This window comes from Aulonocara sp. 'chitande type north' Nkhata Bay, linkage group LG17, assembly GCF_057382095.1.
Source record: "Aulonocara sp. 'chitande type north' Nkhata Bay isolate Kocher_YH1m ecotype deep benthic linkage group LG17, A_spYH_male_GT1.1, whole genome shotgun sequence".
NCBI lineage: Eukaryota > Metazoa > Chordata > Actinopteri > Cichliformes > Cichlidae > Aulonocara > Aulonocara sp. 'chitande type north' Nkhata Bay.
The window spans coordinates 17301331-17589688 of record NC_141360.1 but is presented as its reverse complement, the minus strand read 5'-3'; the positions used below and the strand labels follow the sequence as shown (position 1 = coordinate 17589688).

The 288358-nt window shown below is 39.8% G+C and overlaps 7 protein-coding genes, 1 long non-coding RNA gene and 1 pseudogene across 22 annotated transcripts; 5 read left to right on the top strand and 4 right to left on the bottom strand.

Moving 5' to 3' along the window:
- Positions 1–20072: 20072 nt before the first annotated feature.
- LOC147309882 (uncharacterized) lies at positions 20073–28672 on the bottom strand. 3 transcript variants are annotated; one of them, XR_015125681.1, is made up of 3 exons: positions 24037–28672; positions 22812–22867; positions 20073–21906 (listed from the first exon to the last, which is right to left on the bottom strand). It is a non-coding gene; the product is annotated as an uncharacterized LOC147309882 (long non-coding RNA). The 3 variants fall into 3 exon arrangements; XR_015125682.1 differs by having other exon boundaries at positions 22812–25901; positions 28058–28672; XR_015125680.1 differs by having other exon boundaries at positions 22812–28672.
- Positions 28673–42200: 13528 nt separating this feature from the next.
- Positions 42201–64466, top strand: slc5a9 (solute carrier family 5 member 9). Its single transcript, XM_086268918.1, has 14 exons — positions 42201–42657; positions 45179–45291; positions 45723–45794; positions 47174–47278; positions 48011–48175; positions 48266–48371; positions 50592–50672; positions 50928–51133; positions 53669–53804; positions 54197–54304; positions 55418–55568; positions 59397–59565; positions 60444–60659; positions 62961–64466. The coding sequence occupies exons 1-14, from the start codon at positions 42636–42638 to the stop codon at positions 63270–63272; spliced, it is 1962 nt and encodes a 653-aa protein (XP_086125044.1). The 5' UTR covers positions 42201–42635; the 3' UTR covers positions 63273–64466.
- A 328-nt stretch (positions 64467–64794) lies between these two features.
- On the bottom strand, positions 64795–76145 carry rad54l (RAD54 like). Its single transcript, XM_086269552.1, has 18 exons — positions 75843–76145; positions 75660–75740; positions 73928–74038; positions 73761–73821; positions 73540–73675; positions 73343–73412; positions 72446–72734; positions 71534–71658; positions 71303–71453; positions 71096–71222; positions 70097–70171; positions 68189–68319; positions 67898–68008; positions 67418–67541; positions 67263–67341; positions 67002–67181; positions 66707–66870; positions 64795–65438 (listed from the first exon to the last, which is right to left on the bottom strand). Exons 1-18 carry the CDS (start codon positions 75843–75845, stop codon positions 65237–65239), a joined length of 2220 nt encoding a protein of 739 aa, XP_086125678.1. The 5' UTR covers positions 75846–76145; the 3' UTR covers positions 64795–65236.
- A 5226-nt stretch (positions 76146–81371) lies between these two features.
- Positions 81372–155624, bottom strand: arhgap39 (Rho GTPase activating protein 39). 2 transcript variants are annotated; one of them, XM_086270226.1, is made up of 12 exons: positions 155439–155624; positions 119759–120172; positions 117153–118440; positions 109208–109372; positions 105916–106101; positions 104110–104323; positions 98473–98546; positions 97976–98014; positions 97301–97500; positions 96536–96627; positions 96210–96379; positions 81372–91952 (listed from the first exon to the last, which is right to left on the bottom strand). In XM_086270226.1, exons 1-12 carry the CDS (start codon positions 155447–155449, stop codon positions 91758–91760), a joined length of 3048 nt encoding a protein of 1015 aa, XP_086126352.1. In that variant the 5' UTR covers positions 155450–155624; the 3' UTR covers positions 81372–91757. The 2 variants fall into 2 exon arrangements, with proteins under 2 accessions (XP_086126352.1, XP_086126351.1); XM_086270225.1 differs by lacking the exon at positions 97976–98014.
- Positions 155625–160454: 4830 nt separating this feature from the next.
- LOC147309878 (calreticulin-like) lies at positions 160455–166464 on the top strand. The gene is made up of 9 exons (XM_086270239.1): positions 160455–160807; positions 161431–161532; positions 162867–163070; positions 163206–163300; positions 163403–163612; positions 163960–164073; positions 164185–164328; positions 164530–164622; positions 165502–166464. Exons 1-9 carry the CDS (start codon positions 160714–160716, stop codon positions 165688–165690), a joined length of 1245 nt encoding a protein of 414 aa, XP_086126365.1. The 5' UTR covers positions 160455–160713; the 3' UTR covers positions 165691–166464.
- Positions 166465–166921: 457 nt separating this feature from the next.
- rad23ab (RAD23 homolog A, nucleotide excision repair protein b) lies at positions 166922–190396 on the top strand. Of its 2 annotated transcripts, XR_015125889.1 has the most exons (11): positions 166922–167116; positions 171769–171850; positions 177891–177970; positions 179625–180070; positions 180752–180798; positions 183862–183989; positions 184064–184184; positions 184982–185039; positions 186595–186776; positions 187264–187410; positions 187883–190396. XR_015125889.1 is itself a non-coding variant. In XM_086270238.1 (10 exons), exons 1-10 carry the CDS (start codon positions 167048–167050, stop codon positions 187994–187996), a joined length of 1416 nt encoding a protein of 471 aa, XP_086126364.1. In that variant the 5' UTR covers positions 166922–167047; the 3' UTR covers positions 187997–190394. The 2 variants fall into 2 exon arrangements, 1 of the variants encoding a protein (XP_086126364.1); XM_086270238.1 differs by lacking the exon at positions 184982–185039 and having other exon boundaries at positions 187883–190394.
- A 1020-nt stretch (positions 190397–191416) lies between these two features.
- On the top strand, positions 191417–246839 carry eps15l1a (epidermal growth factor receptor pathway substrate 15-like 1a). Of its 11 annotated transcripts, none has more exons than XR_015125888.1 (27): positions 191417–191511; positions 197949–197990; positions 198116–198205; positions 199506–199553; positions 199789–199884; positions 200077–200145; positions 201431–201556; positions 202060–202119; positions 204629–204871; positions 205983–206140; positions 207346–207502; positions 208484–208546; positions 211599–211684; positions 214436–214468; positions 216352–216424; positions 217269–217430; positions 217739–217936; positions 218663–218842; positions 219377–219482; positions 221864–221914; positions 224003–224139; positions 224523–224586; positions 225817–225959; positions 229574–229667; positions 232850–233058; positions 241026–241235; positions 243406–246839. XR_015125888.1 is itself a non-coding variant. In XM_086270229.1 (27 exons), exons 1-27 carry the CDS (start codon positions 191485–191487, stop codon positions 241170–241172), a joined length of 2832 nt encoding a protein of 943 aa, XP_086126355.1. In that variant the 5' UTR covers positions 191417–191484; the 3' UTR covers positions 241173–246839. The 11 variants fall into 11 exon arrangements, 10 of the variants coding, with proteins under 10 accessions (XP_086126355.1, XP_086126362.1, XP_086126354.1 ...); XM_086270229.1 differs by adding an exon at positions 237624–237640 and having other exon boundaries at positions 232850–233011; positions 241026–246839; XM_086270236.1 differs by adding an exon at positions 237624–237640 and having other exon boundaries at positions 241026–246839.
- A 4869-nt stretch (positions 246840–251708) lies between these two features.
- LOC147309875 (Krueppel-like factor 2) lies at positions 251709–254487 on the bottom strand. Its single transcript, XM_086269387.1, has 3 exons — positions 254092–254487; positions 252903–253896; positions 251709–252813 (listed from the first exon to the last, which is right to left on the bottom strand). The coding sequence occupies exons 1-3, from the start codon at positions 254161–254163 to the stop codon at positions 252638–252640; spliced, it is 1242 nt and encodes a 413-aa protein (XP_086125513.1). The 5' UTR covers positions 254164–254487; the 3' UTR covers positions 251709–252637.
- An 18684-nt stretch (positions 254488–273171) lies between these two features.
- On the top strand, positions 273172–277268 carry LOC147309874 (uncharacterized; annotated as a pseudogene).
- The last annotated feature ends 11090 nt before the right edge of the window (positions 277269–288358 follow it).

Below are 288358 nucleotides of genomic sequence, written 5' to 3'. Positions count from 1 at the left end.
AAATTTGACAGAAACAGAAAAAAAGATGGAACAGAAGGACAACAGGGAAAGCAGAAGCACCGACACACTGAAATCTTTTAGGGTCAAGCTCCAGAACTAGCCACAAATCCTGCTGGAAAGAACCTAAAAATACTTAAAAATACTTGCAGAGATCTAATGGAGCCGTTAACTCAAAAGCCTGGTGTCAGGCATGTTCTTTAATAAATAAGAAACGAGCTGATATGTTACAGACCCCAGTCTTTACGTAAAGAAAACGCTGACATTTAGAGCGGTCTCGCAGCAGATTTTAAAACAGTGACACTGATTTGTGGGGTTTTTGTGCACAGATTTGAACCTTTTTGTTTTATCCATGTCCTTGAACACAGCTTGTGACTTGGGCGCTTTCATATGTACCGATTCATTTAGGTTTGTGCACTGAGGCCAGATTTAGGTATTAAAAACGAGTCAGTCATAACACTTCTTACATTAGTTAAAAAGCTGAGCTTACACTAAACCAACATTTAAATTTCCCCTTGTGGGACTAATAAAGGTATATCATATCATATCATTACTACAGTATTGCTGCAACATTGTAAAGACAAAGATGACACACGGACCAGACATAAAACACTGAACACTTTTTAAAGAAGAGTCATTTAAGAATTCAACTGCTTGAACTATGTTATTTTAAAATTGACAGTAGAGCAGAAGTCACTGCATCATTTCATCATCAACACGAACCTGAAAAAAGCTGTCTGATATATAGATAAAATAATAACAAACAAACAAACATACAGATATCACTAAACAAAACACCTTATCTTGGTTTTCTAGGTGTTGCTGATGGTGACATAGGAAACTTCAGGATCCACCTAAACAATGAAGAGAAAAACATGCTGACTCCTCAGTAATATCCATCCACTTATCCTTTTCAGTGTCGCGGGGGGTGCTGGAGCCTATCCCAGCTGTCATAAGGCGAGAGGCGGGGTACACCCTGGACAGGTCGCCAGTCTGTCGCAGGGCCAACACACAGAGACAGACAACCATTCACGCTCACATTCACTCCTGCATTCACACCTATGGGCAATTTAGATTTTTCAATTCACCTATACCTTTAGACGTGCTTGTATGAATGGGTGAATGAGGCATGTTGTTTACAGTGCTTTGACTACTCTGGGAGAGTAGAAAATTGCTATATAAGAATCAGTCCATTTACCAATAAAAGAAACACTGCAAAACACACAAAACAAAATAGAAATAAGAAAAATGGTAACAGACATAGGAAAAAAAACGTAAATAGGAAAAACGAAAACAGAAATAGGAAAAAACAGATTTCCAAAAGCAAAGGGGAGTGTTTCTGGGGAGACAATAACCCGACGGACCAGTTGCAGGAACCCAAAACATGCTAGGTGTGTTTTATCATGACTCATATAATACTGATGATGAATTTTTAGGCTAATAGTTAGGCTAACACATATACCACTCATCTTTTCTTTCCTCACAAAACCGATAAATCCTCCACTTCTTTTAAGTGTCTCCCAGCGCAATTCTTAGCATATTTTGGTTCCTGCAACTGGTCCGTCAGGTTATTGTCTCCCCAGAAACACTTTGTGCTTTTGCAAATCTTTTTTTTTCCTATTTCCGCTGTCGTTTTTCCTCTTTTCGTTGTGTTTTGTGTGCTTTTGCAGCATTTTTCTTATTGCTGGTGTTGTCTTAAGTTGCAGTGGCCTCTCAGGGCCACCGTACAACACATGTTCTCCCCGTGTTTGCGTGGGTTCTCTCCGGGTACTCCGGCTTCCTCCCACCGTCCAAAGACATGCAGCTTGTGGGGATAGGTTAATTGGATAATCTAGATTGCCACTAGGTGTGAGTGTGAATGGTTGTCTGTGTCTCAATGTGTTAGCCCTGCGACAGACTGGCGACCTGTCCAGGGTGTACCCTGCCTCTCGCCCTATGACAGCTGGGATAGGCTCCAGCACCCCCCGCGACCCTGAAAAGGATAAGCGGAAGTGAATGGATGGATGGATGTTTCAAAACTCACAGGATTTTCACTCTTCTGCATTTTGTTTCCTGGAAAGACAAAAACAGTCAACTCTAACATTCATAGAACAACTTACAAATGTTGTATCTGTAAATGTTCTCACCTTTCATTCTTTTCCTTATGATGAGACACACAGCTCTTATCAGCAGTGCGACCAAACCAATAGCTCCATCGATGTACCACGAAACTAAAACTTTGATGGGGGTTTTTTTATCTTCACTAAACACTTTTTTGCTTTGTGTTTATTATTGTGCTACTGCAAGTATTTCATATATTAGTCAGTTGATTGTTACTGTAGGGCAGCTCTAGGACAATCCCTGATGTGATGTAGCTTGCTTTTATCCAGCAGATACGACATCTCATGAGGAGGTTCGAACCCTGTACCCTGACCTTCCCACTGACGCACAAAGTCTGCACATCCAGAAGCAGGCCCTTCTACGTGAACAACAGCACAACAGTTTCTATTTCTTTTAATATTAGAAGTCAGTTATTCATTAATGAATACAAATGGTGACTGAAGTTATTTAGACAGGACATTAAACAATAAACTTCCAATAAATTATGAACAATGTGTGACTGAATGTGTTCAGTGAAAGACTTTGAAAATATCGCAGCATAAAACCAGTGTAAAAGTATTCAGACTACTTTTGGGGGTATTTATTTGATGATGCAACCAGAAAATGTGCAGGTTGTGAGTTTAACATTTTCAACACTGGAGAAGAAGTACATGTACACAGACTAGCTAATGACAAACATTTTTTTAAATTAACCTTTATTTAAACAGGTTGTTCATTTTTCTGAGCTTATCTGGTGTCTAGTTTTGGTGGCAGTAGCATAAGCAGAGAAGACCCAGACCTTACTCTCCCGAGCCAGCTCCTCCATTATTTGGGGGACACTGAGGCATTCTCTGCTGAGTGCTGTGATCTCCCCAACATGTCCTGGGTGTGTCCTGTCTGTCCTGGTGGGACATGCCTGGAACATCTCACCCAGGAGGCGCTCAAGAGGCACCCTTGTCAGATGCCTGAACCTCCTCAACTGGCTCGTTTAGATGTAGAGGAGTAGCAGTTAACTCATGCAAACCACATTTCTCCACGCCAGTCCTAATCAGCTTACTCAGTATCACTAGATCCAATGCTGCTCCTCCAGCAGAGCACACAAAAGTAGGAGAGACCGGAGATGCCATGGCTTAGTTAGGAGACTGTTTGCTTCAAGGCCACTAGAAGGTGCTGCCATAAAACTACAATAAATGAATTGACCTTTTGACCTGCTCACACTCTTTTATGCAAAACCCTGCTGATGTTACGCACACACACACACATAAAGAGATTCTAGGTCTGACCAACCGTCTCCGCCGTGGGCAAAAAGATGACAGTCAATAAAATTCTAAAATTTTATTTATAAACACAATGAATAATAGTTAAAAGTCCAGTGTCCCATTTAGGTACAAAGTAAAAACACACAGTCCAAGGCCAGAGCCAGCTATGCCACAAAGCCAGTTGCACTCCACACGTTGTTCACTTCAACAGGGGTAGCAATTGTCCTCTGAGACCCACCACCCTGTAAGTAGAAAGCCAGTGATCACTCCATCCTCTGCAACTCAGCTACTTTCAGGCTACAGCATATAATAGGCCCTAGCCTGCACAGAGCGACAAAATAAGACAATTCACTATATAATTCACAGCCCATCCATCCCAAACATATCAGATCATTAGCGGTTTTGTCACATTACATACCTGCACTGAGAGACAAAATAAGACTAATGACGCTAAATTTAATTACGGGTCATGGACAGCCTTCATAAATGCTCATATTACTCACCCACACTGAATTCCAGCACAGGTTCATCTGGGTCCTGACTATTTCCTGCAAAATAACACAAACGTCATCAGAACATTAAGTCAGAGAAACAACATTTGGAGCTTTTGTACATGATAAATTATACTGCAGTAGTAAAACAAAGTCAAGCAGCAGTACATTTATTAAAATCACCTTCAGCTGTAATATTTAAACTGATTTAGTGTCAATTTAGATTATGTTTAGATTAAAATGAAACTAGTACCCTTGTAATGTCTTTTTAAATTAGAGGTAAATATTTGTATATTTTTTTACATAATATAATTATATTTACTGGATTTTCTCTCTATTGTAGTTTAGTATTATAGTTATTACTTGTTTTTTATTGACTTGTCTTGTTTTTACAATGATTTGCTTTGACTGCAGCCTTTAAAGAAAAGACTATCTGTTCAGTAACTATCCATCAGACTGGGTCCATGTTACCAGCCAAATGGGTAATAATTAAAGTAAGTTGTGAATTACGTATATTTGGGTGTTTAGGTGACACTTTTGCAAAAAAAATTATATAATTAGGTTTAAAAAAACTAAACATGTATGTTTTTAAAAACAATAAGTGTGTTAGAATTACTACAGCAACAGGTTGTAGCTCACTGTACTGTTTTTGAGCACAACTTTGGCGCTTTTGCCTCATTTTTAAATCAGTGATCCCAGTAGCACAGTCTAAGCAGAGACCTCAGTGCTTGGCAAACAATCAATAGAATCAATATAATTATTAAAAAGAAACAAAATAAATGCCAACCATATAAAAAACATAAACTTAAAGAAAAAACTAAACTTGATTTTATGTCTTTAGGCTATTGTTAACAGCAAGCATGAGGTTAGTGCATATGTATTATTATTGGAAAGATTACTGCAAAGAAAAAAAAAGTTGAACCAGGAGGGGGCGATATTGCTCTTCTTACAATGAGTTACATGCAGGCTATTACTTACCGTGTCACTCACATTTATTTCACAAATTAGCTGAACCCACTTAATTCGATTTAATTGTATTTATGCAGAGCTGAATCACAACAACATTCTCCTCGAGGTGGTATAGATTGTAAGGTAGAAAGTCTACAATTAAAAAGAAAAAACCTCAATACAGTGGGAAGGAACAACTCACTTTTAACAGGAAGCACCCTCTGGCAGAACCACGGTCAGGGAGCAAACTATCAAACTACGAGGTCTTTAAAATAAGATGATTATTCAAGACCTCATGTGTGATGGGAAGGATTCTGAATTTGATGCTGGACCCACAAATCATAAAAGAGAAACACTAACTCACACACACCAGAAAGTGCCAAGAATTATAATTATATGTAATTTAGTTTTGCGTTCCTTTATAATGCTTTCAACTATACAAATAAGACACTTGGGGGCGCCTGAGCCTTGTAGACACAACAAATATTGAACAAACCTCATGCGCCCTGTTGTTGACAAAACGATAAAAATGAATGTGTCTTATTTAGGTCATTTCTGTAGTTACAGAAAATCATTTGAATTCATTTTTCCTTAAATTATTTTAACCCTTATTTGATGCTATTGAAATTGGTCTGTTGCCTCAGGGCAACAACGGCAATAAGGGTTCCACAGTGTCACAGTTTTCTGCATATAGTCGATTAATAAATGTTGAGAAAACAACTAATCGATTCAATTTTTTTATTTGAACAAGTATCAAATTGATTTTCACAGAAGCGTTCAATGGAACAAATACATAAATGGTAAGCTGACTGCTTTTTATATAGGGTTTTTGTATTTTGCTCGTGCATTAAAAAGCGCTTTATACAACATGCCTCATTCACCTATTCACCCAAACATTATTACAAGCACCTTTTCTACAATTAAGCTAAACATGCATAAAATGTTAGCAGTGGAGATTTGGCACCTGAAAGGACCCCCTTTGATCCACTCCTAGTTTGAGTCTATTTACATTTAAATACTGATACTTCAATTTTGCCTTGGTTTGAGCTCCATAAAGCAGGCAAACCAGAATTAATCACAGAAGGCAAAAACACTGAAACTACGTTTTAAGCTGCGAGCCAAACAAACCAAAGGTAACCGTGTTTTGAAAAGAGCTATGAAGAGAAACAGACAGACTACTGTAATTTCTCAATAAAATGTCGCTTATTATCGCTCACTCTCAAGAACAAAAACGTGAGTAATTTCCCAGTAGCTCACCATATTTGGGATCTTCTAACATCCACACTTCATGTTTAAACGGTGGTGCGGAGGCGGTGTACCGTCGCAGGCCGGATGTAGCATTCAGCGCGGTGTGCCTTTTTTTCAGTTGCTAAGCAACAGATTTGTCCCGCCCCTTTCGTTATGACGAGCCGGGCCAGTCCTTTGACTGGTGACGTTACAATGAAACCGACCTTATATATAGACCTGGCTGTTCAGTTGAAACGCATTCACACAGCGGGACAGCAGCGCTTTAAACGTTCAAACACGGAGTTTAACACAAAACAACATTTTAGACATAAAAAACAAAAAAGTGAAATGGCAAGCTCAAACTGTAACACAATGACAAATGATGAAACAGTTCAGACCAATCGGGATAATTCTACAGTACATGCTTTGGTATCCCTCTTGGATAACTTGTTAAGTAGTTTTTCGAAAAAGCAGTTGGACGCGCTTACCTCAGGCTATCCGGATTGCTTCACCGCTAAGCGGCTTGCAGGTTTTTTAAAGGACGTAATGGACCTGTGTGCACAGTCACTAGCAGTATCACCACTGAGGTCTTCCCAGAACTCCCCTGTACATGAAAACTGTTCTGTCCACACCACCACTGGCAAAACGGTTTTGTCACCTGTGAAATTTTTGGACGATTCTGCTGAGCAGGAGTTTGATACAGCACAGAATATAGATGCTAACAGCCAAGAAACAGCTAACACAGAAGAACGCTGTCAAAATGCTGACCAACACAGTGCTGCAAAAGCAGAAAACAATCCAATTCCAGATCCCCAGCAGCAGAAATCCTGTGTTGAACATGAAGCCAGCATCCCACCGTTAACAAACATAAGTCAAACGGAGTCATATAAAAAGATACAGAATCACAGATCTTCTGTAGACTGTGAGCCACCTGAAAACACCTTAGACTTTGAAAGATGGTTAGAGACATTAATTCAGGCTGTGCTTTCAAAGCTTGGTAAACTTTTAAAGTGCCCTCATTCTCACCAAAAACGTTTGTTGGATCTACTCTTGGACAAATTCAAGGGGATGGATTTGCATTTAGACCGAAAAGTGCAGAATTATTTTGACTGCATTGCTAATGCCATTTTCACTGATATTTGTGACCAATTATATAATTGGTCACTAATATCATTGGAAATGGGGAGGAGTGGGGAGGAGGATTCAATGAATTTAATGGGAGAACCAATATTTAATATCATAACTACTTCAGTATTCCAAGAACACCTGTTGGCAGTAACAATTATCGATAGACTGGAATCATATGAAAAGAAAGAAAGATGCAGACTTTCAGTGGAAATCTTTGTGGAAGGACTGATTTCCCAGGTTGCAAAAACATCAGACACAGTCTTCAGCATTGAAAATGCTGAAGCTATCTCCAACCGGCTTACCATGAAAATCTGGACTGAAATCAGGGCAGAATACAACAAAATCCCCCCAGAGAAGTTCAAGAAACTCAGCGAGAGGGTTTTCAAATCCCTCTGTAAAAGATGGAAGCATGTAGCGGTTATTGTGACATCCTGGCAATTAAACGTCCAAGATCTTGATGAAGATATTGTTAAAACTTTCAAAAGAAAGATATTCCCAGAACCAAGTTGGATATCTAAGTGCTTTTCATCGGTGCGTGCATTTTTTGGGAGGTTTAAGGGAGGAAACAAAGTTTCCCCTTTATAGTGACATCGTGATATCAACAGCAAGATATTTTCTAAAACTCACTGGACACTTTAAATTAGCTAGTTTTACATTTAGATCAGATCAAGTCATTTTTGAAATCCCCAGGAATGGTCGCGGCAGATGGCCACCCCACCCTGAGCCTGGTTCTGTCGAAGGTTTCTTCCTCTTAAAAGGGAGTTTTTCCTTCCCACTGTCGCCTCGTGCTTGCTCAGAGGGGTTTGTTCTTTTGGGGTTTTCTTTTTAATACTGTAAGTTGTTACCTTACAGTGTGAAGCACCTTGAAAACACCATTGTTTCCTTTGGTGCTATACAGATTGAAGTGACTTGCACTGACAACATAACTAAGCTGGGACTTTAATTTAACATCAATAAAATTATAAAAATATTACATCTTGATTTCTGCTTGTTTTCATTGTCTGTGACTTAATGAATACAAATGTGTAATTTAACAGATTTTTTCTTTATGTTAGTCTGACCGGTGATTCCACGTTGGCCTTAGGTGTTGGCGCGGATACGCTGCAGCCCCTGAGCCATTAATGGCCCAGCACACTACAGTAAAAACAAAACAACAGCCATCTCTCCAACTAGGAAAGGAAAATAATAAACTGCCTCCTTGGAGGCAACCTGACTCAAAACAGTTGCAGTCCAACTCAGACCGACTGCAATCACTCTCAGGCAGATTGATGAAGATCTGCAAATAACTGTTGTCTAATTTATAAACGCAGACAGATTGCCAACACGTCTGTTTACAATAGAGGACTGTACTTACATGGTTGCAAACTGGTTGTTGTCTTGCTTATATGAAAACATTGCTTTGGAGCAATGAAACTCAAACACATTCATTTTTAAAATGCCTCAAAATGAAATTTTGAAATATTTGGCTTTATGCTTTGAAAGTGCCGTTGTGAGTGGGAGTGTGAAATCCTTACTTGATGTGTTCCCTTTGCCTTTACTGTTTTCAGTTTTATTTGTCATATGCAAGTTAGCACAGGGTCAACATTGCAATGAAATGTGTTTGACGAGCAGCAGTCACTCAGCAGCATGGTACAGTAGAAATATAATAAAATATAATAAAATAAAAAATAGAAAAATAGTAAAGAGCAAAATATTAGAGAGACGTGGTAAAAGAGAAAAGATGACTAAATATATATGTATCTATAAATATAAATATATGTACACTAGTGATTAAATAAGAAAATCTTGAAAAGAAATATGACGGGAGGCCAAATGGGATGTTGCACAGGAATGAGCAGCAGAAAATTACAGTATTACTCAGACTTTTAATAGTCATATTGTCAGTTTTGGCCGACGGTCATGGGTCACTTCCACTAAAATAGCACGAGACTGGAGTAAAATGTACTTTATTAATGAGAACACATGGTGATACAGCAAAGAATCCAACCCTTCTGAAAAGCAAATGGCTTCCTGTTATACTCTACCTGATTCAGGTGAGCATCTGGAATAGACCAAGTCTGGGGGTCAGCAAACCAAAGGAAAACAAAACCCTCCCCATAAGAAAACCACTACAATATAACCAAGATATAACACATCATAGACATATGAAGATTTGGAACAAGTCCTATAAATAATTCCATAACATATAAACTTCAGTCTCTTCTATATACATTAAAACAGCGGTCCCCAACCTTTTTTGCGCCACGGACCGGTTTATGCCCGACAATATTTTCACGGACCGGCCTTTAAGGTGTCACAGATAAATACAACAAAATAAAACTAGTACCGGTACCGGAAAAAAAGAAGATTTATTCATAACACACGTGAAAGACCCAGGAAAACAGAGTTAACGATAAAAACGATAACAAAATAACGATAAAAAACGATAAAAACTCTGAAAACCATACATTTCACACCCGAGCCTCATCTCTCGACCAAACGACGGTCCGTGGCCCAGCGGTTGGGGACCGCTGCATTAAAACACCTTAACCACACAGTTAGGTTTCAGCCCTCGCTGACTCAGAACAAAGTAAGACAATCAGAGTTCGATTGGTTTTTACTTGTGCAGGGGAAGCCTGGTCAGATTCTCAGAGTTGCAAGCTCTACACCCAAACTCAGACAACTCCAACTCCAGCCTTTTATTGAATGAAAACAGTTACACAACTGCCCATTGTAAACCCCATATGTTGTGTGGTAAAAGCTAAGGCACTGTGTGTGTGTGTGTGTATGTGTGTCTGTATACGTGACTTCCTGGTTACAAACGTTTTAACCGCATCTCTAGTCATAAAAGGGCATCTCCCCTCAACCTCGTATATGGCTTAACCTCTTTAACAGTCCACCATTTACATGGTGAGCCCATACTGTAAAGGGCAGGAAGTGAACATTCCTTACCAAATAAGGAAACCAGAATCTTACATAGATTGTGCCTGCAGTTGAAAACTATAGCTAGTAACATCCCCAACATCCTACATGTGGGGGAGGAACAGAAAAATATCTGAACATACAGTTCAAGACAAGGTCCAAGCACAATAATGACAACTTTTAACAAAATCACTCCAACACACACTCCCCTAGCCTGGCACATTGGTTTGCTCCAGGAGCTCATAAGCAGGTGATTGAGCTGCTTTTACTCTTTATAAAGTGAGTACTGTTAACACTTCTCTTTTTACATATACAACTAATTTAGGTTACAGACAAATGATTAAATGTGAACAGCTCTAACACGGGTTCTTTTCCTGACACAGGTAGGATGGCCAGTCCCCCTGTCTCTTCACCTTTCACGAGTCACTTAAATAACAACCCAAAAAACCTAATAAAGATCACAATCAACCAGTGTGTGTTTTTCTTCATTATGGTTTTTAAATACAAATCAGTCAGTCAATTAATAAAAATACAAGTAAGGGTAATGGAACCCCTGGTCTCCATTACACACATAAATACCATAAAGACACTAAGTCGTAGAGCTCTGAACTCCTTGCTTTTATGATATTTACACTTCTTCTTGGCCTTCTCCTTCACTCTGAGTCACTCCAGGATAAACGCATCAGCTCAGACATTCAATAATTAAAATATGTGTAGGTGACCGTTTGGCAGAAGACGATGTCGAGGCGGTACTGCAGTGACACGTCCGTGGCTATTGTCGGGGAGGTGTCCTGCATCAGCAGGAAGTCCATAGACTTCTTGGCTTTGTTGCTCATCATGGCTCTGTAGTCCGTGGGCGTGGCCTGCAAAAAGTGTAAATAAACCATCAGAGACCAAACACAATTATGCCTTCCAACCACTAGTTTAGACAACATCTTGCAAAGAGTGTGTATTTCAGAGTGCAGTTGTTTTTAAATTTGACAGAAACAGAAAAAAAGATGGAACAGAAGGACAACAGGGAAAGCAGAAGCACCGACACACTGAAATCTTTTAGGGTCAAGCTCCAGAACTAGCCACAAATCCTGCTGGAAAGAACCTAAAAATACTTAAAAATACTTGCAGAGATCTAATGGAGCCGTTAACTCAAAAGCCTGGTGTCAGGCATGTTCTTTAATAAATAAGAAACGAGCTGATATGTTACAGACCCCAGTCTTTACGTAAAGAAAACGCTGACATTTAGAGCGGTCTCGCAGCAGATTTTAAAACAGTGACACTGATTTGTGGGGTTTTTGTGCACAGATTTGAACCTTTTTGTTTTATCCATGTCCTTGAACACAGCTTGTGACTTGGGCGCTTTCATATGTACCGATTCATTTAGGTTTGTGCACTGAGGCCAGATTTAGGTATTAAAAACGAGTCAGTCATAACACTTCTTACATTAGTTAAAAAGCTGAGCTTACACTAAACCAACATTTAAATTTCCCCTTGTGGGACTAATAAAGGTATATCATATCATATCATTACTACAGTATTGCTGCAATATTGTAAAGACAAAGATGACACACGGACCAGACATAAAACACTGAACACTTTTTAAAGAAGAGTCATTTAAGAATTCAACTGCTTGAACTATGTTATTTTAAAATTGACAGTAGAGCAGAAGTCACTGCATCATTTCATCATCAACACGAACCTGAAAAAAGCTGTCTGATATATAGATAAAATAATAACAAACAAACAAACATACAGATATCACTAAACAAAACACCTTATCTTGGTTTTCTAGGTGTTGCTGATGGTGACATAGGAAACTTCAGGATCCACCTAAACAATGAAGAGAAAAACATGCTGACTCCTCAGTAATATCCATCCACTTATCCTTTTCAGTGTCGCGGGGGGTGCTGGAGCCTATCCCAGCTGTCATAAGGCGAGAGGCGGGGTACACCCTGGACAGGTCGCCAGTCTGTCGCAGGGCCAACACACAGAGACAGACAACCATTCACGCTCACATTCACTCCTGCATTCACACCTATGGGCAATTTAGATTTTTCAATTCACCTATACCTTTAGACGTGCTTGTATGAATGGGTGAATGAGGCATGTTGTTTACAGTGCTTTGACTACTCTGGGAGAGTAGAAAATTGCTATATAAGAATCAGTCCATTTACCAATAAAAAAAACACTGCAAAACACACAAAACAAAATAGAAATAAGAAAAATGGTAACAGACATAGGAAAAAAAACGTAAATAGGAAAAACGAAAACAGAAATAGGAAAAAACAGATTTCCAAAAGCAAAGGGGAGTGTTTCTGGGGAGACAATAACCCGACGGACCAGTTGCAGGAACCCAAAACATGCTAGGTGTGTTTTATCATGACTCATATAATACTGATGATGAATTTTTAGGCTAATAGTTAGGCTAACACATATACCACTCATCTTTTCTTTCCTCACAAAACCGATAAATCCTCCACTTCTTTTAAGTGTCTCCCAGCGCAATTCTTAGCATATTTTGGTTCCTGCAACTGGTCCGTCAGGTTATTGTCTCCCCAGAAACACTTTGTGCTTTTGCAAATCTTTTTTTTTCCTATTTCCGCTGTCGTTTTTCCTCTTTTCGTTGTGTTTTGTGTGCTTTTGCAGCATTTTTCTTATTGCTGGTGTTGTCTTAAGTTGCAGTGGCCTCTCAGGGCCACCGTACAACACATGTTCTCCCCGTGTTTGCGTGGGTTCTCTCCGGGTACTCCGGCTTCCTCCCACCGTCCAAAGACATGCAGCTTGTGGGGATAGGTTAATTGGATAATCTAGATTGCCACTAGGTGTGAGTGTGAATGGTTGTCTGTGTCTCAATGTGTTAGCCCTGCGACAGACTGGCGACCTGTCCAGGGTGTACCCTGCCTCTCGCCCTATGACAGCTGGGATAGGCTCCAGCACCCCCCGCGACCCTGAAAAGGATAAGCGGAAGTGAATGGATGGATGGATGTTTCAAAACTCACAGGATTTTCACTCTTCTGCATTTTGTTTCCTGGAAAGACAAAAACAGTCAACTCTAACATTCATAGAACAACTTACAAATGTTGTATCTGTAAATGTTCTCACCTTTCATTCTTTTCCTTATGATGAGACACACAGCTCTTATCAGCAGTGCGACCAAACCAATAGCTCCATCGATGTACCACGAAACTAAAACTTTGATGGGGTTTTTTTTTATCTTCACTAAACACTTTTTTGCTTTGTGTTTATTATTGTGCTACTGCAAGTATTTCATATATTAGTCAGTTGATTGTTACTGTAGGGCAGCTCTAGGACAATCCCTGATGTGATGTAGCTTGCTTTTATCCAGCAGATACGACATCTCATGAGGAGGTTCGAACCCTGTACCCTGACCTTCCCACTGACGCACAAAGTCTGCACATCCAGAAGCAGGCCCTTCTACGTGAACAACAGCACAACAGTTTCTATTTCTTTTAATATTAGAAGTCAGTTATTCATTAATGAATACAAATGGTGACTGAAGTTATTTAGACAGGACATTAAACAATAAACTTCCAATAAATTATGAACAATGTGTGACTGAATGTGTTCAGTGAAAGACTTTGAAAATATCGCAGCATAAAACCAGTGTAAAAGTATTCAGACTACTTTTGGGGGTATTTATTTGATGATGCAACCAGAAAATGTGCAGGTTGTGAGTTTAACATTTTCAACACTGGAGAAGAAGTACATGTACACAGACTAGCTAATGACAAACATTTTTTTTAAATTAACCTTTATTTAAACAGGTTGTTCATTTTTCTGAGCTTATCTGGTGTCTAGTTTTGGTGGCAGTAGCATAAGCAGAGAAGACCCAGACCTTACTCTCCCGAGCCAGCTCCTCCATTATTTGGGGGACACTGAGGCATTCTCTGCTGAGTGCTGTGATCTCCCCAACATGTCCTGGGTGTGTCCTGTCTGTCCTGGTGGGACATGCCTGGAACATCTCACCCAGGAGGCGCTCAAGAGGCACCCTTGTCAGATGCCTGAACCTCCTCAACTGGCTCGTTTAGATGTAGAGGAGTAGCAGTTAACTCATGCAAACCACATTTCTCCACGCCAGTCCTAATCAGCTTACTCAGTATCACTAGATCCAATGCTGCTCCTCCAGCAGAGCACACAAAAGTAGGAGAGACCGGAGATGCCATGGCTTAGTTAGGAGACTGTTTGCTTCAAGGCCACTAGAAGGTGCTGCCATAAAACTACAATAAATGAATTGACCTTTTGACCTGCTCACACTCTTTTATGCAAAACCCTGCTGATGTTACGCACACACACACACATAAAGAGATTCTAGGTCTGACCAACCGTCTCCGCCGTGGGCAAAAAGATGACAGTCAATAAAATTCTAAAATTTTATTTATAAACACAATGAATAATAGTTAAAAGTCCAGTGTCCCATTTAGGTACAAAGTAAAAACACACAGTCCAAGGCCAGAGCCAGCTATGCCACAAAGCCAGTTGCACTCCACACGTTGTTCACTTCAACAGGGGTAGCAATTGTCCTCTGAGACCCACCACCCTGTAAGTAGAAAGCCAGTGATCACTCCATCCTCTGCAACTCAGCTACTTTCAGGCTACAGCATATAATAGGCCCTAGCCTGCACAGAGCGACAAAATAAGACAATTCACTATATAATTCACAGCCCATCCATCCCAAACATATCAGATCATTAGCGGTTTTGTCACATTACATACCTGCACTGAGAGACAAAATAAGACTAATGACGCTAAATTTAATTACGGGTCATGGACAGCCTTCATAAATGCTCATATTACTCACCCACACTGAATTCCAGCACAGGTTCATCTGGGTCCTGACTATTTCCTGCAAAATAACACAAACGTCATCAGAACATTAAGTCAGAGAAACAACATTTGGAGCTTTTGTACATGATAAATTATACTGCAGTAGTAAAACAAAGTCAAGCAGCAGTACATTTATTAAAATCACCTTCAGCTGTAATATTTAAACTGATTTAGTGTCAATTTAGATTATGTTTAGATTAAAATGAAACTAGTACCCTTGTAATGTCTTTTTAAATTAGAGGTAAATATTTGTATATTTTTTTACATAATATAATTATATTTACTGGATTTTCTCTCTATTGTAGTTTAGTATTATAGTTATTACTTGTTTTTTATTGACTTGTCTTGTTTTTACAATGATTTGCTTTGACTGCAGCCTTTAAAGAAAAGACTATCTGTTCAGTAACTATCCATCAGACTGGGTCCATGTTACCAGCCAAATGGGTAATAATTAAAGTAAGTTTTGAATTACGTATATTTGGGTGTTTAGGTGACACTTTTGCAAAAAAAATTATATAATTAGGTTTAAAAAAACTAAACATGTATGTATTTAAAAACAATAAGTGTGTTAGAATTACTACAGCAACAGGTTGTAGCTCACTGTACTGTTTTTGAGCACAACTTTGGCGCTTTTGCCTCATTTTTAAATCAGTGATCCCAGTAGCACAGTCTAAGCAGAGACCTCAGTGCTTGGCAAACAATCAATAGAATCAATATAATTATTAAAAAGAAACAAAATAAATGCCAACCATATAAAAAACATAAACTTAAAGAAAAAACTAAACTTGATTTTATGTCTTTAGGCTATTGTTAACAGCAAGCATGAGGTTAGTGCATATGTATTATTATTGGAAAGATTACTGCAAAGAAAAAAAAAGTTGAACCAGGAGGGGGCGATATTGCTCTTCTTACAATGAGTTACATGCAGGCTATTACTTACCGTGTCACTCACATTTATTTCACAAATTAGCTGAACCCACTTAATTCGATTTAATTGTATTTATGCAGAGCTGAATCACAACAACATTCTCCTCGAGGTGGTATAGATTGTAAGGTAGAAAGTCTACAATTAAAAAGAAAAAACCTCAATACAGTGGGAAGGAACAACTCACTTTTAACAGGAAGCACCCTCTGGCAGAACCACGGTCAGGGAGCAAACTATCAAACTACGAGGTCTTTAAAATAAGATGATTATTCAAGACCTCATGTGTGATGGGAAGGATTCTGAATTTGATGCTGGACCCACAAATCATAAAAGAGAAACACTAACTCACACACACCAGAAAGTGCCAAGAATTATAATTATATGTAATTTAGTTTTGCGTTCCTTTATAATGCTTTCAACTATACAAATAAGACACTTGGGGGCGCCTGAGCCTTGTAGACACAACAAATATTGAACAAACCTCATGCGCCCTGTTGTTGACAAAACGATAAAAATGAATGTGTACTTCTGTCTTATTTAGGTCATTTCTGTAGTTACGGAAAATCATTTGAATTCATTTTTCCTTAAATTATTTTAACCCTTATTTGATGCTATTGAAATTGGTCTGTTGCCTCAGGGCAACAACGGCAATAAGGGTTCCACAGTGTCACAGTTTTCTGCATATAGTCGATTAATAAATGTTGAGAAAACAACTAATCGATTCAATTTTTTTATTTGAACAAGTATCAAATTGATTTTCACAGAAGCGTTCAATGGAACAAATACATAAATGGTAAACTGACTGCTTTTTATATAGGGTTTTTGTATTTTGCTCGTGCATTAAAAAGCGCTTTATACAACATGCCTCATTCACCTATTCACCCAAACATTATTACAAGCACCTTTTCTACAATTAAGCTAAACATGCATAAAATGTTAGCAGTGGAGATTTGGCACCTGAAAGGACCCCCTTTGATCCACTCCTAGTTTGAGTCTATTTACATTTAAATACTGATACTTCAATTTTGCCTTGGTTTGAGCTCCATAAAGCAGGCAAACCAGAATTAATCACAGAAGGCAAAAACACTGAAACTACGTTTTAAGCTGCGAGCCAAACAAACCAAAGGTAACCGTGTTTTGAAAAGAGCTATGAAGAGAAACAGACAGACTACTGTAATTTCTCAATAAAATGTCGCTTATTATCGCTCACTCTCAAGAACAAAAACGTGAGTAATTTTCCAGTAGCTCACCATATTTGGGATCTTCTAACATCCACACTTCATGTTTAAACGGTGGTGCGGAGGCGGTGTACCGTCGCAGGACGGATGTAGCATTCAGCGCGGTGTGCCTTTTTTTCAGTTGCTAAGCAACAGATTTGTCCCGCCCCTTTCGTTATGACGAGCCGGGCCAGTCCTTTGACTGGTGACGTTACAATGAAACCGACCTTATATATAGACCTGGCTGTTCAGTTGAAACGCATTCACACAGCGGGACAGCAGCGCTTTAAACGTTCAAACACGGAGTTTAACACAAAACAACATTTTAGACATAAAAAACAAAAAAGTGAAATGGCAAGCTCAAACTGTAACACAATGACAAATGATGAAACAGTTCAGACCAATCGGGATAATTCTACAGTACATGCTTTGGTATCCCTCTTGGATAACTTGTTAAGTAGTTTTTCGAAAAAGCAGTTGGACGCGCTTACCTCAGGCTATCCGGATTGCTTCACCGCTAAGCGGCTTGCAGGTTTTTTAAAGGACGTAATGGACCTGTGTGCACAGTCACTAGCAGTATCACCACTGAGGTCTTCCCAGAACTCCCCTGTACATGAAAACTGTTCTGTCCACACCACCACTGGCAAAACGTTTTTGTCACCTGTGAAATTTTTGGACGATTCTGCTGAGCAGGAGTTTGATACAGCACAGAATATAGATGCTAACAGCCAAGAAACAGCTAACACAGAAGAACGCTGTCAAAATGCTGACCAACACAGTGCTGCAAAAGCAGAAAACAATCCAATTCCAGATCCCCAGCAGCAGAAATCCTGTGTTGAACATGAAGCCAGCATCCCACCGTTAACAAACATAAGTCAAACGGAGTCATATAAAAAGATACAGAATCACAGATCTTCTGTAGACTGTGAGCCACCTGAAAACACCTTAGACTTTGAAAGATGGTTAGAGACATTAATTCAGGCTGTGCTTTCAAAGCTTGGTAAACTTTTAAAGTGCCCTCATTCTCACCAAAAACGTTTGTTGGATCTACTCTTGGACAAATTCAAGGGGATGGATTTGCATTTAGACCGAAAAGTGCAGAATTATTTTGACTGCATTGCTAATGCCATTTTCACTGATATTTGTGACCAATTATATAATTGGTCACTAATATCATTGGAAATGGGGAGGAGTGGGGAGGAGGATTCAATGAATTTAATGGGAGAACCAATATTTAATATCATAACTACTTCAGTATTCCAAGAACACCTGTTGGCAGTAACAATTATCGATAGACTGGAATCATATGAAAAGAAAGAAAGATGCAGACTTTCAGTGGAAATCTTTGTGGAAGGACTGATTTCCCAGGTTGCAAAAACATCAGACACAGTCTTCAGCATTGAAAATGCTGAAGCTATCTCCAACCGGCTTACCATGAAAATCTGGACTGAAATCAGGGCAGAATACAACAAAATCCCCCCAGAGAAGTTCAAGAAACTCAGCGAGAGGGTTTTCAAATCCCTCTGTAAAAGATGGAAGCATGTAGCGGTTATTGTGACATCCTGGCAATTAAACGTCCAAGATCTTGATGAAGATATTGTTAAAACTTTCAAAAGAAAGATATTCCCAGAACCAAGTTGGATATCTAAGTGCTTTTCATCGGTGCGTGCATTTTTTGGGAGGTTTAAGGGAGGAAACAAAGTTTCCCCTTTATAGTGACATCGTGATATCAACAGCAAGATATTTTCTAAAACTCACTGGACACTTTAAATTAGCTAGTTTTACATTTAGATCAGATCAAGTCATTTTTGAAATCCCCAGGAATGGTCGCGGCAGATGGCCACCCCACCCTGAGCCTGGTTCTGTCGAAGGTTTCTTCCTCTTAAAAGGGAGTTTTTCCTTCCCACTGTCGCCTCGTGCTTGCTCAGAGGGGTTTGTTCTTTTGGGGTTTTCTTTTTAATACTGTAAGTTGTTACCTTACAGTGTGAAGCACCTTGAAAACACCATTGTTTCCTTTGGTGCTATACAGATTGAAGTGACTTGCACTGACAACATAACTAAGCTGGGACTTTAATTTAACATCAATAAAATTATAAAAATATTACATCTTGATTTCTGCTTGTTTTCATTGTCTGTGACTTAATGAATACAAATGTGTAATTTAACAGATTTTTTCTTTATGTTAGTCTGACCGGTGATTCCACGTTGGCCTTAGGTGTTGGCGCGGATACGCTGCAGCCCCTGAGCCATTAATGGCCCAGCACACTACAGTAAAAACAAAACAACAGCCATCTCTCCAACTAGGAAAGGAAAATAATAAACTGCCTCCTTGGAGGCAACCTGACTCAAAACAGTTGCAGTCCAACTCAGACCGACTGCAATCACTCTCAGGCAGATTGATGAAGATCTGCAAATAACTGTTGTCTAATTTATAAACGCAGACAGATTGCCAACACGTCTGTTTACAATAGAGGACTGTACTTACATGGTTGCAAACTGGTTGTTGTCTTGCTTATATGAAAACATTGCTTTGGAGCAATGAAACTCAAACACATTCATTTTTAAAATGCCTCAAAATGAAATTTTGAAATATTTGGCTTTATGCTTTGAAAGTGCCGTTGTGAGTGGGAGTGTGAAATCCTTACTTGATGTGTTCCCTTTGCCTTTACTGTTTTCAGTTTTATTTGTCATATGCAAGTTAGCACAGGGTCAACATTGCAATGAAATGTGTTTGACGAGCAGCAGTCACTCAGCAGCATGGTACAGTAGAAATATAATAAAATATAATAAAATAAAAAATAGAAAAATAGTAAAGAGCAAAATATTAGAGAGACGTGGTAAAAGAGAAAAGATGACTAAATATATATGTATCTATAAATATAAATATATGTACACTAGTGATTAAATAAGAAAATCTTGAAAAGAAATATGACGGGAGGCCAAATGGGATGTTGCACAGGAATGAGCAGCAGAAAATTACAGTATTACTCAGACTTTTAATAGTCATATTGTCAGTTTTGGCCGACGGTCATGGGTCACTTCCACTAAAATAGCACGAGACTGGAGTAAAATGTACTTTATTAATGAGAACACATGGTGATACAGCAAAGAATCCAACCCTTCTGAAAAGCAAATGGCTTCCTGTTATACTCTACCTGATTCAGGTGAGCATCTGGAATAGACCAAGTCTGGGGGTCAGCAAACCAAAGGAAAACAAAACCCTCCCCATAAGAAAACCACTACAATATAACCAAGATATAACACATCATAGACATATGAAGATTTGGAACAAGTCCTATAAATAATTCCATAACATATAAACTTCAGTCTCTTCTATATACATTAAAACAGCGGTCCCCAACCTTTTTTGCGCCACGGACCGGTTTATGCCCGACAATATTTTCACGGACCGGCCTTTAAGGTGTCACAGATAAATACAACAAAATAAAACTAGTACCGGTACCGGAAAAAAAGAAGATTTATTCATAACACATGTGAAAGACCCAGGAAAACAGAGTTAACGATAAAAACGATAACAAAATAACGATAAAAAACGATAAAAACTCTGAAAACCATACATTTCACACCCGAGCCTCATCTCTCGACCAAACGACGGTCCGTGGCCCAGCGGTTGGGGACCGCTGCATTAAAACACCTTAACCACACAGTTAGGTTTCAGCCCTCGCTGACTCAGAACAAAGTAAGACAATCAGAGTTCGATTGGTTTTTACTTGTGCAGGGGAAGCCTGGTCAGATTCTCAGAGTTGCAAGCTCTACACCCAAACTCAGACAACTCCAACTCCAGCCTTTTATTGAATGAAAACAGTTACACAACTGCCCATTGTAAACCCCATATGTTGTGTGGTAAAAGCTAAGGCACTGTGTGTGTGTGTGTGTATGTGTGTCTGTATACGTGACTTCCTGGTTACAAACGTTTTAACCGCATCTCTAGTCATAAAAGGGCATCTCCCCTCAACCTCGTATATGGCTTAACCTCTTTAACAGTCCACCATTTACATGGTGAGCCCATACTGTAAAGGGCAGGAAGTGAACATTCCTTACCAAATAAGGAAACCAGAATCTTACATAGATTGTGCCTGCAGTTGAAAACTATAGCTAGTAACATCCCCAACATCCTACATGTGGGGGAGGAACAGAAAAATATCTGAACATACAGTTCAAGACAAGGTCCAAGCACAATAATGACAACTTTTAACAAAATCACTCCAACACACACTCCCCTAGCCTGGCACATTGGTTTGCTCCAGGAGCTCATAAGCAGGTGATTGAGCTGCTTTTACTCTTTATAAAGTGAGTACTGTTAACACTTCTCTTTTTACATATACAACTAATTTAGGTTACAGACAAATGATTAAATGTGAACAGCTCTAACACGGGTTCTTTTCCTGACACAGGTAGGATGGCCAGTCCCCCTGTCTCTTCACCTTTCACGAGTCACTTAAATAACAACCCAAAAAACCTAATAAAGATCACAATCAACCAGTGTGTGTTTTTCTTCATTATGGTTTTTAAATACAAATCAGTCAGTCAATTAATAAAAATACAAGTAAGGGTAATGGAACCCCTGGTCTCCATTACACACATAAATACCATAAAGACACTAAGTCGTAGAGCTCTGAACTCCTTGCTTTTATGATATTTACACTTCTTCTTGGCCTTCTCCTTCACTCTGAGTCACTCCAGGATAAACGCATCAGCTCAGACATTCAATAATTAAAATATGTGTAGGTGACCGTTTGGCAGAAGACGATGTCGAGGCGGTACTGCAGTGACACGTCCGTGGCTATTGTCGGGGAGGTGTCCTGCATCAGCAGGAAGTCCATAGACTTCTTGGCTTTGTTGCTCATCATGGCTCTGTAGTCCGTGGGCGTGGCCTGCAAAAAGTGTAAATAAACCATCAGAGACCAAACACAATTATGCCTTCCAACCACTAGTTTAGACAACATCTTGCAAAGAGTGTGTATTTCAGAGTGCAGTTGTTTTTAAATTTGACAGAAACAGAAAAAAAGATGGAACAGAAGGACAACAGGGAAAGCAGAAGCACCGACACACTGAAATCTTTTAGGGTCAAGCTCCAGAACTAGCCACAAATCCTGCTGGAAAGAACCTAAAAATACTTAAAAATACTTGCAGAGATCTAATGGAGCCGTTAACTCAAAAGCCTGGTGTCAGGCATGTTCTTTAATAAATAAGAAACGAGCTGATATGTTACAGACCCCAGTCTTTACGTAAAGAAAACGCTGACATTTAGAGCGGTCTCGCAGCAGATTTTAAAACAGTGACACTGATTTGTGGGGTTTTTGTGCACAGATTTGAACCTTTTTGTTTTATCCATGTCCTTGAACACAGCTTGTGACTTGGGCGCTTTCATATGTACCGATTCATTTAGGTTTGTGCACTGAGGCCAGATTTAGGTATTAAAAACGAGTCAGTCATAACACTTCTTACATTAGTTAAAAAGCTGAGCTTACACTAAACCAACATTTAAATTTCCCCTTGTGGGACTAATAAAGGTATATCATATCATATCATTACTACAGTATTGCTGCAACATTGTAAAGACAAAGATGACACACGGACCAGACATAAAACACTGAACACTTTTTAAAGAAGAGTCATTTAAGAATTCAACTGCTTGAACTATGTTATTTTAAAATTGACAGTAGAGCAGAAGTCACTGCATCATTTCATCATCAACACGAACCTGAAAAAAGCTGTCTGATATATAGATAAAATAATAACAAACAAACAAACATACAGATATCACTAAACAAAACACCTTATCTTGGTTTTCTAGGTGTTGCTGATGGTGACATAGGAAACTTCAGGATCCACCTAAACAATGAAGAGAAAAACATGCTGACTCCTCAGTAATATCCATCCACTTATCCTTTTCAGTGTCGCGGGGGGTGCTGGAGCCTATCCCAGCTGTCATAAGGCGAGAGGCGGGGTACACCCTGGACAGGTCGCCAGTCTGTCGCAGGGCCAACACACAGAGACAGACAACCATTCACGCTCACATTCACTCCTGCATTCACACCTATGGGCAATTTAGATTTTTCAATTCACCTATACCTTTAGACGTGCTTGTATGAATGGGTGAATGAGGCATGTTGTTTACAGTGCTTTGACTACTCTGGGAGAGTAGAAAATTGCTATATAAGAATCAGTCCATTTACCAATAAAAAAAACACTGCAAAACACACAAAACAAAATAGAAATAAGAAAAATGGTAACAGACATAGGAAAAAAAACGTAAATAGGAAAAACGAAAACAGAAATAGGAAAAAACAGATTTCCAAAAGCAAAGGGGAGTGTTTCTGGGGAGACAATAACCCGACGGACCAGTTGCAGGAACCCAAAACATGCTAGGTGTGTTTTATCATGACTCATATAATACTGATGATGAATTTTTAGGCTAATAGTTAGGCTAACACATATACCACTCATCTTTTCTTTCCTCACAAAACCGATAAATCCTCCACTTCTTTTAAGTGTCTCCCAGCGCAATTCTTAGCATATTTTGGTTCCTGCAACTGGTCCGTCAGGTTATTGTCTCCCCAGAAACACTTTGTGCTTTTGCAAATCTTTTTTTTTCCTATTTCCGCTGTCGTTTTTCCTCTTTTCGTTGTGTTTTGTGTGCTTTTGCAGCATTTTTCTTATTGCTGGTGTTGTCTTAAGTTGCAGTGGCCTCTCAGGGCCACCGTACAACACATGTTCTCCCCGTGTTTGCGTGGGTTCTCTCCGGGTACTCCGGCTTCCTCCCACCGTCCAAAGACATGCAGCTTGTGGGGATAGGTTAATTGGATAATCTAGATTGCCACTAGGTGTGAGTGTGAATGGTTGTCTGTGTCTCAATGTGTTAGCCCTGCGACAGACTGGCGACCTGTCCAGGGTGTACCCTGCCTCTCGCCCTATGACAGCTGGGATAGGCTCCAGCACCCCCCGCGACCCTGAAAAGGATAAGCGGAAGTGAATGGATGGATGGATGTTTCAAAACTCACAGGATTTTCACTCTTCTGCATTTTGTTTCCTGGAAAGACAAAAACAGTCAACTCTAACATTCATAGAACAACTTACAAATGTTGTATCTGTAAATGTTCTCACCTTTCATTCTTTTCCTTATGATGAGACACACAGCTCTTATCAGCAGTGCGACCAAACCAATAGCTCCATCGATGTACCACGAAACTAAAACTTTGATGGGGTTTTTTTTTATCTTCACTAAACACTTTTTTGCTTTGTGTTTATTATTGTGCTACTGCAAGTATTTCATATATTAGTCAGTTGATTGTTACTGTAGGGCAGCTCTAGGACAATCCCTGATGTGATGTAGCTTGCTTTTATCCAGCAGATACGACATCTCATGAGGAGGTTCGAACCCTGTACCCTGACCTTCCCACTGACGCACAAAGTCTGCACATCCAGAAGCAGGCCCTTCTACGTGAACAACAGCACAACAGTTTCTATTTCTTTTAATATTAGAAGTCAGTTATTCATTAATGAATACAAATGGTGACTGAAGTTATTTAGACAGGACATTAAACAATAAACTTCCAATAAATTATGAACAATGTGTGACTGAATGTGTTCAGTGAAAGACTTTGAAAATATCGCAGCATAAAACCAGTGTAAAAGTATTCAGACTACTTTTGGGGGTATTTATTTGATGATGCAACCAGAAAATGTGCAGGTTGTGAGTTTAACATTTTCAACACTGGAGAAGAAGTACATGTACACAGACTAGCTAATGACAAACATTTTTTTTAAATTAACCTTTATTTAAACAGGTTGTTCATTTTTCTGAGCTTATCTGGTGTCTAGTTTTGGTGGCAGTAGCATAAGCAGAGAAGACCCAGACCTTACTCTCCCGAGCCAGCTCCTCCATTATTTGGGGGACACTGAGGCATTCTCTGCTGAGTGCTGTGATCTCCCCAACATGTCCTGGGTGTGTCCTGTCTGTCCTGGTGGGACATGCCTGGAACATCTCACCCAGGAGGCGCTCAAGAGGCACCCTTGTCAGATGCCTGAACCTCCTCAACTGGCTCGTTTAGATGTAGAGGAGTAGCAGTTAACTCATGCAAACCACATTTCTCCACGCCAGTCCTAATCAGCTTACTCAGTATCACTAGATCCAATGCTGCTCCTCCAGCAGAGCACACAAAAGTAGGAGAGACCGGAGATGCCATGGCTTAGTTAGGAGACTGTTTGCTTCAAGGCCACTAGAAGGTGCTGCCATAAAACTACAATAAATGAATTGACCTTTTGACCTGCTCACACTCTTTTATGCAAAACCCTGCTGATGTTACGCACACACACACACATAAAGAGATTCTAGGTCTGACCAACCGTCTCCGCCGTGGGCAAAAAGATGACAGTCAATAAAATTCTAAAATTTTATTTATAAACACAATGAATAATAGTTAAAAGTCCAGTGTCCCATTTAGGTACAAAGTAAAAACACACAGTCCAAGGCCAGAGCCAGCTATGCCACAAAGCCAGTTGCACTCCACACGTTGTTCACTTCAACAGGGGTAGCAATTGTCCTCTGAGACCCACCACCCTGTAAGTAGAAAGCCAGTGATCACTCCATCCTCTGCAACTCAGCTACTTTCAGGCTACAGCATATAATAGGCCCTAGCCTGCACAGAGCGACAAAATAAGACAATTCACTATATAATTCACAGCCCATCCATCCCAAACATATCAGATCATTAGCGGTTTTGTCACATTACATACCTGCACTGAGAGACAAAATAAGACTAATGACGCTAAATTTAATTACGGGTCATGGACAGCCTTCATAAATGCTCATATTACTCACCCACACTGAATTCCAGCACAGGTTCATCTGGGTCCTGACTATTTCCTGCAAAATAACACAAACGTCATCAGAACATTAAGTCAGAGAAACAACATTTGGAGCTTTTGTACATGATAAATTATACTGCAGTAGTAAAACAAAGTCAAGCAGCAGTACATTTATTAAAATCACCTTCAGCTGTAATATTTAAACTGATTTAGTGTCAATTTAGATTATGTTTAGATTAAAATGAAACTAGTACCCTTGTAATGTCTTTTTAAATTAGAGGTAAATATTTGTATATTTTTTTACATAATATAATTATATTTACTGGATTTTCTCTCTATTGTAGTTTAGTATTATAGTTATTACTTGTTTTTTATTGACTTGTCTTGTTTTTACAATGATTTGCTTTGACTGCAGCCTTTAAAGAAAAGACTATCTGTTCAGTAACTATCCATCAGACTGGGTCCATGTTACCAGCCAAATGGGTAATAATTAAAGTAAGTTTTGAATTACGTATATTTGGGTGTTTAGGTGACACTTTTGCAAAAAAAATTATATAATTAGGTTTAAAAAAACTAAACATGTATGTATTTAAAAACAATAAGTGTGTTAGAATTACTACAGCAACAGGTTGTAGCTCACTGTACTGTTTTTGAGCACAACTTTGGCGCTTTTGCCTCATTTTTAAATCAGTGATCCCAGTAGCACAGTCTAAGCAGAGACCTCAGTGCTTGGCAAACAATCAATAGAATCAATATAATTATTAAAAAGAAACAAAATAAATGCCAACCATATAAAAAACATAAACTTAAAGAAAAAACTAAACTTGATTTTATGTCTTTAGGCTATTGTTAACAGCAAGCATGAGGTTAGTGCATATGTATTATTATTGGAAAGATTACTGCAAAGAAAAAAAAAGTTGAACCAGGAGGGGGCGATATTGCTCTTCTTACAATGAGTTACATGCAGGCTATTACTTACCGTGTCACTCACATTTATTTCACAAATTAGCTGAACCCACTTAATTCGATTTAATTGTATTTATGCAGAGCTGAATCACAACAACATTCTCCTCGAGGTGGTATAGATTGTAAGGTAGAAAGTCTACAATTAAAAAGAAAAAACCTCAATACAGTGGGAAGGAACAACTCACTTTTAACAGGAAGCACCCTCTGGCAGAACCACGGTCAGGGAGCAAACTATCAAACTACGAGGTCTTTAAAATAAGATGATTATTCAAGACCTCATGTGTGATGGGAAGGATTCTGAATTTGATGCTGGACCCACAAATCATAAAAGAGAAACACTAACTCACACACACCAGAAAGTGCCAAGAATTATAATTATATGTAATTTAGTTTTGCGTTCCTTTATAATGCTTTCAACTATACAAATAAGACACTTGGGGGCGCCTGAGCCTTGTAGACACAACAAATATTGAACAAACCTCATGCGCCCTGTTGTTGACAAAACGATAAAAATGAATGTGTACTTCTGTCTTATTTAGGTCATTTCTGTAGTTACGGAAAATCATTTGAATTCATTTTTCCTTAAATTATTTTAACCCTTATTTGATGCTATTGAAATTGGTCTGTTGCCTCAGGGCAACAACGGCAATAAGGGTTCCACAGTGTCACAGTTTTCTGCATATAGTCGATTAATAAATGTTGAGAAAACAACTAATCGATTCAATTTTTTTATTTGAACAAGTATCAAATTGATTTTCACAGAAGCGTTCAATGGAACAAATACATAAATGGTAAACTGACTGCTTTTTATATAGGGTTTTTGTATTTTGCTCGTGCATTAAAAAGCGCTTTATACAACATGCCTCATTCACCTATTCACCCAAACATTATTACAAGCACCTTTTCTACAATTAAGCTAAACATGCATAAAATGTTAGCAGTGGAGATTTGGCACCTGAAAGGACCCCCTTTGATCCACTCCTAGTTTGAGTCTATTTACATTTAAATACTGATACTTCAATTTTGCCTTGGTTTGAGCTCCATAAAGCAGGCAAACCAGAATTAATCACAGAAGGCAAAAACACTGAAACTACGTTTTAAGCTGCGAGCCAAACAAACCAAAGGTAACCGTGTTTTGAAAAGAGCTATGAAGAGAAACAGACAGACTACTGTAATTTCTCAATAAAATGTCGCTTATTATCGCTCACTCTCAAGAACAAAAACGTGAGTAATTTTCCAGTAGCTCACCATATTTGGGATCTTCTAACATCCACACTTCATGTTTAAACGGTGGTGCGGAGGCGGTGTACCGTCGCAGGACGGATGTAGCATTCAGCGCGGTGTGCCTTTTTTTCAGTTGCTAAGCAACAGATTTGTCCCGCCCCTTTCGTTATGACGAGCCGGGCCAGTCCTTTGACTGGTGACGTTACAATGAAACCGACCTTATATATAGACCTGGCTGTTCAGTTGAAACGCATTCACACAGCGGGACAGCAGCGCTTTAAACGTTCAAACACGGAGTTTAACACAAAACAACATTTTAGACATAAAAAACAAAAAAGTGAAATGGCAAGCTCAAACTGTAACACAATGACAAATGATGAAACAGTTCAGACCAATCGGGATAATTCTACAGTACATGCTTTGGTATCCCTCTTGGATAACTTGTTAAGTAGTTTTTCGAAAAAGCAGTTGGACGCGCTTACCTCAGGCTATCCGGATTGCTTCACCGCTAAGCGGCTTGCAGGTTTTTTAAAGGACGTAATGGACCTGTGTGCACAGTCACTAGCAGTATCACCACTGAGGTCTTCCCAGAACTCCCCTGTACATGAAAACTGTTCTGTCCACACCACCACTGGCAAAACGTTTTTGTCACCTGTGAAATTTTTGGACGATTCTGCTGAGCAGGAGTTTGATACAGCACAGAATATAGATGCTAACAGCCAAGAAACAGCTAACACAGAAGAACGCTGTCAAAATGCTGACCAACACAGTGCTGCAAAAGCAGAAAACAATCCAATTCCAGATCCCCAGCAGCAGAAATCCTGTGTTGAACATGAAGCCAGCATCCCACCGTTAACAAACATAAGTCAAACGGAGTCATATAAAAAGATACAGAATCACAGATCTTCTGTAGACTGTGAGCCACCTGAAAACACCTTAGACTTTGAAAGATGGTTAGAGACATTAATTCAGGCTGTGCTTTCAAAGCTTGGTAAACTTTTAAAGTGCCCTCATTCTCACCAAAAACGTTTGTTGGATCTACTCTTGGACAAATTCAAGGGGATGGATTTGCATTTAGACCGAAAAGTGCAGAATTATTTTGACTGCATTGCTAATGCCATTTTCACTGATATTTGTGACCAATTATATAATTGGTCACTAATATCATTGGAAATGGGGAGGAGTGGGGAGGAGGATTCAATGAATTTAATGGGAGAACCAATATTTAATATCATAACTACTTCAGTATTCCAAGAACACCTGTTGGCAGTAACAATTATCGATAGACTGGAATCATATGAAAAGAAAGAAAGATGCAGACTTTCAGTGGAAATCTTTGTGGAAGGACTGATTTCCCAGGTTGCAAAAACATCAGACACAGTCTTCAGCATTGAAAATGCTGAAGCTATCTCCAACCGGCTTACCATGAAAATCTGGACTGAAATCAGGGCAGAATACAACAAAATCCCCCCAGAGAAGTTCAAGAAACTCAGCGAGAGGGTTTTCAAATCCCTCTGTAAAAGATGGAAGCATGTAGCGGTTATTGTGACATCCTGGCAATTAAACGTCCAAGATCTTGATGAAGATATTGTTAAAACTTTCAAAAGAAAGATATTCCCAGAACCAAGTTGGATATCTAAGTGCTTTTCATCGGTGCGTGCATTTTTTGGGAGGTTTAAGGGAGGAAACAAAGTTTCCCCTTTATAGTGACATCGTGATATCAACAGCAAGATATTTTCTAAAACTCACTGGACACTTTAAATTAGCTAGTTTTACATTTAGATCAGATCAAGTCATTTTTGAAATCCCCAGGAATGGTCGCGGCAGATGGCCACCCCACCCTGAGCCTGGTTCTGTCGAAGGTTTCTTCCTCTTAAAAGGGAGTTTTTCCTTCCCACTGTCGCCTCGTGCTTGCTCAGAGGGGTTTGTTCTTTTGGGGTTTTCTTTTTAATACTGTAAGTTGTTACCTTACAGTGTGAAGCACCTTGAAAACACCATTGTTTCCTTTGGTGCTATACAGATTGAAGTGACTTGCACTGACAACATAACTAAGCTGGGACTTTAATTTAACATCAATAAAATTATAAAAATATTACATCTTGATTTCTGCTTGTTTTCATTGTCTGTGACTTAATGAATACAAATGTGTAATTTAACAGATTTTTTCTTTATGTTAGTCTGACCGGTGATTCCACGTTGGCCTTAGGTGTTGGCGCGGATACGCTGCAGCCCCTGAGCCATTAATGGCCCAGCACACTACAGTAAAAACAAAACAACAGCCATCTCTCCAACTAGGAAAGGAAAATAATAAACTGCCTCCTTGGAGGCAACCTGACTCAAAACAGTTGCAGTCCAACTCAGACCGACTGCAATCACTCTCAGGCAGATTGATGAAGATCTGCAAATAACTGTTGTCTAATTTATAAACGCAGACAGATTGCCAACACGTCTGTTTACAATAGAGGACTGTACTTACATGGTTGCAAACTGGTTGTTGTCTTGCTTATATGAAAACATTGCTTTGGAGCAATGAAACTCAAACACATTCATTTTTAAAATGCCTCAAAATGAAATTTTGAAATATTTGGCTTTATGCTTTGAAAGTGCCGTTGTGAGTGGGAGTGTGAAATCCTTACTTGATGTGTTCCCTTTGCCTTTACTGTTTTCAGTTTTATTTGTCATATGCAAGTTAGCACAGGGTCAACATTGCAATGAAATGTGTTTGACGAGCAGCAGTCACTCAGCAGCATGGTACAGTAGAAATATAATAAAATATAATAAAATAAAAAATAGAAAAATAGTAAAGAGCAAAATATTAGAGAGACGTGGTAAAAGAGAAAAGATGACTAAATATATATGTATCTATAAATATAAATATATGTACACTAGTGATTAAATAAGAAAATCTTGAAAAGAAATATGACGGGAGGCCAAATGGGATGTTGCACAGGAATGAGCAGCAGAAAATTACAGTATTACTCAGACTTTTAATAGTCATATTGTCAGTTTTGGCCGACGGTCATGGGTCACTTCCACTAAAATAGCACGAGACTGGAGTAAAATGTACTTTATTAATGAGAACACATGGTGATACAGCAAAGAATCCAACCCTTCTGAAAAGCAAATGGCTTCCTGTTATACTCTACCTGATTCAGGTGAGCATCTGGAATAGACCAAGTCTGGGGGTCAGCAAACCAAAGGAAAACAAAACCCTCCCCATAAGAAAACCACTACAATATAACCAAGATATAACACATCATAGACATATGAAGATTTGGAACAAGTCCTATAAATAATTCCATAACATATAAACTTCAGTCTCTTCTATATACATTAAAACAGCGGTCCCCAACCTTTTTTGCGCCACGGACCGGTTTATGCCCGACAATATTTTCACGGACCGGCCTTTAAGGTGTCACAGATAAATACAACAAAATAAAACTAGTACCGGTACCGGAAAAAAAGAAGATTTATTCATAACACATGTGAAAGACCCAGGAAAACAGAGTTAACGATAAAAACGATAACAAAATAACGATAAAAAACGATAAAAACTCTGAAAACCATACATTTCACACCCGAGCCTCATCTCTCGACCAAACGACGGTCCGTGGCCCAGCGGTTGGGGACCGCTGCATTAAAACACCTTAACCACACAGTTAGGTTTCAGCCCTCGCTGACTCAGAACAAAGTAAGACAATCAGAGTTCGATTGGTTTTTACTTGTGCAGGGGAAGCCTGGTCAGATTCTCAGAGTTGCAAGCTCTACACCCAAACTCAGACAACTCCAACTCCAGCCTTTTATTGAATGAAAACAGTTACACAACTGCCCATTGTAAACCCCATATGTTGTGTGGTAAAAGCTAAGGCACTGTGTGTGTGTGTGTGTGTATGTGTGTCTGTATACGTGACTTCCTGGTTACAAACGTTTTAACCGCATCTCTAGTCATAAAAGGGCATCTCCCCTCAACCTCGTATATGGCTTAACCTCTTTAACAGTCCACCATTTACATGGTGAGCCCATACTGTAAAGGGCAGGAAGTGAACATTCCTTACCAAATAAGGAAACCAGAATCTTACATAGATTGTGCCTGCAGTTGAAAACTATAGCTAGTAACATCCCCAACATCCTACATGTGGGGGAGGAACAGAAAAATATCTGAACATACAGTTCAAGACAAGGTCCAAGCACAATAATGACAACTTTTAACAAAATCACTCCAACACACACTCCCCTAGCCTGGCACATTGGTTTGCTCCAGGAGCTCATAAGCAGGTGATTGAGCTGCTTTTACTCTTTATAAAGTGAGTACTGTTAACACTTCTCTTTTTACATATACAACTAATTTAGGTTACAGACAAATGATTAAATGTGAACAGCTCTAACACGGGTTCTTTTCCTGACACAGGTAGGATGGCCAGTCCCCCTGTCTCTTCACCTTTCACGAGTCACTTAAATAACAACCCAAAAAACCTAATAAAGATCACAATCAACCAGTGTGTGTTTTTCTTCATTATGGTTTTTAAATACAAATCAGTCAGTCAATTAATAAAAATACAAGTAAGGGTAATGGAACCCCTGGTCTCCATTACACACATAAATACCATAAAGACACTAAGTCGTAGAGCTCTGAACTCCTTGCTTTTATGATATTTACACTTCTTCTTGGCCTTCTCCTTCACTCTGAGTCACTCCAGGATAAACGCATCAGCTCAGACATTCAATAATTAAAATATGTGTAGGTGACCGTTTGGCAGAAGACGATGTCGAGGCGGTACTGCAGTGACACGTCCGTGGCTATTGTCGGGGAGGTGTCCTGCATCAGCAGGAAGTCCATAGACTTCTTGGCTTTGTTGCTCATCATGGCTCTGTAGTCCGTGGGCGTGGCCTGCAAAAAGTGTAAATAAACCATCAGAGACCAAACACAATTATGCCTTCCAACCACTAGTTTAGACAACATCTTGCAAAGAGTGTGTATTTCAGAGTGCAGTTGTTTTTAAATTTGACAGAAACAGAAAAAAAGATGGAACAGAAGGACAACAGGGAAAGCAGAAGCACCGACACACTGAAATCTTTTAGGGTCAAGCTCCAGAACTAGCCACAAATCCTGCTGGAAAGAACCTAAAAATATTTAAAAATACTTGCAGAGATCTAATGGAGCCGTTAACTCAAAAGCCTGGTGTCAGGCATGTTCTTTAATAAATAAGAAACGAGCTGATATGTTACAGACCCCAGTCTTTACGTAAAGAAAACGCTGACATTTAGAGCGGTCTCGCAGCAGATTTTAAAACAGTGACACTGATTTGTGGGGTTTTTGTGCACAGATTTGAACCTTTTTGTTTTATCCATGTCCTTGAACACAGCTTGTGACTTGGGCGCTTTCATATGTACCGATTCATTTAGGTTTGTGCACTGAGGCCAGATTTAGGTATTAAAAACGAGTCAGTCATAACACTTCTTACATTAGTTAAAAAGCTGAGCTTACACTAAACCAACATTTAAATTTCCCCTTGTGGGACTAATAAAGGTATATCATATCATATCATTACTACAGTATTGCTGCAACATTGTAAAGACAAAGATGACACACGGACCAGACATAAAACACTGAACACTTTTTAAAGAAGAGTCATTTAAGAGTATTTTCTCATAGAATAAAGTCGGCTGATATGGTGAAGGAAAAATCTGCTCACTGTTAGGTATTTTAGTACCATGGGAGCATTTACTGGATATTGTTTTATAGTGACATTATGCAGGAAAACTCTGTCATTCAATAAGGCCCCTTTGTTTTAGTTATTTTTCTCTTTGACCCAAGAATTGATGTGTGAGAATCACAGGCTGGTACAAGGTTGAAATACCACAGAGATCACTCCCTCAGCTACATTAGTTTCTTAATCTTTTAGGAGACGCCTGTTGAGGCCAAATGGTTTGTTTCAGATTTCACTAATGTAAGAACTCTTTGTTTTGTGCCTTGAAAATATGTCGCTGAGATAATCACAATTGTAGCTGAACTGATACACTATACAAAGGATGCTTCTTCAGCCAAGGGCAGGAAGACGCTCCCTTATCTTGGTCTGTACTGGTTTAAACTGATAATCTGCTGTCTCATGAATTTTACCCTCTATATAAACTGTTGTACTTGTGAATAAAGTTGAGTCAATTTGGGAAGACAACCTGAAGCAGTCTCTGTTTTCTTGTTCTCCCAAGCTGCTCCCGAGCTCGTACTAACACGCTGAATGGCATGCTTGAATATTGCTTGAGAATATATTTGACTGTGTTACAGACTAAGGGACATTCTCTGCTGATAGGTGAAGGTACATTCTCTGCTGATAGACGTCCACGCCTCGAAGGAAGTCGATCCACGGATTAGGCCCTGGAAACCGTTTCCTTCAATTTTGGTGTCAGAAGTGGGATCCTGACGAAGGTAGGCACTCGTCTTTTATTTTATAAGACTGTGTTATGCCTTTCTCAGTGATCCACATAGAAACGGGATACGCTGACGAGGCCTTCTTCAGTGGCCCACATAGTAACAAGTGGGATACGCTGAGGAGCCTTCTTTAGTGGCCCACATAGAAACACAGGAAGTTGCCTGTTGTTTTGTAAATTAAAGCAGAAAGGACACAGGAAGTTGCCTGCTGTCATAAACTAAGAAGTTGCTCACCAGCAGAAAGGACACAGGAAGTTGCCTGGGGTCATAAAACGAGAAGTTGCTCGTTAAAAAGTGAGAAGTTGCTCACTAAAAAGATAAAATTGCTAGCAAAAAAATCAAGTAACCTCAGGTGTGCCACAGCAAAATAAAAACTAACTTAAATCCTTCAAGCGTCTAAACCCCTCTGGAAATCACTGACCATGGGTCAGAATAATTCAAAGACCTTAAACGGGTCCGATAAAAAATCAAAATTAACTGTAAAACCAGATACCACCACTTGGGTGGGCCTGATTATAGATATATATTATGTCAACGAATCCCAGGTGTGACTGAATCTCAGCTTATTGAAGAAGTAGAGGAACTAGACCCTAAAAATGACCAAGCAGCCAACACCACCTCGTTTTTGTGGATAAACGATGACAAAATCACAGCCTTTTTTCAAAATCTAAAGAAATTTCTGCTCACAATGTCTAGAGATAAAATTGATTTAAATGCAGTAACCATGTGCAAGCAAAAGCCAGATGAATCCATTCTAGTTTTTATGAAACGTTTCACGCACTGCTGGACTAATGAGGCATGCATGCCTGAAGGAGGAAATGATCAGATTTTCATAACAACATTCTTAAACAATATTCATCCAGAATGTTCACAACTATTGAAGCTGACTGCCACTGATAATCTCTATGACATGAAGATAAAGAACTTTATCACACTTGTCAAAACAAAAGCTGGTGCAGATCTTTTCCCCAACAGCACGAAGGCTAAAAGTGTTAAGATGATGTTGAATTTTGATGTTGAAGGCTCAGAGGAAAGTGAAAAAATGATGTATGCAGGGGCCCCGTCCCCTCAACAAGCGCAGCAGGGAGATTTCAGAAGGAGAGATAGGAGTGGAGACGTATGTTTTTATTGTGGAAAAATAGGACACTGGAGGAGGGAATGCAAATCAGCAGCACGTAGGTCTCAACCACAAAACACAGGACCAGCTCCTGCCACTAGGCGTCAGCAGAGCTCTTCCAGACAAGGTAACTGGCAACGCAGACAGGAATCACACCAAAATAATGGCCCCTTTGCACTTAGGCAGCAACCTTATAATCCACATTTTAATCCCCACCCATATGATAACGAAAGACTGGACCGACAATAGGGAGGCCCAGGTGAAGATGAGGGACAGTGTGAAGCACTACACACGATGCTGCATTTGCAATTGTCCCGTAACACAGAAAGCTTGCCCACGTTAGATATAGAAATAGGTGAAAAGATTTATTCCTTTTTAGTTGACAGTGGAGCCACTAAAAGTTCACTGTCTGGAAAATTCTATAGCGGGCCTGTTTCCTCTGTGTGCATCAACACCATGGGAATAAACGGAACTCTAGTGCAATGCCCCAAAACTCATTCTCTAAAAACACGCTGGGGCCCAGAACCAGATGAAATTACATATCATCCATTCATAATTATTCCAAACTCGCCTGTGAATCTATTAGGCAGAGATTTAATGGCAAAAATGAACTTGTGTATTTCATTTAACACAAAGGGTGAAATGTTTGCTGACACTGATAACAGCTATGTTTTCTCTGCCCTATGCACCGACACCATGGAGAAGGAACAGCCTCTGTGTCAGCTGGACGCCTCAGCGGAGAATGAACTCAATATCCATCTGACTGGTACCCCACGTCACACACTGTGCCAAACACGTGTACAGACACCACTACCAGGTAACCCCATGCCTGGAAGCCACATATTTGTTTCTCTCACACTGTTCAACAACATGATAACTGCACACACCAGTGAAGGCCAAACAGTGGTTTTGTCACATAACTCAGACATAGGCTATGACATTACTGCACCATGTCGACACATAGATCTAACCTACCCCATACACTGTACTATCTCTGCTGTCGCATTGCCAGCTGAATATCAAAACATGACATTATGGTCAAGAGGTGAGAATGATGTAGGATTTATTGACTGTACACCTTATCATGCTCAGCTGAAAAACAACAAGCCGGTATATGTCAAGCAATATCCCATTTCCGCTGAAAAAGCCGCAGCCTTAGACATCATCATAGGAGATTTATTGACAGCTGGAGTAATAAAGCCCACAGTATCTCCATATAACACTCCTGTCAATCCTGTGCCAAAGCCTAACAAACCTGGCGTATGGCGTTTCACACAAGACTTAAGGCAAATTAATGCAGTCATCATGCCTCTGCCACCTCTGGTTCCAGATGTTCCCAGCATACTGACAGCTATTCCAGCAACAGCCACACATTTTACTGTGGTGGATTTGTGCTCTGCCTTTTTCTCAGTGCCTGTGCATGAGGACACACAGCCGATATTTGCTTTTACATATAGAGATAAGCAGTACACATGGACTCGCTTACCCCAAGGCATGGTAGACAGCCCTGCGGCTTTCTCAATGGTGGTACGTGCTACCCTGGACGGCTTCATTCCTCCAGAGGGCTGTACCTTGATCCAGTACGTGGATGATCTCCTCCTCTGTGCTGAAAGTGAAAAACTATGTCAAACTGCCACACACATGCTACTCCAGCACCTCCAAAAGACTGGCCACAAAGCATCAGCAAAGAAAATGCAGTACTGTCAGACTTCTGTTCAATATTTGGGATTTACACTGTCTCACGGACAACGTTCCATGACTACAGACAGGGTCAAAGCTGTGACCTCTGTCCCTAAGCCCACTACACAGAAGGAAATGCTGTCTTTCCTAGGCATGGTGAACTATTGCAGACAGTGGATACCAGACTGTTCTTTTCATGACCACATTCTGCGTGAATGCTGCAAAAAAGACAAGCCTCCTCGAATACTGTGGTCAACAGAAATGACTGCCTCTTTCAATGCATTACAGGGAGCGCTGACCTCTGCCCCTTGTTTGGGTCTGCCTGACTACCACTTACCGTTCCACCTGTACGTCACAGACAACGGCACAACCTGTGCAGGTGTATTGGCCCAAGAGCATGGCTGTGGCTACCGTCCAGTAGCCTTCTACTCAAAGGTGCTGCCAGCAGTAGTTCAGGGGATGCCGGCCTGCCTGAGAGCAGTAGCGGCTTGCTCTATCATGATAAGGGACTGCGAGAAGCTCACACTCTCACATGACACTATTCTACACACCAATCACCAGGTCACGACCATTCTAGCAAACATAACTACACAACATATGACCGCACAACGTCGCTCAGGTTATGAAGCTACACTGACTTCAACAGCAAATCTCACTATAAAAGCAAGCAGCACACCCAATTCGCCAGCACACTTACTCATTCGTATGCTGTGTTCCTCTGACCGACAGGATGGTTCAGACAACTTATTTCTTTGTGGCTATTCGGTGGTGACATTGCCTGACATCATACTAGAGGCTCACTCATTACCATTTCACTCAGCACAAAAAGCAGAGCGCATGGCTTTAATACGCGCCTGTGAGTTACATGTGGATAAGCGGGTAACAATTTACACTGATAGCCGTTATGCATTCGGTGTGGTGCACGACTTTGGCACATTGTGGAGACAAAGAGGATTTAGATCTGCTGATGGAAAATCGATTGCTAATTCTGATCTTGTTCAAAGACTTTTGCAGGCTATACAGCTGCCATCGGCAATTGCAGTTGTTAAAACGAAGGGGCACAGCACGGCTGACACAGACGAAGCAGTGGGAAATGCTCTTGCAGACGTAACCGCGAAAGCAGCTGCTGCCTCACAGCAACCACCCAGAAAGGAAGTATTATCTTTGCCTTTACAGCTGCCACTTGTCACACTCCCAGACTATTTAGAAACAAATGTTGACCTAAAATTCATACAAGAGCAGGCCTCTGCCTTAGATTACACTTACTGGGAGAATAATGACTGTACCTTAGATAACAGAGACGGCTTATACAAAAACCTTGAGGGTTTGATTGCCCTCCCATCTTCACTACTGCCAATCCTTGTCCGCCATTTTCACGGTGTGAGTCATGTCGGACAAAGAGGGGTAATAGGAGCAATAAAATCAAGATTTGTAATCGAGAAAACATCACACGCAGTAAAACGCATATTAGCAACCTGTCTAACATGTGCACGAACTAATGTAGGTAGCTCAAAAGCAAAACATCAGCATTTACCACAACCAGATTTCCCATTTCATACATTACAAATTGATTTTACACACATGCCAGCACAAGGAAGCATCAAGTACTTACTGGTAATAGTGGACCAATTTAGTAAATGGGTAGAAGCTTACCCAACATCAAAAGAAACTGCAGAAGTAGTCTGTCAAAAGTTGTGCAATGAAATAATACCCAGATTTGGAATACCTCACCAAATTAACAGTGATAGAGGACCTTCATTCACATCAGAAGTAATTCAAAAGTGTGCTAAAACTCTAGCAATAGACTGGAAATATCATGTGCCATACCATCCTCAGAGTTCAGGAGTTGTAGAAAGAATGAATAGGACCATAAAAAATCGCCTGACTAAAGCAATGATAGAAACAGGAATGACCTGGATCAAATTACTTCCTCAAATCCTCTGCGAGATTAGAATGACTCCATCCGCAGCAACCAAATTATCTCCATTTGAAATAATCATGGGAAGACCGTTTCCAACACCATGGTCAGCCTCCAGAGGGGCACCGCTATTGGAAGGGGACATAGACACTGCATTGTCCGACTATGTTCACAATCTGGTAGAAACACTGAATAATAACTATCAGAAAGTTTGTCTCTCTCAGCCTCTCCCTTCCATAGATCCAACCCATCCGTGGAAACCAGGAGATGCGGTGTTGGTAAAGTCGCTAAAACCAAGGGCACTCGGGGAGGCCGCGTGTTCCAGCCCCCAGACTGTACTTGCAGTGACGAGAACCAGCATCCTAACAGACGGACAATCTCAGTGGATTCATGCCAGCAGGGTTAAGACCAGCCCCACCAAACCACCTAAGGCGTCGGATCAAGTAGATGACGACTCAGGCAAGCCAACGCCCGGATCCAACACACCTACACACACACAATCACTGATTAACACACAACGCCTGAAAGAGCCAAGACTCAGAAAGCCCTTTGATGCTTCACCTGAACAACAACAAGGTACTCGAACATCCAGCAGGAACAGAAAGCCTAGAGTACCACACAATGTCTAACCTGATAAAGATAGACTCGTTTCATCCTGATAATGGAGAAAATGAAATGCCCATTGTCATCACACGAACCTGGGACCAGGCCAGGAGACGACTAAAGAACTGTCTTTTTTATATATTTAGGTTATTAATCATATCTACTGCATTAACCTTAGGATTTTTATTTACTATTTCGTATTGTAAAGTGCAACCCTGTTCACATTTCTGCAAGCCACATTTTGCTGACAATACCTCATGCTCCACTTGGCAAGACACCCACCTAGTACACTCGTCACGTTCTCTAAAATCAGTAGAAAGCAACACAGACACCACCAATAAACCATCTTATGCACCCCCTAGAACAGGAACTAACGCCTGGTATGACAATGCCAGAATAGCCGCTCGTGACTTAGGAAACAGTAACTGTTATGTCTGTTCAAAGGGTAATCCAGAACAGGTAATAGTGGGATATCCAATTTCAGGTTTTCCCTTAACAAAGATGCTATTCAAAAATGATAAAAAGGGGCCCTTAACAGTAACCCTGATTGAAGCGGTGCGAGTAGAACTAAGTCCTTTAGATTGTTTATTCATATACACAGGACAAGTCTCTAGTAAGGATGTTAGCATGATTAATGATTCTACCCACCCCTGCAACCAAATGAAGCGCCCCGAAGACCGCACACTGAACCTCTTTCGCCCCCAACACAGGTGCGCCATCACCCAAATATCTTGATGACATGCATACACCGACCAAAACTTGAAAACATAAATTATGACACACAAAACTATACGTTCTTTTCTGACTCTCCAGGAGCACGCTGTAACGAAACATGGCTAGCAGCGAGTGTTGACAGGACACAATATAGACATATGTTTTCTTATATATATGCATATATAAGTACGCATTCAGATAACTCAACAATCCTGCATTCGCCCAACACACTAAACGACTCGTACTGGGGAGGCATATTAAAAGGCTTTACAGCTTCGCGCCTGACCAGACCAATCCCACATGCTTATTGGATGTGCAATAATACTCTTAGATTAGCCTTACCTGTTAATTGGACCGGTACCTGCGGTCTAGTAACTTTAGCTCAAGAACTACTGATACAACAAACCTCGGATCTGCCTGTATCCAGCAGACGGACGAAACGCTCCGCTTATTCACATAACGTTTACATAGATGCTATAGGAGTTCCACGCGGGATACCAAATGAATTAAAGGCACAAGGAGAAATATCAGCAGGGTTCGCCTCAATACTACCGTGGATACAGGTAAACAAAAATGTAGGCTGGATCAATTATGTTTATTACAATCAGCAAAGACACACCAATCTGACCAATACGGCCCTTAAAGCCCTAGGAGAACAGATGTCTGCTACCTCCTTAATGACCATGCAAAATAGAATGGCCTTAGATATGCTGTTAGCTGAGAAAGGAGGTGTTTGTGCTATGTTTGAAGATGTTTGTTGTACTTTTATTCCCAATAATACCGCCCCTGACGGTTCATTCACACAAGCTATGAATAAACTTGAAGCATTGCAGATAGAACTAAGAGCCAATACAGGTCACGGTCAGTGGCTAGACAAGTGGATGCAGGACACGTTTGGAAAATGGAAGGAACTAATTGTAGCCTTTGTAACAGTTGTAGCATGTATTATTTTGTTTTTGATGATTATTGCCTGTTGTGTGATACCCTGTGTACGCTCAATGATAACCCGTATAGCTACTAGTACAGCTACTTCAATGTATTTGCAATTGGCACAAATTGATCCTGAGGATGTGCCAGATGTTACCAATGATGTTCCTGATGTGTATATTGAACATTAGGCTGTGAACTATTACATTTTATGATTTGGTTTTTATATTATGTTATTACATTTGTGATTTTTCCTTTCTATTTGAGTTATTATTTTTAAAAATAATAAAAGAGGGGAACTGTTAGGTATTTTAGTACCATGGTAGCATTTACTGGATATTGTTTTATAGTGACATTATACAGGAAAACTCTGTCATTCAATAAGGCCCCTTTGTTTTAGTTATTTTTCTCTTTGACCCAAGAATTGATGTGTGAGAATCACAGGCTGGTACAAGGTTGAAATACCACAGAGATCACTCCCTCAGCTACATTAGTTTCTTAATCTTTTAGACGCCTGTTGAAGGCCAAATGGTTTGTTTCAGATTTCACTAATGAAAGAACTCTTCGTTTTGTGCCTTGAAAATATGTCGCTGAGATAATCACAATTGTAGCTGAACTAATAAACTACACAAAGGATGCTTCTTCACCCAAGGGCAGGAAGACGCTCCCTTATCTTGGTCTGTACTGGTTTAAACTGATAATCTGCTGTCTCATGAATTTTACCCTCTATATAAACTGTTGTACTTGTGAATAAAGTTGAGTCAATTTGGGAAGACAATCTGAAGCAGTCTCTGTTTTCTTGTTCTCCCAAGCTGCTCCCGAGCTGCTCGTACTAACACGCTGAATGGCATGCTTGAATATTGCTTGAGAATATATTTGACTGTGTTACAGACTAAGGGACATTCTCTGCTGATAGGTGAAGGTACATTCTCTGCTGATAGACGTCCACGCCTCGAAGGAAGTCGATCCACGGATTAGGCCTTGGAAACCGTTTCCTTCAGATACGTATGTCTGTTGTCAAGATATAATAGCTAACCAGTGGAGTTTGACAGTCTCATTAACGAACTTATTAATCATTGACCAACTGAGTGCACAGATGCACATACCTTTGTCAGGTTCAGAGGAAGGAGAAACAAAACTTTCAGTCGGAGGATTCATACATATGAAAAACTAAAATAAACGTTGTGTGATCATTGTCTGGGAGAGTGGAATCAACATGTCTACCAGTTTTACAACAGGTAAAAGCTTTTTTGTTTTAATTAAATTTGTTCTTCTATATACAGAACGCTTTATTTAATTGGAAACAAAAATAGTTTTGTATGCAGCTTTGCAGAGCATGAAATGGTCAACAAAAATCAGAGAAGCAGCTTATAACACTTAAAGTTCAGGAGTTTTTTATACAGTTAATTTAGCTACTTTCAACCTCTACAGTCTGTCACCACAATAGTTTAATCTTTTCTTTAAAGACCTTTGACCGAGGGTTATTATAAGGACAATGAAACCAAAGAAAGCTGGAGAAAAGTGGAATAGATTCAAAACGATTACTTTTACCATTTACACTGTCTAAAGTACTGAGACTTCTTCAATAATATCTACCAACATTTTTACACACTGGTTACAGTCAAAGCATAGATTCATACAGTTCATCCACTTAATGGACTGCACTATATCATTTCCCTCAAAAAAGCATATTAATTCATTTTTTAAATGCAGGTATTTTACGTCTGTTTATTTATGTATTTATTCTTTTATTAGGGCTCACAAGCTTTCAAGCACCACAGAGTATCTACTTGTGTAGGAGTGAAAGCTGTCAGACTGGGTTTTTTAAGGATTTGCAAACTGACAAAAAGGCCTTTGTATAGCATAATTTAATACTGAAATACTTTATTCTGTGTACTCATAGGACTTTATCTACAAGCACAACATGGCCAGTTTGCAATTACCAATTAAAAATTTACTTTTACTTTTGATCAGAGGAAGTCAGAGTAGAGGAAACACACACACACACAGGCACCAGACGACAGCTTTGCTTTTGTGCTCAGCTCTCTCTTCAACATGACAGGCACAGCGTCCACACCACTGCAGACGCCACCCCAATCCATCTGTCAATCTCTTGCTTTCCCCTCACTTTTGAGCAAGACTGCAAGATACTCAAGTTCCCGTCTTTTCTGGCTGAGGACCATGGCTTCAGATTTGGAGGCACTAAGTGTCATTGCAATGCTTCACACTTGGCTGCAAACCACTCCGTTGTAAGCTGAAGGCCACCACTTGATGCAGCTAACAGAACCACATCATCTGCAAAAAGCAGAGATGCAATTCTAAGCCAACCAGACTGTAAGCCTTCCACCACCTGGCTCCGTCAAGAAAGTCTGTCCATAAAAATTATGAATCAAATCAGTGACAAAGGGCAGCCCTGGTGGAGTCCAACACCAGCTGGGAATGATCGTGGGGAAGCTGAGAGCTACCACATGGACCTCCCTAGAGAGCAAAGTGAGCATCCTCGGCAGGCCTCCCTTGACACCACACCCCAGACCACACCACAGATTGACAAAAGGAAAGAATTAAGGTATTGCAATGGCCCAGGTAAAGTCCAGACCCCAACTCGAAATGCTATGATAAGATCTTAAGAAAGCTGTGCATAAATGAATGCCCACAAACCTCAATGAACTGAAGCACAACACTGTAAAGAACATTGGCCTAAAATTCCTCCGATGTGAGAAGGTGACATAATTAAGGGGCCTGAAAAATAAATTAAAGCCCATACAGGTAAATAACGTAATTTAACCAAAAGAAACAAATGTACTGAAATTATATTTCATTAATGTAACTTTATCTAATCCATTCTGGTTAAAGTGGTTATGATCTGTCTATCTAAAAGAAGGAAATGCTACCCAGGTTGGTATCTCCTTTAAGCCCCAAGATGTTTCCAAGCTACAGATTTTGCATAGGTGCATAGACTCCTTTAGCGGTTGAATGGCTGATAACTTTCTTCAACTTAATGAGGAGCAAACTGAAGTCCTTGTTTGTGCTCCCGATAAATTTGTGCCCAAGGTTATGGAAAAATGAGGTCCTCTTGCAACATTTGCCAAATCTTCTATTAGGAATCTTGGTGTTACTTTTGACTCAGCTCCTGTTTTTATCATTTAAGAAACATTACCAAGCTGAGTCCCATTGTGTCACACTCGGAACTTGAAATTGTCATTCATGCATTTGTTTTATCTCGTTTGGACTATTGTAATTCTTTGTTCACTAAGTAAGCCCTCAGAATGCTGCTGCGAGGCTTCTGACCAATTCCTCCAAGTACTCCCACGTCACACCCCAGCTGCACTGGCTCCCCATTAAATTCAGAATTTAAGATTATGACTCTGTAATTCAGGGCTCTGCATGGACAAGCACTGGCATACATCAGTGATCTTTTACATCCATACATCCCCAGCAGGCCCCTGAGGTCATGTGATCAGGGCTTGCTGGTTGACCATCACACGAGGCTGAAAATGAAAGTTGACAGAGCTTTTGTAACTGTGGCCCCCAGACTCTGGAACTCTCTCCCTACCAGCTTGATCTCTGTGGACTCTTTAAAAAACAGCTAAAAACTCGTCTTTTTAAACTTAATTTTGGTTAATTTTTCTTTTTATGTTTTAGCTTCTGTGAAGCACTCTTTTATTTTTATCTTGATAGGTGCTATATAAATAAAATTTTGCTTTACTTGCTTTTACTTTACTCACCACACAGGGGTTCTGTTGTCTATTTTATATTCAGATGGCAGCCCCCTGCCCACCACTGCGGCTCCCAGCACAGCTCTCACTATGGGTGCTGCTGACATTGCTATTGTTGTTGTCTACTTTATAATTGTCATGGTGGTTGGAATCTGGGTAAGAAGAGACTAAACTAATTTCATATTTACATTTGAATCACTAAACAGTTTATACCAAAGCTAATTTAAGCTTGATTTGTTTGTTCCTTTATGTGTAAAACATACAAGAAAGTTCTGTACAAGTCCCTGCTAAACATGTTTATATAGAAAAATAAAATTATTTTTACATGTTTTTTTCTACGTGTTTAATTAACTATAGTCATTATGAGTGCATTTCTCCATTTACTAGAAAATGATTCTTGGATGTTCTACAGAGAGTTCATCCTTGCAAAAAATAAACAGATTTTTTTTGACCCAGCTAATTGAGTTTTCTGATGTAGAAATGTGCATCATGATTGTAAATGTATTTACTATATTTTGCACCAGATCAATCTTTGGTGTTGTTTTAAAACTGTATTATTCTAATCTTTTCTTTTGTCCTTGCTATAGTCATCAATGCGTGTCAATCGTAGCACTGTTGGGGGGTACTTCTTGGCTGGTCGTTCAGTGACTTGGTGGCCTGTGAGTAACAAACGATTGACTGTTGTGCATCATATAAAGCTCTTGATTTCAAATCGATTGTCACACGCCTGTGCTATGAGGACCCTGTACGACACACACACAGCCAATGTTCTAATGCAAGGGACTTTCTATTTACAATAAACAACAGACTTAAGTCAAAGTCAAATTTATTTGTATAGCACATTTAAAACAACAACTGTTGACCAAGGTGCTGTACAATTAAGATAAGCAAAAGAAATAAAAACATAGGGAGACATGATAAAAGTTAAGAAAAAGAATCATAACATTAGAAGATTTGAGTAAATGATAAGATATATAAAAGTAATACAAATTCATTCTGGTTTAAAAGCTGTAGGGCCTGGTTTGTTTGCAGTCATCATGTCTCCAGCTTAGCTCTCCTCTCCTCTTGGCCCGAGAAAAGCGCTGCCAGTCTCAATGACACTGCCCCTGAATCCACTGCAACACGGTAAAGACTTGGAATCTAAACAAAACCAAAAAATAAACAAATATACAAAATGAAAATTTACAACATGAATTTAAATATATAACTAGAAAACTGGAAATCCTATGGAAGAGGATTGGGGCCACTGAAAAAAAGGGATGTCAGATTTCTGACTTTTTTCTCAGAATTCTGAAAAAAAAAAAAGACATCCCGACTTTTTTTTCCAGTGGCCCCAATCCTCATCTGTAAAACCCACTGTCAATAGAAAATTGTTCTTAGTAGTCAGTATAGACTTTTAATAAAATAAGTTTGCATATGATAGAATACTGCATGAGGACCTCTTTATAACTCAGACTGTTTTTAGTTACCCGTTATCATGCAGGGAAGGAGCAGTACCTATTAGTGCTAGATAAGAGCTTAATGAGCAGTTTCACTTCGTGCCAGGTAGAGAAGCCTCTCCTGGCACACACGCACACACACATATACACATCCACATTCCAATGTGATAAACGAATGCACCTACTTTTGTATATAAATAAAGACCAGAGCGGTAACAGAGCGCACTTCACAGGGCCCCCACTCCGATGTGAGCGCTCTGTGACCACCCTTGCAAGTAAAAACTGCAGCGTGTGTGTCTCCACTCTCTGACTCTCAGCTGAAGAAGTGTCTTTTAGAATAAATCTCTTGACATCCACCCTGGAGACTGACTGAAGACAAAACTTTGTTAAAACTAAAATAAGAATGAGAAATACTAAATTATAACATTTGATATTTCAAGTTATGGTAGGAATTGTGTTGATTTTCTGTATAAACTAAATATGACTAAAGTGCAGTCACAGGCTGTCATTTAAAAATGTTATTATGTAGTTGTAAGTATTTTAAGTAAGTATTCTAAAAGCTTTTGTTGTTATTGTCTATTATCTCTGTTCCACTACAGATTGGAGCCTCTCTGATGTCCAGTAATGTTGGCAGTGGTTTATTTATTGGTCTAGCAGGGACAGGAGCAGCTGGAGGAATCGCTGTTGGGGGATTTGAATGGAACGTAAGAGATGCGCACACACACTCAGACACCCTGTTGGGCACTGCATGCAGGATTTAAAATAACAACATGATCATTCAGTAGTTTCTTTGTAAGGACAATCATTTCATAATCAGTTTGTGATTCAATCGGGTGGCAATGAAGCTAATATGGGAGAAATATGATTTTTTTTTCCTTCTTGTCCCTGGAAGTATTCTCAGTTAAGTATTTTGGATCAACTGAAGGGTTTTCAGAAAACATTTAGGACAACATGATTACAGGGAATTATAGTAGTCCAGCCTTGATATAAGACAGAACAACAATGAAAAACTATGTGTACATGCACCACAGAAATTATTCATTTAACTATTGCTTTCGGTTTCAATGCAACTTTTAAGAGTTGCTCTGAGTATTTCTACATCTTCATTGTGTTGGTTGTAACATTATATGTTTTGGGGTTTCTTTTTACACCAAAATCTGTTAAATCAGTTAACACTAGTTGACTATGAACAGGTTGTATTCAATTATCTAAATATGCGACTGTCCGAGCTGGATCACTGCAAGACTAAAGATTTAGATATGCTATGTAAATAGGGCGAAAACTCCCAGTAGACGCTTGTTTGGTACTTCTTCATTTATGCTATTTAAAACTTTGCAATGTCCAAAAGTGAAAAACATGAACAACTGTTATATTTACTTTTGACAATACGGACAATGGCTCAGTGCAACATTTTGTGTTTCTGTGTGTTTCTGTAGGCATCGTGGGTTCTGGTAGCTCTGGGTTGGATATTTATCCCCGTTTACATCTCTGCTGAAGTGGTAACAATGCCTGAATACCTGGCCAAACGCTTTGGAGGCCAGAGGATACGCATATACATGTCTGTTCTGTCACTTATTCTCTACATTTTCACCAAAATATCAGTAAGAGGTTTTTTTTTTCAAATACATAAATGATCTTAATATGATACAGTAGCCACATTACCTGTGTGTGCGTGTGTGTGTGTTTCCCAGACAGACATTTTTTCCGGGGCATTGTTTATCCAGGTGTCATTTGGGTGGAATCTGTATCTGTCTACAGTCATACTGTTGCTGGTGACTGCTGTCTACACTGTGGCAGGTAAAACACAAACACGTTTTGACTGTTTTTAGTATTAATGTTAAAAGTTATGTCAGTGCAAGCTTTCAACAGCATAACTGTTTGCCATCATTTAAAATAAATTACATCAGTTTTTTATCTGATGGGTTTTTCTGGACGAGAACCAATTTTTTTTTATCCCACATGCAGTATCCCAGTATCCCAGCAAATTTTGATTTAGTTAGTCTCTTGACCAAAATGTCAAACTTTTTAATCATAATTCTTTTTGGTTTAATCAATTTTTAATCAACAAAATATCACAAGACTATAATATACTATAGCAGGAATGATGCTGATGAGTACCAAACACAACACTGGAGACATTAATCCAAGTGTCTAAGCAAAGGGCTTTCTGGAGTTAGTAATGAAGAGAGTCGACTGTCCATGGGATCGTCAGACACTTCTTTTCCACAATATTATACCCACCTGATGTAAACCACAGGACAGTCAACCCCCCTTCCTGCTAGGGCAAAATGGCCCTCAGGCCTCTGCTCCGCAGCACAAAACGGAGGGAGAAGTTAAGAGCAGGGGTTTCTCACGTCCCAAGTGGTTCCCCAGATACTGTACCTCCCTCCGTCCAGCCGCACACTTCTTTGTGTTGGCCATGTGCTTCACCTGCCTCAGGAAATCCAGGACCGCAACCACTGAATATGCTCCGCCCAGGTGTTACTATGGATGATGATGTGTTCCAGATAGGCGTCAGTATACAAAGTGTGCGGTTGCAGTACTCGGTTCATGAGGCGCTGCAAAGTGCCTATTTTTTCCTGGACTCTGCAGACAAGACAATATGCCAGTAGCCCATGGTCACATTCAGTGTTGTGAAAAAATGAGCTGTGCCTAACCAGTCCAGTAGTTTGCTGACCCCGGCGCATGGGAAAAGCAGACGTGGGGTCACCCAGCAGCCACGGTGCAGAAGCCACAGGGGGCTGCAGTGACGATCCCGCAGGCGTGGAGACAAACAAAAATGGACACTGTACACACACTGACACTCGCCAAACATACTCTATACCCCAGGTCCTGGCACCATTGCCCCCAGAGGGGCAATCCGCCCCAAGACCCAGGAGAAGTTATCCTTTTCCCTGGGGTGGGGACAGTCCTGCAGCAGCAGGGAGGCCCAGCATCCCAGAACCCAAACAGATGGCCAACTCCTCCTCCCAGCCCCCAGCCCCCTGCCCCGATGGCGGAGAGAACGGGAGTGTGAAGACCCCATACCCCTCCCTCTCTCTCATGTGTAGTGTTGCTGCGTGTTGTTCTAAAGTGCATTTAAAACATGGGAGGGGCTGCCAGAGAGCAGCAGGTGACGCCACGGCCCGAGAACCCTCAGTGTCTACATGCATTTAAATTGAGAGGTGGGCACCAGAGGTAAGGTTGAATACACAGACCATCCTCTGGACGCCGTATAGCACGCCCACCCCCAAGGCCCTATATGTATGTGTTATGAGAGTGTGAGTAATGTGGATGTCTATGTTGTGGAATAAAAATGAGGCACAGGAGGCCAGAAGGTGACAGAGGAGGAATCCCTCCCCTGCACCTTGGTGACACACCTGTACCCCAAGACACTGCATGTGTGGGTGGGTGTGATGGAGGCTGTTTCCCTCTGTTACTAACATTCAGGAAGTCCAGCAGCCAGTTACACATGGGGGTGCTGATACCCAGGGAGCTGAGTTTCCTCACCAGCTGCTGGAGAACAATTGTATTAAATGCTAACTTAAAGTCAACAAGGGGTGACGATAAAACATTGTCATCTACTGTTTTTCAAAGTGTCTGTAATTATGATTTTAAGGAAAATGAAAATGTTACCATGTTTGTTCAGTGCTCAGAGTGCAGTTTGTATTTAGTAACTCACTGTGACAGGAATGATGGACCCGACCACATATTTTGCTCTTTACACACTTCTTTATTCCTGGTTGCTGCTCTCCCAACAATTGGCTGCAGCATTTCAGCTACAGCCACACGACAACAACAACAGCAACATCAACCTCAGGTCCTGGCACATTTGACATAGGGTGATGAGCTGATCGAGCTCAGGTGTGTCAGCCTCCCCCACAGCCACGCCACAAACCACACCCCGCCACACTCACCTAGTTCAACTGTTTTTGAAATAAGAATTTGTTCAATTATTTATGTTGAAAACGGTCTAAATAACACTATTACCCTAACACAGACAATCTGACAATAATATAAAAATCTGTATTTATGTAGGTGGTTTGGCAGCTGTGATCTACACTGATGCTCTCCAGACTTTGATCATGGTTGGAGGAGCTTTTGCCTTAATGTTCATAGGTATGGTACACAGACTTATACAGATACACAAACACAATCATGGGTTCTTAATTACATGACTTACATAGTACTGAAAGTTTGGATTAAAAGGTGTTATTGGCCGAAATGTTTCAAGTTAAGTATCAATCAAAAAATAGAAAACTGTTTCTTTGCATCCAATTATCCTCACTGAAGGCTTCCACATCTACATGTCATAATATTTATTAGTTAATAAGTGAAGTTATAAAATTGTAAAAGTCATTGTACATTTTCCAGCATTCTCCAAGGTGGGCTGGTATGAGGGCCTTATGGATCGTTACATGTCAAGTATTCCCAATGTGACTGTTCCCAACACCACCTGCCACTTACCCCGTAGTGATGCTTTCCACATGTTCAGAGACCCTGTAACAGGGGATTTACCCTGGCCAGGTCTACTGTTTGGGCTCACCGTACTGGCTACATGGGTCTGGTGCACAGATCAGGTGATTTGATCTACACTAAAATTCAGCATGGTGTAGTAATGTTATTGTAGCGGCACACTGCTGTGGGAATGATCCTGGAGGTGGCGGTCTCAAAAACTGATAACATTCGTCTTTGTGAGTCTAAAAAATATGTCCCAATACAAATAAATAATGCAACTGATTTTAATTCCTCAAAACACACCTTGAACTCTTTATAACATTCTTCCTTCTCAGGTTTGAATGTAAATGACAAAAGGCAGCGTTTGCATACTTGGTCAAAAATGAGTATTACCTGCTATAGCCAAGGTAATGCCATCCAGAGTCTCTAGAGCAGCATATCTCTAGTTAGAGATATGCTGCTAAGATATTTAGGGCAACCTCAGTTTTAACAGTTTTAATTTCTAACAAGTCAGTGTACTCTTAATGCCAGTCCCAAGCTCAGATAAATGGGAACAGTTGGATCAAGAAGGGCATTAGGCATAAAAACATGGCCAAATAAAACACGCAGATCATCTATAATGAAATTTCTATGCTGGATTGGTTGTGGCCTAGGTTAACAATGTCCGCCAACAGGGTGCCAGTGGAAACTGTGCTACTGTTGGCCAAAAGAAAGAGGTGAAGTGGAAGAGGCAGCATGAGTAAAGAAAAGTCACAGATGTGGAAGTGAGAGTAGAAACTATAAATTCAGGGACTATAGAATAGAATAGCCCTTTGTTGTCATTGTACATGTACAAGAAAATTGTGGGTGCTCCACACCAACTGCACCACAATAGAATATAAATAGTAGACAGGAGGAATAAATAGCAAATAGTAAATATATATCATCAAGAGGGATATATATATACAAAAGAAGAGAAATCTATAAAAAGAAATAAGAGAAAGGCACACATTAGAGAACAAAATAATTGCAAAGTGCTCAAAAGTGGTGCAAAGAAAAGACTTGCTCTGAGTATAGATTCAGGCTGGTTTGTGAGGAAATCTTTGCCTGTACTTCACTCGTCTTCCAAAGTTTTGGGTTAGGAAAAACTAGCTGGAGGCGAGCATCATCTGGTTATGTTTTAACAACTTTTGAGGGGTTTATTTACTGAGTGGGGTGTAGGCAGAGGAAAGAGTACAAGGAGACTTGGTGGTGGAATGAGGAAGTAAAGCAAAGTATTCAAAGGAAGAAGTTACCAAAGAAAAAGTTGGATAGGCAGATGAAGAAAGTAGACATGAGTACTGGGAAATTCGGCATACCGCACAGAGAAATGCTTATAAGGAGTTGTATGTGATACTAAGGAAGAAGGAAAGGACTTGTATCCGTTGGGTAGCCAAAGAGACTGAGCTGGAGCAGACATGTAAACGGTTTCATTAATTAAGGATAGAGATGGAAACAAGTGAACAGAGTTTTTTGAGGAAGAAGGAGTACTTTGACGAGCTGATGTAGACAATGAGAGAGAGAGGATCACAGTCATTTTGTCCCTGTGTTACAACACTAAATATGAAACACCCCCTCCCTTTTTTAACATTAAAAATTTCGGTGAATTGCATTACTTATTTGAATTCAAACATATTTTTTAGACTCAAAAAGTTATTTGTTATCCGTTTTTTGAGACTATCACCTCTATTGATCATTCTCACAGTAATTTGGCGATGAAATATTCTTACTGCATAACGCTGTTTTACTTCTCATTGCATCACTTCCAAACCTATCCTGCTTTTCTAAAAAACGTAATTACTTCTGATCGGAGAGATGAGAATCTCTCCAGTACATCTTCATCTCAATTGTGTCAAGTGTCATTGTCCATTAGTTTTTGTTCAGTTATCATTTTGTTTATGTCAGGGAAAAAAGATCATCTACAAAGACTATGACAAGAATTATTGGTCAATACAATTAACAGTGTTTAACTGTATTGTAATGTCATTTTTGAGACAGTGTTGACACTTCACAAACCAGAAACCACAGCAACATTTCAGAAAATGCTATAACGAAAAACAAAACACAACAAGAATATACAAAAGTACATTATCTGAACTACAGTTAAGATACAGGGATGCATACACCTGTAAAGGCCAGCTTGCCAATAGTTACTCTTAATCATTAACCAACATTAATAAAAATGAGAACTGATTCATATAATCATGTCTGTGTTCTCTACTAGCCTTATATAACTGGGCAATGACAGATAACCCACAAGCTAGGCAGCTGAAAATCACATTTCCCCTTCTGAATGTGATAGACTTTCACTAAACTTTTCAACAGCTTGCTAATGTTACCAGCTTTATGAGACCTGATGCATTTGTGAGGTTTGCACGCACTGACTGTAGAAGTGTAATCACATTTTTGAGTGTTTAGTTCTCTACTATTATCATTAAAACTAGAATCTGTGTGCACACACACTTGCATATTTTAATACAGTATTTATTACTATTACTTATATTTGTGTTACTTATTGTGTATAAATAATATAGAAGGTTTGCAAATGTAAAGTTGAACATTACAAAAGTACAAAATGTGTAATGCAATGATGGATAAAAATGATTATATGTTTATGCTGGTGTGTGTTTTTTCTTCAGGTTATAGTCCAAAGGTCTCTGTCAGCCAAATCTTTGTCTCATGCTAAAGCAGGCAGCGTGTTGGGTGGCTATCTCAAACTGCTCCCTATGTTCTTCGTTGTGATGCCAGGAATGATAAGTCAAGCACTATTCCCAAGTCAGTAGTATACCTCTCAAAGTGGGAATGTTATATGACATGTTTTTTAATATTGTTTTATATGCATACTTATATAATACCATTTTGATTACCTTGATATTATTATATATATTATAACAGATGATGCATCTCTTATTATTGTTATTATTGGTTTAAAGAGATTGTTTGCAACTCCTTTTTCAACAAACCTACACTATGACACCATTCTAAGCAGGTCTCCACTTAACTTTACGTTGGAAAAATTATCACATTTTTACGTTTGTTGACACTTTCAATTCATGTTAATGGAGTGGGTAATTGTAGGTAACACATCTGTGGTGTTTTGTCTCATTTAATATAAACTAAATTGTTATTTGTTTCAGCCCCACCTTTGTTTTCTTCTTTATTTGTAGATGAGGTTGGTTGTGTGGATCCAGATATCTGTCAAAGTGTGTGTGGTGCTTCAGTTGGTTGCTCTAACATTGCTTACCCTAAACTAGTAATAGAGCTAATGCCTGTGGGTAAGACACACACATACACACACACTCATTTTGATATCTTAGTGAAGACATCTAAAAATCAAACTGACATAATGCTTTCCCTACCTGCTTACCCTAACTCTAACTATCAAAAAGGAATGCTTAACCCTAACCCTTAGCCTAAACCTTACCATAACCTAATAGTAACCCTGACACTAAGAACATATTTTAAAATTTCAAAACCGTGAGGACAGGCACTTTCCTCACAAGTGACTGTTGGTCCCCACAAGTATAGTAACACACACACACGCACACACACACACACCTATCTATCTATGTATGGCACAAGAAGTAAGAACATTTTTGTTTGCTCAGTTATATCTGTGTTTTAACAATGCCTCTTGGCAAGAAATCTTAAACTGTTGAAATTGTGTTTATTTCCCCTTAAATGGTGCCACAATTGTAGGGAGAATGTATTTATGGATTGAGCAGTAGAATCAAACCCAATCTTCTCTGTCAATACTAAACAGCTTATTCTGCTATTGACTCTTCTTTTGAGCTTCTGGTACCCAAGATGCTGACAATCAGGTGTGCGACTGGTGCCTAATTAAAAGCAACTGTAAGCAGGGACCCTGCTACAGCACTCAGTTAGTGCCTCCTCCAAGCATGCCACATTTGACTAATCTCAATAGGGACCGTACCAACCTGGAGCTGGTCTTCCATAGAACCAAGTTCAATTCGATTTATTTCAATTCTTTTTAAATAGCACCAAATCACATCAGCAGTCACCTGCATGCTCTTCATTATTTGGAATGAGCCCCCAGAACCATCTCTAAATTGAAGGCCAAGTTTCATGTAACGGGCGATGTCAGCTACAGGCCACATCCCAAGAAGATGGCACAACAGGAAGACAGTTTCCTCACCCTGTCAGTAATAGACAGTCTTTTACAGATTTGCAGTCAAGGTTTACAGAACAATATGGCTGATGGCTCTTTACTGAGATAATCCAGAACAGATCTTGATGCCTTGATGTTCTCAGAGATAAACACATGCATTAAGAGAGTTTATAAAAATCTATGTTCTTCTTCCATGGCAACAACTGACAATAAGCAGATTTTATAAAAGGATGTGCCATCATTTTTTTCTTCTTCACAGGACTTCGTGGTCTGATGTTGGCAGTGATGTTAGCTGCTCTTATGTCATCCCTGACTTCCATTTTTAATAGCAGCTCTACTCTGTTTACACTGGACCTCTACCACAAAGCCAGGCCTAAAGCTTCTGAGTTGGAACTTATGATAGTTGGAAGGTAAGATTGACAAGAATACCTTATATGCTTTGGAAAACCAATACAAAACTCAGATGTTCTACAACATTAATACCAAAGCTATACTTACCCTAAATACAGTTTTCAATTGAGCAAATTAGTAACATGAGGTTGAAGAGCCCAGATGTCAGAATTGGTATGTGGACCTACAAACAGATTCAAATACAGGAAGCAAAAGTAAGATGTTCTCACAAATTTTATTGAGCGACAGAGTGTAAAACTAAGGCACAGGGAATGAATGTTTGGTGTGGAATCTAGACGTGGGGGATGGTGAAACAGATGGAGTCTATGGCTTACTTGACTAGTGGAGTGGCAGTGGCAGTGGGGGAGGTAGTGTTGGCTGGGTGAGTGTCCGATAAAGTGGAGTGGAGTGAGTCCAACCTGAATGACCCAGAGATGCAGAGCTATGAATGTAAGAGAGCAGGCAGGTGGTGAATAGTGAGTCTGTGTGAGAGAGGCTGTGAGTGGAGTCCTAGAGAAGGTGACCAACGTCCAGGGTGGTATGCGTTCTGCAGTCAATGGAAGAGGTGATCCAAGAGGCTATAAGGGCACAAGAGAACAAGGTAAGTTTACAAAGAACTAAGCACTAGAGATAAAGGCGTCCTGCCACTAACATGTGGTTAGTCTACGAACTGGCGAAGACCAGATGTCGGGGCTGGTCTTAAATACTGCCTTAGGTTAGCCTGGATCTCCAACAGGTGCAAGTAGCAGATGTACTCACCATGGCTCTGCCCAGAGGAGGACACACAGGGACACCATGGAAAAATCCAGACGACTCACCTGGACCATTACAGTAGTATTAACCAGAGCCAGACTGGGTTTGGCTCCAAGGGCTGAACAGAATGTTTTCGAAACCTGGGAGGTGAACTGTGGTCCTCTGTCTGACACGATCTCAGTCAGGATGTCGTACAGGCTAAACACATGATCCACCAGGATGTTAGCCGTCTGGGATGCTGTGGGAAGTCTTTTTAGGGCGATGAAGTGCTCGGATTTGGAGAACCTGTCAACAACAGTCAAAATGGTCGACTTCCTGGAGGAAACAGGCAGGCCGCTAACAAAACCTAAAGCAATGTGGGATCAAGGCTGACTGGGAATGGACGATTGGTTGAAGCCGAACTGAAGGACGTTGAGTTTTATTTTTGTTCCGTGCAAAGATGGTGCATGCGGCCGAATAATCCCGGACATCCTTATCTAAAATCTCCCAACAGAAATGTCTTTTAAGTAATGAAGTGGTCGTACCTCTCCAGGACAGGAAAACCAGGTGGTGTGGATACAGTCCAGAATCACCCAATGTAACGATGATTAGCTGGTCTCGAGCTTGGATCTGGCTCTGACACAAGAGCTTGGCTAATGGCCTCCTCCACATCCCAGGTAATGTAACCAATCTTACAGGTGGGCAGAAGTATAGTTGCAATCTCAGAGATGTCAACCTCAACTATGAATGGTTTAGTGTCTAGGTGAATTAGGACTGGTGCTGATGTAAACAGATACTTCAATTTGGTGAAGGCGGCTTCAGCCTCAGGGGACCAGATGAACGGGACTTCAGTGGATGTGAGCTGTGTAAGAGGTGCTGCTACCTGACTACAGTTGCAGTTGAAGTGGTGATAGAAGTTGGAAAAGCCGAGAAACTGTTGAAGATATTTATGTTAGGTAGGTGTTGGCCACTCCTTAACTGATTGAACCTTTGCTGGGTCAGTCTTCATCTCCTGCCAGAATGTATCCAGATGTTTAGTAAAATCCACATTTCTCAGCCTTGACATATATCCTGTTTTCCAAGAGATGTTGGAGGACTGCACGAATGTGAACTTGATGCTCCTGAAGGAATTTGGAGAATATGAGTATGTTATCAAGATAGACGAAAATATTCAGAAAATCTCTGCGAACATCATTCACCAGTGCCTGAAAGACAGCAGGGGCATTAGTAAGACCAAACAGCATCACCAGATTTTCAAAATGACCTAGAGAGTATTAAATGTGGTATTCCAATCATGCTGCTTTTTTGTTTTACTTTATTCTTTTTTATGTAATCCTGCACATAGACATAGACAGGTGAAATGTGGATAAGGTAGGATCTAGGGAAGTTTGCATGTTGGGGTAATGTTCTCGTTGATGGCATCTGGTCGTGATCTTTTGTTTAGTAAGCATGCTATTTGTTTTGGGTAAGTTTGTTACGTGAGTGCATTCAGGGAAGTGGTGCAATCACCAAGACTCCGCCCACTTCCACATGTATGAAGACCAAAAAACTGTGTTTTTTCTGCTCTTCTTCACCTGATCCCAGCTGTGAGTGAACCATTTGAATGTGTGATCGTGGACTGTGTGGGCCCATTGCCTAAAGACAGAACTGGACATCAATTTCTGCTAATGTTAAAGTGTGCTGCTACACGTTTCCCAGAAGCTGGTCCACTCAGGAGGATTTCCGCACCTCTGGTCATTAATACCTTAACAAAGTTTTTTACTACCTTTTGGAGCTCAGGAATCAAACATATAGTGGCTAATGCTTATCATTCTCAGTATCAAGGAGCTCTAGAGCAGTGGCACCAAACCCTTGGATCAAAGTTACAGAAATACTGCTTAAACACAAGTAAATACTTGGATGAGGAAGTGCCAATGGTTGTGTTTGCCATACAGGAATCACTTTTTGGACACAGTCTGGGGGCATAATCAAAACTGATGTTCTGGATTATGTTTCAAAGTTTAGATAACACTTGCACACAGCCCTTTTAGTTGCAGGCCCTATCATCTGCCCAGGCCTCAATGTAACATCGGTATGATAAGACAGCAGTGTCCTAGCAGCGGTGTCCTAGTCCTTAATGTCACCTGGCAAGAAGGCTCGTTTCTCAGGACCTTAGGTGGTCAAAAAGAAGGCATGTGAACCTGATTATGAGGTTAAAGACCCCTGACTGGAAGCAACAAACCCATGTACCACAGCAGAGATGACATTTCCTCAGATGTTGCAAAACCGCTCGTTGTACCTTTGGCAACTATATCAGCTGGTGACCCTGAGACCTCTCCAGTTCCCATCTCTTCCCTCATCTTTAAGGAGTTTAAGTTAAGTTTTCATGTTTCCGCTGTAGAGTGCTCTGAGTATGCAATGGATCTGAAACGGTTTAAATCTTCATTTTTATATTATCATCAGTTAAAATTTCAAAGGACAACATTTGATTTCTAGATAATTGTGCTATTAATAGTAACTCTGGGCCCCTGTGGAATCGGACTAAAATAGGATTAAAAAAAGAAAACTAAGGAATCATTTAAACATATAGACTCCAAAAGTAACACAGGTGCGTAGCATCGCTACTTAACTAGCAACGAATTAACAAAAGGGATTACAGAGTGACGTTAGATGTTCTATAGAACTATAAGATGTTAAGATGTGTCTTGTTAATTGTAGTGATGTGGTTGTATTTTCTGTTGATTTAATGAACTGTCAGTCACAGTTTTAGCAGCAGAGCTGAAGGAGTCAGACTATGTAAAAAAGTGTACTGCGCCGACTCTGGCTCCAAAAGTGCAGCATGGCAGCTCCTGCAAACAGGAAATCTTGACTATCTTATCTATATCTTCCATCTTTTCTACAGTCATTGGTGGGGCTAGGTTAATCGAAAATTTTAAGTTGCCCTTTGGTGTGAATGGAAGTCAAATGGTTGTTTGTCTCTCTGTGTTAGCCCTGCACCAGACTGGCAATATGTCCAAGGTATACCACGCTGCTCGTCCTATAGTAGCTGGGATAGGCTCCAGCCCTCCATGACCCTGATAAGGATAAGAAGTAGACAATAAATGGATGGATAATAACAATAATGCGTGTGTTTTCAGGGTGTTCATCCTCGTCTTGGTGTGTCTTAGTCTGCTGTGGATTCCTGTTGTCCAGACAGCCAATAGTGGACAGCTGTTTGACTATATTCAGTCAGTGACCAGCTTTTTAGCACCTCCCATTACTGCTCTATTCCTAATGGCTATCTTTTGGCCACGAGCCAACGAGCAGGTATGTCTGCCTCTTCAGATTCAATCCAATTCAATTGTATTGGTCCCTGTGTCATTCTATCCCTTGCATCCTCTTATGTTAAACCAACTGACACCTTCACTACATTCACAAATGTCCTCTGAAGTCTTCCTCTTTTCCTCCTGCCTGGCAGCTCCATATTCAGCATCCTTTATCCAACATATCCACTATTCCAACTCTACATATCTCAACTCTAGCTTTGTCTCCAAACTGCTAAACATTTGATGTACTCATTTTCTAATCTTATCTATCCTAATCTTGTGATTGGAAGAGGACGTGTAGGATGGCTTTCATGTGCAAATCCATCCTCAGACTACTCTCCAGTGTGTGTGTGTGTGTGTGTGTGTGTGTGTGTGCCATTCCCTAGTCTTGAGATTCTTGCAAGTTGATATATAGAGATATGTCCTGTCTCCTCTTAATTTCATTTAGAGCTCTTTCGTTTTTTTAGTGCAGTCACTGTTGAAGTTTCCTGACGCTGTTACGATGATACCAAGGTTCGGGCCATGGCTGGGAGCTGCATTTCAGCCAGTGGTGTTCGAGATTTTTGAAAGTATCTGATTAACAGCAGCTTCATTTTTCAGCATGACAATGACCCCAAAAATACAGCCAATACAGTGAAAACATACTGGATAGAAAAATACACAATAGAACACCACCAGTCGTTGACTGGGCCTCTCAAATCTTCAACATTACTAAAGCAGTATGAAATCACTTTGACAGAGAATTTAAAAGAAAATAATAGATATGTAAACACAATTTTAAAAACAAGCAGAAACCTTAATAACTTGGGGTTGTTTTTTTTTCTTTGCCAGTTCCAAATTATTCAGCATCTAACGCGTTGTGTATGTCCTCTGTCTCAGGGTGCATTCTGGGGTCTGATGGCTGGACTAGTGATAGGACTGATCCGAATGGTTCTGGAGTTCTCCTATTCACCTCCTTCCTGTGGTCAGCCTGATCACCGGCCTGCAGTCCTAGCTGATGTCCACTACTTGTACTTTGCTCTCATCCTGTTGGCTCTCACATGCCTCATCATTGTTGCTGTAAGCCTGGCCACTGCCCCAATACCTAAAGAAAATGTAAGGAAAATTCCTTATATTATGATATTTTATTTATATTCTGATCTCTGGAGTGGTAATCAGAAGGTGTCTACTGAACAATATCCAGGGTTCATATAACATATGATTCCTGTTGCAAAACAAACGAAAGAAAGAAATGCAAAGGGAAAGTGTAACCAAGTTGCAGTTAAGAAATTCATTTTGATTATGTGGATTTCAACCTTCTTTTGACTGCTTCCTTTAGGGGTCACCAAAACAGATAATCTTGCTTTCATCTGTATGAACTATTGAACCCTTGAGGATTCTTAATCTACAGAAATTGAAGTTGCGAGATTTTAATACATTTAAGGCTGGGGCGACCGTGGCTCAGGGGGTTGGGAATCGCATCTGTAACCGGAAGGTCGCCGGTTCGATCCCTGGGCTCTCTGTCCTGGTCGTTGTGTCCTTGGGCAAGACACTTTACCCTACTGCCTACTGGTGTTGGCCAGAGGGGCCGATGGTGTGATATAGCAGCCTCGCTTCTGTCAGTCTGCCCCAGGGCAGCTGTGGCTACAACCGTAGTTTGCCTCCACCAGTGTGTGAATGTGAGAGTGAATGAATAGTGGCATTGTAAAGCGCTTTGGGTGCCTTGAAAAGCACTATATAAATCCAATCCATTATTATTATTGTTCATCACTGGAATCATCATGGGTTACTTTAAACATACAGACCTGAAAAAAATACTTGATTAGGTCTATACAAATACACTGACAGTATATAAGGCGCATACACCTGTGCACCTCGGACTATCAGATCATATCCCTCTCATTCTGATCCCAATGTATACACTGTGGGTGCGCATTGAAAGAACTGCAGTCAAAACAGCGCAAGACTATTTTGATCAAAGAAACTGGGAATTGTTTGCAGGTGAGAGTTATGTGGAAAACTGTGTCTGTTCAGTTTAGGGGTACATAGAGTTTTGTACTGAAAACAATACAACAAAAAGAACAATAAATCTATTTCCTCATTGAAAAGCCATGGTTGAACAGTAATTTTAGGGCTCTACTTAAAAAAAGGCATGCAGCCTTCAGGACAGGGGACAGACGAACCTACAGCACAGGAGAAACTCCAGAGAAGCATCAGGGAAGCAAAGCAAACCATAGAAAATGACAATCCCAGCGGTATGTCGAAGAGCTTTAAGGTACTGGTGGACTACAAGACCATCAGAATGCTGCCAGATGATGACGATGCTACACTGCTTGATATCTTGAACAGGTTCTTTCCCTGTTTTGACACCAGGAGAGGAGGGGAATGACTGGTCATTTAGCCAAGTAGACAATACACACTTGTCCTTCAACAGCATCAGATGAGGACTGTGTTAAAAGGCATCAACATCCACAAAGCAGCTGGTCAAATATCCTTGGACAAGATATTAACCCTAAGTTGCTCTCCAGTGTGTGTGAATGTTAAATAGAAAGCACTCGTGTAGAAAGAGCATAGAAAAAAGTGCTCATGTGTAGTGAGCATGAGCATATAGTGAGGTTGGGGAGTAGCCAACTAAGTGGTGTAAGGAAAATGATCTAATCTTGAACACATCAAAATCAAGGGGATTGACTTCAGGAGGTCGAGGGTCAAGAAACTACATCTCTGGTGAAATAGTGGCCATTGTGGAGAACCGTAAGTAGCTGGGAGTCACCTTCTCTACACAGCTGACTTGGTTTACAAGAGAATCTTCTTTCCTAGAAAGTTGAAGGAGGCCAGAAGCTCGTGCTGAAGTTCTACGGGAGTATATACTGATGACTCATGCAACAGTGTGGTATGCCAGCTGTTCTGCTGGTGAAACGAAAGAGCTGCACAGAGTGGTGCAGACAGCAAAGTGCATTACTGGGATGGAGTCAAGGAGGCTGACGGTATCAGCAAAGACAGTACACTCCTGGGATATTCTCAGTTTGAACCGCTTCCATCTGGCAAACAGTTCATTGTTTCCATCTAGAGTGGTAGCTTCCACTACACTACCACTGTAAAGATGGCACAGAAATACTCAGACATTTCAGTACAAACAAAACATAATTGGCTCGACACAACCTTATACAGTCGTGTATAATGCTGCTATTTTACTTCTCTGTTGATTCTGCTTAAGTTTGCTACTAACTTTATTTTTATCTCTTAAATTTAAATAAGTTTAAGTTGTTTTGGTTTTTTACTTGTATTGTTTTGTCCTAAGAGAGAAAGCCAAACCAAATTGAATTGTACTATGTATAATTAAATTGAAATCATTCATGTATTTGATCATTGGTAATCTGTAATAATTGTTTTTCATTCGTCGTCTCTTTTCATGTGTAGCTGCATAGGCTGACCTGGTGGTCCAGACATAGTCTTGAACGGCGGATGGATCTCTCAAGTCTTCAGATCACCTCTGACCAAGTGGACTCTAACCTCAGCTCAGAGTCTGACCGATTGCAAGAATCCACTTGGAAGAAAGTTGTTCTGTGGCTTTGTGGTTTGTCTAGTTCACGCTCCGAGTCGGCAGCTCCAGTGATTCAAAGCAGTGAACGAAACTTCCTCCAGGAGAAGTCACTCTGGAGAATAGTCTGCGATGTTAACGCCCTGCTACTGCTGGTTGTTAACGTGTTTCTCTGGGGATACTTTGCTTAATGTGGTCATGAAATCTTGAACATGTTGTTGTTTTTCTTACTTCTTACTCTTCTTAATAACTTTACTTTTCTAAACTATTCAGGAAAGAAGTGGGACAGAAAAAGGATTCTCAGATATGAAACAATGAACTAATTATTCTCTATTGTATACTGTATACTGTATACAGGCGAGAGAGATACGATTGACATCCAGTTAGCTCATTAACTGCCTTTGTTAGCAAACAATGTACAGCTCAATCTGCTCAACTTGAAAAAATAAAATAGCCCTTTATTGTGATTGTTCATGTACAACAAAATTATGACATGAGTACAAGTGCATCTGACAGGTACAGTTAGGAAGTAGTGCAAAGGACTTGGTCTGAGTATAGAGTCTGTATGTGAGTGTAGGTTTTTTGCCACTGTTCTGGTAGACGTTGATCTTGGTTTCATCTGTCCAAAGAATGTTTTTCTCGAACTGGCTTTTTTTTTTAGATTTGTTGTTGTTGTTTCTTTTTAGCAAAGTCCAGTCTCGCCTTTCTATTCTTGAGGTTTATGAATGGCTTGCACCTTGCAGTGAACATTCTGTATTAATTTTCAGTCTTCTTCTTTTATATTCTCATTTATCCAGTATATCTACCATGCCTTTTATGCACTTCTGGACTTTTTCTGCTCTTCTGTTAAAACTATCTCAGCCATGCCACTCTAACTTTGTCCTTCAAACCAATATAATCCAGTCTCCACCCTGAACTGACCTGAAACCCACCGGTCACTCCTACTGCACACCTCACCAGTGTTTCACTGTTCTCATACATGTTCTGCACTAGTCTTTCTCTATATCCACAATGACACTGGCTGTCTTTCGTCCAGTTTTCCTCCCCTCACAACATGGTGATGGCCGTCCATCCATGAGACTAGTTCTGTTGGAGGTTTCTTCCTGTTAAAAGGGATTTTTTTCTTCCAACTGTTGCCAAAACACTTGCTTATAAGGGGGTTATAGGATTGTTAGGGTTTTTCTATTTTCTTTGTATTATTGTAAGGTGTTTACCTTACGATATAAAGCCCCTTGAGGAAACTGTTGTTGTGATTTGGCACTATATAAATAAAACTGAATTGAACTCCCTTTGTCTCTGTTTGTCTGCAACCTCAGCAGATCAAAGGGAAATTAATTTGATCGCTGGTGTGTTCTGTGTTCTCACAGCTACAGTTAAACTCTCAAGATCAGAAATAAGTACAAACATTTCATATATTTTCTAAATAAACAAATTATTACATGCACATTCCTGTGACAACGCAACAGTTTGCTTCACTTAAAAGTAAGGCAAACTGTTGCATTCCTTTTGCAGTGCAGAGTTAAGCTGCACATATAAAATGCATACCCCCAGCAGAGAATCTATATTGTGCCATTATCACCAGCAGGAGGTGACACTAGTGTTAGGTCTCTGAAGTGGAATCTGTTCACAGAGCCAGCAATAAACAAAGGTAGAATTTACATCGTGAAAGACCACATATTAAATGTCCATTCTCAATAATTGTTTATTTATTAAAACACAAGCAAGTGGAAAGAAAGTACAACTATAGACCACGTTACATTGCTTGGAGCCAGGCCCAGGGGAGGGGCTTGTCAACAAGTGCCTGGTGGTCAGGCTAGCCTGTGCAGCCTGGCCGGGCTCAGTCACATCTTAACATAACATATTAATGTAATATGCCTGTCTTACAGAAGGTGCACACCTCTTTTTTATTACAGAAGGCTGTGATGACTAACTGAAACCAGACAAAAAAATTTATCTATACAGTAACGTGCATCACAGCTTGTAAATCATAGCACATTTTCCATAAATGCAAAAATGTGAAGAAATAACTGCCTTCTTGTCTGGTTATCAACCTTTATTTTTTCTGTTTAAAACAAATGGAAAAACTCAACAACACATAAATATCCATATTTACAGCATCTGTGGTAGTGTAACACAGCCTTCTGCATTCTTTCTTCTATACTACACCCATCTGGTCCTCATGAGAGCGCTGGTGGAAGACAAAGGACACAGCAGCATCCCAAGACGCTTTCAGCACTTGGTCCCTCAGGCCCTTCTTGTCAGAACAGTGGTTCCAATGGGAGAGGTCACTGTTACAGTCAGCATCATTGTCAGGTTGTCTTGTTTCTCTGCCATTCACACAGCGGCGACAGCGAAACCTAATACAGGAGGGGAAAGAGAGGCTGATTAAGAGCGTGCCATACATTATGATCCATAGTGTGAGATTATTTTTCTATCATAAGTTGCGCAGAGAAAAGACACAACTGTGAGAAAATAATTTCATTTCAGCGGAGCAATTAAATTTCTCACATGTGAAGAACTTAGCAGCAATGAACACAGTGTCTGCTTTGTGCAGCTACAGTTTCCCCCCCTCGCGGGAGGCTTTTTCCACCTACAGAGGAATCCTGCTAACACGAATCAACTGACTTTTGACTGGATGCCCATAGGATCCTTTGATCAACAGTTCAGGTGATTGTGTTAAACAGTTACATTGGTTATTTACTGCGTAGCAGTATATATACTGACAACAGTCACTGGATTACATCACTGCTGAAGAAATCTTTAAAACCAGAAGATTCAAAGGTAAGTTCTGAAGCCTCTGCACTGCTGTCCCATTAATCTGCATGCCCTTTATAATTAAAAATAACAAGGATGAGGCAAGGAAGTGTGCATCATAATCAATCAATTATAATTATAGCCAAAATAGAAATATAACCATGCCACCAAAAAGCTGCTCAGTCAGCAGCAAACACGTTCACTTTGGTGGGATGTGCAGCTACAAGTGATAAATCAGTACAGACCGAGAAACTGTAGCCGTGGCCGCAAAGCACACACTCCTGCAGGTGCGACAGCTTCTTTGTGTGGCTTTTGAGTTTTACACGCGAGGGTCGTTAAATTTAAGCACAAAGAATTTAATTGTGCTGTTGAAATTAAATTCTTTTCTTGGATTATGTTTTTTTCTTGAATGCAACTTATGATAGAAAAATAATTCCATACATAGCATAATAATGGCTTCAAACCATTACTATCCACGTCAACCTAGCAATAAAAATGCCATAACTAACAACTTCGAATCACTTTTCACGACAGTGTCAAACCCTCTCAGTTTTGCTCAAATAACTATTAATCTCGAAAACTCACATTAACCTCACTTGGTGTCAGTTCTTGTGCGAAAGCCCATAAAACCTAAAAGCACATGATAGGCTGCCCAGAACATGATAGATGCAAAGATCTAACTGCAGCTGCAATGAGCTCTCAACTCAGAGAAGAACACATAACCTTTTACAGCTACGTCACTTGTGCCAAGAAAATTTCTACAAGATATTTGGGCTTTAATTTTAATTTACCATTTCTAGAGTAAATTAAGTTCTCTGGACAATTAGTAGACTGAACAGCACAGACAACGTGTGTGAGTAACGTGTTGTACTTGTCGTGTGTGTCACTAGTGGTCTCTTCGTTGAGAGTGAAGAGTTCTCGGAGTTCGCCCAGAGAGAAGTGACGCTCCACATCCTGCTCTTCATCCACCACACAGCTGCTCAGGGCTTTTTTATGGGCCTGCCTTTGCAGGATCTTCTCTTCAATTGTTCCCGTCTGTCGGGAAACAAGCACAAGTCAAAACTGGTAAATCTGTAACCAGCTCAGTGTAGATTTCAAAAGTAACCTGCTGTACTAAAACACTGAATGTGAGGTCCTAAACACTGTTGAAAATGCACTGAACTGACAGAGAGAAGTCGGTAGATGTAGCAGGTCTTCTTCTGACCATCTCTCCACACCCGAGCCATTGCTTGCTCGTCATTCGCTGGGTTCCAGTCGGGATCAAACATCACCAAGCGGTTAGCACCAATCAGATTGAGGCCACATCCACCAGCCTTGCTACTCAGCATGAAGATGAACTCTGGGTTCTGAGAAAAAGATGTCTTCAGACGCTGTTCAGAAGTCTTTCAAAGCTCTAAATATTGCTTCAAACTGATTTTCCAACTCACCGATGGGCTGTTGAACTTTTCCACAATCTTGGCTCTTTTCTTGATGGACATTGTGCCATCCAGCCGAACATAGAGGTATCTGACAAAGACACAAAGGAGGAGGAATTAAAATCATTTAAATAGCGCACTTAAAATAGTGATTTCTGCAAATATACCTTCTAGATCTGCAGAGCTTTTCAAAGAGATCCAGAGTCTGTGTGTAGTTGGAGACAAGCACCACTTTGTCTCTTGTTGTGGTCTTTGTCATTGCCAGAATGTAGTCGAGAACCAGCATTTTCCCTGAAATAAACAAAGCAATAAATAGAGAGAGGAGAGGCTGCATGACTTTAAAATAGCACCACCCTTTAGACACATTAGGCACATTTACAGAAAATTAGTCTTAACAAAAGAAGGCAATAAAAAAGTTAATTCTTATAAAACAATATTTTCTTTAATATTATGTAAATGTAAACATTAGACAAGCTATTAAATTGTGAAAACAACCCTGTTCACATTTTTACTTAGCTTATCTATCTGACCTAATGTTCTGTTTACATTCTACTAATCTAATGCTAATCTTCTTCCAACTAGTAAGTGTGGATGACCTGGAAGACCATCAGAGGAGCTGCACCACGATATGCTGTGCACGTTCTTACCAGAGAGCTGAGGTTCAACATCTTTGGTGGAGTAGTTTGGAGGGAAAAGTTCTAATGCCCCTTCAAATCCCTCCTCCCGTTCCACACACTTCTCATAAATAAGAGCTGGATCTGAGAAAGATGGCACTCATTTGTATTTTTTCCAAGCAGAAGATAATTCTAGATGTAAGACGACAATCTTGTTTTCTATTAATAGTTTACATTTTAGCTCAATTATGAGAGGACAATTTTTCTGATGATCACTGTAGTGTTCACAAATGCAACATTTTGTGTTACATTTTTCTCACTTACGATTGCACAGTTTCTTGAGTGATGTGATGGAAGACAGGGAGGAGACACTTATTTTGCCCTTTTGTAATGTCTCAATGGGTTTGGCCTGCTTTAGAAAGTGTTTATAGAGCTCTGTCTGTAGAGGGGTCAGCCTGCAAGGAATCACAAAGAGACACAAATTCAAATCAAATTCCATGTAAATTAAATCCTGTTTACATTTTTGTTTTGGGACACTCCATACTCCCAAAACACCTCCCACAGGACACCCCGAGGGACACGTTCGAATGCCTTCTCCAAGCCTACAAGACAAATGTAGACTGGTTGGGCAAACTCCCATGCTCCCTCGAGCATCCTCGAGTGGGTAAAGACCTGGTCCAGTCTTCCATGATCGGGACAAAAACTGCTCGAGTAAACCTCAAGTAAGGGATATATCAAAAGTATCATAATTTATCAGAAAAATAAATAAATTATGGTAGCCCCAATACTACCCCTCAGCCTCCTTGCAGGAGAATTTTCCTCTGTACGTTTCCTCTGAAAAGTCCCGGTTCTAGAAGATTTAATTAGCAAGTCACTAATCCTACTAACCCTACCCTTGGGTTACTGTATTTTTTCATATCTTGCACCAGGTGTTCAATATTTTAACAATACTGCTAATTGTAACCAATGTGTTAATTAGAGCATGCAAGAACATAAAAATATGTCCTTCCAACACCATAAGAAAATGACACATGAGCTATTTTACGAGGCTTTCACTCTAGCGATTCTGCTAGCTAAGTTTTAGACAGATGTTGATAATTTTTTACTGCTAAAACTAAGCAAGCTTTATAATCACTTAAAAATTTTGCAACAGCAACAAATGCAGTGTAAAATGTAAAAAACACTGGTGGCTGGCAGTGCTACACAGCCTCCTTGGAGAGGATATTATGCACCTATAATAGCAGATGCAGTTATTTCTCTAAGGTCTACTTAAACAAATCAACGAGCCTTATTTGTAACTGGTAACAAATAATGAAAGAAATGGTACGCTTTAATCTATGCACTAAGTCAGTCTGTTGAACCTCAGTATCATTCTCACTACAAACTGTAGCAATACTGACAGATCATTCCACGTCAGGTTTACACAAAATAAAACAATTATAAATGAAACAATAAGCATGTAATATCTTTTAACACTTATATCAAATTGTACCCTGGCCTTAAAATCCATACAGTTACAGCAATCTGACAGCATAAGGTTTAATTTAATCATTATAAAAACTCACTGTAAAACAATAGTTATTGAGAAAATGCTTTGAATATCATTTTGTCAAAAGACTGAAACAATGATGCTGGTATATTATATCGTGCCACTGATTAAAAAACAAACAAAAACAAATTGTATCAAAGTGTCCCAGACGCTCCGCAGATGCAGCTTTGCTATTGGTATGAGAAACCTATATGATATCCTTCCTGAGTACTACATATATGGCATGGGTTTTTTCATTTATTAATTTTTAACTTAAATTTTTTTTTTAAATCCTACAATACTGCTTTCTTGAGCTATTGTGTTTTCAAAACTTGGCTCTGATACGAGATTTTTAGTAGATGCATGTATGGTTTCAATTTGAAAACCCTCATTTTCATCTTAGGTGATTTATCGTCTTTCACAAGATTTTCAGACAACTTGAACAATAACCTTGAGGTCAAAGTCACCAAGATTTTAACTTTGAGATTTTTAATAGATCTGGAAAAAAAAAAAAAAAAAAAAAAAAAAAAAAAACCTGCGTCACCTCGTTCTCAAGTTATTGTGTTCACAAAGTTGGGTGTCCATGGTGCCCAGCACCCACCCAGCCAGCAGAGTGAGGACAATTTATAAAAATTAAAATATTAAAGAAGTTATCTCTGCTTAAAAAAAAGAGGGTTCTTCATGTTGAGCACCAATCTACCTACCTGCAGCACACAATCTGCTCAATTTTCATAGGAAGATACTTGGACAAGATATCAGATGTCCTCCTTATCAAACACCTGTTGATACAGAATATGGTCATTACAACCGAAGCAGAATAAAAGAGAGTTCAGTTTGTTGAAGACATTCGTCTAAACGCAAAACATATAAATAAATATTTATTTTTAGGATGCTTATGTTTACTTGACTCTGTCTAACAAAGACAAAACAAAGGAGCAGGAATTAATATAATTTAATTAACACAATTAAAATAGTTGTTTCTCCAAATGTATCAGAGATTATGCTGCATAATCTCATTCTAAATCTAATCTATGAAAATCAGATAATGAAACAAAAACATGCTGCATTCAATTACAAAATTATATCTTAAAAGAAATCAAAATAAAAGCTAAAAGCCTAGAAATTAACAGGAACAGGTCATAAGATTAAATAAAGTTTCATCCCCTCTGTGTGTGTCCCAAGGATCCCAGGGGCTATGTTGTCTGGGGGGAGGGGGAGCCATTCAGAACCCCCTGTGCTGCTTTTTGAACAAAATGAAACAAGTGTGGACATTTCTGCAAGACAATGATGCCAAACATGCAGCCGAGGAAACTTTCAACTGGTTTCAGAGCTGCTACAATTACCCAGCTCATAGAAGTGGCCCACAGAGCCTTCACAACCTGAGAAATGCATGCAACTAGCTTTTCCATACAGGAAATGTTGAAGCTGTCATTGCCAACAAAGGCTTTTGTATGAAGTATGAAATCAATTTCAGTAAGTGTGAAATACTTTTTTCCTGTATCATTTCTCATTATTACACATAACTTAATTTATGAACAGCTATGGGTTCTTTACATGAGTGGATTGTTACCGACATCCGGTGAGAATTTTGTGTCAATAGCACTCTTGAAAATATATTTACTTAGAAAATAGCACCAGCACCTGCCTGAAGGCAGTTTATATTATAAGGTAAAGTACTTTAGTGTTCTGTTGCATGAACTTACCTGTTGACTATGCTGATTAGCTCCTTCAGTTTTTCTTCCCCACTCAGTCTTTCTTTATCACTGGCATCTGCATCCCGTCCCTTAAGGATGGGAAGTTCGAATCGCTTTTTAAATTCCTGGGATGTGCCTGCAATCCAGATGAAACGTTAAACAAATCTGATCAGAAAAGAGCTTTTTACCTATTTCTGTATTTGTAATGCTGCTTACCAAGAATACCAGCATTAACAAAGTGGACCAGGCTGAAGTACTCCAGAAGGTCATTCTGTATGGGTGTGCCTGATATCAGCACTCTCCTCTGGGCACTCATGGTGTTCAGGGCCTGATATGTCTGGTTATCAGAGTTCTTAAGCCGATGGCCCTGAAGAATACAATAGTACTGTTACATCCTAACTTCGAGAGTTCTTGATAGCTCTGAATTGTATGGATAAAGTGAAATACTTCGTCACAGATGATAAGTCCAACTTTTCCCCTGTGCAGAACCTCAGCGTGCAGTCGAAATGTCTCATATGAAATGATGAGGATGGGTGTGTGTGCTCTCAAGCTGCGCTGCGAAATGAAACTCTCTGAAAGAACAGAAAACAAACAAATGACCCTTTAGGGAAGCTCATCTAACAAACTTCTTACTATTTAAATATTAGCAATAGCTCTCAAGTAAAACCATCTTCTCTTAAACTTAAGTCTGCTTGGGCAACAATTTCAATCATGTACACTGGGGCGATCGTGGCTCAAGAGTTGGGAGTTCGCCTTGTAATCGGAAGGTTGCCGGTTCGAGCCCCGGCTTGGACAGTCTCGGTCGTTGTGTCCTTGGGCAAGACACTTCACCTGTTGCCTACTGGTGGTGGTCAGAGGGCCCGGTGGTGCCAGTGTCCGGCAGCCTCGCCTCTGTCAGTGTGCCCCAGGGTGGCTGTGGTTACAATGTAGCTTGCCATCACCAGTGTGTGAATGTGTGTGTGAATGGGTGGATGACTGGATATGTAAAGCGCTTTGGGGTCCTTAGGGACTAGTAAAGCGCTATATAAATACAGGCCATTTTACCATTTTACACTCTATGACAATGTTTAGAATATTTTTATTCTACTGAAAAAAAACTTTTCACTGACAATCACTGAAAGGTCTTCCTTAAGCTAGCAAAAGATATAATGCTGAGATCAAAGATTATTATACTCAGACAATCTGGGGATACACTTCTTTTTGTTTTTTCTTGGCCAGCTGACCAATCAGAGACTAAGCTTTTTAACAGGGCGGGCTCAAAGAGACAGGAGCTAAGACTATAACTTTGGTCCATTACAAGGCTTTTCCAACAACCTTTCTGTGGATATTTATAATGAGAGAGAAATTAAAGTTAGATACCTAGTTGTCTATTAATGCCTTCCTTTGATCCTCCATCAATGGCCAATGGTGTGATACGTGTTCCCAGCCACTTTCTGACTTCATTATACCAGTTATGAACCAAGCTTGAAGGTGATACCACAATGGCCTTGTCTATCTCTGGCTTAGTATCAGGGCTTTGGCGTAGCAGGGTCCACATGAGGGTGATGCACTGCAAGGTCTTTCCCAACCCCATCTCATCAGCCATGATGCAGCCATAAGATCCTGGTATGCGTCGGCCCGTCACACACTCCCACATGAACTTTACACCCTTAAGAAATTAAAGACATTCAATGTGAATTTCAAAGAAAAAAAAAAACATCACTTAAGGTGAACTACACTGCTTTTTTGGAGCTGAGTCACACTTCACTCTCTTCTTACTAGTTGGCATAAGATATCAAAGTTTCAGAAGCAGCTTGCAAACTACTTTTGGAGGACTGTAACAAGCTGAATTTGTGGCTAGCTGAGCCATGAGGTAAAATACAATGTTAAATTAAACCGTGACAACATCCAAAACCGTTGAAGACATTAAGAATAACTAACTGTGCACAGGCACAAATCTGTGATTCATTAACATTTTCATTCATATTTTACAAACAAATTTAGCAATGCCTCTAAACATTACCCAAGACTTGGCAGTCTTGGGTAATTTAAACAGAAGTATTTAAAGACAAGAAGTTTTACGTTACAGTTTTTTAATATTCTTGGTTAAACTAACATTTATTCTCTTATAATAATTTATAAGATGATTTGTTTTTGTAAATCTAGAGTCAAGCATGAAACATTCCACAGTATATGTTTAATACTATGATACTGTTGTATGATATGTGCAATACAGTAGCATAGAGTAGTTTATGTGTAAAGATATCTTGTGTTTACCTGTCTCTGATGGGGTCTGAGCACTTTGCCTAACACTGGATCCACAACCACATGAACGGGTAGTTTTTCTCTGAAAAGAGCAAAGATAGCTTGTGTCACACAAGTATTTTTTAAATCACAAACATGAACAGCACTCTGACAAGAAAGTATTGAGTAAAAGATGATGTATTGAAGAAGGAGTTGTGTTTTTGACCTACTTGTCAGCTTTGATCAGGTCATGGGCACTCAGAGCTGGAGGCTCGTAAAGAATCAGAGCATCTTCGGCAAAAGGATCATGGAGTGGTCTTCTCACTCCTGCACGCTTTAAACCAAGTGCCCTGATTCCCAGTGATCCTGTAGGTATTTCATTAACACAGCAGTGAAGTAATATGCCTGCTGTACTAAAATTAAAAGAGCCATGGTGAGAGAAAAATGTTACCTGCATAATTTGGAATAGGAATTTTAAACGGTTTGGACAGGATACTTTGAATAAATGCCTCCTGCAGAAAAGATTTTTAACAGGTAAGCCTCGTTAAATCATTAAACTTTATTCACACACAAAATCTATACAAAGATATTTATCTGACAGCTTTAAACAATGCTTACATGTTTTTCACCATCCATACATGCAGGACGGTTGTTGATCTGCGTCAGAGGCTTTCTATGGATAGAAATGTGGTTTTCTCTCATTTCATTATCGCCTTTTCTTCTTTTCTCCTGCATAAAAAATATAAATAAATAATGAAAATGTTTTTTTAAATATCTGTAAATGGCATACACCATAAATTAGGCCCCTCACTTTCTGCCATGGCTCTTTAAAAAAAACAAAAAACAAAAAGAAAATTCAGCAGGTTATCCACTGCTCTAATTTTCTACTAAAATAAATTAAAAAAAAAAAATTATATATATATATATATATATATATATATATATATATATATATATATATATATATATATATATATATATATATATATATATCTATCTTGAATCCCTGTTCATATACTGACATTTCTGAATGTTTGTTTTGTAATTCATAACTCCTGAAAAAAGTAAGCACATTACATTTGTGTGTGTGTGTCTTTTAAAAACAAAAACACTAATGAGGAAGCTGTTAACAGTCTTTTAATAACATACACAAGTGGCAAAAAAATGATGGCTGGCTAGATGTGTATAACTCATATTTCTATAATTAAACATAAAATTACTGTCGCATCTTTACCTTACAATATTAAGCGTCTTGAGGCGACTGTTGTTGTGATTTGGCGCTACAGTGGTCCCTCGTTTATCGCGGGAGTTACGTTCTAAAAATAAGCCGTGATAGGAAATAGCCAACTTTATATTTTACAATCATTATAGATGTTTCAAGGCTGTAAAACCCCTCACTACACTCTTTATACACTTTTCTCAGACAGGCACGAACATTTTCAGATTTTCTTCTCTTGTTTAAACACTCTCAAAGTCCAAACCTTCGTAGAAAAATAAGTCCAGTATTATAGAATGAAACCAAAGGCACCCACAGGTGCATTTGATGGTGCAAAATTTATGGTTGACATTGTTGTGTTTTGGGGGGAGAACTTACAAACATACACACAGCAGGGGCATAATTTCCAGGGGGGTTATGACCCCCCCCCCCCCCAGTAATCAGACGCTATCAATATAATCCCCCCAATAAAATTATGAATTATCTTGCATAAATAGGCTGTTGATTTTCTTTACTCATTTCAATTATTACCAGCAAAATAGTTGCATGTTTGATCATCTGGAAATTTACCCAGATTTATTTATTTATTTTGACAGAGATCTTGACACCCCCAATGTTCAGCACAAAGTTAGGCCCATGAACATACAGTACAGCACTTCAGAGTCACACTGCTAGCGAATGTAAATTTGACGTGCTGGACGCATTCTGTGCTGTGCAGGAGATGCGGTACGGAGGAGATTGATTGACAATGGTCTACAGCCAATCAGGTCGCAGAACACGATGTGCTATAAAAAACAAAAAACAAACATGTAAAATTGCACAAAAAAATCCGCGAAACAGTGAGGCCGCGAAAGCTGAACCGCGTTATAGCGATGGACCACTGTATACAAATGAACCTGAATTGAATTGAAAGTTTTAATAGGAAAACCCTTAATCTAAGAAATCAACTTGGGATGTAACACCTAAAATTTAAAACATCCTATTCTCCTAGGATGCCTAAAGGCTAAAGTGCACGCTTACTTTCCTATTTGAAACGATGTCTAAAGGCAGGTTTAAAAAGGTGTGACACAGGTCAAGAAGCACTCCAACATTAACACCTTAGCTCCAGATATACAGCAGCGGTCCTGTACTTACAGGTTTATGTGTCCACTCATCTTCACAGTAGTCTCCCTCCTGCTTGCGTTTGGCAATCTGACTGGGAGCGAGACTCCTCCGCTGGGACGGAGGTTCATATATTGGCATTACAATTTCTTAATCAACACCCTAATGTAGTGTGTAGGCCAAATGAAATAACTACGAATACGGCTTATTACTTACCATTTCCACGTCTATTCTATGTGGCTGTAGTAATGCTGAGACGTCTCGCCTCACCGTGTTGCTAGCGTTTGTTCGTAGTTACCGCTGTCTGCTTCTTGTCTGTGCCGGTGTACTCCTCCGGTACTATAAACACTCGTTTAACAAATACGTGTTCCCAGCGTTAACGTGAAACGCACTACTAGGTGTATATAGTTAATAGCAAAATCACGATAACGTCAGTATACATAAAGTATACGGCGCACTTTCCTCCTCGTTTCAACTTGGCGCTAATTGTTGTACAACACTACGGAAAGCCGGAAGGACAACAAACTGTTGTAGGCTCGATCTTTATTCGTCCTGTTCAATGAAGCAGAGTACCTGTTGAGTTCACTCTGTTATTAGTGACATTTCTTTATTTGAAATTATAAAGTGAACAGTCAGTCATTCCAGTTCAGTTTGTACAGTAGACATACCAGGCAAATAAGAGTAACAATTAGCAGTACAAATAAAATATGAAGGGTAAATAAGAACGGGGGAGCGATATGAGAGACTTCATAATAGCTTTGTACTTGAAAATTGTATCTGTGACAGCTAATTTGTTGCTGTTATTGGTGACATTGCAAACACCCTTCAGTAACCATTCCGTCATTGACAGGAAGCTCAGTCATGCTTTTCAGTCTTGAAATTGAGCAAAAAGTAACAAAAAGTAATATCAATGACACCATGGCACTTTGTAACAAAAGGTGTGGTTGATTGTCCCGATGAAAAGGTTTTTTTCCCCCAATTTTTTAAAACGTGTTGATAGATCAATAAGTTTAGAAATTAACACCACATAATGTTGATTTATTTAGACTATGAATATAAACCAATGACTATTTTGAATTATTCAATTACTCAGCCAACCTTTTTGCCCGTAACCAAACTGCAGGGGGTGCAACAGGGCCTCTATGATGTCTTTAAAGTAGCTTAACACCAGGAAAAACTGTGACATCAGAATATCACTCTTTTTATCTTAGGATAATTGTAAGAGCATGTTCTCTTCTCAGGAGAAATTGCCGCCGGCGTCAATGAGGTTGTTTTGCGAGTGTCTCCTGTCACAGATCTTCAAAGAAATCACCCCAGCCCTCACTCCAAACAGCTGATAAGAGTTACACACCCGCCCACATCTATAACATTCAATTTTATTTTGTTTATACAACGCCAAATCACACCAAAAGTCGCCTCTATTCGCTTTATACTGTAAGGCAGACCCTACAATATTAGCCACATGTATACATGTGTTAACATTTATTAGAACATATATATAATGTATTAGACCATTAACAATGGTCTTTGAAAACCTGGAGAGAACTTTAAAAAAAATTACAGTAGTTGAAAGTCTGGCCTCTCTTATGCAAAATTTAGAGAAATGATGGATGAATGATGACTCAAGACTTTTAAGTTTAAAGAAATTTAGAGGATTAATCTATTACAGAAAAAATGTAGGTCATGCTCATAATTCTAACAGAAGTCTGAACAACTAACAATCCATCAAACAAGAACAAGAAACTAAATGAAAAGGTAAGGGTTTTTTGGGTTGTTTTTTTTTTTGGAGGGGGGGGGGGTGTCTTTAGCCATCAGAATTGTTGGGAACATATTGGTCCATTAGATTGACCTTTGTTATTTTATTTTATTTTATTTTATTACAGACTGCACAGACATGACTGGGGGAGAGGAGAGAAAGAAAGAAAGAAAGAAAGAAAGAAAGAAAGAAAGAAAGAAAGAAAGAAAGAAAAACAAAAGGGAAGAGGGACAGTGCGAGACAACACTTAAAAAAAAGGAAAAAAATCACCTGGACCACCTGTTGAGAGAAAAAAAGAGGAAACAAGCAAAAAGAGAGCAATACAATGCAGTGATGTGCCCGTGGGCTCTGCCAGTAGGCAGCCATGCCAGAGTGGACCGAGCACCAGGCCCAGAGGCCCGAGGTCCGAGGGCCCCCCCAGCCTACAGAAGACTTCCGACTGAGCCACGGGCACCCAGCCCCGCCAAGCAGCCACCGGGAGTGAGCCTGTACATACCTGAGCACCCAGCCCCGGGCATCGAGAACAAGCAAAGCACCAACGCCTGAGGGCATCAGCCACCAGCAGGGAGTGTGGTGGGGTAGATAGGCCCCCATACCTGGGAGGGCCTGAGATGTTCCCAGAGAGGCGAGTCTCGAACTGGGAAGAGTTTCATCCATCTATTTTACGTTTTTACATTTTAACAGCTGAAAATATTTAAGAATGAAAGCTATCAAAAGAATGTAAAATCCAACGTATCCATAAAAATCCTGACTTTTTTTACCCTAATGACAAATATTGCCATCTTCCCACAAACAGATGTAAAAATATTATATAATAATACTTTTTTTTCTTCATTTAAAATCACAGTCTTTTAAAAAACACTTCAGCCTGAGGTCCAATCAAGTAACAAGGATTAAAACTTACAAACAGAACAGCTTATAAACTACAAACTAAAGGTTCTTAATGCTGTAACAAGTAGAGGAAATTATACAAACAAACTTTTGTATTCTAATCTCCTAAATGTTTGTTATTGTTGTTGTTGTTTAATAATAATCAGCTCATGAATAAATGCCACTACTTTGAGTCTGTATAATTCAATTACCGAGCAATTTTCATTTTAATTCAAATCATTTAATTACTGAGCCTTCACTTCCATTCAGTGAGCTTTGAACATGTCTTTGGTCCACCTGTTGTTCTTTACGATACTAACCACCAGTTTTGGACTTTGACTTCAGTTCACAGCAGCCGCTGTTGGCAACCATCATCTCATCACCCGTCAGCTTTAGAAAAGGATCCCTAACCATCAAACGTGATTCCCTGTCAGCAAGCTCGGTGATGGCAGGAATGAAGAGCCGATAATGATATTTGATGATTTGAAAATCAGATTTTATATAAAGGATTATATGTATTTATGGCAAATAATATGAGTGTGAAATTTAAAAATAAACTTGACTATCATATTATTACAAGGTTGTTATTGTGGATGTCCAAACATCTCTCTTGCCAACATGAAAGTTGCAGAGAGCCCTCTAGTGGAAAAATTATGCAAGATCAACATGTTATAAATGCTCATACCAATAGATCGGCAAATGGCTAATAGAAGCCTCGACCTTGCCCTATTTACTTCACAGTTTTTAAGATTGTGGCTTTGTTTTTGTAAATTAATAATGTTGAGGTTTCTCTCTTCATATTTCACTGAAGTGCATAAATGAATACTAAGAAAATATTTTTTAATATTAAGTTTCAAGTTAATGTCTCCTTTTCCTAACCCTCTCTCAGCAGAGCTCCCCATGGACAAACTGACAGCTGAACTCCAGACAGATCTGCACTTCATGATACTTTTGCTGAAACAGTCTCCATATTTCATCTCCCTTCATGTGGCTGAGATAAGTTACCCACAGGCTTCTCTCAAAGCTGGTTTCTCACCACTTTGTCAGGTAATTTGGCAAACAACATGACAGTTCACAAGTTTGAATGAGCAGTTTGAAATTACACTGAAAATAACAAAATGTTCTCCTCTATGTGAGGAAAGTGTTTGCTGAACAAAACTGCTTTAAGCATTCAAAGGACATTTTGTTCCTTGCTCATGTAGATTGGATTTCTAGATAATTAAAGACCCAAACTTGTAATGAACTAATTGTACTTACATGTACTGTGTTTATTTACACAAATAACTTTTCCTCCCTTGCCATAAGATGTAAGAAACAACTTTGAGCCACATTCAATGTATTTATCCCAAAAAGTTGATTGTGTTTGTCTGGACGTAGTGTTTTCAATGAGAGAAACATTTTGTCACTCATCCAAGTCACTTCTTCAGTCTCAGCTACTGCAGGTTTCCCCAACCTTATGAAAAGTACTTTTGCACAGTAACTGAAACTAGCACCACTGACAAACACGGGCTGTGATGTCAGTTTCTTCATTATTATTATGCAAATTGTCATGGCAATTGATCAACAACCATTGATCAGTGGTCATCATGAGCATTATTCAAAGAGAGTTGGGGAACGCCTGCAATAACAACATCATAAGATGGTGACAGATGTACCCTTAGGCCCCCTCATTGATTCAGAGAGGGTCTTTCCCTTTTCACGTAAATGGCCTCCTTGACTCTGCACTCAGACCAGCGTTCCTCCCTGTCCAGGATGTTACATCCTCATCATTGAAAGAGTGTCCACTGGCCTGTTGGTGTGAATAGACTGAAGAGTCCTGGCCTGACGAGGTAGCTCTTCTGTGTTGTGGCATCTCCTTCGCCAGAGGTTGTTTGGTTTCCCCAACATATAAATCATGGCACTCAACAACGTGCACTATATTACTCTGTTTGTATCAGGGGACAGCATGTTTTGGGGGGTTTAAAAACCACAGAGAAAATGCATCTCAACTGTTTCAATACTTCTGACATATATGGGATCACTAAGGGTTTTCGCTTTTGCAGCAGTTGTCCTTCTCTCCTGGATTGGCTGGGGCTTTCTTTAGGTGCCTTCCCAGCTTTGACAAATGTCCAGCTGGGATAACCACATTTACTCAGGGCCTTCTTTATAAGGTTGGGGAAACCTGCAGTCAGCTGAGACAGAAGAGTTCCTAGGATGAGTGACGAAACATTTTCCCCACTGAAAACGCTACGTCCAGATGAACAGAATCAACCTTTTGGAATCTTTAAGAACTTTAATCAGATGTAAAAAGTCATACACAAGTTGTACCTTTACTATAAAAAACAAAAAACAAAAAAGGCAATGTTGACAAACTGAACTTTAATTGCAGGATAGTTCTAGGATATTTTACAGGATATTTTATGTAACCAATTTTATCAAGGGCAATTTATTTAATTTTAAAGAAAAGGAAAAATTGTAAAAACAAAAAACAAACAAACAAAAAAAACCCCAAAAAAACCAAACAAACACAAAAAACCCTGAAACAATCAATTCTAAACTGCTGCTAAATATTTCCCTAGCCACGCAGAATGAAATCCCTTTGAGGATGGAGAACGCCAAAAAAGTTCCCAAACTTCCTCCAAGTTCCAGTCCAATATAGGAGCGATGAGTAGAGCAAATCCCCAAAATACTAAATCAAATTTATACTCTACAGTGGATTGAAAAAGAGAAGCTAAATCCTCTGTAAAATCCAGTGCATATTTCAGGGTCTTCGACTCTTATGCTCACTTTGACGAAATCCTGAGGAAATAAAACGTAATTGTTTTTATACAGTTTTAAATCCTGTTCTTCTCCCCATCAAATCACTCAATTCAGACTTTTCACATATAATTAAAAGAGTTTAAAAATGAAAAACACTTTATTACATGTTGTGCTTTTTATGTTGTAATTTAACATGATCTAAAAGTTTATTTGGTGACACAGAAACAGAGTATTTTAAAACTTTACATGTAGTTTGGATCCACACAAGTCTATATGGTCTGTGTGTAGCCCTATTGAGAAATGCCCACAAAAAATTGGACACATCGGCGTAACTTTGTGCTGAACATTGGGGGGGGGGGGGGGTGTCAATATCTCTGTCCAAATAAATAAATCTGGGTAAATTCCCAGACGTTTAAACCTGCAACTCTTTTGCTGGTGAGTAAAGAAAATCAGCAGCCTACTTATGCAAGATAATTCATAATTTTATTGGGAGGGGGGTTATATTGGTAGGGTCTGATTATTGGGGGTTGTCATAACCCCCCTAACCCCCCTGGAAATTATGCCCCTGCACCAGACAATGGTTTGTACTCACTCAGCATCAGCACCACCTGACTTTGATGGGAGAGGTTGACAGATAAAATTACTTCATGATCACTGCAGCGCAAGAACAGTGAAATAATGAATTAAATTGTGAAATAATTAATAGTTCGTCAGTTAAAAAACATAGGAAATGAATAAATGAATTATAAGGAAATAAACTGATATTTAATTACTTAAATATTAATTATTTCCCATGTTTATTAATTAATGACACATTAATGAACTAACTGGTGATGTATTTATTCAGTTTTCAGTGCTTGTGGCCCTCCATATTTAAATGAGATCCAATCCAACTTTGAATGATGATTCAAAAGCTGTAACATAGATTAGGGGATTACATGTAAACACTCTCTTGAGCTTTAAATTTCCATTTTATAAAAGTCATTTACTGAGCACTTGCACAAAAATCTCTCATCTTCCCCAGCTGTGCAGGCAGCTGTTTTGTAACAAACTGCACAGAAAAGACAAAAGGCAATGTGGTGGCTGTCGCTGTAGGTGGTAGAGCAGGTCACCTCATCAGGTTGGTGGTTTGATCCTCATCTCCTCCAGTGTATGTAAATATCTTTGGGCAAGACAATAATCCCAAATTGCTCTTCGATGCCTCCATCAGAGTATTTATTTTCTGACCGTTTTCTTCTTCCCACATTTTTACACAAACATATATACTTTCTACTCCTTATAATTTAAAAACTGACTCCTTAATTTATGTTTAATCCATCCGAGGGAAGTTTTTATTTTACGTCGCTGCACACCGTCAACCAATAAACCGATTTGAGCTGAAATGGAGGGAATAATTACACAGAAAAGGCAATCCTATTCATGTATCTGTCACCAGGGCTTATTGCATACAAACAAGTGAAAGAGGCAAAAACACAATTTATGCATCATTTATAGCACTGTGCTCAGGGGTTAAAGTGGGATAGAACGACTGCAGATGGTCACAAATTGTTGTTGCGGTACTTCAGCATCTACCTAGCACTACAGAGTAGCAAGCATTAAAAGCAGTAACATTTGTTTTTCAAATGCAGCACTTTTTGTCAGCTCATCAAATAACAGCAAATACACTCATTTATGTGCAGTTTGTTGAATACTTGAATACTGTTCATGCTAGCTAATGTAATGCTGTATTTCTCAGGGAAAGAAGATTGTGCGATAACTTCACTCAGAGAAAGATGGAAGAAAGACAGGAGAGGAAGAAAAGAGCTTAAATGTAAAGATAAAGATAAAGTTGTGTTTTGTTTATGTTGTAAAACCTCCTGCAAAACAAACTGAGGTAACTAACTTTGTATTATTCCAATCAAAAGGCAGTGTCATCCAGGATAAACTGGTTACCTTTTTATATTGTTTTGAATTTACAATAATGCATTGTGTTGGACTGGTGCAAGTAGGTGTGGTGTTCATGGTCAGAGTTAGATAACATCTAGTATAAGGAGAGCTGAAGATTCACTTTATTCAGTGAATCATCCTTTACAAAAACTGTATACTGTCTAGCATAAAGACAGAACAAACAGTTGGGAAAGGAAATTTTAGAGGATCTTCAGTGTTTTGGACAACCTTGAACACATTATTAAGGATATATTAATGGGAAAATGTTGATATATCCAATCTTGTCAGTTTTCATCATGTGTTTATTTAAAAGCACTTGGTCCTCCTTGAAACACCCTCTACAGATAAATGGATATAGTCCAACCAGCTCTGCCATCATGTCACCATCAGTTTTTCACTGTGAAAATTCAACATTTTATATTTAAAAAATATATTGTTGTATTTGTAACTACCAAGCTCCACCGAGAGTAGTTAAGACTTTGAGTGCTAGAGTTGTAATATAGTATAATTAACGATAAAAGCCAATCTAACATTTAGACTCAGTTACTCTATACCATTAGGAACTTTTATCTTTTACATTTGGACAAGTAATATTTCGTGGGTATTACAGGTATAATAGGAATTTTTTGATACTTTGTATCATTCTTATAGCATTCTTTTTCTGCTCTGACTTTGTGCAGCTCACACTTCATTCAGCCTGTTGCTGTGAGATTTAGGATGCATCGCACTAAAGATGTTCTACGTATTTTTTCGTTATTCCGTTGCCCTGTACTCATGATGTGTAATGACAATAAAGTTAAATCCGAATCCTTTTCTGTGTTGTGCTAGTTGAAGAATGGAAATCCATCATGGTAGACTACGTGAGCAACACGTGAAGACAGCTAGGAAAGAATAAAATATTTCATGCACATATAAAGTCAGAACTTTCTAGAAAGTTCTTTTCTTTTTGCCAGTGCAGGGTGACTGTGGTCACTAACTTGGTATGAATCCCCAAAAAGCCATATGACAGCATACAGCATGAGTCCCTCTCAGCTAGAGATTATATGAAGCAGTGATCCTAACAGTCTGAACCAAAATCAGTCTCTGCTCTGGGCGTTTCAAAAGACGCATGGTTATAGAACACTGAGTGTTCTGCTTTATAATGAGTTGTGCAACAACATATTAGTTTGCCATATGAATTGTTTATTAAACCAGCATCTGTTACACTTCCAGAGTCTCCTTTAAGACAGAGTGTGAGTGACAGTGGACAATTAGATACAAATGAAAACCTGGAGAGCTGAAGTGGAGAGCAGTCTTCTGTTCATCTTTGTTTTATATCATCTACACTGACCACAAATTCATTAGTAGGAACTGTTAGAAAACAGTTTTCTGAAAGCAGTCAGAAAAAATGGATTAAAACGAGCTTCCTCTTATTATTGGATTTTTAGATCTAAATACTAAAACATGTATTTAATGTAATTCAGCTTGTTTTTCTAATGTCTTGTAAATTCAAGACAGTTAAGACCCTACTTCTGCATGCTCACTGGTTGATTTACTGGGTCGATCTACAACCATCTTTTCCATTTAATACAAACACACAACATGAGTCTGGTCCTCCGTGAGGATTTTCACCTACTAAGTGGTCTCAAAAGAAATCAAACATTTGGTTGTGTTCATACATACACACAAAAAATAGCTGTCGTGGGAAACAAGTTTAAGTTTTGTCTATGATTTCAACGTCTGACAACTTTAACTCTTAAAAACATTTAAGAGTTCACTGGTCACATGTGAGAAGTGTCAGTGTTGTGACATCTGACCTGGATGGGGAGCACTAGCTCACTACTTTTACTGTCTATTTTAATTGTTTTTTTCCCCTCAAAGGTTTAGTTGAGTTTTGTTATAAGTTAGAAGTCTTTAGAGCTCGAATGAGGAACTTCATCTCACTGTGTCATCAAGAAACAACTTCAGCTAAGCTGGTTTCTTATGCTTTCATTTCTCAATGACAAAAAACATACAAGTAGATTACAAACCACAAATGTGTTTTTAATGAATTAGTGCATTTTGAGATTTTGGTTTGTTTGTTTACACACCACGTCTTATTTCAGACTGAAAAACTTCGCTGTACTTTATCTGTTGGATATTGTTGCATAATTAATGAGAGAATTCTTTACTGGGAAACAGAAAAATTCGGAAATTCTTTGTAATATAATAATAATAATAATACATAAAGTCTTGTAATACTTCAAACTATTTTTTCCTAGATCCAAAGACACTTCATTTCAAACATACCACAGCACTTTGAGTCAACTCCTGTTTACAAGTCCTGATTAATAAAGCACACCCTCTGTCAGTTCTTAGGTTTACATATCAAGACAGAATAAAACATCAGGTAGTTCTTACCTGGTTTTCTTAAAATTAGTTAAATGCAACATCAGATGAACAACACATTCACTGTGTAATTATATATTCACCCCCCAAAAAATAAACTGCAGACGCGGTGAGTAGAAAAATTAGGTAGACTGCATAATTTTAGAGCTTTTATCAGCAATAATTTGAAGTAATCATTTTCTGTATGACTAGAGTGGAGTAAAAATTCCTCCACAATTTTTACATTTTGTCAGTTAATTTTTTCCCCGTTCATTGCGCTTTGTGGGCATTCAACTCTCATCTTCATGCCGTAGCATTTCAAAGTCTGTTGTTGACCTACTGGTGTGCTTGGGGTCATTTTCATTGTTGCATAACTGAAGTCTGACTAAGTTTTAGCTGTTGGACAGATTTAACCTCACATTTCACTCAAGAAATAGTTGGTATATAAAGGTGTTCATGGTAGACTCAGTGACTGCTCAACAAACCCAATGATCACCCCTGGGTGTTTGTTGTGTCTCCATGTGTGGCACTGTGCATTCAGATACGGTTTTTAAAAGCTAGGCAATGCTGCCATGTTATTTTGAGAGAGAGCAAATGGGCTGGTACTTAGTGTTTTTTAAATACATTCAAAGCACTTTCTACGACAAATCATGCCTAAGCACTTTCAAACATTCACACACACTGTGGTGGATGTATCCTGGTCATCTTGGGGTTCACCATCTTGCCCAGTGATGCTTCAGCAGTCAACCAGTTGCTTTAAGATAATTGCTGATTACTTTCCTCCTTTCAATTGTGTTAACACAATGCCAAGACTTTTATAGGGTTGGTCAAATGTGCTGATGAGCTGCTACCAAGTTGTTGTTTTTTTTGTAGGGACAAGGTAAAAAACTTGGGCGTGTGGTTCGACATGGTGCTCTCTTTCGAGTCTCATGTAAAAGAGATAACAAAGACCGCCTTTTATCATTTGAGAAACATCGCCAGAATCAGACAAGTTTTGTCAAGCGACACTGCAGAGGTTCTTGTCCATGCATTTGTGTCCTCACGCATTGATTATTGTAATGCTCTTCTTTCTGGGCTACCAAAGAAAAGTTTTAGAGGTCTACAGATGGTACAAAATGCAGCTGCTCGCATTTTAACAAGAACTGGGAAATTTGAGCACATTAGCCCTGTACTGAACTCTCTTCATTGGCTACCTTGTCAGGTTCGAGCAGATTTTAAGGTCCTGCTGCTCACCTACAAGGCTTTAAACAGACTGGCACCTTCATACCTCTCCGACCTTTTACATCTTTACGTTCCATCCCGTGCTCTCCGATCTCAGGACTCTGGCCTTCTAAAGGTTCCTAGAGCCAGAAAAAAGACTATTGGAGAGCGTGCTTTTTCTTTTGGTGCCCCGTTTCTGTGGAACACCCTCCCTCAAGATATTAGGCAGGCATGCTCTGTTTCCGGTTTTTAAAACTAAGCTGAAGACACATTTGTTCACCCTATCTTACAAGTCTTAATTCTATGGCTTTCAGTTTTAAATTTTTACTGTTTTTAACTTGTATTGTGTCTTTTACCTGTATTGCTATGTATTGTTTTTATTTATTTTTTATCTTTTTAGTTTCAAATAGTTGTACAGCACTTTGTTTGAAAGCGCTTTATAAATAAAGTTATTATTATTATTATTACCTTACAGAAAATAAGCCAAAATGGAAAACAGCGCGTACAGAAATTATGATGCATTTCATATATTGTAATGATCTAACGAATTAGACACCCTCGGATGCCCTTTACTAATTAAGAAATGCTAAGGACCAGAATCTTTTATTATGCCCTGACATGTAAAACCTTATAATTTAAGGAGGGTATACTGTCTTTTTATTGTGACTGTATATTTTCCATAATTCAGAGGTAGTTTCCCCAATCATGCTCATGCCTCAAGCTTCCTTATTTGGAAGAAGGGGAAATGAATTTTTATTTAAAAAAACAAAACAAAACATGTTTAGCTTGAATTAATAGTTGACTGACAGTACATTTAAGTAAGCTTTACTTAGAAATTGTGCAGCTAGCCCTGCAAATGGTGACCTGTCCATGGTGTGCCTCTCACCCTGTGAGAGCCAGGATAGGCACCAGCCGCTGTCTTAAAAGTTAATATCCTTCTCTAGACAAATGACTTCTCTGGGCTTTAAAACACTTTCTGTTTTTTAACAGGTGGTAGGTAGAAACCTGTGGATGTTAGAGGAAATGAGTTAAAATTGCCACTTTGATTAATGTAACAAAAGGTACACTTTAATTAGACTTAAATAAAACTGAAAAAATCTCACCCACCCTGGTCCTTTCACAACAATCTCTATTACATATGGTGCCTTTTTATCTGTTTTTCTGTACATACTTCTTTTTACATAGTATGTACAGTGACAGTGTACATTTGATCTATGTGGAGTGTGTATTTCTGAGTCAGTGAGCTGTATAGACACACTATGACTTTCAGCTGTATTATGGAAAGAAACACATCCAAATTGAGATTCACAGTCAAACATCACCATGTGTGAAAAGATACGCAGACACACTTGTGCAATAACACAAGCGCTCATCTTCGGGAGGCATTAAGCAAATATCCTTAAATAAATACAAAATAAATTAAATCATATAAAAGAATGTGTTAAAAAATAAAAAAAGAAATTCTGTTACATATTAAAACAAATCGCAAACACAAGTAACAACAGTACTTGCTCATAGACAAAGAGCACAAAGAGTACAGATGGCTACAATCTGTAAACAATTATGGACAGAAGGACAAACATGCATGGAGACAGACACATCCACATGTCATCAGTGTGTAGAAAGGACTAGTGGACCTAAGGTGGTGGTGGATGAGGACTTTTTCTCTGGGATGGGAGTATTATGGAAGAGCTGTCACTTCTCACTTCCCGGTCAAGAGGTATGGGCTGCAGTGCTGTGTTTGACAGCATTATTGGCAGTGCTGCTATCAGCTGCTTTCCTGGATGTGTTGCTCATAGATGGCTCGGGACTAACTGAACAGCACCAAATTCTATGGCAGAGTGAAAGGACATGAGCGTTTCATCAAAATTTCCAGAGTGCAAGGTCATTTACATTTTTTCCACACCAGAAACCACTGAAGGTTACTATTTTGCTCGCACTATAACTGTGTACAAGTTTTACTGTAATTGTATGGTGATAACATAGCCATCGTTGATACAGGAAGAATTAAAATATTCTCCCAGTTACACAAATACCTGCTTAAGGCGAGACACTACCGTTAGTGTTTTTGTGTTATTTTGGTTTCATAGTATGTCTTCTTTCAGAATAGTGGAAAGAATACAAAAAGATATACACATTTAGATTTATTTTTCTGCACTGGACATTTATGCAAATGTTTCACAATGCAGAATTTCTCAAATGTGAGTTCTCTCAGTCAGATACCGGGCAACTCAGTGTTCAATATTATTTGAGACATGCACAGGAGGAGCCAGAGATGTATCCACCAATCTTTCAGATAGACACAACTCTACCACCTGACACACAGCTGCCACAACTACAAGCTGTCCCAGGTGGGCTCTCATCCATGTACTGACCAGACCAGAAGTCGAGCTTATGTGTGCTCAGGGTGGAATCGCCTCATGCTATCAGTAGTGACACTGAACCTAGTGTCTGTAATATACAGTGATCCATACACTGCTTAAAAAAATTAAAGGTACACTTTGAAACCACATCAAGTCAACTCAGTGGGGAAAAAAGTCATGTTGGGTATTTATTTTAATATGGACTTGGTAATGGTAGGAATTGAAGAATGCCACATCATTTGAGGGAAATAAAAATTGTCAACATATAGAAGGCCGAATTCAAAGATGCCCCGAAATCAGAGTTTAAAAAATGATGCAGCAGGTTAGTCCATTTCGCAGAAATTTCATTGCCGCAACTCAAAATGCTGCAGTATTTTAATAGTTTGTATGGCCCCATGGCCCCCTTAACACCATTGAGGCATGCTCCTAAAGAGAAGACCGATAGTGTCCTGGAGGATCTCCGTCCAGATCTGGACCAGAGCATCAATGGGCTCCTGTTTTGTGTGGACTGAAACATAATGTCCCAGAGGCGTTCTATCCTTCACCCACCAACAACTGGGGAGGACACCAGGACCCACTCCACCAGCGTAGGGTCTGACAATCGTTCCAAAGCTTTCCTCCCGATACCTAATGGCAGTCAGGGTTCTGTTGCCTAGCCTGTAGAGGTCCCTGTGTCCGTCCAAGGATATGCATTTGCAGACAGTCACCACTCACCACCAAACTGATCATGATGAACAATATTACAGGTTCTCCATGGCTTCTCCAGACCCTTTCATATCTGTAACATGTGCTAGTGGTGGACTTGCAAATTCTGGTATTCAATGGCAAATGCCAATCGGACTCCCTGGTGCCAGGCAGTGACCATAGGGCCCACTAGAGGACGTCAGCCATCCTCATGAAATCTATTTCTGACTGTTTGGTCAGAGACATTCCCACCAGTGGCCTGCTAGAGGTCATTTTGTAGGGCTTTGAGTTGTCCTACTGGTGGATCTCCTGGAGTAAGTACTTGTCTCCTGGAACCTCCAGACATGGCAAATTTTCTGGCAATGGCACGTATTGATGTGCCATGTTGGTGGAGTTGGACTACCTGTGCAGCCTCTAAAAGATGCAGGCATTGCCATTGTCACCAATAGTGACAATGACCTTAACCAAATGCAAAACTAGTGGATATAAACAGTCAGAAAAGACAAGGAGGGGAAAAAATGTCATTCACCTGCAAAGCCATTCCTGTTTTGGGTTTTTTCTCACAGACGCTCCTCTAGTGCACCTAGATTTAATGAAATGTTAATTGAAGTAACATCAAAACAATTGATACAACCTTCTCTGCTACTTAATCTGACCAGCTCACTGTCACAGAAGTTGGTTGACTTGATGCTATACTCTGATTCAAAAGCATCCCTTTAATTTTTTTAGAGGACTGTATATGAGGAGATTGAGCTTTTAGTGTGCAAGATTTCTTTTAACCATTTTCACTTTGTTCAAATGTGGAAACTCCACTTTAATAACCCTTTTTAAACAGATTCAGGGCTTTCTATGCGTCATTCAGAGTCTAGTTTGTGATAAAGTATTGCAGAAGATGAAATAGTTGTCTCCTGAAAAAGTATTCTCCTGTACTGTCACTCATCTTACCTGGTCTGACCTTTAGTTCTTTAATTCCAGACTTTTCAAGATCTGCATGTTGGAAGTAACTTGTTATGTTAACATTTCTCAACAGTGAGCCACATAAACAGCCAACTTTTTTTCATAATGCGGCATACAAAATGTTTTGTTCAATTCAGACCTCATGTGTAGCACGTACTAACAATTATAGTGATCAGAGCAGTCACATCCAAAAAAACAAGGAGTCTGTGAGCTAGTGTTCATGCTCTCTTCACAAATTGTCTAATTAGTCAGAAAGGTTGTCACATTATCTTTTTCTTTAAAACGACAGGTGTTTAAATCATGTTTAATTATTACTTGTTATTAAACCCTGTCTTTCTTCCACAGCGTCTTTTGTTATCGCTCACTCAGCTCTGTTTTTTCCCTTTACTCCCAACCAGCTACAGATGGCTGTTCCTTCTACCAGAGGGTTCTTCCTCCTCAAAGAGATTTTTCTTCCCACTGTCATTAAGTGCTTGCTCTTAGGGGGTAGCCTGATTGTTGGGAATTTCTGTCTATCATTGTAGGGTCTTTACCTGACAGTATACAGTGCCTTGAGGCAACTATTGTTGTGATTTGGTGCTACATAAATAAAATGAAATTGATCTGTGTTTGATTGTTGCAGTCACACACAATGCAGCACGCAGTGTGTTTGAACAGCAGCTTTGTTCTCACTGGCAGCAAACAAAAATTCAAAATGTTTTCAGCTGCCATAACTTGACCCGATCCCTGTGCCGATGATTTTTACTGCTCTATAACTGTTTGGACAGTACTGAAGATTGCAGAAAGTGGAATCCTCTGGGACACTGGTGTACGCTGAAGTAGGAAAACACAAAGGAACATTATGTAATAAGCAACAAGGAGTCAACCTTTGAGGTCAGAACTCCAAGAACTAAAATGAACCTTTGAATCTAATGAATTGAGATCTTTCCTAAATCCCTCCTATTCCTCTACCCTAAGTGTATACTGTAGAAATGTATGTGAAGGCACACACTGTATTGTCATGTGAAAACCTTGTAACGCTAATATAAAACACAAGTGTTAACTACGCCTGGAGAAACAGAAAAATAGCAGTTTCATCTGAAAATGCTGAATGGACATATTCAAATCAAGGCAGTTTTCTGATGCTTTTAGGAAAGTAAACACATTGGAGATTAAGCATCCAGCAGCAATAAAATGTGTATTTCGATGTTCTTGTGCTGGACAGTACTGAAATGTGATGGAGCAAGTTAAAGGGAGTGCGGAGGAAGCAGGAGTGAGTGAGTATGGAGGATGACTGTGTGCAGCTGGGGGTTATAGGATTCCATCCATGAAACTGGTGTCTAGCCGCTGGATGAGCACCCGGATAAAGGACATCTCCTTGCGAGTATTTTCAAAGATGACCCTAGGATCATCAGACTGGCAGCGCAGACAGTTGGGAGCCATAACCATGGCCAGGTTGTTCACATCCATTTTGGTGATGGCCACATTAGCAGGCTGGGCAAATACCTAGACAAACACAAGGAAAGATCTCTATCTAATAAATGCAATAACATTTCAAGGTCTTAAGCATACTGTGATGATCTGGCAGGCATAATATTACAGTGCTGGAAAAAGATTATGTTTTGTGTTTCTCTAAAGCTCATATCTGATCATGGTCATTTAATTTGGCAACACTATGTAAATGTGACTCCCATTGTGCTGCAGCTTTTTTGTTTTAACAACAGTTCTCAGCTTTTCAGAACTGTTGAGACCAACTGCTGTAATTTTAAAAGCCAAATGTTTTCAGATTCTTTAAATAAAATGTCATAGTATTCATAGTTTTCCATAGTCTCCTTTGTTGTAGTTTCTGCCAAAATTCACAACACATTTTCAGTGGTAATAGATCAGTTTAGTGTGGATTGGTATTAAGATAACCAAATATCAGATATGTTACTCAAAACTGTTATACATCATTATATATCATTCAGAAAAACTTGAAATGTGCACTCTTTATAAATGGTTGTTCTTGACTCAGTGATTTCCACAATCACAGAAGAGTTGTTAGAGAACAGTTTTCCACTCAGTCCATCTCAAATAAGCTTGGGCCCAGGCAGAACACACCGTTTCTGGATTATACCTGTTGCAACACAAATACTCAAAAGTAGATGATGAAATAGCAAAGTTCTTTGCAGGTTTACACTAAGAATCATTAACATTATCAGTCTTTTATCTGCTCTACATACATTCTTCTTTATAACTCACCCGCTCTCAGATGCTGTTTTAATATCCAGTCACGTTCAGTTCAATTCAACTTTATTTATTTGGCAGCAAATCACAACAACAGTTGCCTCACGGTGCTTTATTTATTCATAACCAGGACTAGGGAGGGGCATGTACGGTGGGGATGGTAGGTGGTAGGATGACAGATGTTGTGAAGGAGGGCGTGTCCCATTTTGACCTTGGGACTTCCAGGTCACAGATGTTAGAAGTGAAGAAGTTTCTCGGATGAGAGAGGTGAAACGTCTTCAAGAAACTTAAAGAAGTTCAGACGCTTTTCTTTCCAAGCTCCTTAGACAACCCAGAACATAAGTCCAGAACTACCTCAGCAAAAAAGAACAAGATGGTAAGCTTGAAAACATGGAGCAGCCAGCACAGCCTCCAGACTTAAACCCCATCAAGATGATTTGGGATGAACTGGACAGAAGAGTGAAAGCAAAGCACGCTACAACTGCCAACATTTATGGGAACTTCTACAACAGATAGGGAAGAAGCTTCCGAAGAATATTTGATTTCTATTGTAGACAGAACGCCACGGGTGTTTTTAGCTGTTACATCTGCCAAAGGTGGAAACTTTGATGAGTCAGAAGTTTAAAAAACATTTTGGTTTATAAATTGATTTCTTTTTTAACTCCAACTGCTTATTTGTACGATGCTTTCATTTCAGAGTGCAATGAGACATTAAACTCCATAATTTTTTAATTAAAACCTAGAAACCTGGAAACCTTTTACCAGTAGTGTATATGATCATATTTAAGACTGAAACAATAATTAATGGTAGGACTTCTTTGAGCAGTCTTGTGGGAATGAGGTCTAAAAGACTCATTGATGGTTAGGAGGAAGTAATGACTGAAGTTAATTCAGAAAGATCAAGAGGAGAAAGAGTCTAAATACATATCAATGGTACCGAAAGTAGCTGGACATAATGTTACATCAGTAAGATGGTTATGAATATTTTTTTATTTAATGTTTAAAATTTTATATCTCTGACTCTCTCGCACCTGGAATCATCCGTCCCTCTTCTTCACCATTTGGTGTTTCTTTTTGGTTGAAAAGAAATACAAAACTCTCCATCCCTGTATTTATTTCACTGGTCTGAGAAAAATCACAATTTAAAAACAAATACCAGTTTCATTTGTCGTCTTCTGAACCAGATGGTTGGCTTGATGGTTTTGGAGAACAATCTTCTCCAAAAGTATCTGGTAATGCAGCGTCCCTTCTGTGTTTAGGGGCTCTTGTTAACAGCATTCTGTGAGATTTCCTTAACTACTTCACCTTCACCTATCTCAGTGACATCTTGATCTTCTCAGAGTCAGTCCAGGAACATGAAAGCCTTGTCTGACAAGTGCTTCAACAACTTCTTGGGAACAAGTTCTACGTTAAAGGTGAGAAGTGCGAGTTCCACGCAGAACTTTTGTCATTGCTTGGTTTCATTGTGAAGAAAGGACAAATAAAGGCTGATCCAACAACAGAGGCAGTAGTTCTCCCATCTTTACTTCTAAGAAACACTCTCTCTCTAAGGTACTTTTTATACCCAGTCATAATACTGATGATTAACTTGATTACTTGCAAATGTTCATCCTTTCTAGTATAACATACCCCTGTGCCAACCTTCTTGAGGTGTGTTGCTGCCATTACATTCACAATTAGCTAATATCTTTATTAAAAGTGAAAAACGTGTCTAAGTTTGAACATTTGATATATTTTATATGTTCTATTGTGAATAAAATATGGGTTTATAAAATTTGCAAATCATTGCATTCTGTTTTTATTTATTTCACACAGCATCCAAACCTTTGTGGATGTGGGGTTGAAGTATAAGTAGTGCTAACATGTCTCTATTCAGGTCATAGTAGTCTAAGGAGTCTAAGGAGCTTGGAAAGAAAGCAACTTCTTTAAATTACTTGAAGACGTTTCACCTCTCACGCTTCAGTTATAAAGTCCCAGGTATTTAAATCCTAGTTAGGGTTCAAATATACGGACTACAGAAACCACCCATGCTTTAACTTGAGATGCAATCCGGACTGCTTCCCAAGAGATTGCACCTTGAGTCTACAGTCAAGGGACAAGAGCTGAGGCAGATCTTATAGAGAGCAAAGTAAGTAAGTATGAAGAGCACTCCAAAGTGAGATCAACCTGACCCTGCAGGAACTCACAAAACTTCTACCTTCTCCCATTTCATAAGAGGTTTGTGGACAAGGTATAGTTGGCACAACACACGAAAGAGAAAGAAAGACAACTCCAGAAATTCCAACACTCCAAACCAAAACTTACTACTTTCAATTAATGCCCAGACTAAAACGGAAAGACTTCACAACCAAAGACAGCCAGGTACGTCAAGCACAACTTATCAAGCTCAGCTTTACAAATCTGATAATTTTACCATCCAAAAACCTTTCTGTGCGCACAAATGTCTGTGCAGATAACCATTTGTAAATCTTAGTTTACGCTTGTGGATCATATCGTACACATTTGCAACCCTTTTGAGGCAAGTTGTGTATAAATGACCAGTATTTATTCAGGTTTGGGCATACATATTTTTAAAATGGTTTCATATGTGGTCAAATTGCTTTGTATTTGAGTCTGAATTGAAGCACATGCTTGTGAGTCTTCAAAAGTTAAACACAAATCACTGCACGCGTTCATAAATCTTCATTTATGTTTGTGGACCATACTGTACATATTTGTAACCCTTTTAAAACACCTTTCTCTTCTATCTGCCAGAACGAAACGTGTACGGGACGGACAGGACTATAAATCCCACTTCAGCTGTACATCTGGAAAATGGTAAACGGTAAACGGACTGGTTGTTACACAACTTGCCTCATTCACCCATTCATACAAGCACTTTTTGCTATGCTTGTTCTATCTAAGTGTTTTCTATCTATCTACTATTTACACACATTCATACTCTGATGTATGCATCAGAGAAGAACTTGGGGTTAGTATCTTATTTGGCACTTTGACTGGAGCAGCCTGGGATCGAACCACCAACTTTACAATTAGCAGATGACCTGCTCTAAGTAAAAAGGTCAGTCTTGGGATGATGCAAAGGTTCAAATTTTGGATGGAGAAGACTGATGTTTTGACATAGAAGAAAAATAGACCACCTTTGAACAGAGTGGGTGGTTTATGCCATCAGCTGTCAGCCCCCTACAATTCAGTCTCGAGATCCCTTCCCAGGTGCCTAAACTCATGTTGCATGAGGTGATCTCAACAGGTCACATGACAGGGTGAGGCAAAGTCTCACACTGGTTTCACCTGAAACCAGTGTAATGACCCATACCTTTTTTCACACACTGGCAGATGTGCATGATTAATAGTAAGTCAGGTTAAGGGACAGTCCCCACTAGGTTTAAATCCCTGGGATTTTCCACCATTTGGTTTTAGAAATTAAGAAGCCTCTTCGATGAGAGGTGGAATGTGTTCAAGAAATGTTAAAAAGTCCACTCGCTTTCTTTCCAGCTCCTTAGACAAGCTGTGCTAACCTGTGCATATTTGTGTTACCTGTAGGAATCGAATGAGATAGCAGAGCACCAGTTTGTTGATATGTGGCAGGCCCAGCACCACACCGACAGCTGCTTCTGGGTTGTCATAGTGAGTGATACACTCCTCATAAAACTCGTGAGGGATAAGCGGTTCTTCGAGCTCCCTGTACCAAAGTTTCAGCAGAGAGGCTGCAGATACAGAAGAGGACACCAAGTGAGACTTCTAAGAAAGCACTTATTCAGGAATGAAAGTCATTTGAACATCTCATACTACTGCAGGCGGATCATATCTGGGCTGCAGAGACACAGTGTTCAGTAGCACTATTCAACAGTGTGTATGTGTACCAGGAATGTGTGGGTCTTCCAGTCCTGTAGGGATTTTCCATTGATCCACTTGCAGCTTGAGGGCATTGACTTCATCTATGTCCCCTGGTACTCTGGAGATCAAATATCACAGGATATTTACACTTCCGGCCCTCTTCTTATGCTACATAGTTGTTTTGCATAAAGAGTGTGAGAACCAGAAACACAAGGATGTACAAGAGCTTCATCTCAGACATGCAGAAAGCAGATACAACACACACAACCTGCTGACCACATAACTGCTCACAAAGACTTGTAGCAACTCTTATAAAAACACAAATGTTTCTTCATCATTTTTGAAATGCATTAAAAATATGTTGAAAACTGACACATAATTGTGGCTAGAAGAGAAATCTGATATCCAAATGTATGTATTAAAAGATTATATGTCATTAACTTGCCCAACTTTGCACTTCTTTCCTTTGAGTTTTAAACTGACTGTTTGTCAGCCCTTAAAACTTAACCTGGTTGCAAACGTGGTTGCAACATGATGCAACATGACAAGCTCCACATTTTGACCAAGACTTATGTACTTTAAGAGCATGTGACCAAGAAATTATTTATAGTAAGATTTTGCATGGTTCCACTAACTAATGACACATTAAATAGTCATTAAATGCTTCACAGAATTTAATGTCTGTAAAGCATTAATTTTATTTTGTTTCATTTTTTTCCCCTCACATCTGTTTTCATACTGTGCAGTCTTCTATCATCTATTTGGTCCCATTAGCTCCCTTCCTCACTCACCTGAAAATGCCTTCTGTTTGGTCTCCATTGAGACACAGAACCTCTTCAGAGAGGCGAGTCTGTACCCATGGCAATTGGCGGTCTGGATATCGCTCCTTCTGGAGTGCCATGACCTCCTCAAGGGAGGACCCAAACATGGAAGGGTTGAAGATGGCGTTCCTGGCATGCTTGATTTCCTCTATGCAGGGTTTCTGCACACCCTGAAAAAGTGTGACAGAAACGCACACACAGACACACACAGATAAGTTACTGCAGGGCAGCTGAGGCAGAGCTGAGAGCATTTTGAGTACTAAAGGAACATTCAAAAGTATCAAGTATTAAGATGTCAGTGAAAAAAATCCACAAATATAGTTAAACAGTACTTGAGCGATTATGGATTTTGGCGATCTCTACACGTCAACCATGGGAACATACTTTCTTCTCGCATGAGTTTACTTTCTAACTCTCGTCTGGATTATTTCCTAGTCAGCAGCTCACTGTTGAGTGACATTTCAGACACTGAAATACACCTTATACCTGTCAAGGATCATGCTCCCTTGTCTTTAATTCTAATACATAAGTAGGTCATTCAGCCAAGTAAAAACTGGAAATTTAACACATTATTGCTTATAAATGAAGATATTATTAAATATTTTAAAAAAGAGTGGGCTTTATATTTAGACTATAATGACCTGCCTGGAACATCAGTATGTGGTCTCTGGGAGGCAGGAAAAGCTGTGATGAGAGGAAAAATAAGTTCATTCTCATCTCATCAGAAAACAAATATATATTCACCACAGATGAGCTCATCTAAACACAAAACTGATCTGTTTCTTGATAACATAGCCCTTCCAAAATTATTAGACATTAGGTTATAGCGATCAAGGGTATAAAATGTGTAATAAACCTTCTTAAGAGCTTTAGATTATTAAATAAACTGGCTGAAATGTACAGTTCTTCCAATTGCTCCTTCCATTTCTTCCTCATTAATAGTCAGGTATTGTTTCTCCTAGGCTTACAGATTTAAATACACTAAACTACATACTACATATTTATGAATATATTTATACTCATAAATATCATGTCTACATGTTCTTCTTTTGCAGGCTGCATCACTGAAATGAACATTTGTGTCAATAAAGACTAGGTTGAAAAGGGGAAGTAAAAACATGTGGACAGATGGCGCTCCGTACCTTCTTGGCTCCAGTGAGTGCAGCTTTTGTCAGTTTCCTGTAGCAGTATTTAGCATAACTGCTAATGGCCACACCTTGAGCAACAGAAAAAGACAACATATTAACAACATTAGGAGACTGTTTTAGTTGTCTTAAATTGATTCATTAGCACGACAACAACTCAAACATTCTTCCAATCTGTGGAGATTCTGTATCTCACGATGTCAATCACTGGTGTTGGATTACCATTTTGTAGATTTGATTATGGCGCTTTGGCTGTTGCCATCTGAGATTTGAAGTAGGAAGTGTCCATATGTGGATGACAAGGTGGAGCTGGTGAATAAGGCTTCAATGCTCAAGCCAGCGCTCAATATATGTACATCAATGATAATTTGCTTCGGAGAACCACTTCTAATTTCAATAATTGCTTAGGCAATGGCAGCAACTATTACTGTGTTTTGAAAAAGCAAAATGAAATAAAAACTTAGTACAACAACAGTAATTGTAATCTCTGACTAAAAGAGAGATGGAGCATCAGTTGTTTATGAGAGACTTTAAAAATAGTGCTGAAAGTAAATCTGACAGCCATAGTGACTGTCTGTATTTTGTTGCAATTTACAAGAGGTCACCCAAGGGAAATAGCACAAGAAGTTATACTCAAGCTAAGGCTTTGTTACAGGAACATTTTGGAAATGGATCGTCAATGAAACCGAGCTCGTTAAATCAGAGGACGTTAAGGTACTTCAGGACTACAGTTTACTTCTTAGAGAAACGGTAAATGTTAAAAGAACTGATTCCTACTATGGTGCCAAAAAATGTTTGCCCCCTTCCTGATTTCCTAGTGTTTTGCATATTTGTCACACTTACATGTTTCAGATTATAACCCAAGTAAATACAAAATGCAGTGTTTAAATGATGATTTCATTGATTAAAGGAGAAAAGTTCTGCAAACCTGACTGGTCCTGTGTAAAAATAGTAATTGAGTTCAGTTTCACTAAACACACCTGATTACTGGCAGAGCTGTTAAATCAAGAAAACACCTAAATAGATCCTGTCTGACAAAGTGCGGCAGACTGAAAGATCTCAAAAAGCCAGACATCACGCCACAATCTAAAGAAACACCTGAGAAACAAGTCTGGAAAAGGTTATAAAGCCATTTCTAAAGCTGTGATGCTCCAGTGAGCCACGGTGACAGCCATTATACACCAGTGGAGAAAACCTGGAACCATGCCTGTAAATAAGGAAAACATTCCACATCAGAAGGATATTTGGCTTCATTTAAGACACATTCCCCTTCTAGAAATCGAGTCAGAGATTGAGTCACTGTTAGGGGTAAATGTACCAAAGGCACTGGAACCACTGAGTTTAAAAAAAGAGTAAAACATATTAACAAATTGAAAGTACATAATGTTTGTCTGTGAGATGGTTATGAATATTTTTCCAAAGGTATCCAGAGTCGCATGTAGTGAAAATGTAAAGCTATTGCTTCACTCGTCTACGTTCATCTGAAGAGGAAAAAATTTCCACGGGACTTTTAAACCAAAGGTATTCACAGTTTTACTTAACCAAGCCAACACGAATGCAATAAAATAACTTTCATTACCCATGAATTTACTTATTAAATAACTAATTACACAAAATAAGTTTGACAGTAAATATAAATACTGAAATATATGTACTATATTAACTTGGCTCCCACACCACCTCTGTGTAATTCATTATTGTACATTTAAACATTTTTAGGAAATGATCAGACAAAAGAGGAAGGTTAAGAAAGATCCTTTATTCCGACCATAGCACACGGACTTGGAGATAAAAGGATTCAAAGGGTTTGCATAGCAAGTGGCTGTAGACAAATTGGCACTTGATGATGGGACATTATGGTATATCCCTCACAATAGTGCTGAACTCATGCAGAGGCTAGATCTCACTAGCTCTTTGACAAAAGTTGCAACCAGAGCTTGGACAACATTATTGAAGCACTGTTGAATCATCTGGACGGAGAACAAAACAAAAGGCAGTCTACATCCAAAGAGGAACTTTAGAATATCCTTAAAGAATCGTGCAGAACAATTTATGAGGACTACTAATAGAGATTAGAAGAATGCTTGACCAAATGAGTTCATGTTGTGTTGCAGAATAAAAGTGGTTATACCAAATGATTTACTTTCATACTACATAGAATTTTACATATTCAGTTTTAGGCTTGTACACTGTATTTCCTTGGATATTTGGTAAACATTATGGAAACCATTTGTGGATATAGACATGTAAAAACACAATGACTACTTAATTCAACTCAATTTTATTTCTGTAACTCTAAATCAAAAACAGTTGGCCCAAGTTACTCTATACTGTTCATGGGACCCAGCTGGACGCATCCCAAAGAGACGACATGGGCCCAACATCCCGTAGGCCTGTCACTCACAGGGGGCATCATAGCGGCAGCCAAGAGTGGAGGCCTTGGCGGACCAATCCCCTCCTATTGAGGCTGGTAATCGAGACATGGAACGCCACCTCTCTGGTGGGGATGGACCCTGAGCTAGTGCATGAGGTTGAGAGATACCGGGTAGATGTAGTCAGGCTCACCTCATTGAATGTCTTGGAACAAGCCTCCTTGAGAAAGGCTTGACTCCCGAAGGCTCTGGATGTTGTAGGAATGTCATGTTTGACACTCCTCTGTAACATTGTGTGGAGATCTGGAGTGGTGTCTCAGGATTTTCAGACTGGGATGGTGAATGCCATCTTTAAGAAAGCGGATTGGAGGATGTGCTTCAACTAGGCCAGGGTATTGGAAAGGACAATATGTCTGTTAGAACAACCCCAGATCCAGGACAACAATGCAGTTTCCATCCTAGTAGTGGAACCATGGGCCAGCTCTTTATCCTCTCAAGGATGTTTCAGCGTGAATATATGTGGAAGTTTGTCCAACCAATCTACGTGTGCTTTGTATGCTTGTGGAGGGCGCTGTAGGAGTATGGGGTGTCTGGCCTGTTCTTATGAGCCATTCCATGTCCATGTACAACCGCAGCGAAAGCTTGATCCCTTATTGCCAGCAATCTGTTAGACTAATTTACAGTGGGAGACTGCTCTTTGTCACTTTTGTTCACAACATTTATGGACAGTATTTCTAGGTATAACCAAGTAGCGGCCACAGAATCTCATCTCTGCTTTTTGTAGATGACGTGGATGACTCCTTTTTAATGTATATGTCAAAGTCAGCAGAAAGGTATTAAATCACCACTTGGTACTTGTTTTAGTCAAATATCTTCACCAAAAATAAAATGATTCTATAGAATTTAATTATTTCTTTGGATTGTGAGTTATGTAGATGTCTGTTGGAACTGTCTGGTGATAGAATCTCCTCCAATAACAATAGAATAGAATAGAATAGTCATTTATTGTCATTGTACATGTACAAGAAATTGTGAGTGCTTCACACCAAGTGTGCTAGAATAAAATATAAAAGCAGGAATAAATAACACCTGAAGGTGGAGACAGATTCCACCTGTTCTCCATTTACAATGACAGGGGAGTGGACCTGTCACTGCCTCCTGAAGTCCATTATGAGTTCTTTTGTTTTAAAGACATTGAGCTTCAGGTTGTTTTCTGAGCACCAGTGGGACAAATTCTCTCGCTCCGCCCTGTACGCTGTCTCAACTCCAGTTGGTTAGGAAATCCTGTGATCCAGGAGCAGGTGGCAGGGGGGATGTTGAGGTGGTCCAGTTTGTTGGTAAGGATGTCTGGGATGATGGTGTTGAATGCCGAGCTGTAGTCCATGAAGAGCATCCTCACTTAATTCTTCCTGTCATCCTCCGTAGACTGATTTGGTCTGTAAACAAACTGGTAGAGATCGAGATAGGGCAGTAGGCAGCATGTGCTGAGAGACTATCCGCCTCAAACACTGGTGAGGGCTTGAATGCCTCTTCACACCTGGCGGGAGTTGTTGTCAGTGAGGAAGCCCTCTATACTCCTCCTGCAGGCCTTCTTTGGCCCGTTTGATGCTCCTCCTCCTCAGGTTGTCCCTGGCAGTGATGTACAGAGAACGGTCCCTCAGCATGAAGGCTGAGTTACGAGATCAGAGCATGTACTTCACTCGTGATCCAAGATTTTTGGTTAGGAAAAACCTAGGTGGTTCAGTGACCTGGGTGCTTGGAGAGGTTTGTTTCCTAAGGGAGGTGGAGACAGGGAAGAGAGATGGTCAGATTGTCCTAGGTGGAGGAGGGGTGTCGGATTTTAGGCCCACTTGATGTTATTCTACACATGGTCCACTGTCCTGTCCCCTCTGCTCATGTACACTTAACATGTTGGTGGAATTTGGGGAGTACTGATTTTAAATATGTCTTATTAACGTCCCCTGCAACAACATTGCCTTTTTTAATGTTTTTCCATCTGCCCCATAAACCAGCTCCCTTTTGTTAAATTGAGTTCTGCCTGCGCTGTCTGCATCTGGTCCTCCCTTAAAACACACGCCAGTGATCGTGACACCATTAGCTTGCGAGGTAGATAGAAGCGTCTGCACTGACTGGACATGGCCTCTAAGTACGGTTAGGAGTGACTGTCTATAATTCTACTGTTGGCATCAGTTATGAAGTACATAAGGACAGAACGCTCCGCCCCTTCCCTTACCAGATTCACTCCAGTCCTGGGGGTGTAGATTCCGGCCCGGTAACTCCACTGAGGCACTGGATTCAGTTACAATCAGCGGACAACACTCCTGGACAAAGCAGTTGTATTAAATCTCTGATTATAGCTCCTCCATTGTGTTTTTGAGAGATGCATTGGTTGTTTTTGCAGCTGGATGCGACAGCCAGCTCTGCATCCCCACTTTTATTTTATCTTCTCGCTTGCTGTTCCTGACAACAACCCACGAAACACCCGATGGTCTTACAATCTCAGGTGGGAGACTTTCATTCCAATCTAAAGTCCAGACTGAGGTTGAGGCCAGTGCCAGTTCTTAACAAGTGGAAGTGATCAGTGCTTTGCAGGACGACGCAACGAAAAGGCATAAGAGTATGAGTAAAAGCAATTGATTTGTGTAGCGAAATAACTATCCCTCTTTGTCTAGAATTAAAATGAGCAGAGAAGATGTGGTTAAAGGTTTTTTTTTTTTATATCTGAGAGTCAGTTTACAATAAATGTAAACAATGTAAGCTTTAAGTTTATTTATGTGGCAGATGCTTTGAGTCTCTGCCTGTGTTCCAACACCACAGATATTCTAAGTTACAAAACTTGGCAATGTCATTATGAGAGATTGCAAATTTATAAAGTAGAGTAGAAAAAAAAATGTTTGTGCATGTGTGAATATATGTGTTTGTGTCTTGTGCCTGTATGTTGAGGGGATATAAATGAAAAATGTACGGAATAAGAGAAGTTTGTAAAAATCAAAAAGACAAGGAAAGACGAATGCTGTGTCAATTTCTTTTCAATGAAAAATTCCTGTGTTACTTTTACAAAATGCTTTGTCAATATCCATTTGCACCATGAAGTGCTGTCCCGTCAATCTTTAAGCATTTGGCTAAATACGAGTAAAGAGTGTAATTTATCCAAGTCTTTCCATCAAAAGCCACCTCAGTAAAATACCATCCAAGTGACTTGGTTCCAGACAGATCATGTGTCACTGGTACTAAATAGCAGAGATGTGTGTTGGACCCTCACCTTTGGTGTCATTCAGAGGGTCCATGTGTCGATAAATATAGCCCTCCAGGTAAGTGTGGAAACGGGGTGTTGGGGGAAAGAAAGCTAGACAGATGGCCATCAATTCCCAGCCTCGCTCTAGGCTGTCGTAGCGGAAGTTCTCTGTAGTTTGACGACACAGCTGGATGTAGAGCTCATCACGCAAACCCTGATTACTCCACCCACGCACCACAACCTGACAGACAGGCAGAGGACCATGTAACATTAAAAAATTTGAGGTCATTTGAACTTTTCTGTCCAACTGATTTACCTCAATTCTGCAAAAATTGGAATGGTGCGTAAAATGTATATGAAAACACAATGCAATGATTTGCAGCTGTCATAAATATTTTATGCACAATAGAACAAAGACATATCAAGTATCGGAAATCAGAAGATGCACCATTGTAAGAAAAAATAAGGTCATTTTGTATTAGGTGGCAGCAACATGTCTCAAAAAAGTTGGTACAGAGCCATGTTTAAAACTTTGTTGCGCCAGATGTTTTCAGTTAGTGAAACAAATCCAGTATGCAGTTTATCATTGTCTTGCTGAAATATACAAGGCTTTTCTTGGCAAATATGTTGTCTGGATGTGAGTGTTCCATAGGCAGGGTGCAGGATTTTGAACTGAATGTTAATAACAGGCCAGATGGTCTCTCTCCTATTTAATGCAGAGGATGCGGTATCTTTGTTTTTAAGAATTTCAAAGGTTGATTCGTCTGACCACAGAACAGTCTTCTACTTAGCCCAGTCCATTTTAAAAGGACCCTTAGCCCAGAGAACATCGCATCACATCTTTGCATAATAAACCTTTAACCTGCATTTGTGAATATCACAGGAATGTTCACAGACAAAGATTTCTCAAAGTGTTTCCGAGCCTGCAGTCATTTCCATGAGAGAATAATGACTGTTTTCAATATAGTGCCACCACAGGGCCTAAATAACACAGGGACCCAATACTGGTTTTTCGACTTCATATTTTCTGAATCTTTTGATGATATTTTGTTCTGTAGATAACGAAATATTCAAGTTTTTTTTTAACTCAATTTTACATTAAGGAACATTATTGTGCCTCTTTTTATAGTCTTTATAAACCAAGTCGTGTTACTGACCTGTTGACAATTAACCAAATTAGCTAATATTTTAATGAAATAGTAAAATGTCTCACTTTAAACATTTGCTAAAATACTGTGCAAAAGTCACGATCCACCCCTCATTTCTTTTTATGTTGGTAGGAAAATGGGAAATGGAACAGTGCTCTATTGAACTCTATAAAACATATAATACAGTATAAGGTAAAGGGTACGAACAGAGTTTCTAAACTTGAAATGAGCTTGAAAGTCAATATTTGGCATGACCGCCTTTATTGTTCAGTACAGCCTGAACTGTCTTGAGGAAGCTTTCTTGTAATTTCTTTAAGCAGTCTTCAAGACAAGTTCTCGGTTTTCGTGTAAAACTTCCCACAGCTATTCTTTCTTTGGCTGACTTGTTCTATTCTATGATTCTGATGATGATTAGAAATAAAAATGATCCTTTATTCCATTAAAAGTCTGAATGTTTCAGGTCACTGGATATTTTTTTCATATTATCCTTCTTTAGTGTAAATAGGGTTGTTGGCCTTCCAGTTCTTCTTGTGGCCTATATTTGGCCAGTTTACTCATTTTTTAAACAGCACAGTGGCTGTGTACACACTGTACCAAACTTCTGGACTCAGTGTCAGTTTTCTAGTGAAGGTGCTGAAATAAAATTATTTATAAGGACATAATGAGAAAGTTAGGAAAAACTCACCTCCAGAGCCACAGAAAGGGGGTCGGCCTTGGAGCGACGGTCTCCCATGTAGGTCTGGATGAGTTTAAAGATCTCGACTGCCTCCTTTTTCACGCTGCGGTCTGAAGTCACAATCATGGGCTTCTTGATAGGCTCACTGCTCCAGGCCAACATGTTGGCAATAGAGACCTTTCTTCTAAAAAGACCCTGAGGAAAGAAATCAGGGATTGAGAGAAATATAAAGTTGTTTAAGTGACACAGAAACAGATGCTAAGAGAGTAACTGACATTTAATTAACCTTGTCTCAGCAGAGAATTATGGCTGCCATTCCCTGAGCATCTTCCTGAAGTCTCTTCTTGTTAAAAGGATTTCTTCTGCACTACTGTCACCAAATACTTGTTAATGGGGATCATCTTAAATTCATTAAGGTCTTTTTTTTACAGTATATAGCCATTGAAGAACCCGTTGCTATGAACTGACATTGTATAAATTAAATTTTTATTTAATTTAATTATAGTTGTACATTTTCCCTTTTCTGTTGAAAATATTACATATTCATAGCCCTAAAAGGCTTTGAGATATTTTTTAAGTTAAGTGAAAGGTAAAGATTATCAGTTTGGATATGATATGAGGTCATCACTCTTTCACTAAGTGTATAAACTACTGACAGTGCAAAGCTGAATATGCCTCTACTGAATATAGCAAGAAAGGTTGACCTTGGAGAAATTAGCATGTACTTTACATGACTACAGGCGTTTCATCAAGATATTGCTACCATTCACAAACACATTAAATCCATCTGGGTTAGACCTTCTAATTAACAACCTGGAAGCAAGCTTTAACCATCGGGGGAACAGATGGTTAAAACAGAAACAGATTGAAATCAAAATGACCGTTTCTGGAGAAACTGCAGGGGGATTGTTGTTACTGTCTGTTTCATTGTCCACTGTAGCAACTTACAGATTGCATTCATTATTAGGTATAAGAATTTAGCAAAAGCGGGGCTCAGGAAGGAACCGGCAGAAACACCAGAGGGTCCCAGCCCCTGGTAGTCTTGAGTTGTCACTCAAGACTGTAAGACCAGACTGACCAACCAGTGGACCGCCCAAAAACATATAACTCAGTGGCTTACACATGGATGCTGGAATGCCTTCGACATCAACATGACCTCAAGAGCCTTCATCAGGAATTCGATGGGGATGTGGCAAAAAACACTTGAGGTCAAATTCAACCCAAATACACAAGTCACCATCAAATGCAGGATATACTGAGGATCTGCCCTGTACCCACTGCTGTTCTGCATAGGCCTGAACCCCTTCAGTGAGACGATTAAACAAGACTGGCTTCTAATACCAACAACATCAAGCTAAATGCCAGGAGTTATTGAGACATCGATTCACTGACCCACACCACTGGGATCTGCAGCAGTGACATTGGAATGTCATTCAGACTGGAGAAGTGCAGTTGATAGTAACAAAGTGGGATAACAAGCTGGTCAAAGGAGGAGACACAAGCTGCTGACATCAAGACAACAAAGGTCCTTTGCTGTTCCTAGGACTGCGCTCTTCTGGACAAGGATCTCTGATGTTGTTCCTGGGATCTGCTGGAGCCACTCGCCTAGCTTGGGAGTCACCGCACCTAGCGCTCCAATTACCACTTGTAGGTACAGGTACCACTGTTACCTCCACCCTCCACATCTTCTCCAGTTCTTCTCTGAGCCCTTGGTACTTCTCAAGCTTTTTGCGTTCTTTCTTCCTGATGTTGCTGTCATTCAGTATCGCTACATCTATCACTACGGTCGTCTTCTTCTGCTTGTTAATCCACCACTATGTCTGGCTGGTGAGCCACCACCATTTTGTCTGTATCTGGAAGTCCCACAGGATCTTAGCTCGGTCATTCTCCACCACCTCCAATTTTGACCTCGGGACTTCCAGGCCATACTCGGCACAGATGTTTCAGTACACTATGCCGGCCACTTGGTCATGGCGTTCCATGTATGCCCTGCTAGCATCTTGCATCCTGCTGTTAAGTGCTGGATTGTCTCAGGGGCATCTTTACACAGCCTGCACTTGTGTGATAGCCTCTATGGATCTTGTGCTCAGAGCTTGTTCCTGTGCTGCCATGATTAGTGCCTCTGTGCTGTCTTTCAGTCCAGCTTTTTGCAACCACTGGTAGGATTTCTGGATGTCAGCTACTTCCTCTATCTGCTGGTGGTACATACCATGCAGGGGTCTATCTTTTCATGTTGGTTCCTCCTCTTCTTTCTTGGGTTTCTGCTGCCTGGGCATAGGCGTTCTTACCTACAGATAGGATCTTGTTCTTACTGTTCAGCTGACTTCTTAGAACTTGCCTGATCCTCTGCAGGAGATTGCTCCGTTCCGTAGTAATAAAACCAGTGAACAAGTCCGTAGCCAGTCTTGTCAATGATCTCACTGAGAGGGCTCAGGCTTATACAGAATAGGAGTGGGGACAGTGCATTTCCTTGGTAGATCCAGCATTTGATGGCAACTCGTGCTATGGGCTTGAAGATGGCTTCTAGTGTTGTATGTCACAAGTTCCTGATGAAGGCTCTGAGGGTCAGCCTAGCCTTGCAGTCTCAGGCCACTGCTCTGTTTACCAGTACTCCTTCACTCCTTTGGTATTCCTCCCAATTCCTTTCTGTGCCTTGCTCGGGTATCAAAAAATCCATAGGTTGCACATCCTCTTCAAGTAACCCCTTCTGCTGGGGTTACTTGTGTAGTAGCATTCCAACAATGTCTTGTGTTTATCTCTTGCCCACTTGTGCCTTCATGTTCCAGCAGCACACTTCTCATTAGTGTGTCCTGGTTCGTCAACACCTGACCTAACCTTTTGAAACCAGGCAAGTCCGAGTCGGTATGTCTTCGTTTGTATGTGAAGTATGATTTATTAGCATAGGGGGTGTAGCCTAGAGACCCTTTCTGAATACAGACACCCCCAACCTGAAGATCCAAAGGTGTGTCTACGCTTTGGGTAGATAATTACTGTCTATTTATTATAATAAAACCTTTTTACTGTCAGTATGTGACACCATCAACAGAATCATTTAAATCAACAGTGTTATTAATGCAATGCTGTTATTACAGTCTTACTATAATGTTAATTGACTGTTAATTTATTTGTTTCACATGCATAGAAATTAATTAATTAAAAAGCATGAAACTTCCTTTAGAGATCTTGAAAACAGACCATTAGAATAAAGTATAGGATACATAAAGCGTTTTTATACAGTAGAGATATCAGGTTCAGAATCACTAAAAGGAAACAGGCTTGTGTTTTATATTTTTGTGAATACCTGTGTGTGTTTATTGAAGTGCTTGGATGCCCAGTTCTCAATGTCGGTCTCCGAGGACGGCTTCCTCAGGGTGAACTCTGGGAAAATGCCACAGCTGGCGCTAGGCATCATATTCCTTGCATTTCGACTGGCTTCAAATTGGGCACAAGCTCCGAGGTCCTCTGACTTAAAGTTGGACAAACAGAGAGGGAGTGAGGAAACAGACAATTAATCTTGTGCCGCAAAACATTTATAAAGTTTCTTTAGCACTTACTAACACTCAGGTAGCAAATTCAAGACTGACATTTTAATTTGTCAATATTGGCAAGGTTATTTCAGAGCAACAAAGTCCAGTCATTCTTTAGAAATAACAGCTTTGAACAAAAGAAAGATATTCAAAGGCATCATAGGTGTAAGAACCACTATGATTATGTTTGTTTGTATATCAATTAAAAAAAATTATATGGGTGTGGCATTAGAATTAAAGCAGGAAATTGATAAGGTTATCCAACTAAAACTAATCATTGAAATCTAATATTATGTTCTCTGAAATGTAAAAACATTGAAATAAACTTTTCTTCAAAAAAAATGCAAAGAATTAAATAAAATATACAGTACTGTATCAAAGTTCAGTATTGAATATTACATATTTTAAGTTATATACAAAGTGCCTCTGAATGGCGTTTGAAGCCAATTCTAAATTCCAAAGTAATTAAGCAACAAACAATTAAACGACAGTGTTTTCAGTTTCTACTATAAACACGTCAGTTTTTTCTTACACATTTGTAAACTGTACTTTCAACAATTAAAAAGCATGTTTTAAGGAGAAATATTCATGATCAACTGCCTTTTGAAGGAACAGGAGTCAGATGTAGTTTATAGTGCTTTACTATCTTAGTCCTGCAATAGTATAAATTAAACTGGAGAACACTAAGAATTTTATCAATAAAGATACAGTAAATAAAGACCTACTTTAAATAAAGATACGCTACAAATGATCTAAATACAGATGGTTTAAAAAAAAAATACAGTAACTGTAAAATATAGACAATATAGCAAATTGGTTATTGTAAATTCTAAAATAACGTCCTGCTGCCAGGAATTTGCTGTTGAATTTACAGCAAAGCTAATTTAAATTCACAGTGGTTGCTATAATTACCAATTAAATTTACAGTAAATTTACTGTTAATAAAATTTACTGTAGCTTTACTGTAAATAAAAATTATAGCAAACTGCAGTAAAATCCAGTTACAGCAATTTTATTGTAAATCAAATTACGAGGATGTAAAAAGTGTTTACAGTAAAGTTAATTGCACTTTTTACAGGAAATGATCACGCAGCTCCAGCTGCCATTAAATTTCTTTAAAATGTATGTGTGTCTGTCCTTATCCACTTAAGTCGGACAGAGGGGCGAGAGAGATTTTCACCTACCTGAGGCGCGCTCCTGTGCAATCCTTCAAGATCTTGGTTGTTTCTCAATATACATACTTGTGTATACCTGTATTCTTGTGGACTTGTGAAATGTCATCAGTTGCAGCCCAAGTACTACTCCAATTCAATTCAAGTCATGCAGGCTTAAAACATCCAGATGTTCTCACTTTGCTGAGCATGCACTGGGGGTGACCTTTGTGTGCTTGGTGCAGCCAAGTTTTTCAGAATGCATTTCATCCAAAATCAAAAGCGGCAATGACAGATGACGGCTGAAACTGTAAGGTTTGAAATATTATGGTATTAACAAGACAGTTCTAACATCTGACATGTTTGTTTCTGTTCAATATGCAGACTGAACTGTGCATGTCTAATGTTTTTATTAAGAGAGATGAAGTTTGTGTTTCAGTGATGTAATGACTGTGCCCGGAGGCATCCTTGTCAGATCCCCGACCCACCTCATTCAGCTCCTTTCAATGTGAAGGAGTAGTGGCTCTACTCTGAGCCCCTCCCGGATGACCAAACTCCTCACCCTATTTCTTAAGGGAGAGGTCAGACACCCTTTGGAGAAAGCTTATTTCTGCTGCTTGTTTCTGCAATTTTATTCTTTTGGAGAGCCCACGGAAAAAGACTTTTGGACTGCCTCAAAGAAATTCTGGCATACTGTCAGGCGACTCAGGACGGGAAAACAGTGCTCTACCTACACTGTGTATAGTGCGGGTGACTTGCTGCTGACTTCGACTAAGGATATTGTCAAGCGTAGAAGGAATAATTCGAAGTTAACATTCGGTTTCAAGAAAAAAGTCAAAATATGGACGTTATGTGTAGGCTGCTCTAGAAAATGCCTTATGTAGATGAGTTAGTGGAAGAAATTGATCAGCCATCTTACTGTCTTGTGATAAAACATACATCCTTTTCATTTAAAAAGTGTAACCATCGGTATCCCTGCATCTGTCCACTGCCAGCAACTTCATTTTATACAAATCAGGCCAACTCTTACATTTTTGTGCTTTTTGCTTCTGACCTGACGCAGCTTTCTGCACCATCCTTTCAACATCCTTATACTTATCACCACACTGTGTTTGCTAAAAAAGGAAATAATTTCCTTTCTTGCAACGAAAAGTACGATTTTACTAACTTATCTACACAAGGCATTTTAAAGGGGGTATATGGTTGTTCCAAGAAAGACTGCCTTGAAACAATGGTAACCTCCACATTTAAACTTTTTTCTTAAAATAGTATTTTAACTTTACTCTCAAAATGATCAATACATTTTTTTTCTTAATATGGCCCTAATACTCATTTGTCAGCTTAGACACTATGAAGCAGATCAGTAAATCTCTGAATGTTAGAAGACCACGGCCATGAACACGAAAGGCGAGCAGATGTTCTGTACATCTAAAAAAAAGGATTTATATAGTAGTAATCAGCATCTCTAGATAATGTAGTTTATATGGCGCGTGTATGCATGTAATGAATAAATCAGTCCAGTTTTTACTGCATCTTTTTTAATCAATTTTACATCAATGATCCTGTTATAGCCAAACATTTTGTCAAAATGCTTAAAAACACAAATAATCTACTTTAATTCTAAGGAAATTGAGTAATTTCTGTTGTAAATATTAATCAATGAAATTGGGAGGGAATGACAGTAAAAACACACTTGAGCTGAGATGTGATTTTATCAACTGCACTGCCTCCATTTGTAGAATGATTGTGCTGGATTCTCTGTTCTCAGGAAGTCCACACAAGCAAGAACAAGTACTAACTTGTGTTCTTGGGTAGTGAGAAACAGCTCCTGACTTTCTGTAGATTTTTCACCTGGAAAACGTAAAGGTCAAATCACATCTTTAACAAACTCCAACATGAGGGGAAAAAGCTGCTCCTATCAGCAGCCATTTGTTTTACAAAGTAAAGGTTGTGATGCTGATCGTAGGAACAGACAGTGCTGTTTTGGACACTAGAAAGAAGTTTACTTTTATTCCACCTGAGCTCAGTAACGCCTCTACCTCTTGCCACAATTGCACTGTGTAATTAACCCGCTCACTTCCACACATAACAAAGTCTGCAAAAAGGCTTCTAGACTCACCTTTTATCAAGGTGTCATGCATCTTTTGTATAAGAAGGGCTGCCTGATGACTCCCTGGTTGATAATTATACACATCTGGCCAATATGAATACAATCTATAAAATTCCAATCATATGATTTGCTGCTTACTCGTAAAGATTGAGGAAGACCTTCATTCTACACCTGGTCACTAAGCTAATGGCAATTACCTAAATGTTCATGTGCTTTTGATTTAATGACCTCGACTCACCTCTGCACGAGATTTCTGGATGAATTGTAGAGTTTTCGTGTGGAGAAACCCTCTGTACTAACACATGACCCTACGCTGTGTCACTGCATCATTCTATGTTTGGCACTGATCACCACCTGCACTCATGTATATATCTTTCAACGTAGCACTCTTAATTCTTATTCTCATGTATATATCTCATGTATATCTCATGCACATATCTTTCCACGTAGCACTTTTAATTCTTATCCCTACTTTTATTTTTTTCCATGTCTATTTAAGTGCTATTTATGACAGCATGTTTGCACTGAAGCACCGCAGCAATTTCCTAATGTTGTAAACCTGCTCAACATTTGGCAATAAACCCCATTCTGATTCTGATTCTGATTCTGTAGACCTTTCTGAACTGGAGTCCAGGAATCACTATCTAGATTTTATTTATTTATTTTTGTCACAACTTGTTTTTGCCTCATTTTTAAACAAGCAAAATAACTTTATTTTTCCTCAGTTAATCAGTAATATTTCCAAAGCAATTGACAGGACACAAGAGGTGGAAAAGAGAGGGGGCCAGGGTAGAGTTGCTGGAGACAAGTGTCAGGAGTTATTTGTGGCAAAAGGATAGCAGCAAGAGTGAAGGTTGAAAGGTTTACAAGATGGTACCTGAGGCTTGTGTCTATTTGTGGACATTAGGTTTGAGATAAACAGTCTTTGCAGTCTGTACAGCCTCTTGGTAAACAGAGAGACAGTCCCTAAGTATGTAAGGAAACATACAGCTCATCCTTCTTCCATCTTCTCTCAGCGCGTCTGCAATCATGTCTGAGCCTCTGCATATGTTCATTCAATCACTGCTCTGACAAAGGCTTAGAGCACATCCTTTCTGGAAGAATGTTAAGACCTGCAGCAGGGGACTGAAAATGAGGCACTAAAACCTCTTTTTTATATGAGAAACAGAAAAGTCATTGGGCCTGCCTGGTCACGAACTAGTGTTATCCTTACTGTGCTTTTATTATGGGCATTATACTTTAACAGGCTTCTCTTCTTAAGCTCAAGCTCATCATCAGCTGCCTGTAGTATCAGTCCAGTATTTTGCTAATACCTCAGTTTGGTGATAACACTGCTGATGTCCACCAAATAAAAGTAACATGATTAATAAAGAAATGTGACTAGCATGTGTCTCTATATGTTTTGCTGTTTTCCTGTCAGTGACCATGATTCATCACGACTGAACTAGGGTGTACTACAAAGCCAGCACACCCTAGCTGAAAGTCAGTTTTCCGTGTGGATCTTTTTACTTGTAACTTGTGCTGAGCCCTTAACCTGGTCGGGGGTGGTTTGTGTTTACTTTTAGTTTAAAAATCATCTGGAAGCGCCACATTTTCACCGATTCTTTTATTTTAAGCATGTAGTGTGCAGTGCATCATCATAATTTTTTTAATCATCTGGTAACATCTTTGACTGAAGTGGGGATCGTTTTGTGTTTTAGTAAGGAACAGCTTGGCTTCTTCCACAGAGATCTACAAAACACCAATTTTTATCCAAGTACACTGAAAGCTTGAAGCAGAAAGCTTGGCTTAGTGGAAAAACTTCATAACCACCATTGTGATACCCACTATTTCCAACTAGGGCTGCCACGATTAGTCGACTAGTCACGATTACGTCGACTATCAAAATCGTCGACGACTAATTTAATAGTCGACGCGTCGTTTGAAGCTTTGTAAGATCACAAAAGACGCAGGAATAATAGCAGGATTTAAGAGTGTAATAACGGACTGAAACAGAAGATGGCAGCACTGCATGTACAAGGATGCCAGCTGCCGTTAAACCCCGAAGAAGAAGAAGCTGTGTCCCAGAATTCATAGCGCAGCCCAGCTCAGTTTCCAACAATGGCGGCAGCTAGTTAGTTTTAATATTACTCTTATTATTCTTTCTGGGTCACAAAATAAACGTTTAACATATTTTCAGGCGAGAATGTAGCTGTGTAAACCTCAAATATCTGCTCAGTTTATCAAGACACCACATATTTTCAAAAGCGCTCCGACGTTTTCGGAGACGTCTGTTACCCACTAGCTCGATAGTGGGGCAAGGCTCACTAGAGCCCGTGAGAACACCGGACTCCCGGCAAATCGTTTTCAAACCCACCGCCGTCTTTTGCTACTCAGGTTAAACATACATAAGTCACTTAGATAACTTTAAAATGTTATTGTTTGCCTTTTTTTTTAGTATTTTATTTGTTCCTGAGTAAATCGGTTTGGCTGAGATTAAAGTTATAGTTTTTACACAGCTGAATAAACGTCAAGCAGACAGCTGATTATCAGAAGTGTGAGATGCTCAAGAATATACTCCAGTGTCCTGTTATATTTTAGATAGCAAGGAGCAGACGGCTGAGTTTATTAAACTTCACCGAAACAATCTGCAAATTTCATTAAAATTTAATAAGCTATCATCTTATCTTTTTTTTTTGTTAGCACATACCTTAAACACTTAAAGCTGTAAGCTAATGATAGTTATATAAGAGCAGATGCTGCTGGTGCAATAAGCTATACGTTTTACGTCCAATGGATGATGATCTGATTAGTCGACTAATCGCAAAAATAATCGGTGACTAGTCGACTATCAAAATAATCGTTTGTGGCAGCCCTATTTCCAACTAAGGTTTTAGGTATTATAGAGTCAGCTAATGCAAAGCAAGCCAGACTGTGTTGAATTTCATTCAATGTATACCCCTCAGAACGGCACTATTATCTCATCGTTGCAGCTCTCCATTTAAGAACCACCACTGAGTCAAAGGTTATTGTTGGTTTTTACAGTAATAGATAATCTGTTAGTATATAAAGGTTTTTTTTTTAAACAGTTCACATTTCAGGTGTCAGCAGAGGTGTACAAAAAGCGTAAGAGCAGAACTTCAGAACTTGTAGTCTGTCAGAGAGGAGAAAGATCACCTTTATTTCAGCTCTGAGGTACTGCAATTAAGTGGCATTTATACCAGGGTAACCAGAGGGGATAATACGTATTTGAAATATATAATTTAGCCTCATTTCTGCTGTCCAATACAAAGAAATGTAAACTTTAACAAATGATTCCAAATTGCAAAACTCTCAGTTGTGTCTCTAATAAAACCTCTGTAACTTTGCTCTGCTTCACTTCAGCAGCATCAGGTAATGTTCATATGCTGATTCATAGTTTTCTTCCATTTCTGATCTACTGCAGAATATTTTTAAGGCGGTTGTCTGCTATAAAAAGCTAGACCAGCAAAATCTCCTTCATGTTTTTCTGCATTTTATCCTCAGTTACTTCGACACAAATTCATCTGCTGTGATGCTTACTGATGAAGTCTTACAAGTGTCAGCTTTGTTTTTATATATGGATATGTACTGATAAATGATCAGAATTATAATATTTCGAAACCGAATCGAATCAAATCAGGACCTTGTGAATTGGAATCAAATCAGAGAAATCAAAATCGATGCCCAGCAATATTTATTTGTGTCACAGAAAGTTATATTTTAAATGTCACTTAAAGTTTTGTGGCCACTCTCATCTGCCATTGTTGCTTTTGAGTTTCAAACAAAATACATTCTGGAATAATTGGCTGTACCAAGCACATGCAAGTCCACACCGATGCATCCTTCATAAAATGGGCGGAGAAAGATGTCCGTGCATTTTGAGCATAGTTGACTTGATACATACGCTGAACTTTAACAGTACTTAAGCTGCGACTGACAACATTTTACAGTTACACAAAAATACACACAAGGACTCGTTTTGAGAAAGAGACAGTGTTAGCTACTGCTAAGCTAGCTAATGCTTTAAACTATTGGCTACAAAATGATGTAGCATAGACCTATAGTATGCTATGTTGGGTGCCTTTTAAAATATCAGCATGTGGTTGTATTTACCTTAATTTAATGAGCCGTCAGTTCCAATAAATACACCACCAGATTGAATGAAATGAAAGTGCAAGGGGGGGCGTGTGTATGGGAGTTTGACACAACGACTTACAGACTCCAAAAATTAAGATGGCAGCCCCCATAAGTGGGAAATTCTGTCTTTACTCTTGTACAAAGGAAGTGGCGCCACGTTATCCATCTCTTACACATTTATTCATACACACACACACAATAAATCCCCCATTAAGTAAAGCTGTTATAGATTAGCAATGGTAACTGAACTACAAAAGCAATAATAATGGAATTATCCTATCCTTCTAAATATGGCTAGAAAATTCTAGCATGCAGCAGTACCTGTGAGGGATGAAGGTAAGGTTCAGGGGAGGCCAGGTTGGTCTGAACAGAGAGGCTTTTCTCCAGGAGGGCCTGAGGGAACCCCAGCCGCTCAAAGGTACTTCGTTTCCAGTGGTGGCCATCGCTCTGTGCTAGTGCCTCGTCCTCACTGAACGCCCTCACCACTGGTCCCGGTAATGGCAGAGGCACTGCTCCGTCGCTCTCATAGCCATCTTTAGAGCTGCCAGCTTGGGAAGCACCACCTCCCTGCCCAGAATCCCAACTGCACCTCTGTTTCATCACCTGCTGAGCCTCCCAAGCAAGTCTGGCCTGAGCCAGCATGGCTTCAGATGCTGTCCCAGTAAGCTCCACCTCCCCATACCGAGTCAGTTCCTGTGGGAGGGATGGCTTGCGGCTTTTGCGTTTGCGGTTGCCAGAGGGAGAGAAAGCCCCAGGCCTGGCTGTAGAAGAAGAAGAGAGGGAATGTGTCTGGCTGGACGTCCAGGATATGGAGTCCTCATAAACTAACCTCTGGCTTCCCTCTCCACCCTCTCCACTGTAGTCCAGCAGGAGGCGGGGGTCTCTGATCAGAGATTGGCTGTGTTGCAGAGTGTAGGACCCCCCATATGAACTTCCATAGCCACCGGTTGTGCCGTAACGCAGAAGACGGTCTGCTGTCTTGAATCGAGGACTGGAAGAAGACTGCTCCACGTACACCAGCTGCTTAACATATTCCTTGCCCACAGGACTGTACTCCAAACTCTGAGTCTTTTCGGGACACTTCTGCCTGGTCAGAACCAGCTGGCCATAGGGTGACTGTCCCTGCTTGGGGGAGTGGTAAAGGGGGACTGAAGATTTTCGAGCAGGTGACTTGCCAGTGCTGTAGAAGGAAGAAGAATCAGAGAGGTGCATGTCAGTGGGAGGCTCTTCATAGATGGGTGGGGACTGAAAGTCTGTTGGCGGCTCCTCATATAGTGGGGGCTCATAGGTGTAGCGGGGTGAAGGAGGCTGGGAGTCAGCTGAAGTGAGTCGATGGGTGTTTGAGCCACCCAGCTCTGCCCGCTTAAGAAAAGGAGACTGACGGCGGTCGGCATAAAGAACTGGGGAGCTGTCAGGTTCTGAAGAAGGGTTTCCTCCAGAGGGACAGCGAGCTCGTGAGGTGGTGCCCCCTCCAGAAGGAGTGCTAGGGCTGGAGGGGTCACAGGGAGAGTAACCATTTCCCTGATGGGCCAAGAAGCTGGGCTCTCTGTCTGTCACCTTGATCAGCATTCGCTCTTTTGTACCAGTATTCCACCTGAAGGGAGAGGTCCTGGTAGAAGAGAGCAGAAAAAAAGAGAGGAGAGACATTTTGAAAAAGAAAAGAATAGATGCAGTTAGAGGATATTAAAGTTCATTTTGAACTTATCAATTCCTGTTCCAGTTACTCTGTTACAATTAATCTTGTAATTATTAGAAAATACCTCATAATCACATTTATCTGAAAGTGATTGTTATTATAAGGTAATAAAACCAAGATTAACTTGTTCCTAAATGATGGGAAGAGAAAAGCATGCAGAAAGAGAGCAAAAGCTCATGATATGAAGTAATATGCCTGCAACAGAACGGGATCACTACCATTTAATGATGATGTCACTGCTGATAGTAGTAGTAGAATATAATCTGAACTGCGCAGGACTAAACTCTGCTCAGATTTGACCAAATGCGGCAAACGTGATTGGACAGCAGTTTAAAATACCAGTGGGTAACGTCCCAAGGCATACTGCAAACGCAACCAAAGGGTTTCTGAAAGGAAGTTATATTTCTGTGAGCCAGTCACTCAATCACAACAGAGCATTCTTTTCAGTTACAGAAACAAAAGTAAAAGGCAGAAAGACCAAAAGACAAACAGCAACTGGATTCGAAAAATTCAGCAAGGTTTGAAAATAATTTTAAAATTAGAGTTTGAGTTCAGGGAACAGACTAGATCAGAGCGTGCATCAGCAGCATCTTTTCAGTATGTGGAAATGCTTAAACATCTACAAAAAAGACACTGGATGGATGGGAGCATATTTTGATCTAAAACCTTCAATACGTACAACCTACCAGTTATATAGGCACTGTCGCAGAATTTGGAACTGAGAAATGATAACAAGCTGGATGGTCTTTCTCCTCTAAAGCTTAGAGGATGTTGCACACATGCTTTTAAAAAATGATTTCATGAGAATGTTTTTATTTCTCTGGCCACAGAACAGTTTTCGTTTTTGTTTCAGTCATTTTGACATGGGTTTTTGCCCAGAGAAGATGGGTGTTTCTACATCATATTCACATATGGCTTCTTCTTTCCATGATAAAGCTTCAACGTGCAGATAAAAATGATATGGCATAACAGACTTGTAGATCTGAAGTAAAAAGGTAAAGTACCACTATTGTATGACTTACTGTCATGCCGTTAAAAAAATCTGTGTTGAAAGTGAGAAATACATGTGTTCTTGTCTCATATTCACATAACTAAGTGGGGTTTTTTTGGGTAGACTGGGGGAGGGGGGGGGGGGTGCATCATAGAGGTTGCACAGTGCCATTCTAAAGGCTGAACATTACCCTAAGCATTGTTCTAGTGTGCTGTATACCTGTAACTAACTCAGTCTTACCTATCTGCCTCCTCTCTGTTGCCTTGTTTTTCGGACAGCTCCTGGTCAAGGGAGGACGAGGTGCTTCCTTCTCGGCTGACTTCGCTGTTCCGTCCTGGGCTGTTGTCAGCAGATGCTCGCCGCCCGCCACCTGGAGGACGAGTGATGGTGGCATCTGTGTGCTGCTTCAGAGTCTGCAGCTTGGCCAAGGGTATGATGTCACATCCCTGAGGCCGATGCCACACTGTGCGTTGGGTGGAGGCGTTATAGTAGTAGAAGCGTGAAGTATTGGGGTCAAACAGCTCCCACCACTGGTTCTCACCGGTACGCTTGATGCAAACACCCTGTGGTGGGTCCCACACGCACTCACCCGTTAGCAGATTGGCATACATATGCTCCCGTGTCCGTGGCTCAATGATTTCCACCCACTCCAACCTGTAGGGGCAGATTGCAAAATGATAGAATTACAGTGGCTACATACTCCATCTGCCAGCCTAACTAGCTGGTCAACAGAGCCCATCCACACCTCCCTCCTAAAACCCTCAATGTCTAAGGTGCAGATAAACTTGAGAGGCAAATAGCCAAATTAGTTAACCTGCAGAAATGTCTTAAAGACATAAAAACTAGTTTATGCATTTATTACCTCTAGGCTGGTCTACTGCAATTCATTATTATCAGGATGTTTCCCCGAACTCCTTGAAAAGCTGATCCAAAATGATGCAGCAGAACGCTGACAGGGACTAGAAAGCGAGAACATATTTCCTTTTATTGGCTCCCTGGTTAAATCCAAAATTGAATTTAAAAACAAAGTACTGCACCACCCCATTAGAGCACGTCACTCTCAGACTGGGAGCTTACTTGTGTTTCCAAGGGTATTTAAAGTGGAATGGGGGTTAAGAGGCTTCAGCCTTGTGCAACCAGTTTGGATTTGGGCAGCAGACATACTTTCTACTTTTAGGATTAGAATTCAAACTTTCCATTTTGATAAAGCATATAGTTAGGGCAGGGTCAGGTGACCTGGAATCCTCAATTAGCTATGCTGCAGTAGATCTAGGCTTCTGGAGGAATCCCATTTTAATGAAATGCATTTAATCATTAGTTCATATTAATATCTGGCTCCTGTCCACAGCATGTCTTTTGTCCTATCTTCCTCCCTTTACTGCCAAACAGTGGTGGCAGATTGCCACCTCTCCCTGAGCCTGGTTCTGCTGGAGGGTTCTTCCTGTTAAAAGAGATTTTTTCCCACTCCCCTCTGTCGCCAAAGCACTTCTTACAGGGGCTCATCTAATTGGTTTTCTCTTTTTTCTCTGTATCATTGTAGGCTCTTTATTTTACAACATAAAACACGTTGAGACAACTGTTATAGTAATTTGGTGCTAAATAAATAAAACTGAACTGAATCTGTTTGCTAAAACTGCCGGACAGGACAGGTTTAAAAAAACTAAATAAAAAATGTTGTCATCCACCCTCTTTTTTGAAAAAATCTTGACCCTTCTCTTCTTTAAAGAATTTAAAGACCAATTTGAAAATTACAGTTTACTGCTAAGATTTGAAACTTACCAGTTTACATCTTATAACTGTTCCAAAGAGACAGCCCTTCTTAGCGTCTGCAGTGACATTTTGCATACTGATGCAGGCGAAGTTTTGTTCTGCCTTGACCTCTGCCTTACTGATACCGTTGAACATTTTGATCAATAGGCTGAGATACTAATGTCTAGTATTGGATGATATCTGTCTCAATGTTTCTTGTCTGTGGCTGTTTTTAAGTTCTGGTTCTCTTCGACTTCTCCTACTATAAAGTTCTGTTTTGGGCCTTTATTGTTTCTGTTATGATTTCTTCCTCTTCAGCACATTTTAAGCACTTTTAAGGAAATCTCAGTGACAATTCTCGCTGCTATGAAGGCGACATTCAGTTGCATATCTCTTTAAAGCCCAAAGATGTTTCCAAGCTGGATATTTTGAAGTACTCACATACCACAACATCACTAATTCAATTGCACTAGCTCACAATTCAGAGTACACACTAATTCTGGCTCTGGTTTTGACTTTTAGACCTGTGGATAAAGAAGCCGTCCATCCAACCAGTGTAATGGTTGGATGGACACCAGAGAACTTTCGATCTACAGCAACTTCCACGCTGTCTTCACAGCTAACAAAGTGTTGTGATGGCACAAGGGAGAGGTGTGTTTCATTCGAATCCAGGTGCCCACTAAAACCCAGCGGCAGCTATTTTCCTGCCTCCACAAGTAACTGCAGAAGACAACAAGGCAAACATGGCCACCAAAGCAAAGTAAAATTGCACTCTGTACAAAAGCAAAAGTCATCCAGTGCATGCAAAACGAGTCTCTGTCTCTAAGTAGACAGGGACTGCTTTACCATCTACCATGTTTTCTTTTATTTGTTTTTTTTAAAAGAAATAGTCCTTTTGTGCACTTTGGGAGGCCAGCATAACAAATTACATGTTCAGAACATCTTCTGACTATGGTCGTGTCCAAATTCATGGGCTGCATCCTCCTGAGGACGCATTTGTACACCGATTACGTCACAGCGACGCGCCGAAGGCTGTACAAATTCGTAGACTCCTCCGAATGCAGCCGACAAATGCGTCCTCCTTTTCCCCGAATTTGAAGGATGGGTCGGGTGTGTCCTTCGTGGCCCACCATATCCCAGAATTCATAGCGTGGCCCAGCCAAACTCCAGTTTCCAATAATGGCGGCCGCTACTAAGTTTTAAAATTACTCTTATTAATCTTTCTGGGTCACAAAATAAACTTTTAACATATTTTCAGGCGAGAATGTGGGTGTGTAAACTTCAAATATCTGCTCGGTTTATCAAAATATCGCATATTTCCAAAAGTGTTTCGACGTTTTCAGAGACGTCTGTTACCCACCAGCTCGATAGCTAGCCGGGAGCTCGAGGGTCACTAAAGCCGCCGAGAACGGCACAACTCCCGGCACATCATTTTCAGATCACCGCGGAGTTTCGCTGCTCGGGTTAAACGTAATATATAAGTCACTTAGAAAAACTAAAAATGTTATTGTTGGGCTTTTTTCAGTGTTTTATTTGTTCGTGAGTAAATCTGTTTGGCTGAGATTAAAGTTATTAGATTAGATAAAATAAAACTTTATTAATCCCCCGGGTGGGTTCCTCCTTGGTTTTCACACAGCTGACTAAACGTCAAACAGAAAACTGATTAAACAGAAGTGTGAGATGGTCGAGAATTTACGCCAGTGTCCTGTTATATTTTAGATAGCAAGGAGCAGACAGCCGAGTTTATTAAACTCCACCGACACAGCGGTGACGCAAATCAGAAGGCTAGACCATCCAATTTCACAGTCGTTTACTTCCGGCCTACCCGACCTTCTGAGGACCCGGCCCACGTAGACCGCGAAGGCCGGGTCCTCAGGAGGATGCAGCCCATGAATTTGGACACGACCTATGCCTGCATTTTATATTATATATGTATATTAAAAAAACCTGCAACAATTTTGTCTTCAAAGCTGATGTATTAGAAGCAGGAAAATTAGGCAAGTGCAAACTGGTGTGAGAATTGTGCAGTGCATATGCGTCTGCAAAGCTGCAGACCAGTCAAGGTGCCCACTGCCCAGTATGGTGCTCAGTATGGACATTTTCACTACTCAAACTTACATTTGTAATGTATTGTCATGTCATGTGCTCCAAGTTCAAGATCCTTAGTTCCAGTATATCTTTTGTTTGTTTCTTGTTGTACGTATGTACTTAGTTTTAGTTCGTTTTTTCCAGCAGTAAAGCTGACACTTTAAGTTAAATGATCAAAGAACTGACCTCACAGCCCACTGTTCATTCAGTGGGCTAGTCTCAGTTATTGTGCAAATGTACTGCTTATAAGGTTGGGAAAACCAGCAGTCAGCTGACACTGAAGAAGTCACTTTGATGAGTGACGAAAAGTTTCTCCCACTAAAAAAAAGCTATGTCCAGATGAACAGAATCAACTTTTTGGGACACTTTAAGCTAAGTTTACCATCTTTGAGTCTAGCGTTTGGGTCCAACCCCTGCCTGCCACACAGCTCACCTTGACACATTTCTCTGCAGACGATCAGTTAGCTGTTTGACGACTACTCTTTCTAGAATTTTCAGAGGGCCCGGTGGCGCCAGTGTTCGGCAGCCTCGCCTCTGTCAGTGCGCCCCAGGGCAGCTGTGGCTACAATGTAGCTTGCCATCACCAGTGTGTGAATGGGTGGATGACTGAATGTGTAAAGTGCTTTGGGGTTCTTAGGGACTAGTAAAGCGCTATACAAATACAGGCCATTTACCATCTTCTAAATTAGTGGATGCCATTTCCTCTGCAGCTTGCGAATTATTAATTCTACTTTAAGGTGCACATTTGAGAGTTATACCAAGGAGTCAAGTACTTCTGATTTAAGACTTTCTTTTTCAGAGGAACTACAGTGTCCAGGGTCAGATACCGTGAAGATGTAAAATTATCAACACGATAATCGACCTTGGATGGAGCAGAGTTCAGGTAACTGCTCCACACTGTTTGTACATGGCATTGAAGATGACAAAAGACGATTAATTATATCTTTAAATTAGTTCTAACACTTAGAAAGACATCTACTGTGGTGAAATCTATTCCCAACTGCTGTGTAATCCATTATTGTAAATTGTAAATTTAACCATAGACCCAGATGGAGTTTTAATTTGAAAGTCTAACTCTTAGCCTTGTCCATCCTAATTGGAAAACTCAAAAACCCACTGACTTTTTTTCTGATTTAGTACTCACTTCAGATCAAATAACTATTGTGTGTGATTTTAATATACATATAGATGCTGAAAGTGACAGAATCAACCGAGCATTTAATCTATTATTAGACTCAATTGGCTTCTCTAAAGTTATAAAAGAGCCCACCCACCACTTTAATTACACTTTGGATCTCGTTCAACGTTGTTGTTGAACTTTACATTTACAATAATGGATTCTAGAGCACCACCACATTAACCAATTATGGCCAATTAATCCCACTATCTCCGCTCTGGATCTTTATTTAACTGGCCTGTTCCGCTTCATCTGACAAGGATTTACTCTGACAACTGGTGTACCATTTCTTTCTCTCTTTTCTTTCTCATACACAAGGGGCACACATAGTACCTCGCATAACTATAGCTGCACAAGTCTCGGCAAGGCTTTCTTTAAGAGTTCAATTCAGTTTTATTTATATAGTACGAAATCACAACAGCAGTCATTGCAAAGCACTTTATATTTATATGAGGTAAAAACCCTGTACTAATGGAGACAAAATTCCCAAAATCAAGCTGGGAGCTGGTTCCACAGAAGAGGGGCGTGAAGTCTTATTAGAATTTTTGAGACAGTCCGACAATAATAAAATACATCCAAAATACATTCATAAAAAAGTTTTTCTTAACATCAGGGGTGACACAATGTTTCTAATTTTAGAGATATTGCACAACTGTAAGAAAGTAGTAGTTTGTTTAATAAGCACAATAAAGTAAAAAAAAAAACAAAAAACAACAGCCCAAGGTAATGCTACACAGATTAAGTATCTGGTTAGACATCATGTTTCAAAGATTTTTAGGGCCAAGTACAATAACCTAATCTGAGTGATGTGATTGCTGAAATGGTGTTACAGTTTTGTTTTTGTGGATGTGTGAATTTCAGAATTTGAGTAGGACCTGTTAGCTTCAGGTCCCACTTACAGAGAGGCACTGGTTTGACTGAGTTAGTAGCGTGACCATACAGCTTCAGCCTTATGTGAGTATCAAACCTCCAAATGAAAACTCAGACTGTGGCTGGTGCAGGAAAGTAAGTTCAATCTCTATAGAAGTTTCCCGGAGAAATGATAACGTCCAACCCAAGCTCTTTATTAAACCCATGATGCATTGTGCATTACAGGTTAAATAAACAGTAAATTATGGACTAATTAAATGTAAAAGGCTTTCATTCTAGCTAGATAAAATGCACATGGAAAGCATTAAAAATATAGTTAATTAGTTTGAATAACTTTGATTTTCTGAGATCTCTATTGCAACAACTCAACCTTTAAAACACAGAATAGAGGCTATAACCCTGGCATTGCTAAAAGCTCCTCCTCCCTCCCCTTAAAAAGGTCAACTTGCATAGATTGCATTTCTTCTCCCCAACCATTTGTCTTTATAAAATCACTGCTCTCCGTTGCTGGGAGACCACTGAGCACACTGGCAACACTTCCGAGGATTAAATAGGAAGAGGGTATTGGACAAGGACAGATGAGGAGTCGAGGTGGTGTGGGATAAAGCGATAAAGAAGTAGACATAAAGGCTATGATATTTCATTTCCTGCTCCTTACATAAGCAGAACCAAAATGTTCACACCTACTGGAGCTTTAACAACAAGCCCATCCTTAACAGCCCATGAGGGATTTGTAGGATTTATATCAAGTTATCAAAATAAATATTAAAAAAAACAAAACAGGTTTTCTTTTGGTAAAAAACATATTTATTAGGTCATAGGTGAATTATGACCAATTGCAATGGCCCATGTCCCACTGAGACTGCTGACAGTCTTAAGTCGAAGTATTGGAGCCTGTTCCTGCTAAGACACAATGTGACAGATACTTCTTTGAGGATTTTTTTAAAGGTGTCGTGGCATTAATGTTGCTGATGATGTCAGAAGTTGTGAAGAAAAGTTACATTTATGGAGAAACACATATCAAAGACTGCTCTCAGCTAGATCAACATCTTTTTGAACTGCTGCATTTTTTGACTAAGATGTCGCCGAGTATGGCAGCCTCGTCGCAGGCTCCCTCAAAACTACAATATTTTATGCCCTCCATATTGCACAATATTCACCTGCTGACTTTCTGTATATATATATATATATATTAGAGCTGGGCGATAGAACGATAACGATATGTATCGCGATATAACTTTTACTCGATAGAGAAATTAAGCTATCGCGATAGACCTCGCCGCTCTTGTCCTCTTTAAAAAATAAAAAAAAAAAAAGGTCAGCCAATCCAAATTAAGTAGCGCAGAGCCGAACCAATCACAGCCGCAGCGTCACGTCGCGTGACTTGTTACGTACAGCACAAGTGCCAAGCCGCACGTGTGTTTGTTTGGGAAGCAGCCAGCGGGTAATGGAGCCAGCGCGTAATGGAGGAAATGAGTGTGCCGACTAGAAAAATCAACCGAGCGTGACCGAAGAGAAAACAGATGATGGTTCCAATGCCGGAGAGATTGTCGAACGGAAGAGCCAAAGAAGTTCCGTAGTGTGAAGGTATTTCGGCTATTTCAAGTCTGACAAAAAACAGAGTAGCGTGCACTGTAAATTGTGCCGAAAGCAAGTCTGGAAATACAATAAACTGGTGCATGCGTCACACTGTGCGCCACGTTATTGTTTCGGTGAAATGAATTTCTACAATACTGTTACTGTTAATTCTACTCTCTGCAGTGTTTAAATGCTTACATATACACACAGTTACTGTCCCTCCACACATACGACTCAGTTCTGCTTCTATGCCCCAGCTTTGTTTACTTTTTCCCACCGAGGCTTCTAGACTTCTGATTGGCCAACATTTCTGCACGGTTAGGAATCTAGCGCCACCTGCTGCTTTGGCATGTTCATAGCAGCGTTTTCCTTCATTTCTGCCTTTATGTGTGGACGGGGTTATTTTTAAAACGAAAACGGAAAATCTCCGTTTTCAAAAATACCCGTGTACGTGTGGACGTAGCCTCAGTCTCTGACTGGAAGCACTAATTCGTCATTCGGCTTTTGTCAGACTAAAGTAACTGTTAAAACTGTTTGAAAAGCTAAGCTATACAACAAGGAGAGATTGAGAATTTCCTTTTAGTTCTCAGTTTATTTGATATTGACAAAAGTTAGTCAGTTTTGTCTGTTCTTCTGTAAAACAAACTAAGATTTATTTTTAGAATTAATATTTTGTTTCTAAGTGGAATTGACAATTTAGTCTGTTTCGTTTGTTCTATTTTGAAACTTAAACGCTTTAGCGGCTGCCTTTTGTGTAGTTTGCAATATTTGCCTTTATTTATCTGAAAAAGTCTCATGTTCCTTAAGTACATCTACCCTGTTGAACTTATTATGGGAAATAAATATTTAAATAAAAACAAGCTGCTGATTATTTCACATTTTACTTGTGAGCAACGGCACATTTAAATCTTACAAATATAGTTATTTGGCTTATATCGTGATTAGGGGTGGGTTTTTATAATCGATTCATCGATTAAAATCGATTCTGGCTTGGATAACGTAAAATCGATTCATTAAAATCCTGAATCGATTCATTAAAATCCTGAATCGATTTTTTTAATATAAATTTATTTTGCCCGAAATGCCAGAATCTCTGGTGACATCTCACAAAATTTCAAGAACCACCAAAGAGTTAAGACAGTAAATGAGAGCAGGAACACGGATTCTGCACATAGACTTAAACACACAGCGCGACCCGCGGATCAGAATCAGTGAGATGTCGCCTTTCTCCCCCGACGGCAAGGACACGGTCGGGGCTGAAAGCCGACAGCTTGCTGATTCTGATGTGTCGGCGGGTCCAAGCTTTGTGTTCACGCCCTTTATGCGCCGATTCTAAAGCTGTTAGTTTGATCTCTCTCCAAACAATATTGACCGAACCAGCAGCAAAAGAAGATTCACATAAACATCGTCATGTATTCACTCTGACTTTTACTGTTTTGCTTCCACCGCGATGCACAGCTCTCTCTCTCTCTCCCTCTCTCTCTCTCTCTCTCTCTCTCTCTCTCTCTCTCCCCCTCTCCCTCTCTCTCTCTCTCTCTCTGTACTTCAAGAACAGTTTCCCTTTCTTCATTATTCGCTTGCTTGTTACGCACAAGTCTACTGTTGTTTACAGCGCTGTCAGCCGCTGTTTTTTTCCCTTTTACATTCTTCCGAAAAGAAAACCTCATTTCTGCTGTTCAATACTGAACAAATTTAAACTTTTTAAAATTATTCAAAATGCAAAACGCTTAACCATGTCTCTAATAAAACCGCTGTAACTTCAGAGGTAATGTTCATATGTTGATTAATGGTTTTCTTTCGTTTTTGATGTACTGCAGAATATTTTTATAAAATCCCAGGCCAGGAAAATCACCTTCATGTTTTTCTGTGTTTTATCTTCAGCTACTTTGACACAAAGGCCTCTGCTGTGACGCTCACACCTTTGATAAAGTCTTGCGTGTGTCAGCTTCCTTTTTATTGATACAAAAATATGTAAATGTACTGATCTGAATTATAATATTTCTGACTGTCAAAATATCCCAGATTTAAATCGAATCGAATCGAATTAAATCGAATCGTGGATCGAATCGATTCGGGACCTTGTGAATCGGAATTGAATCGATTCTAGAAATCAGTGACGATACCCAGCCCTAATCATGATAGATATCGTTATCGCCTGAAATGAAAAAAACATATCGTGATATGAAAAAATCTCATATCGCCCAGCTCTAATAAATATATATATATATATATATATATATATATATATATATATATATATATATATATATATATATATATATATATATATATATATATATATATTAGGGGTGCAACGATACTCGTATCGATATTGAACCGTTCGATACAGTGCATTCGGTTCGGTACGCATATGTATCGAACAATACAAAATTTGTAATTTATTTTATCAACTTTCCTTCTGACGATGCTGTCTGTGTTGAGCGCTCAGTGAATCTGCGCTCGACTACTCCGCCTAGGCTCGTCAGAAGGAAGAGCGCAGGGCAAGCTAGCGAGACAGAAGTTAAGCTCTCCTTGCAACATGGACCTCCCCCACCCTCATTCAGATCTGGCGTTTGGAATTATTTTGGTTTTCATGTGACGTATGACCCTGAAGGTAAGCGCGTCATGGACTAAAGTAAAACAGTATGTTGGATGTGCCACGCAATGCTCAATTACATGGGTGGGAACTAGTGTGTTAGCGCAGTTAGCTCGTTAACGTGTTGGCCGTCTAGCCCCATGCAGGGGTAGCTCGTTAACGGAGATTTGCCGTGTTGTGGCGTTAACGTCATTTCAACGAGATTAACGCTGACAGCACTAGTGGGAACACAACGAATATGACTGCACATTTACACCGACATCATCCTAGTGCAAAGACAAGTGGAAGCAGACAAAAACAACAAGCATGCATGCTACAAACTTTACCCGAGTCATTTAGACAGCCGTTAGCACATGATTCTCCTTATGGGAACCTGATATGTTTAATATTGTGGCGAGCTCAGACAAGGAGGAGACGGAGGTGTCGTTTGGTCTTGCTTCCCGTGAGCTAGCCAGGGAGCACAGCCGTTTATTGACATCTGCAGAAGAACACTGCCGCTAGCTAACTGCTCAGCGCGGCAACCGCACAGCAACAACAACACACAGAGCGCCCTCTGACCCCGGAAGGACACACCGTCGCAGCGAGAAGGCGTCACCCGTCACTATGGCAACATAAACAAAACATAACTGTACAAACAGAACCCCGAACAGCCCTGACCCGCTACATAGCCCCCACCTAAGGGGTCAGTCGTCCCCGACTACCCCATTACCCCACACAAAGTCCTGCAAATGTCCAGGTGCCTTCTTTTGGCGCACCGGCCGGTCACGACCGGCGGGGGAAAAGTCACTCGGGTCAGAACATGGGGTGCCACCATCATCCCACTTCTGACACCAATGTGGCGAGCTCAGACAATGAGGAGACGGAGCTGTCGTTTGGTCTTGCTTCCCGTGAGCTAGCCAGGGAGCACAGCCGTTTATTGACATCTGCAGAAGAACACTGCCGCTAGCTAACTGCTCAGCGCGGCAACCGCACAGCAACAACAACAACAACACACAGGGCGCCCTCTGACCCCGGAAGGACACACCGTCGCAGCGAGAGGGCGTCACCCGTCACTATGGCAACATAAACAAAACATAACTGTACAAACAGAACCCCGAACAGCCCTGGCCCGCTACAATATGCTGCTGAGAATATAGCCCAGAAGAAACGTATAGTATAGCTTTTATTTTGGAAAGAGCCATTTCTCTGTAATAAACTCTCTTTTCCAAAGATGAGTGATTCCTCAATCAGATACAGGTGTTACCGCGCCAGATCCGCGGCCCCGAACCGTAGTAAGGAAACCTCTGGCAGTTACTTGTAGGGCTGTTCAATTAATCGAATTTTAATCACGATTATGATCTGGGCTTTCAACGATCATTAAAAATGACTGAGCCGATTATTAGCCCCTCCCTCATGCTTTACTCTCGCGCTGCTCCGTGTGGCAAATCAAGCGCACTGCTCTGCATTCCGAACACCCGTCACAACAATTAAGAGGACCCGAGGGAAGCTCGGAAAGCTAAGCAGAAGTTATTTGGAGAGGAGTGGACTGCCGTTGGTTGAAAAGAGAGGTAAAAAAAAAAAAAAAAAAAAACTTCAGTGGTGTGGAAACATTATGGGTTCGCGGAGTCAGACGTGGATCAAGTAGACACAGTGTGTAAACTTTGCTATGGTGTCGTAGCTGCACCACAGAGCAACACTGCAAAGTTTACATTTTTCATTTATTTCTTATATTGCAAACATTTGTACTGTTATCAGTATTTGCACACTATTTTATATTATTTTTTAAAGTCATTATTCAATACATTGTTATTGTTAACCCTTTAAAGCCGGTCAGAGCAGCATGCTCGTTTTGTGTAACTATTTTTAAATCCCTGTAGAACCTGAACCGCTAAGCTAGCACAATAAATTTTTTTCCATATGAAACCAGAGGAGTTGTACTTACATCTTATACCATCATCTTGTCCTAGGTCACGGTTTCCTTCCACATAAAGCTTTGCAAAAATTGCATAAAAAGCGCTTGCAGGAACAAAAACATAATATTCCAGAAACACGCTTTGCCAATCTGATCAGCTGTTCTTAACACTTCCCACATTGAAAAAGACGTCAACTCGAACTATCGCAAGTGACGTCATTTTCGCGGAAAATGTAGTTTTTTTACTTGTAGGCCTTAGAACTCGAATTGCACTGCTGGAAATAGTTTATTTTGATGCACATGCACATTCTTTGCAAATTTGCATCATAGGATTGGTTTTTTTTGTTTTTCCTGCAGTATATAAAAATTGCTGTATCTCCAAAAATAAAACTATGAAGACACTCAAAATAAATTTCCTGTTGTTGTAAACTATTTTTTGCAACTTTTTTGTATTTAAAGTTTTGAGGGATAAACCTCTTAAATTTCTCCAAGTAGCAATATATGTAAAAAAAAACAAAACAAAAACGATTTTCAATTTTTTTGTAGTTTATTGCACTTTTTTGCAATTAATGTAGTTACTATGGACTTAATACATACACATTTTTAAAATATGGGCTATAACAGTTGTATTGATGTATAACAACTTGAAATGCTCCCACAAATGGCACTACAGCATGTAAAAAAAATAAAATAAGCTCTGGCAGACTTGGTTCTATGGTAGATCTTAAAGGGTTAAATAAATATCGTCAAATAATCGTGATCTCAATTTCAGTGAAAATAATCGTGATTATCATTTTTGCCATAATCGAGCAGCCCTAGTTACTTGAAGGTTCCGTAACTGACTCGTAGCCGGCAACAGCTTACTATACAGGTCAACTCCGCTAGCAAAAAGATCGAAGGAGGCGTAGGAAACTGCTTCACCGAACTTTATTTCTTCTCTAAGGCACGAACACCGCGTACAGTGGGCTGAAACAGTTTACTCACAGCGAGCATCGCCGACACAACTCCGGCTGTCGAGGGAGTTATTATATTCCTTTTATTTATTTTCTTTTCGTCTCTTCTGTAGCTAACCGTTACTTTTTCCCCTTCTCCGCTCTCTCTCTTCACACACACACCAGGCAGTCCCGCTACACACATCCCGAATACATTTTCCATCAGGCTTCATCCTTAAAGGGCCATGCCTGTAACACAGGGCTTGCAAAATCGCTAGCCCGACGTCCCGGGGCTAGCGATTTTTCCAGTCGGGCTACCAAAATCTATCTCTGCCCTGCCCGTCGGGCTATTGTAGGAAGGAAAAATATATGTCAATGCTTTTGCATTCTTTCGGAAATGTAGCTGGGTAATTATGTCATTGGCATCGGTGAGCCACTGTCAATATGTGACATATTGAAATCGCGTTTGAATTTGCGCTTGTTTTTTGCTTTCACTTTGCAAATGTCCAGGTGCCTTCTTTTGGCGAACACTGCCGCTAGCTAACTGCTCAGCGCGGCAACCGCACAGCAACAACAACAACACACAGGGCGCCCTCTGACCCTGGAAGAACACACCGTCTCAGCGAGAGGGCGTCACTCGTCACTATGGCAACATAAACAAAACATAACTGTACAAACAGAACCCCGAACAGCCCTGACCCGCTACAATATGCTGCTGAGAATATAGCCCAGAAGAAGCGGATAGTATAGCTTTTATTTTGGAAAGAGCCATTTCTCTGTAATAAACTCTCTTTTCCAAAGATGAGTGATTCCTCAATCAGATTTATTTTTTTAATTACTTTTGTTTCAGCAACATTAAATTTAAAAACTGTACTTTTGAGTTAAAATATATATTTATAATTTTAATAAATGACAAATTAAAAAGGCATGAACATTTTTTTGTATCGAAAAAATATCGAACCGTGACACCAAAGTATCGAATCGAACCGTGAATTTTGTGTATCGTTGCACCCCTAATATATATATAAAAAAAAAAACACCCAGCACGCCCCTGCGGGCGGTTTATCCTTCAAGCTCGGGTCCTCTACCAGAGGCCTGGGAGCTTGAGGGTCCTGCGCAGTATCTTAGCTGTTCCCAGGACTGCGCTCTTCTGGACAGAGATCTCCGATGTTGTTCCCGGGATCTGCTGGAGCCACTCGCCTAGCTTGGGAGTCACCGCACCTAGTGCTCCGATTACCACGGGGACCACCGTTACCTTCACCCTCCACATCCTCTCGATATAGTATAGCTTATATATATATATATATATATATATATATATATATATATATATATATATATATATATATATATATATATATATATATATATATATATATATATATATATATATAGCACACACACACACACATACACACACCATTACATGGGGGCAGGGATAGCTCAGTAGGTAGAGTGGTGGCCCCATGATCGGAAGGTCGGGGGATCGACTCCACTGAATGGCTACCCTGAGGTACCCCTGAGCAAGGTACCGTCCCTACACACTGCTCCCCGGGCGCTGCACTGGTGGCTGCCCACTGCTTCACTGGGTGAATGGGTTAAATTCAGAGGAACTATTTCCCTATGGGGACTAACACGCACACTTTACTTTACACTTTTACATAGGTTTACAGTGTTTCAAACATTAAACATTTGGTTTGCTTACCAAACCAAAACAAAAGGAAAAAAAAAAAAGGTGCTTCAAAAGAAGAAGGCAAAAAGACCGCAGGATGAGTATACTGCCACGAGGATGAACTTAAGAGGTGCAGTCTGTGATTTTGCTGAGCAAAAGACCCAAATGATGACATTCAAATAGGCAAGCAGTAGGGATGGATGATAGTCTCAAAATTATCTAAAATTATAAATTATAGTGGCCTCCTCGTGGTTAACCAGGAGGTCAAGGGTGGAGAGTAAGCAGGTCAGGGGCCCAACTGGAGACCAGCAATAATTCAGAAGGGGTTGGCCAGAAGACCAGGAGGGAAAACTGAGCTATTCTGTGGGTCAGCTGGTAGGCCGGTACTGCTCTCTGGCGATAATACATATGGTCGCCTGCTCACCCACTGAGCTAAAATGGTGCCACCTCCCATTGTACTTTTAAATATGCTAGGAACCACAAGTACGCTTGCAGTTTGAGAGTAAAGTGCTCGATTAGCAGTGATGTGGTATTATGCAGACTTTACGATAAGCTGGGGCCTTTAGATGTTGTTCTGGGTTCTTTTGTGACCTCCTAGATGGGTTTTCAGCGTGCTCTGGGAGACATTTTGGTAGGCCAGTCACTCCTGGGATGGTTCATCACTGTTCCAAGATTTTCCATTTGTGGATAATGGCTCTCACTCTGGTTCACTGGAGTACTAAACCCTAAAGAAATGTTGTTGTAACCGTTCCTAGACTGATAAACGTCAATGCCTTTGTTTATCAGCTGTTTCTTTAGGTCAGGGCATGATGTGTTGCTATGTGACATCTTTTAGCCTACCTCACTTTATCAGACTGGTTCTATTTAAGCGATCTCTTGATTCAACAGGCCTGGCAGTAATCAGGCCCGGGTGTGGTAGTGCAATTAAACTCAGCTTTCAAAAACAAGAGGAAATAAAGAAGATTAAAGCTGCAAGCTGCAAGGATCTTGCACTTGTGGCTAACCCCTGCCGAACACCTTAAATGCCCACTAGGTGGCAATGGAGAGTCTATTGAATAATCGATAGATTACTCACAATTACTAAAATTATCGATAGCTGCAGCCCTACATGAAATAGCTTATTAGTTTTTTCCATTACATTTGTGACCTAGAAAAAAAGCAAAATGACTTAACTGGGTTAGGATTAAGTTCAGTGATATCGAGAATATATGGGGAGTGATGTGCTTGCAGTCATTCCCCAAATCTATGTGAATGTTATCATGACCACTGGTTAATGATCTTAAGAATTTTCATACTAACGATCATGAAAATAAACTCAAAGTCAGTTGTGTTTGTTTCGGGAAACTGCGGAGACTGAAGACGTCACTTGAATGAGTGACAAAACATTTCTCCCATTAAAATAAAGATAAGAGAAAATTGAGGCAGCAACTAATTGGGCAAAACCCAGACTTCTGAGGCAGATCACTTTCCAATAGCTAAAAGAATGATTCAGCACTCTACGCATACTAACACAGCTTGATCTTAAAAAAGAAAAACAGATCCCCAACAGTGTCACCCACAAAGCACCCCCACACCATCACACCTCCTCCTTCACGGTGGGAACCATGCATGCAGAGACCATCCGTTCAACTTTTCTGCGTCACACAAAGACAGGGCGAGTGGAACCAAAGATCTCAAATTTGGACTCATCAGACCAAAGCAGGGATTTCCACTGGTATAGTGCCCATTCCTTGTGTTTCTTGGCCCAATCAAATCTCTCCTGCTTGTACTTTTGGACACATTGAAAGTTTTAGCAATTTTTTGGACTGAGTGACATTCAGTTCTTAAATTAATGATGAACTGTTGTTTCTCTTTACTTAGCTGATTGGTTTGTGCAATAATATGAATTCTAAAAGTTGTCAAATAGGGCTATCAGCTGTGTACAAACCTGACTTCTGCACAACACAACTGATGGTCCCAACACCATTAAGAAGGCAAGAAATTCCAGAAATGAACCCTGACAAGGCACAGCTGTGAAGTGAAAACCATTTCAGGTGACTACATCATGAAGCTTATTGAGAGAAGGCCAAGGGTTTGCAGCGCAGTCAACAATGGGTGGCTTCTTGAGAAATCTAAAATATAAGACATATTTAGAGTTACTAAATACTTTTTTTCTTTTCTAGGTAATTCCATATATCTTGCTTCATATATTTGATGTCTTCAGTATGTATCTACAATGTAGATAGTGGTAAAAACATTAAATGAGAAGGTGTGTCCAGACTCTTGACTGTTTGGTGTTCATTAAAATGCTTTCAGAATACGGCAAATGTACAATGATTCAGCTCATAAATCATGACACACTGCTCTCCCTAACATAAGCTCACTTAACTCATTCACTGCCATTGACGTCTATAGCCGTCAATTGCAGTGAATGAGTCAATGGGTTTAACTCATTCACTGCCAATGGCTGGCAGTGAATTAGTTAATAGGTTGAAAGTATCAGTATCGGTAATACTTCCCTTAATCTACTTGGTATCAGATCGATACCAAACTCTGTGATATCCTACAGCACTAGCACAAACAACATGTCAGGCCAAAACTGTACATCTTAAAGAATATATACCAGGAAAGCTGATCTGGCAACCGTATCGGGCTTTAAGGATGTCCTGTGGCAGGTTACAATGTTCCAACTGCAACTACAAATGCTTTCAGATGGGGAGCTGGTGGCACACAAAGGTATTTCTTGGCCAGGCATCTCACTGCTGAATAGGCAACTTCATGTTCCTTCCACCATTTAAGAGGGTCAGCATCACTCTCTACACAAACTGCCAATAAGTAGCTAGAAATGTAATTATTGATTTGCTCCCACTGTATAAAAGCAGTGACTGCAGTGATATGACAGAGATACATTTAAAAATGTATCTCTGTCATGTGTCAGCTGAGTCCTCAGTCACAATCCTCAGTCTAATACAAGCACAGACACACACCTGACACTTCTGTCAGTCTGCCCCAGGGCAGCTGTGGCTACAACTGTGGTTTGCCTCCACCAGTGTGTGAATGTGAGAGTGTCTAGAAAATATATAAATGCAATCCATTATAAGACCGATAGTTTATGTACGTTTCAGTTGCATAACTGGTAGATCTATAAGTTGGCTATCACTTATGAAAATACTTGTCTGATGGTCAATAGACATATTTAGCTCTGTAGCTGATTCTATAAACTTTGTATTTAACATTATGCCTACCATATTTTTTCTTACTTCAAATCAACTGATTCAGTATCGCACTCACCAAAGGCAAGATGAAGTCTGTGACCAAAACACTGCAAGCTCAGCCACTTGGTCAGCTGAACCACCTTGACTCTATGTCAGTCATTAAAGCTTCAGGTTGAACTTCCAGCTTATGAGGCCAACCTGCAGAGCTTCACTTATATGCGCTCCCATGTGGTGTTGGAGGAAGTAGCTGGTCTGGAAACAGGCACTTTTCAGTTTACAATTAAATGTTTCAGTGACACTCGTGTATGACTCACAGATCCTGTGAGCCATTTTTGCCACATATGTACATGGCTGGCACATATGTGCCTGGCACATATCGGCACTGATATGTGGTCCAGTGTTTTTAGTGATATGACAGGCCACTGCTTTAGTAATGTCACTCCACGTCTCACTTTTTCACTCACAGCACAGGTATATTTGTTTTTAGTGTGGTTTATATCAGGCAGGAGACTGAAAATACTGCACGGTCTGGGCTACAGCACGCAGTTTCACACATTCTTCATACTGCACTTTATGGTGCTGTTGTAAATGGTGGAAAAGATTATAAGTGGTTGAAACTTTTGTTGGGACAACAAAAGTTTCAACCACTAATCTCCCAGGTTGAATCAAAACCATCTCCAAGTAACTGAGCCATTGTTTTTCTTTCTACCACCCAGCTCCTATTCGATAGCTACCATCCAGTTCAGATCCGTCTCCATTCTGTCACTGGCTGCAGGTGAAGCGATAGGGGAGGGGGGGGGTTTATTCGGTGAGGAAGAGAGGTGGGGCAGAGTGACATTGTGTAGAGACAAATGTGGACAAGGCTCTATACTTATAATTGTAACACAGCATCGACTACATCCATATAAATGATATGGTCTCATCTTATATGTAGCATGAAAGTATATCAATATTTCTTAAAAAACACTATATCTCACCCATTCCTAATATAAACATACATAAGCAATGTTTGCTTTAGCAAGAAAGATATAAAGTGTTTCATTAGGAAGCAGTTCAGTTATGTATCATCATCCTGATAATAATTGTGTTTTTTAACTGCAACGTCTGGTTGTGATTGCTGCATACAAATTACATGCAACAATAATATACATTATGTATTAGAAAAGATGTAAACTTACCACACACACATTTGGGTGAGGAAAAGTTAAATTGCTTAGGTTTCAAATATTGTGATTAGGGCTGAACGATATATCGCATTTGCGATAATATCGCGACATGATCAAGTGCAATTTTCTAACCGCAAAGGCTGCGATTATACTCTGGACATGTCCAAATTCATGGGCTGCATCCTCCTGAGGCCGCATTTGTAGACCGATTACGTCACAGCGACGTGCCGAAGGCTGTCCAAATTACTACCATATCCCAGAATTCATAGCGCGGCCCAGCCAAACTCCAGTTTCCAGCAATGGCGGCCGCTACTAAGTTTTAAAATTACTCATACTAATCTTTCTGGGTCACAAAATAAACTTTTAACATATTTTCAGGCGAGAAAGTAGTTGTGTAAACATCAAATATCTGCTCGGTTTATCAAGATATCCCATATTTGCAAAAGTGCTTCGACGTTTTCAGAGGCGTCTGCTACCCACCAGCTCGACAGCTAGCCGGGAGCTCGAGGGTTACTGATGCGGCCGAGAGCGGCACAACTCCCGGCACATCATTTTCAGATCACCGCGGAGTTTCGCTGCTCGGGTTAAACGTAATATATAAGTCACTTAGACAACCTAAAAATGTTATTGTTGGGTTTTTTTCAGTGTTTTGTTTGTTCGTGAGTAAATCTGTTTGGCTGAGATTAAAGTTATTAGATTAGATAAAATAAAACTTTATTAATCCCCCGGGTGGGTTCCTCCTTGGTTTTCACACAGCTGACTAAACGTCAAACAGAAAACTTATTAAACAGAAGTATGAGACAGTCGAGAATTTACACCAGTGTCTGGTTATATTTTAGATAGCAAGAAGCAGACGGCCGAGTTTATTAAACTCCACCGAGACAGCGGTGACGCTAATCAGAACTAGACCGTCCAATTTCACGCCTTTAAATTTTAAAGGCGTGTTTGTGTGTGTGTTTATACAATTGCTATTATGTTTGCACTTTATGTGTAATGTTACTGACTGCAGAGATCAGTAAGATGTGTGTATTTTTTATTTATTAGTTTTATTTATTTAATATTATTTTTTAATTGAATGACTGTCTAGTAGTTCACAGATGTCGAAAAACTGAGTGTGGTAAAGCCACTGATTTTTTTTATGTATATTTCTGCAATCTGCACATTGTACTGACTTTCATTTTAATGTTTACACCAGGGTTCCTTGTCAGCACTTTATGCTCAGATGTTTGTAAGCTAAAAATAAACTATTGTGTATGTTCAAATATACTGTTGTGATTGAAGAAGTTAAATAAAAATGTCAGTCATCAATTCATGCATCACCTCATGTCATCATAACAGAGGTCTGTCTTCCAGGAAAGAACATTTTAAAATTAATGTAATATAGTATTGGCCATACTATATGATGTATTGCTTGTCTTTGTTTAATAATACAGAAGACAAAGACCTTAAAAAATAATCGCATATCGCATCGCAATCGCAATATTGGGGGAAAAAATCGCAATTAGATTATTTTCCATAATCGTTCAGCCCTAATTGTGATCCAGGGATCTGATGAAATTCCCATGGTTGATCAGACTCTAAAGACATATTTATGTCAGATTAAGACAAATTAAAAATACTTTCTAATTTCTAATTTGGAAACATCAATGTTACTGCTGTTGGAGACACATTACACACAAAATGCCGGCTTAATGGATGGTCTAAAAAGCTTCCTTGAAACAGTGGTCTTGAGGCACTTCCTTACAAGGAGACACAAGAAACACAGGATAAACTAAATGTGGGATGAACTAAATCTAAGAAATTCTTGTTTTATTCTTGTTCTCTTATTTTTTTGCACAGCACTTTCATCGGCTGTTATGTTGTTTTAAAGTGCGTTAGAAATAAAGTGGAAGTGGAAAGTTTATAAAGGCTCGTGTGATGCATGGTTGGGCATGTGAAATTAGCTTAACAGCTAAACCATAAAAATCACACGTTGTGAATACATACTCCTAAAATTTAGGGCAACATTCGAGACCTGTAGCGAGTAGTTGAAAGTAGAAACATAGTAAACTCCCATGAGAAATTACCGAATAGGCAGGACTGAAACAGGATCTGGAACTTTTTGCCACCAGGTCCAATATTTAGGTTAGTAAAGACCCTCCATAAAAGTAGGACTGGACAGATGGTTTGAAAGAGTATAAGAGGCCATTTATGTCCACTGTGAATGACCATCATTAAACAGGTGTTGGCTTACGACACCAATTGTTAACCAAGTACAATGCAGACTTGAGGTCCCTTCCAACACCAGTTTGGGTGTTTGTTGGTTTGGTGTTTTGTTTTTTGTTTGTCTTTTTTAAAACGCAGTTTAAGTTTATTCTATAGAAAACATCCGGTTACCAAGTTATCAGTTAATCAGCTCTAGTGTCAGGAGCCTGGAGGAGATCATTTTGCTCAGCTTTCCTATAACTGGTACATGAACTCATTCGTATATAGCACTTTTCTACTCTACAAGCACTGAGAGCGCTTTATACAACATTCCTCATTAACCTATTCGCACCCTTTCATACAACACTTCTTGTGTTTAAGTGCTTTTTATCAGACATTCACACTCTGCTGGACACATTGGAGAGTAACTTGGGGTTAGTATCTTGGCCAAGGATATTTGGCATACAGACTGGAGCAGCCAGGGATCGAATCACCAATCTTCAGATTAGAAGGTGACCAGTTCTACCTTCTTGCTACTACAGCAAGTGTAAAAGCATTCACAACTGATTAAACCTAAAAATATCAATTATTGATAGTCAATTTGCTGCTTAACCTCCTAAACCTCTTTCACAGCATGCATTTTTAATTTCTCTTTGATATTTGGGCTGATTGGGACCTGATGAATGTAAAAACAAAGAATTACCAGATTTTTTTTTTTTTACCTGATTTTTCTTTCTAAGAGAAATGAGAGCCACATATGAGGATATTCGTTTAACATTTTGATCGAACAGTAGCAGTATAATGTCCTCATAAGTGGATATCAGGCCCTTGTACAGTAAAATGGACTATTTTGGTCTACATAACTCAAAATGTGATGTCCACATATGTGGACGCCAGGTCCTAGGAGGTTAAAGGACCGTGCTGAATCAATCCTGTGCACTGAGCCAAAGGCCTACCACACCTGGTGCATGGTCTTTCAATTAGTGAAACATAAAGACCTGCTTGACCTCTAATTTTCTGCTTCTAAATTCAGATAAAACTGAAGTTAATTTACTCAGCCCTAAAAGTCTTAGGCTATGTTCACACTGCAGGTCTTAATGCTCAATTCCGATTTTTTGATCAAATCCGATTTTTTTGTCTGCTTGTTCACACTACAAATAAAATGTGACAGCAAACGCGCTCTAGTGTGAACGCTCAAAGCGGCCCGCATGCGCAAAAGAAGACGTCACACACAACGTGCTCTGTTTAGACCCAGAGCAAACAATATTGTTTGACTGATGGCCCTTAATATAAAGACTTCGGACTTTATGTCTCCCAATTTTGCTTTAAGTTATAAAGTTATTTTGTTATTTAGATATGGCCTAATAATGATCCTTATTGCCGTTTTAGAGAGCAGCGCTGCTTCAAAGGATAGTTGCAGATTTCTGTCAGAATCTGCAGATTATACAGTACAAATAAAATGTTCACGTTTCTCTAGAGCTGGGCGATAGAACGATAACGATATGTATCGCGATATAACTTTTACTCAATAGAGAAATTAAACTATCGCGATAGACCTCGCCGCTCTTGTCCTCTTTAAAAATAAAAATAAAAAAAAGGTCAGCCAATCCAAATTAAGTAGCGCAGAGCCGAACCAATCACAGCCGCAGCGTCACGTCGCGTGACTTGTTATGTACAGCACAAGTGCCAAGCCGCACGTGTGTTTGTTTGGGAAGCAGCCAGCGGGTAATGGAGCCAGCGCGTAATGGAGGAAATGAGTGTGCCGACTAGAAAAATCAACCGAGCGTGACCGAAGAGAAAACAGATGATGGTTCCAATGCCGGAGAGATTGTTGAACGGAAGAGCCAAAGAAGTTCCGTAGTGTGAAGGTATTTCGGCTATTTCAAGTCTGACAAAAAACAGAGTAGCGTGCACTGTAAATTGTGCCGAAAGCAAGTCTGGAAATACAATAAACTGGTGCATGCGTCACACTGTGCGCCGCGTTATTGTTTCGGTGAAATGAATTTCTACAATACTGTTACTGTTAATTCTACTCTCTGCAGTGTTTAAATGCTTACATATACACACAGTTACTGTCCCTCCACACATACGACTCGGTTCTGCGTCTATGCCCCAGCTTTGTTTACTTTTTCCCACCGAGGCTTCTAGACTTCTGATTGGCCAGTATTTCTGCACGGTTAGGAATCTAGCGCCACCTGCTGCTTTGGCATGTTCCTAGCAGCGTTTTCCTTCATTTCTGCCTTTATGTGTGGACGAGATTATTTTTTAAAACGAAAACGGAAAATCTCCGTTTTCAAAAATACCCGTGTACGTGTGGACGTAGCCTCAGTCTCTGACTGGAAGCGCTAATTCGTCATTCGGCTTTTGTCAGACTAAAGTAACTGTTAAAACTGTTTGAAAAGCTCAGCTATACAACAAGGAGAGATTGAGAATTTCCTTTTAGTTCTCAGTTTATTTGATATTGACAAAAGTTAGTCAGTTTTGTCTGTTCTTCTGTAAAACAAACTAAGATTTATTTTTAGAATTAATATTTTGTTTCTAAGTGGAATTGACAATTTAGTCTGTTTCGTTTGTTCTATTTTGAAACTTAAACGCTTTAGCGGCTGCCTTTTGTGTAGTTTGCAATATTTGCCTTTATTTATCTGAAAAAGTCTCATGTTCCTTAAGTACATCTACCCTGTTGAACTTATTATGGGAAATAAATATTTAAATAAAAACAAGCTGCTGATTATTTCACATTTTACTTGTGAGCAACGGCACATTTAAATCTTACAAATATAGTTATTTGGCTTATATCGTGATAGATATCGTTATCGCCTGAAATGAAAAAAACATATCGTGATATGAAAAAATCTCATATCGCCCAGCTCTACGTTTCTCCAATGTTGTCTTCCCAACAGTTTCACTAACATCTACACTGGATGGCCAGGAAGCGTTCACGATGTCTTCTCGGGCGCTTCTCCGGTGCTGTTAATTGGCATCTGTCTTGTGTCAATGACGTAAAAGACGGATTTAATGCGACATGAGCGACCGTGGCTCAGGGGGTTGGGAATCGCATCTGTAACCGGAAGGTCGCCGGTTCGATCCCCGGGCTCTCTGTCCTGGTCGTTGTGTCCTTGGGCAAGACACTTTACCCTACTTGCCTACTGGTGATGGCCAGAGGGGCCGATGGCACGATATGGCAGCCTTGCTTCTGTCAGTCTGCCCCAGGGCAGCTGTGGCTACAACCGTAGCTGCCTCCACCAGTGTGTGAATGTGAGAGTGAATGAATAGTGGTATTGTAAAGCGCTTTGGGTGCCTTGAAAAGCGCTATATAAATTCAATCCATTATTATTATTATTATTATTATGACCGTTCAAACAGCAGTCGCTTTCTAAAATATCAGATATATATCGGATTCAGGACCACATACGAAAGTGACCCAGGTCGGATTTGAAAATATCGGATTTGTGCCGTTCACACTGTCATACCAAGATCGGATATGGGTCGCATAGGGTCAAAAAAGTCGGATTTGATGCGCTTTCGCCTGCAGTGTGAACGTAGCCTTAAAAATATGGAGTCTAATCTTACTCTGGGTGGCATTACCATAGCCTCCAGTAACAGTGAGGAATGTTGGAGTCATTTTTGAGTAACGTAAGTCTAATGTGCCTTGTAAACAAATATATAATACTGTTTTTTTTTTCCAATTAGAAGCATCCTGTCTGAGAGCAAGCTGAAAAACTAGTTTGTGCAATTATTCCTTCTTGGCTAGAACACCAATTCATTATTGTCAAAACTCCCTAAAAACTTCAGTTAAACCAAAATGTTGCAGCAAGAGTACTGACAGCATATTTCACCCACACTAGCTCCCTGTTAAATCCAGAATCCAATTTAAAATCCTTCTCACCACATACAAGGTCTTGAATAATCAAGCCTCATCTTATTTTAAAGACTTTACAGTATCGTATCACCCCAATAGAGCACTTCACTTTCAGACTGCTGGTGTATTTGTTGTTCCTGGAGTATTTAGAAGTGGAATGGGAGGGCCTTCTCTTCCTAAGTCTGTTCTGTTAGAGGTTTCTTCCTGTTAAAAGGGAGATTTTCCCATTGTCACCAAGTATTTGCTCATAGGGGGTCATCTGATTTTTAGGGTTTTTTTCCTATTTTGTCTCTATAATTGTACAGCCTTTACCTGACAGTTTAAAGCAGCTTGAGGGAGCTGCTGTTGTGATTTGGTGGTATATAAATAAAATGGAATTGAACTCAATAATGAAGCCGGGTTCAAGGAACATTGCATTGCCACATAATGCCCTATAACACCAGACCTTAAAGAAACACTCTAAGATAGAGAAACGACAACAAGACCTTCTCCATGATACAGTCACTCTCCTTCAGATGCCCACCCCGGTTCACAGGATGGTGGAAGAGGATTCCATGGCTGAAACAGAGGGCATACCTGAGGCAGATGACAACCACTCTGACACCTGTTCTTACTGCAAACAAAAAAGACATGCTGGGCCTGTGACTGCCCCATGAAGAGGGGCTAGAAGTGTTAATGGACCAACTGACCAAGCGAGGTGTTCCAGAGGAGGAAGCCACAGCTGCATATAACACACACACGCTCCTGCAATGAAGAAGTACTTGCTACTACCCATATGGAAAAGATATATATATAAATCTTATAAAGTTTGTATCTGTCTTGTCTGAAACTTGTATGAAAAGCATATAAGAGATAAAACAGATATAAGATCCCTTGAAAAATTATATAATGAAGCTTGTATGTTTTGGATACTTACTAAAACAATATATGAAAGTAATGAGAAAGTGGCCACTTTCATGAGTAAATCACATATAAGTTTTTACTATTTCTTTTCCATATGGGTAACCTTGATACACCTACCTACACCAATACAGACAGCAATTAAGCCTTTAGAGCAGAAGAATGATTCTTTGACTTGTACTTATGTAAAATACTCACATAAAGCTTATAAAGCTTTCCCCAATTATACTTTGAATATTAGTGGCAAAGACATTGATTGTCTGACAGATTTTGGTACCACGTACTGTTATCAGAGTAGTTGGATTTCCTGCTTCGAGTGACAGTTTTCTGTTTGATCCTGTAGTACTATTGTTAAAGAAAATTTCACTGCCCCCTTGCGTTGTGGTGGTGCTAATGACACATTCATTTTTATGCTCCCCTCCTGTCCCTGACAATCTGTTGGTTGGCGATTTGATGTTTCTGATGGTGCGTGTGTGTGTGCATGCGTGCGTGCGTATGCAGACACACACAGACATATATATCTGTAATCACACTCCTTCTGCAGCTGTTCTGGATTTTACTACAAGTGATTTGATTTATATTGTGATTTTGTTTCCATATCCAAAGATCCAAAGCAACTACCAGTGACAACAATACCCCATCAGCCTTGTATGGCTGAAGGGTAAAAATGATTGTGAATAGATTGTATACAGGGCAGTAAAAAAGCATTTGCCTCTTTTCTGACTATTAATTTGTCTTAAAATAATTTTTGATATTAGATAAAGATAACCACAGTAAATACAAAATGCAGTTTTTATATGATTGTTGAATTATTTTATTTTTAAAGGAAAGAGGATTGCCAAATCTGCCAGGCTTTATGTGAAAAATGATTTGCTCTCCTTGTCAAATCATGAACTGGGACTAACCACATGTTTCGGGAAGCTGAGTTAAATTTCACCAGCCGCACTCAGGCCTGATTACTGCCAGACCTGCGGCATCAAGAAATCTCCTAAATAAAACCTGCCAACATGAAAAAGATGTCAAAAAGCAATCGGTCGTGCCACAAACAACAGAAAACGGAAAACTAAAGCCCTTCACATCTGATTGTCTGGAAAAGGGTTTGGACACTCAAGTGAACCACAGAGAGAGCCACTATTCAAAAATGGGGTAAACTTAAAAATTACTTTAGCATGAGTAGCCACCCAACTGAAATTATTTCAAGACCAGATCAACAAATAGATGATCCCCAAGAATTCTGGGAAAATTCTGTGGGCTGACTGATGAGACAAAATCTGAACTTTCTGGGAGGTTTAAGTCCCATTTTACTTGTTGTAAGTTAGTTTGATGTTCATAAAAAGAACATCAGGCTGCTTTGCTGCTTCAGGACCTGGATGACTTGTCCCAAGCAATGGAACCGTGAGTCCTGCTCTCTACCAGAAAACCCTAAAGGAGCATTTCACCTGGCCATCACGTCCCTGAAGCTGAAGCTCTCTCGGGACATGCAGGAAAACAATGATCTGAAACACACCAGCAAGTCCACCTCTGAATAACATTTATAAATAAATAAATAAGGTTTAATTCCTTTGATATCCTTTCAAACAAACCTTAATACTCTCCAGTGTGGCTGAAAATAAATAATTAGGCAAAGAGGGCTCGTTGTCAGGGCTCACTGCCAGTTTTCGAAAACTTGCAGATTTTGCTGCCACGGCTGACAAATATGCAAAAACTATGCAAAAACTAAGAGATCAGGAAGAGGGAAAATACTTTTTCATAGTAAATATACATACATAACAGGACAGATAACTCTTTGTAGTCGTTGCACAGTCATATCTAGAACAACAGCACAACGAAATTGGAAACTGTCCCACATCTGCACTACAGAGTCCTGTAGGATGCTGCGTTCCCTCCTGAGACAGCGAGTGCTGTACAGGTCCTTCACGGAGGGAAGAGGATGTCCAATGATTTTTGGGCCATATTAATGACCCTCTGAAGTGTCTTTTTGTGTGCCATGGTGCAGCTGGAGAACCGCACAGAGATGCAGTCAGCACACTTTCAGTGGAGCAGCGGTAGAACACAATCAGCAGCTCCTTCTGCAGGTCCATTTTTCTGAGGATTCTCAGAAAATGGAGACGCTGTTGGGCCTTCTTTAAAACCACCGAGGTGTTTGAGCTTGTCTATGTGCACACCCAGGAACTTGAAACTGGACACCCTTTCCACGCACTCCCTGTTGATGCTGACAGGCTGCAGCTCAGACTTCCTCCTTCTGAAGTTGACTGCCAGTTCTTTTGTCGTGGTGTTCTTGAGGTCCAGGTTGGTGTCCGCACATCAATCCGACAGCCTCTGAAGCTCAGCTCTATATCCTGTCTCGTCTCCCCCAGAGATGAGCCCCACCACGGTGGTATCCTCTGTGAACTTAATGACTGTGTGGGTACTGACACAGTCATGTGTGTACAGAGTGTATAGTAGGGCACTGATAGTAGAACAGCCTTGTGAAGAGCCGGTGTTAAGGCTGAGGAAAGATGAGGCCCCACTCTAACTCTCTGTACACCAGAGGTGTTAAATGAATAAATTACCTCCTCGACATGTCTTGAAGTTCTCCAGAGGCCTGGTAATGAACTAATGACTTGTTGACCCAGGGTGATATCTAAAACTTGCAGGACAATGGCCCTTGAGGCCTGGAGTTGAACACCCCTGCTGTACACGGTCTGAGAGAAAGTCTCTGATCCAGCGGCAGGTGATAGAAAATAGCAATACGGCGGTTAGCACTGTTGCCTCACAGGAAGAAGGTCCCAAGTTCACCTCCACCACCTGGCCACAGTCTTTCTGTGTGGAGTGTGCATATTCTTCCTGTGTTTGTGTAGGTTCTCTCCCACCATCCATAGACATGCGGTTTTTTGAGGGGTAATTTATGATACTAAATTGCCTATAGGTGTGAATGTGAGTGTGAATGGTTGTCTGTCCCTCTGCGTTTAGCTCTGCATAATCTGCTGGCAATCTATCCAACGTCTACCCGGCCTCTCAACCTTTGATAGCTGGGATAGGCTCTAGCCTCCACAACTGTGATAAGCAGAAGAGAATGGATGGATGGGATATATCTCTAAAACCTTTTTGCAAAAGAGTAAATGCCACTGTGAGCAAAGTAAAGCACAAAGGATTCCCTTTGTCTTCTCAAAGCTGCTGTAGTGCAGCCGCTAATTAGCATATTTCTGATATAATCAGTAAAGGGTTGCCTTTAAAATAATTTACCAGTTCTACAAAACAGAGACAAAAATAGACCAGTCTTCTATTCTAAAACACATTCAGAAAACCCAGCACAATTTAATGGACAGAAATATAAATACTGTGTGGATATTTTAAGAGAATTATGAAACTAGCTATATGAAACTCTCTTTAATTAAACATTTACTTATATTTTACATGTTACTTCTTTTCTTAAAGGAATGCATATAGCGTTGTGTTCACACACAATCCGCTACTAGCGGCAGCAGCAGCCTTGTTTTCTTCTATGCCAGAGTACAGAAAAAATGGTTATTATTCTCCAGTTTATTCTTCATACAGATGCTTGTAACATGTAATTGGCATGTTAAGCCAATTAACATGGCTGTCATCCATTTACTTTTCAGCTTCCTTTTCTTCTCTTCAATTTCCCCTGACAGAGAACCATCTGTCAGGCCTGCATCCCCAGTTAGCAGCCAGCGGAGTCGTAACACTTTGTTGTCTTCAACAGGTCTTCCCTAATCAGCCAATCACATGACAGCAACTCAGTGCATTTAGGCATGTAAATGTAGTTGAGATTCTTGAGACAACCTATTTTCTGTTGGCTTCCAGCAGCATTACATCACATGTCACATAGATCGAATAACCTCAAACTGGTTTCTTGAACACAACGGTGATTTCACTGTGCTCAGATGGCCTGCAGAGTCACCACATTGTAATCCAACAGAGTACCTCTGGGATGTGGTGGAATGAGACGTGTACATCACGGATGTGCATGACGTACAAATCTGCAACATTTGTTTGAGGTTATCATGTAAATCAAAATCTGTGAGGAATGTCTCCAGCACCTTGATGAATCTATGTCACAAAAGAAAGGCTATTTCTTAAAACAAAAGGCGATTGAGCCTGGTACCAGCACGGAGTACCTAACAGTGTCCAGTTAAAGTATACTCCATTTTACTACAACTACATTTCCAATAAATCTGTTTTCCTGGACATGAGTTTCTATTTCATTATTAGGCAACAGAATTAGCATGAAACAGGGCTGTTTAACAACTATGTGTTAACCAGTGATGTTCCACCCTGATAAAAGCAGTGCTTGACTTGTGAAATCTAAAAGCAGAAATCATTTAAAACATACAAAAGTAAAGCAATCTGTCTCTTTTTATCTCACACAGCACTGCCATAAAGCTCCTCACCTGTCAATATGTATATACAGCCTTTAAATTACTGCTATCTTGTGGTTGACTGCTGCAATTATTTCATTGAAGACTAGCTCTCTCCGTAATGCGGGCGTGTCCATCTTCAGCACTGGCTGGAGCTGGGCAAGCTGAGAGGCAGGCAGCATTGTGGATAAAACCAGAGTGCGAGGCAAGCTGCTGCTGGTCTGCTTTCACTGCTCTGAAATCAGTTACTATCCACGCTTCATATAGAAACACACCTCGGATTAGCAAGTAAACAAGCTTCAATGATTTAGCATAGTAACAGATGAGTTTCCTGTTGCCAACCACTTAGAGCAATGTATGCGATAATGTGATGTAGACAATGAAAAGACAACATGACGGCGTACCGCTCAGAGGTCTTGCATTCAGTCATCTTTTTGTACATCTGTTATACAATTTCATCAACGCGATGTTGGACAAACCTCATGTTCAGCAGATAAGACCTCTTGTTACTGGGTCTACAGAGTGATGGGATGCTTACAACAGAGGTTCTTCACTCGCACAACATAAGGATAACAAACAGAAACAAAGCTGTAGAGCCAGTGTGAAGGAAAGAATAAAGAAAACGCTTCAAAAGCCTTTTCCTTACAAAAGCCAGGTCTATTGTGAACAAAAATGGATGAGGTGAGGCTACAGCTGGAAGACAATAGTTCATTGGGGACTGCTGCACCCAGCAATACCTGATGAAACGCCCCCTACTTCAAAAACAGTTAAAACATGGGCTGGGTGCTTCTTTGCAGCTACAAGACTGTGTTGAGAATACAGACTGGAGTATTTTTGAATCTCAGGACCTGGAGGAGTACACTGCATGCATACTCTCCTAACCACTGTCACCGCTGACAAATGCATCCAGGTGTATGCCAGCCACAAGCCCTGGATGACACGTGAGGTCAGGACCCTGCTTAGTAACAGAAACACTGCTTTCAGGTCGGATGACTTGGAACTGCACAATGCAGCCACGGCAAACCTGAAAAGGGGCATCAGACAGGCCAAGCTGGATTATAACAACTAAGGACTATCTCCAGAACAACAACTTGAGGCAACTGTGGCTGGGGGTCCAAAACATCACTAACTACAACCCCAGACCCAGGGCTGTGGATGGTGATGTTGTTCTAGCGGAGACGTCTTCTTTGGCCGCTTTGAACAAAAAACACCAGACACAGTCACACCACACACACAGGCCAACACCAGCCACATCTTTGTGTTGGAGAATCATGACATGAGATACATGTTAAGGACAGTTAACAGGACCCCCAGAAATGCAGCAGGACCTGATTGCATCAGGTGCTGAAGGTCTGTACAGACCAGCTCACAACCTGTCCTTAGCACAGACCACTGTCCCACCCTGCCTGAAGGCCTTGACCATTCATGGCTGTCCCAAAAGGAACACCACCAGCAGCCTAGTTAACTTCCACCCAGTGGTTCTCACTCCATTCGTTATCAAGTGTTTTGAGAACCTGGTCAAAAGTCACGTAATTCGAGGACCATGTAAATTGAACCCCCACAAGTTTACACAGAGGGATAATAGAGGATGCCGTAGCCACTGCTAGCTGCACAACCTTGATTCATTTAGAGCACAAGGGCAGTTATGCTAGGCTTCTTTTCACTGACTTCAGCTCAGCATTTAACACAAACACCCCTAGCAGACTGGGAACAAAACTAATCAACCTCCTCCTCCCATACTCCATCTGACTCTGGATTAAGGACTTCCTGAGAGTCCGCCCACAGTGAGTTAAAGAAGGGCCCAAACTTTACCCAACATTCAGCCTCAACATTGGCTTGCCATAGGGATGTGTGCCGACTCTCCTGCTGTACACTCTCTACACACCCGACTGCACCCCACTCACCCAAGCAACTCAATAGTGAATTTCACAGATGACATGACAGCGGTTGGACTCATCATGGGGGAAGATGAGTGTGCATACAGGGACAAGGTAGAGAAACTGGCATCATGGTGCAGCAGCAACGACCTTTTCCTCAACACCACAAAAACAAAAGAAATAATAGTGAACTTCAGGAGAAGCACATCTAATCGTCATATACATTAATGGGTACTGTGTGGAGAGGTTCTGACTTGAAGGTTCTGGGCTTGTGCCTGAGTGATGACCTAACCCAGAAAACCAACACCTGCGATGACCAAGAACCCACAGCAGCAGACAAGTATAGCACGCTTCAATATTTCCTGCATGACCAAGTGAACTTAACAACATCTAAAGAATAATTCAATCAAATATTCACAACACACATATGACAAGGCTGTTGCAATAATAAATAATAAACAATAAATGAACATTGTTACATCTTTACTAACCTGTGCAATACCCAACCTGTGTAACCAATACACAATGACTGAAGCACACACACACACACACACACACACACACACGCATGTATATATCTATTTATTTATATTTCTATACTGTTTCTACTGTGTTTATTTACTAGAAAGGTTTTTAATTTTGTATTTTTGTGAATAGTTAGATTGCTTTCTTTGCACTGAATGAGACTGCATATAATTTTGTTGCACTTTTGGCATATTGACGATAAAAAGACTTCTCGCTGCTTGTCTTCCTGTAAAAGTCATCACACACTGCTGGTGATAAACAGTATCCATTTCCAAGGTGGTGGTAAGATCTGTTAAAATCCAGGCCATAGAAAATAGTCACACACAACGGTTTACAAAGTGTGAGGCTACTGTAGTTATAATTAATTGAGTTATTACACTTTAAATAATTACTCAGAGAGGCAATTAGTCCAGCTGATTCAGTTACATTATCTTGTCCATGAGTGCTAACCACCGCACCACTGTACGGCTTCAGTATCTTGTAATTTGCTAAAATGTTGACAGTGGACACACAATCCCTCACCAGTAACATATCTGCTTGCTTTTTTCTGTAAAATATGCTAAATCAGACTTTTTTTATCTGCTTTTGGTGTCTTCAGCAGCATTAACTTTTCATGGTTATGTTTAGGCATTATTAACCACACTTTGGTTGTGGTGACAGAAGGATTGTGAGTCTGTAGTGAACAAGAGACAACATATTCACCACTACTCATACAACACTACTACACGTTTCATTCACCCAACGAAACACATTCATGCCTAAGCATATGCATGATTACACACCATCTTACACAAGGAAGACAAGGGATGGGAATTTGTAACAAGTTAGCAGTTACGATTCCATGATCAATATCACTTATTGATTCAATTCCTTATTGATTCTCATTGCGCTCTTAAAGACATCAATGGTCATCAGTGTTGGAGTCAAAAAAGTAATGGATTGCACAAAACACTTTTATTCAAAGTAAAGCAGTACATTACTTAATTACTCCCAGTAGAAAGTAATTCATTATTCAACTCGTTACGTTACATTGAGTTTCTCCATAACCCAATTACTAGTGAACAATTTAAACCTTTAGGTTACAGTTCCACACAGCAAAACAAACCCCCATCTTAATGAGCACACACATATGATCTTTCTCTTAGCGTTTAGGTATAAACACAAAGCCGACAAGACGAAGCAAAGATAAAAACCAGCCCAAAGAGTCTTCAAAGCGACGTCCACAGTGATTCTGCTTTAGAAACATGAAATGGTAGAAACGGAGGCTGCAGCCTGACTGTTCATCGCTGCTTTTGTTACCAGTTAAAGTTCAGGGTCTGGCTGCTGTGGTCGGTCAGCAGTCACTCAGCTTTAACATACCTCTGGGTTCTTGCTAGCTTAGTGTTAGCATGCTGTCTGTGCAGGCACTTGCAAAGAGGGAAAGTTGTGTTAGCACCATAACGCAGCCGTTTCTGTCTTGGATCCAGTTTGCACTTTACAACTGGGCTCTCATTCTATGCAGTAGAAATAAAAGTTCAGTCCATATCCCTGCTGTACACTGCTCTACTGCACACAAACTGAAATCAGCTGATTGTAGTGCAAGTGGAACCAATAAGCAGGATCAATAGGTAAGCAGACTAACAATTCCAAGGAAGTGAGCTGCTGGGAACACTGGCTCTCAAATCCCTACTTAAGAACTCAAGGAGTATGAGATCAATTTATCCACCTTCCAACTGGTAGACAACCCGCGCTACCACCTGAGCCACAGGTACCAGTTTAACTACAAGACTGCGGCAGCAATTCTTAGTTTGCATTACTTTTACTTCTTATCCTCAACCTTTAACTACACCATCCAATTGTCACTGGCTAATACAGCAAATAAAGCAGATATGTGAGTTTTCTTTTGACTTGGTTCTCTAAAGTAATATATGAAACATAAAAACTCACACAATCAGGGTGGCGAGAAGAAGGTGGTGTAAAGCGGGCTAAGATTCTGATGCTTTTGATCCAAACAACAAGAACAACTGCATTTGAGTCCAGAACTACTTATCTCAAACCTTTCAATTATTACTGTACCCGTGAATCCAGATTTGTTTAAAATGACCTTTTTTGAACAAATCAATAATCTGAATGGACTGACCTGCAGTAATGATTTGCATGAGGCTAAATGACCCCTGGATATTCCCAGCCTTCATTTATTAACACACCCACATGAGCTTGTTAAGTTCTGGGGACAAACTGCCACGATGTGATCCACACCCTGACTTTCAAGGCAATCAGCGTGATAAAAACACATCCATATTTTTGATGTTGGCAGCTGAAGAACACCGGCCTGGGAGGCTGGATTCACGTCGACTCTACACTATTCAAATTCAGCCTGTTTTGTTTATATCAGGAAAGACAGATTTACATGAACAGCATAAGAACCTGTTCGGCCTCATTAAAGAAAATACTATTAAATAGGCGCATGGAGGAAACAGGAGGATTTGCACATACACCAAACAAGTCCTGATCCAGCTGGATTTCTGTCGTTAATTTCCCACCTCCCTGCACTGATCATGGCGAACAGAGGGGTGCGATTTTCCTCAATGTGGTTAATTCATTATAGGAACACCGAACCTCCCACGCAGAACTACTAAATGAGAAAAAGCTGTTCACGCCTGTGTTATAAAAAACATTGATGTGTTGGGATTTGGCGGAATTTGGTGTTGCGGTTTCTCTACGCTCGAGAGTTAACCACTCATTAACTGAGCTGAGAAACTATTTTGTTTGTTTGTTGTTCTTCATAATTATAGTGAATAAGGAGACATATGTAGATCTGACTGTGATTGGGCCATGCACCTCTAATTCTAGTGCCGCGCCATGGGAGTCGCCTCGATCCATCACAAGGACGAGATGCTGCAAAGGAGGATTTCTCTATTCGAGCCTCCTCTCGAAGTGATAAGGTGCATTTCCTGTCAGCATCTACTTATGAAAGCAGGTTAGCAGCATTCCAGCAAAGAGATGGGAATTTAGACCGACAGGTGCAACAGCATCTAGCCTCCACGCATCGCTCCTTCCACGCTGACAAATATCCAGATACAACCACCCCGGCGAATAACTAACAACCGAGGGAGATGACAGGGAAAGACACTAAATTCGCACATATGTTCTGCGTGGAAATCCTTGAATCGTGGGAGCGAATACGTGGCGAACTAGCTAGTAAGCACAGCCACCAAGCGAACCGCGGCTGCTAGTCTCATCTCTGGGCTGGCTGCCTCCCTTGGTTCGTGCTCGTTTTTCCCCTCAACAAGCAAAACAGTGCGAGTGTTGCTGGACTTACCTCTCGGCCATTTTCCCGACGGTTTTTAAAATCCGTTCAAGATAAATCCCACAACATCTCCCATGTTGCCTAAATTGCGGTTACCGTCACCGAGTCGGTCATCCGTTCCAGACTTCTATCAAGCCGCCAAAATTAAGGTACAACACATCCGACCATTACTTTCAGCATAAAAGCTTCTCGCCAACGATGTAGGGTCCCAGTGACTGGAGAAACGTTTTATGCAGTTGGGAAGTCCACCGTCAACAAGCACTATACTGCAGCCTGGGTGATCTTATGTCAGCTGTTGTAACATGACAGCAGTTTACTACACTGTTATCCCACAATACGAAGCTCATGTAAAATCACAACCAGAAAATTTGAACGGCAAGATCTCAAGTTTTACCGAGGGACATCTGGAAACCGTCCCTAATGACACACCTATCAACAAAAGCACAAGAGGAAAAATATATATAAAATTTCTGATAGCATCTGCTGTGGGCTTCTTTTTAGTACCACAATGCTTTCCACAGCTTTATGTGGAGGGGAGGCAGGTCTACTGTGTGCCTCCTAAAGTCCACGATCATCTCCTTTGTCTTTGTGGTGTTTCACCGACCTGAGGAATATTTACAGATGCAAATGATCAACACACCCATCAAAAGCAGTTCATCATAATCACTCACTGATCTGAAATCAATGTCAAATATGCCTGTCTAGACATATACTGACAGTAGGTTATTATTAGGTACTATTTGGACCGTTAAAGTGCTGAACTAAATCCTGTACTTACAAGAGAACCTCTGGTGGATGCCTTAGACTAGGTTTAAAATTGGGTTTAAGGCTGGCTGACAATTGAGATTGTTTTTTTATGGTTTTGTGACCAGTTTTTATTGTTGCAGTTGTGCTAGCAGGATAAGAAATGTATTTGGTGTCTTCACAAAGACAGCGGGCATCTATCTGTGCATGCCGTTTTAACCCTAAGTGGACATTCAGAGCATTTGCTGCCTAGACCTGCTTCCTAGATTTTTCCATTGTAAAGAGTTTCTATGCTCCTGTTAACACATCAACATTTGCTCATTTGGTTTATTTTATTTCATGTTATTATTAGAGAGGATAATATGTTGTAGAGGAAAGGGGGTGAGAGCCAGGTTGTAGAAAGACAGGAGAAAGTGGCAGAGGAATATAAAAGGGTCAGAAAGACGAGAGTGGCAAAAGTCTAGGATGTAACTGTTGCATCTGCAACAGAACACACAAAGAGAAACACACAACAACTGAACAAAACAAAGTTGGGTACACAAACAAACATACAATTTTGCTGTGATTTGTGTGTGTGCATATGTGGGAAAGAGTGAGAATGTGTGTGTCTTTGTATGAGCGTTCGTCATGAAACGTACTTGAGGATGAGAGACTGGAACAAGGCCCCCAAGGAGCTAGAGGCAGACGGCCCCAGACCCAATAGATCTGGGGTGTCTGCAGCCCTTTTTGCCTCTGCTCTTCACCGCCTCTTCTTCTTTAAAATATTCAAAATTGTTTTGGGTCTGCATCCATCACTTCTTTTACCCTCCCAAAAATGGGCATGATGAAAGCTGATTGTTTAAACCACATTATCAGTTTCAGGTGAATGTGGATGAAATGTCTCTGAGAAGCCTGAAAACAGAACATTGTCCCTCATGCTGCGGGCCTGAAGCACAACAGTTTTCTTCTGAGAGCCAGGTCATTCATTCAGTGAAGGATTTCACCAACTCTCTGAGGGCCACGTTTTCAGCAACGGGTGTTTCCACCTGCTGCTGGCTGAACTCCTCAGACTCATGCAGCGCTAGAAAGTCTTTATGAAGGAGTTCCCGCGAGGCATGTTTTAAAGCTGGAAAGTTTTTGCATCTATGTACATCATATCACTGCTGTGTGGAGAAACCGGTTCCAACAGAGTTTTCGGGGCGGTTTCATTTCAAGGATGGCATTCCTTTGCTGCCTAACAATTTATAGTTAGAATGATTTTTTCCTTTCATGCACAACCCCCATGCACACAACTAACCTCCACCCACTCTGCCTCCAACTACGCCCGAGCCAAACCAGGGTTTGATGGACCAGGGTCTCTGTGTGGCCTGGGTCCACCAGGCTACGGTGGACCCAGGCCCTTGGAACCTTACTGGTATGCAGGTACATCCCTCTCAAGCTAAGGGAGAGTGTTGTAGGGCCGGGAACATGGAGCACCTGTCCCATCTTCATCCGCAGGCATTTTTTTTTTTTTTTGGGTATACCATCTCTAACCTCTGGGACCTGTGGAGAAACAGAAGAGAGAGTAGGATTAGATGGATCTGCCGGCCACTACTGCAGCGGATCACAGGGATGATCCACCATCATCTGGGCTAGCACCTCCACCGGTAATGCCGTCCACCAGTCTGTAATCACACAGACCGGGTTTTAGACAACACTTTAGCATGAAGTGGCAGAGAGCTGTGATAATGACAGTTTATTTATTTTTACAAAAACATTTGACAAAAATTGTCCTCAGGAGTTTTCAATTTCCACAGGCCACAGCGTCTGGCTTTCTCGGCTGGCCCCACCCCTGCATCCTGCTTACAGCACCCTTCACCAGGTCCATGCCAACGTGCGTCTACTCACAAAAGGGAAGGCATGATTAGATTATGAGGGTCAGCTGTGTGGGTCAGCCTTCCCTGACACCACACCCTGCTCCACCCATCCCCTACAGCTAAGCCACAAACCACAACCCGCCACACTTAGCTAATTTAAAGGCAAATCTCCAATCTTCCTTTTATCTCTAAAATTCTTGAAAGAATAGTTGTAAAACAGCTAAAAAACCATTTGCAGATAAATAATTTATTTGAAGCATTTCAGTCCTGTTTCAGAACTCATCACAGTACAGAAACAGCGATAGTGAAGGTTAATAATGGCTCATGTCTAGGGAGGCCTGCTGGACCTCAGTGCGATACTGCATACAGGTGAACACAATATTTTGTTACAGGGATTAGAGCATGTCGTAGGAATTAAAGGTGCAGTAGCTTCGGTCATAGCTAATAGACTCCAATATATCCATGTACATGGGAAGTTGTCTTCATGCACAAAGGATAATTATCAGTTCCACACGATTCCATGCTTGGACTAATTCTGTTTACATTATACATGCTTCCCTTAGGTAGTATCATTCGAAGGCACACAATACATTTTCATTGCTATGTAGTTGACACCCAGCTTAATCTATCCATGAAGCCGATTAGTTAAACTGCAGAAATGTCTTAAAGACATAAAGAGCTGGATCACCTGTAATAAATCTTAGAAACATGGTGTCTGATCATACGTATTCTGGATGGCATTACCTTGGCCTTCAGTAACACTGTGAGAATTCTTGTATTCATTTCTCACCATGATATGTCCTTTAATGTGCATATTAGGTAAATATGAAGGACTGATTTCTTGTATTTGCACAAGAGCTCTAAAATCAGAAACATCCTGTCTCAGATGCTGAAAAGCCAGTTCATGCATTTACTACTTATAGGCTGGACTATTGTAATTTGTTATTATTGGGCTGTCCTAAAAACTTTTGGAAAAGCCTTCAGTTCAATTAAAATGGTACAATGTTGAATCAGCTAAAGGCTGCTGCAAAATGCTTTAAAGTATAAAGGACATTTAAAATGAAAATTTCAAATTATAAATGAATTGAATTGAACTTTATTAGCTCCACACTCAACTACAAAAATGCATGTGCTCCCTGTGGCAAAAACATTCACACTTTTCCTTACTCATCCCTTCTGATAACACTGACCTGGTATTATTCTGCGTCTATTATGTGATACACTGATAATGGGTCTTTCTGGTTTTTGTAGAGTCAGCCTAAAACTATAAAGGTAACCAGTGTATTATTATTTAGCTTGTCTGTTTTCAGTCTTCCCATTATTTGTTTATTATTATATTTATTATTCATTCTTTTATGATTTCTTTTATTCCTTTCAAAATGTATGAAATTATGATCACAGAAAGGTCCCTTTAGCATTTGGTCCAGCATCTAGAAAGCATCACATTGGTCGAGTTTTTCACCATGACAGTGATCCCAAATACACTGACAATGGGTTAGGTTTAGAGTTAGGGTTACACCTGGGTAAATGCAACATTGATTTGCTTTACCACAGCCCAGACCTTATAATTACTTAAGCAGTTTTGGGCTATCTTGACAGAGAACAGGACAAAAGACAGCCAACATCCAAAGAAGATCTTTGGAATGTCCTTCAAGAAGCTTCAAGAGAACTATTCCTGAAGACTATTTCAAGAAATTACAAGAAAGAAAAGTTTTCTACAGTCATTGGTCTGTATTTTGAAATCTTCCATCCTGGCAGCAGTGTAAGGTGAGCGGTTCTCAGACGTAGATATCTCCACTTTCTGGGATTTAAATAAAGCTGCTAGGGCAAAATATGGATCACAAGTAGTTTCTCGTCATATCTTCGTTTTTCCTTTATGATACATGATCCAAGTGGTTTCGGCTCGAGACAGGTGGAAAAAACAACACTTTTTTCTTAAGTAACAGAGACTGTCCACTGTTGGGCACCATGATACCGCCCAGGGTAGCAAATCGATCACGTGACTGAAAACTATGACTATGGCAACTATTCCCGATTTTCCTAGCAAATGTGGGACAAAAGAGATGATGGGTGGCTCAAGATCACACAGTATTGTAGTTATGGGTTTAATGGGAGGCTAGACTACCCTGCAGCACTGCAGGTAAACTAAAGCTGATCGGTGGTGTAGTAAGGAAAATGTCGGCTTGTTATTTATATTACAGAAAAGCCAGCGGGAGAGTGGAATATGTAAACAAATTTAATTAACCTGAACGACACCGGCATCACCCCGTGCTTAGTGATGGGTGTAACCGGTCTCGTGCCTGCTGATCACTGCACAGGGCACACAGACGGAGGCCTTTAAAGCCTGCTTTGAACTCGCTCGTAGCTTCTTCCAAAACAACTGTTAATCATTCATAAGTCAAATATATTTTCATAACGTAACCGACGTTTTAAGCCTTCCTTCTTCCATCGGACACCCACATTTTCATTTTCATCGTCCCTGGCTAAAAACTGCAGGAAAGCAGGCGCCTCCTCCGATCTCCTTCCGATCGAACACGAGCATTCCCGAAAAATAAACCGTGGTCTGTTTCCATTGGTGAAACGCTCGTCCAATGAACCAGGGCCATCTGTGTGGGATTCAACGCTGTTAGATTTCTCAGCTTACGTTTCCTTCATCGGACTTTCAATCTCATCGTTTCACCACCTGCTACCAGACTGCAGCTAGCATCATGAAGTTTCCGGTGGTAATTACTGTAGTTTTGGCATCGTTAGCGCTAACTATCGACGCTACGGTTTACTTCAAGGAACAGTTTCTGGATGGAGGTAGAACACAGTCCATTTCATATCTGCTTGTCTTACACGAATGATTGCATTAAAAAAAAAAAGTCAACGTCTTCACGGCAGTTCACATTAAATCTCTTATTTGGTAATTTAATTAAAGACAACTTAATATATGTTCCTGGAATTTTTAAGGTAACTTACTCTATAAATTGAACCCATTGGTATAGATGAGTGGCTGGCTGAAAATAATAGCGTAATACATTAGTAAAGCATACGCTCCAATGTTATTTTTTAAGTTAAATGTGTCTAAATGTCGTCTAGTACTGGGTTAAGGGCGCAGCTATTTTCTATTTTCCTATGTTAGTCAAACCATGCAGAACCGTGCTGGAACCTTTATGGGTAAAAGCATTTGGATAAAATATTTGGAGCCCCTTAATTTTTTTTAAACAGAAAAACTCTAAACCCTGTCACTGCATATAGGAGTTCATTTATATAATCTCAAAGTTTTTCACTTTTATCATCATGTTGAGTAATTGCATTTGGAGTCCTCAGTAGGTTTGTGGAACAAGCAGTGTAATAAATGTGCATGGTGGCTTGGTGTTAATGTAACCAGAATCAGAGGAATTACAGTGAGTAACCAGTGGGGTTGCATTAATGTGTTTCAGATGGATGGAAGAGCCGTTGGGTCGAGTCGAAACATAAATCAGATTATGGACAGTGGAAACTGAGTGCTGGAAACTTTTATGGGGATGCTGAAGCTGATAAAGGTACGAATACTATGTTGTGTTAGAAACACAACTGATACGGCTTAATTTGTTAAAATTGTGTTATTTGCATAGACCAAGAGTTGGTGTCTTATCATGCAAATGCAGCTAACACAGGTTTGCCAATGTAAATGTGAGCACAGGGTCAGACAGATTATACTCAGGACTGGAATATCCTGCAAAGAGCCTCCAGTGCTCTCATGGCCTTTGATACTCCAATTCCAAACCTATTTTAAATTTGGATACTCAAAAACAAAAAAAAAGATTTGTACTATCAGTAATCTTCCCATTTGGTAACCTTAGATTAGTTTTCCCCATTCCAAATTTCTATTACACTGATAAAATAGTTAATATTGGGCTTTAATTACAGATGGAAGAATTATAAATATGACTGATAGTCATAGAGTGCATGGATGTAAACACAGTGCTCTGACCCAATGCAAAAGTACCCTTTTTTGTCCAGAGAATTTTCCCTGTCACTGTCTTGGCTCTTTGAAACCAGAAGTCCTGAGCAGGCTGCAAATCTGACTAAAAGTATGGGACATTTATATAGCGCAGCCCCATCATCAACTTTTTGGGTACTATTGGAAACCATGATTGTACAGAAGAGGATTAGGGCCACTGGGAAAAAAATTGGGCAAGTCTTTTTTTTCCTCTTCTTTTTTTCTGAGAAAAAAAGTCTGAATTCTGAGATTAAACTTAGAATTCTGAGAAATTCTGACTTTTTCATCAGAATTATTTTTCTTAGAATTCTGAGATTAAAGTCAGAATTTTCTCAGAATTCTGACTTTTTAATCAGAATTCTGGAAAAGAAGAAAAAAAAATGTGCCCACTTTTTATTTTAGTGGCCTAATCCTCTTCCGATACAAAATAAAGACAGTTTTATTTCAGATTTTAGAATCTCTGACATTGTTGAAGTGAAACATTGAACCACAAAATTCTGTTAGTGCAAAAGAAGAATAGAATTAAGAAATTTAGGGTGTCAAAAATGTGGCCCGTGGGTGAGAATCAGCTTGTCAGGGGTCTGTTTGTTTGACTGGATGGGTCTTGAACATGTGAAAAATCCCTAATTATTCAATGGTTTTCATTCTAGTGCAGTTCCTACTATTCAAGATGTAGTTTCAGAATACCAGCATTAGTGCATACGATTATAGAAACAGACATATTACTTTTATTTTTCTTAAGGCATTTCAGGCTGCTCAGTGTTCATATGGATATTTTAAGAATATACTTCTTTACATGCCTTTACTGAAATTAGAAAGAGTTGTGCATTTATATTCAGTCTATATTGGTAGTAATAATAATAATAATAATAATCACTTTTGTGCTCATTCTAGGTATCCGGACCAGCCAGGATGCCCACTTTTATGCCCTGTCAGCCCACTTTGAGCCATTTAGCAATGAGGGAAAGCCCCTGGTCATCCAGTTCACTGTCAAGCATGAGCAGAAGATAGACTGTGGAGGTGGTTACATCAAGCTCTTCCCCGATGAGCTTGACCAGAGTGACATGCATGGAGACTCCCAGTATTACATCATGTTTGGTGAGTCTTGGAGAGACACTGAAGCCTGAAACCAGAACATGATGTTTTTCCATCTGACTTTGAGCTGTTCGAAATGACGTCCTTCTTTTGTAATCATGGTATATAATCATATCATAATGTGGCCTGTGTACACAGGGCCTGACATTTGTGGATACAGCACAAAAAAGGTTCATGTGATAATTAACTACAAGGGTCAGAACCATCTTATCAAGAAAGACATCAAATGCAAGGTAGCTATGCACCAAGACTGTTAAATAATTTCCCTTTTTAAATTTTGTAAACCATGAATCTGTTAGAGATTTCCCATAAATTCTCTCCATGTCATCCTTCAGGATGATGAGCTGACCCACTTGTACACACTGATTGTGAATCCAGACCAGACATATGAGGTGAAGATCGACAATGAGAAGGTAGAGTCTGGCTCCTTTGACGACGACTGGGACATGCTGCCCTTAAAGAAGATCAAGGACCCTGAAGCTAAGAAGCCAAGCGACTGGGATGACAGGGCTAAGATTGACGATCCCAGTGACACAAAGCCTGAAGTAACATGACTTAAAATGATTTTAGATTACTTGCAATAAAGCTATACAGATGTTCTGAGATTAAAGTCCCAAATTTACAATAAAATCTTGAACATGGTGTTAATGACGTTGAGCATTTTCTTATTGTTCAATTTTGTTGTAATGCATAATTTCATTAGGCCATCCACTGCAGCCAGAATACACTGAATAGTGCCAATTGTGGGTTGATAATGTTGATCCAGTCTTACATTAATGTTGCCATTCCTTGTTTTTCTTGGAACAGCCAGGATGGAGCTATTTGTACTCTTGGACAAGTCCTGTTTTGATTGGCATCTCTGATTGGTAACTTCAGTGCTGCTGTCTTCCAGGACTGGGACAAGCCAGAGACGATCCCTGACCCTGATGCCAAGAAGCCTGATGACTGGGACGAGGACATGGATGGAGAGTGGGAGCCCCCCATGATCGCCAATCCAGAGTATAAAGTATGGGCTGCATTGCTTGAGGTTTACCGAAAAAGTGAAGAATTTCTATTGGAGGTCTTTTTACTAGTATAAAGGGAAGAAAATGTAACTTATTCTCTAATACCTTTGTAGGGGGAATGGAAACCCAAACAAATTGACAACCCTGACTACAAGGGAACATGGGTCCACCCTGAGATAGACAACCCAGAGTACACTCAGGATGCTACTATGTATAAATTTAACAACATTGGAGTCCTGGGCCTGGATCTGTGGCAGGTAATTATGCTACACTACTCCCCCATTAGGGTCTGTTATAAATAAAATGTTACAAAACAGTTTCTTTCATGTAAAAATGAAACTACATTGCGGTTTATTTATTTCAAGACAAATAAATTTATAATGTATCTGTATGTCACGACAATATAATATTGCATTGTTTATTTTGTTTGTTTGTTTTGTTTGTTTTTTCATTGAAAGGTCAAATCTGGAACCATTTTTGACAACTTTCTGATTACCGACGATGTGAAAGAGGCAGAGGAATTTGGAAAGGAAACCTGGGGAAAAACCAAGGTAGGACTGTTTAGATGTAAATGGTCTAATGGGGGGTTTCAATTTAAAACCCTCTGTCAGAATACAGCCTGAAATCAGTTCTAGTCAGAATTAAGGGCAACACAATAAATAGACCATGCATATGTAGCTTTACAGAGTTGATCAGACATTTTCCAAAGAAAGAAGATAACTTCTCAACAGCTTTCATGTAGTCTGTAATGTTTCCACAGCTCACAGCTGATCCGGATAAGTGGTTTGGGGCATGTAAACAAGCAATAAAACTATCACATGTGAGCAGTTCTCTAGGTATTTAAACAGGGAAGATGGTACTTCTTGTAGCTTAAGCAACATTAACTATAAGGCCACTTCAACTCTTGAGCAGCTTATTGCAAATTGATTCTTTGAGCAACTTTTGAAATTCCATATTGGCAGTACAGGTTGAGTTTCTTCACCTAATAAGTTTGTCAGTATTATACCATCTAACATTTAATGGTTGGCACATTATTCATGATCATGATGATTGTTTTCTAGGTCCAAATGATTACTGGTTCTCATTTGGGGAAGAAATAGTTTTAGTTCCATAATTTATTATGGAACAAAGAGTTTTGGTCTAGCTTGTTATTTTGATGTTTGTTTTGTGCACCTTGTTTGTTTACATTTTTTGTGCTTGTTTTTTTATTGAGAACTCGTGGTTCTCAGTCAAACTTGGTGTACTTAACATAAAAAGGACCCGAACTAAAAGTTTGGCAGGTGATAAAACAAAAGGATTTTAAGGAAGACAAAGAATGTAGCTTTTAGGTTCAGCATTGGTTCACACTGCAGGTGACAGTTCACCTACTCCCCTATTGTGGATTCACTTTCCATTATGTTAAACATTAACACTGTTCTTCACCTGCCTAGGGACCAGAGAAGAAAATGAAGGATGAGCAGGAAGATATGGAAAGGAAACTGAGGGAGGAAGAGGAGAAGGAGAAGAACAAGGAGGACGCTGAAGGTGATGATGAGGATGACAAAGAGGATGATGAGAAGTCAGATGATGATGCTGGGATAGAAGAGGACAATAATGGCAAACCAAAGGACGAGTTGTAACGGTGTGAGGTGTGTGTGTGTGTGTGTGTGTGTTCCTCAGGTTCAAATGACAGACACAGAAAATGGGCTGATGCCATCTGGACTGTAGCTTTTCATATAGCAGCCTTTTATTCCGGTGGGATGTTTGAGGGATGGGATTTTTTTCTTGATTCCCATGCATTTTTCTCTCCAAACCATCAAATAGGAGAAGGGTTTGTTTATGCTTGTGTTTGGTATATACGTGGATTTTCTGATTTAATGTGATTTTTTTCTTTTCTTTTTTTCCCCTTTGGAAATCCCATAACTTGAGCGTCTGTGATGTCTGGTTGTGCACTTTGATCTCTATCATACCATGATGCACTGTTTGTTTTCTGAGGTGATCCTTTCGTAAATTATTCAAATATTATATTTGTTTGTGGACATGACAGTTCACAACGTTTTTGAGTTTGTTCATAAGTCCTCTGTGTGATATGTGTGTGCGTGCGCGTGTGTGCATTCCCAATGTTTTGATTGAGTATCTTTACTTTGTGAACACAGTTTTGAGTTAATAAATTGAAGCTTCTCAACTTTGCTGTTTTTCATTACTTTCAGTCGTTGATCTCTGTTGCCTGCCTAACTTTGGCGGTTTCTTTCACACTGAGTGATTTTAATCTGTGTATACAGCAAGAGACATGAGAAGTGCAAGTATTAAAGTATTTGTGTGTTATTTATGTGGCATGCTCATTTCAGAAGCTGGAAAACAAATTAAGTCACCCACTCCCAGTACTTTTATAAATCATTGACCAAACAAAGTCTAATTTGCCATTCACCATGCATCCTTTTTAAAAAAAAAAAAAATTATTATTTTTTGTTTTGCATATTTGTATAGCTCATTTATTGTGACGCACTGGGCTGCAGCTTGCTTCAGTTGATGTCGCTGATTACATTTGAACATTTTAAATGTTTCATTCAGCGTGATCAGCTGACTGAGTTTGACAGGCGAGCTTTGAATAGACAAAAACCAAATAGTTGCATTGATAGCTCTAATCCCTGGCAATCTGTACTAAAGGGACTATATGTGAGTTAAATTTGGAGGCTCTAATTAAAAATTCTAATCTCCTTGAGGTAGCTGTGTTGTGATTTAAACTGAATTTAATTGAATTATAATCATTGTAAATATTTTTGTGCTTAGAGTTGGGTATTTCCGACAGGATGTGAAGTCAACAGCATGTCATACTGTGACTCCAGCAGTAGATGGCGTGGTTGGCCAGCATGCTCAGCGGCACTAAGACAGCTGAGTCACACATATACACAGAGCCGGAAAAATACTGACAAAAAAAGAGCTGCTGCTGTTGAGAAATTCTTCCGAGTCCACTGTTGTCCGAGAACCACCGGAAAGATGCTAACTATAACACTGAAGACACTCCAACAGCAGACGTTCAGAATCGAAATAGACCCAGAACTGACGGTGAGTAGAAGTTAACGGGGCCGAAGTAAACATGGTCGGGCTCGGGGGGCTGGCTGAGGCATGCGGGAATTTTACCCGGTGTGGGGAAATAGCCATAGTAAAGGGTGTTTAAATTGAGATAAATCAGTTTTGTTTGTTTTTTTTATTACAAACCCCCCAAAATAAATAACATTACGTCGATGTGACAAAAATGCTTCCAGACAAGTTATCAGTTCTGCAGTATCGCAGAGTTCACATAAGGTACTATAGCGCAGGAAAGACAGGAATAGAGCACATTTTCCTTCAAAATAAAATAATAAAACACTATCGAAAAGTCGGCTCCATCCCAACCACAACCATGCGGAAGAAGCTACATGAATGGAAGATCTGCAGTTTACTCATGGATGGTGTTTGCGTATTCACTGGGTTTCGTTGTGATGTTATGCAGTGAATAAGCAGCATGTGTGTACGTTGAAATAACAGACCGGAAATATGTGTGTTTTTTTATTTCACTTGACACTGTTTCACTCGGACTTGTTTCAGTATATCACCATGAATGACGGTGCAGTATTTTAAGCCTGTCCGCAAATGTAACACTGGGATGGCTGATCGTTAAATCTGTTAGATTAAAAAAAAAAGTTTCCCCATCAAATAATAGTTCATCAAATTAAATTATGTTTATTAAGCTAATAACGTTTTTAATAACGTTTTAAGTATTATGTCATGTTAATGGCAGGGACTGTAACAATCATTGGCATCACACAGTGTTTGGTGTTTAGTTCTTCTTTACATGTCTTCTTATCAGTTGGTTATGCAAATATATACTGATGTAAAAGTGTACCATGAGCTATATAATGAGCTTATAGCTTTTTATGTAACTGTCAAGTCATTTTAAAAATGTAAAATTGCTCAATTCATTACTATTATCTTTTTAAAATGGAAATTTCACCCAACACATTTATTTTCCCAAGTGGACCTTTTGTTATACTGGTGCGCTTGATTGCCATGAGGTTTGTCACATGGACTGTGCATTGAGCTGGCTCCAGAGAAAAGAGGGTAAAGATATTGAACCAGCTTAAAACAAACTACAGGCATATGTTGTTTTATTACAAGCGACTCAGAGACCTGCCGCATGAACTTAAAACACCTTTGTTTCCTAATGTGTTCTCAGCCTGCTATAGCTCCAGGCAGAGGAATGTAGTGATTTTAACACATAAAATATTAATTTCACAGTACTCACAGTTATAGATCCAGAGGGAAGAATTCTAATTAATAAATTATCCATACTTAACAAAAAGTTCTGTATTGTAAGTGTATACGGCTGCTCATTCTTCCACGTTTTTTTTACTGCACTCTCCCTAGATTGCTTACTTGTTCTTGGGGGCGACCTCAACTTTGGACTAAATGAAGAAATGGACAGCTGAATTCAGCAGGAACTCAGCGCAATTGGCTGTCCACAAATATAGTTAAACAGTACATGATCAATTTCAGACTTTGCGATGCATGGCGTTCCTTCCACCCTAACCGTAAGAAGTATACTTTATTCTCACATATCCATCACTCCTACTCTCGTTTCTATTATTTCCTAGTCAGCAGCTCACTGTAAAGTGACATTTCAGACACTGAGATGCACTGAGATACTGAGATGCTCCTGTATCTTTGATTCTAATAAGTAAGAAAATCATTCCACCAAGTAAAAACTGGAGATTAAATACATCATTGCTTAAAGATGAAGATTTTATTAAATATTTAAAAAACAGTGAGCTTTATATTTAGACTGTAATGATCTGCCTGGACCATCAGCATCTGTTTTCTGGGAAGCAGGAAAAGCTGTGATGAGAGGTAAAATAATTTAATTCTCGTCACATAAAAAGAAAAGAGAAAACAAACGTATTCAGGAATTAGAAGAAATAATCAAATCGTAGAAGTGTCCTCCCAGGAACAGGAAAATTCTGAAAAAAATACATAAACAAAACTAGAATTAAATGAAATTTTCAATAAAAAAAATCAATTCTTACTACAAAGACTGCTTGCAAAAGTTTGAACATGGTAACAATTCAGGTCGATTTCTAGCCAACCAGTTAAAAATAAATAAAGAAAAATGACTATAGGTGCCATTAAAGACTTATCTGGGAACACATTATATGACCCTGAAAGAATAAACAACACTTTCAGGAAATTTTACAAAACTTCATATTACCAACAGATGAACCCATCAAAAAACGAAATCGATCCATTACTTGACAACGTAATCTTTCTGAAAGGATCAGACAGTCAAGCAATGTCACTGGCTTCACCGCTGACATCAGGTGAACTCCAGAAAGCCCTGAAAAGTACGCAAAATAGTAAGGCTCCAGGTCCAGATGGATTTCAAGTAGAGCATTCTGGCACCAGTATTCCACAGAATGCTGCAGGAAATCAAGGAAAATGTCAGACTACCACCAAATATGAATTCTCCCAACATTAGTCTCCTACTAAAACCAGGCTATAGTGATCGAGAGCATAAAATGCAAGAACGTAGAACATAAAATCAGTCTTTATGCAGATGATGTGTTATTTTTTCTCCAACACTCACAAACCACTCTCTTTTTGAGGTAATTATATTAAAAAACAGTCTCAAGAGTTTCAGATTATTCGATAAGCTGATTAAAATATATCTATCAGTCTGGTCTCAGATATGTTTAAAAACCTTTAAATTGATTAGAAATCCCAGTCTACAATTAATACAATGCAAAATACTACACAGACTGCACTATACAGGTCAACAGATGTTCATGATGGGTTTTACATCATGTAACAACTGGTCATACACCTGACAATTACATCCACGCTCTTTGGTTCTGTCCACCTGTTCAGAGGTTTTGCCGTGCGATATGTGAAGACTTGTCAAAGTGTCTGAAATGTAGCATTCCAGCCTCCCCTTCAGTTTGCTTATTGGGCGACTTACATGATGGCACTACAGAGATGAATACAGTTCACATGGCTCTCACCGCCCTATGCATCGCCAAGAAGACTCTCCTCATGAACTGGAGGGTTTTGGGGGTTCTCCGCCACCGGGCTGGGGTTTTGGCTGGGCCTGGGGGGCTTGGGTCCTGGTTAGTGTGTTGCCAGGGTGGTGGTGATTGCATGCACGGTGGCCCAGCCCTGGTGCGGGGGCCTCTGGTGCATCAGTGGAACTCGGGGGGGGGGGGGGGGGGGGCTCTTCAGCTGCCAGGGTGGTGGTCTCTGCTTAACCACTAAACGTTATTAGGGAAAATAACGTATTCTGATGCTGATACTTGTGTTGAAAGTGTGGACTTCAAACTCTGTACCAGTTTTAACATTGTGTTGATGGGCTACATAAAACCAGAGTTATGATAAGAAAAATACTTCATGTTTTTTTCTGAATACTATCATCACATCTAGTGCAGGAAGAAACAGTAAAAACAGTAGTGATGTCAGGCCTGCAGGTTATCCCTGTGATTTGTTCGCTGTCTTGTGGTGAACAGAAACTATTTTTGGAGTGGCACAAAGAATTTGTGTGGCATCTTATTGTGACACCTAATTGTTTTGTAATTTTAGTTTTAGTAGTAGTTTTAAATGGTTGTACAAAGAAAACCCCCAAGGCATTAGCTGTTTAAATTTACAATGTATATTTGCATTTAAACAATAAACATGTTTGTGGTTTTTACAGTAAAAAATATAACTTTTTCCAACTTGGATTTTATGATTTTTGTGTAATTTTAGATCAATTCTGTTAACACGGTGTCTTAATATAAAACAATAACTCTAAATTCAGACATGTGAGGTTGTGCTGAAGAGAATGATATCAAACAAGGCAAGTTTTAAAGGTGAAATACAAAGACAAAATCAAAAGTAGTGAAAAACGGCCAATTAAACCCTGGACCTGGAGGGTTAATTAGCCAGCAGCTGCCAGGTGTGGCTCATCAGGAGGGTCGAGGGGCACAGGGTGGGAGATGCTTTCTGGAACAAGCCATCGGAAGACAAAACACACATATAGACAGAGAGAGACAGCAGGCCAGTACAGGAGGACCCAGGGGATCATAGTTTAACATGCAAAGAGGTGCAGCTGTTAAAAAGAATTCACAGACTAATAAAAGGCATAAATTAATCCACATCAACTTATAACAATATTCTAATTAGAAATCCTCATGAGGACCAGGAGATGTAATACAGCAACACTTTGTGTCTCCGGTTAAAGTAAGAAAATCTCCCAAAAAGTCAAAGTAATTGTATTTAACATCACTGTACTTGTGATTATTTATTACAGTTGTATAAAGCGCTTTGACTGCTCAGAAGAGTAGAAAAGCGCTATATAAGAACCAGTCCATTATTTATTTTTCAATTTAGGAAAATATTTTCTTTAAAAACTCTGATTTTAATATGTCACGTAAAAACAATGAACAGCCTTGTTTTTTGTGACAGATGTATGCAGTTAAACTGTCAAAACATATTAGGCAGCGTTGTGGCAAAATGGCATAACTGGAATTATAAAAGCAACAATCAAACTCTTAACTGTGCTCTCATTTTAAATAGTTACATTTTCAGTTATATCGATAATCACAAATAATCACTTTGACGTGAGACAGTGAGATAAATGGATCTGTCAGTTCGCAGACAAAGGATAGTAAGAAGAGCTCATTCCACCTAATATTTCTTGATATGTTTGACAGGTGAAAGCCCTGAAGGAGAAAATAGAAGAGCACAGAGGTAAAGATGCATTTCCTTCAGTGGGACAGAAACTCATCTATGCAGGTAAGCTTGAGGGTTAAGAGAAAATAATAGCTGATTTTTAATCAGACGTTGTTTCTCATGTCATTACCTCAAAAAAAAAATAGTAATAATAATTTACCCAGTATAATTAATTTGGGAAATGCAGACTGCAAACACACTATAATTATAGTAATTAAATTGAATAGAACAGCTGTGGCAGAGGTGGATAAGCTGCAACAAATGTGGCATTTAAACAGTTCTCCACTTCACGACCTCTCCCGCTATCATCTGATCTTAAAAGATTGTCTGAGAAACAGGTGACAATACCTAAGTAAGTTTTAGTAGAGACCGCCACAGCAAGCAGTCCAGATATAATTGAAATGAAGACTGCCATCTTTATACATTTAGGAAGAAAGCCTTATATGTTTGCTGCAGTATATATTAAAATTACAAAAATTGTTGTCTTCTCTTGTACATTACTCGAAATGTCACTATGTTCAACTTCCTGACTGAAGGATTTTAATCTAACTCACTGGGCTGAGCAGGTTTTCCATATGCTGTAAGACTAAAGCAGAGGTCCAGGCTCCAATCTGCTATTGCTTCTATTTGTTCTCTATCCCCAGCTTTCCTGTCTTCTCTCCACTGTCCGAACACAATAAAGAGTAAAAGCCACAAAAAATACATTGGAAAAAAAACAGAAAGTAAAACTGCTTCAACACACTAAACTGTTTAATTGGAAAATTTAACTTAAAGTATTAAATCTAAAAGTACTTTCTCTGCAGAAAAGATTTCTCATTGCTATATGGAATAATACATGTTCTGAACAAAATAAACGTATTCATCCGTCCGTCCGTCCTCTTCTGCTTATCTATTCAGGGCCGTGGGGGTGCTGGAGTTTATCCCAGCTGCCATAGGGCAAGAGACAGGGTACGCTCTGGACAGTCTGCTGCAGGGCCGACACAGAGAGACAGACAACCACTTGCACTGACATTTGCACCTATTTAAAATGACCAGCTAATCTAACCCCACTTAGTGCATGTCTTTGGACTGTGAGAGGAGGACCCAGGGAGAAAACACGGGGGAGAGCCCCACATGGAAAGGCCTCGGACACATGGTAGATTTGAACCCACAAACTTCTTGGTGTGAGGCGACAGTGCTAACCACCACACAATATGCTGCCCCAGATTAAATGTATATTAGAAAAATTTAAATGTCACAACTGGAATTAAAGGTGAGCATAAGTCTCATGAGTTTGACTACTACCATAATGCTGTTGAATTGGGGTCATCATAACAGCTTTGACTGGCAGCTGCAGTCACGGAGAAACTTGCACATCTCTGTTTGGGAATGGATCAGGACCCAGAGAGGAGGTCCAGCGTTTACAAAACCACAATGGACTGTTTCAAACTGACAGCGTGAGGTGTTCTGCAGTAAACTGGATTAACCGACAGAAGGACCCGAGGCCCTGGCGTACTTTTTCGGTAAGTTAAATGTGTGTTTGTCAGCTATTTAGCAACTATGTCCTTGGCTAGCTAGCTACGATGAGAAGTCGGCTGTCAGGGAAAGCGGCGTTCATCAGTTAATCTGTGCACATGAATGAACTGAGAGCCGACACTTTGAGCTTGAATGTTCATTAAATTCAGTGCTGTAGTTCAGACATTTGCTCAGCTGCTCTGACTGTACTGAACTAAAGGATGTTCAGACCTGCAGCTGAAGGTGAGGCGCTGAAACCAGTTACATGAGAAACAGAGAAAAGTCACCGGCCTGTTCAGTCACTAACTAATGTGTGTTAAGATTGGAAAAGCAACAGGCTGGACTGTCCTTCAGCTCTGTGTAGAGCTGATTACGGTATTAAATATGTGCAAACAGCAGCATGTTTTCTCTCTCTAGCCACATCTGTAAGGACAGTAACACGAAATTTACAAAAACCTTGCAGTTCAATAACTCGTCATTAGCACAATTAGAACAATTAGAATTAGAGGACTGAAAATGTTCTCACGGTTACAGCTTACAATACTCAGGCACCAGCTCAAACACTGGTGATGATATGTTTGTCTGTTTCCCTGCAGCTGACCACGATGCACCAGGACTGGAAAGCTGCTCCATCATCATATGTTTGGAAATCACAATTTAAAAACCACCAACAACTCAAAGGTAAACATTAAACTGTAAACTTTCGTAAATAAAAAGCTAATGTCAGCAGAACTGTAGAACTGAAAAAATGTAAGTGTAGAACTGCAGATCCTGAAGTGTGTGAGGACAGGAAAGGATCAGATTTATTTCAGATTTGAAGGATGAACATGTTACGGTTTGTGTTGATTCTGTTCTCTTTGTGATTACAGGGGCTGCCCTCAGATTAGACCTCAGCACCACCCAGGGACAGCAGACAGATCATCCTATGATTCACGCTTTGCAGTAACTCCAACATTAACTGATGAAAAAAGTGCAAAGGCTAAAGCACCATATTGTGTGCTTTCAGTGAAAGCTGCAGGTGTTTTATTGATAAAGTTAAAGACAAAAAGTCAAAGGGATTAATCACCCCTGCCTGCTATATATCAGCATAAACAGTACCTCAGTTTGGTGTTTCAGAAAGCTGCTGATCTCAAACCTGCACAGCTTCTGTTTAATAGACTGAATGCAGTCAGCTGCATGAAGAAGACATGAGATTTTCTCTGACAGCATTGAATACAACCTGATGAAGGTCAAAGGTCGTCACTTGTATGTTAAACTAAAAGGTTAATCTGCAGTTCTTTCACACTGCGTGTGTTATTTGTAATTGAGTCATTCATACCAGAATAATCAGAGAGGATAATATATATTTTAATAACTAGCTACAGGACTGAATATAACCTGATCATGTGAGTCCAGAGCCTCTTTATATGAGGATGATGTGCAGTACTTCTAACAGCACACAAAGCAAATGTCGCTGTCACACCGTTCATGAAGTGCTGGGGTTGCACATTTTCTGGGATGGGCTTAAGGTGGAGGTCTGAAGATTTCCCTCTGAGGGCGCTGCTGGTAAACAGTTTGAGTCCTGCTTGATCCCTGCGATGAGCTTCAGTCTTCCTGATGTTTCTGAAATGACGTCTTTCTCAGTAGTTAAACAGAACATCTGGCAAAGGACAGCTGTGCTCCTGCTGGTCACTGGTTTTCCCCCAGGGTGAATGTATCTGTTGATGATTCTAATAAATAAATAGAAAAATGACACCGCCTTCTGCTGCTGTGCTTTTAAATCTAACATTTTATTTAAAGTTTCCATGTTACCAGGTATGAGAGTGCTCTGTGATTTGATCTAAAACTGTTTAAAACGTCATTTTTATATTATCTTTGGTCTTGTGTAAAATCTCAGGGCAACAGTTAATTTCCAGATAATTATGGAGTGAACAGTAACTCTGGGCCTCTGTGGAGTGTGCAGTAGTAACAGGTGTGTAGCATTGTTAACTAGATAGCAACATGCCTCTAACACAGTGCGTATGCTAACGGCTAGTCTAGCAAATGAATTAACAGGAGCTAAAGAGTGATGTTAAATGTTGTAGAACAATTAGATGTTGCGATGTGTTTTTGTAATTATAACAACGTGGTTGTTAGCATAGGCAAGTTTAGGCCCTTTTTCATCAGAGCACCCCTAATGATGGCCATATAAACAGTAGTAATAATAGCACATTTTCATGTTATTTTCTGACATTGTCTTCAAATGTTATATTTTCCTAACTTTTCTATTGATGACAGTACAGGATAGAATGAAAGCAGGTTTTATGTCCAGTGTTGTTGATGTCATGGTGTTACAGTCCGCTCATACAGAGGCGTTGCTGCTTCTGCAGCCTGGTTTGTCATCTATAGCCTGATAAGCCTTCCATTGCTGCCACAGAAAGAAGATAAAGAAGTAATTAATTCTTTGAGCTGATCTCTTGCAATGAAGTATTACACATTATATTCCTGTAAATAATTAAATGTGTTACTTGTATAATATTCACAAGTTTTTTTTCTCTTCTTTTATCTTTATTCCAAGGTAAAGTATTTGTTGTGTGCCAAGTAAATGGGTTACAGCAACACCTGGGTATGTAGAGGTGCATATATCCAATCCTACACAGTTGTTTTGTATGATAGAGCACAATTCCTCAGCATCATTTGAAATGGTTTTGTCCAAATGAAGAAAAGTCATTACCAAAAAAGAGAAACCGGTACAAGATAGCACAGTGGAAAAAATATTATTTCTTAATAAAAATGAGCAAAGTCACCCTAGTATTCATAAGCACATTCATGTCCTACAATTTGACAACACTGCAGCAGTTTTAACATAAACATCTCATGCCCTACTGGATTTTAATCAAACATAAACGTGAAATCACACTGGCAAACTTTTTTGACATTGATAGACTTCTATTAGCGTTACCCAAACATTAATCCAAAACGAATTAGATGAATGAATCAACCACAAAAAACAGATTAGATTATTTTTATTTCTGTTCTTAGTACTAATTATTCTCATGCCGACACTGTTGTAAGACAGAAAAAGGCTGTCACAAATAGATGACATTTGGGGTGGGGGTGCCACGTCGTCCATCTTTTTTACAGTCATCGATCTTGCCTGTTTCATGAAACCAGTCATCTCCATCATCAAAGGTTTCCTTCTTAACATGTTAAAGGAGTTATTAAAAGTTTCTTCAAACTACACATTTGCCAGCGTTATCAGTTAGAGAAAACCTATGAGGATAATAAATAAAAGCCACAAATTTTGATTAGTTTAGTTATTTCCGATCAGTTTCATGATCACATAGCAAACTGCACATACTGATTATTCTTAAAGTGAGTTCAGTATCATATATTTGTCTGAGCTTATTAGGTGCTGATATGGGCCAAAAGACTCTGAATGTAAAAGTAGAATTTTTATTGTGGCTCCTAGAGAAATTTAAGTAATTCACTTAGATTCACTCAAAAAAGAAGAAGAAAATATTACTCTCTGGCTCTCTTCTACAGCCTGTCTTTGTCCTTGTGGTGACCTTTCTTTCCTAAAACATGACCTAGTCAATATCAGTCTAGATATCCAGCTAGATTGCTTTTTAAGGCATAGCTCAGAGATCTCTGTCTGACTGGACTGGGGAGGGTCCTTAAACATTTGGTCACAGGTTATTTCAGATGTGAAAATAATTATTAGCTTATTACTGATGCAGTTACATGATAAGGGCTTTAAGCAGCTTGTTAAAAAGCTTGACCCAAGATATGACATTCCAGAAAAACATATTGGTAGTGCTTTTTATTACAGCCTTGTAATAGTTTAGTAGGATAACACGGAGGAACAGAACATAATAAGGTGGTAAGTTCTAAGTTATTACCATTCAATTACCAAAGTAATAACCACTAAAGTACTATTGTGGTAGCAACAGTGGTTACAGTTGAGTATTACACTGAAATTTATGTAATTGGATAATAATGGCCCAAAACTGGGGGTAATAATGTGGAAACACAGCTCTGTAAGAAAGTGGCAATAGTAGGGTAACAAGTCAGAAACAAGCATTAATAATGTGTTATTACCACTCAATTACCTTTGGTAGCTTAAAGGTGTGTTATTATTGACCGGAAACAACTGTGGTAGTTTTTACGTAATAAGCAGAAACCAGAGCCAAATAAGCAAAATGCAAGGAAAGCAGGAAACAGAGTTTTGAAATGCAAAAGTGCCTAATAACATATTCATAACCATGTTAATAAAATTTTAAAAGAAACTTAAGTGTATCTTGCAGTTTTAAAAAGGGAAGCCATTGTAGAAGTGCATAACACTTTTTGTTTCGTAAAACGTTTCGTAAATTATATAAGAAGGATGATGCCACTTGCAGTTGCTTGCCTTGGAGATTGATGGATCACACTATGAGTGCGTGATGTCTCTGAAATAGCAACAGTGAAAATGCTCAGCTCAAAGCTTTTTGATGGGACTTCCTAAACCACTGATTGATTTCACATTGGCTACGTTTATATTTTCTATACACCCTACATGTAAAGGTTACAGCCTATAAATCTGTTTCATAGTCAGTGTTCAATCATTCTGTCATATCTTTTGTCACTTGCTGTTTCTGTGTGAATGTCACAGGCAAAATCTTAAACGATGATATCCCACTGAAAGAGTACAGAATCGATGAGAAGAACTTTGTGGTGGTCATGGTTACCAAGGTTAGTGTCTTTGGTTTCTTCTTTAGACGGTCATGTTATACACACAACTTTGTTGCTTTTTTATTTACTCAGTTTTACTATAGCTTGTGATGGCTGCCAGGGTGACTATATTGGTTCTGTGCACTTCCTCCATAAAAACGATATCAATACACTATTATACACTAAGCATCAATTCTTAACACTATCACAGTTATTTATTGCAATCCTTGTCCAGTTAAAGTTGTGCACAACAAAGTTCTCCTGAAGACTTTTAAACTACTGTTTAACTCTTTGCCTGCCATGTATTACCAATACTGCTATCATATCCCTGTATTTCGGCACTAACCCTCTGTTAGTTCATTTTTCCTGAATCTATTTAATTGGTATACATTTTTTCACACCTTTGGTTCTTCTAGTGAAGTTTTAATATCTGCAAAAATTACAAAAAAGTTATTATTTCCTTTGCATGTCATTGAGTAAAGTAAGTATTTGATCCCCGAGCAAAACATGACCAACTTGGCGAGCACAGTGGTGACAGTTGTTATATGTGGAATTTTGTCCCACTCCTCTTCACAGAAACTCTCTAAATCATGTAGATTCCTTGCCTGCTGCTTGCCTCAACACAAAGCTTTCAGCTCCCTCCACACATCTTCTAGGACTGAGGTCTGGAGGCTGGCTAGTCAATCCCTCATCTTAACGTGCTTCTTTTTTAGGCACTCATTTGTTGCCTTGGTGGTATGGTTTGGGTCATTGTCATGCTATAATACTAAGTCAACACTCATCATCAGTGTTCTGGTAGAGGGGCTTCTCATCCAAGAGTTTACAATACATACCTTTGTGCTTGGCTGTGGGCTGATTTTCTTTGGGTCACACACTAGCATCTCTCTTTCTCCACAGTGGGTCAAGTTAACGCTAAAGAGATCGATTTTGGTTCCGTCTGACCACAGCACTTTCTCCCAAGCCTACAGTCTTCTGTGTGACGTCCTTTAAGAGGTCGTTGGTCTTATCCATGGTGTGGAGAGGTTATAATGGAAAGAAGTTATTCTGTGGACAGGTGTGCTTTATATACTTACTGAGTTGAGTGCAGGAGTATCTGTAGTTGATCAAATTGACTGATTGGCTGTGAGCAATCCGTGGGAGCCAGAATACTGGCTCAGTTGTAGGAGATCAAAGATTTATTTCCCTCAATGACATGCACAACAATTTATAACTTTGATGTAATATGTTTTTTAATGTATATTTAATATCCTGTCTCTCACACTTAAAATAAATTGGCACAAAAATTAATTTCTTTGTAAGTGAGCAAACTTACAAATATATTAGAATTCAATGAGTCGCTTTCTCTCAGAGTCATATTTCTGAAAGTGTAATAATGTTCTATGGTTTAATCTTCTCCATAGTAGTCATTTACTTATTATAAATAAAGGGAAGTTCTGCCCTTTGAAGTATATGGGTTTTCTACGGGAAAGCCCACTCTGCATCGCCTAGAGAAAACCATGATGGGCATGGGCTAATCCACACTTGTCCACTGTGGGCTCACATGGAAATGTTTCTTGGGGTAGTTTAACAGGGTTGCATCCTAACTGATTCTGTTTTAGTTACATGTGTGTAACTGTGTGTTTGTTTGACTATCTTAGCAACACCACTAATAATCAGCTCTCAAATGTCATTTTAGCCCAAACCAACCTCTCCTGCTGAAGCAGCCACTCACTCAGTTCCCACGCCAGCTGCAACTCCAGTGCCACCCTCAGCTGCAGCACCAGCACCAGCCTCTGGCCCAACACAGGTGCCCTCCACACCAACACACACAATGTCTGCTGCTGTACCTGCCTCACAGTCAGTGCCTCCCTCAGAAGCCCCGCCCTCTGTTCAAGAAAACACCACTGTGGCTTCTGTTGGTGCAACAGCAAAACCCACCTTGGACTCACACTCAGAATCAGCTCTGGCCTCTGGTTCCACAGCCACTGTTGCCTCTTCCACAGCTCCTGAAGCTGTACAGGAAGCCCCTGAGTTAGTCCCTACAGATAGCCCCACCCCTGCTGCCCAGTCAGAAGAAGAGCTGAGGGAAGACCCAGAGAATGAACCATCTGGCACAGCACCAGTCCAGTCCTCTGCTTCAAGGTTGGATAATAGTTTTATGTAAACTGTGGCAGTTTAATTGTTTGATCAAGAAATATCATAAGAAGTTGTAAAATGGGTAGGTAAGCTCATATTATTCTAGTTTAGATGGTTATATATCGAAGAAGCTCTAATTACTTTCTGCATGTCTTGTCACCTTCAAAGAATCAAGGTCATTTTGTGCCTTGTGTGAGAGCATGGATAATTACAACTTTAGATGTAATGCGTAGGTGGCCCAGTACTTTTCTTCGTATAGTGAAGCTGAGTAGTAATTGCAGTGACAGTTTTTTTTCTTCAAGCATAAGTGTGCTGCTGTAGGTTGATCATAAAACAACACAACCTTGATGAACACGGTGAATATGGATTCATTTTCATTGTTTAATCAGTGTTTCATTCATTCTGGCCATGTTAGTGCTGTGGCTGTAGTGAGGAACTGAACATGATGTATGTTATTTACTTTTTTTAGTTTTAGTATATTACTGGCACTCAATTCAGTTTGATTTATATCGTGGCAGTTCACAAAAACAGTCATCGTATGCAGGAAGAGAACCTGAGTAGTGGATATAAGCATTAAGTTATATCATAGTGCCTCAATATAGAGCAAGGAACACTTAAAATCCTAAATCCTGGTTCTTTAGAATGAACATTTACGTCATGTTTTATCTGTTTGTTCATCTCTCTCAGCCTCGTTGATGAACTGGGTCTTCTTGAAGAAGCAGCATCAATACTGGGTAATTATCAGTGATTATTCTTTTCTTTGTCATAACTAGTAAAATACTAATGTACTAATTATATGGTGCTTTTTGTTTTAATCATTAGAGTGCGTCTGATACAGTAAACATTTTCTATATTACAGCATACGTGGAGATAGTAAGGAAATTAGAACAGTAGTTTCTATTGAAAAATTCAGCATTTAAACAGATACAGACTAAATAAGTGGAGTTCAGTTTTAGCCAGTAGTTGACAGCATTTTTTCCCCCCAAGCTTGACTGGAAATGTATCTTGCCCACTGCAATACTTTGGTAAGATACGAACGAGCCACCAACCTCCTGATTAGCAGACAACCTGTTCCTGAGCCAAAGCCCCTATGATGTACAGTACTGTGCAAAAGTCAGGTGCTACCTCTCATTTATTCCTGTCTTGCTTCCAATGAGTGAGACTGTTTTTCTTTGGACATTGGCTACTTTCTTACTCAATTTAAGTCCTGATCTTTTTGTTTGTCTCTTAACTCTGACCTATGGGTCATAACTCAACTGATGATCCACAGTTGTGTCAAGACATAACACACAACAAAGAAAAAAACAAATCTTAAATTATATATTTAGGCGCTTTATTACTTGCAGCATCTCAAACCCCCCCCCCCCCCCCCCCCCACACACACACACACACACACACACAAAATTTGTTTCCATTTTTTTAGCTGAATGTATGAGAAAAAATCCAAAGATGGTAAAACTGGAACCATATGCAAGTATTTTTGCACCAATAACGTGTTTTCTTAGTCAAAAAATGTTTCATATCTCACTGGAAAGTGGAGAACAAAAGCAGAAGTTGCAGTCCTAAAAACTTTCTACAGCAAATGAACAGTATCTGAAAGTTTGTATCATCTAGCTGACCTGACATCATGGAGATGTTCTTTCAGTTGATCTGTCCACTGTTTGCTGTTTTATCAGAAATGATCACAACAGGTGGAAAGATGTAATGCTCCTTTTTTCTCTTTTTAAAAAATATGTTCTTCAAAGTGTTTTCTATCTTTAATAGTAAACCAAAGAACAAAGACTAACAGTCACTAATCACAAAAAGCAAAACGATAAGACATCACTCCCAGGCTTGTAATTTCTTTCTCATTCATCCATTTGTGTGTCTTTTTTTATGTTGGGTTATCAGCATCCTCTTCAGACAATATCTTTGATAAGGTCCATAAATGGTACTCATACATAAACTATTTTAAAATTATTTAGTAAAATCTTGTTTTTTTGTTTTTGTTTTTTGTCGACACAGTTCTATACTAGTATTTTACTGATTAACATATAGATATAATAAGATGCATTGTGGGAGGAACAGCCATCCCGCCCTGACTGATCTTACCCAACAGAGATGTATGCATATTAGCCAAGTTTTGAATGGCTGATTGAGTAGCCTGAATAACAGTGGGAATTTTGGTTTGCATATTTTTTTAATAAACCTGGTTAACTGATGTCACACTTGATGACATACATTTGTACTGTGCTGGTAGTGGCATGACCTCTGACACAGTCCAATTAATCATGCAACCAGAAGTTTCAGAGAATGGATCAAATGGAAAATGAACTGGTTCACCCATTCACACAAGCACGTTTTCCTGTGTAAGTACTTTCTAACATTCACACACAGTCATACTGTGATGCATCGGAGACCAGCTTAAGGTTTAGTATTTTCCCAAAGGACATTTGGCACGCAGACCGGAGCAGCTAGAGATCAAACCACCAACCTTCCATACATAGTGGGTGACGTGCTGCATATCCTGAGCTACCCTGGAATCAGTAATAAACGAGATCTCAGATGCTGCTGTGTGGAGATTACTGAAGCTAGAAGAATGTTGTCAGCATACTGAAAGCAGTTGTTAAAGGTCAAATATTAATGGTGACGGTAGTAAACCTTCCCTGGTACCACAGCTAAGATTAAATTGGAATGACATAATTCCATTAGAAAATAAATCAGTGCTGATGGTTCTGTGTACTTTGCATAAAAAGGAGGCAAAACTCCAGTTCTTTTTCAATGTATAAGTAGAAGCAGCCTTCTCAAATGCCTCCATTCTGGTCAAAGAGGGACCAGTATTATTTCTGAGTTTTTAGATAATAGGCAATAATCTGTACAACCAAACCAACCTCTGAATGAAAACGGTTAGTCGTTTCCACAATATTGGGAGGTTTTTCCACTTTGGAAAAGATGGGTAACATAGCTTTCGTTCAATATGTTGACCATTTTCCTACAGCTTTTGTTGCCCACCATGTTTAATGAATATGACTTTTTGTGATTGCCTTGGTGATTTCAGTGCATATTTGTGGATATTGTGACGTACAGGTTCACTTTAATAGATGCTGTTGGATGATCATGTTAACAACCCCTGCACTGTTTTTCTTGGCCATCATACAATAATTACACTGTCTGTCTTTTCATTGGTTAGAATAAGTTAAATGTGTTCTGCAGTGAACTAAACAACACTGGGGTATTGGAGCATTTATTTTTAGTATTGCTTGATCACGTTTGTTCTACTGTGAGAAACCAAAATATTGAAGTCGAGATTAAAATTCAATGACTTGTGCAGCCCTAATATGGGTTTTTGAGATTAGTAGATCATTGTTTTCCACTTAATTTTACATTTTAAATTACATCCCACCTTTTGTATATTTGAGGTTGTATCTCTTTGAGGCTGCATAGAGACAAGAGGAGGCGCAAAAAGGCAGCGTGAACGCACAAGTTTGTGAAATTAATAACTGGAGAGATAGGCAAATTAAAATATGTAAATTTATACCATAGGTTCAAGTACTAGAAATCTTGGACAAGTTTGAATATTAAGGCCAGAGGTTAGGTTTTCTGAAAATTTTGCAAATGCGATAACTCAAGAAGGACCTAGGACTGTTTAGGTAGAAAACTCTTAATTTACAGATTTACAGACTTTCAAGTATCACTATTCTGTATTTAGTTCTATTGATATATCTACTGTGCCAAATAACACAAAAACAACCTGCGCACTTCATCTAGGTTCAGGTCAACTTTCCTGCCCCTAAAAACCTCTCTTGTTGTTACCACAGTGACTGGACCAGCATATGAAAACCTGGTGTCAGAGATTATGTCGATAGGATATGAGCGGGAGCAAGTTGTTGCTGCACTAAGAGCCAGTTACAACAACCCAGACAGAGCAGTGGAGTACTTGCTCATGGTGAGAGTTTAACCAGCTTCATAATCATGCTGAGCTGTATTGTAAACTATACAGTAACTGTTCATGTGTTGCAGGGTATTCCAGCAAGGGCTAGTGATCTGCACAATCCACAACCAAGTAGACATAGTACTCCAGCCAACCCCTCTACACCTTCTACAGAAGAACCACCACAGCAGCCTCCAGCACCCCCCAGTAGTAAGAGCCCAATTTATTTATTTATTTTTACTTCTCTTTAACTTTCTGTTTTAAACAAGGCAGCTTGTTTCCTCCGCATGAACTTCCTGGGGACACGGAAATGATGCCAAGATGACAACTGGAATAACTGTGGTCTAAAGCTACACAACGTCCACAAAAATTCTGCACACCACTAACGTTTTATCACTAGTGGAACTTCAACATCATCAGAGGAAGAATTTGGAAGTATTTCTTTTTTAGATTATTTCACTTTTTTACTATTTCCACTTTGTGCTGTGTACCAGTACCATTCCCAAAGTATGGTAAGACCACCACCGTGCTTGACAGTCGGTACAGTGTTCTTAGGTGTGAAAGTCTCACTTTTACTCCTCCAACTCCTCTTGCCATTGTGTCAAAATATTTTTTTCTGATCTGACTATAAAACTTTTCTCCAGAAGGGATTTCGCTTGACCAAATTTGTCCTTTATACAAAGCGTCTTTGATGCAGAAATGTCTGCATGTACCACAGAGCCATATCTCAGTGTTTTGAGTGTCTAAAGAAGTCTCACAGGTCTGAATATACACTTGAAGCCATTTATAATTCTTCTTGTTTGATTTTTAACTGGACTTTTAAGAGTTTAATAAAATTGGACCTTTAACTGTATTTCCATAAGTTTTACAGTTTTTCCTATTGATAAAAAATCTCCCTTATGACCATTCATACTACACAAAGGAATCAAGAAATAAACAATTATATGACAGAAAACTTTCTGTTTTTCACTTTCTACTACAGAAATTTCTGTTTTTTATGACTACAGTTAAACCCCACACCAAAACACTGGACAGTCTGGCCAATGAGCTACCAGAACTTTTTCTGTAAGTTTACACATTTATTTCTTCCAATTTAAGTCAAAAGAGTCATGCTGACAGATTTCTTTCTTTTCACAGCAACTTTTTCTTTATCATGTAGAAAAACACCAAGTTTTGCCTCCAGTGGATGATGAGAGTCAAACCTTAAATACTGATCTGTATACATTGGTTTACGGTACACATCAACGTTTAAATGTCCCCCATTACAGATGGAAATCTCACAGCTAGCCTGTCATATCCTCCGTGGTGAATTTGATGTGTTCGCGCGTGATTATTGAATTGTGGTACGTCCTGAGATTTGATTTTCATCCAGGTGTCATCCACATAATCAATGACGTGGAGGTGTTCCAGGGTAGGATAACAGAGCCCTCTTTTCCCCTTCTTCCATGTACAAGTTGGGGACAATGGGTGAAACTGGGGAAGCCAAGGCACACACATGTTTCTGCCTGTAGTACTGAGCCTTGTATGTGAAATAGGTGGAATTAAGACTCAGATCCAAGACCAAACAGACTTGGTTGGTGCTGAGAGTGGTCCTGTTGCTCAGGTTGGGGTCATCCTGTTATCTCTTGCAAACTACCGCCACTGCTTCAGTGACTGGAACACAAGTGAAGAGAGATGTAACATCGTACAACACTATTATTTTATCTGCCTCCATAATGACGTCTCTCACCTTCTCAACAAAATTCAAGGTGTTCTGGATGTGGTGTTCAGAGCTGCCTACCAACGGGTTAAGGATCGAAACCAGAAACTTTGAGTTGTTATAGATGGCTGAATTGATCATACAGACAATTGATCTTAAAGGTACACCCTGTTTATGTATCTTATGTAAACCATACAAACTTGGTGAAGCATCCCCTGGGTATCCCGTCTTTAAGTCTGTTGTCATTAGCCGCTCCTGGGTCCAAACTCCGCTTCAGGTCCCAAAGTCAAACGAACACTGTGGCATCACTGAGAGTTACAAACTGTTTAAATTCTTTCATCTTTAATAATATGATCAGTGTGGCTGCTCTACAAGGTGAAACAACTAAGTTTGACATCCAGACATCCACGAAAACAGAATTTATGAAGTTAGCAAGGAGTTATCTGGCTAGTTTCCATTTAAAGATGATATATCATGTTCTGATTGAGGAATTTCTGAAAAATTAAAATGTACAGCTCTGCTATCACTTTTGACATAAAGGAAGACAGAAAACTAAACAGTCGTGACATTTGTAGGGTTATTGAATTTGGGCTAGCTGGTATATAATAATGTGCTACATTGTGGCTAGCTACACAGCTATGGTTGTCTTGTTCCAACTGCTTCAGACAATCTTATCAACCTCTTCCTAACCACTTCCTGGGTCTCGTTTCAGGGCCTCATAAGTATTTTTGTCACTGAGCAGTAACAAAATTTTCTCATGATAGTCTTTCTGGTTTAGCAAAACCGTGCACCAAGACAGAACTATGAAGCCACTCTCAGAACAGACTTCACTGTTTGGTTTTACTGTCTTTACATTGTATCCTATAAAATGTAATCTCTTCTTGAATAGCAACAGTTAACATTTTGTCCCCTCCTGAGCAGGGCCTGTGTCCAGCAGCCAGCCTGTCACTGCTGGAGGAGGATCTGGCTCCATAGGGAACCCTCTGGAGTTCCTGAGGAACCAGCCTCAGTTCCAGCAGATGAGACAGATCATCCAGCAGAACCCAGCCCTCCTGCCAGCCCTGCTGCAACAGCTCGGGAGAGACAACCCACAGCTGCTGCAGGTACCACACCACAAAACTCACCGTTCTCTAGTGGCGTTCTGTCAGGGTCTGTTAATATAATTTCTGTTTGACTGTTTAAGGTATCTCAAAGAACTGTTCCTAATAGTAAGAACAATAAAGAAATAAATCTGTAAATGTATTTTTCAGGAAACATTTCTCTGATATGTTAATGCGACGTAAAATCCCCCCAAGTGACTATATTAACTCATTCACTGCCATTGACGTCTATAGACGTCAATTGAAAAACTTACGTTGACTGCCATTGACGTCTATGGACGTCAATGGCAGTCAACGTAAGTTGAACTGAAGCCCACCAGCAGTAAAAGTAGACCTGCAAGGAGGTGCAGGGTTTGCGCACGTAAGGGATTGCGCAGTGAGACAAAAATGTGGTGCAAGTCTTGTTGTGAATGAGCTAATTGTTTACCATGTCCACTGTAGTTTGCCTAAACTGGGTGGTTGATATACAGTTCAACTGTGTAACTTGCAGCAAATCACAGAGCACCAGGAGCGTTTTGTACAGATGCTGAATGAGCCACAAGCTGGAGATACAGGAGGAGAAGATGCTGATGCCCATGGGTCACCACACACTAACTACATCCAGGTCACCCCACAGGAGAAAGAGGCAATTGAGAGGGTGAGTTTGCCAGTCACATTGACACAGTCAGTTCCACCAAATTTCCACAATTTGTGCAGAATTACACAAGCCTAGGAACAAATAGTTTTCTCTTTTAAACATATGAAAGGAAATCAGTCTGAACACAACCTGCTACTGAATTTCCATGACTTTTGTTGAAACATCAGTGATGGAAAATTATGTTGCTGGATCCTTGATGTTTTTCTGTTAGCATTAATGAAACAAATTCTTAAATATGCACATTGGAAAACATACAAATTTGAAGGGCAGTATTCTGCAATATTCTGGTCAAGCAGTTATGTATACTTAATAGTTTTTCTTCATGTAATTTTTCAAACAACAAATGAATGCATAAATGCAGGAACACGAGCATGAATGTTTTATAGTAGGTGTGTTTTTACATTTATTAGTCTTGTTGAATTGTCCATAAGGTGAAAGGAGGACTGAAAATGTCAATGACATTGTTTTCCAGTTAAAAGCACTGGGATTCCCTGAAGGTTTAGTCATCCAGGCGTACTTTGCTTGTGAGAAGAATGAGAATCTAGCTGCTAACTTCCTGCTACAGCAAACATGGGACGATGAGTAAGCCCGCATCACCGGGCTCATCACTGCTCAACAGAGGGCTGCAGAGTGGATGACACCACTGCAAGTCTGCCAGGGAGAAACAAGGGCAGGAGAGGAAGGGGATATTTCTTTTCACACCATGGGACTGTGGCCATTAAATGACGATGATGATGATGATGACAATGATGACATGGTGTTCAAAGTTAGTTGCGCTGCCTACTCTTCATTCAGCTATGATGATCATCATAGGTGCTACCACTGAGCATTGCCTCACTGCTACTACATCATTACTGCTGATGCTTGTATTGAGTGACCACACTGACAGAAGTCCCACCAGTAAATTTGCAAACAGCCTACATCACAGGCCAGCAGGATTTAAGTTAGAGGATTTCCTCTGCAGTGAGCTCACAGGCTGCCTGTTGAACACGTTAAACTACTGTACATGTGTAAAGTAAGGTAATACATAATAAATGAGAAAAAATGCATTTTCAACATGCGAACCTACATGTTGGAGTTCCCTGAACATTTGACTAAAACTGTTGACCTCACTGCTTGGAAGCTACTATTGATTTAGATCAAAGCTCATATTGGATCCTGTCACTTCCGCTGCTTATTTTGTCCATGCAAAAAGTCTTTGCAAATTTTTCTATTGGTGTCTGACCATGTAGATGTGTAAAAGGTGACTGAATTTCACAGCTGGATAGTTGAAATGTTGACACCTATTCAACCGTTCCCCAAAAAGGAGAAATGATAAAATGTTTTTAATTGAGATCATTTACATTTTAATTAAATGTAGAAATGTTAGTGTCCCCTATCTTTTACAAGTCGAGACTATCTCAAAGTTTTGTCTTTTTGATGACTGACTTACTCAGTCTGTTGCATTGAAAATGCACATCTGATAATGTCACAAAGAGTCCCTGCAATTAGGGTTAGAGAAACTCCTTTTCCACAAGACACCTGTTAAGTCAGAATGAATCACTCACACAAGTGCAGTTAAACTGTTGTTGCCTTGTTAAGGAAAGCTCTGGGGACAGTCGATAATAATGATAATAAGGCAAATAAAGAAACAGTGATGTCTGCTGTTGCTGCTTCTCCTCTTCCTTCTCCACCAAGCATTTGAGGTTTTAGTAGCTCCTCCCTGAGTCTGCTCTTGTGCCCTGCATTTTGACTTAAAGGTGTTTTTTTTTTCAGTTTGTTGTGATGGTGTGATTGAGTCACTTTATTTTAGTGTCATTACATTATTAGTACAAACTGCATCTATTAGTAACATTTTTTCTTGATGGTTTGGATAAGTAATATTTTACTTTATGTATTATTAGGGGCAAGGATTAATTTATAAATTCAATAAAATAAACTTAAGGATGATTCATAGAGCAGACAAATCCTGAAAGTACAGAAATATACACGATACTTTCCCCAGCTGACCCAAGGGAGACTCCTATTTTTTATTTACTCTCAATGATTGCTGTTTTAATTTGACATTCTCACATTTGTGTTGGAGAAATGATAAGAAACTGTAGGCATTCATTGGTCTTATATAATAGAGCAGTTAACTTCACTACCCATTTAACTACGTTTGTTGTCATTCACCAAGACAACAAGAAAGCCTTTTTAGGTTTGTACTGCGTTAAGTTTACAGGGAAAACTATGTTTATGTGCTTTTTCAGCATAGAATAAACTTCTAGGAGGTTTTAGCTAGTTTGTTTTTACCAGTTTTGTTAGATTGGACCTTACATTACTATTCATGTAGCCATAAAGGAAAAAAATATGAAAATGTGAAACTTTTTGCAAACAAAGAATCCATGAATTTCTTTTAAACAATCATTTTCTGTTCAGTGTTCTCATATCACATCCTCTATGCATCTTGAAACTGGAAAAGGGTTAGGCTGCTGTTCCTCCATGCCTTACGGTCAAAGACTTCACCACATTTTATTTTACAAACAGTGTTCATTTAAAAGTGGACTAAAAGAAATGGGAATGTTAAGTCGTTTTTCAGCATCCAGTGTGCTTGTGTTTAGACACACGATTGTTCTGTAGTGTTGTTAATGGGATAAACGATGTGAGCGAGAAATTGTATTTTGCTGTGACAAATGCTCCTTAGCTCGTTCCTTGCAAAAGAGTTTTATTTATGGCATGCCTTTGGATTAAGGATTGATCAAACTGCCATTGTGGCATCTCTCTGGTGTTAATTTGTCTGTTGTTTTCTTTTTTGGGTCTATAAGAATTACTACCAACCTTAAATGTACGAGTTGAGAAGTAGTTGTGATGGTTTTTTTGTTTTGTTTATGCATTGTGTATATTAAATGGCTTTTAAAAAATGAATAGTGATATTTTGTCATCAATATTGTTTTTGTGTGTACTATATTACTGCAAGCAGGCATTGCATAATTTCTGTGATTGATCTGCTGATTAATCTATCAAGGAATAGCTCAGAAGGTAGAGTGGTCGCCCCATGATCGGAAGGGTTAGGGGTTCAAATCTACTGAGGTACCCCTGAGCAAGGTAAAGTCCCTACACACTGCTCCCCCGTGCGCCTGCTTAGTGGCTGCCCACTGCTTCACTGAGTGAATGGGTCAAATGCAGAGGAGTAATTTCAATAAAGTATACATTATTATTAATAACATATTTCTAGGTAAGAGAACCCTGCTGATACATGTTCCTCTTGCCACATCCTACTTGTGGCCTCTGCTGTGGCTTCAATCAAGACAAAATACAGATCAAAGCTGGACTGCGGGAACCTTAAACTGGCATTCTCCTTAACTGCCAGTAGGGGTAACTCTTGTGACAACGACGTAGATTTCCGTAGATCGATGTAGCTCAGAAATCAGGCAGCAAACCCCTCTGATCTGTACGACGCTAACTTCACGTACACGTCCTGTAACACGTCGATCCATGAAGCCCGCAACTATTGTAATTAGTATTAGCATCAGTATAAAAAGTCACAAATATTCTTGAAGGAGGGTGCTTAAGCTGCAACAATGGACGTGAGGGAATCTACAAAGAAGTAGAAAAACTAGATAGACAATGTGTTTGCCTCCTAAAAGAATGAAACAAACAAAAAAACAAACTTACCATAAGAAAGCGCGGACACCGGTGGGAAAAAGTCTGGTTATTTATCTCTATCAGCTGTTAATTAACGCGTAATGCACCAACACAAGTGCATCACTTACGTAGGTTACGTCGTAGCTCTACAAAGGCTCATCGCAGATAAATCAGGCATCAGATTGTACATGACCTCATATGTGACCTCTTCTGATAAAATTTGAAACGGAGTTGATAAACTTAACAGCACACACACAAACACACACAGAAAAGGCGAATCTGTGCTTTTGGTTGTAAAATATTTGTGACACGTCGAGGAATTCACGTTAACGATAAATGTAGAATTTCAAAGTGTAGCTTCAATATTGTCTTCCGTTTATGCAGGGAAGCGTGGCGTTGTCCAATAGGGGGCGGGGGGGTCATGTTTTGGAGAGGAACGTTGGGTGCGTTCCCGGAGCAACAGGGAAGATGGCAGCCCTCACATCTCTAACCCAGGTAAAGATGCCGTAGTATATGACTTATAGTTTAGATCAGACATATGATTTTTCGAAGCGTGATACAATATACGTGATTCATGGCAGTCGGTTTTAATGTAACTGCGAACTGAAGACGAGTTCCTCTTTAAATACAGCTGGTAATGAGGCAGGCAGCTTAGTAGAAAGAAAGGCCTATTGCAGTACCGTTAGGTAGCGGGCTGGATAGCATCAGCTGGCAGTACCTAGCAGTGTGGCCATTTACCTACGCCCGAAATATATAATATGCAGTCGCCCGATTATTATTATACGTTTAAGACAATAAGCACCACGAAAGCTGTACATAAGGTTACAGCAAAGTGGAGCGTAAATGGAAAAAAGTGTCCATAAACTATAATAACGTTCACTCATCGAGCTAGCAAGCCCTAGCTAACCTAGCCTAGTACTGCAAGGATGAGGATAAACGCTCATCCAAGCAGGCTGTGCATTGAGCTGTTTAAGATTCATCATGCCGAAATAAAACGGTTCTTAGCTCTCATTGTGGGAGTTAATGTCGAGGCTGATAGCATCCACGCTAATGATAGTCTTGCTTGCCGAGTTTGCACGTCAGTTGTATAATATGATATGATATGAATGAACGGATTTTAAATAGCAAAATAGAGAAGCGTTATATGTTATATATTTGAATGACCTGTTATGTTGCGATATGCACGTCCTCTATCTGCACTGAAATAATTCTCCTCAGTTCTTCTTCTTCTTGTTCTTCTTTTTCATCTTATCCAAAACTAATGCCTTATGTAGTGTGGAGGCCCCAAGGGTCAGGCAAAAATATTTTACTTGCTGGGGTTATTTTTGCTTGGTTTCTTTCAGCTGGCAGAAAAAAAATGTCGTTTAAAATACAGTGATAGTGGTAGCTGCATTTGATGGATGGATGATGAATTCTATTTCGTTTAAGTTTTATTTATATAAATCACAACAGTCGCCTTAAGGGGCCGTGATTCTGGTGAGACAATAATGATACAAAACCCAGAAAGTGAATGGTTTTACAGGTGGTGACCACAGACTGTTGCTCTCTCCTTATGCCTCCTCACTGATTTTTCTGAAGCTTGCCTACTAAATAAGCTTCTGGCCTTATCACAGACTGGTAGTGTGACCTCTGTGTGATGTCTTCTTGGGCTGTCTAAATGGGTGAACTGGAGCAGCATTTTATAGTAACAGCTCCTTTATTTAGTGTTTGCATTGATGACAAAGGATAACAAACTGGGATTGTTAATTCTTGTGGTGATGCAGTGTGAGGTCTCTATGTTAATCCTCTGTTACTCTGATGATTACCCACAATACTTTCCCCTTACTATGTGTAACACATTTTATCATTTGCATTCTGCTGTATACATTGGCAGTGTGATCATATAGTGATTTCGGTTTGTGCCAACAAAATAAAAAAGACTGAGACAACCAGTGTCTTAAATTACCAAATTTGTAGATAATACTATGTATGTATGCTCTAAACCGTGGTACACAGTCACATGCCTGCATTTATGATGAAGGATAACAAAGTGGGATGGTTACAAACCGTACGAGGTCTGTGTGAAAAGATGGCATCACATCAGAGTTAGCTAGCTATACTCCAGATAGTTTTTACTGGTAACGATTTGACTCAACAAAAGCATAACAGAAATAATCCACACCAGATGATAATAAACCAAAAATCCCAAGTTCAGATTCTATTTGTATTTCTTTTAAGTGCCATATATTTTTGTCCACAACATTCACAGATGTGTTACCTCTATGTCAGAGGTGTCAAAGTCATTTTAAGATAAGATAAGATAAGATAACCTTTATTAGTCCCACACGTGGGAAATTTGTTTTGTCACAGCAGGAAGTGGACAGTGCAAAAGTTATGAGGCAAAAATTAGAATACAATAAGAATAAATACAGTACACAGCTGTACAGAATAGAATAAAATAAAATACTATATACAGTAGAATAAAATAAAATAAATATACAATAAGATAAAAATAGAATACAAATACTATATACAACTGAGTAAAAATACAACGATGACAGAAAGACAACGATGACAGAAAGACAACGATGACAGAAATTTTTACACCTTAAGTGGGTCCAGTGAAACTCCCCTTTCTGTCAGTGTAAAGAAGTTAAATATATAACTGTTTTTCTACATGATAAATGAAAAGCTGTTGCAGCAAAGAAAGAAATCTGTCAGCACAACTCTTTAGACTGAAATTGTAAGAAATAAATGTCTCCACTTACAGAAAAAGTTCTGGTAGCTCATTACCCAGATGGTCCAGAGGGATGCATTCCTTAAGCTTAGTGTAAAGCAGTGGTTCACAAACGGGCTAAATATTTTTCTTTTCAGTGACTGGTGTGAACCTGCTTGTTGCTGCAGATCTTCTCAAACATGGGTAACAGTTAAGACTGCTACTCCGAGTTCATATTCAATGCCCAGCTTTGATCTGTATTTTGTCTTGATTGAAGCCACAGCATAAAGCCTACCTCACATAAGTAGGATGTTGCAAAAGGAAGATGTATGGTCAAAGTGGGTAATCTTTCTCCACTCCAATCCAAAATGCAGCCAGTGTCTTTGACTTAAACGGCATCCTCTTTGTTGAATCAGAGGTGAGATAAATGAACTGTTCCTCCTCAGATGTGTTGAAGCCAGCAAGTGGTGTTGCACTGAAGGGGTCACGGATCCAGTCATCCTTTTTTTTAAATCCGGCACCAGAAAATATCTCAAGAAATGTTTCTGAAGGGCAGACATGTGTTCTTTCATGCATGAGATCACTGTGTTCTGCAGCTTGTTGTTGTCAATGAATGATTTCAAATTCAAATGAGTCCACATTTCCTCATTTCCCAGCCATAGCTTGCTAGTCTAGTCTGCAGATCCCCACAAAGTCCTCCTGTTTGTTACTCTCAGTGCCTTCATCCATCTGTAGAGCAAAGCGGCTGTCACACACCTTAAGCTGCTCCTCTGTGTCCTTTCAGATATCATAAATAGCCTGTAGTTTGCTGGCTGTTGTGTCATCAGTCATAGTTGAAACCATATCCATAGCACAGCGAAGTATTTATTACTCCTCAATAGTGTGTGGTAGAGCTGGGCGATATGAGATTTTTTCATATCACGATATGTTTTTTTCATTTCAGGCGATAACGATCTATATCACGATATAAGCCAAATAACTATATTTGTAAGATTTAAATGTGCCGTTGCTCACAAGTAAAAAGTGAAATAATCAGCAGCTTGTTTTTATTTAAATATTTATTTCCCATAATAAGTTCAACAGGGTAGATGTACTTAAGGAACATGAGACTTTTTCAGATAAATAAAGGCAAATATTGCAAACTACACAAAAGGCAGCCGCTAAAGCGTTTAAGTTTCAAAATAGAACAAACGAAACAGACTAAATTGTCAATTCCACTTAGAAACAAAATATTAATTCTAAAAATAAATCTTAGTTTGTTTTACAGAAGAACAGACAAAACTGACTAACTTTTGTCAATATCAAATAAACTGAGAACTAAAAGGAAATTCTCGATCTCTCCTTGTTGTATAGCTGAGCTTTTCAAACAGTTTTAACAGTTACTTTAGTCTGACAAAAGCCGAATGACGAATTAGCGCTTCCAGTCAGAGACTGAGGCTACGTCCACACGTACACGGGTATTTTTGAAAACTGAGATTTTCCGTTTTCGTTTTAAAAAATAATCCCGTCCACACATAAAGGCAGAAATGAAGGAAAACGCTGCTATGAACATGCCAAAGCAGCAGGTGGAGCTAGATTCCTAACCGTGCAGAAATGTTGGCCAATCAGAAGTCTAGAAGCCTCGGTGGGAAAAAGTAAACAAAGCTGGGGCATAGAAGCAGAACCGAGTCGTATGTGTGGACGGACAGTAACTGTGTGTATATGTAAGCATTTAAACACTGCAGAGAGTAGAATTAACAGTAACAGTATTGTAGAAATTCATTTCACCGAAACAATAACGTGGCGCACAGTGTCACGCATGCACCAGTTTATTGTATTTCCAGACTTGCTTTCGGCACAATTTACAGTGCACGCTACTCTAATTTTTGTCAGACTTGAAATAGCCGAAATACCTTCACACTACGGAACTTCTATGGCTCTTCAGTTCGACAATCTCTCCGGCATTGTGTGGTTTTTTTTACACTGTGCCACTTGGTAGGCAACTTTGTTGAAGCTGAGCTGAGGATTGTCCGGAACAGAAAATAATAGTAAATAGACACTGTTGAGCACGACAATTCACAAGTTTTTGTCTGAAAAAGACAACTGACTTGTCTTTGTGCTCTAGATGTTTTGTCTCCAAGTGGGATCTTCGCTTGTTAGGCTTTAAACTGTCTCAAGGTAGCAGTTTTAAGACAGACAACACACTGCAGCCTCTCCTCATTACCCACCATTGTACAGGTGTACTCAAAGGCTTCTCCTCTTTGGTTTGGAAGCATATTTGGCAATGCATCATCTTCTGCTTTGCGTTTGTGTGGGAGCCCTGTCAAAAACCTGTCTATTATGCTAGCAGTGTCCAAGCATTCTTTTTTTTTCTGCTAATACATGCAGGCAGGGATAGCTCAGTAGGTAGAGTGGCGGCCCCATGATCGGAAGGTCGGGGGTTCGATTCCCCTGAACAGCTACCCTGAGGTACCCCTGAGCAAGGTACCGTCCCCACACACTGCTCCCCGGGCGCCCAATGGCTGCCCACTGCTTCACTAAGTGAATGGGTTAAATGCAGAGAGGGATTTTCCCCACGGGGACCAATAAAGTACACCTTCTTCTTCTTCTTCTTATCTCTGTCCTGTCTGGGCTTTTAACAGAACTGTCATTATTGTATCACACTTCAGTAGCGTCATCATAGGTCATCTTTTTAGTCGTTCTCTTTCTGCCCTATCTGGTGATACATGTAGACCGTCTTGGTTAGAGTAGTGTCAATCAGTCTCTGGACCAATTTTCTCATTTAGGGAATGAAGCAGCATCTGCAGACAGTCAACAAGGCCACTGTACTGCAACTGCAGGTTGCTTATCCCGAATGCTCGGCCCATTCATCAGCAAGGGTGGTGAGCTACTCTAATGCTCGAATCACAGTGTCATCAGGTGGCGTGTTGTTAGGGATAAACGTGCAACAACTAGCCTTGAACATCCTGCATACCCTGCCCTTCTCTGCCTGCCAGGGCGAAGGACACTGTCTCAGCTGAACTCTGGACACATACACACACACGCACACAGACATATATATACACATGCAGATATACACTCATCCCCCCTCCCCCTCCAAACGCCTTCGACGCTTATTCCCTTCCGATGCTGACGGTGGATCAAGAAGACCAGCACATATGCTGCAGGCCCGGATGCACTGTCTACACTGGCTGTCTCTCACCCTTTACCCACCCCTGTTGCTTGTCATGTGTTTCTTTGGTGTATTAAGAGTTTTTTCATGTGCTATGTGCAGAGATGTTTTTTTTTCTGTTCTCAAACTGATCTCCCTGTTGGAGCTCAGTCTGGGGGGAGTTATTTTTTTTCTCCTTATCTTTCCTCATGTTGTGCATTTTCCATTGTTATACCTCTCTGACCTGTCTTCCCCATGTGATGTTTTCATGCAATGTATGTATGGTCGGAGGGTAAGATGGTGCCGCCACTGCGTGCAATTGGTCGGCAGCCTTAACATGAAATTTCCCACTCGTGGGACTAATAAAGGTATCTTATCTTATCTTATCTTATCTTATCTAAAGCCATTCTGTTCTGCCAAATCATCAGAGAAGTTGCATTTAGTTGTTCACAGAGCCCCTTCACTGCATCCCCAGTGTAATTCAGAAATCTCTACTGATTGTAATAACAAAAATTAATCCGATATACACGCATTTTTTTTAAATTGTCCAGATAAAGACTGACTCAGAACCCCCGCAGGTATTTGATTTCTAGCTTTAAACTCGTCGGGCGTTCCACGGGGAGTGCCCGAGGAGGTCAGGTGCTGAAAGCCGACACAATTTACATGTTTTTGAGATGAGACTAGGCTGAAAGCCATGGCAGACTTTCTTATGATATATATGGGTATGTGCCATCCTGGAGGAGCTGGACTACCTTTGCAACCTGAATGACTTGCAGTTGCTGTCTTATACTACCAGTAGTGTTAAGGAGACTAACAAAAAGAAAAACTGACTGGAAAATCACTGAAGAAGGATGAGGAGGTCTTTGGCCAGCACCTGCAAAACCATTCTCCTTTCGGTTGTTGTCTTGTTGCCTCACCAGTGCACCTGCTGTCTCTTTGATTTGTACCAAAGAAAGAAAAATGGATTCAGAATGGTTTATTCTTCCTAACTAGACAGATTGAGTTTAACTGACCGGGTGTTATACTGTGATAAGCAAGTGATTTTTGAATAGTGTAGATGTCATATATGTCTGTTAATCATTTAATAACTTTCTTTCTCTGTCACAGTTGTCCAGTGGGAACCCTGTATATGAGAACTTTTACAGGCAGGTAAGATGATGACACAAAACATAAAACTTTTAAGCTTCAACCTATTTTGTGTAAAAGAATATAAAAGATGGTACAAGAGAGAGATGCCTATGGAATGTAACACTGCACTGATGATTTGTTTTAAGGTGGATCCTGGGAATACAGGGAGAGTAGGACCAACAGAAGCTGCTCTTTTCTTAAAAAAGTCTGGACTCCCTGACCTTACTTTGGGAAAGGTAGGTAGCCAAAGTTACACATCACATAACAGCTGGTTATGGCTCTTAGATTTTTACCAGTCGACACACTCACACAGCTGTGCATCTGTTATCAAAATGATGGTTGAGTTTGTAGATAGGTTTAAGTTCTCGGGTAGAGTAGAAAAGTGCGTTATGAGAACCAGTGTATTTACCATTTGTGGTTGAACCCACAAGAACCTAAAATAAGGGGAAAATGTAACCATTTACTAAGGGCAGCTTCATTTGGCAGTATTTTAATCTAGAAAGTAAAAATATAGTTCTGTGTAGGCTTTGTCATGTGTGTGCACACAAACAGACACAAATCTTCAACAACAGAGGAGGAACAAAGTCACTGACATCTGTCAGTCTGGAAAGAGTTACAAAGCTAATTCTTTGGCAGTCCAGGGAACCAAAATGAGCGCCATTATCCACAAAATGGGAAAACTTGGAACTAGAGATCATAATTGATATAAATTTAGTGATTCCAATTCCATTATCAGTTCGATTCCTGGTCGATTCTCATTTTGTTTTCATCGGCTCCGCTTTGAGAGTCACCATCATCTCTGAGCAGCAAAGACAATATTTGTGCAAATTGATTGCACGTTGTGTGGTCAAATGTTTGCACATGTTAGAGGTTGTGACCATTGCTGGGGTCGTTGCTCACAAAAAGTAATGTGTTACTCTTACTTGTTACTGTTACTGCAGGACAGCTCAGTTTGAAACAGGCTGGACCTACTCTCAGTCTCTATTCTATCAGTGATACACAGTTTTCTCTGTGATAAGAAGGCTTGTCAGAATTGGAAGCAGTTAAAATGCAGAGAAATATTAAGATGAGATTCTGCAACCAGTTGCAGTCCTATATCGTCACATTCTGGGACCATACTATGTCCTGCAAGATGCCACCGCTGACCCCAGTAGAGCGGGGTTTATCAGACACTACCATTAGAATTTGAGAGTGGAGAGGGGGGAATGGCCCGCTGCAGTCCTGACCTCAGGCCCATTGAACAGTTGTGGTATCAGGACGTGCTGTTTGTGCCAGAGTGAACAACACAGCTACACTGGCTGACTTGCAACAGTATTGTTTGACCAAGCAGGCGACCACCATGAAGACTGGGTGAGTGTTGTGGCTGTGTTTGGTTCTTCCACATGCTATTGAGCCTCCTGTTTTTTCTGGGCACAGCTCACATACTCAGCTAAACCACAGTAACGTAAGACTAATGGTTGATAATGTTATTTTTCCATTTCATCTTTTCATTTGTTTATTTAACCTTTAATCATGTACTTGTGCGTTGTGTTTCAGATCTGGGATTTGGCTGATCCTGATGGCAAAGGCTACTTGGACAAACAGGTGAGGTAGAGTTTTAGAGATGATTGTAAATAAACAAAAGCAAACATATACAGATTGATCTACATCACACTGTCCAAAGAAACAGTAATAAAAATGTACTTTTGAGAGCATGGAGGAGAATATGTTTAATTCTCTTAGACATACTGTTGTTCTAATTAATAAAAGCAATTGGTAGAAGTCTTTTTAATACTACATGTGAAGGACACAATGGGAAGCACTTTGTTTTCTTACTCAGGGGTTTTATGTGGCTCTACGACTGGTTGCCTGTGCTCAGAACAGTCTGGAAGTCAGCTTGTCCAGTCTCAGCCTAACAGTCCCTCCTCCGAAGTTTGTGAGTGTATTCCTCATTCGAGCAAAAACTGTCATATTTTGTATACAGAAACTACAGCTTACTAGAATTATAATTCTTTTGCTCATATTCATTTTGTAGATGAACAGACTCTGTCATACTCATTTCAATTCATTATATTATTAAACCTTTTCTTGAAAGTTGGAAAATGATCACTGTAACGTGTGATTGCAGAAGGACACCAGCAGCCCATCTCTAAGCAGCACAGCCTCTGTTCCTGCTGAATCGCACTGGGCTGTCAGGGTGTGTACAAATACACACACACACACACACTGACGCAGACTTTGAGATGTTGAAGTAAAGCAATAATTACAGAATGGCCTTGAGAGATTGAAAAGAAGGCAACTCAATGTCTTTAGTTTTATGAAGATGTTTTGCCTCTCATCCAAGAGGTTTCTTTGTTTGTAAAATCCCAGGTAATAAACCCCTACTGGGGGCTGCCCCCTTTGAAGGTGGTCCCGAGGGTCTTTAACTGACTATTGATCATTTGAGTCCTGACAAAGAGGGTGTGAAAAATAGTGTGGGTTATTCCTGTCACCAGAGCCTCACTCCAGCATCGCCTTAATGTGGTCAAAATTTGTTTTCTCAAACTGGCTGATGAAGGTTTGACAGATGTTTTTATCCAGGCTTTGGATTTCTACAAGCACGTGTGTCGACTGTATTCAAAAAGTCATGTTTATAGTGTAATGTCTATACTGATTTTCATAAATAAAATATCTCAATAAATAAAATAAAAAATAACACTGAAACTAATAAAAACTAAACGTTTTAAAAAATTGAAAATAGAACTGAAACAAGAAACTCTGGCAACTAACTAAAATTAAACTGAATTGAAAACAAAGACCTGTATTCTTTGCTCTCATTGGTAGTTACTTCAGTCACATGCCTGAAAATTTAGAAAAGTTTATCTCAGGTCCCGCCCACTTCCTGTTGCTGCGGCCTGTAATTGTTTGACGCTGCTGAATGACATTCACTTTTTACGGTAGGTGGTTGCCACATCGTTGTGGATCCCTTACAGTGTGTACATAGCTTAACTTTCTTTTTGATGTAAACTTCATCCATTATCTTTCATTTATGTGTAGAGTGATTTGTCAGAGTTATAGAATCACACATATACCTGCTTAATTACAGAATGCACGATTTTTTTTAATGCAGCAATCCTTCTGAAAACTTAACAACGTTGTAATATTCAGATACTTTGCTTTTTCACAAATGAAAAATCTGTTGGTGCTCTTGCTTCGGCAGCACTCAGAGTTTGTGCATCACATGGCATACATTGTGTTAACTTTGCTTATGAGTTATGATAACATGACTATTTTTCTTTTTTAAATTTAGCACAAGCTATGTTTAGCTTATGTATCATTTAAGAAACCCCCTCTGTGCAAAGCCTCAAATTGTAGCAGATGATTGCCATCATATCTCCAAGCTCCAAAAATTGTATTTGGGAAAGCAACGTTTGTCTTTATGGTATGAATAAACACAAGATGTTTAAGCTTTTGAAATAAATAGTGTGTCTTTTGCTTTGTAGCCAGAGGAGAAGAATAAATTTGATGGGATTTTTGAAAGTCTGGTTCCAGTCAACGGCCTGCTGTCAGGAGAGAAAGTCCGCCCAGTCTTAATCAACTCCAAGCTACCTCTGGATGTCCTTGGGAAGGTATTTAGTCCAATTAGGATTTTTGTTTTGGACTTAAGAAGAAGCCCAAGGATGCGTAAACATGGCGTTTTGGTTTGTGTTGAAGCTTTAAAATACTGAAGGCAGAATGTAATGGGTTTTCTTTCAGAAACATTCAGTTATATGAATGTAAACGGTAAATGCACTGGGTCTTAAGTAGCACTTTTCTACTTTACCTGTGCACTCAAAGCTTCACACCCACTCATACAAGTACTGTTTTTTTCTAAGTGCTTTCTATCTAACATTCATGCATCGGAGAGCCACTTGTATTATTTGGCATGCAGACTGGGAGCAGCCAAGAACCAAACCACCAACCTTCTGATTAGTAGTTGACCTGCTCTATCTCCCAAGTGACAGGCACCCGATAATGTCATGAACTGTTAGAAAATAGTATTTTTTCTGAAGAAATTGAATGTATTGTACTTTAGTTACCTTTTCATTTATCATTGGTCATCTCACTAATCGTGTTTATTTCTTACTGTTAGGTTTGGGACCTGAGTGACATAGACAAGGATGGCCATCTAGACAAAGATGAGTTTGCAGTGGTGAGTGATACTCATCTGATTAACATTGATATGCAAAAGTTTGACCGACAATATCTGTTTCTTTGAAACGTTATGTGAATATAACAAATACTTATCTCCGCAATGGTTAAAATTAACGCTCAAACTGTATTACAAATATCTTGAGAAAGAATACAGTACTTTTTAACCTTTTCAGCTGAAAAAGTAGTTTTTAAACTTTTTTGCACATTTATCACATTTAAATATTAGACAATGATAACCCAAGTAAATACAAAATGATAAGAAGAGAAGGGTAAGAGATCACTGCTTCTCTAGTTTCAAGTAATGTGAATGACTGGTTAACAGGAATTCTGGAGATCAAGTTCATGACTGGCAAGAGAGAACTGTTTGTAGGGTTGCTTGAAAGAAAACTCAAACCCCATGTTTGACTGTAGGGATCGTGCACATATGATGAACACAAATAATTTAGTTTTAGGAAAGAAGAGAACAGAATTTTGACTCAAGGTACAAAAAGCTCTCGTGCTGTGTGACTGTCTCTAGCTGGAAATACAGTGGGGCAAAAAAGTATTTAGTCAGCCACCGATTGTGCAAGTTCCCCCACTTAAAATGATGACAGAGGTCAGTAATTTGCACCAGAGGTACACTTCAACTGTGAGAGACAGAATGTGAAAAAAAAAATCCATGAATTCACATGGTAGGATTTGTAAAGAATTTATTCGTAAATTAGGGTGGAAAATAAGTATTTGGTCACCTCAAACAAGGAAAATCTCTGGCTCTCACAGACCTGTAACGTCTTCTGTAAGAAGCTTTTCTGTCCCCCACTCGTTACCTGTATGAATGGCACCTGTTTGAACTCATCATCTGTATAAAAGACACCTGTCCACAGCCTCAAACAGTCAGACTCCAAACTCCGCCATGGCCAAGACCAAAGAGCTTTCGAAGGACACCAGGAAAAGTATTGTAGACCTGCACCAGACTGGGAAGAGTGAATCTACAATAGGCAAGCAGCTTGGTGTGAAAAAATCAACTGTGGGAGCAATCATCAGAAAATGGAAGACATACAAGACCACTGATAATCTCCCTCGATCTGGGGCTCCACGCAAGATCTCATCCCGTGGGGTCAAAATGATCATGAGAACGGTGAGCAAAGATCCCAGAACCACACGGGGGGACCTGGTGAATGACCTGCAGAGAGCTGGGACCAAAGTAACAAAGGTCACCATCAGTAACACACTACAACGGCAGGGAATCAAATCCCGCAGTGCCAGACGTGTTCCGCTGCTGAAGCCAGTGCATGTCCAGGCCCGTCTGAAGTTTGCCAGAGAGCACATGGATGATACAGCAGAGGATTGGGAGAATGTCATGTGGTCAGATGAAACCAAAGTAGAACTTTTTGGTATAAACTCAACTCGTCGTGTTTGGAGGACGAAGAATACTGAGTTGCATCCCAAGAACACCATACCTACTGTGAAGCATGGGGGTGGAAACATCATGCTATGGGGCTGTTTTTCTGCCAAGGGGACAGGACGACTGATCCGTGTTAAGGACAGACTGAATGGGGCCATGTATCGTGAGATTTTGAGCCAAAACCTCCTTCCATCAGTGAGAACTTTGAAGATGAAACGAGGCTGGGTCTTCCAACATGACAATGATCCAAAACACACCGCCCGGGCAACAAAGGAGTGGCTCCGTAAGAAGCATTTGAAAGTCCTGGAGTGGCCTAGCCAGTCTCCAGACCTCAACCCCATAGAAAATCTGTGGCGGGAGTTGAAAGTCCGCGTTGCTCGGCGACAGCCCCAAAACATCACTGCTCTCGAGAAGATCTGCATGGAGGAATGGGCCAAAATACCAGCTACTGTGTGTGCAAACCTGGTAAAGACCTATAGTAAACGTTTGACCTCTGTTATTGCCAACAAAGGTTATGTTACAAAGTATTGAGTTGTATTTTTGTTATTGACCAAATACTTATTTTCCACCCTGATTTACGAATAAATTCTTTACAAATCCTACCATGTGGATTCATGGATTTTTTTTTCACATTCTGTCTCTCACAGTTGAAGTGTACCTCTGGTGCAAATTACTGACCTCTGTCATCATTTTAGGTGGGGCAACTTGCACAATCGGTGGCTGACTAAATACTTTTTTGCCCCACTGTAACTGTGCGTGCCTACAAGCCAGTGTTTCAACAGATGGAAAAAATGGTCATGTCTCAGCTTTAATAACAAGATAAATGAATTATGAGTATAAGTAGAGAAAGAACTGATTGTGTTTTTTCATTATTACCCAATAGACAAAAGATTTAATGTGAATCAGGTGAACAAGAATTGAGTATCGCCACTGATGAAGTCAATCAAGCACCTTGAGGTGACTGTTGCTGTTTGTTGTATAGATAAAATTGAATTAATTCTGAATCTAATGAGGCTTTCATGTTTGGACTTTTGGCAAAATAACAGGTTTGGGACATAACTCATTTCATTCAGGAGTATGTGAACCAGTAAATATGTAGTATTAGCTTGATATTCTCTCCTAGGCCATGCACCTGGTGTACCGGGCCTTGGAAAAAGAGCCTGTTCCTGCACTCCTCCCCTCTGCTCTCATCCCTCCATCTAAGAGGAAGAAGAGTCTCAGCTCTGTGGCCAGCTCTTTACCTGGACTGCCTGCAAGCCCTCCTCCACCTAAAGATTCTCTACGTTCCACACCCTCCCACGGCAGCATGAACTCGCTCAACAGCACTGGCAGCCTGTCACCCAAACACACACTCAAGTCTGGACAGGTAATAAACATTCTAAAAAATTTAAGGGGACACCAAGTCATTCCCATGCTAGCCAAGAGAAATAATCTCTCCAATTACTCCTGGTTTAGTCCCAGGGCCTCATTTCTGTCACTTGTATTTCACTACCCATAGCCTGTGACCATAGGTGAGGAACGTAGTCTGACTGGTAAATCAGCAGCTTCACTTTTCTCTCATTATCACAACAGATCGGCTATGCTAAAATTGTTAATTCATATTTTCCACCATCATTGTGCACCAAGTAGCCTAGAATTACAAAGGATACTATTAAAAAGGATTTGAAAAGGGTCAAATCCTTGATTAGGAAAATGAATTCAAACAGGTAGAAACGTATACATTTGTTTGTTACCTGTTGAAGTTTTGGGGCCAGGATTCAGGTTCTTGGCCTGCTTAGCGTTAGCATGCTGTCTGTGCAGATACTTGCGAAGAGCCAAAGTTGTGTTGCCATAATGATGCAGCTGCTTTTGTTATTGATGGAGTTTATTCTTTACCATCCTGCTCTCGCCCTGAGACATCAAGTCTCAGTTGTTAACTTAAGTTGAACTTGAACAAGTCTTGATGTAAACAGTGAATCGTTTAGCAGAACGAATTTCAAATTAAATCTATTAAAACTCTCGGATAAGTTTGAGATTTGGTGACAGTCTGAGGACAACTTTACTAAAATTCTTGTGAATGCAGGTTGATGTGTTTAAGTAGACCCTTTAAAAAGTAACAGGCAGTTACTGTTTGGTCAAGTATACTGTCATAACAATGCAGGTAAGGCTACATTACTTTTTTCTTTCCTGAGCCATTATTTTATATTCTCATGCACTCAAACTGTGATGATTCCAGTCAAACTCCCTATAGAGACCTAAAGAGTTGGAGCTCTCTAAGTCTCTGTAGGTTCATTTCTCTGATGTGCAATGCTTATGTATGTATGTATGTATGCATGTATGTATTATGTAAAGTGATCTCCTGAAAAGAATGAGAACCATAGTTAATCATACATGCAAAAGTTGCAAGTCTAGGTAAATGATTTGCAGATAGTTTTAACAGGGTTGATTCAGAGTCAAAAATAAAAAAATGACATAGTGTGAGTCTTTGTCTCTTTCAGCATTCGGTGAACTGGGTGGTCCCTGTGTCAGAGCGTGGCCGCTATGACGATATCTTCCTGAAGACGGATGCTGACATGGATGGTTTTGTCAGTGGACAGGAAGTAAAGGAGATCTTCATGCAATCTGGACTTTCTCAGACTCTTCTTGCCCATATATGGTAGGAACTCAACCACAATTCTTCTCAGTTTTCTGCAGACACTAATATTCATCATTTCTATTAATTAGCAGTGCAATAATTGATACGTTTAAAAAAACAAAAACTGAATTTTATATTTAAAACGTCAATTGCAATTGGTGATGCAAAATGTTTGAAAATGTTGGCAGTCCATTATGAGAGATATAAATACAGTACTGTGAAAAATTGTTTTTTGCATATTTGTCTTGGTTGATTTAGATCATCAAATAAAATGTAATAACTAGAGTAAAGAAGAAATGCAGTTTTTAAATAATGACTATATTCATTCAGGTAAACAAGACCTACCGGAATCATACATTTTGGTTTACACACATTGCTGTGTTTTTAAAAAAGCATTTGGGAAAATTCTGACAAATACTTTATAGATGAGCTATTGTCTTCATCTTTAAGGCCTTAGACTGAGGTAATCAGAGATATGGCAAACACCAGGGTAACGAGACACAGATTAAGCAAAGATAGAGGAAACGAAGAGTCAACAGATAAGGGGAACACAGGAGGCAGGAAAGATGAGATTTAGGGAATTAACTATAAACAGTTAGCGATAATAACAAATTACAAATGGTGGAGACACAACAAAAACTGAGAATAAAACAAAGAGGAGAAATATCCTAGGATAGAAAACTCAAAATTACCAAAACAAAGAACAAACTATTCAGAAACACACAATAATCATAAACAGAACTAAAAAAAAATCTAATCCAGAGTACTGGGTCATACACGCCAAACCATGATTAAAAAAAAACAAAAAAAACAAAAACGCCAGAAAACTCTCTCATGTGCCTGAATTAAGATTAAAATAATTCTGCCAAGAAGAGCTGCCAAAATTCCTCCACAGCAGATTCCAGGACCAGAAAAAAGAGCTCTGCAGATATTGCCACTTATCACAAATCCTTGATTGAAGTTTTTGCTAACAAGAAGGACACATCCAGTTGTTAGTTTGCTGAGATATTACTGGGTGAAAATTATTATAGTACCATAGCTCTGCCCAAAAAATGTGCCAAACGTGACATTGAAAAATGAACTTGGAGCTGCTTTATTTTGTTTCTATTAGACTTGATATGGTTCATCTCCTTTGTATTTTTATTAGACTGAACCTTTGCAATATAAAAGCTGAGGTTAACTGAATGAACTGAATGTGTCTCTGTCGATTATGTTGTTTCTCGCAGGGCTTTAGCAGATACAAGACAGATAGGCAAGCTGACCAGGGAGCAGTTTGCCCTCTCCATGCATCTTATCCAGCAGAAAGTCAGTAAGGGCATTGATCCTCCACAATCCCTGACTGCTGATATGATTCCACCTTCTGAAAGAAGCACTCCACTACCAGTAAGTAGCATCATCAAAGCTGTTAAAGGTGTGCTAATGTCGACATATTCACATCCCCAGCTTGCATGATATAGTATTGGCTGTCACAGTGAGACCTATGTTGTACCTCACCTGTTTTAATTCACAATAAAACATAAAAACTAGTGCTGTCAGTGCACTATCGTTAAAATGACGTTAACGCCATAACCGCATTAACGCGGCAAATCCCCGTTAGTGAGTTAACGCGGATCGCCCCGTGCGTGGGGCTGCACGACGCTAACACGTTAACAAGATAATGCGTTAGCCCGTTAGCGTTTGTTGCTCCCATGCCAACTTTGTTGAGACATGCTGCTGCCATCAAATTCAAAGTGAGCTAATATTAACATTTTCTTAGTTTAAACATTAGACATGTTTTATGAGTATCTTTGTGAATAAAATGTAAGTTTATGAGTTTCAAGTTTGTTGAGTTTATTATTATATTATATACATTTTACAATGACCTGTAGCCTAAAGCCTAGTTGTTGTTTTTTTTAATCAAAATGTGCTTTTGTCATCACTGTTAAGCCATGATTATTTCTTCTCTGGTGGGACATAATGTAATCAAAGTCCCTCTTGTTTAAAAGGTTTTCAAAAGTTTCTGTTTTTACATGGAATAAAGCTACTTTGCTTGCTGTTTTACACCATCATCAGAGAAGTTTGCTGTTTATAAGTATTGCACACGCTGCATCCGCAAAGCCGGCAGCATTGTGGAAGACCCCACGCACCCCTCACACACTCACTCTTCACCCTGCTGCTTTCTTACAAGAGGTACCGGAGCATTTGGGCCCTCACTGCCAGACTGTTTCTTCCCCCAAGCTGTCAGACTCCTGAACACTCAGTGACTGGACTGACACACACACACACACATTTCACTGGTTGAAATGACAATAAAACCTCTTGACTTTTACACCATCATCAGAGACGTGATGCTGTTTTTCACCACCACCTTCTCTGTGGTTTCAGAGTATGTCAGGATACATTACTCCAGTGGGATCTGAGATGGCTGCTCTGTCAGAAATGAGGCGGGTGAGTCAGTTGTTCTTTACTTCCCTATTCTTCTCTTTCTCAGGCTGCAAGGTGTACATATTTCCCGCTACATGTGTTATCTTGGGAGTGGAAAATAACTCAAACGCTGACCCATGTCAAAATAAAATGGAAATGTTGTGAAGGGTTAAATTGGTGAAACCAAAGACATTTACTGCTCACTGTTCTATCCTCTCTTTGCTGCTAACGTTTCTACCTTTCGCCTCTTCCTCCTCTCTTAGGCCATAATGTTCAAGTTGTGGGTAGGTAACATGGGCTTATAACATACTACTTTCTAAATGCTTTCAGCTTTCACTGATTCCTGGAAAGCATTTGCAAGAATTTTTTCTCCATTTCGATACAGTACAGTAAGATTGCCTCACACTGTAAACTGTCTTGATCATGGCAAGATTCAGGATCACTGGATGAAAAATTGGTTCTTTTTTGTTGAGGATGTCTTTTAAGGAAGCTCAAATCTGTTAGTAGCAGTTGTAGTTGTGGTCTTGCAGTAAATAACTCAATTCAGCAATCATCTACTCAGTTGAACGCGCAAAACTAGTTGCAGTATGACAACAAAAACAGATATATGATACAGTTATTTAAACATACAATATACTCACCAAACACTTGGTTAATTACACCTGTTGAACTCTTTGATGACAGACATATGATCAGCCAATCACATGGCAGCAGCTCCGTGCATTTACGCAGTGGCACTTTTTAAGACGTCAAAGTTCAGCTGAGAATCAGAATGGGGAATAAAGGTGATTTAAGTTACCCTGAATGTGGCATTAATTGGCATTGTTTGTGCCAAACTGGCTTGGGTATTTCAGAATCTGCCATTCTACTGATCTAATCTACTTTTCCCACACAACCACTTCTAGGATTTACAAGAAAGAAAAGTAAAGACAAAGAGAAAGTATCTAGTGAGTGTCTGTTCTGTGGCCAGAAATGGCCAACACTGGGGATGTCAGAGGAGAATGGCCAGACTAATAGGAAGGCAACAGTAACTGAGCCTAGCATTCACACAGGGTTACCTAAATTTGACAACACAAGAATGGAACAATGTTACCACGTCTGATGAGTCTCTGTTTCCGCAGCGACATGTGGATGATAGGGTCAGAATTTGAAATAAACAGCATGACGGTATGGATCCATCCTGCCTTGTGTCAGTGGTTATTACTCACCCCGTCCATTCATTTATGACCACAGTGGATCCGTCTTATGATAGCTGCTACCACCAGAATAACATAACATGTCACAAAGCTCAGATCTTCTAAAACTGGTTTCTTGAACATGACAGGAAGTTAAAGCGAGAACGGGAAATTTGCATCATGACTGTGTAGCAGGCAACTGTGTAATACTGCGATGTCAGTATGGACCAAAATCTCTGGAATGTTCCCAAGACCTTGTTAAATCTGTGCCATGAAGAATTAAGGCAGTTCTGAAAGGGAGAGAACTGGAAACAACAAACTTGAAACTCAAACTTGGAACAGAGATGGAAGAGGGAAACGAAGCGCACAAGAATACACAGTCATGTGGGACGATGTGACAGCAGCAGAGGAAGACAGAGGACTAAATACACAGAGGATAATGAGAAGATGGGAAACACGACTGGAAGTAATCTGACACAACGATGGAGGAAGTAAAAATGAATACACTAAGCACAGGACAAGGGACTATTGAAATAAAAGCAAGAGACACACACTAAGATATGGACTTAACACTGGGACTGGGGATCAAACAGACTTGGGAACACAGTCAACCGGAAAGACCGAAAGTAATCAGAAAACAGACACGGGCGAGTAAACAAACATGAAGACGAGGGAGACTAGACATGAAATGTGGAATGCAAGGGAGGGACAGTACCAAAACAAAAGACTAGAACTACAAATGTAACCTTAGCAGGAAATATCTAACTGGACTAGAAATGCAAATGATTAAACCAGAAACCTAAACAATGCCAGAAAAAGCAGAAGAAACAGAAATGCTGTGTCATAGATCCAGCATCACGACAGGTCCACTCAGAAGGATTTTTAATAGAAGAAATGCCAGTCATATCTTTGCAATGAAGACAGGAAATGTGCAGCCTTTTTTTTATAATACTTCACTGAAAGCTTATTTGGTTGTGAAATGTGTGTGATCAGACAACACACATATCTTCCACTCAGCATGTAAGCATAACAAGGGTAGCATGGTGGTGCATGGTTGCTTCACAGCAAAAAAGTACAGGGTTCTTCCCAAAAGTCCAAAGGCAGTTAGTGCGAGTGTGAGCACGGATGGTCGTCTGTTGTCTGTCTGTGTTAGCTTTGCGACAGACTGGCAAGCTGTCCAGGATGTAACCCGCTTCTCACGGGGTACATCCTGTCTTGATGTTATATTAAATCATGCAGGCACTCTAAAACGTATTTTTTTTTACCAATATTACTCTCCAGAGTCTTTACTAACGATTCTTCATTGTGGTGCTTATCAAAAGCAAGCATAAATGGCAGACAGCGTGGAGAGTAATTATTGGGATGATAATGAATTGAATTGATAGAATTTATTTAAATGCCATAATAACTGTAATAAAAACAAAGATAGCACAATGCTTCCGAGATGCATTTTTTTCATAATAGGTTACACAGACATAAAAGCATTGCAGAATCGTTGTCTTATTTTTATTGCAGGTAACATAACGTTATAGTACCATTAAGTTACTCTGCAATTCCCAAAGCTAGAGAGAAAAATACTGGAAGCTTGTTGTAGACCAATATAGATTATTTTTAAAGGTGAGGTGAAGATAAAATTGAAAAGTCCTGAATCTTTCCTGTCCTTTGCAGGTTGTCATTGGTGGTGACACCTCCCTCACATGTTGGTGATAGACATAGCCCCACCTCCGTGCTGCTCCTCTTCTTGACCTTCAGTTTTTCTCCTATCCGTTTTTACCTCTTTCTCCTTCCATTGGCCTATTCTGCCATGGCTCATTTGGTGCCATTTCATCATCCTACTTCATCGTGTTTGTTGAGACAACTTGACCGTCTCTTATTTTGTCCTTTTTTGCTGTTTTTTACAGGACAGCTCTAGTTCAGTGGGTTCAGGAGAGTTCACTGGCATCAAGGAGTTGGATGACATCAGCCAGGAGATCGCTCAGCTGCAAAGGTAACAAACAGGGTCATCAACAGTACCAAAATTGCAGTACCAAAAAAGCTCCATTACTAATCCACTGTTAACATTAATATCAAGACTTCTAATTCATTTCAGTTCCATCCATTGGTATAATCATAATAACACATAGAACAGTGTTCTACCTTTTCTGTCACCGTTCTATCCTGTCAAAATAATGTTGGAAGTAACAACAAGACATCTTTTAACTATATTTTTATGCAGCAGCATTCTCATTTCCAAAGTTACTTTTATTGTGGCCAGTTTTAGAATTTGAACCATGTCTATAACCCACAGGCAGAGCTTGCTAAATGGTGGGGTGGGGTGCAAATACGCTTTTAGAGACTGCATCCTTAGTCTCTTTAGACTGTTTTCTATCTGTATACATATTTATGTCAAAGGTCACCTGCGAGAAAAAAACATAATCAAAGCCAAATTTCATACGTGCAGGTATTCATTGTCACTTGTGTAAATAAATCCATTACTCATAAATTCATCATATTGTGCATGTAGTACTCAGCAGCCATGTGCACAAAGAAGCCATCACGCATGTGAGTGTCTGCTTTGCAATTTCTGCAGCACATTCACACTCTTGAAGGTAACTCTTCACTCAAAGCTGAATTATTTTTGCTTAAAGCAATCTTGCTTTTGACAGTTTGGAAGGCAGGACCCAAAGGAAGAGGAGTCCTGGTGTGAATCTTAATTGCCCCTTGGGGAATAAAGTGTCTCTGGTTCTGATTCTGATTGGTCACTTTCAAAGCATTGCCACCACAGCCTTTGTGATAGAGTTGCTCAGTTTACTGCATGACACCAAGTTACACTGAGGCAACAGCATGCACTATATTGCTAAAAGTATTCCCTCACCAATCCAATTCAGGTGTTCCAATCACTTCCATGGGCACAGGTGTTTAAAATCAACCACCTAGGCATACAGATGGTTTCTACGAACATTTGTGAAAGGTTTGCTCTCAGGATCTCAGTGAAGTTCAGGTGATGGGATGCTACCTGTGTCCAGTTGTGAAATTTCTTCGCTAATAAATACTCCACAGTCAACTATTAGTGGTATTATAACAAAGTGGGAGCAGTTGGGAATGCCTGCAACTCACGCTAATTTTTCATGGTTTGTGGTAATCTTTGTGCTAGTTAACACATGGTTTCATTTTAGTTATGTCTGTTGTTGATCAGTCATTCTGGTCTTCTACCCTTGACCTGAAATGACAGGGAAATGCCACACATCAATATCTATTGTTGTTTAAGGATTAGTATTCATAAAGAAACCAGCAAGAACAGTATTAAAGAATTGAGAAAATCTTGGTAGGTACCTAGATGTACTTTAAATGCAGGGAAACAGGGATGAAAACTGTGTGCATGTTTTATGTTACAAATAACATGAATAAACAGGCTACCAAAATTGTGTAGCCCACATGGTGTAATGTTGATTATCAGCTGTTCACGGTTGTGGAAGAAGTTTTCAATCCTAAATCCTATACATGTATACAAGTAGAAATACTACAATATATGTACATTCTGTGAAAATAAACTTTTACTAAAGTAGAAGTACAAATGTTCTACGTTAAAATATCCTTTAAAGTCTAAATAATTGTTGAGTCATTAAAGTGTACACCACACGCTAGTACAAACTGTCTTATATTTGGTTTATTTTATATGTAATTTAATAGAGTTAAAGCTTTAAATGGACGTGAAAGTCACATATTTGCCTTTGTATAGTCTTATTATTATTCTGTGAATAAATCAAAAATCACTATGAGAGAATCGATCTGTGCTACACGTCAGTAAGTACTTGTCTTGATTTGTTGACTTGAATGAATGAAGTTTGCCAGTTTAACTACAGCTGTAATTTCTACTGTGTGCTGTTGGATGAACTGACTTATCAGTGGCTTCTGAAAGCTTTCCCTTTTAGTGATGGTTCAATTACATGTGTTTGCTGCAGACTAATCAACTTTTTGTTTGCAAGTTTATATGTCTTTATTTTGTGCAGCATCCTGATTCTCATTAAGAGTGTTCTTTTTATTTATTTGTTTTTAATGGTCACAAAAGGTATATAATAGTGTACAATAGACTAATGGGACAGGAGTGCAGAGTATTCTGAGCTTGACTTATAGTCCCAGGGTTTTTAAGATTACTTGAGCATTAAAGTAGTCTTCAGTAGACAGATTTCATTACTGCTTTACAGCAAAAGATAACTGTAATAGTAAATAATGCATGCTGCACACACAGGATAATTTGGTTTAAACCAGTAAATAGCACCTGTCCATTACTGAGACTGTGATTTAGTCATATTAAGGCCCCTCGTTCTTAGGGCTCTGCCTTACAAACTGTCAGTTCAGGTTAATTCAAGCGAGCAAGTTATGAGACCATGAATTTGCTGCAGTGCTTGCAAAGTAGACACTGTTACGCACAATGGCTTCGTTGTGCATGTGGCTGCTGAGATCTATGCACATGGGTTGTTGAATTTACTTTAATTTGCTTGTGATTATGTTTCCCCTCATGTGTGACTTTTGACATAAACATAATTACACAGATCTGCTTTTCATTAGTTCACCCACCTGCTTATCCACCCATCCATCTATCCATCCATCCATCCATCCATGCATCCATCCATCCATGCATTCATCTACCTACTTAGCCACCCAGTCAGCCAAACACACAGCTATCCACTCTTCCTTTGATGCATGTATTTTATCAAATTTTTTGTTTGTTCACTACTTATTCACTATGCTGCGTCAGCACTCTTGCCTATACCCAGTGGAATACTCTCAGGTAACAAACTGGCTACTTATTACTAAATATACTAAAATGGACTTGCATTCAAATGACACAGAGTGAGCAGTGTCTATCTTACCTATCTTTTTGTTGTGTAATGTTTAAATACTGCTCAAAAACATATTAAAAACCCCACAGAATAGAGCATCAGTGCAATTAAATTTCTGGTTAATTGATCTGGTGAGTTAAGCAGCAGAGGTTGGTTGTTAATCAGTTTCAGCTGCTTTGGTGTTAATGAAGTTAATAACAGGTGCACTAGAGGGGCAACAATAAGACAACTGCCAAAACAGGAGTGGTTTTACAGGTAGAGACCACTGAGATTTTTTTTTCTTTATGTTTTCTGAATGTTTTTTCACTAGTTATGCATTTGCCTAGGGACAGGGTCACAACTGATACCATGAGGCAATACCTGGTCGCTATAGAGGTTTCACAGGTAGTCCAACTCCTCCATGATGGCACACCAATATGAGCCCTTCTCAGAAGGTTTGCTATGTTTCCCAGCACAGTTCCAGGAACATGGAGAGGATTCTAGATGGTAGGCAGTTACTCTAGGAAAGCTGGACGGGCTTAAAGAAGGTCCTTAACCCATCAGCAGGACTGGCGTTTGCTCCCTTGTGCAAGGAGGAACAGGATGAGCCCTACAAAATGACTGGTGTGAATATCTCTGACCACACAATCAGAAACGGGCATCAATACAATAGCTGTAGGCCCTATACTGCCCAGCACCACGGAGCCCGAAGAGCATTTTCCACAGAATACCAGAATTGCAGGTCCACCACTGACGTCCGATGTTTTTCATAGATGTGAGCAGGTTTAATTTAGGAGTAGGTCAACAATGGTGATGAGAGGCATGTCCAGTTCAGCTCAATTCAGTTTTATTTATGTGTTGCCAACTCACAACAAAATTTGCCTTAAGGCACTTTATATTGTAAAGTAAAGACCCAACAATAATACAAAGTAAACAGAGAAAACCCCAACAATGACCCCCTCTGAGCAAGCACTTTGGTGACAGTCGGATAGAAAAACCCCTTATAAAAGGAAGAACCATCTGCTGCGACTGGTTGGGGTTAGGGGAAGAAGGCAGGTCAAAGACACACTGTGTAAGAGAGCCAGACATTAATAATAACTAATAATTAAATGCAGAGAGCTGTTTAAACACATAGTAAGTGAAAAAAAAAAAGTGTGAAGAGGAAACACTCCCCCAGCAGCAAAACTCAGTGCCTCATGGGAATCCCCCAGCAGCCTCCTAGAGCTATTGCAACCTAAGGGAAGTATCAAGGTCACATGATCCAGCCCTAACGGTATTCTTTATCTAAAAGGAAAGTTTTAAGCCTAATCTTAAAAGTAGTGAGGATGTCTTCCCTCCAAATCCAAACTGGAAGCTGGTTCCACAGGACAGGGGCCTGAAAGCTGAAGGCTCTGCGTCCCATTCTACATTTAAATACTCTAGAAAGCCTGCAGTCTAAGTGCAAAATCCATCCATGGAGGGACGCATAGACCTCTACAGGCTAGGCAACAGCACCCTGACTACCATTACTCATCAGTAGGAAATCCTTTGACCCATTATCAGACATGGTATAGTGGGTCCGTGGCTCCTCATGGTGCCTGACAATGCCCGGCCTCATGTAACAACACATTGGCCTGACCTGAATCCATTGCCAGACATAGATGTGCTTATTTTGTTTTGGGAAATAAAAATACCTTTTATATGATTCTTCTGTCAAGTTGCACACAAAGTTTTTTTTAAAATTGGCACCAGTGAAATACACTTTTCATTTATTTATTCTTATTCTGTAATTATTTTATATACATATTATAAACCTTTAAAATAAGAAAATCAATGTGCCTGTGTTTGTGTGAATGTTTCTGGTTTTGTCCAGGGAGAAGTACACTCTTGAGCAGGACATCAGGGAAGCAGAGGAGGCTATCAGACATAAGAGTGCCGAGGTGCAGGTGAGGACAGCTTGTTTTTTGTCAGTTGGTAGCAACTGGATGTGGACTCAACATAAAATTGAGACACTCTGTCCTTGATGTACGTGTATAATACTCAGCCACCGTTCATTTCTTTATATTGTAATATGTTTTATTTATTTTTTTAAATTGGCCTTGAGCAGTACTTGTATAGGCTTTCTCAAGGCCTTTTAAAGTTTTTCTTTGAACATTGACTGCATTTTTACTCATTTTCAGTACAGTTCTTGACCATTTTCAGGGGAATATTTATTTTTATTTGTTCAGCCACTTAACACTGAACTATGATTCATTCAAGGATTAAAAAAAAGCACCTAACTAAAGGAACCAATTTTAAATTGTATCTGTAGGTACTTTGTTACTATCAGTTTGTTACGAAGAGAAATAATTTGTTCCCATGTTATTAGGTGAATCTACAAAATGTCCAAAAACAACACAGTTTAACATGTGTAGAATTGTAATTTTGAACTAACAAGGTGGTTCCCAAAGAGCTGTTAGCCTCAGAATCAGCTTTATTGATCAAGTGTGTGTATATATACAATATATGAGGGTTTGTGGTTTTTTCAATACTGTGACACCAACCTTCATTTATATAGAAGCACATTCTCCCTCTCCTAGCTTTCCCAGAAAGATCTCTATTGCAATCCACTCAGAGAAATTTGGAGCCCAGCAAATATAATGAGGTATCAGGGAATGTGTTCACCCAGCCCAGTTTTGTTGAAGTACAGGGCAGCATATCTGGAATTCAATTCAGTTCAGTTCAATTCAATTCAATTCAATTTTATTTATATAGCGCCAAATCACAACAACAGTTGTTATTGTCTATCAGGAAATGCAGAATGACCTGGACAGAGAGACAACCAGCCTGCAGGAGTTAGAAGCTCAGAAACAAGATGCCCAGGACCGGCTGGAGGAGATGGACCAGCAGAAACACAAATTAGAAGACATGTTGAATGAAGTCCGGATTAAGTGCCAGGAAGAGTCTCAGATGGTAAGAGAGAGAGAGAAGGATGCTGATAATGTAGAAGTTTCCCCTTTGTGGAGTACTGCCTCAGTTATTCTACAACAATCACAGAATCAAAATACCTGAAAATTAATGTATTCAATTTCTAATATGCTGTTTTCAGTGTTTGTTTGTTGAAGTCAAAATTACCTTGAGATAACTAGCATGATGCAAAATAGAAGAAAAGAAGAAATCAAACAGATTAATGTAAAATAATTAGCAACGAGCACAGAGTGGTCTCTTGGCAGGTTTTAACCTCTGACCCAATTCTTTATGCCACCGTTTTCTGCCTTCAGATCTCAAGCCTCCAGACTCAAATCCACTCCCAGGAGTCAGACTTGCTAAACCAGGAAGAAGAGTTGAGCCGGGCCAAGGCTGACCTGGGCCGGCTGCAACAAGAGGAGAATCAGCTGGAGCAAAGCCTGGCCGCAGGCAAGATTCAACTAGAGACCATCATCAAGTCTCTGAAAGCAACCCAGGATGAGATCAACCAGGTAGGGCATAGGTCCTGTTAATGTGTATGTCTAAAGAATGTCAACAGGGGGCACCACCAGAATGTTTAATCCATTTCTTTATCTTGTCAATTAAGTCAGAGGAACCAATTGTGTATGTTTGTCTCAGCTGCTGTGGTGTGGTGTGTCTTCTGTTTCCTGCCAGCCACTGTGCGCACACACACACACACACACACACACACACACACACACACACACATAGTGCAGTTTCCATTATTGTTTTATAACATCCACAAGTTGATGTTGAATTCAGTTCTTGTATTATATTTGTACAATTTCAGTGGAAACCTTTTTTTTGCTCTAAGCAGTGTTTTTCATAGCTATGCCAAAAAACATTATTTCTGTGCTGTGCGTGTGTGTGTGTGTGTGTGTGTGTGTGTGTGTGTGTGTGTGTGTGTGTGTGTGTATATAATAGACAATGCCTTTCATCTTGGCCAAACTGTCTCGTAATGAGGAAAACATATTTAAGACAAAAAAAGCTTTTTGAAACCAGCTTAAAGAAACTGATCAGTGTTTCCTGGAAGCAAACTTTCAGTAATTTCTATTCATTTTAAATTAACTCAACTTATTGCACTTTTACTGTATGATTTAAATGAGAATTTCACACAGAGGAACATGTTATACCAGTGTCACACCAGCCCAGTGTCACTGGAAATGTTCTGGAAATGTTGTTGTTTTTAACGGTTTGCTTGTATGTATACCTTGCAGGCTCGCAGCAAGCTGTCACAGATTCAAGATAGTCAACAGGAAGTGTCTAAAAGCATTGAGCAGTACAACAGCACCTTGAATGGAAACCATGGAGGCAGCATGACCAACTTGGCTGACATGAGTGAAGGCTTCAGTGACCGAGAGAATGGAGGATTTCCAGCCATGGTGAGAGCAGTACAGGTCAGGATCTTTGATAGAGGTGTGCTTTTATTTTCCAGTGTGCTGTGTAACATTTATTAAGGTCATAGGATTTGGTTTTATAGTCCTGGGTAGACCTGGTGCTCGTTTGTTGTGCCCGATCGTTGTTACCTTTTTCATTTGTGAAGTTCCATATTCACAATTGTAGTGTGGATTTCTTTTTAATTCTTTTTAACTCATCTTGTATGCCATCACAAGTATTTAAGCAAACTTCATTCATATGCCTTCTTAAATTTTACATGACCTTCTATTAAATGCATATGCAACCAAGTGTTATATTGTTTTTGACAAGCAAAGATACAGCTTGTGTGACAGAACGCATAAAGCTGTAGTGAATCTGATCCCATGGATGTATATGTTATGATATGTGCTCACATTACTCGTACAAATACAACAAATGAAATAAAACCTATACATATCATGCATACATATCTAAATATTCTGTTTGTCCACAGCAGAAGAGATGATAAAAGCTTCTGTTCTCTCTCTCTCTCTTTGGCTTTCTCATTTCCACAGGAGGACCCATTCAAAGTGAAGCCATCTGTGTTTAACAGTCAACCTCAGGGGCTTCCCACTGACCCCTTCCAGTCTGAAGACCCCTTCAAAACAGACCCATTCAAAGGTTGTCATCCCCCTTAACTTTCACTGCATCACCATCTCTAAGTGTTCCTCTTAATCTTTTAATACAAGTGGCTTATTCCTCTCCTCTGCTATCCTCTCCTCTCTTTACTGCACTGCATGTTGGGAGTATGGGTGAATGAGTGTCTAAAGATGATTGATGAGTGTGTGGATCACGCCAAATCACAACAACAGTCTCCTCAAGGCATTTTAGATTGTAAGGTGGACCCTACAGTAATACCGACATGAGACTACAACACATAGTCTCTTTTAATATAGGCATTTATGTATTGGAGTGACCCATTACAATATTTTTTAAAGTTAAGTACAACAATGGTTTATACACCATGTAAACCGGATAACTTTTGACTCTGGTGATGAAGTTCATCCAGCCCTCATGAAGATCAAAGTGTGGGCATGGGTTTAGGTGAAGAGTGGCAGGCTGGTGACTGTGGTGAGCAACAACTTGCAGGCTAAACAGCAGGCAACAGTTAGTGCTGTCAACGGCAACCCACAAATATCTCAGCATGATACAGTATAGGCAGCACCTGTCTTTCTGAAAACTGATTTGATAAATGATGTTGTTTGAACATCTGTGGAGTCCCGTGGCAGTGGGCTTTACACCACAGCATCTGGTGATGCAAGGCATGTAAGCTGCTGCTCAGCTTTGAAAATAGATTGCATGAAGCTCTCTATGCACAGTTCTTGATCTGATTTGACGAGTACTTGAAGTTTGGGGGTCTGATGCAACTGACTGCAGAAAGTTGGCGACCTCTGTCTACTATGTGCCTCATCATCCGCTCACCCCGAGTTGCTGACATCCCAATAATAAAACTGACAGTTGACTGTGGAAGTGATAATGATCAATAATCAGTGGCAATGCTGTCAGAGTTGCCATAGAGACCGTGAGCTCAGGTTGAGCGAAAAAAGACTTTATTCTAGTTTCCAGTTTTCCAGCAGTGTTTGTTACTGTAATTGCCATAAAACACGTTACTGGGAAAAAGCTGAGTTTTTAATCAAAGCACCTCTTTGACTGAACATGAATAAAAGCAAACTTTATAGTTGCTCCTTTCATCCACAGTCATGACACAGTCAAGTTACAGAAGTTAAAACAAGAGCACTCAGTTTGTGCAACTCCCCCCAAAGGCCAAGGGCTGTACAAAAACGTAGATGTTTTTATGTTTTTATTACAACATTCTGACGTCAGCCTGTTTGTGTTACAATATGACGATGTCAGCCTTTCATGGCATTACTATGACATCGTAGGGCATTGTATTGAGAAAACAAATAAAACCATCTTTTATGGATATTCTTCCAATTTCACATTGATATACTAGGCCTTGGGGGACATGAGTATCTAGGTTGCCCAAGCATTTGACCTTGACCTTCATAATGATGCCAAAAGAAGGATGTTAGCCAAACTAATGTCCTTTATGTACAGCACCACTCACCCCCTGCACTGTGGAGCAGCTCCTAAAGCAGTAGACTGTTATGGTGTAGGTCTGAGGGCCGTTGTAGGTCCTTCATCCAAACAGCAGATGGACTATACAGTACCCACACAGGATAAATAGTGTTTAAAAATACATGTATTTTGTTTATCCCACTGCATTTTATGTAGATATAAAAATGAAAAATCCTGCTGTATAGTAACCAGGGGTGGTATAGCAACCTGCCCATCACCTGCCCATAGTATCGTATTTTGGGTTTTTAAATTTTTTTAATATAACTCTGATTCACCTTTTCTTCCTGTTCCCTGTGCTGCTGTAACAAGTGAATTTCCCCAGTGCAGAATGTAATAAGGTGGATGTCTATAAATGAATGAATACACATCAAATCTACGTCAACCAGAAGATATAATAATCAGAGGTTTTTGGCTCCTCTTAATGTAAGGAAGCCTCCCAAGAGTACAGAGTAAAAACTACTTTATTTTATACCTTAGTTTAAGTTGTGTGTATGACTTATTTTATTTGGCATTGCTATATTTGTTTATTTTTGCATTTAATGAAATGTTTTCTTCAAAAAACCTGATTCTAATACAAATACAATGAGAGGGTTTTTAATTCTTTTGCTGGATCTTGTATGCAGTCAAATGATTAAAAACACAGAAGTTTCAGAATCCAGCAAGCAGTTCATTTTAAAAGAACTGGTTTTTTTTAATCCTTTGAATATTTATGGTCATTAAGATCCAGCCCTGGTAAGTGGTCTCATCCCTTCTACGCGCTCTTCTCCTCTCTCCTCTTCTCTACTCCTCAATCTGCGTTTACTGCTTTATGTGTATTAAGTTGTCTTCCTCCTAGTAGCTTATATTTTCCAGCTTGAGTTAATTTATGACTGTCTTTTGTCTTCTTCCTGCCTTTCCCTCTTTGCTTGATTCCTCTCCTGTAGGCGACCCTTTTCAGAATGATCCTTTTGCAAAGCAGCCTCCAGTACCCACAGGTATTTACTTCAGGGAAGAAAGGTTAATAATTTTTCTTTTTTGAGAGGTAATTTAATCTTGGGGCAGAAAATAAACTGCAATATTTCATCACTTAAAATGTTGCACTAAAACTGTTGTGCACACTACATTGAACAGGTTTAGCATTTACTAGAATGCATGCATGTTTTTTCCTTAAATGAATTACAATAATTCGCATGGAATGTACCGTACAAATCTATCATGTAGCATATTTTTTGGGGGGGTTGTTTTTACAACCACAAGTGTGTATTTTTTACTGAAATATTAAATGGGCTGTACCTTTGAGTAGACACTTTTCTACTCAGCTTGAGTACATTCCCACTACATGGACCGGCTGAAACACAAATTACATTCCCACCACAACCCTCATAGAAGCACTTTTTTGTAAGCCGTTTGCATTTCTTATAGGTTTTTAAACATAGAGAGACTACCTCAATAAAAAAAAAACAAAAAATCCCAAAACAACCTCCCAACTCATTGATTATATTTACTTACTCAGAGCTCTTTCCAAGTACTTCTTGGAATACTTACTGTGTTTGTTTTGACCTTTTGGTCCATGCTTTGGTTTGATGTTTTTATGATGCCTATCTGCTGATGCTTTTGTTTACACTTGGCTAGACTTAGCCATACAGTGGGTTAAAAAACATATTTGAGCCCCTGGTCAATTTGTAACTTTCACACTTGCAAAAGAATGAACACTCTCTAATCTTTGTTCAGAATCAGAGAGGCTTTATTAATCCCAGAGGGAAATTGAGTCGTGATAGCAGCAAACATCAAGCACTCATATAAAATGAGTATAGAAACAGAGGTATTAATATAAATATGCATATAAATATTAAAGAACTTGCTACTATTGACACTTAGAATATCAGGCAATACTCCAGGAAAAAAACGTTACACAAAAGTTATAAATTTTTTTTGTATGAGTCATTGAATGAAGTAAGTATCCCAAAGCAAAACATGACGTACTACTCTCTAAATCCTTGCGGTTTCTTGACTGCAGCTTGGCAACTCAAAGTTTTAGCTCCCTCCACAGATAGAGGCTAGAGGTCTGGAGACTGGCTAGTTGCATAATGTTGGAAGACCCATCTGCAGTGTTCCGTCTGAGGAAAGGGTATACAGGACCTTGTCCACTGGCCCCTTAATGTGGTCAAGTCCTGTACCCTTAGGACAGAAACAACCCCAAGGCATGTTTCCAACTCCATGGGGATGGTGTTCTAGGGGTCATAGTCAGCAAGACTTCAATCCATTACATTGTAGTGTCTTACCAGAGGTGTTTTTTGGAGACTGAGGTCCCAGTTGCCTTCAGATCATTAAGAAGCTCCTCCCATGCAGTTTTGGGCTGATCCAATACCTGTCAAATGATCATCCTCACACCATGAGGCAACATATTGCACAAAGCTCCAGACTGAGGGCAATTGATGATAATCTTATGTTTCGTTCGTTTCCAAATAACCACATCAACAGCTTTCCCCTTCTCTTCAAACTTATTGCTGATGGTCTTGTTTACCAAGTCTTCAGTCTTGTCCCTATCATCCTTTGGCAGCTCATTGGTCTTGCCCATTGTGGTGGCTGGGAATGATGGATTGATTGAAATAAAGAAAGAACAAAAGAAAGGAAGAAAGAAAGAAAGAAATCTGAGGGAGGCAGAATTCTGGTTGGGTTGTAGGGAATCCGCATGCATGCACTGCGGTAGCTGCCCAATACAACGGGACTCGCTTTTTTCCCGAGCTTCACTGTGCAGCAGAGAAGCTACAGGCTGCCATGACAGTCAAAAACCACGTTCCCACAAGTGGCTACACACATCACTGTGCCTGGCTCTGCACTGTATCTGGAGCTGGATGGTGCGAATGGAAGCTGCCATAGTTAATTCACCACGGAAATGTCCCTGGTGTACCCATCCGACAGCCACAGTGAAGCTGGCCCCTCAACTCTTCTGTCTGAGCACTGCAGATTGTGCATGTTTCAGCAGGACAAAACTGTATATGTTGTACCACATGCATATGTCTCTGGTCAATGAAAGTTTTAAGAAACAGAGTTTAAGTAGCTCAAGTTCATTTCTGCTGTAGATCCATTTGGAGGAGACCCCTTCAAAGAGACAGATCCATTCAAGGCTTCATCAGAAGACTTCTTCAAGAAAACCACAAAGATGGATCCCTTCTCCAGTCCAGACCCTTTCAGTAAAAGTGCCACTTTACCCTCCAAGGTACTTGTTGAGATTCAAAGGTGGATTTGTAATGTATATCTGGTTATCCCAAGAAGGGATCAGAATGTTTAGTTTGCTCCCTCTGTTTCTATTTTAGCGTTAGATCTCAGTTTTTACAATCGTCAATACAAACAACAGTCAATTTATATTAATTTATATTTTCATTTAGATTGAAGGTTTCCATAAGAACCTCGGAGATTTCTGGTTCAGTTGCACCCACTGTAGAGTTTACTCCAGCATTATAAACAAACAAAAAGACCAATAATAATTAATGCATTAATAAGTACATGGAAAACCCCCTCAATAAACATTGTAGTTAGAATACATTTTCAATTAACGTTGTATTCTTTTGTATATATTTCTCTCATTTCTGTTTTATGCAGCAACCTACTACCTTCACAAGCAGTGACCCATTTTCTTCAAGCCATCAAAAACCTAAAGGATCAGGTATGATTTAATACTTCCTCCTCAATAGCTTTGGACATCGTGTAGTTTTTGTAACCACAGAATAAAAGAACTTGTTATTCTCTGTGCTGTATAATATCCAAAAAGGACAGTTTTGGCCAGATACACCATCGTACAGCAGACCTAAGCTCTATTTTGAGTTTAGCTTGGAGTCAATTTTGGAATTTTTTTCAGTTTAGTGTTTGTTTTTGACACAAACATGTTTTAACAAACCTTTATGAATCCATTGGACCTGTTTCAGTAAACTGTGTGTTCTCTGCTGAGATATGAGTGTAGTCTATACAAACATGCTTGTTCTATGGGTCAAGTTGACTGTCACAGTGATTGAAGCAAATTGAGCCTCTCACCACACTTATTTACTTAGCTGAAGAGCACCATGTTAATTTGCCTATTAAAACCCAGGTTGTACAGAAGATGTGTCATGTTGCTTACCCAATGCTCTAAGTCCACTTAATAACTCAGATTTAATCCCACTGATCAATGGTACTCTCTGTACCATTGGCAGAGTTAGGGAATGGCTTCAATCACAGCATTGTAAGATGGTGACAGATGACAGACCTTAGGCCCCCTCCTCGATTCAGAGATGGTCTTTCCCTTTTCACGCAAATTTCAGAATTCATCCTGCTTTTTCACATTATGAGTAAAGACTAGTGACTAATTCCACTTACAGTCTACCTATGATATGACTGCCTGGTTTTGTATGCCCTTCTATTCCTTCTCTATTCCTTCTATCTTTCTATTTTATCAGAAAGTTGAAAGCTTTTCTGGTGCTGTGCAGACTTGAGTTTCTTTAGCGTTTACATTTTCAGATAAACCTTTTATATTCATATTTTTGAAAATTCCTGTTGATATGTACTATCAACAACATACTGACAACAAATCAGATTGATCTAGGAGGCAGGTGACTGGGAAACATATTTCTGTTAAACCCTTTTAATTAAACCTGAAAATCTAGACTGCAACACAGCATGATTTCTTCATTCTAAATCTATTCATCTTAACAAAGCAATTTAACCTGATGATGGCTTTGAAAAAAGGTTAAGGTAGTTAATGTAAACTGGGAATGTGGAGCATCAATAAAATTTTATAACAGTGTGAACGGTATCCTGGCAGATATAGAAAATCTGGAAATATGTGATCCCAGCCCTACCTAATACTTCCAGGTACATTGAGATTGTTGATATAAATTCAGTGTAACTGTGTCATTTTCAGACCTCTTTGGCACACTGGACCCGTTTGGCAGCAGTTCATTCAACAGCAGTAACACTTCTGTTGGATTTGCAGACTTCAGCCACATGTCGAAGTCCAGAGACCCTTTTGAAGGAAGGGCCACCTGGCTTCCAGACTACCAGAAGGTATGGGAGGTGAACCTGATCTTGAAAATAAACCCTCTACCAAATATATCCAGATCCCACTCATTACATGGGCTCTGAAAGAAAACATATTGACAAAATTAAATCAATCAATTAAACCATTACAATAATGCTGTATTGTAATGGTAAAAGTGAACATTTTTCAAGTTTTCTGTCAATCTTGTGAATGTGATTACTCAAGTAGCTTAGGATTTTTAAATTGATACCATAAGTGTGTCTACTAGGAGGCTGAGGGGGTAGAACCGGCAGCTGCCAGGTTTTTTTTTTAAATTTTTTAGTGATAGCTTTTGTAAACTTTTTATAAATTAAACAGTACTGTGCTTCCCTTATGGGTGTTGGCTCTCTCCATTCCTATTACAATGCACAGTGGTGTTTGTTCATCCAAAGCACACTACTAGAATAATTTATTTGAAAGCCTGATGCTTTTCCTTGTCCACTTTATTCGGAAAACTCAACAGCCAGTTTTATTTTTTATCTATCATCAACTGATTTCTCAGACTTTTTATCTGATTTAGAACAAGTCTTGTTCTGTTTCAGACAATAAAAAAGCCCTCTGTAAAGCTTGAACTTACAATTCATCACTGATCGAAGAAAACAACAAAGTTTTCCTTCAGCACTGCAGCCAGGCTGACAGAAGGTCAGAACTCTGTTGAGCCAAGCATTTTTTAACCCACAGACGTATCATTATGTACAGCTACTTTCAGTACCATTGATATTGAGACTCTAATATAGACTTCAGTTTGTTTATGTTTGTTTACACACTAAGGTTAGTTATTCCACAGTTTCCATTACATTTACATTACACATGCTTCCCTTAGGCAGTATCATCAGAAGGCATACATACAATAACATATCATAATAATCATATGATTATTGTGGTTTTCTCTGTTTTTTATATTATTGTAGGGTCTTTACAATATAAAGCACCTTATATGAATAAAACTGATTTGAAATTGAATTTAAATTAGCTATCGCTCATTCCTTTATATTTTCTTCCAGACTTTGTTTGATCTCTTTAAGTGGTTTTAACAATAGTTTTCCAGGCTTTTTGAAGCCTTAAACTATTTCTTTTTCTTTTTTTTAGTTTTCCCCTTATTTTCAGTCGAGTTTCAGTCTTGTACCTGATGAATTTCAGAGGAGTGTTTCCTCTGTAGGTCTGTGTTATGTGTTAAGCCACATAACACTGACCTAACTCAACACATAACACTTGGAAATTTTTTTGTCAGCAGGTTATTAGCAGCCTGTCACAAAAACACACCATTTGTTCCAATTTCTTTAGCCTAATTTCACGAATCCCAACGATTCAACAGTTTTACTTGTATAAAACTTGCCATACCTTGGCTTTAGGGAACTGGAAAAGTGGAGGACAAAAACAAGTGGCTGGTCAAAAAAAACCAATACTGGTAGGAAGCTGACCAGTATCTGAAACTCACGTTCTTAGGAAATACGAAGAAAACTAACAAATACGTGTCACGAGGCCTGAGAAATGCATCTGGCCCTTCAGTTGACCCATTGCTGAAGCCTCATCAGCGTTGGTTCAAGCCTTTGCACAGTAATGTACAGTGGAGCAAAAAAGTATTTAGTCAGCCACCGATTGTGCAAGTTCCCCCACCTAAAATGATGACAGAGGTCAGTAATTTGCACCAGAGGTACACTTCAACTGTGAGAGACAGAATGTGAAAAAAAAATCCATGAATCCACATGGTAGGATTTGTAAAGAATTTATTCGTAAATCAGGGTGGAAAATAAGTATTTGGTCAATAACAAAAATACAACTCAATACTTTGTAACATAACCTTTGTTGGCAATAACAGAGGTCAAACGTTTACTATAGGTCTTTACCAGGTTTGCACACACAGTAGCTGGTATTTTGGCCCATTCCTCCATGCAGATCTTCTCGAGAGCAGTGATGTTTTGGGGCTGTCGCCGAGCAAAACGGACTTTCTATGGGGTTGAGGTCTGGGGACTGGCTAGGCCACTCCAGGACTTTCAAATGCTTCTTACGGAGCCACTCCTTTGTTGCCCGGGCGGTGTGTTTTGGATCATTGTCATGTTGGAAGACCCAGCCTCGTTTCATCTTCAAAGTTCTCACTGATGGAAGGAGGTTTTGGCTCAAAATCTCACGATACATGGCCCCATTCATTCTGTCCTTAACACGGATCAGTCGTCCTGTCCCCTTGGCAGAAAAACAGCCCCATAGCATGATGTTTCCACCCCCATGCTTCACAGTAGGTATGGTGTTCTTGGGATGCAACTCAGTATTCTTCTTCCTCCAAACACGACGAGTTGAGTTTATACCAAAAAGATATACTTTGGTTTCATCTGACCACATGACATTCTCCCAATCCTCTGCTGTATCATCCATGTGCTCTCTGGCAAACTTCAGACGGGCCTGGACATGCACTGGCTTCAGCAGCGGAACACGTCTGGCACTGCGGGATTTGATTCCCTGCCGTTGTAGTGTGTTACTGATGGTGACCTTTGTTACTTTGGTCCCAGCTCTCTGCAGGTCATTCACCAGGTCCCCCCGTGTGGTTCTGGGATCTTTGCTCACCGTTCTCATGATCATTTTGACCCCACGGGATGAGATCTTGCGTGGAGCCCCAGATCGAGGGAGATTATCAGTGGTCTTGTATGTCTTCCATTTTCTGATGATTGCTCCCACAGTTGATTTTTTCACACCAAGCTGCTTGCCTATTGTAGATTCACTCTTCCCAGTCTGGTGCAGGTCTACAATACTTTTCCTGGTGTCCTTCGAAAGCTCTTTGGTCTTGGCCATGGCGGAGTTTGGAGTCTGACTGTTTGAGGCTGTGGACAGGTGTCTTTTATACAGATGATGAGTTCAAACAGGTGCCATTCATACAGGTAACGAGTGGGGGACAGAAAAGCTTCTTACAGAAGACGTTACAGGTCTGTGAGAGCCAGAGATTTTCCTTGTTTGAGGTGACCAAATACTTATTTTCCACCCTAATTTACGAATAAATTCTTTACAAATCCTACCATGTGAATTCATGGATTTTTTTTTTTTTCACATTCTGTCTCTCACAGTTGAAGTGTACCTCTGGTGCAAATTACTGACCTCTGTCATCATTTTAAGTGGGGGAACTTGCACAATCGGTGGCTGACTAAATACTTTTTTGCCCCACTGTATTTCACTTGCTGGGCCCACTTCCTCATTTTAGGTTTGACAGCGTTTTAGTAGGTATGCATGACATGAATTGAGCTGCGGTTTGGGGAAGGCATCGAAGGGGACTGGCGACGGCTCCCGGGCCTGGCAGATCCCCGTGTGCTAAATAGGAGTGAAGAAGTTAAAGAATTGAGAACAAGGAGGGAGGGTGGGGCACGTAAACGAGAATGAACAGCTTGCAGAACTGGGGGAACCTATATAGTTGACAACCAGAAGGAGCGTGTTTGGAGGCGTGGTCCCACTCCTGAAATTCCGATAGATAATCTCCAATTCTGGATGGTGTTCATGTGATGCTGTTGTTAATCATATTTAAGAAGTAAAGACTCAGAACTCTAATGGCCTGTATTTCTTTTTCAGCATGATGATTCTGTTTCAAAATGACACATTCCTTTTCTCAAATTTTTTCCAGCCAGTGTTTGTGGATGACCCATTCAGCAGGAAGAATGACATGCCGGCTCTGCCTCCAAAGAAAAGTGTTCCCCCCAGACCCAAACCACCCAGTGGTGAGTGTCACACTGTGTAGGCTTTTGAGGTGGCCTAGAAAGGTGCCAGAATTATACAAGAATACTGTTAATACTATTATTTGTAGGTGTTTGACCTGAACTGTTTTTGTTTGGTAAAGAACACCTGGGCAGAATTTGAATCTTTTAGTGAAGACTAACAAAAATGTCTGTGAGAATCTACTGTGGTGAGTGAGGCTGAACACCAAAAAGGAAGTGGGACTTTAGCTCCTATATCTCAAACCAGCATAAATTTGGGGTTTTACTAAGTGTGATTTCCGCATCACTGCCATGCCCGTAATTACAGCTCTCCATAACTTTACAAGCATTGTATTTTTAAAGCCACACTAAACACATTTTATCCATCCGTTTGTCTAGTTATCAACATCAGGCATGATTTCAAATCGTGCTTTCTTTCACACATAAAAAGACAGTGAAGAAATTACCTGGAATAAAAACAATCCTCCTTAAAATCAAAGATGACGTCTTTACAAAAAACAAGTACAATTTAGCCTACGGTTCCATATAACATTGCTTTTGAGAGGAAAATTTAAAGAAAAATATCGCTTTCAAATGAGAGACACAAGAAATTCAGTTTCCAATATGGATCAGGCAGTGACACTGATAAAGCCATTTAGAAAGAGTAGCTTAAACTATTAAAAATAAAATGAAATCTAATGAATTGTGTTTATATAATATGAAATGGTAACACAGTTTAATACAGAAACATCAGTTAGGGCTATTTATTATAAGGAATGGCAGATAGTAAATAAACAATACATGAAGCTAAAAAGATTTAAAAAAAAAAAACAACCTCCAGTATTCATGAAAAAAATGCATTTATTGATTCATTTCTTATCTTTGACACCTTAATCTACTGTCTTGGGTTTTTGTGTAGATTTCATCCTTGCTTACAAATGCTGTGTTGTTTGTGTGCATGAACATGTGAAGGTGATGTCGTAAGAGACATGATGTGTGGTTTGGTTGGCCTGTTGTTTGCAGACACACCCTGACATACTTCCTCTCTCTTTCCTTGATGTGTTTGTACGCGAGTATTTATGTGTGGGTGAGTTGTTCAGAGAAGGGCATTCTTTAGACTGCAAGCTGTGTGCAGTGGCAAAGCATCAAAACTCTTTTGCAATTTAAGAAGTTAACAATATTAATTAATATTATGAACTTCTTAAACAATATCTTTAAATATTTAATTAATGGTCTTTACGTTTTCTACCTTATCCTAAACCTAACCCGTCTTCACACCTGTTTATTCTCTGTTATTTTCATTGCTTAATGAAGTGTAAACTATATAACCGAGGGCAGATTTGTGTGAAATACGAAATACACGTGTTTACGTCACTTTGTCTTTTACTGTATTGTTTTTGGTTCATTAAATGCTGCATGTTGCATGTACAATCTTCTGGTAAACATTGAAATTAGATGTGAAAAGTGTAGCAAAATATTTTAAAACAGGGTGGAGCTCATAATTGTGGTTTCTCAAGTGTGTGTGTGCGTGTGCGTCCATGTATGCAGTTTATCGAAAGAGGAATAACTGATCGCCAGGCGTGCACTTTTGCTCAGTGTTTAGTGTGAAATGAACTCACCATTACCCAGATAACTGCTCAGGGGTTATCTGGGTAATGGGACTAAAGGTATATGTGTGTGTTGTGTGATGCATGTGGTTTAGCACCTCCACAGCAAGTTAACGAAGTCTTAATGTTCCCAGGATCCCCTGTCCACCCCAAGTTCCACTCCTTGCTGCTACTAGCATTTTTGTTTGTTTTTGTGGTTGCTCATGTGGTTTAGCATTACTGCGTTATTGAGACTGATTAACTGCCATTTTAAATGAAGATCGTGTTAAGTGTTGGATAGTTTAGTCCTCGTGGACAACAGTGCATTTTTTATTCTGGAAGTCAAAAGTTATACTGAATAGTCAGTGCAAGGATCCTAGTATGCAACGAATTTAAAGTTAAGAAAACAGATATATTTAGTCTGAATGATTTCTGTAGAAGTGAAACAACTAGTAAGTTAACATAATTAAATATGGAATAATTTCAATAAAAAGAATTGCTTTCTGTTTTCAAGTAAAAATGTGTGTGAGAATGTTTTTAATTACTCTTCCGGCGTCATTATTATGATGTTTTACAGAGCTAAGTTAACAAGAAACTAATCATCCCTAGTCTTAAATGTATAGTTTAACAGCTTTGATTATGCATACTCTCTGAACATGGGCACTGGTCTGTTCATCTAGGTGGTAAATTGGGGAACCAGCATTGGGTAACATGGGTAGAAAGCAAACCAAGTGATTTACTAGGAAACCGTTGAAAATCGTTTTGTGGGTTATAGGTCACTACTTTTGGTTTTTGTCTGCTGGGTGTGGTCCTTTGCTTGTGTTTTTTCCTATGACAGCTGTTTTCATGTGTTTCCGTTCTCTTGAGAATGTAGTACTGTTAACGGTTTGCACTGGGACCTGATTTGAATTGTATAGTGTGCTGTGTGTGGATGTGAAACTTGTGTGGCTTTCAAAGCTGGCAGGTAACTTTGAGGTGACACTGGAGGTTAAGCAGGTCATGAGAAGAACTATGTGAACCAGCTCTTAATACACACATGTTTCTTTTCCAACTATTTATTTATGAGTGACTTATGTATGTATGTATGTATATGTATATATTGTACTATTCTTAGTTAGTGTATTGTCTGTCTTGTCTTAATGTTGGTTTAAAATGGAGCACTGTAACAAAAAATAATTTCCCCCAGGGATCAATAAAGTATTCTGATTCTGATTCTGATTCTGAATATGCATGGTTTTATGAAAAGCACACAAAATCAGATCTTTTGTTGTCAGCATAGTTGTTTGTGATCTGACCTTGGCCATTTTTATGAGTCATGACATCTCTCAGGTTTCACTCAACCTGTATACCTAGTTAATTTATCTTTCACTTTGACATCTTTTTAATAGTCCTTAGGCAAATGCTTGTCTAAATGATACTTTCTTGTAGTTCTTCAAATTTTTATCGCATGACAAAGTTATATCAGTGCTATGATCCTGTTGCTTGTATCAGTTTTTCGTCAGCAAGCTTTTGTTGTGGTTTAAAATCAAAACTAAAACTTGATGTTGATGGTGAAATAACCTGGAAAGGAAAACTCTTCTCTTTATGATATTTACCTCCTTTATTCTTTTATGTCTTCAGGTAAGACCACACCAGTGAACATGACTGGTTCATCTGACTCTTCCAAACCCTGTGATCCTTTCAAACCGTTCAGTGGCGAGGTCATTGACCCTTTTCAGAGTAAAAAGGGCCTGGGAGACCCATTCAGCGGCAAAGACCCTTTTGTCTCATCCTCAGCATCAAGTAAACCCACTAAAGGCTCTACTTTGGGTTTTACAGACTTCAATTCTGTAAGTTGAGATGAGTGATACTGTTTAACTGTCAGTGTGCACAACAGGTGTCACAGCTCAGTGCAAAGAGCCACACTACCACAATTACAAGGTTTCATTTTACTGCAATGGAAGGATCCTGATGAAGACTGATGAGTGCCAAAAGTGCTGTTGAAGCACAAGACTTAGCAGAGTGTACAGTAATTTAGAATCCCAATGAGACAAAAACCCGTCATCCTTTGGGTGTGTATGGTTGTCACTGTGTCGTATGTTTCTCAGGACCATTTAAACAGCAGCTTTAAAGCAATTCAGCATAGCTGTTGTTCGTTCACCATATGAACAACACCCACATAGCCTTTCACCCCATGTTTCATTCTTCATATGGATGGACTTTATAGCTTTGATGACTGACAGTGTGTTAGGTGTACAAAAAAAGCTGGTAACAAAATTTAGAGCTGCTTATCAGGAGCTGTAAATGATGTTGACACTATGGACATTCAAAATGAAATAAAGAAATGAATTTCTCTTTCATGCAGAAATCTTCTCTCTATATGTATAACATATACATCTAAAGCAAATACATAAATAAACAAAGCCAGCATTATCCTCTTTCATCTGGCACTCTTATTATTATTCGTCAGATCTATTATTAACTATATTACTATAGTTACTTACATCTCACAGCTTTAAAAAAACATCCACAAGTTATACCTCCGTAAAAGTTATATCTATATGCCTTACAGGCTTAATGTAAGCATCAAAATGACCTTAGCATTGTCCTCTGTCATCCATTGTTATTCTTCGTATGACAGGAATTACAGTTCTCTCATAAATGCACAGACTCTTTAACCACCTCACAGCTCCCAAATTGTGGCTGAAAATCTTAAGAGCATGCTGTCTTTACACTGTTACCACATTCATATAGTACAGTATGCACACATATAAATTGCTGCCACTCATGGTGAAAATTTTTTCCCGAATATTGTAATTAATAGTTGTACCAACAGATAATAAAAGAAGTGTTCTTGCTGCTGAAAGTTAAAGCTGTGATAACACTATATAATATGAACTGTGACTAATGGTGAAGTTTCCCTGTAATTAAATAGAATTTAATAATATTTACTTACAAGTACTTAAAGGGAGGTACACTAGAATAAGAGGGTAAAAAGTCATGTTTTTAAATTAAACAATGGAATGATTAAACTATTAATATATATACTATAGATGGATGGATGGATGGATGGATACCCATCTTATACATTTCACAATGCGCCCGATATTTCTTGCAACCTTCAGAAGCCAGTTCGTCTGATTGCTCTTTGGGCAGCCCGTTAGAATTTATTGTATTCTGACAATCAGACTGGTGGTAGCATTACATTTTGATTTGGTTGTGTGGCTCAGCAGGTCATTTGCTAATCAGAAGGTTGGTGGTGGTCCAGTCCACACCCCAGAGTGTCCTTGGGAAAGATATTGCATCCCAAGTTGCTCCTGATGCGTTCATCGGAGTATAAATGCTAGAAAGCAAGTCTCAGACAAACGTCTTTGTATGAATGTATGTGTGAATGAGACGTGTTGTATCAAGCACACTGTGGAGGCCAGGCTATCTGGTGCAGCACTCCATCATGCTCCTTCTTGGTCAAATAGACCTAAGACAGCCTGGAGGTGTGTTTTGGGTCATTGTCCTGTTGAAAAATAAATGACGGTCCAACTAAACGCAAACTGGTTGGGATGGCATGTCGCTGCAGGATGCTGTGGTAGCCATGCTGGTTCAATGTGGCTTCAGTTTTGAATAACCCCCAAGAGTGTCACCAGCAATTTACCAATTTTCCCGACTGACTGACCTTCAGTTCTTGAAGTAATTATGGACTCTTGTTTCTTTTTACTTAGCTGAATGGTTCTTGCCATAATATGTATTCGAACAGTGATCAAATAGGGCTGACAGCTGTGATGATTTTCTCCACTTTCCTCACCACTCCACTCGCAGTTCTCCAGCCTCTACACCACACAGAGATGCAGCTAGTCAAAATGCTTTCTATGGTACTACTGTAGAATGTAGTTAACATGGGTAGGGGTGGGTGAGCACTTCTTAACCTTTAAGAAAGCTAAGTTAGGGTAACTTATTCATTGTGAGCACACTGAATTCTGAGCTCCACTGGAATGACTGAACTTCTTACCCTCTCTCTCTAAGGGAGAGGCCAACAACCTTTCGGAAAAGATTATTTCTGCCGCATGTATCATCACTTATGACCACAGGTTAGAAAAGGGACATAGAGAGCTAAATTGAGAGTTTCACTTTCATCAGCTCTCTCTTCACCACGAAGAGCTGACCTTAACCCCGGTTCACAAAACACATGCAGACTTGGGCCAAACTCACAAACGCAAATATCCCTGAGATGATAAAGAGACTAACGAATGAACTTTCCCTTCCACTACTCCGCCATAGACCTTACCTGGAAGGTTGAGCATTGTGATCCCTTTGTAGTTGGAACACACCCTGCGCTTACCCTTCTGAAAAATTGGAACCACCACCCCAGTCTGCTAATCCAGAGTTACTGCCTCGGATCACCAAGCAGTGTTGTAGAGGCGTGTCATCAGGTCAACTGAACTTGTCCCATACCAAAGTTTTTCCTGCCCGGGTTGCAGCTGTCACCGGAGTTCCACATGCTATCCAAGCCCAATAGGACTCCTCCTTCAGCTTGATGGCTCCTGTATCTTGTAAAGCCAGGCTTATTGTGGTCTGAGTCCAGAAGAGTCTAGACACAAGACTTGCTAAATCCCAAAATATTTGCGGTTTTTCAAAACTGAGTTTTTCCTTATAAACCTTTGTTTGCCACTGTTGGAAGCCATCAAAGGAATCCTTAATAGCCCTCATTTTTGTTGGAAAAGATCTAAATTCTAATTAAAAGAACTAAAGTGTAATTACAGAACAGCTATTTATGTCTGTATCTAAGTATCTCAAAAGCCCACTTTAACTGTACCAAATAATCAAAGCCTTTAAATTTACCCCACCCTCTGCCATGGCACTATATAAACTGGCTTTAGAAATTACAGTTTGGTATTGACACTGTAAGGCTTGCAGAACTGCACTGCAGAGAGTCTAAATTTCATGTTGTGCAGGAAAGGGTGTCAGCACTTTGTGTGGTTTTTTGTTTTGGCAGGAAGAATATCATAGGTGTTTTCAGGGTTTACCAAGACCTTCACAGAGGCAAATGGGTTATATCAGTTGTGGTAGATCTGTTTTTATCACGAGTGTTACTCTGAATTAATTGAGTCACTGAGACTAGAACAACAAACACAAATCCATTTTTAAATCCCCAGATAACCTAACACCTTTTATTCTATTTTAAGCCTGGAATAACTTTTCTGTCAGATTGGTTGACAACTCAGTTCAAATTTTCTGTTGGAATTATCTATTGAACACGAGACACCACAGTATCACTACTCAACTATCAGCTCTTGAGTCTGTCTGCCCTGCACACTCTTGATGTTTGCTGCTATGTTACCGCCTTTGTTAAACTACTTTGATAAGTGTTTTATATTAACTGCTTATTCTTGTAATGCATGTCTTTGTCTTCCATTACTGTTTTAGGTTTTCTCATTATTCTCATGCATCTACTTCCATGTCTATCTTCAACCTGACACTGCAGCTAAGAACAGTGTCTCATGATCTGTCAATGCAACCTAACCTACATTCACAGCTTTACTTGTTAAATTGTAGATTAATACTTCGCTTTACTTAAGACATATGTCTCCTGAAAAACATCACAGTTCATATAAAATTTGTAAAGTATTTGGTGTTTGGCCATCCAGACATTATTTGAACCATGATGTACCATTATAAATTTGAATGGTTCTTGGATCTAATATTGGTATAACTACTATACTAAATCTACTACAGACAACACTTTTATTCCAGCCCTCTGGTAAGGGGACCTTTACATGAAGGTATGTTAGCTTTAGACTGTTCTACTTGATTTACAACATTTATTTCCACTTTTCCAAAATCAGGCAACTGCAGCACCAACACAAGGACCTGTACTTCCTTCTTAAATTAAAAATAGTTTTTTAAAAAGTCATCTACTAAAGGCATAGCACACTTTGCTTTTAGTAGATGACTGTTACATCTGCCAAAACTCATCATTTACATGGTGTTTAAAATACTCAGATACAGATTTGTCATCTACTTTCTCTCACTCTCTGCATGTCACATCTTTTCTTGTAGAGGTCTTGTTAAGCTTTGCTTAGATCTTTGTGTTACACATTCCTGCTTGAAGGGATTCACTGGCATTCTGTTTCTTCACAGTCCATCTGTCTTAGTTTTTTACTTTAGCTTCAATACCTTTTATCAGTTTAAGAATTACTGATTTTATATGATTTTTTATAAACTGTCTAGTATTCGAATGCTAGTAGAATCACTTGATCTAAAAATAAATTACTAACAAATCGCTAAAAATAGTTTTTCAGAATGGACTGCACAGAAACTTGGCCAGTATCCATTTACATTGTCTGTTTGCTGTTGTGTGGTGTAACCAGCTTAGTGTTTTTGGTTATTAACTTCTCTGTTCTATAATCCAACTCTCTAACAGGACCTGACAAAGTCAAGGTAAGAAGCACTATTACATTCACATAAAATGATCATTTGGGAAGTGTTATTGAAAATGTTGTTGAATATTTGTTGAAGAGTAAGACAAGGATTTCAGATGTACAGTAATAGCAAGAGCTTTAGTTGCTAAACTAAAATACAGAAACTGTTTTTAATTTATTATATGAAAAGTGCTGTATACATATAACAAAGGGCAGAGAGTCGCTACTTTTAAAGGTTATTGTAGACCCTGCAAGCAGATTTTTAAAATGGTATCACTAGGTAAAGGTTTGGACACATATGCTAGTTTGTATTCCTTTGTCACCTATTTACACACTCGCCTGAAACTTCTCACATATGCATTTTCTTCAATCTGCATGTCAAAATGTTTTACACCATCTCAACTGGGTTTATTCTTGATATCAGATCATCTGATGGTCAAACATTCAAGGCTAATCAACTTTATTTTGACTAGACAAGACTACAATGAAAATTCTCTCATCTGGAATCATCAAATCAAAGTTGAGATTTTTACTCCTCTAAAGTTCCACTTATTTCTTCTTCTCCTTCTTGATTTATTTCACTATTGTTTCTTTACTGTAGTTTAACCAGAAAGACCAAATTTGCACATTTTGCTTTCAATACTTGATGTTAAGATGTACCTCTGTAAAATCTTAGTTTGTGAAAATGGTAACTGAGAAGCTTCTCCTCAGCAGAAAATGGTTTTAATCTTAAGTGGTTGGAGTGGTTCAGATGTTCCTCCATCCAAATGTTTGCATCGTTCTGCATCCAAGTGCTAATACATGTCAGTTCTACTAAACCAGGGGTCGGCAACCTGCGGCTCCGGAGCCGCATGCGGCTCTTTAGTCCTTATAGTGCGACTCCGTGTGGTTTGGGAAAATAAATTAGAAGTATTTAGCTGAAGTGTATTTTATTTATGTTCTTTTTTAACTTGTAGTTCTAAATTGGAAGATTATTGTGATTTTGAAATATAAAAATACAATTATATTCTATTATTTTTTCATCACTCAAAATAAGCGTCACACTCGCGGAAGCCGGTGTACCCGCCGAAACGCCGTGCATTTATCGAGACTTTCAACCCCAGGTAGACCAATTATGGATCTTCGGATCCACATTATGTCAACAGCTGTTCTCCACTGTGAACAATGTTAAAGACAAACACCGCTCACGCCTCACAGATGACAGCTTACAGTCCTGCGTAAAGATGAAAGTGACTTCGTACAGCCCTGATTTGCAGACGCTGTGCGCAGAGGTTCAGGAGCAGAAGTTCCATTGTAAACATATCACGGCAGACCCGACGCTGTTTCCATGAACACGCTTTTCAGCATCTCTTTATTGACCACTTTTCACACACGGTTGCTGTACGCATACAGCCGGCTGTAGCTTTTCAGTTCACAGCCCGACACACACCAACACAACAGCATAGATAGCACAGACGTTAAGGCGGCGAGGCGTGATCGCGGGTGCCGCTCAGGTGCGTCCGCCTCCCCTGCAGCGGCGCTGCAGACCACGCCCCGCCACACACATTAACCAGGTAAAATACATATTTAGGCAGAATTTTGCAAATATCTATTTTTCATCTTTTAGCAGCATAGTGCTTTTTTTCCAATTACTTTTTAAAAGTCAGGTCAAGGCTCCAAAAGCCCAAAGGCGATATGAGGGTGGCGGCTCAAAGCAGTTTTTGTTTGCTGGATTATTTTAGTTCAGCTGGGCGTCTTTCCTTTTGTTATATTTCTTTAAGAGTTCAAAATGTGTTAATTACATAAATAAAATGTAATTTTCTCATTAGCACTTCAAGGATTTCATAAGCAACACACCTTAGTTGTTCACACAAAGCATAAAGGTAAAAAACAATATATGCAGTGTTATCTTCATTTTAGATGTCAAAAAGTATTTGCGGCTCCCAGTGTTTTCGTTTGCGTGGAAACCGGCTCCAAATGGCTCTTTGGGTGTGAAAGGTTGCTGACCCCTGTACTAAACCAACCGAATGTGCAATATCCAATCAGTATCCATCAGTATCCTGTTTTCAATCTGACAGTGGTTCTAAATTACCTCTAATTTTTGATATGTTTGATAATTGACTTTGTTACTGTTCAAGTTGGAAACTCTTCAAACTTAAACACTGGACACATGTCTAAGTATGTGGATGGACAAATCTGTGTTCTTTTGGCCACAGCTTACGTCTTCTCTGATCTTGTTATGTGGAAAAGGAATTGTTTCAAAAACAAGGACTTATTGTGCAAAAGTCTTGAGCCGTGCCTCATTTCTATATCTTTTGCTTTCAAGGACCAACACTTTTTAAAGTGGTCTTGAGCAAGTTATTGGGTTACTCAGCCCCTCTTGAATGTCTTTCAAAGTTTTTCTTTGGACATTTGCTGCTTTTTTACTCATTTCCAATTTTTATTAGCAGCCTATCAGACAACACAGTTTGACAGAAATAAATTATCTTTTTGACACCAACAAAATGCTATTAGTGGAAAATTTGGCATATCTTCACATTGTGTGCAGAGAATTTGAGGAGACTAGACAAACAGACAACTATATAAGAAGTGGCAGGCCTATACACTGTCTACAGCAGATGAATAGTATCTGAAAATCAAGTCCTTAAAAAATTGGAAAAAAACACAGGACCCGATGGCTACATCTGGCTCTTCAGTTCATCCATTCACTGAAGCCTCATCAAAAATCTTCTCAGTGAAGGGGGCCTGTCTAGGAGCCCTTGAGGAGAACAGGGATAAAAGCATGATGTATGATAAATTGCACAAGAAATGGACTGAAAATCAGTGGCAACGGTGTGTGATGGACTGATTAATCTAGATCTGAAATTTTTAGTCAAGTGGTTGCCAGTATGGGAGAAGGCGCTGTGAGCTTCTACAGCTATCTGCAAAACCACCAGATTTTGATCCACAATGAAATGCCATCTGGAAAGCAACTGATTGGCGACAGCTAGTTTTTTTTCGCCATGACAATTAACACACACACTGTCCCACACACAAAACAATCAATGCTGTCAGCCACTTATTGGCCTCCCCAGAGTCTGGAGCAGTTTGGCATCCACATTTCAGAGCTTTGAGAGCTTTGAAAGCTTTAAGAACTATTCTTTAAGACTACTTGAAGAAATGACAAGAAAGGTGCCTAAGAGAGTTCAGACTGTATCGAAGAATAAAGGTGTTCATACCAAATATTAACTTTCAAGCTGGTTAGAACTGCACAAACTGTTTTTGACTTATATACTGTAGTAAGTTTCCACATTTCAATAAATCTCTTCATCTGTTTTCCATTTTGTTTGCAGAATATAAAGAAATGAAAGACTGCACAGGACTTTTGCACAATACTGCAAATCTCAACGCTCTCTCTCGCACTCTCTCTATCTTTCTCTTTGCAGTTTGGAAACGAGGCTCAGCAGTTAGAATGGGCTAAACGTGAAAGCGAGCGTGCAGAACGTGAGCGGCTGAAGAGACTCAGACAGCAGGAACAGGAGGACCTGGAACTGGCCATTGCCCTCAGTAAAGCAGAGATGTCCAATGCATGACCTGGAGGTCCCACTACATGTGAATACTTGTATAGCCATAGTGAGGCTAACCTGCAGACAAAGGTGACTGACTGAAATATTAAGACATGAAACACATCACTGAACTAATTACTGCACACACTCACACAGAACTCCACACTCAGTGACTTTATTGGATTGGAAGAGAACAAGAAACTTTCAGACGAGTTTGGATGATGGCCCTGCAAACAGAAAAAAACAATAAAACAGAATCGTGGGTTGCAAAACATCATTGAAAAACGGGTGCTGACATGAAGAAAAGGGGAACTGAAATATAAAGACGTGGAAAGAAAGCTGCTTGGTAGAAAGAGTGTACAGGCCCCATAGTAGCTACACGGTAATGTTGTTTTACCGATTAGGGAGACTAGCTAATCGCTGCACGACAGTTTGTATCACTTCATGTTTCTTTGTTTTGTTTTTTAAGCTACACTCTCCATATGGAAACAAACCTTGCTGTCATTAATAGAAGAGCAGATGACCTTTTCTTTTGTTGTAACAATCAGCAGCAAAGAAATTGCCCCTGTACTTCTCAGAAGGGACTTGTAAATTGGTTGTATCATTTAGTTAATAGAATTACATGATGTAGTAAGTATGTCAGTTAATATTCAGTGCTAATGCATAGAATGAGGTTTAAATTCCCATTTGGTATAGAGAGGCTTATAGAAAGGACTGGATTCATTCAGTAATAGTCATTAGGGGAGGGTTTAAAAAATCGATTTCCCCGATTCAAATCGATTTTTGTTTGAATAAAGCGATATTGAGTCATTAAATCCTGATTCGATTTTTAATTATTTTTAAGTATTTTGTCAGAAACAACAAAATCTCAGCTTAAAGCTCACAAAAATGACTTCAACGACCACAAAACAGCAAATGAGAGCAGTTGAACGGATTCCGCGAAAAGACGTAAACACAAATCGCGGATCGTTCGCCCGAAGATCTGCGCACAGACACGCCGTCAGCTGCTGAAAGCAAACAGATTCTGAAGTCGCAGGTTTTGCCACTTTCCGACCAAAATTCACTGATAGGCAGCAAAAAAAAAGATCAAAACTACGCTTCACGTGTGAAACACATCGTCGTGAATTCCCTCTTACTTTACAGTTTTGCTTCCACTGCGATAAAAATCACACTTCCTGCACGGCTCTCTCTCTCACTCTATTTCAAGAACAGTTTCCAATCTGAAATCTGTTTTCTGCATTATGTACAGTTTTATGTACAGCGCTGGTTTTTTTTCTCTGTAACTTTGCTCTGCTTCACTTCAGCAGCGTCACGTAATGTTTATATGCAGATTCATGGTTTTCTTCCGTTTTTGTTCAACTGCAGAATATTTTTAAGGCGGTTGTCTGCTTTAAAAAGCCAGACCAGGAAAATCTCCTTCATGCTTTTCTGTGTTTTATCCTCAGTTACTTTGACACAAAGGCATCTGCTGTGATGCTCACACCTTTGATGAAGTGTCAGCTTTTTATACACAGATATACAAATGTGGACATGTATTAATGAATGATCAGCACTATAATATTTCTGACTGTCTGAGTCGAAACTGAATCGAATTGAATCGGGGATCGAATCTGGACCTTCTGAGTCAATCAATTATAGAAATGAGTGACAATAACCAGCCCTAATACTCATTAAATATTCTTTTAAGGCCAGACACTTACACTAACAAAGACTGAGATAAGAAGTGAAAAGATCGATATTAACAGTATTTTTAAACTGTATTTAACCACTTTGTTTCAAGCTAGACTAAAGTCAGTGCTTCATTTTTTCTCATGACTCCAGGTGAACTTATATCTCCAAATATCAGGATTTAGAGATTAAACACTTTAACCAGATAAAGATTCAGGCAATCTGGGATACCAAGAGCCTTATTATCCAATGGTTCCACTGTATAACAATTTTAACAGTAATGTTAAAATTGTCATGAAATATTCCTTCTGTGTACTACTGAAATTCAAAAGGCCTCAAGGAACCACAGACAATATTATCTTTTCAGGTGTGTGCTGTAGTCCCTGAGTTTAAATGGCTTCTCTTGTGAATTTGTCTTTCAGTCCCCAGTTTAAATGTGACATAATGTGAAAACCCACTTTACTTTGTGTTGTGCTTATTTATCATGAAGAAATAAATAATACAGAGCGGGGGGAAGAGACTCAGAGTAGGGTTGTTTTTCTTTGGTACTCTTCTGCCTTGAGTCTGTAGCTTATATGTTTCTCTTTTTCAGTATTACGTTTGCCACCCATCACAGACGCTCCCTTCCTCTGGCTCATCATTTCAGTTTTAAAAAATGAAGACATAAAAGTAACAGAAGCTGAGGGAAGCAGCGTGCATTACATTGGTTTCCTCTAATGTGATAACTACCTAATGAATGAAAATAACTATGTCAGGATATCGACATATTCTTTGGAGTGAGAGTAACGTACTGTAAAAATATGTTTTCCGTTATCATGAGTGAGGTCATCGTGTAGAGTCCTCTGCACTGACCTGTAGAGCTTTCTTGCCGTCTCTGCGGTGTATATAGACAGAGCCTATGCCTCTTCTTGACAACTGTACTCTGATCACAATGATGTGATATCATACCACATCCAGCAAATGAAATAAAAGATGAGGGAATTCATTTTTCATATTTCAACTAGTCTGTTTTTTATTGATTCTTTTGTAGAAACTGATGGTTTTAGCACTGTTTTTAGTTGGTGACTACAGAACAGCAAACACAAGTTGCAGATAGATTTCTGACTGGCAGGAAACTGGATGTTGAAGAGTGCTAATTCTTATGTGACATAGTTTGATGCTCCATAACAACTCACTTTGTTTATTTTAGGAGTTGTCTCTTTACTTGAACTATGAACCAATGCTTAAGGGAGACAGAAATACGTTGTTTCTAGAGTTTTGTTTTGTTTTTTATTTGGATTTTGTTCTTTTGCTGTCCCATAAAAGCAGATTTCATTGAACTTAACTTCTGAGCTGTTAGTGCAAAGCAAAGCTTACTGATGTGATCTTTATACTGTAACATTGCACTGGATGCAATCTGATGGAACCTAAAAATGTTTCAGTCATTCTGAAATCACTTCAGATTTGTTGCAATTTAATGAAAATATAAACTCCTTCTAATAACAGAAAACACTGGCGTACATTCTGCTTAACTTGAAGTTTAATACATAAAAAAAATGTACTGAAATGTTCAGGTTGCGTCAGATTTCAGTCCAAAACTGTGATGGGATGGTCCCAAATACGAGCTGGAGGCGTGTAAAGGCTCTGAACTGAGTGATATGACAGAATGACCTCCAATAAGTGTTACACTTGCTTTTCCACTCATCACGTTGAAAAAGAAAATGCTGGTACTAATGTGGTTACTTTCATGATGCAACATTGCATATTTGTTTGTCTTTTTCTTCCCAGATGTCAGACATATTGAAACTGCTTTCCAGAGGGTCAGCATTATATAAATCCTTGTAATGTGAATTCACCAAAATAGGAGTGAAAAGTGAAGTTAAGGTTGATAATGCACCCCTGATTCTGCGAGTAAGAAGTGTAAACTGCCTCTCTCAGCTTTTCTTTGTTATGTTCACACATCAAGAGTGTTTCTTTTACTATAGCTGTTACTGAGCGGTGTCCTTAGTATGTGATAAACCTGCTTTCATCTACTTCTCAGTCATAAAACACACGTTGGCTTTTAAGTCTCTGCCATGAACAGAAGCCCCCTCGTGTCCGTCCGTTTTCTCAGTTTAAATAAAACTGTTCATGAGCTTCTACGCGCCAGCAGGTCGTCAGCTACACACTTGTTCTCACTGCATTATAAAACGTTACAGTTAACTTAATTGCTATCGAGTAAAAAGCTTATAGTGTGGTATACTAGAAGTTGAATAAAAAGCTATGTGTATTATCTAAAAGGTGCAGTATGTTCAATACCTTACTGCAGAATTGTTTGCCCCTGTTTTTCACAGTGGCTAGTGGTGTTACTTTTGTTTGTTAACCAGATTTCTTTCATTCTTACAGCACATTGACATCAGATCAAACATGTATTCCAATAGCAGTCACCTAACAACTCATCTATACTAGCTTGAGAAGCAATGTGATCTAAGCTTCTTGCTTGGGGCATCTCTAAACTTGTCACTGCTGATTGTGACATAATAGTCTAACTGCTTCGTTAAGGTGATATCATAGCAAGAATGTTCATGTTTCAAGTCTCCTTCGAGCTGGCCCCTCACAGGTGGAGTTTGACTTTTCGGCTTCCTGCCACAGTTCAAAGACATGGTTGGTTTGACTTCTACATAGGCTGTGATACCACTGAGGTCACAATGTGGGAGATTTGCATGTGGTACTGAGCCTGAAAGAAGTCTGTATAGATACAGCTAGAGGACTGAAGCTTTTGCTATTCTTCTTGTAACTATGTGGAACCCACACTGGCTTAAGTGCTATAGAAGTTTATTTTTCCCAGAACTAAAGAGAGTGTCCTTTGACTGAGTGTGTATGTGGATGGCTCAGCTGAATTTTGAAAGCAAAACGTGGACTCGTTCTGTATATTATAGGGCAGAGAGGTGCGTTATCTTTATAGCACAGCTGACATTCTGTGGCGGTGTATATACTTCAACAAGCTAGGATGTGATATTTTCACACAGTATAACTAGCAGCATGTAGGAAACAGAGGGACCTGTGATTATGCCAACGCACTCCTTGAGAAGTAGGGTTGGACAGCAGTTCTATGGGTTTGATTCTGACGTTCTGCACCAGTGCTGAAAACAATTGAAATTAGAGTATGTGGTGAGATGGAACAACATGCATATTATCATTAGCACCAAGAACTAGCAGCACTCAATACTCGGTCCTTCTGTAAAAGACCGCCTATGATATGTGTCTGCAATCACCCCGTCTGCTGTGTACTGCTGTTAACAGACTGGTACCATTGTTCATACTGTATTTGTCATTAGATACCTCCATTGTGCAATAGATATGTTTCTTTTATTGTTGTTTTATGTATAGTCTGAAAGAAGTCTAATTTTTTATATGTTGTGTATGTTTTTAATATAATTATTTATGTATCCACAGCCAGCCACTCTTCTGACCTGATTTTCTTCCAAGCATCAAAAGCCTTTTATTGCAAATCCTTTTTTTTATTTTGAGGAAAAACAAGTAAACACAATGTTAATTACTAAATGTTATTAAAATATCAACAGTGTTAGCAGTTAAGAAATATCAGCTTATGATTGATGATAAGTGTCAAAATTACAGCTTAACAGTTTCTTTGTTTTAATGTTCATTTTATCAGAATGGTTCATGTTTTCTTGTAGTGTGAAACCACTGAATTCTGTCTTTGCTGGAATGCTGATGCTTAATATTAAGCAGGCAAAATGAATTCATTGTGTCATTCGTCATTTCTTTGATTTCTTTTCTAACTCTTGTTGTTGTTGCTCTCTCTGCTATCGACAAATTATTCAGCGCTGTTTTTATAAAAATGCATACAGTGCGTGTACGGTCTCTGTAGTATCATGTCTGGTATATGTGTCCTAACAGCATAAACAAACGAACCAGTGAATTATAGAGGAAAACATTTGGAACAACGGGTAGAGAACAGAGGTTTACCTAGAAAAGTGAGGATCTCTATGGTCTCTATATGGTCTGTACTGTTTACTAGAATAAACATTTCCATTAATGAATGCATGTTTGACTTGTCAACAGTTTTGTATGACTATTTGTAAAGCTTAATATAATATTACACGTTTAGAAATCTTAAATTCTTAATTACATATTTAGGGAAAAAGTGCCAAATGTAATTTATTAAATCCCTAAATCGCAATTCCATTAAGAAATAAAGTGATTTTAATCATTTTAGAAGCTATTAGAACTTAAAATCCATCCTTCAGCATTTTCAAAGTAATTTTTTTTATCCCAAACAATCTTTTCCAAACCAGACATCTGTAGCTGTATTCACAGTGCTTCACTTCTTCCACATTTTGTCAGCCTGATTCAAAAATTGAGTCATTTTTCACCTGAAAAGCCTACACACAATCACCATAGCAACCGTGATGAAAGTTTACAATTCTCCATTTCAGCTAAACTCGTTGTTTTGAATGTCATGGCAAAGGATGTCAGTACTTAACTGTAATACTTGTTCACGGTATGCTTTTGTTTTTTAGTTTTTATCCATATGGATGAATTTCAAGCGGACTTTTTATTCATGGATTATTTTTGCGTTAAATTTTGAGGTGAGAAATGAATCCTTTTTGGAATGAGGCTGTAACAAAAGTAAATACTTTACAGATGCTCCTCCCCTCCCAGACAGTCACAGTGTGAGGTGAATTACACTCATTTCAAGGGCACACCTGTCAAGTGTGAAATGAATGCTGTGCAATTCTGGACATATTAGCTGTAAACCAAGCAAATCCTCTATGTTGGCAAGTGCTAACTGTCTCACTGAGGAATAAGAGGAAATTCTTCACACTATTGTGTTTACTCTACGATAATGAAGAGGAGGGAAATTAAAAACCTGTGAGCCAGAGAATATTTGTGGGTAATGTTGGAGTGCTGTTAACATTTTTGATACTAAAAACCTAACAACCTGGAGATAAAAGAAGCCCTTTGTATTGGAGGAATTGACCATGAGCACTCACTAGTCCCTGTACATCTATTCAACTGCTTGTTGGTGCACTTATGTGATCAACATGACAGAAATTCAATATATTCAGGCAGACATAATCAAGACAACCCACTTAAGTTCACCAAGCATCACAATGGCTCAGAATGATGAGTTAAGTGACTGAGAATGTGGCATGGTTGGGATTTTCATGCAGGAACATCTTTACAGATAGTGTTCATTCAGGGGGCTGGTTTCAGTTATTGTGCAATGTACTGTTTATTGCAAAGTGAAAGTGTTAAGGAACCACAGCAAGTGTACCTCGTGAAGTTACAGCGCAGAGTTGCTGAATGCTGAGGCTACGGTAAAAGCTGGCAAAGCTCTGCTGACTAAACCTCCTCTGGCATTAACATCAACACATAACCGTGGACCTTGAGCTTCATGACATGGCTTTCGATGACCGAGTGGCTCCTGTTGATGTAATGTGTCGGTAGCCTGGTACTTTCTTCCATATAGTGTATATATGAACTTGACTTTTATGTCAAATGGAGCCGCGCACACGTTTTGAAATTATATCTCGATTGAGGTACTAACATCTTGACCATAATCTGCCATGGCATGATGCCATCCTGGAAACAAACTGACAGTCTCAAGCTGAAAGGAAACGGGAGCCTCACTGTGTTTTAGGGGCTGTGGCTCAGCAGGGAGAGCAGATTGTTGAGTAATTGTAAGGTTGACAGTCTGATGTCCAGTTCAAGAGCCATAAGACAGTAAACTGAACCAAAATTGCTCCTGATGCATCCACTGGAGTGTTGTTGTGCAGTAATTAGAAAGCACTTAAAGGTATACAATAAAAAGCACTGTGTTAATGTGACTTCTTCTTAAAAAATACTTTGAGTCTTCAGAGTGGATGAGCACTGTATACACACCAGTCTGTTAACTGGTAACAATGAATTTTGACTCCCAATCTTAATGTGTGTAAAATTGTTTATCTAAGGAACTCGGCACTAAATCACTTAAGCAAAATGTAGATATTTGAAGAACATGTTATTTTTATGAAGATAAAAGTTAATCATTAGTTATACAGGATTACAGTAAACTACTGTGACATCACATCACAAGACTAATACCTGTGTTAAAGCCCGTCAAGGAGGCTGAGACAGGAGAATACATCCAGAATGCTTTGTCCAGGCAATTGTTTAGATAACTACCTTAACTTTAACTGCACGTGTGTATTCTGTTTGTCACAAAATGTTTAGTTCTTAAAGTAAGAAAACACAGTCTGTAGCTGTGGTTCACATCAAGAGGCTGGATACTGTTTGCTTGTACTCTCGTTATTCCTGCTTACCTGAGACGTCACATGTTGACTGTTTCATTTTAAGCAGATTAGAATGCTGACGCCATCATTTGGTCAACAACAACCCTTATATGGCTGCTAGCACAGCTACACCTTCTCTGATTTCATAGTTGCTGAAAAGCTGATCTTGCTTTCATAACACAAATTACCTGCCCAAATAATGGGGCTATCGGAGATATTTGACAAGCAAATTTAACATGATTTTATCTTTTTAGACAAAAATGAACTGAGCAGACTCCCAGTGTTTTTGTAGGAGTGTAAATCTTACCTTCCGCAAAAGCATGCAGCCAGTGTTTGATTAGCTTTGGCTGCAAGCTCATTTTATCCACTGGTGAAAATCGAATCTGGCCTAAAAATTGTTACAAAAATACACACCACGGGGTGTAGTGTATGTATGCTGGGCAGACATATCTCTTGTATGTTCCCTTGTAGTTCTTTGTGTTTATGCATGTGTGTGTGTATTGTATTTTACATGTGTTACAACGCACATGATCTGGAAGAACCAGAACTTGCTGGAAGCCTGTTTTTCAGTTTGAACACTGACATAAACCTGTTTGGTTATTGAGCCACACAAAGTCTGACAGTCGACAGCAGCTAAATGAAGACTGAAAGAGCAGTCTTTATAGTCTTTATATAGTTTTAATAGGAAATGCATTGAAAAGATGCTAAGAAATAATCAACTAAACACAAATTTACTTGATAGGTTTTATTTAATGTACAATTCAACCTTTTACAAACTAAAAATAAACAAACAATAGAACATTAAGAGTCTAATGTTCAGGTGGTTTTTGTACCTGTTTCTTATCATTTCATTTGGTTTCCCCTGCTGATGTAAACATAAACTTTTTTTTCCATTTTAGGTGCATTTTGATGGATAACTTTTTGTTTAATTTTCTTCATCATTGTCCCCACACGGCATCACATGTATAACATATAATTTATCAAACAAAATTTTTTTACATTGGTTAAAATATTTAAATACATTTTTCGTACTTTGATTAAATACTCAACCTGCAAAAATAAAAAAATAATTAGTTCAACTGGGAGACACAGCGTCCTTTTTTGATTTGTGTCTCTTCTAACTATGCTCCTTGTGATTTCTCGCTCTCACACTCAGCGGAATTTACGATCCATCTGGGAAACTGCAGGGAAAACATTCCAGCAGAAGTTTCCTGCAGTCCACAGCAGTGCTGCTATCCCAGTAGATGGCAACCTCTTCCCATAAATACACTTCTTGTCCCTTTTGTTGCCTACTGAGCTCAGTGTTGCTCATATGCTGCAGGCCCAATCAGCCTATGGGGCTTGCAAGCCCTCGGCCTCCCACCTAAGTTGGATCAGACCGCACTCACGACCTCAGCGAACCTTGCCCTCTTCCTTTAAGGCAAATCTATATTATGATAATGAATCTATCTTGTTCTGCTGCTTTCACAAAGGCAGAAACCAGCATGTAAACCAGGTCACCCTCACGCCAGAGCTTCCCACGCTCCACAGTGGCAGTTACCCTTCTGCACCCAGCTGAAAAAAGTGAAATGAAAATGTTTGATTTTTCACTTGAGTGAATGTACTAAACATAGTGGTGGGGAGTGTTCCTCTTTTCTGAGGGTTGGCACGGGGCAATTGCGGAGATGGTACTAAGACAAGTGACCTTTCACAACCCAAAATAAACACAGGCCTTGTCACGGCTTTAGCGGAAATGGAGAGATAGTGAAGTTTCATTAAGAGCCATCACCTATATGCTTCCAACACTACATGTGGTAAGCATGCATGTTACTTGACAATGGTCAAATTTACAGTTTAAAGAATATTGGATGGTAGTTTTATTCTTGTAGTTTGGATAGTAATTGGATCTAACCCAGATTCTTGTTTCCAGTGTGTGTGAAGTAAGAATGATGATCACACCCTTACTATTCGATCATCTCTGTCATGCTCTAATGGTCTATGAGGCAACTGTTCCCATTACTGATTTAACATGTAATGCATTAAAGGCTCACACCACAGAATTTAAATCTTTTTGATCTAAACATCTTTGTGGGGTTGAAACATTCCCACGACTTAAAGATATCAACTAGCTATTAACAAGGTTGCTTTTGAAATTAAATTTAGCGTTGGTGGCTCAAAACGGATTTTTTGCAAACAAAACATGACTTACAAAAAGTAGCATTACAACAAAATATCTCTCCAACTCCCGGCTTCAAGCTGCCGGAAAACAGTCTTCCATCAGGCAACTTTTTCTTTTTTGAGCTTTTCTTTATCCCTTTTTTTTAGTTTATTTGAAACACTTTCTTTTCACCACTCCATATTTGCCCTTATGTTCCACGTAGCGTCCATACATACTTTGTAATTATGCCAATGTAATGTTTATATTTATGAGTATATGAGTGGGTTGACCCAATTTCTCAGGATGCTTCACCTATTACTAAATGTCCACATACTTGTATCTACATGCCCTAAGATATTGCTCGTCTTCTCAGGTGCTTTTCTTCTGATATACCCTTCTATGTTGACTCACTACAGTGACCTTTGAGTGTTTGAACTTTTGTCGAATAAAAACCCTTTTATAGACCTGTGAACTTTGAAAATCAAACTCTGGAGTCAGAGATCATGTTATCCATTTAGTTTAATATGTACATTAAAATAAACTACTTTCCAGTATATAAAATGACTGAATTCACAAGGCAGTACATTTCTTCAAGACACAAACAAATCTTTTTGCCAAAGACTGTTTAGTCCTTTGTCAGTCGATTGGAGTCGAGACGACGCACGTCTGTGAGACTGTAAAACCCTGACTTCAAATGCTACTAACCAGCAGACAGACTCACAGACAGGACATTCAGTTCAAACCTTCAACGAGACGATTTCATAAGAAAACATTTTCCTAAAACATTGTTTCATCTGCTTGTTACAAAACACAGTTAATAAAACTTTGTCTTTTGGCCAGTAGAGATTATGGCACTTGTTAGTTCTGTACTAAAGTGATGTATAAGACACTTATTGTAAAAAATACAAACTCAAATATCACACATTTAAGGATCATCTGCATCCAGTTGCTTTATTGGCATGTGTCTGATATGTTAAGTGGAACGTCCCTGTTACCTTTGCAAATAAACAAAAAAAGTAGTACCAGCTACATCTGCAAGAATTCAGAATAGAATTCATATGTTTGCTGTTTGTGGTTTTCTTGTGATTTCTTACACTCACATACACATGCACGTACATACACATATCAATAAAAATATATATATTTTCCCAGAAAATATGTTTATAGTCTCGTGTGATGGCACGTCATCTTAATGCCTAATAAGCCTTCATAAAAGTCACCATAATAATCCTATACAATACATATAGCTATTACAGTGTAGTCAACAGTGGTCCCATTATCCATTCATGGTACCAGTAAAATTAACACTCCTATAGGAACTTGCATCTATATATTGTCGTCGGATCCATGTGGCCCATCGTAGGATTCTTTAATCAGGCTGATGCTGTGCAAATCAGTCATTGTCTGTTTGTTGTCCTTCTGGTATTTGCTCACATGTGCCTCTTCATGTGGAGGGCGAGATGGTCAGACCGGGAGAATGCCCGTTCACACAAGTGACACTGGAATGGCCGGTGCCCGGTGTGCTTTCGGAAGTGACGTGTGAGCTCGTCAGAGCGAGCGAACTTCCAGCCGCAACCCTCCCAGCTGCAGTGGTATGGCTTCTCTCCTAAGAACACAAAGAACACCCATCAGTGACAGCATAGTTCGTGACGTAGTTGAATAACATGCCCGCCACACTCAGCCTGCAGATCTTACCTGTGTGAGTCCTGTGGTGCGCCTTCAGGTGAGAGCTCTTCGTGTAGGTCTTTCCACAGCCGGTGAAAGTGCAGGTGTGTGTCGCGGTTCGCTTCCTCGGCCAGGACCTGCGACCCCTCTTTGGCTTGGTGTCCATAATATCCAGCGGGGAGGAGGGCGGAGTGAGTAAAACCCGCTGGCCAGCTGCCTGCTGCAGGCCCATGGCTGCGTCCTCTCCGAAAACGCCGGTGAGTTTATGCTGGTGGAGCGCCTCAGTGAAGGAGAAGTGCATCGCGCCGTGCTGGTGAGGAAATCTCGCGGGCGCCTTGCAGTGGTGTAGGTGGAAAGTCTGCGGGAACGTCGGCGAGGTGGAGGTACAAATCTGGCGCTGCTGGCTCTCGGTGTTCATCAGGTCGTCCGGGCTGAGCGGCGGGGTCATGCTGCCCATCGCTCCCTGCGGGGAGCTTGCAAGCCGGGGCTGCTCGTTAAAAACCATGCATGAGACGTTCCCTTCGTGCTTGATTTTAGTGCAGCTCTGAGGCGCCAGACCCATGACAGGTCCGTATGTGTCCACTGAGACCGGCTCAGCTTTAATGTTCGGGTGCTCGAGGAATACACCCTGAGTGGTCTGGAAAGGCGTGGAACTGACCAAGAATCTTCCCTGAATACCGGAGCTGCTCGCAGGGAGGAAGCTGGTATCCATGTCGGAGCGAAGGAGCTCTGCCATCAGGCTGCTGTATTGGGAAGGACTGTTCATGTCTGGAACAGACGTGTAATCGCTTGTTTGATGGGACATTTCGATGTGATGCTGTTGCTGTTGCTGATAAACAGACACCCCGGAATCCTGAAGGCGGTATGACTCCGGTACCGTCCCGGCGGCCGACGCACTGCTGGAATCGGCGGTGTTCGCGAGAATAAACTCCAGATCCAAGAACCTGTCCAGGTCCTCTTCGTCTTTTCTGCCCTGGCAGCTGCTGTTCATATCTGCCCTGCTGATCGCGTCGCTTTTCCACTTCTGCTTCAGGGATGGGAGCACAGTTTGTTTCAGAATGCATCATTTCTTTCAACCCGTTCAGATGATCAATACACACATATGTATAATATACACAAATAAAACAACAACTAATAGAAATATGCTTTCTGATAGCAGGAAGACAAGTGCATGAAGCTCGGTGAAAGCAACAGTTAATAAATAAAAAGGCCAACTTACATCTTCCCAGTATTTTTCTTTTTGGTTGGAAAATGTAGAGATGGATGGTAAAATTGTCCCACTCGAGGCCATTATGAATAGTAAAAAACACTGAATTATAAAAATAACTTCTGTTTAAGGCAAGTCACCAAAGTCCGCTGAGTTGCCAGATAAGGCTACGAGCGCGTAACTTCTGCCGTCCGGTGAGCTGGTCCTCGCTCACATGCAGCTCTGCGCCTGGAACAACTGGTTTTCTTATAAATATCACTACATACATAAACCGGACCAGTGTGTGGCTAGGGGAAGGAAGCGCGTTCAGGATAGGGACGCGGTGTACCGACCAGCCCCTAAATTTAGCCTCAGTATAAAAGCGTGAATTTTCCCCGCGAGTCACAGACAGAGAAGCGGAGACGGACTAGTGCCCAATGCTTTCTCTGCTCTGCTGCGTGGAGCTACTTAACCCTCGCGGAGAAAGAACCCGCCCCTTTGGCCAACAGCTGGCAGAACAACCGCCCCCATATCGGCGCTCAAAGACAGAACAATTAACAGTTTAAATAACGCGTAACAAATATTAACACGTTAACATAAAAAAACAAAGTATCACACAAACACAAAACCCAACATATTGGAAAGCGACACAGAACGGTCTCCATTTTAAAGTGAAAACGTCTCGTTCTTTCTGATAATTATTGTGTTCTGAAAAGCTTGATCCATGATTATTTTGCTCCTGTGTTTCTGAGTATATGACAACACAGAGGTCAAATATCTCTGTCGGTTTCTATCTCAGTGAGAAAGCGGACAGAGGTGCGTGCGTCAGGCTAGAACACGACAAGCCAGTAGCGCACACTCCCTTGTAGTGAATGCAGCCACGCAGTTTTCTGCAGCAGTTTGCAGCCACCAGGCGCCACCTTCACCATCGCGGATTTCTTAAATGCTTTCTATGAAATCTCTCAGGTTGTTACATATTAGCCGTGTTGTCCATCTGGTTAAGCCTACCCCTCTGTTTCATTTTGGTGACATATAGTTGAGTGAATGTACCAACACTTTCTGTAACAACCAACAGTCTGATCAGTGCAAGTTTCCAAACAAACACATTTTTCTTACAAAAACAGTAAAATTGATTTGTATATATCCATCTATGACACAGTTTTTTTTAAAGTATTTCAGTAGTTCCTAAAACTATAAATCTTTGATTTAAAGAACAAAACAGGAACTGAGATTTAACTATAAAAGCTTTACAGAGAGTCAGAGGATCTCTTTTAAATTATTTTTTAAAGGATCTCTTTGAGCATAAATAAAAGCTACCATAGGACTATTTCTTCAGAAGAACATGGACTCTTGATACCTACAATCAGGGTGTTCAGTGGTGATGCTGTGTGCTGGCATTGTCAGAGGTGAAATCAATATAAAAATGTTCTAAGAGATAGTTTTTAATCTGACTCACTGAACACTTACAGGACATTTTGGACTGATACATTTGACAGCAATCTCCACCTGCATCATAAAAAAAACACCTAATGAAACGTCCAGAAAAGTAGGGGAGACCAGGGATAGTTGTAACGTGGGTCAGTTGTAACACTTAAAATTTCTCCAATCAGGGCTAAGTTTCAAACGATGTGATTCATCCTGTACATGTCCAATTCAGTTCTTCTATCACATGTGAAAAATTAGCACATTTTGTCAAACACAGACAATTTAAGAAGAAAAGAAGTTATTTGTATGCCAAAAAGTAAGTTTTTCTACTTTATTTCAATTTGTGATAGCATTATCTGCTTTGCAGTTAAACTCATCAAACTTAAATTATGTTATTTGTATGTCTATGGGGATATATTCTGTGTAAGTCTTTAGTGCTAATGTTTTAGCCGTTGGCTGTAATGTTAGCTAGTTCATGGCTATAGGAGTCTGGGTCAGTTGTAACAGCAACAGTCTGGGTTAGTTGTAACAATAATGCAGATGTTACAACTTGCCACACTATTACTTTAACTTATATTAAACAAGTTGGGGCAACGACATCAGCAGAGAGAGGTTCACTGGTCGCATTTGTATATGCGGTTAATGCCATTGGCAACACAATTCCTCCACTGTTTGTGTTCCCACGCATACGTTATGCAGACCACTGTGTCAGAGATGGACCAGTAGGAAGTACTGGTAGTGGAAATAAGTCAGGATGGGTGCAAGAAACAGATTTCCTCATCTTTCTGAGCCAATGAGGCCAAACTCAAGGAAGACCAACCAAAATGAATGAAATATTCAGTTGCTGAAAATTCCATAATTAGTCTTTTTGGGGGGTTGGAATATGTTCAAAAGCTAGATTTGTGTCACACACACACACACACACACACACACACACACACACACACACACACACACACACACACACACACACACACACACAGCTACATAAATAGTTCCAAGTGCATTCATGTGTTGAATAAAAAAGATTACATGTTAAGAATTTGTCAGTACCCTTATTTCATTGTGTTACATTTCACCCCAGGATATGTTATGGGGTTAGTTGTAACATTCACTCTTTGTGTTTGAGACCATACCATGGAACGAGTAATTGTGCTGCAGAGAAAATAGCTGCACTATTTAATAGCAGAGACATGTAAATACTTTGCATTACATTTTGAATTCACTACCTTAAAAGAGCTCCAAGTTACAGACGGAAATGCCAAAAATGTTACAACTATCCTCAGTCTCCCCTATAGACTTTTAGAATCAGTGAAAAAGAGCTCCGAAACCTTTCTGGTAATCAAGATGACCTGATACTTTACTCACACATTTTATGTGAACAAACAGGTGATGAAATATTTTTGAAATATTTTTTATTTTTCAGTTGGGGGTCTTTCAGTCACAAGACTATTAGCTAGTATTTGCTTTCTGAACACGACCCTTATTGCAAATATGTCAAGCCTTGTTCCTTTAGGTATCTCTAGCAGAGATGGGGTAATTTAGGCACATGTTTTCACTGTAAATGCTGATAACTGATACTAACAATTTCACTCCCTTCAGTCCTGATGACATCTGATAGTTAGTCCAAGTAGCTATACAAAAACACATAACACATGTTTACACATCCTATGTATTGTACATATTTGTGATGGAGGGAGCTCTTTGTATGTGAAAGGACTTATTTTGTGTATTGGTTCACAAAGGTTTAAAGGGCATGTGACATTTTTGACATTTTCATTATTTACTGTTTTCCAGTCAGTCTGCATTAACTTTGTTTGCTCTCAGTAATGTTTTCTGCACTGCTTCACCATTAAGCGACATATCCTATATCCCTGACTGCAGATATCAGTGAGCAACGTCTTACATGCATCTGTTTGTTTCCTATTCATATTTCAGTTTAGATCGAGATTATTATATTAAATCATAATGGGTACCAGTCACTTATGTCCACTGCTTGAGGAACATGTGCTCTGGAGATACTCCTTATTCACTTGTGCAGCACTTGGTGACATTAGGGACTGAAAATGTAAACACAAAGAGACGTCTGAAGTTCGTGGTGTGTGGCCATTGTTACCCAATCTTCCCTGACCCAAAATAAAAATACAAAAAACACCAAATTTTCTTAACTAAACTCTTACACCCATTAGCAAGAGAAAACCGTTTTCAACAAAAAGGCTGCTGCAGTGTATGTACAGTTAAAGAATACTCCAGGTTGTCTAATATATAAAACTGTTTACAAAGATCTAGACCAGCTCTCATAAGCCAAACACACAAATCTACTCACTAACGAACTTTTCAACTCTGGATTTTCCCAGAGAAACACTCAAAGCTACTAGCAGAAACACAGCCTACTGGGTGGTGGAGGAATTGAACCCACCCACTCAGCAGGCACCTGTATCCATTAAGTCCAACCCATTCACACACCTGGGAGGGAGGAGAGAGAAAAACCCACACCCACATCCTCTGGTGAGGTGAGTCACACATATAAAACATGTATGATCCACATGATCTTGGGTCAGAACACCATCAATAATCAGCTGGAGTCAAATACCAGGACATGATTTATGTAAAAGTGAAGTTTGTAGAGAACATCCTCTACATCTTTCTGTCCTTCACAAACATCTACAACTGAGATATGAATGGTAACATCCCGTGAGGGTGCAAATAACAGTTGGCTGTCTCTCTCAGGCTTTTCCTGCCATTTCCCACCACCACTCAGTTAGCCCAATATGGAATTGTCATCATACTGTTTCAGGAAAAAACATGGAAATGTAATTAAAAATGCAGTTTAACTATATGGAATTGGAAAATTCCATATATAGCTATACAGGTCTATTTACTCACTGTGCTCAAGTGAAGGGCTTTTCTACCTTATATCTATACCTACAGCGGTTTTCTTTCTTTCCTTTCTTCCTTCCTTCCTAGTACTATAGTCAGAAAGAAAGAGGAAACACTGGCCTAAAAATACTAGAAATTTCATTAAGGGATCAGAAAACGCTTCTTTTGGATTTTCATCCATATAATCAATGCACTGCAGATCCACTGAAGTGGTTCTTGTTATTATGGATAAGAAGACAAAAGTGTCCGGCCTTTTACTTAAACAAAGTTACAAGCCATATTACACTACAACCCTTAGTATGTGTAGTGCGTTCATTTCATTCAGTGGTCATATGTCTCGTGTCCTTATCTGTATTTCCCAAATTCTTGCTGTCATCTCTGTAGGCAGCTAAAAGCTTGTCTTGTTCCTCAGCTTCCCTGACTGCGTCGTATCACATTTCCAATAAGTCATCTACTTTGATCTCCAAGTTATTCCTCGTCTTCTCTTTCTCCAAGCACATTGCTTGCGTGCTGGGAATCACCTATGTTAACAGTCCTGCATTTAAAGCTGCAGGACCATCACTTGAAAACAAATTGTACTCTCCCCACACACCAGGACTGCAGTGTTTATCCTGCCACTCCCATCTACATTTGACTCAGTGAGTTAAGGGAATCTGATCCTTTTAATGAGTTAAACAACATAAAGCTGCTCTCTCAGTCAGCTTTAAAACCAATACAAAAACCAATAGTGTTCATGATTGACCCACTGTCACTCTATGATGGAGTGGTTTAAAATTTCCATGTGGAAGTGAGTTCTGGTTGTCTGGTTGCATGTTTCTCTGTGTGAGGCTCGGCTGTTCTCACAAATGACTATCTGGTGCTGTGTCTAGATTGAGACAGAGTTACATCATGGCACAACAAGGCTGATGGGGTTGGCTGAAAACTTGTGGCTGTTAGAGCTTTGCTTCCACTGTCTAGGTTTGCCAGACTAATTGTTTGTGACAAATTCCCAAATTTAAAAAAACTGCCATTTAAAGTAATCAGATACTCGGGAAGGACAATAATTGGGTTATTTGAGAACATCTGATGACAACTTTTTCTTTTTTTTGTTTTACACCTGTGTGGCTTATCACACTCCTTTTCTTTCTTTCTTTCTTTCTTTCTTTCTTTCTTTCTTTCTTTCTTTTTTACACACTATTTCAGTTATATTCTAATTATGGTCTGGTTTGGTCCTGCCTCTGCAATGTGTAGTGATTAAGGGACAACTAGCTGTACCCTGCTCTTACACTGAAGGCAAAGCCAGACTTTTCTGAGGGTTGCTAACATACCACAGTATTTAAGCTTTACTAAAACACTCAGATAACACATAATTTCATGACTGTATACACAACATTTTATCAATTTCATTTCAACTTGCAGTCACTTAGCTGGGATTTACAGTGAACTGTGAAAAACTATCAGCTCTCCGAGGCTTTTTGGATTAATGTGTTTCTTCAATACGATTTGATTTTTTTATTAAAACCAGATGACTTTCTCATCGTGTCAAAGTTATTGTAGCGTGTTTCAGGATAAACTCACTTTCCATGGTGCACATACTTTATGTCTTTGTTAAACTTCTTGGAAACACCTGCTTTGACTTCTCCACTTTCCTCTGCACGGCAGGAAAGCCTTGCTGTTCTGTTTCTGTGTGTGTGTGTGTCTGTGTGTGTGTGTGTGTGTGTGTGTGTGTGTGTGTGTGTGTGTGTGTGTGTGTGTGTGTGTGATAGAGAGAGAGAGAGAGAGAGAGAGAACAGAGGCAAACTTCTGGCTCAGGCAAAGCAGTGTCGGAGCTGAGAACCAGAGTTTGAGACAGAGTGGGCTCTTCCCTCTGCTTATATAGGTGGGTTATTTTTAAACCAACACCCCCTTCCTTATTCCCTATTATTGCACTTCCTCTCCCTCTTTCTCAGGAAGCCTACTTGGCTGAGTTTCCTGCCGGTATGCCGTGCTGACTCCAAGTGAATTGAAGAAGTAATAGCACACAAGGGTAAGGACTGGGGTGAGAGACACAGAAAAGGAGAAGAAGGAAAAGTCAAATATATTCCTGTAGCACATTTAAATGACTTTTGACCAAATTGCGGAACATCTAAATAATCAAAGGACATAAAAACATAGGCCAAGATGACAGAATTTAAGAAAGGAAACATAAAATAAGAAAACCTGAGTAAGAAATAACACAAATAAAGGGAGTCAGAACTCATTCTGATTTAAAATGTTGGGGAGGCCCTGATGTGAAGGGGCAGTTTGCTCCAAAGTTTAGGTGCAGCAACAGCAAAGACCTTCTCTCTGTGCTTTAATCTGGACCTCAGGACAGCAAGGAGCATTTGGTCCAAAGACTGCAGTTACATTTTTAATCTTGTCTCAACATCCTCCAAACAGTCCAGTTAAAACTTCAGAGGATTCACAGATTCAAGTTTTAGTGTCAGGTAATCTGGCCAAAAGGGAGCAGAAAAAAGGACTGGGCCAAGAATGGATCCCTGCGGTACCCCGAGAGAAAGTGAAGTTTTTGAGGAAGCTGTATCCCCCATACTGATAGAAAAACTTCTGTTGGTATGTAAGATTTAAAACATTCCAGTGGAGTCCTTTTGACTCCAACACAGTGCTCAAGAGATAAAGATTCGATGATCTAAAGTATCAAAGGCAGCACAGAGGTCTAAGGCTACGTCCACATGTATTTTTGAAAAGGCAGATTTTTCTATGTGTAAACGGTGTTTTCATTCACTGAAAATGGAGATTTTCAGTTTTTGCATTTAGTGTGGACGAGGAAAACGGAGAAAACGCAGCGCCAAAGGTGTGCGCCTTTTTTGACGTCACACTGTGCGCCACGTTTTTGTTTCGGTGAAATGAATTTCTACAATGGGGGACTTAGACAAAATACTGTTACTGTTAACTTCACTCTCTGCAGTGTTTACAACACAGTTACTGTCCCTCCACACACAGGACTCAGTTCTGCTTCTATGCGCCATCTTTGTTTACTCTTTCCCGCCCAGGCTTCTAGACTTCTGATTGGCCAACATTTCTACACAGTTAGCAATATATCGCCACTATGTTTCTTTGGCATGTTCCTAGCAGCGTTTTCCTTCGTTTTTGCGTTTACGTGTGGACGGGATTTAAAAAACAAAAAAAACAAAAACGGAAAATCTCAGTTTTCAAAAATACCGTGTACGTGTGGAGGTAGCCTAAGAGTATTAAAGTGGAAGAATCTCCCAAATAAGCAAAATTTAAAAGGTCATTTAAAACTTTAAAAGAGCAGTTTCAGTCCTGTGGTGCGCTTTAAAACTAGACTGTAACACTAATGCCATTTTGACCTGGAAAGGTCTGGTGCTGAAGAAGTCCGACTGTAGAGAGAAAAGGCAATTTAAAAATTGGTCTGAGCAATTTCTAAATTGCCACAGTACTTTTTGTGGGTTTCAAGTGGCTGATTACTTCATTCAGCAGTAAAAAAAAGAAAAATGATGGGTCAGTTGCAGGAGGGATAATATGAGACCTGATATGCGATCCTATTAACACAGAAGTTCAAAAAGTTTTTCAAAAAGTTGCTTTAGCTGCTACAAGAGGAGCAGCAGTGGAAGGATCAGAGTTAATGATGCGAAATAAAATATGAAGTCTGTGACAGTTGTTAGACACAATCTTAGAGAAATACTTTGTTTTTGCTGCTCTTACAGACTCATGATAATTTAATAAAGATTCTCTTAGTCCATTTTCATTCAGCTTCTCTGCACAGCTGTCTGTTCTCTGGTGGCATTATTCAACCAAGTTTTAGGTTGGATCAAGGATTTCCAAGCAGGTTAAATTAAACAAAAGTCATCAGTGAATGGACCTATCAAACAGTAAGCTGTGATTATTTTTTGATAAGAACAAGCAAAAATGATCAGCAGCAACTGAGGTAATCGTGCAAGAATCTGGCACATCAGGTTTGACAGAGAATTATAAAAGGGGAATCTCAGTTACTACAGACATGGGTCAGGGACATTATCGTCACTGATTTCAGTGTCACAGAGAGTCAGACCACAGTCATATCTCAGCATAATTCCTGCCAAAAACTCAGTGAAGTCTTAGATAAAATTCTCCTGTAGTTTTGGTCGTTGATACACCAGCGCACACAGCAAAGGAGTGGGCTCCTTGATTTCAAACAACTGCAGTTCAAAGCTGGGGTAAACATCAGCTGTTAGCTGCTAACAGTTGAAGCAGTTTTTATACACAGTGGCTAACCCTCCACCCTGGCCGGTTTTCCAAGGCGAGCTGAGGTTGAGGAGTGAATTACAGTCTGAAGGAAAAAGTTCAGAAAATGGGCTCAACTCACCAATGTTTAGCCAAGTTTCTAGAGCAAATCCATGTGTCAAGGGGTGAGGAAGTCATTCAGAATAAAAGTGAGGGAAAGGACCTTGTTCAAAGCTTGGTATTGAAATATTAATTAGTGTGCCCCTTTGGACTACCTTTGATAGAGCAAGAAAGATCAATGGAGATAAAGAGAGAAGCACAAACGGTAGATTGCAATCCAAGACAATGTCAGTTCAATTCAAATCAATTTTATACATCCATCCATTCGCTTCCGCCTATCCTTTTCAGGGTCGCGGGGGGCGCTGGAGCCTATCCCAGCTGTCCTAGGGCGAGAGGCGGGGTACACCCTGGACAGGTCGTCAGTCTGTCGCAGGGCCAACACATAGACACAGACAACCATTCACACTCACATTCACTCACAGAGTCACACCTATGGGCAATTTGGATTAATCAATTAACCTATCCTCACAAGCTGCATGTCTTTGGATGGTGGGAGGAAGCCGGAGTACCCGGAGGGAACCCACAGGGAGGACATGTAAACTCCACACAGAAAGATACCAGCCTGATGGTGGAATTGAACTTCTTGCTGTGCGGCAACAGTGCTAACCACCGTGCCACCGTGCTGCCCAAATTTATATATATAGCACCAAATAGCACCAAATCACAGCAACAGAATTTAGTATATGGGTTGCGCCCATGAAAAATTCTACATTGTGGGTCATTCTTTCTTTCTTTTTTTTTTTGTTAATGTGAGCTGACATTTTTTAAGGTTAGCAAAATCCCATCTGTCATAAACATCTGTTCCAACACATTTGTAGTGAAATTATATTGCTTTGCACAAATGGTCATTTGTAGTGGTTGCCTCGAAAATAAAAGCAGCAAAACTGCGTTATAATTTCCCACAAAACTCCACAAAACACTGAGCTTTTATAAGGCTGATTACAGATCTAGTGAGCAAACCCAAACGGCAGCGGACAGTTTTGGAAAATTTATTAACAAAACCACAAAGGAGGGGAGATAGTGAAGCGGTGCCAGGGAAACTGTAGATTTACAGACAGAGAGTTTGGCAAAGAGGACACAAGGAATTAACAAGGGATCAGAGGGACATGGGGAAAATTTGGCAAGGTAAATGAGAGCTGCCTTAATTGAGAGAAAGGTGGTTTGGGGCATAAGGGGAAGTGAGGGCAGCTGGTGGAAAACCAAGAATGCAGAGGTATTTCAGTGCAAGATTGGGCAGACTGGTGAGCGTGTGACTCCTTCCTTTGGCTGAACATGGTGAGCGAATACTGCTAAATGAGGCCAAGGCTATGCAGTGGAAGATGCTGACATTGAGTCTTCCCGAGATTCTGCAACTCCAGGTTAGTAGCTGGCGAGTGACATAGTAGCAATCTGCAATCTCCAGCCTTCAAATGCAACACGCTCATTCGATGAACAACAAAACAGGTGCAGGAAAGGTGTTACCCTTGTAAAGCCCCACCCCAGGGTTTTCTCTCTGTTAATGTAGGGTCTTTACCTTTCAACAGTACCTCGAGGCTAATGTTGTTGTGATTTGGGGTCGATCGTGGATCAAGAGTTGGCAGTTTGTCTTGTAATTGGAAGGTTGCCGGTTCGAGCCCCGGCTTGGACAGTCTCGGTTGTTGTGTCCTTGGGCAAGACACTTTACCTGTTGCCTACTGGTGGTGGTCAGAGGGCCCGGTGGCGCCAGTGTCTGGCAGCCTCGCCTCTGTCAGTGCGCCCCAGGGTGGCTGTGGCTACAATGTAGCTTGCCATCACCAGTGTGTGGATGACTGAATGTAGTGTAAAGCGCTATGCAAATACAGGCCATTTACCATTTTGGTGTTATATATTTAAAATTTGATTGAATTTCAATGGAATTCTATTTTCCCACTGAGTCACCCAGGCTTGTCAGGGGAAATCAAACTCTTCATGTTATTAAGGAATTTTTTCTCTTTGTTCATTCTCAGGGGCCTCTCTGATATTTTAGGGTAGTGATTACCAAAGTGTGGGCTGTGAGAATACTGCAGGTGGGTCACAGTAATGGCAGAAATTAAGTTTGAACGTTTGCACAAATATGCACAGTTACATATTTAGATAAATGTATTTATTTAAAAATGAATTAAAACAGCTGATGAACAAAGATGTGTAGATTGAGTGCAAATGGTTCTCATTTTTCCGAGCTCATCATTTAGGAACGTGTTGGATGCCCGAAAACGTAATATGTTGACGATTTGTCACCTAGCGTAAAATGTTACGCTTTGGGAGTGAGAACGTGTTCGCAATTTATATCCAACAGTTTTTGAATATACCTTTCAAAGATATACGTCACTTTGTCGTGTGTTTTGATTGGATGATGAATTAAGATTAGGTGGGCCCCATTGGATTCTGTGGATTTTAAGGGGGCAGCAGCACTCTTGACTTTGGGAATGGGTATTCCAGAGTATTATTCTCTACCTTACAATATGAACCACTTTTGGATCTGGTGATATATAAATGAATCAGAAACAAACTTCATAAAGCACATGAAATAGACTAGCATACTGCATACCATATAGATGGTGTTTTTCTCTTTTGGTGATTTTGCTGTGTATATGGAAATGTCAGTTCAGATATTCAGTTCATTAGTTTTACTATTATATATTGTGCTGTTTTGTTGTTCTTGTTAAATGTACACATTTTAACATAACACAGTGCGAAAGCTGAAAAAAGGTCAGACATTTTTGCTCTGTTGAGTCATATGATTTGTCACTTACACTCAACAACTATGTCCACAGCTCTGACTTCAGCACGCTTCAGCTGCATTGTATGTGTATTTCTTTTGTGAATTACTGCAAATAAAGTATGTTCACCATGCATCATAGAGGAAAGTGCATTTTATTCTATTTGAATACTATGTCTTCAGTTTATATACTTACTGAATTACATGAAAGTAAAAGAAATTATTCTGAAATGCTTTATAGTAAACTATGAATCTGATGCACACATAACAATAGATACGTTTGATACATTCTAGAGTTATGATAATGAGAGAATTATAAGATCTTGTGAACAGAATCTCAAGTGGGGAAGAAAACAGAAATGCAGCAGGAAGAGGAGGGAGGGGATTCCATGCATAGCTGTGGGCCAAGTTGGACCAAGCTGCACATGCTGGAGCTTTTAGGGACACTGGAAAGTAAAGCAGTTTGTGTAGAAACATGGAGAGGAATCATCTGTAACATAGAATATAAAAAACCAAGAAGACAGCATAATAAGACTTCTGAAAGTTTGTCAATCAGAATAGAAACATGCCTTGTTATAGAGACATTTATGTGCTGCTAGTCGAATCAGAGGAGGGAAGGCAGAGGATAATCTGAAAATCATAACAACTGTCTGATTGCAGTGTAGCAATCATAATTGTTGTCTGAAGGCCAACAAATGCCCAACAGATTTATTTTTTCCGGTTGGACCATTACCACTTTTGCTATAATAGTCCACTTGCTAGTCATATTTTATTAGTTTTATATTGGGATTTCTTTTTTTTTTTTTTAAATTTAAGTTAATACAATCACAGAAGAAAAAGAAGAAAGAAAGACGCTTTGGGAAGAAAAGAGAAGGAGAAAAAATGCTGAAAATCTGCTTCAATTCCTGCTGAAAACCAAAACACAGCAACAACCAACATACGCATAAGTAACAGTAAATAATAAATATTAAATGTTACTGAGCAGCACACAGTATTAATAATACACGACATGTTTGGAGACAGCAGCCTACCAAGAGAGTGTGTGTCTGTGAGTACCCATTTGTATTGAATCGAATATCTTTAGCTGCAAGCCATACTTTCTTTCTGACCAGGCAAGTAACTGGGTGCAGCGGAGTCTTCTTTCAGTAGTTGCAGCTATCCCTATGAAGTTGTACAAAAACACGGTGGTTGGCATACTTATTGTTTTGGTTGGTGGTCTTGAGCAGAGCCTCTCTGGTTTGAGCCCTGACTCTGTTGGAGGTGATGTTGCACAGAGGGAACTGCAAGGTTGAGAATGAGAGGCCAGAGATGGTACGAACATCAATTGATGTGTAGCGGAGGAGATCGGAGAACTATGGGCGTATTCGACCCAGGACAGCTGTGTGGACCAAGAGGAAGGATTTTGGGTAGTGATGCAGCAGATTGAAATACTTAGTTAAAGTCTTTCTGTCACTGTGGATGAAAACCAGAGCTTAAACAAGCTTTGGCCCCCGGGGTGGTGGAAAAAGCCGTCCAGGCTTGAGAAATGAAGTGGGGCCCTCTGTCAGACAGCATGTAATTCCATGTAATTTGAAAACATGATTCACAAGGAGCTTAGCAGTTTCAGATGTAGTTGGCAATTTCTCGAGGGCGATGACTTGAGCAAAACCTATCAATGATGGAAAGATTTGGGATGGGAATGGATAAAAATGTAGCGATTTATTGATATTACTTATCGATTCGATTTCTTATCGATTCTCATTGTGCTCTCACCAGCTCCGCTTTGAGAGGTACCACCATCACTAAGTAGCATATCAAAGATATTACATTTGTGAACATTGACTGGATGTTGTGTGGTCACAGGGTTGTGCATGTTACAGGCCTATTTGTTTTGCTGGTTCGGAGTCAATGAGATTCTGCTCTATCCCAGAGTTGATCAGGGCATGAAGGGGCAACTTGGTCTTAGCAACGCGTGACTTGAAGCAATAGTCAGGGCTTAGTGAGAGAAGCCCACCTGTACCCCCGAAACTACCAGCGGGCAAACTCGTTTGGTCTCACAGGACAGGAAGCAAGGAAACGCCTGGTCTGAGCACAATAAAAACACTTGTGAGCTCTGGTTCAGCCTTGAAGTGTGGATTCTGGCCAGCATGTTGCGGTCGCTGCAGTCCAGAAATTGACCACAAATTCTGCCACGCTGCGGATGCCCTGGTGGAGGTTGAATCGTTTTTTCACAGAACTGTCCTCAGACATGGGGTGAGCGAAAGTCTTTTTCAGCTTGTTCAAAAAGACATCATATAGGCAGGCAGCAATGTTCTTGAACATGAAGAAAGCTTCAGCACTCTTCCCCTCAGTAAGCTTACCACGTAGGAAAGCTCTGTGGTGTCATCAGGAAGGAACCTGGCTACTTCAGAATCGGTTTCAGTTACAACGAAATTATTTCTCTTTTAGCACATAAACACTGTGGTGATAAGTATAAGGACAGTAAAAACGTGGTGCAGAGAGCATCACGTGGCCAGAAGGAAAAAACACAAAAACTTGGAAGGCTGGCAATGAACAAATCCACGGATATCAATGGTTACACCCTCGTGCAATAAACAGGATGTAGGTTGTTTCACAAGACACGATAAGAGAGCTAATCTTTACTCATCTACTACTATTACTGTGATGAACATGGAGCTACTGTAAAGCTTAAATTATTTGGAAGCTCAAGTTATTTGTTTCATTGAATTTTATATTTGGGGCTTACAAACAGGAAATACAACATCTGGATAACTAGATAAATAGATTCCCATATCTACTGCTTGAAGAAACAACAGCATCCTTTCAGCATCCAAGTTTATAGTGGCTGAAGCTATGAATATGGAACGGTAAATAGAACGATGCTTATGTGACCTTATATGAGCATGAATTACCTTTATTTTGTGACATGTTTCAATAAGCCAGTTGTATCCCTACCCTATGTCAGCTTGTGTATGTATGTGTATGTCTATGCAAACAGTTCACTCACAAATACTAATATGATCATTATTTGATATAATTTATTATTAACTCACTGGAGCCTTTTGTTTGCCTGTCATGTCCATCTCACTAATCCCATAGAACTCCAGAGAAAACACGACTGCGTTCTCTCATTTCAACATAATTCACTTTAATGAACTGAACATCCTTAAAAATATATGAAAATTACAAGACTAAATTGTGTTTAGATGAGGAATTTAAATTAGTAACATTGGATATATGAGGTTCTTATACACAAATTCAACAACTTCCCTATTTTTTTCAGTGAGCTTTTATTTTCAGGGGAATGAGAATCACAAAGAGGTTTCTAGGAAAAGCCACAACTACAAAAAACCCGCAGAGAAAAAGGCAAGTCCTGTGCAGTCAGCTGAATGGGAAGAAGACCTAAACTCCACTGTTTGTCAGATACCCTGTTATTATGGTAAGCTAGCCAAAACAGGAGATAGAAGCAACTGATATCAAGATAAAAAAAAGCTCCTTACCATGCAAGGAGGGTTCCACCTGAAGTCCAGAGACCTGAGACTGAAGAAAAGAAGGAACACAAGAAGCTTGAGAAATACCAGGGGCTGAGAGAGGAGCTAGAAAATGCATATATTTATTTATATATAATTTTCTTTCTGTCACAACCCGGTACAAGAGGACAGTAGTAGGTCACTGCAGTAGTGTAAGCAGTGTCTGGATGTATGATGTGAAATGCTCTTAAGACAATTAACCAAAATTCTAACCAACCAAATCAAACCCCAAGGAGAAAGAGACAGACAGAGAGAGCTTTATGTAACAGCCAATCAGGCAGCTCAGATGTAGCCTGTCCCATTGGTTACATTTGACTCTCTAGTCCAGGGGTGGGCAACTCCAGGCCTAAAGGGCCGGTGTCCTGCAGCTTTTAGATGTGTCCTTGATCCAACACAGCTGATTTAAATGGCTAATTACCTCATCAACATGTGTTGAACTTTGATTGAGGTGTGTTGACCCAGGGTGAGATCTAAAACCTGCAGGACACTGGGCCTTGAGGCCTGGAGTTGCCCACCCCTGCTCTAGTTTCCAATATGAGGAGCCCTCATAAGGTGTCACCCACCCTCCATAAGAACTGAGTTCTCCACAACATCTGAAAGATATTTCAAGTAAACACACAGAAGCAATATACAATGTATTACAAGTTACAAGTTTGGCTACAACAACTACATAACTAGTTTATTTCAATATTTTTTTAACATAACAGACTACAGTCTTACTAATCTGACTCACCTTGAGCTTCTTTCAAGTTTTCATAAATCTACCTACCAACCTCTCCTCACATATTCTCTTCCACATCCTCTTAAAGCCCAGCAACTTTGATACCTTAGGAAGCAATTTAAGAAAAAGACAGCATAGAAAACTCATAGGAGTATTAAAAAAAAACTAAGGCAGAAGTGCATGAGATAGAGCGTCCATCACTACATTCTCACTGTTTTCTGATATGACATATATCCAGGCATTAAGGCTGTAGGAACAATGTCCATCTCATCAACCTTTGATTGGGATTCTGAAGAAATCACAAGAAATTCAGTGCGTTGGGATCAGTGTACACAGAACACTTGAGCCAACATAAACATCATGATTCTGCAGAACCCAAATTGATGCCAGAGCATTTCTTCAATTGCAAAATACTGCAGCTGATAAGGCTTGCACTTCATGACAAATAACTCACTGGTTTGGAAACACCATCTGTACTAGCACCAACATTAATATTGTGCTCTTTTACATGACTACACAATGGTGCAACTGAGAATAAGTTACCCGAAGCTTCTGCATTTATAAGACAAGGTTGTAGCATTACTTCTCCCAATACTCCTCCTTCCTCCTCAAGTGCTGCCACCACCTTTTTGAACTGAAAGGTGGTTTTGAACTGAAGATGCAGCCTATTAACAGGAAATTCAGAAGATACGACCATGATAAGGTTTCAGCAAGTTTACATGAGAGATTTTATTAGATTGTCTTGTTCTGATACCCATTTCACAACAGAGCAAAATCAAAACATTTGGCCTGAAATGGCAATTCAACAAATAGTGACAATACTAATCCCTGAGCACCATGACTGTAGTGTCGTTGTACAGCTTTATCAATTTCAGTTTTTTTTTTAATAGCAACAAATCGCAAAAAGAGCCTCAAGGTGCTTTATATGATAATGTCAAGATCCTACATTTCTACAACTTTGTTTTCTTCGGTTGAGATCCAGATGTAGTTCAGTGAAGTCAGTAGTCTTTGCAGTGTCTGATATGTGATGTGAAGTGAGTAGAGGTTTATGCTTGGGATCAAATCCAGGTTTTTCTGGTGGTAACTGCATATCAGGGACTGTTCAGAAAGAGACTAAATAACTACCTCTAATCGTGAACCATCTGAAGCTTCCTTGGTGAAAGAATTCTTTCAGTCTCCTTCAGAAGAAATCCTTAATCAATGTAAAAAAGCTCAGCTGTTGAAAATTGAGATTTCTGCATCTCAACTAAAGGGTTCTGCAAAAAGCATTTAGAAGGCAAATATACAGGAAGGAGTTTTGTTTGTTACTGAAAGTAAGGGTTTACCAAACACACCTGCATCAGTAATCACTAATTTAGGATTTGAAACAATTGTTGATGTTACAGTTTGACCATGAAAAATTTAATCATCGACAGTTGGATCTTTAGATTATGAAACAAAAACTGACACTGAGCAAAGTAAGACTAGTGTTCCTTTTTCCTGATGTTGCTATCACTCTAACTAACTATGGCCGTTGTCCTTGGCTTGTCCACCACTACTATGTCGGGTTGGTTAGCAATCACCAGTTTATCCATCTGTAATCCCACAGGATCTTAGCTCGGTCATTCTCAACCACCCTAATGGGTGTGTCCCATTTTAACCTCAGGACTTCCAGGCCATGCTCAGCACAGATGTTCTGTATACTATGCTACACACTTGGTTATGGGGTTCCATGTATCCTCTGCTTGCTACCCATGAAGTTGAACAATAGAATTCACTCTATTTGTCTAGTCATAAATATAACACAGTACAGCAACCCTGACAGTATTTGTAGATTTTGAAGGTATTCTTTAAAAGAAACCTTATGTAGCAGGGCAAAAGAAAAATGTCATATCTTGTGTAATATGTTATATATTCTAAGATTAATACACTGACTTAAAAAAATTAGGGTTAAAGCCTTTGAATAAAACAGTGTTTTTGCTAAAAGTCTGATCTACCGTACATTGGCACTTGTGTAGTGTTCTTAGACAATGAAGGTCACAGGTGTGCTCATTTTCAGTATAAACATTGGTTTAGATAGTCAGGATGAACTGCTGTCTTGTTTACAGCCGGTCAGAATGTCTGGTTTGTGGTTCTTGACAGGCCAGACATTTTTTTAAAGTAATGCCACCCTGTTTGGTAAAGCCTAAATTTTAAATGACAACCTTTAGTAACACAGTGGATGCTATAAAGATACCTGCCCTCTGTCGCAGTTAAAAATAGAACGATTTGGTATTGAGAGTGAATAATAAAGGTCTGGAAACTAAACATTTAAAGAATATAGGCCATCTGGACAACCTGCATAATCTAAAAATTTTTATTTTGATTCTGTTCACAATAGATTAAAAAAAATCAAGACATAACTGCAGTACAGACTTTCAAGAATTCAAGGTTTTAGATAAAGTTAGTGTCAAAAAAAGTTACAGCCATTTTAATTGATTACTGTAATTAGAAGGCCCTTCTGGGTGCTTCCTTATTTGCCGTGGGGTTGCCACATACATGGAAATATAGCGGGTTCACAGAAAATTACAAATCAACGGTTACACTCAAGATTACACATTTACGGCAGCTTGCACAGTTCTGAAAAAATATGTAAGGAGGTGTGTGGGCTTTATCAAGACCTGTGATCCTGTTTCAGCAAGAACTGTTATTTTTCTAGGTTGCTGAGATTAGTTAGCTTCATAAATTTGAATATTTCAATATGGTGACTATGATAAAACATAGTGATGAATATTTGCTTTGTTGCAGAGTTGGCAGCTGTCCAGTGTCCTCTAGTCACATTTTGCCTGCACACAAACTGAAATCAGCTGATCATAGTGAGAGTGTAAGAACCGATAAGTGGGATCAATGGGCAGGCAGACGATTCCAAGGAACCGGGTTGCTGGGAACCTGTTCTCTACCTGCCGGGGATCAGTTACCCTGCTGGGATAATAAGCTGTCCAAAGGAGGAGATAGAAGCCACTGACGTCAAGAAAAGGAAGCCTCACCATGCATGAAGGGTTTCACCACAAATCCAGCTAATTACCTCGTAAGCGAGGTAATTAGTAAGCGAAAAGACACTGGCGGTGGACTAGTGAGTATCAGAACCACTTCCAGGATGAGACAACAAACATCCATGAATACATCAGGAAGATGGCCCCAATTGATCATGTGCTTAGTGAATCCCTCAGGCAGCAGAAACCCCCCCCCCCCCCCCCCCCCCCCCCCAAAAAAGAGGAACCATCATGGAAAGACAGGCCTCTGCATGGTATGTATCACCTAGATTTAGGATTTCTGGATGTCAGCCAGTTCTTCTATGACAGCACAGGAACAAGATCTGAGCACAAGAGCTATAGAGGCTGGCGAAGCTTGCAACCTGGACCCTCTGTAGCCAGTTACCAAGATTATTTGAAGCACCCTCTGAAGGTCTACCAGATGATGTGAACTACAGACAATTCCTACTGCGACCATCACTGAGACAGTCAGTGACACTCAGAAATATTATAATTATGATCATTTATCACTATTTTTATATTAACGAGGGAAATGACCACAAAAACAACGCCATGATTCCCGAGTCTGACAAAAAGGCACAGAACCAAGCAGCAGGTATATTCTTTCCTTGACATCCACCTTTGTTGTAGTGTTCATTGACACAGTGTTGCTATGACAACAAGCACACACACACACACACACACACACACACACACACACACACACACACACACACACACACACACACACACACACACACACACACACACACTTTTTCAGACTTAATTTCTTTGGACCTCAGAAAAAACCCCATAAATTTTAAATTAAAATGTATAGTTAAGTCCAGAATGTTCAGTCTGTTTTATCCGAAGTCATCCAAAACTAATGTAAAGCTGAAATAATGGAGACATGGAGAGAGAAACATTTGGAGCTGGTTTTGCATCCACTTGAGTGTGAGTATGTGTGTGATCGTTAGAAAGTATTCAGATGTGTAGAATAAATGTATAAATGTGTAGGTAAATGATGCTTGTATCAGGAAGCGCTTTGAATGCTCAGAGTTGAAAAATATAGTTGCTATATAAGCACAACTCTACTTATTGTCTACCACTAACATGACAACATCAACGTTGATGATTGGTGAAGAGTACCTAAATAATGATACTCTTCTCCCATTCTATCACATACCAAATATAATGGAAGTATTGCACTTAAATTGAGTGAGTGAGCTCTTACCACCTATTTTTTCATAATATTTTGTATGTGGACTGCAAGGCTAGGAGCTTTTTGTAAATCTGTCTCAGTGGGACTGAAAACAGAACAATTTGGAGATTACAACAGGTTTTGTCCGTGAAGTGTAATTTTTAACCCAACATCCACTGACAGGGGTTGTTTCTTAATACTTTCTGTAAGTGGCTGTTATGGTTTTATGTGAAAATCCCAACAGACCTGCAGTTCCTGACATATAATTAGTTATTATAACTTGTTTTTACATTTTAAACTAAATAACAGCAAGGGGATATTACAAACCTTCATAGTTTTCTATTATTAACTGTTTAAATTAAAATTTATGGTTATGTCCAAAACAGTCTGTTTAATCCTAAGTCATCCAAAACTAATGTAAAGCTGAAATAATGGAGACATGGAGAGAAACATTTGGTGCTGCTTTTCTCTTCCTTTTTTTCTTCCTTTTTTTTTTTTACAAGGGGAATGTGAAGAATGACGCAAGAGGGAAAACAAGCAAGAAACCAGTTTGTTATTGTAAGGGATCCTGGTTGTCAAGGCATTTGAGGGGGAAACCCACACAGCTGTTCTCCATCTAATGTTACATTCACATCTTCTAAAATATGAACTGTACAGGATGTTCAAGGTTTCATTAGATAAGCAAGAAAGCAAAAAAAGAGAAGACTTTCCAGTACATGTGACCAAAGACAGCACCTACAAAGGTCTATCCAAAATATTATTAATTATGATTTTCTTTAAAGATCCTAAACATAACCAATACCATTATGTATCAGTGCTTCATTATCTATAAAGACATTCAATAGGTGTATTCCCACATGAAGTCAATGCATCATAAAGACAGGTTTAGAGGGACCAAAGTATGGAAAGTTGGAGGAGGACAGTTGGCAGAGTTGGTTAACATCTCCTTAGGGTTTGCTGGTTTCTGATTGGCTAGTGTTGGAGGGGGAGGAGAGAACAATGAGAGTATCTTGCTGTGCTGTTGAGCACCAGGCAGGATTTCATCATGTGAGAGGCCCAGTGTACTCTTTAACACAAAGCAGATGTCCACAACTTCAGCAGTGGCACTATCACTGTAAGGAAACAGCAATTCCTTGTCTCATGTCATCCATTTGTAAGGCCTTGAATGTTGTTTATCATTATGACCTCAGGTTTTTAATGATAATGTTTATATGAATCATAACTGACTCTTAGATAATTTGGGTGGTCTTTTCTGGCTGAAACATATGTTGTTTTTCAGTGTTTTTTTTTTTTCATCTATAAGCCTATTAGACACATCAAATCTGATGACTGGCTTTCTCTTCAGATTTGTTTTTGATGAATAATAAGATTAAAATCCGACAAATAATAAGAAGTGTGTTATTGCATAGGCGCACTTAACTAGCTAGAGAAATACAGAGAAGGTTAACAGACACTGAGAGAAAACTAAGGGCAAGACAGCACTATTCTCACACAATGTTGTGCTTTCTATTAGAAAACAGGTGTGAGACTAGTTTCATTCTTTGTAAAACTTTCTTATTACCTTCCAGTGGGGTCCTAAACACCCCACACCTTCACACTCATATCCCAAGATGCTTCTCACTCCTGCATCTTGCCTTTTGTCGGACAATATGTCTGAGGCCTTATTTGAGGTCTAAATGTCTGTTTAGGTTCTCTGTCATCCAGCTCATGGTAGTCTAAGGAGGGAAGAAAGCAACTGGGCTTCATTCTCCATTATTTGATTCTGCTTTTCCTCTGTTCAATTGCTTCAATAAAATACCCTGCATTAAAAACGTCTAAATTGTGTAGTCAATACCTAAACCATTTAGACAAGAGCACAAAGATACCAAAACCAAAGACAGCCAGGTTAAGTGGGTGAAAAGCCTATTATATTAGGAACCTGACTGAATCTAAAAAAAAAAAAAAAGTGCTAGCCAAAGGACTCAATTTTGCCATTTCTCCACTACAGCTTTCCATAGTGGATCTTATCACAGCCACAGAAACAGAATTAAGGATTAATAAATTAACACAATCTGAAGCAGAACAAATCACAATGAAGGTTTCAGCTACCCTCTCCAGTACAGAAATGTCTCCATCCAACCTCACAATACAAGAAAAGAAGGCCATCACGTCCCTGAGCAAAGACCAAAACATCACAAAACATTAGCAGCCGACAAGGGAGGTGCACTGTTGTTCTAAACTCTGTGACGACAATACTTATGAAGTCTTAAAGCAAGCCCCCACAAGTAACTACGAAAAGAAAGTCATCAGTTGCCGACAACAACTTGAAATGGAAAAATCCACTGACCATTCTACTTAACATCATCTGTATCCAGAGGATGCTAAACCCTGTATATATGGACTTCTGAAGATCCACAGAAAAGAAATCCTCCTTAGACCCATTAGTAGCAGTATAAACTCAGCCACCTGCAACATTTCCAAGAACCTCACCACCCACTAGCTCCCCTTGCCTGGAACACACTCCATCACATCAAACTGACTTCACAAACAAGGTCCAGAACCTTACACTGGGATGGAGATGAAACCATAGTGTCCTTTGATGTGGTCTCCCTTTTCATTTGTATCCCTTCAACCAGTGGAGAGTGTCAGAAAACAACTACAGCAAGACAGCTCCTTAGAAAACAGAACCAGCTTTACCCCCAATCAGCTTTGCACACTGTTAGATTTCTGCCTTAAGGCCACATATTTTAAATACAACAAGGGTTTCTCCAGACAAAAACATGGATGTGCCATGGGCTCCTCAGTGTCACCTATTGTAGCCAAACTGTACATGGAGGAAGTGAAAAGCAAAGTTTATGGCTCTTTTAAAGCAACAGCACCTAGCCCCTGGCACAGATATGTGGATGACACCTGGGTCTAAATCAGAACCCGAGTAGATCCCTTCACTGTTCATTTTGACTCGGTGAATAGAAACAAAGTTCACCAGGGAACATACAAAGGTATAGTTTGCTGTTTCTGAACTGTGCTGTGCACGTTGACGAGAATGGAAACTTCAACACTAAGGTTTACCACAAGCCCACACTCACAGACCAGTACCTACTCTTTGACTCCCACCACCCTCTAGAACACAAACTTGGGAGTAATCAGGATCCTGTAACACCGGGCAGAAAACATTTTCTCTAAGCCAGAAGGGAAAGAAAAAGAAAGCACACGTTTAAAGAAAACTCTTAAAACATGTGGTTTTCCCAACTCGGCTTTCATCAAATCAGCAAAACCGCACAGGAAAGAAGGTCAGACACCGACTAGGGAGAATCAGAAGGACAAATGGAACAATGCTGCCATCCCTTATGTAGCCGGTTTATCAGAGAAACTCAGGAGAGTCTTCTCCAAACACAACATCTTTGTGCACTTCAAAGCCAGCCACACACTCCCAAAGACAACACTCCCTGTAAAGACAGACCCGACACACTGTTGTTGTGTTCACGTCTAGGAGTGTTTATTGCAGTTTCTCACATACAGTGTTGCTTGGTTCAATACCCGATTCACCAACTTTGCAGCTGGTCTCAGGACACACACTCCTCTCGCTCCGGTCTCCAGCTTCACTATAAAAAAGGAGACTCTTTGTTAGGCAGATCATGACCAGCTATGGCCTCACCTGCCTCCCCAGCACCGCCCCCTTGAGCTCACTGCACCACCCCTCCCCTGCAGCTGAGCCAGGGACCACACATCCACACAGAAGCTAAACAGTATAGTGTATGTTGTGCAGTGCAGCTAGGAAAGCTCACACGTTTACATTGGCTATACCAAACAGCCACTCCATAAATGCATAGCATAACAATGAAGAGCCACCTCGGCAGGAGAAGACTCAGCTGTACATCTTCATCTAAAGGTTAAAGGTCACTCTTTTGAGGATGCAGATGTTCACATTTTAGACAGATGGTTTGAAAGAGGAGTGAAAGAGGCCATCTACGTCCACTCTAAACGACCAGAGGGGGTGGCTTATGACACCAACTCTCTACCACCTACAATGCAATTTTGAGATCATTTCCAAGGCACCTCAATCCCACTCACATCTTGCGTCAGGTGATGTCAGTGGCTCACATAATAGTGTGAGGCAACGTCTCACCGTGGTTTCGCCCAAAACCTCTGATACTGACCCACGCCTTTTTCACACCTTGGCGTTACCGAGCAAAATGAAAGTCTACTAAATATGATGGAAGAAAAACGCAGTTTCAGTAATAATGTTTTAATATCTGACTTTTGGACATTTACTGTGGTTAGGTGCATGTGTGTGTGCGCTTCTGTGCTGGGATTGTGTGTACCAGCAAAGAAAGTAAACATGGCACAAAGCCCAGATCTTGTGTGTGGAAAAGTGAGAGAAAGGGAGGATGATAATGTGTGGCTGGACATCAGGTATGTCAACAATCAGAGAGAAAGAGGCAGAGAGAGAGGGGGATGCAAATGGGCACTTGGCAGACTATAACAGAGAGTGCAGCATTGTTACTTCCTCTAGTTCTCGCAATGAGAAGAAGATTTGGCTCTTGGAGTCCACAGTTGGAAATTATAGCAACTAACACTAGAGGAGCAACCCATGGCATCACTGTACCCACTAATTAGATTCATGATTTTTAACTTTTTCCCTGCTCATTTTTGTAATTTCAGTTTATGAATTCAAGAGGATTGGCATTTTTCTGACTGGAATACAACTTCCAAAACTTTCCTATTGGATTATGTCCGCAAAGGTGGCATGTCCATTTCTCCAATCTTTCTCCTCCGAAAGATCAGGACAAAGTCAGCATTAGCTTAGAGTAGGTTAGATAAGTACAATTCAAGTAATTTGATGGTTTGATTATTATTATTTGGTTCTGCTTTTGCTCTGAAACCAAATTGTTTCAATAGCATATCCTGCATTAAAAAAGTCTGAACTGTGGACACACAGTTTTTAACTCTTTGTGAAGCAGTAACGATAAAAATCTGAGTATTAATCCACACTAGTATAAATAGCTCTTACAGGTTAATCCAGCCTGCCCTACTTTCCAGGCCACCGTAGGGCAGGCCAAACTAGGTTTGGTGGGGTCTGTGGTCCTAGCTGGGATGGGGCTTTGGTGGCTCTTGGGTGGTGTTCTTCTGACTCTCTCTGTCCAGGCCGCTGTAGGTTACCAGACTGGTAACAGGCCTGGGGGGCTTGACTGCTGGTTGGGGTTATGGGTTGGTACATGTGCAGGAGCCCGGCCCTAGCACAGGGATGAACTCAACCTGGGTGTCTATTGTCTTATGTAGTCTGGGAGTTGACTGAATGTTGAGGTGGGGTAGTTTTTCCTCTGCGGTGTGGTCGGGCGGGCCGCCTCTGGCTCTGTGGTACTGATGCTATGGGCCTGGGCCCCCTGCCCCTGGTAGATTTTGGGGAACGGGTCCATCACACCACTACACATGCAGGGCCTTGAGTTTCAGGTGTGTCACTTAGGTGCAGGGGAGGTATTGCTCCTCTGTCACCTCCTGGCCACCTGTGTCTCAGTTTTGTGCATGTAGACATTGAGGGTTGTTGGCACCAACATTTAAAACCAGGGAAGCATATAAAACCCTTCCCCAGTTTTAAATGCACTTTAGAACAGCGTGCATCAATACCACATATGAGCGTGTGAAGTGAGGCACTGGGTCTTCTCATACCCTCGTTCTCTGTTCAGAAGCCCCCTTCCCCCCTGGCTCTGTCAGACCACTCCTGGAGGGTAGGGGGCCCTTGGGTCTGGCCCCGGGGCTTGGTCTGCTCTGGTACAGCCTGCTGCCGGTGGAGCCTGTGGTCTCGTCAAAGCACGTAGGGCTCTCCTCTGCTCTTTTCTGAGTGGGTGTTGTGATTGTCCTGTGGTGGTCCTCCTAGAGCTCTCGTGCTCTGGAGGCCTCTGGATGTCTGGAGCCCAGGTCTCCTCCATGCCTGCTTCATGTCCTTTGGAGAAGGGCTGTGGCTCCCCACACACAATATTACACACTTACGTGGAGAAACTTTATGAATACAAGCGCAGACACGTCTTGGTCGGCTACTGCCTCTAAATATATCATATACTATTAATACTGTGTGCTGTTCAGTATATTTATTATTTACTGTTACGTATGCATATGTTGGTTGTTGCTGTGGTTTCTCTTTTTTTGTTTGGCAGGTGCTGAAGCAGATTTCAGTGTTTTTTCCCCTCTCTCTCGTTCACTCTATATCCCTCTTCTTCTCTCCCACTCCTTCTGTTCACTTGTCTCCCTTAATTCTTTTTCTTTTCTGTCCCCGGGTCTTGTCCTTTATGATTGTAATAACTCAAAATAAAAAAAATCCTAATAAAAATCTACTAAAATATGATGGGCGTGGTTTGTGGCGTGGCTGCAGGGGAGGCTGACACACCGGAATTCTATCAGCTTATCACGCCTCCCTGTTACTTTAAATAAGTGATGAAAATGATGGCACATGGTGCACCCTAGCACAACATTGACATTGCCACATTTTGTTATGATTAAGGACAGATTATTTTGAGTGAGTTCTGACACTCACACACAGGAAGAGAACACTCAGTTGTTGTCACTAAGAAATAATTTTCCATCCGGCTGATTATAACCCAAAGCCTGGTCACATGAGATATGGCCTGATTGACAGGGGGTCCAGGGTGATATGTGCCAGTGGTGTGCATCCTGCACAGGAACATCAGCTGGTAAAGCAGCCAGCTATTCCAAAAGCGCCTCTTTGTCCATTACCATTAATAGAGGTTCTATTTGAGCGCATTGGCATGGACTTCATCAGGCCATTTAACCAGATGGCACAGGGATATCTCTTTGCATTTATTCTGGTGGATAGTGCAATTCGATATCCTGAAGCAGTGCCACTGTGCAGCATTTGTACAAACCGGCGCTGTTTCGTGTTACCCCCAAGTCGGTGTCCTGAAAGAGATACTGACTGACTAGAACACATTGTTCATGTCTTTCATAATAAAATGACTGTATTAATGCGCATTAAATCTGTTTGAACTAGCGTCTACCACCCTCAGACAGATGGATTGGTGGAGCTGCTGAATAAGACTCAATGATTCGTAAGTTCATTGACGAGGATAAATACAAATGGGATTTCTGGCTAGAAACTGTTTGCAGTGTGTCACCAGTGCCTATACAACAGAGGGGCTAGGCTCAGAAGAGGCATGGGGAGAATCCGAAAACTGCTTCTGTGGTGAGCCTGGTGAAGGAAAGAGATGAGTTGGGGCCAGAGTTTCTAAATTCTACCCTTTCCACCTCCCTCCACTGTGATGACCATCTCACACAGACCCAGAGAGCGAATGTTACTGCATTAAAGTAGTGTTTTGCACATATGTTCTCCCTCCAGCCCAGTCGTACTATGTTCATAGAGCACCATTTCAAAATATGACCTGGTGTGACGGTGCATTCATAGCTGTACAGGTTACCTGAACATAAAAGACAAACTGTTCAGAAGGAACTGGCTGAGATGCTAGAATGGGAGTAACTGAAGAGTCACAAAGCACTTTATTGTAGCTACTGCAAGGTGAATGAGGTCTCACAGAGTAACACTCCTGTGGTGAATAAAACAATTTACAGTCAATGAAAATGGTCTCCAAGTGAGGACTGCATGATTTTCTTTACACTGTATTAGAGCTGGGCGATAGAACGATAACGATATGTATCGCGATATAACTTTTTCTCGATAGAAAAATTAAACTATCGCGATAGACCTCGCTGCTCTTGTCCTCTTTAAAAAAAAAGAACAGCCAATCCAAATTACGTAGAGCAGAGCCGAACCAATCACAGCCGCAGCTTCACGTCACGTGACTTGTTACGTACAGCACAAGTGCCAAGCCGCACATGTGTATTTGTTTGGGAAGCAGCCAGCCACCGTACCGCCCGGGTAATGGAGGAAATGAGTGCGCCGACTAGAAAAATCAACCGAGCGTGACCGAAGAGAAAACAGATGATGTTTCCAATGCCGGAGAGATTGTCGAACGGAAGAGCCGCAGAAGTTCCGTAGTGTGAAGGTATTTCGGCTATTTCAAGTCTGACAAAAAACAGAGTAGCGTGCACTGTAAATTGTGCCGAAAGCAAGTCTGGAAATACAATAAACTGGTGCATGCGCTACGTCCACCCGCTACCCGGGTATTTTTGAAAACGCAGATTTTTCTATGCGTTTGCACCTTTCGTCCACACGTAAACGGCGTTTTTGGTCACTGAAAATGAAGATTTTTGAAAACTCCGTTTTTGCATTTACGTGTGGACTAGAAAAACGGAGAAAACGCAGCGTCAAAGGTGTGCGCATTTTTTGACGTCACACTGTGCGCCACGTTATTGTTTCAGTGAATTGAATTTCTACAATACTGTTACTGTTAATTCTACTCTCTGCAGTGTTTAAATGCTTACATATACACACAGTTACTGTCCGTCCACACATACGACTCGGTTCTGCTTCTGTGCCCCAGCTTTGTTTACTTTTTCCCACCGAGGCTTCTAGACTTCTGATTGGCCAACATTTCTGCACGGTTAGGAATCTAGCTCCACCTGCTGCTTTGGCATGTTCATAGCAGCGTTTTCCTTCATTTCTGCCTTTATGTGTGGACGGGATTATTTTTTAAAACGAAAACGGAAAATCTCCGTTTTCAAAAATACCCGTGTACGTGTGGACGTAGCCTCAGTCTCTGGCTGGAAGCGCTAATTCGTCATTCGGCTTTTGTCAGACTAAAGTAACTGTTAAAACTGTTTGAAAAGCTCAGCTATACAACAAGGAGAGATTGAGAATTTCCTTTTAGTTCTCAGTTTATTTGATATTGACAAAAGTTAGTCAGTTTTGTCTGTTCTTCTGTAAAACAAACTAAGATTTATTTTTAGAATTAATATTTTGTTTCTAAGTGGAATTGACAATTTAGTCTGTTTCATTTGTTCTATTTTGAAACTTAAACGCTTTAGCGGCTGCCTTTTGTGTAGTTTGCAATATTTGCCTTTATTTATCTGAAAAAGTCTCATGTTCCTTAAGTACATCTACCCTGTTGAACTTATTATGGGAAATAAATGTTTAAATAAAAACAAGCTGCTGATTATTTCACATTTTACTTGTGAGCAATGGCACGTTTAAATCTTACAAATATAGTTATTTGGCTTATATCGTGATATAGATCGTTATCGCCTGAAATGAAAAAAACATATCGTGATATGAAAAGATCTTATATCGCCCAGCTCTACACTGTGTATATATATATATATATATATATATATATATATATATATATATATATATATATATACACACACACACATGTATGTGTATATATGTGTATATATATGTGTATATATATGTGTATATATATGTGTATATATATGTGTATATATATATATATATATATATATATATATATATATATATATATATATATATATATATATATATATATATATATAAAACACCCAGCACGCCCCTGCGGGCGGTTTATCCTTCAAGCTCGGGTCCTCTACCAGAGGCCTGGGAGCTTGAGGGTCCTGCGCAGTATCTTAGCTGTTCCCAGGACTGCGCTCTTCTGGACAGAGATCTCCGATGTTGTTCCCGGGATCTGCTGGAGCCACTCGCCTAGCTTGGGAGTCACCGCACCTAGTGCTCCGATTACCACGGGGACCACCGTTACCTTCACCCTCCACATCCTCTCGAGCTCTTCTCTGAGCCCTTGGTATTTCTCCAGCTTCTCGTGTTCCTTCTTCCTGATATTGCTGTCATTCGGAACCGCTACATCGATCACTACGGCCGTCTTCTTCTGTTTGTCTACCACCACTATGTCCGGTTGGTTAGCCACCACCATTTTGTCCGTCTGTATCTGGAAGTCCCACAGGATCTTAGCTCGGTCATTCTCCACCACCCTTGGGGGCATCTCCCATTTTGACCTCGGGACTTCCAGGTTATACTCCGCACAGATGTTCCTGTACACTATGCCGGCCACTTGGTTATGGCGTTCCATGTATGCCTTGCCTGCTAGCATCTTGCACCCTGCTGTTATGTGCTGGATTGTCTCTGGGGCATCTTTACACAGCCTGCACCTGGGGTCTTGCCTGGTGTGATAGACCCCAGCCTCTATGGATCTTGTGCTCAGAGCTTGTTCTTGTGCTGCCATGATTAGTGCCTCTGTGCTGTCTTTCAGTCCAGCTTTGTCCAGCCACTGGTAGGATTTCTGGATATCAGCCACCTCCTCTATCTGCCGGTGGTACATACCGTGCAGGGGCCTGTCCTTCCATGATGGTTCCTCGTCTCCCTCCTCTTTCTTGGGTTTCTGCTGCCTGAGGTATTCACTGAGCACTCGGTCAGTTGGGGCCATCTTCCCAATGTATTCTTGGATGTTCGTTGTCTCATCCTGGACTGTGGTGCTGACACTCACCAGTCCCCGGCCCCCTTCCTTCCGCTTAGCGTACAGCCTCAGGGTGCTGGACTTGGGGTGAAACCCTCCATGCATGGTAAGGAGCTTTCTTGTCTTTATGTCAGTGGCTTCTATCTCCTCCTTTGGCCAGCCTATTACCCCAGCAGGGTACCTGATCACGGGCAGGGCGTACGTGTTGATGGCCCGGATCTTGTTCTTACCATTCAGCTGACTCCTCAGGACTTGCCTGACCCTCTGCAGGTACTTGGTGGTTGCAGCTTTTCTTGCGGCCTCTTCATGGTTCCCATTCGCCTGCGGGATCCCCAAGTACTTGTAACTGTCCTCTATGTCTGCAATGTTGCCTTCTGGTAGTTCAATCCCCTCAGTTCTGACTACCTTCCCTCTCTTTGTTACCATCCGACTACACTTCTCCAGTCCGAACGACATTCCAATGTCATTGCTGTATAGCCTGGTGGTGTGGATCAGTGAATCGATGTCTCGTTCACTCTTGGCATACAGCTTGATGTCATCCATGTACAGGAGGTGGCTGACAACTGCTCCGTTCCGTAGTCTGTATCCGTAGCCAGTCTTGTTAATGATCTCACTGAGGGGGTTCAGGCCTATGCAGAACAGCAGTGGGGACAGAGCATCTCCTTGGTAGATCCCGCACTTGATGGTAACTTGTGCTATGGGCTTGGAGTTGGCCTCTAGTGTTGTACGCCACATCCCCATTGAGTTCCTGATGAAGGCTCTTAGGGTCCCATTGATCTTGTACAATTCTAGGCATTCCAGTATCCAGCTGTGGGGCATTGAGTCATAGGCCTTCTTGTAATCAATCCAGGCAGTGCACAGGTTGGTCAGTCTGGTCTTGCAGTCTCGGCTGATTGTTCTGTCTACCAGTAGCTGGTGTTTTGCGCCTCTGGTATTCTTGCCAATTCCTTTCTGTGTCCCGCTCATGTATTGACCCATGTGCCTGTTCATCTTAGCCGATATGATGCCTGACAGGAGCTTCCATGTAGTACTGAGGCAGGTTATTGGTCGGTAGTTGGAGGGGACCGGTCCCTTCTTTGGGTCCTTGGGGATCAGGACCGTCCGGCCTTCAGTTAGCCATTCCGGGTGTCTCTCGTTAACTAGCAGCTGGTTCATTTGTGCTGCCAGACGCTCGTGGAGTGCAGTCAGCTTCTTCAGCCAGTAGGCGTGAACCATGTCGGGCCCTGGTGCTGTCCAACTCTTCATACTGGAGACCCTTTCTTGGATATATATATATATATATATATATATATATATATATATATATATATATATATATACACACATATATATACACATATATACACATACATGTGTGTGTGTGTATATATATATATATATATATACACACACATATATATATACACATATATACACATGTGTGTGTGTGTGTGTATATATATATATATATATATATATATATATATATATATATATATATATATATACATACACACACACACACACACACACACACACACACACACATATATATATATACACACACACACACACACATATATATATATATATATATATATATATATATATATATATATATATATATATATATATATATATATGTGTATGTGTATGTATATATATACATATATATATATATATATATATATATATATACATATATATATATATATGTGTATATATATATATATATATATATATATATATATATATATATATATATATATATGTATATATATATATATATATATATATATATATATGTATATGTGTGTTAGAAAGCCCACTGCATGCAGAGGGACTGCATGCAGTGTCAGGCATGCCAATCCTTCCATTCCTAAGATAGCAGATTTGCCACCAGCTCGTCTGCATTAAAAACCAACCTTTTATTCAACTGGAGTCGATTGTTTTGGACCCTTTCCTGTGAAAATTGGATGTCAAACAGAGGAGTGTTGGGATATAGTCTTCAAGTGCATGACAACCCGTTGTGGGCATCTGGACCTCCTCGAGAGCCTTGACACTGACTCCTTCCTGATGTCGGTATGGCGCTTTATTGCCAGAAGAGGCAAACCTTTTGAGCTCCTGTGCGACAACAGGACAAATTTTGTCGGTAGAGCCCGAGAGCAACCATGGCGCCTCAGTTGAAGGAGCGTTTGGCAGAGCAGCAGATTGCCCCCCAGTGCTCCCCACTTCGGTGGTGCCTGGGAGAGAGAGATCAGGTCCATGAAAAACTGCTCTTAAGGTTGTACTCAAGGAGCAGACGGTCCCTGAAACTGTGCTTCGTATGGTCCATGTGGAGGCGGAAGGCATTGTAAATGCTAAGCCTCTCGGCAGAAGGACGCGCAGTGCCTCAAACCAAGTGGTGCTCATAGTTGATCATCAGCTCCCATGAGCTTTATGGCCTGTCGGTAAGGTAACGCCCACTTACCCTGGAGCTGACGGATGCATCCGGACTGCTGCCGTCAAGGTCAAAGATTGAACATATATTCGACCAGTAGCCTGCTTGGTCTCACTCCCTAAGCTTGAAGATGATGATAAGGATCCACGTACCTGAGTGGCCTTTTTACCTTGGATTCGACGGTCTGTGCAGACAGTCGGGGGCGGCTGTGTTAGAAAGCCCACTGTTTACACGTTGTTTGCTTGGTTGAAGTGTTGTGGTTTGTTTATTGATAGTGTTTTCACTGTGGAAATTGATATGTGCTACATCAATAAACTCACCATATCTATGCTAACACTACTTGAATGCTGCTGATAGCCAGCATTTTTTCCTTGTGTCCTCTCACCAGCAACTTGGGGGTTTTTGGTTTATTGCTGTGGTTGAATGCCAGAAGGTGGGTTCTATTTACATGATGTTGTGTATGTCATTTTTCATTGTGTGTATTTGTTCCCTCGTGACTATGCTAATGTTATTGTACGCTAATACGCTATGTGAGCTACTAAGTTAGTTAATACTAATTTAACATTATTTGTTAAATTATTTGTGTAACTGTTGAAGTTGTTATACACGTTAGTGTTGAATACAGTCTGCAATCTCTGTGCTAGAATTATGTCTGGGCATGTTGTGTTTAATCTGTTAAGTAGCAGCAGTTCATCTTTCTTATTAGCGCTTCTTACTGTCAGAGGAGACATCTGAGCTGGGAACTCAAGGGGAGATGCTGTTAGAACAGAGGTAAGCAAGGAGTATAAGGAGCTATGCTAGGCCTGGTTACCACTTTGGAAGGCAGAAAATCTGGGTGAGACTGGATGATAGAGCTTGTCAATTTATACTGCTGCTAATGAGGTTGATGAGACCCAGGTGACCGGGCTGGGGAGTGGAAAGGTTTTAAACTTCACCTAAGGGGGTGGCAAAGACCTGCTCATCTCATGCTGGCTGAGAGGCCAGTGGTGGACTGTGACAAGTGTGAATTGGAATCCCCGCTGATGGAGGTTAATGACCGCTTCGGCCCTGTTTCCTTATCTGCATCTCCTGATCCGTTGACAGCTGCAGCTCAGAGTTCTGCAAAATTCTACAGATGGATGAAAGACGGTGAAATTGTTTGATAACTGGATTGCCAGGTGTGTAAAGGTTCCTCTCTGCTGTGTGTGAACACAAAGAGAGAACTGAAAACTGAACAAATAAACAAAAACGGGAAAAGTACCACAGTACCAAGTTACATCTGCAGCACCTTCTTGTTAAGGATATCAAATTGCTATGTTTGACAGTTTAGCACATGAATCTATTTAAGAGATAAATTATCTTTTTGTTTGTTTTTATGTTTATAGGAGGTTGCAGAGTAACTTATTTTTATCAGCCTGCTAAGTAAAGAATTTTCCCTGTTGGTTGCCAACACACCAGTCATTTGAGTCGCCCACAGGGCTGATGACACCCAGATTTTCCATAGATTTGAACTTGAGCTCTGCTTTGACTTTTCCCACAAGTGGTAGGGGAATCCTCCTGGGGCTTTCAGGGAAAATGGTGTTGCTCCATGTTTTGGCTTACTGGCATATGGCCAACAAGTCATCCCAAGACTTCTGCATAGCTTGGGGTATGTTGAATTCAGCGTTCTGTCAGCACAGATGCGTAAAGATGGCTGGCACCCAAGCAACGGCATGATGATATTTTCAACAATGTAGAGTTTCTCCATGGTCTGCTTTTCACCTCCACTCAGCTTCAGTGGAATTGGTCCTGGGGCAAACAAGGGCTTCTCAGCTTTTTTCTGGTTTG

Coding starts and splice junctions, on each gene's coding strand:
- rad54l (XM_086269552.1), bottom strand. Junction 71,454..71,533: donor GACTTATCATCTGTGACGAA/GTATTTCACTTT, acceptor TGTATTCTTCAG/GGCCATCGGCTTAAGAACTC. Junction 65,439..66,706: donor ACTAGTGACACACACGACAA/GTACAACACGTT, acceptor CTCCTGTATTAG/GTTTCGCTGTCGCCGCTGTG.
- slc5a9 (XM_086268918.1), top strand. CDS start 42,636: ATGTCTACCAGTTTTACAACAG. Junction 53,805..54,196: donor AAGTCAAGCACTATTCCCAA/GTCAGTAGTATA, acceptor CTTTATTTGTAG/ATGAGGTTGGTTGTGTGGAT. Junction 59,566..60,443: donor GGCCACGAGCCAACGAGCAG/GTATGTCTGCCT, acceptor CCTCTGTCTCAG/GGTGCATTCTGGGGTCTGAT.
- arhgap39 (XM_086270226.1), bottom strand. Junction 106,102..109,207: donor ACTTCAATAAACACACACAG/GTATTCACAAAA, acceptor TTCTTTCCTCAG/GGTCTTTTTAGAAGAAAGGT. Junction 91,953..96,209: donor ATCTCATTCGATTCCTACAG/GTAACACAAATA, acceptor GTGTTTGTCTAG/GTATTTGCCCAGCCTGCTAA.
- LOC147309875 (XM_086269387.1), bottom strand. CDS start 254,163: ATGGCCTCGAGTGGGACAATTTTACCATCCATCTCTACATTTTCCAAC. Junction 253,897..254,091: donor AAGAAAAATACTGGGAAGAT/GTAAGTTGGCCT, acceptor TCCCTGAAGCAG/AAGTGGAAAAGCGACGCGAT. Junction 252,814..252,902: donor GCACCACAGGACTCACACAG/GTAAGATCTGCA, acceptor TTGTGTTCTTAG/GAGAGAAGCCATACCACTGC.
- LOC147309878 (XM_086270239.1), top strand. CDS start 160,714: ATGAAGTTTCCGGTGGTAATTACTGTAGTTTTGGCATCGTTAGCGCTA. Junction 163,071..163,205: donor CCAGTATTACATCATGTTTG/GTGAGTCTTGGA, acceptor CTGTGTACACAG/GGCCTGACATTTGTGGATAC. Junction 164,074..164,184: donor TCGCCAATCCAGAGTATAAA/GTATGGGCTGCA, acceptor ATACCTTTGTAG/GGGGAATGGAAACCCAAACA.
- rad23ab (XM_086270238.1), top strand. CDS start 167,048: ATGCTAACTATAACACTGAAGACACTCCAACAGCAGACGTTCAGAATC. Junction 177,971..179,624: donor TGGTGGTCATGGTTACCAAG/GTTAGTGTCTTT, acceptor ATGTCATTTTAG/CCCAAACCAACCTCTCCTGC. Junction 186,777..187,263: donor ACAACCCACAGCTGCTGCAG/GTACCACACCAC, acceptor TGTAACTTGCAG/CAAATCACAGAGCACCAGGA.
- eps15l1a (XM_086270227.1), top strand. CDS start 191,485: ATGGCAGCCCTCACATCTCTAACCCAG. Junction 199,554..199,788: donor AAGGCTACTTGGACAAACAG/GTGAGGTAGAGT, acceptor TTTCTTACTCAG/GGGTTTTATGTGGCTCTACG. Junction 219,483..221,863: donor CAAAACAGACCCATTCAAAG/GTTGTCATCCCC, acceptor CCTCTCCTGTAG/GCGACCCTTTTCAGAATGAT.